This window comes from Hyaena hyaena, unplaced genomic scaffold (genome assembly GCF_003009895.1).
Source record: "Hyaena hyaena isolate Hyena2069 unplaced genomic scaffold, ASM300989v1 scaffold_1303, whole genome shotgun sequence".
Classification (NCBI taxonomy): Eukaryota; Metazoa; Chordata; class Mammalia; order Carnivora; family Hyaenidae; genus Hyaena; species Hyaena hyaena.
Window position 1 is genome coordinate 91113 of NW_024081937.1, and position 288358 is coordinate 379470.

At 36.9% G+C, this 288358-nt stretch overlaps 1 protein-coding gene and 1 non-coding gene across 2 annotated transcripts; one reads left to right on the plus strand and one right to left on the minus strand.

Annotated features, from left to right (window-relative positions):
- Nucleotides 1-13288: 13288 nt before the first annotated feature.
- Nucleotides 13289-210661, minus strand: SEMA3D (semaphorin 3D). The gene is given in 18 exon segments (XM_039223233.1): nt 13289-17655; nt 25409-25548; nt 31928-31992; nt 34194-34351; nt 37557-37598; nt 39461-39549; nt 42917-43139; nt 53728-53872; nt 56761-56830; nt 58276-58390; nt 73732-73874; nt 83395-83523; nt 86603-86696; nt 91523-91642; nt 100823-100885; nt 120412-120572; nt 141963-142153; nt 210126-210661. Coding segments are annotated over 17 exon segments (2334 nt in total). The 5' UTR covers nt 142114-142153; nt 210126-210661; the 3' UTR covers nt 13289-17229.
- Nucleotides 107425-107529, plus strand: LOC120225006. Its single transcript, XR_005526720.1, has one exon. It is a non-coding gene; the product is annotated as a U6 spliceosomal RNA (small nuclear RNA).
- Nucleotides 210662-288358: the final 77697 nt, after the last annotated feature.

Below are 288358 nucleotides of genomic sequence, written 5' to 3' on the forward strand. Positions count from 1 at the left end.
TTAAAAAAATTTTAAAAAATAACAGTCAAAATCTAGAACATAGACAGCATCTAATACTGATGAAGACATGGGAAAACAGGAGCTCTCAATCATTACTGGTGGGAATGCAAACTGTCATGGCCACTTTGGAAAACAGTTTGATGCTTTCTTACAAAACTAAACATATTTTATCATATGATCCAGCAATTGCATCCCTTGGTACTTACTGTAAAGAGAAGAAAACTCATATCCACACAAAAATCTGCACACAGATATTTATAAGAGCTATGTACGTGGTTGCCAAAATGTGGGACCAACAAAGATGTCCTTCAGCAGGTGAAGAGATAAATAAACTATGGTACATCCAGACAATGGAATATTATTCAGCTACTAAAAAGAAAGTAGCTATCAAGACATGACATACACGGAGAAATCTTAAGTGCATGTTATTAAGTGACAAAAGCCAATCTGAGATTACACACTGTATAATTCCAACTAGATGACATTCTGGAAAAGGCAAAATATGGAAATGGTAAAAAAAATTTCGTTGGTTGCCAGGGCTAGAGTGTGGTGGGGAGAGTAGAATAGGTAGAACACAGAAGATTTTAAGGCAGCAAAAATAATCTGTGTAATATACTGACATATATGCCATTATACACTTGTCCAAACCCATAGAATGCACATCACCATAAGTGAACCTTAAGGTAAACTATGGACTTGGTGAAAAATGCACCATTCTGATCAGTGATGATGATAATGGGGGAGATTGTGCATACATATGGGCAGAAGGTAAATGCGAGATCTCTATACATTCCTCTGTATTTTATATTAAACCTACAGTTGCTCTAAAAAAAAAAATAAGGTCTTTAGTCAAAAAGAATCTATATCAGGAAGGTATGTTGATGATGACAGTTGATGTCATGTTTGGGATCAAAATGGGGAGAGGAAAAAACTTTCCTAAAGTCAAATAGCTCTCAGAGGGCAGAGCATGGATTTGAACCAAAGGGATATGGTTTCAGATAACTGAGAATCTTCCCTGGGGATGTCAGAATTTAAGAACTAGACAAGATAAGCAGAAGCTGAAAATAAAGACTAAAGACTCTACAGAGAATGGCATGACAGTAGGAAGAACCAAGAGAGACTCATGTAATAAAATTAAAGATGAAATTAATTTGATGTCAATCACCAGTGCCAGAGGTGGTAGAGAGATCAAGTAAGAGTCAAAAAATATCATTACCTTTGAGATCACTGGCTATTTTAGGAAAACTCAAGTTCTTTTTTTTTTTTTAAGTGTTTTATTTATTTCTGAGAGAGAGCGAGCAGAGACAGCAAGAGCAGGGGAGGGTCAGAGAGAGAGGGAGACACAGAATCCGAAGCAGCCTCCAGGCTCTGAGCCAGCCGTCAGCACAGAGCCTGACGCGGGGCTCAAACCCACGAACCGTGAGATCATGACTTGAGCCAAAGTCAGACACTTAACCGACTGAGCCATCCAAGCACCCCACAAAACTCAAGTTCTTAGTGATTTAGGAACTATAAGGAAAAAGAAGGAATAGCTGTAATCTACAACTATTCCTAACTATAACCTTCACCACCAAACTAATTATGTTCTATATTTTGTTTGAAAGCAGTAGTAACTTTACCTTTAAGCACGACTGTAAGCGAAAGGAAATTGAAAGAGATACAATCAGAGAATATAAATGAGGAAGAAGTGATGTTGAAAATAGAAAAAAAAAAAAGGAAAAAAAAAAGAATTGATGTAATAAGTTCTTGGTGAAGACAAAAGTGGAGGAGATCAAGAGTATGAGAGGACAGGTTACCTTCAAATTCTAATGTACAGTTAGTGAACGAGATAAGAATAGGTGCAGGTGTAATATAGATAAGAAGGTTGAGGAAACTTGTACCTGGGAGAGTTTTTCTTTTGGGAAATAAAAGATAAATATATTTGTATTTTATTTTCTGAAAGAAAATTTGTATTTTATTCTTTGAAAGGAGATAAACGGGCTTATCATTAAAAAAACAAAACAACAGGGGGGCCTGGGTGGCTTAGTCAGGTAAGCGTCCGACTTTCGCTTAGGTCATGATCTCGCGGTTCGTGGGTTCGAGCCCGGCGTCGGGCTCTGTGCTGACTGCCAGCTCAGAGCCTGGAGCCTGTTTCGGATTCTGTGTCTCCCTCTCTCTCTGACCCTCCCCTGCTCATTCTGTCTCTCTCTCTCTCCCCTAGAAATAAATAAAAATATTTAAAAAAAAAAACAAAAAAAAACAACCTTTCTAAAACTAGAAATGTTAAGCATCATGGCTGATGAATGGAATGAGTAGTTCTAGGGTCAGAGAGTGTTTGTAATCCACTGTGTCTCACACTGTCCCTGTCATGATGACTGTCAAGACACCTGCAAAGGGGCAGAACCTTGACTAGAACATACTATTTAAAAAAAAAAAAATCAGTGCTAGGACAGTTTCCTAGGATGTTTTGCTTTGGTTATGCTAAAACAGAGAATCCCAATCTCACAGTGATGAAAGAGAGAAGAATGAAGTCTCCCTCCATCCACCTGGCTTTAGTCCCATCCGCCCTCCTCTCATGCCTTCACCGTCAGCCCCCCAGCCTCTGTCACCTGGATATAAGAAATACCATCATTTGCTTTACATATTGGCTTTCATCTCTATTTCACTAGGCTGACAATTTCTTCTTCTTGGATTAAAAGTCTTTGCCGACCAGAATTCCCCTATAGTTCATATAATCTTCCCTATCTGTCTAAAATTCCAGATTCGGATGTTTACATATTACTTCCAAATCAATCTCAGAAACTGGCACTTTTTGTGACTCTTTCTTCGCTTTTTTTTCAGGACTTTCACTCAGCTTCTCATCCAGGTTTTATTCCTGGTTAATTTTCTAGCTGTAATCTCTACTACCGTTTGGCATACCAGTTCACTCTTCCTTTCTCTTACCCCAAACTCCTTGGTCTGTTCACCAGCCTTCACTTCTTCACTGTACTTCTTTTAGTTCCTGATGGATCACAATCTCAAAATATCTATTAGATTCAGATACACTGCTCATGTATATAAATGAGTATCATGCACAACTAAGCATGTGCTTGATACCCACTTTTCACTGGGTGTGTTCACATCTATCCAGGAAGGGTATGTACTAAGTCAAATGACAGTTGAACATTTGTGGCTGTCTCAACTGCGGAGACAGAGCCAGGAAGCATATTGTATAAGTTTTCCTAGAGTAAAAGAAGCTATGGAAATCATATGGGAGATGATTCCAGGAAGAGCAAGAGATAAATCTCTGGCAAACTCCTAGCATACTGAGATCCTTATGGGGGAAAAAAAAAAAACCCAACATACTTTTTCATGCACTTTTGCTTCCTTTTCCTTAGCCAGATTAATTTTTCATGTCACATATCTTCAAGGCAGAAAAAGTCAGAATGATGAGTAAAGGCTGCCTACACACACACATGCACGCACGCACACACGTGCACACACAAACCTAAAGAATTTAGAGCCTGCTACTAAAGAGATTATTGTTCTAATGGAATATGTCTGGTCCTATTGCTTTAGGGATCTCTGCACTTAAACAATGACATGGAAACTTCTACAAAGAGGTCTGAGGGGTAAGAAGAGATACAGTTTAATAAACCTGTGTTGCTTCACCCATAATATCGGATGATTACGTAGTGTGTATTAACCTACTATGTGTCCATTTAATAAATATTTCTTAAATAAAATAAAATGGAATAGGACACAATTTGAAATAAAGAATAGAATATTCATGGATAATGCCAGGCTTCCACTCATCAGAAACTGCTATATTAGATTATTAGCGATCCCTACTCCCTTTACGTTTTTTTCCCTCTATTTTTGCCCCTAGTCAATGTCTTAGGACAAGGTGTTCTCCCCAGTTCATTATTTTTGTAAATACACATGATAGCAATTGCCTGCAACTTTCTTTTGGAATGCATTCTTCTGTGTGTAATTGGTCCTGCAACTTGGTCAGCGAAGAATATATGAAAGCTATTCTGGAGTGAAGCACAGGCTTCTCCCCTTGATAGTGTTACCTGACTTATGTCCTCATTACAGCGCTGGCTCCCTGCAGAGAAAGCAGTCTGCACCAAAAGAAAAAATGGAATTGAGTCCTCTAAGCCTCCAGCAGAGGCTTTCTGTCTAATATACCTTCCAAATGGAGCCATCATTCACCTGAGCTTCACAGACACTATCACTCTTGCTTCTAAGCAGAAGAGCAGTAACTTCTGACCAACAGACACTCTCAGACTTAGCAAAGAGCCTTAATTTGATATTTGCTTGATGTTCACTCTGGAAACTACAATTGTTTTAGCTGAAAGGCTCATGCTAAAACACACACAAAAAACTAAATATCTATGAAATGGAGGGTTTCAAGTTTACAAATGTGAATGAATGACTAGAATGTTATTAACTGAATTTATTATGAACAAAAATTTTTTTAATATTTTTTTTTGGGGGGGGAAGGAACAGAGAGAGAGGGAAACACAGACTCTGAAGCAGGCTGTCAGCACAGAGCCCCATGGCAGACTCAACTCATGAACCGCAAGCTCCTGACCTGAGCTCAAGTCTGACACTTAACTGACTAAGCCACCCAGGTGCTCCTGAATATAAATATTTCAACTGGGTGCTATAACTACCACCCAGTCCAGGCCATCCCATGCCATCTGCTAACTCCATGATTATATTTGCTAAATCTATGGGAATATATGAATTCAGAAAATCTTAAGAATGAGACATCAGCTTCGAAGAAAGAGAACAAATCAAGTTAATAATAATTCTTTTTTTTCTTGGTTTATGTATTTTTTAGGCAGGGGGAGGAGGGGTAGAGAGAAAGGGAAAGAGAGGATCCCAAGCAGGCTGTGCACTGTCAGCACAGTGCTAGATTACCAGGAACCATGAGATCATGACCTGAGCCAAAATCAAGAGTCGGAAGCTTAACCAACTGAACCATTCAGACGCTCCGATCTGGTTAATAATTCGTAAGCGGCAACATAGAAACTTAATACTATAACTATTCTATTTTTGTCCTCTCATTGCCATCCTAAGTATAATTTCTGGACTGTGATAATGTTATATAGCTGTTCCTACAACAGAGTTTAAGGGTTGGCCTTGAGAGTCTTTGCTCGCTCTTATCAATTTGCAGCATGAGAAAGCACAGAGGGGTTCAGAGCCAATCAACTTGGGTTCAAATACAGTCTCTGCCCCTGATACGGATGGAGGCAAGTTATTCATTCTCATGGTGCCTTGGTTTCCTCATTTGTAAAATCTGGATGAAAACAGTATTGGTTCCACAGGAGGCTGTAGAATTAAATGAGTTAATATTTCTAAAGCATTTAGACTGGCACAAAGCACGTCTATGTTAGTATGTATATAATAAAATACCACTGGTGAATTCATTTAATCCCTGAAATTCTGAGTTTTTTCATGGGGAAATGTAAATTAAAGTAGTATTTATTAGGTTTTTAAAAGGATTTAATATAGATTACATTCCATGAACTTTAACTTCCATAATGATTGGTTATTAACAAATAAAAACAAAACCAAGTCTCAATATGGCAGTAATGAGAATACTTATTGTAGACATGTCCAGTATACAAATGGGCCAAGAGTCAGTACCGTTATCATGAGCAACTTGGAATTTGGAATCAAACAGCCAGGATGCGAATCTCAGTTCTACCGCTTACCAGCTCTATGATATCTTTAATGATGTTAGGTCACACATCTATTCCCTGCCCAGTCTTAGCTTCTTCTGAAAAAATGGGGACAATAATTCCTATGTCTAAGTGTCGATGTGAGCATAAACTGAGATCATGTCTACAAAGCAGCTGACACATTGTATGCGTGCAGTATTTGGTAGGTTTTAGTAACTTTCGTGTGTATTTTGTTCCAGAGTTTGAAACTCAAATCACATTTTCCCTAGGAAGCTGTATTTCAGACTGTGGCCAATATCTTGGGAAAGGTGACAGAAGAATATTTCACTCAAGAATTAACTAAAATAAAAGCAATATTACAGTGCAAATGTAACAATCTTAGAGTACCCACTTTAGAAATCTGGACTATGGCTACCTTCCAAGGAGGAAGCCCTTTTCTTGCCGTAACATCCATGGTGAGATGTTTGTCCATGAAGGTAAGATGTTCCCATGGACCAGAAGTTCAGTAGCAACTCTGTCCTACTGGTGTGTTCAAATGCAATGCTCTTTCTCTTTCCTCCTCATCTCAGCTACAGCTGATTCTCAGTTTCTCAGTTTCTCAGCTACAGAAACTTGAGCTGATTGTAGTTCACAGTTCAAAACACATTGTTCTCAGGGGCACCCGGGTGGCTCATCCAGTTGAGCATCTGACTTTGGCTCAGGTCATGATTTCACTCTCTATGAGTTTGACTCCCGCGTCGGGCTCTGTGCTGACAGCTCAGAGCCTGCGCCTGCTTCTGATTCTTTGTCTCCCTCTCTCTGTGCCCCTCCACCTCTCACACTCTATCCTTCTCTGTCTCTGTCTCTCTCTCAAAAAAATAAATTTAAAAATTAAAAAAAAAATAACACACACACATTGCTATCATTGCTTCACGCAAGTCCACTCTCTTTGTGTATATTTTCCCCAAATCTAGGGTAGTCCATTATATTTGCAGAGCTGGAACAAGAGTGTAAATGGATGCCTCAGGCATCAGGCCCATGACTCACTCTATTTGCTTCCTGAACTTCAAGGGGCCTCTAGCATAAGCATGTGAAAACCTGAGGCTGCACATCTGTATTCCATCCACCACCACTCCCCCCCCTTCTTGGGCCTTGGGATGTCAAACTGACAAAGAGTCTCTCCTTCACCCAACTTCAGTTAGGCCCCTCTAAACTCTCTTCTCAACTAGACTTTGATCTTGGGCTTCAGAGTCCATCCTGTAGGACCTTCATTGCCCAGTTTTATAAGAATCTTGTCAAGTCAGTTTATCCGGCACCCCCACACTCAATATCTGATTACCCTTGATATCTGATCATTTCCTCATCCTTCACCATCCCTAGATGTTATCTCATTACCCAGGCCTGACTTCCTCAAAAATCCCGTTAAGTTGGTTTAGCCAGAATCCCTTCTTACCCCTGATGTTTCCTCTTAGTAATTTTCTTTCCGCTGGCCCTCACTCTGTTTCTTAACTATAATCCCCTCTTGCCCATGTTAAGTTTGGAAGTGAGCCTAGTTTTTTTTTTTTTTTTAACTTCTATAGAGGTTTTCTTTAAGACATATAATCCTACTAATTCACTGTGACTGATTCCTTACACTTATCTATATCCCCCAACAGTAGAGAATAGAGCACACTTTTATTTCGCTTTGGTCCCCATCACACTTCACACCATTATATTGACGTGAAGAGGGATGAACTGGAACCTTATCCCATTTGCCATCTTGGCAAGAGGTACCACAAACCACTTACCCATGTTAGTAGCTCTCTTGGTAAGATAACATGGAAAACAATGGACAGTTATCTAAATGTATGCAGAGTAGAGTTCCTTTTTGGATTCCTCAGATGTACATCTGTATCATATACATCTCAGACAACAGAGTCTCTACATACTCAGAAATAATTACTTTTATATTTTTGTTATGTAGATGACTTGTACACTTGATATATAAAATACTGTTATATGAATATATTTACAAACAGCTTTATTTTGTATTTTGTCCGAAAGGGAGGACTGTAGTTTGTTGTTTTTGCTTTTATTTAATCACAAAGAAAGCAGATAGTTCTTGCTACAGCTAGGAATTATTTTTTTAGGCATGGGAACTCCAAGAGCTGTTTTGCAAATTACATACATCATCCTGGTTTCAAATTAAAATCAAAACTCTTAGGGGGGGGCATCTGGGTGGCTCAGTTGGTTAAGTGTCTGACTTCTGTTCCAGTCATGATCTCACAGTTTGTGAGTTCAAGCCCCGCGTTGGGCTCTACAATGACAGCTCAGAGCCTGGAGACTGCTTCAGACTCTGTGTCTTCCTCTCTCTCTGCCCCTCCCTCCTAGTTCTCTCTCTCTCTCTCTGTCTCTCTCTCTCTCTCTCGTTCTTTCTCAAAAATAAATAAAACATTAAAAAATAAAATCAAAACTCTCATATGTCAGTATTTCACTTTTAAAAATTCATAATGCATCTTAAGTAAAGCATCTTAATAGTTCTAAGTGACAGAAATTTACTTTGCTGCTGAGGAGATAAAGTGTAAATGGAACCAGTATACCTAGTTTAGTCACAATTTTAGACAACAGAAACAGGGTCCAAAATGGATAAAGAAACAATGTTAAACTTTGGTGTGCTTTCATTCAGCACTTGACATTAAAGGCCGAGGAGAATGTTTTTCCAAGAAGATTTCATTTAACACTTATGCGCTCTTTCATGCAAATCAAACAGGAAAATACTATGGCAAAAATACAATGTGATTTACCAAAGAATTTCTGTCAGAGAAATCTGTATTCTTGACTACACTATGAATTTAACTCTTTCAAGTTTTCTTTAAAGACCTCTTCAAAGTCCTTGTGCTTAAACAAACCATCCATCACAACTTATACGGACCTTCTTTGTATCAGTTTAAATCTTGTAGTTTGTAGCACTGAGTCCACCTGAATCAAAGAAAATAACCCAACACCAGTTTGTAATCCCTGTTTAAAACAGAAGAACATTCAAATTGAAAATGGGCCTTCATCAATTTACCAATTTGATTTAAAAAGAAGCACATGGGGTAGGAATTTTTAAAAATGCTTCCATTTGGTGGAATCTTTTTCTTACCAGTTCCTTAAATAAAGAATCATAATAATTTTGAGGAAAACTCTTTTGTTGTCTCACAACACTTAACTCTTTTTCAGTTGCTACAGACTGCTAGATATTAAGAACAGAGACTTCGTTCTCAAGCAGTTTAGTTTACACTGGGAGAAACAAGGAAAATTCCTAACTTCGTAAGCCTAAGAGATAGCTCATTAAGGTATAGAAATGTAAGGACACAAGTCTAAATGTCTAAACCAAACCGACTCCATGACAGTCTTTCAGTTTCCCCTCTAAACTAGAAGGCCTAAGTTTCAGCTTCCCCGAAACTATCAGGCAGTTACACATTACCCAAGGCAGGAAAAACCACCCTTGCAACACCCAATCAGGAAAGGCCAGCGACCACCCTCCACATTACTAAGGGAGAGGCCTGGAGATAGAAACTATAGATAGGACCCTGTTACCTAATGTTAAAGTTAACCCGTTAGTCGCCGAACAAGACCCTAGGCTCGCTCTGTGATTGGTTGACTTTAAAGGTACTCTAAATGTTGTAAGTGGATCCCGCCAAAAGTAATGAATACTCTAGACAATGTGTATGGTCAAACCCGCTGTCAATGATGTTGTATAATTATGATTGGATCACCGTTCCCATGTCACCACTTCTGTAACTCCCCCGTCACAAACCCCATAAAAACCCTACTCTGCCCTTGTTCGAGGCTCTCAGCACGGATCCATTGCACTGGTGAGATCTGGGAGCCCGAGCTTAAGCCCGTAATGAAGCCCTTTGCCTTTGCATACGTGACGCGGTCTCCCCGGTGGTCTCTGGTCGTTGAGGATACTGCGATCTGGGTATAACAGAAAAACTAACGGTCAGTTCACATCAGGATGCATACTAATTTAGGCTCCAAGTTGACTGCCCAGGTCTGCTTATGTTCACTGCATTCCCTGTTACCTTTCTTCCGTCCTCTATGCCCATGACCGCCAAATCATCCCAGCTTTCATTTCTCCTGAGCACCAGGCACATGTTTCAGACTGCCTACCAGACACTCCTTCAAATCGTCCCTAATTCAGTGTTTAATGCTGCAACTATACCTCCACCCTAACCTTTCCAATCACCACCCCCCATATCAGTGAGGGATATGTTCCAAGACCACCTGAGAACACAGATAGCACTGAACCCCATATATACAGGTTTTACTTTCTCTACATATGTACCTATGATAAAGTCTAGTTGATAAATTAGGCACAGTAAGAGATTAACAGCATGAATTAATAATAAAGTAGAGCAATTCCAACAGTCTCCTGCGATAGAAGTTCTGTGAATGTGGTCTCTCAAAATATCTCACTGGACTGTACTTCCCCTTCTGACGATGGGAGATGGCGACAGGCCTGCAGGGACAGGTGAAGGGAGGGGACAGAGGCAGCCGCTGTGACGTTATGACGCAGCATTTGGCTACAAGCCACCTGCCCGGTGGGTCAGAAGGAGAATCCTTTTTACTTCTGGAGAGCGGGTGGGCAGGGTTATTAAAACCAGGGAAAAGGAGGGGGCCGGATATTGTTTCTCTCTCTCTCTCTCTCTTTTTTGTGATCATCCACCCAGTTGCAACACCTGGAAATCCAGAGGTCGTTTTTCACTCTACGTTGATTTCTCATATGCACATTTAATGGAAATATCGTTCTGTCCTTTCTCTGCTTAAAAATACCAAAATGTCTCCCCCTGGATACAGGATTAATTCTCTATCTAGTGGGAATCATAAAATTCCTAATCATCAGGCCCTGGCCTTCTTCTCCAGCTTTCTATGATTTTCACACAGGAGTAAGGTTTGGTAATTCTCACTCTTAACTTTGCATGTGGCCCCTGAAACCTAAGACCCCTTCCAGATGTCAGTTAAGACTAACAACAGCAACAACACAAATTACAACAGGTGATCCTAAGTTTTTGTTGATTTGTTTTTCAGTAGTCCAAATGACCTGCAGGACAGGGCTACGTTTGTAACACAATCCCGTAATTGAAGATAATTACCCAATGGTACTTGTTTCAATATATTAAAAGCTTAGAGGGACGTGGCCCACGAAGCGGTCCTTTTCCTGATTCTAAATGAATTGGTTTCATTCTCTTCTTATCCAAGTTTACATACTTTAAATCAATACTCTCTGAATATGTCCCTCAATACGCCTGCAATACATATGCTTTATTATAGTTTATCGTCAAGTTGGTCTCCATATAACACCCAGTGCTCATCCCAACAAGTGCCCTCCTCCCTGCTCATCACCCATTTTCCCCTCTCCCCCACGCCCAATCCCTCACTATAGGACCCAATAAAATTGAGAATTTGTAAAGGGCGAAAATGTTGGGCTAAATTTGGCCTATCTCTACACATAGACAAAACATCCACAGTAAATTAAAAAGGCAAATTATATCGACATAAAAGCTTTCCTCCGGAAAATAATGATTTCTGGAACCATTTAAAGGCATTTTGCAAGATATAAATATTTCTCTTTCTTCTTGCAGTTACCTCAAGAGTGTAAGTTGGTTTATAATTTTGATATGTAAGCCAAAAAGAAGGAACTCTGTATTTTTAATATCAACCTTGAACAGTGTTCAATCCAAGAAAGGCCAACTCAGCTGTTTGGAGTCTTTTTGGCATATTAAGCACATAGTTCGATATCCTAGATGCCTTAGGCATTTCCATAACAATAAGGGGTTGCTTTGAGAAGTAGACATTATCCCAGGGTCCCTGAGGCCAACCAAGGTCCTAGCTGTCACGCTTTTTAAAAATAATTAGGGTGTCCAAGAAAGTCCGTAATGTAAGAGTAACTGGAACTGGAAAGCTTCATCTATTATGAAAGCTGAATATCTAGTATTTCTATATGTGATTCTTTTCTCTTTCTCCCTCTCTCTTTGGAATCTATTATTGAATAATTTGTTCTGTGAGATTTAGATCCTTAATTTACTTTTGATTGTGAAATATTTCAAGCACAGAGAATTGTATTGAGCGCAACACATTTAAATTGCAACCCAATGCCCAACTTCGTCACCTATAACATTGAAATACACTAGTTCCTACAAATATATGTAATATAAATATAACATTGGGCTTAGACGTGCTTTTTCAGAAAACAAAACGTTATTGGAACAGTTGTAGCTCCCTATAGCCTCTTTCTCTTGTTTCTTAGAGGAAAATCTATTTAAATTTGGTGCTTAACTTTTCCGCGAGTGTTTTTTATATGTTTACTACTTGCATATGAACGTATGTATCCATGAGCAGTATTGCTTACTTCTTTAAACTTGATATCCAATATAATTCTGTTTGTATCCCTACACTCCCTGACTTTGCTCATTTAACATTGCTTCTGAGACTTTTCTATGTTGATACACACAGATATTTTTTTCATTTAAACTTCTGTCTCCATTTAGTGACTGTACTTCAATTTATCCATTCTCCTTTTGTAGAAAATAGATTGTTCTCTTTTTTCTATTATAATTCTAGAATAACTATTTTTTAAAAAAATATCTATTATTGCACATGTGGAGAAGGTTCTCAAGGGTTAAGTATGTAATTGTGAAAAGCTGGTTCTTGGAATATCTGCATTTTAAACCTGATTGGGTATCCCAAATCACTCTCCAAGATATGTCTTTGTACCAATACATATACAAAAGAAAAGTATATCAACTTCTGAAAGAAACAATAAAGTTAAATGCAGCTTCATCTTCCTGGGCAAGACTTTTTCCTGGACTCCAAAAACTGTGAATGCAGGTAACAAGTTATGTAGTTTTACTCCTCAACTTAAATGTTCAACTCTTGGGTCTCTTGTCTTGAGAATTAATCAAGCATTTTTCTGTACAACTGAATTTGTCCCAGTGAAGGATTATGTATTATATTCTATTTATAGTAGCAACTTGGACATGATCCTACTAAGGTTCTACTAAGAATGGCTATATAAAATTACTCTTTTCTTTCAAGGGTTATACATTACTGTAAACTCACATGTTTGAAGATTGTCAGAGCACACAGAAAACCTGACATTTTTCTGTACAATAATATCTCTACAAGTTATTTCATAACTAGGTTGGGGGCATATTATATATTATCTATTTGCAAATATAAAATATCCTTCACAAATGTACCAGACTGGCAAAAATTAGAATATTCTCTAAAATAAATTCAAGATATTTCTTTATAAGGCAAAACCAAAACCCTCAGCTTACTCCTTTAATAAATTATACTCATAGAGCAAAACATATAGATGAGTGTTCTCAAATTTCACTTATAGAATGATCCCTAGAAGTCTTAGAAGTAGTTACTTCTGGTAGTAACGTTTATGTCAGTCTGCCAAGGTCTAAATTTAGATCACAGTAAGGCATAGCTATATGATATAAGGAGAGGTGCTTATTCTTTTCCTTCATAAGAGAAGTTACTGAATACTTAACAGTGCAAAATATAATTACTGAACACTTTCAGGAAATATTTTCTTTGGTATTTGATTTAATGAGATGCCCTGCATAAGATTCGGTTACCACGTTTAGGGTTGGAAAACAAAATCTGCACACAAACCAACATTCTGTTTATAACCATAGAACACTAATGTTTGTGTTTTATTATATAATACAACCAAAATATACATTTGACAATTTTCAATTATTTTAGATTACAAGACTACAGTTCTTTTAAAATAGCAAAACTGTAATTGAAAATTGATTGGCAAGCACTTACAATACCAGAATTAAATTACATGAGTAACTGATAGAATTTTGCCCTTTCCCCAAAAATCCTCTGTCTCAAACTTACCATAAATACTCTATACTACAAAATATTTAAATGAGAGGTATAATTCGTGTGCATGTTCCTGTCTTTGCCCCGTCAATATTGGAATTTTAAATCTTATTTTTTAACCTCGCATGTAAGCTGAATTATTTAAATGTGGTGGTCATTTACTGAGAAAAATACATTTTTCTATTAAAAACATTCATATATCCCTTTTTTCTAAACTATCCATTCCAAATAAGGTTAATCGATTTTCCAACCCGTTGTCTAAGACACATGTAACATTCCAAAGAGAAGCCATTTCAGTTTTTATTTTCATTTGTATTTATGATACATTATGAAGTATAGCTTATTTTTAAGTTTAAAATACCAGTGTCTAATTAATGTTCTTATTCAACTTAATATTCTGTGGACATGTGGTTATTATAAAGCTTTGAAAATTTAATTTTGATAGTGTTGAAAAACAGTCACTGGCCACTGTAAACCCATTTTTTAATTGAGTCTATACAATTCAGCAGGAACAACACTTAATAGCGTAAAAGAACTGAAATATAGACCAAAGGCAGAGTTCAAGAGTAAGACAGTCTTGCAGGTAGCATATTGAAAATGAGCATCAGTTTGCCAACAGATTGGTGAGATTTGGTATAGATTACAATTCTTCTACTATTGTAGATTTTGCAAATTTATGAATTTCTCCATGACTATTTTTCCATCTCTTCAGTAATTTGGTTGGTTTTCCAAAATGTTTATTTGGTAATATGAATGCAGTGCTTTGAGCTCTTTGGAGGAAAAAAAAGTTTCAACATAAATTAATTACTATTCCTTTCTAAGCAAACTCTCAAAATTCCCAATAAATTGAATGTAAATGTATGCAGAAAGGCAGGATTCCATTTAGCAGCATAATTAGATGGAATGAAATGCAGGCGAGAATATGCCAGTTAAAGACATATGTATTCAAAACAGGGGAGAAAAATGAGAAACCAAGAATAAGCAGACATTTTAAGACCTCTCCATAGACAGCTAATTTCTTAGCAAGCAGTTTTGAAACTATGACTATAATTTTACTTGTCGTTATTTCAAGGAAAATTTGGTAAAACCTTCAGTGGTGAGGAAGTATATATTGTATCTCAACCCTAGACTTTACATATTTGCACTCTCTTAAGTGTCCCAGGCAATTAAAAGGTTCAAAGTTCAATCTAGCTTAGAGGTCCTCTATCTTTACAAATACACATAAATCTTTGTCCGTGTTTTTTATTATATGACTTTTTGTTTCACTCAATATTTACTCAATATTTCAAATATATTTTAAGCAATTACCATAAATTAACATTTTAGATCCAAAGCAGCCAAAATATCAGCTGTAAGGTAAAAGAAGTTGTCTAAACTTTATCTAAATAATTAAGATTAAAAAGGAGCAGTTAAAAAATGGCTCGAACATTCATATTTTGATGAAAACCATATTTATTACAGAAGTCAATCCTAATGTTTGAGCTTCATGTCATTTTCCTGAAGCCATCTATACTTTGATCACGACTGTCTGATACACAGGAAATCTTAAAAGTAAAACAGGCTCCCATTTATTTGCTTTGAGCTTGCTATGAATTCTGGAACATTTGGACCCAGTGAATCAATATTTACAAACACTCTCATTACGATGTTCAATTAGCCTGATCCCCCTACAGCTTTCTTACGCATTACTTTTAAAGAGTGTTTGTTTCTGGTTCACCTTAAAAAAAAAAAAAAAACAAAAAAAAAACTTATTTAAGTTTCTCGTATGTGAAACACCTACAAATATATATGGCATCATTTCAAAAGAGGTACTTAACCTCAAATAGCAGTGTGACTACTTTCAGATAGGTAAGCAAGGCAAATAAAATGAATCGAAGATTGAATGTTCTGCACATCGAGGCAGTCACAGACATGACACTGAACTCTAATAAGGTGCCCTTTAACCACACGGGTTCTCAGAGGCTCTTCTTTCAAGATATGCAGCATGCATGATAAACGAGCAATGTCTGCTATTCAGTTTTCTGAAAGGCTGCCTTCCATGTGAGGAAGTGACTAATTTTTCATTTCACACTTAAAAAGGGCGTGAAGAGGCAAAACAGAAGAAGGCTAAGGGTTTTGTGTTCCAAGAAGGAAAGGTGAGTTTTGCTTCCACAGGCAGGAAACAGGCCGTATGTATGCAGAGAAGGAAAGTCAAATTGGAAACATTCGAAAGTGCTAACAAAAAATGAAGAACGTTTACGTTAATGCTGAGAGTTCGGTTTCCTTACATGCATTAGGCTTATTTATTATTAAATTACAAAGACAATGCTACTTGAATTACAGCATATAATCTCAGAAATGCAAAAAGATTGTGTCAAGAAACGATGTCAAAGAGTTAATTTAACCCTTTCCGTTGTCAAAATGTTTTCATTTGTTCTGTTATTCAACAAATAGATATCCCCACTCCCCACCACTCTAGTCTACCTAATTCTATCTCTCTCTCTATGCATATATTGTTATTTTCCTAGTCACTCAAATAAATTCCAATAATCCAATATTCAGGAGAGAATAAAGGCAGTATATGGACATAATTTACAGAGTATAATGAAATTTTAGAGAAAAAGAGAGGAAGTACTACTGAAATCCCATTGGTTGTAAATAAATCTGTGTTCATTCTTCCCACGATCTTCTAGAGAATTTACTTTTCCTCAGACTTTCGCTAGCAGTTTGCTCTAATGTGGACTTTTCTTAACAGATGGATTACAAATTGGCAGCCACTTATACTCTAGTGACCAAAGCTACATGACATTTCGCCCACGTTATTTGTGATTGTTCTTCCTTTTTATGGGGATATGACTTTTCCCCAAAGCCAGAATTTATGGCTATCTTTCTTTCTGTCTCTTAACAAATCCCATCTGCGTGCCTTTCCATTAGGATGCAGTATACATCATGGTGTTTCCCTTATTAAAATGTTTTCCCATGTCTTATTAAAATATTTATGAAGCATTCCATCCCTGTAAAGCCCAGCATAGATTCTAAAAACACATAACCGTGCACCCACTTCTCTCTGTGAGCCTGGTACCCCTGACAAGTCACAGGAATGCTGGGAGTAGCATTTATACCCTTCAGTAAATCACGCTGCAGTACAACGAACGTAGCCTCTGTGGTCCGAAGTAATGCACCTCTCCGAATTCCTAAACCATGCACCGAGAGTGAACGGCTTACTGGCAAAGACCCTGCTGACAGTGTGAGCGGTGTGAATGTGGGTCTTCCAAGTCCTACCATGTTGTAGCCAGTTCTAGAGCAGAATTGATATATCTATTCCTAGGAGCACATATACAGCACAACTGCATGGTCGACTCCAGCCTTAACGGCCACGCAAGGGAAATAAAGCACCTTATGATGATATCAAATGTGATGCTTGCTTAGCTCAGTTATTCACATGACACAATAAATCCAAAAACTCAGAACATAAAACATTTACGAACGGAAAGCCCCTATTTTGAGGGTAGAGCTGAGACTCGGCAGTACATGTTTAGGTCTTGGGATGGGAAACCGGTTCAGATGAATTATTTGCCCTCGCTATGCCATATTCACCATAGACAGTCTTATACAGATTATTGTTCTTGTGTCCTTTGCCTTAGCAAAACTTAGTGGAAAGCTCTTAGGAGTTCATACATGGGGTGTATAAAACAGAAGATGCTAGTTTTGCAGGTGAAGAACTCTTTTCTTTAAAGTCAAGAAGAAACTACGTGTCCATAGCTCTAGGAAAGTCATCCAGGTCTCTGTGATGCCTTCGATTCCGTTTCTTCTTCATCTCCTGCATGTGCTTCCACTTGGGGCTGCCCTTGGTTCGCTGTCGCCGCTTCTCCCTGTGCCACATCTGTTCGCAGTACTGGTCGAGGCTGAAGTTTGGGCTGCTAAGGATTTGGATGTAGTCTTTGTATCTCAACCGTGACTCAGCCAACAGATCCTTGACCTGCCCCTCCTCGTGCTCTGCCCTCTGGGTATTTTCCATCTGTTCATTCTCAATGACATTCAAAGTCAGCTTCACTATGGTGTGGATAAAAGTGTGCTCCTGGGCTTTGCAGTAATACATCCCAGAGTCCTTCTTCTGCAAACTGCGAATCAGTAGCCCGTATTCTGTTTTGATGATCCTTTCATCAGGTTTCAACTGCAGAATTGGAAAAATGGAGGTAATAAATGAAAAGCAGAGGGGGCCAGGAGCAAATGAACAGAGGCTCCCTAGCTTTACTTAGATGAACCTAAGAGATCGCTTCCCATCTCTCTGCCATCAAGCCAACAACATTACCAGCCACAGTTGAAGAGAGTAAAAAATTCCACAAAAGTAACAGCTCCCAAAGATGCAGATTTGCATCCCATGATTATCTAAGTTTTTCTCCCTATCTACAGATAGGAATGAAAAGCTATAAGAAAACAATGAAGTAAAGCTGGAAACTGTCAGCCAACCATCTTTACAGAGATTTCAGATACCAAGTGGAATATTAAGAACACCAATTGGTATCTGAATTTCTGAGCCAGAACAGGACATTGACAGCCATTGTATAGAAAAGGAGATTTTAGCACATGCTACTACCTGTGAAGGAGAAATAGAGCAATGGTTCCAAGAGGAATTTACTCTGTCTTCTGGATATCACCCAGTAAGTGAGCTGAACAGCAGATGGAGACTGTACGTGGTGACTTGTTAAAAGTCTAGTGGAAAAGCATGGATACAGCTTTTTGGATTTTGGAACCGTAACTGAGCAGGCCCATAGTCAGAAGGTTAGCAACATTGAAAGATGAATTTCCTTTTTTTTTTTCTTTTACTGTGGATTGAACTTTGAAACTGTGTGTATATGTGATACTTCAGATTATGTCATTTGTGGAAATATTTGCCATACCTCAGGATACTATGACAGAGTAATGTGATTTCAAGTGTGAGAAAACTCAATGAACAAAAAAGAACCCCTTCCGAAACATGATGCTCTTTACCCTTTGAAGCAATAGCCCTGAAAGACAATTCAAACATTTAGGCCTGCCTGGCTCACAATCTGGTGTGAATAGCAAATCTATCTTCAATAAAACTGGAGGCATGTTTACTGACACAAGAGCCCTGTTTAATGTGGAATATTGTTGAGTGTCCCGGCATTAAGCAGAATAACAACGACAACAGAGAAGTCTGGAAGATTTCCCAGTTTACACATCTGCCCCTGAATTGTAGACTTTTAGTGGATGGAAGTCAAGGAGGCATAAAGACAGCTAAATTAAATTTATTCACAGTGGGTAGATTGTACACTGTATCTTTATATGAAAAGTATGTAGGAAAAAGTCCCTCCAATTGTGGAAATATGAGCAAAGGAAAAGAAACATCTCTGGCTACCAGCCCAGTTAACGAACAAGTACATCGCCAACCACCCTCTGTGCCAGAGAAGTGCAGCTGGCGGGGTACCACGCGAGGCCAAAGGCAGGTCACAGCCCACATCCCTGGTTAATGAGACTGAATGGTCTCCAGGCTGCCTTCGTTCTACGCTGAATCCACACCATCAGGGTTTTGTTTGTTTGTTTCCCTTAACTCTCCCCATTTGGTGATTCTTGTGTGTACTTTTTTTTTTTTTTTTTAATGGACTTATTCTAGAGGCCCAGGCATTTAAGAATGCTGTTGTCATTCACTTATGTTCTCAGAAACCGGGGGAGTCTCATGAATAAAATAATGAATGTGAACTTGAATCAGTAGGATTCAAAAGGGTCCATCTTAAACAGGAATATTAATCTCAAGTTTTGCACACTACTTTTGCCTTTTCCTTTAAGTAATTTTACTGTAGGGATTATTCTTTAAATTTTAAATACATCTTAGATCCCAAAATTCTGACTCCAAAGTCTAGGATCTGGGGCTTATCTGCAGACTCTGCTTCCTATGATTACTCATTTATCTTCTCCGATGGGTCTTCCATTTATCAAGCTGGTGACAGAGCATATGGTGTATTTGGGGGGTTAAGAGTAAAGCTCTTTGAAGGTTAAAGTGTGAGGTATTATTAGCAACATTATAGACCACTGCAGTGTCACTGGAGAGCGGGAGAGGTGATGTTCTGAAGCTTTTATTTTTTGTAATTTACTCTTAATAGAAAATGGCCTCTGGTTATTAGCATGACAGTCAAGGTGGGTGACTTCAGTTTCAGTTCATCTCTAGATTTCACAACTGGAACTCTTGTTAATGTTTAAGCTGCACTTAATGTGGCTTTTAGAGAGCTGTCAGAGCTCTGACTCACTACTTTTTATTGTTCTCTTTAATCTCCTGACAGGAAGAAATTATGACTTTGATTTCGCACATATGATGTAACACTTCATTATCTCTGCTATTCTCTTCTTGTATCCTGTTTATTTGTTTAACTCTGAAGCCCGGCTCCCCTACCCTCCTTCTGAGTCTATGTCTGTCCCTACTGGACTCAGAATTTCATAAACACCTGGCATTTCCTTAGTACAATGTGATCCTTCCCTTTTCTTTCTTTCATGGAATGCTTCATTTTTCTTTCTTTCTTTCTTTGACCTATAGATATAAAATGTGCTCTAAGACATTTCTTTCTGGATTTATCGAATGTTTATTAGATCATTGAAGTGTTTTTTCTTTGTCAATTTTCAAAAATATGCTGATGGAAATAGCATTTCTAATAAAATACAGTTGGAACTGATGTATTTTCATAGGAGTTTTTTGCTACCTAGAGACAGGAAGCTGCGACCAGAAATTAAACGGCTGATTCACATCTGCCTACTTTCCATTCTCCTCCTCTGTACTGCCTGTGGGCCATGCTGGCATAGGAGGCATTACGCAGACTGTATCTCGACAGTGAGATGTCAGCACAGTCCATTTAGAAAATTCAGCTCCTTTACAAAGAGATAATGTAATCTCTGGCCACTGATTTAAACTCCTGGAATTTTCTCCACTCTAAGAGTGGTAAGTAAAAACCGGCTCTGCTAAATCAAAACCACACTTGAACTGGGGTCGACTATCCATTTGCCTAATGGGAACAAGGATAATATATTTGGCATTATTAAATGTAGATCTTCAGTGGAGGGCAATTCATTTAAAATGAGAAGAGTAACGTGGAGAGGGACAAAGGACATTTAGGTACGAAGCAGCAGGTAAAGGTCAGACACTCTGCTCTCCAATAATAGCGGCCTAATGGTAATTCCCTTACAGATAATGCACCTGTCAGATCTCTCATAGCTGAAGTGTGGCGTGTGTCTTGGAAGTGACTAGGCCTTCAAGAATATCTCTTTTCTGCAACAAACACAGGAGGAAGACTTATTTAAAAATATTCTGAGGCAACTGACTCGCTATTTAAAAGATTTATACATAACTAACCCCTAGATTAATTTGGTATCTTAGAGGAAATGTAAATATAAAATACAGACTGCAATGGTAATAATAAAATCACAAAATAACCAGAAAAAATATATTTGATGTTTCATAAAAGAAGGAGTTTCTAAGCATAAAAAGGGAGACATCATAGAGATACAAATCTATAGATTTGTCTATGTAAAATATTAAACTCTTTTATGGGAGAAACAAAAAATTTAGAGACGTAAAACATAATAAGTGACTTGTAATAAGTATAGCATTAAAATGTAAACAACAATAATTGAATTTAAAAGATTTTGTGAAAATCATTAAAAAATGTTTTTAATGTTTATTTTTGAGAGACAGAGAGTACAAGCAGGGTAGGGGTAGGGAGAGAGGGAGACAGAATCTGAAGCAGGCTTGAGGCTCTGAGCTGTCAGCACAGAGTCTGACATAGGGCTTGAACTCATGAACCACGAGATCATGACCTGAGCTGAAGTCAGATGCTCAACAGACTGAGCCACCCAGGCTCCCTCACATACTTAGTTTTCAATGAAGTATTCATTAAAAATGATTTTCACAAGGGCACCTGGGTGGCTGGGTGCCTGGGTGGCTCAGTCCGTTGAGCGTCTGACTTTGGCTCAGGTCATGAGCTCACAGTTTGTGAGCTCGAGCCCCACATCAGGCTCTCTGCTGTCAGCCCAGTGTCTGCTTGAACCTTCTGTCCCTCTTTGTCTCTGTCTCTCCCCCCACTCGTGCTCACTTGCTTGCTCTCTCTCAAAAATAAAAATATTAAAAATAAATAAAAAACTAAGCAAAGGATGGGTAAAGCACTTCACCAAATACAACTGAAACTGACAGCTATGAAGTAGGAGAGGGTAAATTCATACCCACTAATTTACAAAGAAATAGATATTACATAATATGACATTTTCATACCTAACTAGCAATGATGTTCGTGAATTATCATACACAATTTTGCCTCAGAAGTTCAAAGGTACTAATATGGTGATTTTGACAAGAAATTAGCATATAGTATTGTTTATCAAAAGCCATGAAGATAATGTTTCACTCAGCTATTTTACCTCAAAAGATATGTCCTAAGAAAATAGTTAGAAAAGCAGAGGAAGATTTAGATGTCAGGAAGTTTACTATTTTTTTAAGACGAAACACGTGCTATTTAAATAACATGGAATAATCATGAAAGACTGTGGTGTCAGGGTAGCTGGCGTAGAGGATAGGAAAAACATGGTATTCAAATTGAATGATAAGGAAAACTGCTCACAGTGTAACGGTTGGTGGAAAAAAGCTGGAATAGACATCATTAGAGGCCTCAAAATTCTTTGTGTGTCACTATAATTTCAAAAGCATTTATATTGCTTTTATAATAGAACATCAATAAAACAAGGACTTACAAAGGGGAAAGTAGAAATATTTGAAGATGTCTTTAAAATATTTTTAAAAAGCCACACACACACACACACACACACACACGCACACACACACACACGAAAATATTCCTACAAATGGCATAAGGTATTACCTCTTCCAGTCATTCAGACCCCAATAGTTCAACAGAAGCTCAGGGACAGCCGATTAACTTGCCACTTCCAGCATAAACATCATCAATTTCAAGACTAGCTTTAAAAGGAAGTCGGCAGATAGCTGACTCATGACCACCCCAACAGCACCCAACTGTGAGACATCTCAGTAAGGAAATGTTCTCCCCCTGACAGAGAATAAGCTGGTGACAGGCTCTGTCCCACAGGAGATTCTAGTCCTTCCCGCAGGCTTTTTTTTCAGTGGGGGGAAGATTCCAAACTGTGACCTTCTTGGTAGGGAGCAGAAGACAGCCTGCTGGGAAGAATGCTTCCAATCTAGTCTGCATTTTGCCCCTTTCCTCAGCTCAGGAAACAAGAGTGCATATCCTGGACAATGTGTAACTACCTACTTCCAAAGGTAGATAAAAATAGCAGTTGAAATATTACAGTTAGGATACTTGTAAGTAAAATACACTATTTCTGCCCCATTAAAATTCATGGAGCATGGTACCGCCGTGACTGTATGATATACTGTCAAAAGGTACATTAAAGGAATGCATTGCCTCTTCAGCAATATGAAAGATGCGAATGCAAACATGAATAGGCAAATGTCTATATCTAGAAGTAGGAGACTCCCCATAAGCAGAGTACCATAGTCTTTTAAAAGTCAGATGAAATTTGCTGTGGAGAAAACATCATTTCTAAGAATTACATTTAACTGGGGAGAAATTATCAAGCTTAATTTTAACTATAAAATTAAAAATGCTGGTTTGGGACATTTAAGAGTAAAATATTACAATGTAACTAAAAACGTGCATGTTAAAATTCAGAATCAATATTTCTTTGGTAAAAAGTTAATGCTTTACGTTTCAAAGTTACATGATCACTTCCAAGTCAGATAATACTTTAAGATATACTGGAAAAAATGGGGCCCTTACAATAAACATTGAGTATAAATATGGATATACTGGAATCTTAGAAAGTATGGACGTCAGTAATGATAAAGAATCAAAGTTTTATTGGAGAGATCTGACATAACAAACATTAGAGTATTCCCTTGGTATTAAGCGTATAAAGAGTCAACATTTTAATAAAAACATTTGTTCTTAAAGATTGCAGACGAAGAGAAAGACATTAACACCTTAATGTAATGCTGGAGCGTATCTTTACATCAATTTCCTATGATAAATTTGGTCCTTCTACTGCAAGGCTTCCCCCCCTCAGCACTACTAAAATTTGGGGCCAGAGGACTCTTTATTCTGAAGTGAGCATGTTTAGCATCATCCCTGACATCCATCCACAAGATGCCAAGAGCACCCTCCACCCACCCACCCATCCAGCTGTGCCGACTAAGAATGTCTCTAGATATGGCCAGATGTGGACGCCAGCAGCAAACCCACCTGCATTTGAGAACCACTATTCTCTACTAATGTCTGACTGATGACATACACACATTATTTTAAATGTTTATAGACTTATCAAGGAGGCTGGTATTTTAGAGCATTTGGTCTGCCTATTTACAGCACAGGGAAATGGAGTGTTATAGAAACCTCTCAACCTGCTCATAAATCCTCAGCAGTCAAGCCGAAAACATGATCAGGACTATTTCCTATTTCACACATCTTCCTGAGAGGGAGTATCTGAAATTTTTTTTTTTTAAAGTTTATGTAAACTTGGAAGAGAGAGAGAAAAAAAGAGAGAGAAGGGAGGGCAGAGAGAAGGGGAGAGACAGAATCCCAAGCAGCAGCAGAGCCCAATGTGGGGCTGGAACTCACAAACTGTGAGATCATGACCTGAGCTGAAACCCAGAGTCCGATGCTTAATTGACTGAGCCACCCAGGCGCCCCCAGTATCTGCAATTTTATATGCATATTTTACACTTGTGAGTAATCTGCTGCTTTGAAATTCACATTTTCATCTGTATTTTCTCATTTTATTTTCAGAGTAGCTTTTGAATTGATTTTGTTCACTTTAGAAAATTCTGGTGCATACAGGCTCAGTGATATTACCAAAGGACACAAGACTGTGATTCAATCAAATATCTAATTCTGAATCCTGAGTTCATTCCATTACTCATTACAATAACCTGGGTTTGCTAATGGGAATATTAGAACTCTATACTGAGCATTCCTCAGGCACTGACAGAGAAAAATAAAAGCTTTGCCAATTACCCTTTGTTTCATGGCACTCAAATAATAATACGGGATTTCTGAGACTACCCAAAGTCATCTCATTAAGTTCAGTAAAATATATAACCTATCTACCTCACAAAATTTCTGTTATATGTTTCAACCATACATATTTCTGAGACTTAAACAGAAAAAGTCAAAAGATAAAGAGAACAGCCATATTACTTTTCCCTCTACTGATTTGCTTTTAAATACACCAAGAATGAAGAAGTACGTGTCCAGATAGTTATCTAACTTGTTCATATGATATGATAAAGACAGGTATTTCTGCATACATATTCAACCTGTTTCACTTTATGTTCTAAGTCAAATACAGTATGAGTCAAAATGTACTCCTTTTCCTACTATAGGGGGAAAATACTGTGTTCTTATTTTTGAGCAGGGAATTGTTCTAAAATACAACCTATGAGAATGAAAGTTTGAAAAATAAATTATGTACATTTCTTAAAAAACTTCAATCTAATTTTAAATATATTCTATTAATGTATCTGTATTAAGTTGTCCTATTCTTTTTAAGCTTATTAATGCAAGCAGGGGAAGGGTGGAGAGAGAATCCCAAGCATTCTAGCCCAATGTGGAGCTTGAACTCATGAACCATGAGATCGTAATCTGAACTTAAATCAGGAGTTGGATGCTTAACCAACTGAGACACCCAGGCACTCACTCCTAAGTTGTCCTATTCATATCAAAAGCATTGTTGACTTCCATGTTAGTGAGTATAAATTAGTATTTTCCTCTTTATCAAATAGTGATGAGAGAACCATACAGCACTAAGCATTGAACATCTCTCACAACCCAAACTTGATTTAAGTTTTACACTATTTCCCTCAAGGTGAGAATTCTTTGATGACTATAACTTACCTCCTCTCGATGCTCATCTCCTGATCGCTGGATATACCATTTAATAGATGCTTGTTGGGATTTAGGTATACATTCCAGAAAGGTTGAATTAAATTCAATGCCAAAAATCACCTTTTCATCAGCAGTTTCATGACTATTGCCTAGAAAACAAACATGGAATAGGAGATTAACCTTGATCTGATTTTAAAAGCAATGGGAAAATGGACTGATTTAGAACAGATGCTATGGGGAAAAGATTCATACAGATTATTAAAGAGAGAGGAAATTCATGTTATAATATTGTTACCTAAGAGTCAAATATTCTCTAATAGATTGATTTTTAAAACTCTATCCCTGCATTAAAGTTTTTACCCTTTCATCAATATATTAACTATTTGCAACCAATTTTTTAAGGTAAGAACTCTAAACACTTGGAGACTTTTTATCCAAGCTGAATTGAATAAAATGTTAGTGTCTTTTAATGCTTCACCCCTTTTAATTTGTATAAAATATAACCAATTTTGTAGATAGTTCCAGAAGAGCAATTTATTTCATCTTTCAAGAGAAATTCTATCATGAATTGATCCACAGAGCTGACCACATAACATCAAGATATTTTAATGTCAGAAAAGTAAGTATAGTGGTCTGTACTTGACAAAATTCTATAATGATGATATTGAGCTAGACAGTCTAATACTCAGAATCTGGACCTTCTCTGTACTATCTACCCAAAAATGTTCTCTTTTACTCAAAGAGGGATTCTTAAGCCCAACATGCATTTGCTATAAGATAGTTAATGGGCTGCTAAGGGAGCATTGTCTCAGACACCCTATTCTCGTAAATCAACTGCACCATCTGAAATGCATTCCGTCCAGAGTAGCCAAAGGCTGTGTCCCATGTGTGATCTAAGATCTGTAGCTCAAATTTGATCAAATAAAAAATGACAGCTGCTCAGCCTGGCCCAAACACGCACTTTTTCATCCTATATTCAGATGTCTCAATTCTACAGATGGGCCTCCTTAGATTTTAGGCATAAACTAAGAGTAAGTCTTAAGGGACCTCTGTGAATCCTAAATGTAAGCGCACAAAATTATCAGCAAATGGCATGAATGCACATCTATCCAATAGTCAAGCTTTCCTTTGAAGAAGCTTCTTTTGAACTTGTTTGTGTTTTACCAGCAACGATTAAGTCAGGCGTGCTGACACCATTATGAATTAACCTCATCTAACCTTCAAAATGTGTGAATTCCATTCAAAACTTGTAATATATCCTCCATCCCGGCCAATTCAACAGATTATATCTATGATTTTCACACTTAATAAATTCCTAATGCACGGAGAGATCCCAGTGCCAATCATGGAAGAGAAAGACATGCATCTCTTCAGAGTAACAGATGCCGTTTTCCTGAGCAAAAGAAGTTCAGGAGCAGAGCAGGGAGACTGCAGGCAGATTGTCGGGTGATGAGGCAAAGGCTGGGGAGAAACTCAGTTAGACCGATTCAGCCAAAGAATTGGTCCAGTAGGTAAAAGATAAATGAGTGAAAATGAAATAGCTGATTGTATGAAATTCTTTTTCAAATCAGGAAAAACAATGACTCTTTGACACAAAGTCATCACTATGCCATTTGACAGAAGAATGAATTCATTGTTACTAATAATCTGTATTTTATTTCTGAGTTTTAAATTTCTTACTTTTACCAATCTTATTTACAACGGCATTGAAAAGAATGAGTACGCAGGCATAAATGTAGCAAGGCACAAGAAACACCCTCACACTGCAAACTGTAAGGCATTAATGAGGGACATTGAATAAGTCACAAGTAAATGGAAAGATATTTCATGCTCTTGGATTAAAATAATTAATATTGCCAAAATGTCCATATTGCTAAAAGCAATTTTTGGATTCAGTGCAATCCTATTAAAATTCCAATGCCATTTTTCACAGAGAAAGAAATAATCCTAAAATTTGTGTGGAACCATAAAAGACTTTGAATAGCCAAAGCCATCTTTAAGAAAAAAGAACAAAGCTGGAGGCATTACACTCCCTGGTTTTAAACCACACTAAAAAAACTATAGTAATTAAAACAGTGTGGTATTGACATAAAAACAGACACAGATCAGTAGAACAGAATAGACAGCCCACAAATAAATCCACACATAGATAGTCAATTATTTTTACAACAAAAGTGCCCAGAATATACAATAGGGAAAGGACAGTTTTTTTGAACAAATGGTGTTGGGAAAACTGGACAGCCACATGCCAAAGAAAGGCAGGCAGGCAGGCAGGCAGGCAGGCAAGAAAGAAGAAAGAAAATGGACCACTATCTTACACCATACATAAAATTAACCCCAAATGGATTAAAGTGTTAAATGTAAGACTTGAAACCATAAAATTCCTAGAAGAACACTCAAGCAGTCAGCTCCTTGATGTCAGTCTTATTGATGATTTTTTAAATTTGATGCCAGAACAAAAGCAAAAAACAAGAAGGATGACATCAACCCAAAAGCTTCTGCACGGCACAGAACACCATCAACAAAATGAAATGTCTACCTACCAAATGGGAGACAATATTTGCAAATCATATATCTGATAAGGGCTTAATATCAAAAATATATAAACAACCCATACAACTCAATAGTAAAAGCCTCCAAAGAATCCAAGTAAAACTGAACAGAGAAACTGACAAACAACTTTTTTCCAAAAAAAAAAAACAGGTGGCCAGCAGGTACATGGAAGGATTCTCAGCGTCACTGATCATCAGGGAAATGCAAATCGAAACCACAATGAGCTCTTGCCTTATATCTGTCAGAGACAAGAAATAACAAGTGTCGGGGAGGATGTGGAGAAAAGGAAGCACGTGTGCACTGTTGATGGGAATGTAAATTAGCAGACCCACTACGGAAACAGTACAGAGGCTCCTCAAATAATTATAAATGTAACTAATATTGTATCCAACAAGGCCACTTCTGGGTATCTACCTCAAAACAAAACAAAACAAAACAACACTAACTCAAAAAGATGCATCACTCCCATATTCACTGCAGCATTATTTTCTAACCATATGGTGATGGATGCTAACTTAGACCAATTGTGATTGTTTCACAATGTGTGCAAGTGTTGAATTGTTATTGTTGTGTACTTGAAACTGGTATAATGTTATCTGTCAATTATAACTTAATAAAATATTCCTTAAGATTGCAAATACTTTAGTTTTTAATTACCTCAGTATCTCTACTTTAATACCCACAGTTGATTTTCTGTCTTTGGCTTCTCCAAATAGGTGTCAATTATTCATATTTTTTTTTCAAAAATGACTGTTTCTGGAAATATGAAATAACTTCTTATAGTCTACAGGGTAAACATAGACTCTGTAGAATTCCATAGGAACTGTCATAACCTAGCCCAACCTATGTGAGGTCTTTCTCATTATAATTATTGTGAAATTACCGTAAAATTTGTCTTTCCTCTTTTATCAGAACTCAGATGCTATCCAGCTAAGTACCCTCTTCTTTACCCATGCATTATGCATTCTTTTGTGCCTACAAAACAATTTACATCCCAGTGACAGAGACAAGGTCATCAAGTGACTAAATTAAGGAACATAGTATTTGGCAGTGTTATGTACTACAAATAAAAATAAAGCAGATCAGAGAATCAGAGGTAGAACAAGGAGAAAGTATCTCAGGATGGTCAGAAAAGGTGTCTCTGAGACATTAACATTTAAAAAAATTATGTTTATTTATTTTTAAGAGAGAGAGAAAGGGAGAGAGACAGAGAGAGCACAAGCACAGGAGGGGCAGAAAGAGAGGGAGAGACCGAATTTGTTGCCTGGCACACAGGACAGAGTTTAGAACTGGACTAAGAATCTGGGAGTAAGTTGCCTCCGATAGTGTTGAAATTGATGGTGTTAGGGAGTGAACAGGCAGAGATTTTATGTTCAGATGATGAGATGCAAAGGAGAGTTAAGAACACTCAAAAGGAGCAGCCTGTAAGGTAAGAGGAAAATCATAAGGATGAGGATAGGGGTGGGGGTCATGAAGCCCAGGAGTGCTGACACACCTTCTCTTTCCAAACAAAAAAACCCTGATTTGTAGTACTTGTTCTTTTTCCTCGTGTAAAAACTCCCACTATGGCCGAATCAAGCTACTGAGAATTTAAAACCAGCTCATGAAATTCCTAAATAATAAGAGAGATTCATGGAACCATTAAGAACTGGCTCCAGCACGTCACTGCACGGAAGTCAAGTGAAGAATGTATTTCAAGGTGAAGGGAGTTAGACGTTAAGTAAAGATGAGAACTGAAAATTGGCCATTGAATTTGGCAAGGAAGAAACTGCTGGAGACCTTGACAGAAAACGAATTGGGGGCAGTGGTGATGATGATTGGCAAAGACTGTGTGGAGTGGGTCACAGCAGGAACAGGATATGGTGAGTCACCATCTCCACCATCAGCAGGAACTGTGATTTGAATCACTCTCCTTACAACACTTATCACTGTCTGACATAGCACATATTTTACTTCTTTTTAAGTTTACCGCCTGTTCCCTCCCCTAACACAACTTGGACAGAAGTTCCATGTGTGCACAGATTGTCTTCTTTTTTATTCACTGGGATATCCTCAATACTTATAATGGTTCCTGAAACATCTCGCAGGTGCGATAGCCAAAGCATGGAAAGAGCCTAAGTGTCCATTAACTGACGAATGGATCAAGAAGACGTGGTTTATCTATACAATGGAATACTACATGGCAATGAGAAAGAATGAAATCTGGCCTTGTGTAGCAACATGGATGGACCTTGAGGGTGTTATGCTGAGCAAAATAAGTCAGGCAGAGAAGGACAGATAATATATGTTTGCACATATAGGAGAATTAGGAGAAACTTAACAGAGGACCATGGGGGAGAAGAAGAGGGAAAAAATAGTGGGGGAGAGGGAGGGAGGCAAACCATGAGAGACTCTTGAATGCTGAATACAAACTGAGGGCTGATGGGGCTGGGGAAGAAGGGAAGGGGGGTGATGGGTATGGAGGAGGGCACTTGTTGGGATGAGCAGTGAGTGTTATATGGAAACCAACTTGACAATAAACTATTAGAAAAAGAAAAAGAAAAACCATATAGGTTGCACACGGTAACACCTGCTAAATAAAACACTCGACATGACGGGGAGTCACCGATGCAGTAGAACAAGAAGTCAAACATACTATTCTGGATCAGAGTCTATTTTTCAGAAGAATGAAATTATCAATTATAAATAATTGTTTTGTTTTTGATTACAAAGCTTCCAGGTCAGCAGTTACAGACTATGAAATTTGGGTTGTTTATTGAATGTGGGGGTGGTTACTAACAATGTGATGAAGGGAAGGCAGTTTCCTTCCGCCAGTTGTGTGCGTGTGTTTGTGCGTGCATGTGCCTAAACACATGCATGTGTGTGAGCATGTATTTTCTGTCTGAAGGTAGAGTTTGACAGTGGAAAGAAACCAAAGCTTTGGAATGTATTCTTTTTTTTTTTAATTTAACGTTTTATTTATTTCAGAGAGAGAGAGAGAGAGAGAGTGTGAGCAGGGGAGGGTCAGAGAGAGTGGCAGATACAGAATCTGAAAGAGGCTCCAGGCTCTCAGCCGTCTGTCAGAACAGAGCCCGACGTAGGGCTCGAACCCACGAGCCATGAGATCATGATCTGAGCCAAAGTTGGACGCTTAACCAACTGAGCCACCCAGGCGCCCCTGGAATATATTCTTATAAATTTTTTTGGGATATGCTCTTACGGATTTTTGGGAGAATATATTCATATAGATATTTTGCAATATACTCTTATAGATTTTTTTTTCTCTGTTATGAGACTCAGTCCTTTTTATTCTCTACTTTGTCTCAGTCATACTCAGGCTCTCAAGATCTTCCATGAAATTTTCTCTGAACAATACAGACTCTGGTGATGTCTCTCTTTGTGAAACTCCCATATCACTAATTGTGCCTTATGATATCTCCCAGAAGAATTATAAGCTCTCGAAGGAGTTTCTTTGTCTCAAAGTGTACCCAAGGCAATTATATGCACATGGAAGTCACTGAATAAACATCTATTGATTGAATAAAAGCTTGAATTAATACCCAAATTCAAATAATGCATACTCCACCTAAACCTAAAACCTTCTAACAAGTGCCTACACTGTCATCAGGTCTTTCTGGAAGGGACTCTTTGAGTTTACTCTAAATGTCCATATGCTTTGGACTATATCCTGGTTTATCTTTATAAGCAGTTTTCAAACTTTATGAGGATGGGTAAGGCAGTAAAAAATACAAAAAAATGGATAGGAATTTAAAAAGACATATGATACAAATAATGATATAACAAAGGATTATTCACTTAGGCATGTAGACAGGGGATTGATTGATAAAATCTCCTGTTGCTTTTCCAGAACATAAGCATTATATAAAATGAAAGCTTCCCATAGAATAGATATATTTAAGTCATATAATAAAAAGACACACAAAGACTAGGCTTAAAATGTTAAATGGGAGAAAAGCATATTAAACCTATACTTACTATCTTCTATGTCCCAGCACTGGGTGATCGGGTCTCCATACTTTACATCTTGGCGTCAAGCTCGCCTATGGAAAAGGGATTAAACTGTTTAGAACATTGAGCATGATAGCTGGAACAGATAAAAGTCTGCATTTAACACTAATAACAGTGGCAAGAGCAGAACTATGCTTGTCTTACAGCTCAACTCATCCCATCTGATGTTAATCCAAATACCACTAAAATAGAGTCCTAACAGAACGCATCCTGCTTTGAAAATAAGGTGATATAAATTTTATTGAACTCCTCTGACTTTTGACAAGTTGTTCAATTGAACAGGTTGACTATAAATATAGTCCAGATTTCAGATACATCCAGTGGGGGGGGGGGGGGAGGGCTCTTTTTTCAGTCAGTCACTGGGATACTAATAAGATGTAAAAGATGTCCATTATGAACTAATGAGCTTTAGTTCATGGATAGAAACACAAATACGCAACTTGTTACCCTACGAAGATTCATTATCACATAGATTTAGTTAAGCAACAAGTTAAATACTGTCATCTCAAATAGAAGTACCAGTTTGGTAGAGCATGAATGGCTAATCCTATCTGCGGATATGCTGTTCACGTTGTTTTTCTGATAGGAGAGACAAGGATAATAATAAATCATGGTGTTGTGCATTATTGTCACATATTTTTCTTAAGAGAAAATAGTAGCTATTGTATAAGAAAACAGAAAGCTGTTACCCTAAATTAAAGAGGTCTTAAACTCTTACAATATATTTTCATTTGCGTTGGCTATTTTATGTTGCCACTTCAGCAATCATAAAAGTCACAGTAAACTCTGCAATACCTAGGGTGTTCCTTAAGGGCAGTGCCGACCAGGTGACAAGCCTGTACAAGATTCATCTATCATGTACGTTTTTTGGGCTCCCATGGACATTTATGTTAAGGTAAGGGGAACTATCACAGGGGCATGTGTGCAAGATCAGAGATACAGCCTTGGGAAATATAAGAAGAAAAATTATGATTGTATAAGGTACATAAGGTCAAGAATGTTTTTAAATCTTGGCTTCTTAAGAAACAGGGTCAATTCATCAAACTGAAGGTCCATTATGAACTAATGAGCACTCTTTGATTTTTAGCTTCCAGAAAAGAAAAATATTCCCCAAGGATGCACTCTGAGAAGTATATTCTTAGCCAAAAACTATAACAAAATATTGGTGTTTTTCACTTTGAACTGGTAATAGCAGTATCTCCCCACCCACATCTAATCCAGAAATTTCAGGGAATAGAAAATGTCTCTTAATTTTAAGCTGTATCTGCTGCTGTACTATGCATTCAATCTGTGATTCCTCAAATTTGAAATTCGACGAGTGAGTCAAATTTCAAGAAGAAACAGTGTGTATGTACTCGTGGGACTGACATACACTCACCTGTTATCATACTTAATACAGACCTAAAGGTGAAAAGAAAAAAAAAACATATACAAATTGCCGGCATTTTCCTTAGAGGAAAAATACACCTTGAACAATACTGTAGAAAAAAGGTGTTACTATAACGCACAAAAAAATTATAATTATAATATATTTGGCCAGCATCAATCATACTAATGGCAACTCAGGTTGCTTCCAATAATTTTGCTACTGAAAACACTGCTGAAATGGACATCCTTGAATGACTTTGTGGTGCTTTTGCCCATGTGCGTATAGGATAAATTTCTAGCTGGGTATTGTTGGCTCAAAATAGCTTCATTTTTAAGAGCACAGAAAGCAATGAACAGCAAACAGCAGGAAAGCATTTCAATGTTTCAGTGTGTCTGAATGATGGAAGTTGACCAAGTTAAAGTTATTACAGTAAAAATAAAATCGTACCAAGTCACTGAGATGTGCTTTTCGCTGTTTATAATCACACTTTTAGAAACGCATGTATGTATCATTATCTGCAAAACAGTGAGGGTAAACATAGACATATCTAAAATAAGGGAAGAAGGGAGGAGTTTAGCAAGGGCAAAGTAGTTGAGAAAAACCACTTAATGGTATTTAACATGGATGAAGGAAAAGAATATAAAGTTTATCAGAAATTTTAAAGATCCACATTTCAGAACTTCAGAACCCTCTACTTTATCCTCCTTCAATGTTTAGTTGTAGGAAAAATTCAGTTTTAATATTCTTACCAGAGACCGTGTTTTCTATATACTTTCTTTAACTTAAACTATAAAACAAGGTATTCTGGTGAGATATTTGCTGGGTAGAAAAGAAGGCTTCGCCTTAATCCCATGTGACTCTTACCTTTTTGAAGTGGGCACATATCGAGAGCATGCATTTCCGTCCCAGGCACAGTAGGGGTCTCTGGCCAAACAACAGTCTGCACAAGCTTTCCCGTAAGTGTCGCATCTGTTCAAGGAGAGCTGAACCAATCCATCCCGGGAACCGATGTACAATTGTTGCTACAAATCAGGCAAAACAAATGAATTAGAAGCATCTTTCAGACCAGTCTTAAGAACTTCCCTTTCTTGAATACCACATGACAGATCTAAATCTGCCTCCTCGGGTGCCTTTGTACAGAACATAAGCAGTTGTATAGAAACATAACAGAGAGTAGGATGAGTCAACCGCTTCTACTCTTGGCAGCATGGCGGTTTGAAGATGTTGATACCAAAATGGACAGGATTCTAGGGAGCTAGGATAACCTTGGCAGTAATTTAAGAAGGTCAAACGCCAGCTGCTAGACTGGGGAATTAAGAGGTCAAATTCTTTCTCAATGGTTGAAAGTACGCTTTGGTAGATTATATCAAGCACAGATGTGATAGGCAACACTGATGGTCTTCCAAAGCTGTGGCTTCTCACGTGAGACATGACCGAAAAGAGATTTCTGAAACTTTCTTGTGGTTTGAACCATTTCATTTACTAAGGAAGCACTTATTGATCCCTGAAGGAAAGTGGGTTATAAGCCGGAGAGACAATGCTTGGTATCACTGTGAAGAAAGTATTAAGGAGGCTCGAAAGATGCCTCCCTTTCACAAATGAAAGGCTGCAGGACACTAAACAACTCAGCAAATAAAGTTGCACTTTGAAGTAAGTCCTGAAAATAACTCACTGCTCCCTATGAGCATTCACGGAGCGTATGTGGTGGAGGAGACAGGGAGAGGGATGATACAAGTAAGTGAGACAGAGGCTGTGCCTTCAGTTAACTCATGGTCAACAACAGTGGGCACGGCAAACTTCACACAAAGGGGAAAAACCTGGGAAATAAATATTGACATAAATAACATACATGTATTCAAGCTACAAACATCTGTCTTCTACTCTCCCGCCCATTAAAACGTCAGCTAAGACTTCCAGGCTGCTAAATGCAATGCACCCAGTTGAGTATTTGTTTTACTTAAATTCTCCTTAGTGTTTAACACCAAGAACAATGCCTTTCTTGATCTTCAACTTCTTCTTGTTCTTGGTCTTTATTTCTGCCTAAGATTTCTGTCTCCTTTGAGGATTCCTTTCTTTGCATAAATGTTAGGCGCCCCCTCTTCTCTATCCTCATTTCTTTGCCTTTCTTATTGTACAAAGAGTCAGAGGCATCTTGAAAACAAGGTCAAGGCTGACATGCCGGATTGCCCTAAATCTAGCTCTGCTACCCTAGCTTTGTTACCCAGGACACAAAGCTGGGAGTTGTCTCTGAATCCCCTTTATCTCTTAGTCAGCCACCGTATCTTTCCCATTCTCTTACATAGAACTTTCTGTCTACCTCCTCTTCTCCCTCTCCACTTCCTCTGCACTGCCACCACTTCTGTCTCTCTTTCTTGCTTCTTCCCTGGATTACTCATGTGTCCTAATATTTCCACTGGCTTCAGCCTCATTTTCCGACAACCCCCACCTCTACCCCAGGACTCAATCCATCTCCTGGGCTGCCACAACCGACCGACCCTCCTAAAAGGAAAAGCTTATCACAACACATTCCTGCCGAAGATGTTAAAGGTTTTCCTTGTCCTCAGATAAAACTGTTAAACTTCTTAGGAAGACATCTAAGGATGTACCTAATCTTGCTCTGTTTTACATCCCAGAATCATTTCCAGCCTCCTTGCCCCTTGCACACACATATGTCCTTTGCTCTAATTGTCCACAAGCTCATTAGAATAAGATATGATTTCTCACTCTTCACACCTTTCCAAATCTTCTCCTTTTCTACTTGGCATAGGCTTCCTCATCCCACCCCTTTTTAATTTATCTGGTTAATTGCAACACACTTCATAGTTCAGGTTACATGTCTCTTCTTTTTTGTTAATGTTTCTATATTTATTTTGAGATGGGGAGGGGCAAAGAGAGAGGGAGAGAGAGAGAGAGGGAGAGAGAATTTCAAGCAGTTTCCACACTGTCAGCGCAGAGCCTGACTCTGGGCTCAGTCTCACGTATATGTGAGACCATCACCTGAGCTGAAACCAAGAGCAAATGATTAACTGACTGAGCCACCCATGCCCCACAGGTCTCTTCTATTTACTTCCTTCCTCTGCTCTATGTGGCTTCCTCCCCTATGTCTTCCCTGTACGTGCTTCCATTATTGTTTGCATTGATAGCATGCTCCTTCTTCATCTCCCAGCTCCACTGTCAGCTTCTAGAAGTGAAGGGCTAAACCACTCATTCATTTCCGTACCCTCTAAGGGTAGTAGTAGGCCTTCAAGAACTAAAGATTCAGTGAAATAATTAATGGAAAAGACCAAAGGAGAAATCTATTTAGATCTTTTCCCTAATGGTCTGTATCATTACTAAGCACAATAGATTAAGAGAATGTTAGGGAAGAGAGGGGAAAATGGGTGATGGGCATTGAAGAGGGACTAGTTGGAATGAGCACCGGGTGTTGCATGTAAGTGATGAATCATGGGACTCTACCCCCAAAACCAAGAGCACACTGTATATACTGTATGTTAGCCATCTAGACAATAAATTAAATTTAAAAACACAAAAAAGACAATGTCAGCAACACCTTACAGGTAAGCATATTATCCCATAACTTGCTTATCCTGGGGGTACATATACTTGCCAGTGCAAGTCTGAACCTCTTGAATCAATTGGGATTTGGCATATCATATGAGAACTTACTATCTATAAGTATTATTATTTCATTAGATACCATTTCTTCACTCTTACAATGTGCCGACTCTTTGTCTACAGTTTTGCATGCAGCATTCTACTTTTTAGGAGGTGGATTTTATTTCCCTAATTTCTCTGTAAAGGAAATTGATTCCAGGAGTCAGATGCTAAGTGAAAGGCCAGAAGTTGACTCTTGGCCTCTTTGCCACCATCGTCCCTAGCTTAATTTCTAGACTCCCTGATTAAAAACCATTTTTCGTGATTAGGGCTGGTATTCTTCAGGAACTTCTTATGGCCTTGACAGAAACACATCCTCGTAAAACAAAGAAAGTGAGCTCGGTTTTCAAGAGGCAAGAGAAGGGGGATATATATCTTTCAATTAATGATATTTGGTTCTACTTCTCCTAAGGCAAGCCTACAACAATGGCCTCTAATTGGTTATAAAAGAAACAAATAATTTAAAGCTTTTTACATTATAATTTAACTTCCATTATCAATAGATTCTCCCTAAAATAAATTCAAACAGCCTATTGTTTTGTGGGTAATTTTTACACAAAAATGAGAAAGTACCTGCTTCAGAGACAACTCCATGTTCAAGATGATTGATGAGTGCTGAAAATAAAAATCAAATGTTAGTAAAGATTATCATGAAGAGCTTTTTATAGTAGCCAATAGGTTGTTTTGTCATGTATCAAAGATCACTGAAAAAATTTCAAGGGACTGTTTTATAGGAGGGGAAAGGATCTTAACGTTTGCTATTTCCTTCTAATGTGTCATAATTCAACCTTAATAGAAGTGATCAAAATAGTTATTTTAAAGTATTTTATAACAAAAAGTTATCTAAATATATGAGGAAACACTGTGCATTGAAAATCGCTCCCAGTTACCCACCAGGCTTCTCCTTCTAAATCTGCTTATCTTAACTGCTTCCATATAATTCAAACTAGTGTTGACAAGAACATCTCCGTAATTATTTATTACCTCGTTCTGCTCTTACTTAGATCAGTAGTTCAAAAACTTGTTCAAGTAACAGAGTTCTGAAAAGTTATAGTGTTCTTTGTGGATGAGCATATTCCTTATGAAACATGGCAAGCTACTGATGCAGAAGATTTCGTGATATGGACGAGTCGTCACTTTATTTGTAGAAACTATGGCTTTATGCATGCTATATAAAATGAGAAACATGAACACAGAAGCTACCGAACTAATAAGGATGGAATCTTTACAAATTTTTTCATCTACCTATCGTCTCTCTATTTATTGTCCATTCTTTTCTCACCGCCAGTGTTTACAAACCGATAAACAGTAGCAGATACCAAAAATTTAAGACAATACGTGGAAAAAAATGAAAGAAAAATGTGAAAATGTGAAAATGCTATCCAAGAACTTCTTTTTGTAATGAAGGACACAGGTTCATTATTTAGTCTTAACAATGGAATCCAAATAATTGCTCTTGACCACTAACAACCATCAAGTAAAACTTATTTTAATACACCTTATATATTGGGGGGGCTTTGTATATGGCTTCTGGGTTCACACTTATATTTGACATCGGTTTTTCCCTCGGAACCACCCAAGACTTTGTTTTTGGTAGATGCCAGATAGCTGATCTTGTTCTTGTTCACTCCTGGACCACTATTATCATCACAACGTAAACAGGATCCTGTGGAACTCGGCAACGCAGCATGTTAATTACCTTGAGTTCCTCACAGGGGTGGGGGGTGGTGTGGGGGGGGGGCTACTTGATTTTTTTTAAGACAATAGATGTTCACAGGGAAACAGCCCAAAACAGCCCATTTTAATGAACTATCTCAACAAAAATGTTATAAAAGCACAACATATTTTTCAAGGCTCCTCTCAGAAATACACTTTTATTTCTAATGTTATTTTTGGAAAATAATTTTAAACCAACCGTCATTGACCATCTACAAAGAATGTCACAATTCAAATGTATTGTTAAGAGTCAAAGACATTCCCCAAATCTAGGGAATTATTATTTTAGAACTGCTGACTCTTTAGGGGGACATCTAAGCCATACATAAAGGCTTTACTATCATGCAACCTTGTTTAAAAACGATTCCAGAAAAGCAGAGACTTGTGATTTACACACTCTTCCAGTTTGCTCAAATTCAACTGAGGAAAAATTAAAAAGTCAAACAGATAAAGTAGAAAAGCATCTGGGTAGCCAAAGAGGCCCCAGGCTTTCATCCACTGTGGCGATTTGTCTGACCACATGCTTAGAGAATAAAGTAATGAGCGGCAATCCCAGAAGTCCTGATTTTAGTAGTATTCTACCAGGAAAGAGGAGTCCCCTCCTCACTTAAAACCTTTTCCCCACTGCTTAAGGAAAAGGGAAATAAGGGAGCTAATTGCACAGACCTCTCTAGGAAAAGTGACCGTGTATGAAAACACACTGTCCTATATCAAAGGACCACTGGATTCACCATCTCTTCCGGAGCTCTGGACTGTCTTACCTTGAATATCTGCAACTCCTCCAGCACTACTTCTTCCACGTTCCACTTCTCCTTTGAAATGCTGACAACTTTTAGGACTGTTCCGATATCTGAAAAAATACATTACCTCTGATCCTGCTGTTTCTGCTTTAAGTGTATGCCTAGCAACCTTCACAATTGTTCCCCTCCTTTTTCTTTCGAAGCCTTTCAAGAAGTCAGATTAAATAAAGCGCACAAGAAGTGAAGCTTAATGGATATGATTCCCTCCTTCTGAAACATGATAGTTTTCAGCTCATAAAACACATATTTATAAAGAAGATTTTAAAAGACATGCACTCAAAGATCTTCCTAGCAAGAGGAATATGTATGTTTCATTCAAATATTGGCTGAAATTATAACTAAAGTGGAATGACATCTTTGTAGCTTAATTTAAAAGGTTAAACATATTAAAATAATTTTTTCTTTCTCTCAGTGTAAGAAATATATATTTTTTTAATTTTTTATTTATTTCTGGGAGAGAGAGAGACAGCGTGAGCAGGGGAGGGTCAGAGAGAGAGGGAGTCACAGACTGAAACAGGCTCCAGGCTCTGAGCTGGCCGTCAGCACAGAGCCCGGCGCGGGGCTCGAACCCACGAACCGCGAGATCATGACCTAAGCGAAAGTCGGACGCTTAACCGACTAAGCCACCCAGGCACCCCAAGAAATATTTATTCAGTGCTTATCATATCTAACGTACCATGAAAGGTAGGATATATACATTTTTAAATAATGTTAACAAAGGGAGGAGAAATCACTGAGGCCATCTACGTGGGAGAAATTTTAGCTCACTCATCAAACATATTTTATTTACAGAAACTTTATTAGTGGGCTGGAAACTGAAGTTTCGTTTAAAATTGCTTTGGTTCAATTTTAAAAAGTAAGCAAAATTTAAAAGAGTATAAATTGACCAAAATTGATATTTAGTAAAGATGTCTTAAAAATAGGATCTTCTAGGGGCGCCCGGGTGGCTTAGTCGGTTAAGCATCCGACTTTCGCTCAGGTCATGATCTCGCGGTTCGTGGGTTCGAGCCCCGCGTCGGGCTCTGTGCTGACTGCCAGCTCAGAGCCTGGAGCCTGTTTCAGTCTGTGACTCCCTCTCTCTCTGACCCTCCCCTGCTCACGCTGTCTCTCTCTCTCCTAGAAATAAATAAAACATTAAAAAAAATAATAAAAAAAATAAAAAAAATAGGATCTTCTGTTGGAGTTTACAAAGTGACATGGTATTTATTACAGAAAGACAATCTAAAGGACATCTTAGAAAGAGAAGAAAATATCTCATTTGAAAACTAACTTATGCAATATAGATGCTTTTAAATTTCTGGCACTGTGGTTGAAGAATATTAACATGGATAGTAATGATGCTATTCGCACAAAATAGCCTGAATTATTTAACTCTGTTTTTAAAGGAGTTTAGGATCTTTTAAAGATATAAAATACACATTTTCCAAATGTCATAATTGAAAACCTATCCATCTATCTTAGTTACCTTATAATTTTCTCAGTAAAAGTTAGGTAGTACCACCTAGTGGCCGAATGGCATTTTCGACACTGAAATGTTGACCAAGGAATGCTTTGGGCAGACAGTGCGAATTAGGTGGCAAACTCCTTAGAATTAGTGACAGACGAATTAAATTAAAACCTTGGTTTGCGAGCATAAATCATTCCGGAAAACATGCATGTAATTCAAAGCACTCTTATATCAAAGCAAAATTTAAGAACCATTGTGATCATGTGACATTTGGTGTCATATACTAACTCGTGTTGCAAGACATCACTTGTTTATCGAGTTAAAATTTATTAGAAATGTTTGCTCGTCTTGCAGAACACTCACTGAACAAGTCACCCCTTACCCAAGGTTTTACTGTACTTTGTTGCTTCCCTAGTAATTTCTATAGTCTTGAGAGTATCACTAACTTTCCTATGTCGTGGTGTTCCCATCTGCAACATAATCAGGCTTGACAACAGGTATTCTGAAAACCCTCTAAGTCTGTCACAAACATGCTCCCTAATAAACTCTACTTTTTTTAAAAAACTTGTTTATTTAAAAAAAGTTTTAATGTTTATTTATTTTTGAGAGAGGGACAGAACGTGAGAGGAGGAGGGCCAGAGAGAGAGAGAGAAAAAAACACAGAATCTGAAGCAGGTTCCAGGCTCTGAGCTGTCAGCATAGATTATGGGGAGCTTCATCCCACAAGTCATGAGATCATGACCAAAGCCAAAGTTGGATGCTTAACCAACTGAGTCACCCAGGTGCCCCTCTCCTCTCTTTTCTTTTCTGTTTTTATTTTTGTAAAACCAGTATGCTTTTAAAAATAAAACTGTTCTGTAGTTCTGAAAACCTATTTCAATAAAAAAATGTCCATTTCTTGAAAACCCATTAATTTCTATTTCTTTATTCAATGCCTGCCTGATTCATTTAAATCACATAACATTATCTAGGATGAGGTGTTTTTATCTCAATGATGTATGTTACCTTTACTGCCATTAGAATGCACGTATCATTAGATGATATATATATATTTTTTAACAATTATTTATTATTGAGAAACAGAGACAGAGGGTGAGCAGGGGAGGGGCAGAGAGAAGGGGAGACACAGAATCTGAAGCAGGCTCCAGGCTCTGAGCTGTCAGCATAGAACCTGACGTAAGGCTCAAACCCACAAACTGCGAGATCATGACCCAAGCAGAAGTCAGACGCCCAACCGGCTAAGCCACCCAGGCGCCCCAAGATGATATTTTTATTTCCTTTTTCTTTCTTTCCTTCTTTTCTTTTCCTTTTTTTTTGGGGGGGGGGGATACATACTAAATAAGCAATACTTCTTTTTCTGGAAAAATATTTTTTAATCATTTTATAATGACTGAGTTGACAGACAAAAAGATAAATAAAACAGACTCTAATAATGAAAGTGATACTTAATCCACAAAATTCAAAGATAGGAAAAATAATCTCCACAAAGTTTCTACTTAAAGATCTTTACAAAATATTGCTTCATTTTTTGAAAAGCCATCTAAAGTCAACTCAGTCAACGATTCTCAAAATTGAGTGAAGGGCTCTTTTGCAGGGTGGGGAAGGCAGGGGATTAAAAATCTCCCTAGAGAGAAAAAAAGATGAAGTTTGAAAATAAACATTGCTTAGTCATACTTGTTTAATTTTACTCCATAGTCATTCAACAAATATGTATTGAGCACCTAATCTAAGCAGGCATGTTGTAGTCATAACGTACAAATATATTTTGAAATTTCAAATGCCGCTAAAGGAGGCTGGGAGATATTTATAACTGTCAATTAAAAGCATGTGTTATGCAATGTTAAGAAATATTGACTAGAGATTAGCTAATACTTACTCATTTTGATTTCAACCAATAATCTTTTTGAAGTTTTTGTTGTCTAATAGTGAAAAATTCCTTTGAAAGAAAGCATCATCTGGGTCTAGCGTACCTGTTCCAAGGAACATTACATCGTATTGGCCATCTTCTGCAACAACATGATCCACCACGATCTGGGTCAATCTGTAATCCACGTTGATCCGCTTGAATGTTGGTCCTCCCACAACTGGGTATACTGATTTAAACATCACAGGGTGCCGCTTTATGAAACTGATGACATCATCTGGAAAATCTCGGGTGGATTTTATCAGTGGGTCATAGGTTTTGCTTGGACACTGAAAAGAAATGAGAAGAGGAGTAAAGACATTGTCCACAGCTGAGAAATTTATATTTACTTATAATAAAGCTTTTAAGCTTTGTCATTAACAATATGAAAGGAATGGTCAACAGGATCAAGATGGAATCACGTGTACTTGTAAATAAACGCAGTTTACCTTGAATATATTTAAATCCAGTTTTCTTTCTCAAAGATGTTTTGATGATTACAGTGTTATAACGTTCATAAAAAAAAAAAAAGAATGGAATTTTGTCATTTGAGACAACATCGGTGGGCCGTGAGGACATTATGCTAAAATAAGTCAGACAGAGAAAGGCAAATACCATACGACGTCACTTATATGTGGAATCTTAAAAACGAAACACCACACTCATAGATACAAGGAACAGATCCGTGGTTGGTTGCCAGAGACATATTTTTCAAGATATGCAAACATCAAACCATCACTTTGCATACCTGAAACTAATATGTCAATTATACCTCAGTTAAATAACTGCATATATTTCAAGTCCTTTATCGATGCCCAGTTCGGCTTTTGCTTCTGAAATACTCTTTTCAGATATACTGGCACATAGTATTTTTACTACATAAATATAGTGAAAAATTGAAATCTCAATCCCAAGACCATTGTCTTTTCTTCCAAAACTTCTGACCTCCGAAAACTGAATGAATATAAAATCCCTATGCTAGATATTTCTGTTGTATTTTTATTTTGAACTGTTATCCTCTTGAACTAACTTCAGATCTCAAAAAGCAACTGTCTTTACTTGCTGGCTGGGGAAATGGCTAACGGTCACCAAAGGGAACCTAGTGAAACAGATTATCCTTGACTATTCAAGCTTCTTAAAGTTTCTCAAAAAAAAAAAACTTCTAAACTATATCTAGTTTTCTGTGTTTTCTAAAGTTTCCTCAGTGAATTTGTTTCTTATGAAGATATTACTCTTTCCTATGATGATAGATGACATTTGAGTTGAAATAATTATGAAGAAAGTGATGTATAAACATGGGAATATATGAGAAACCATAATTTTTAATTTCTTTTATTCATTTAAGATTGCAGTGTTAAATTAAACCCATGATTATTAAGAATTAAATGGAACAAATCACCACGTCATAAAAATTACTTGTAAAAGAGCTTTACATCATAATTAGTTTTTTTATAACTGGTGTGAAAATTATACTGTGAATTATACAATTCTAAAGCTCTTTCCCTAAAGGATCTGTGGAGAAACCATTCAGGGAATGTTTTACTTCTGTCTAAAATTGTCTCTTGTGTGCCTCTCAAATGTTGTTCACTAATTCAATACTTAGCATACCCTGCCCTCTGGTGGTAAAACACAAAAGTTCAAACTAGTACAACTAGAATGAATTTGATGTGCTTTTATCCAAATATAAAGAATTACTTTGCAATTCAATTTTTCAAGCAAATATTTACCCTTCCACATACCAAATTTATTTTATGAGTTCAGTATATTGTAATTCAGGAAGCTAACTCAGAGCAATTCTGTAGTTACAGTTGAATTCTTCCTTTGTTAGTTACAGCTAACATTCCTTTGAAATGGCGAACTTTGGCTCTAGGTTGCAGACATACAGAAGAAAACCTGAAGAAAGTGCTACTTTTTCCCTATTTTAATTTTTAGACAAGGTGGAAACACAATCCCTACTGAACTGAGCCATTTGTACCAGGCACTAATTAGAATCTTGTCATGGCTTCAAACTGTGCTTCTCAGATCCTGAAACTCCGGAGAGAGGGTCATCATTCTCAGGAATCTAAAGATACTGAATTTAGTCACAACATGTGATCCTGACCTCCAATTTTATAAGAATAAAATCATAATGTGTCACTAAATTAAAAGAAATATCGAAGAAGTTGTACTAAAAAAATGTGCTAATGATTTTCCATTAGTCATGTAAGAATATTTCTTTTACATAAACTTTGCATGTCTTGTCTTTAAAAATTAATCTTTCCCTGAAATCTATTTATTTTTCCCAGGTCTGCACTAAAGAGGTGCAGAATATTAGCCATTTGGCAATTACTTAGCTTATTCTTAACAGGATGCTGGTCTAAAGACCTAAGTGTCTTTAGTCATTGTTTCTAGCACTTAGCCTTCAGACAAGTGGAATCTCTCAACTCGATAATGGAAGGAACCCTATATTAAATAGATTATGCTGCAATTCAAAATGGATGTGGAGCTCAAATGATACACAGCCCTTGCCCAATTACAGGTTGCATGTTGGAGGCCCCACGAAAAGAGGCTATAGTGGGCTTATAGCTTATACTGCCTGCGGTGAAATCTGGTTGGTCTATCATTAAAATCAGAGCACAAGCATGATTTTGCTTGCATCACATTTTTGAAACAGCCCTCCAACTTAAGATTTTTTTTCCTTTGCTTTTGCAGCTATAGTTAAGCAAGTAGCCACATTTTCAAAAGAAATATCATGACATTCAAGCCAGTTCCTGATATCAAATTTTCAAATAATTAGAAATTTTAATATGAGAAAAGTATGGATGAATGAAGTGGGAACAATTTAGCCAAGAAGCAAACGTGACGTTTTTCCTCCTTGCTCACCTTTGACGGAAAGGTTTAAGTGTAATAAAATCAAAGAAAGAAGATGAGAAGGAAAACCTGGTTTCTATTGACTATTATAAAATGATCTTTGGAAATTTAATTTTTTTCTAAGGCAGCTTTTCCTTCTGGCATGCTGCCAGTGTTTGGATAAGATCTTTATCCGTTACGTTGCTATGCACCATCTCCGAGGCCTGCGTCTCCACACTGCTTTCACAAATGAAAGTGATTTGGTAGAGTTACTCCCTGAGGTTGAAGAGAGTACCATTTGAACCAAATATTGTTATTTTAGCACATTAAAAACAGTGAGGTTTTTCCTTTGATATCATATAGCTGTTAGGCACACAGATCTAAAAACCACTGGAGATGCCAAGCGACCTGAGCAGGTAGGAGACTAAAGTAGGAAAGAAAAATGCTATAGAGGAAAAAGAGAAAGTGTGGGGGAATGGTACATCCAAAGTAAATGATCCTATCAATCCATTTCCTCCCCAAACCTTAGAGAATGTTCCTCTTGAAGCTAGGTATCTAGTTACATCTCAGATATTAAAAATTTAGTGAATTTCTCTCTGTATATATGTCCTTTTAATTTCTACTTATTAACACAGCCCATCTGACGATATAGTAGAGGGCCACTTATTTCTACTAGCTTTCTAACATTTGCCTGATTTCCACTACCCCAGCTCCTGTAGGAGATAAATAAGAGAACTTATCTGTGTCTCTACCTATGATGTTGAAGGACTCTTAAGATAGTTTAAAATTTCAGAAGGAAAAGAAAAAACTGCTACCAAAAATTTTAAATGTGAGTATCTTGCTGGAAACAGTACTGGCGCAAGAGTATTCGAGAAGAGGCTGCCCGGGCACATGGTGAAAGGAAAAGGGTGAGCCCCACAGCAGCGAGCCCAGGGCCGGCTGCACAGCTGGCTAGGTGTGACCATGTTGCCCTTGGCACATCTGTGTGTTTGCGTAGGGCCGTTAGCAGTGCAGTGGGAAGCAACGGATGAGAGGAGAAAAATAGTTTTTATCCAATGCGAGAACTTTGCCCCTTGGCAAGGCACCAGGCAGCTGTTCAAAGTCCCCCTCCCCCCACCCTCTGCTCCAGGCTGTTCTCTACAGATTGCACTTTCCTTTTAAACAGATCATAGGACTGACTAATGTGAGGAAAGACGTGGCACAAGGAAAGATTGAACCAGGCTTTCCTATTTAGCAAACTGGGAAAAATAAGCTAAATACGTAAAGGAAGTGTTTTATTTATAAAGTAAAAAAATACATGCAATCTCTTTTTGTAACTATATTTTTTAATTTATTTGTTTATTTTGAGAGAGAGAGAGAGTGGGAAGGGGAGGGGCAGATAGAGAGGGAAAGAGATTCCCAACTAGGCTCTGCACTATCAGAGCAGAGACTGATGCAGGGCTCGAACTCATGAGCCATGAGATCGTGACCTGAGCTGAAACCAAAAGTCAGATGCTTAACCGACTGAGCCACCCAGGTGCCCTGAAAAAGAAATATAATTTCACTCTATCCTCCTGCTTATTCAGCTGAGTCAGTTTCTAACATATGGATGAGGCAAGACTCTGTCTTCAGTATCAGAAGTAGAAAGTCCAGGGGTGCAAATATAGAGGTACATTTGTCTCTTTCTCTTTCTTTTTTCTTTTTGTCTTTTCGCAACTAAACAGCAGCTTTATTGTTATATTTGAACCTTGAATATCCTGCTATGTTTAAAAGGTAAAACAACAACAACAACTCAAGTTTCCTCTTTATAGTTAGTTCAGTGTCTAATAGAGCAATAGGTCTTCTAACATTTGAAGAAATGCATTCCCCAGGTGCAAATATTCACGCAAAATTTTATTTAGACTTGGCAAAATGAGTTTTAACCTCTGGACTTAAAAAATGTCATAGGATGCTCCCCTGCTTGTACGAAGGTTGGGTTCTGTCTACTATAATTCAGTAGTACTTTCAAGACACTTTTGGATCATTTACTTTCAAAATTAAATAATTTAAGCTGAGCTTAATCTTGCCGGACACTTAATAAACACACAGCTGTAGCTCTTTCTCGTTTTTAAGGCTTCCTTTCTTTTAGACGAATTCCTATATGAGAAAAAAGAAAAACCCACTGAACATAGTAAGTAGCTTGGCATAAAGAGAATGTTGTCCCCATGGTAAAGAATGCCTTTAGTTTTTATTCACTCTAGAGAAAAATCTGCAAGAAGAGTTGTACGTGATGGGGCTTCTTGTTAGGCAAAGATATGAAATATTATAAAAATAGTTGAAAAATTACTTCACATTAAAACAATGTTAATGTTAATGTTTTGTAGCAGGTTGGTTAAATTAAATAGCTAATTGATTAATAGATGGATAAAAAGAAAAAAATATTTTAAATTTTTCTGACGACCTAAATTCCTAAAATACAATGGGTGAGGAGAGATGTTTATTCGGGAATTATATGAGATTTAACAATTGTAGTCAAGGTTTTACAGGACCTGAGGGGTGATAAGGAACCAGGAGGTTAGTTGAGTAGATTTGATATTTCACGTGTCTTCAGTGCACTCATAGCAATGGAGTTAGAAGAGGGCCTATAACCAACTCGTTTTCCTCCTCGCCATAAAATGGTAACTTAGTTGGGAAATTCATGTGTGGGTTTCAACCTTTGAAAGTAAAGCGAAAAGATTTTACAGCCAAAGCAGTCTTTTGGGGAAAATGGAATTTAAAAATGATTTTCTTTTACATAATTAGCAGTTTAGAAATTGTCAAAAACTGGGGCGCCTGGGTGGCTTAGTCGGTTAAGCATCCGACTTTCGCTTAGGTCATGATCTCGCGGTTCGTGGGTTCGAGCCCCGCATCGGGCTCTGTGCTGACTGCCAGCTCAGAGTCTGGAGCCTGTTTCAGTCTGTGACTCCCTCTCTCTCTGACCCTCCACTGCTCACACTGTCTCTCTCTCTCTCTTAGAAATAAATAAAGCATTAAAAAAAATTAAAAAAAAAAAGAAATTGTCAAAAACTATGCCAAAATGTTTTGGGAATAGTGAAACAGACATTTCTCAAATAGTTGAGCTTCAAAAACAAGTCCTTTCCACATTTTGGCTATGGTGACTACGACTGCAATGACCATGGGAATGCTAATCTCTTTTCAAGATCCTGATTTCAATTCTTTTGGAAAAATACTCAGAAGTGAGTTTGTCAGATCACATGCTGGTTCTATTATTTATACTGTAGATTGAAACAGTCTAGATGTCCATCACCTGATAAATGGGTAAAAAAAAAAGTGACATATAAACACAATGGAATACTACTCGGTTTTAGAAAGGAAATCCTTTAAAAGTGCCAATGTAGATGAATGAAGAGTACATAATGCTAAGTGAAGTAAGTTAGTCACAGAAGGTCAAAACTACAAGGGGCCTCTGGAGGCTCAGTTGGTTAAGCGTCCAACTTCGGCTCAGGTATGATCTCACAGTCTATGAGTTCAAGCCCTGCATTGGGTTCTGTGCTGACAGCTCAGAGCCTGGAGGCTGCTTCACAATCTGTGTCTCCCTTGCTCTCTGCCCCTCCCCCTCTCGTGCTCTGTCTCTCTCTGTCTCTCAAAAACAAATAAACTTAAAAAAAAAAAAACTACATACTTCCACTTATATACATATTCAATCTCGTGAAACTCAAAGACAAAACTGGTTGCCAGAAGCTAGGGGGAGTGGAATGTAAGAAGTCACTTATTAATGGGTATATAATTTCAGTTATTCAGCATTCTAGAAGTTCTAGAGATCTGTTGCACAGCATTATCTACAGGCAATATAGTATTCATAAACTTAGAAATCTGTTGAGAGCATAGATCTCACATTAACTGTTCTTCCCATAAGAAGAAATTTTTAAAGTACCTTCTAACCTCTTTGATAAGAGAATGGTTTAAAAACTGAAACTCACTTTCAAGTAAACATTTTTAATGTTTGACAGTTAGGCATAAGTCATAAAATTATCAGCATAGAATAAAACTACCAAGTAAACCCTTTAAAATAAGTCAAAAATCAAAAATTAAATCTGCCTTTAAAAACCTCCCTCAGATTCTGAGTTTTCGAGCAGCCTGCTACCTTTGGCCTGACCTCAGTTTGGTTTCCATTTTTGGCCCCTACTACTTGCTGTCTTGTGGATCCTGCCATATTTTATTGCATGTGCAACTTCTTATTCTCAAGGCCTAAAGTTCAATTAACAATTGAAAAAAAATCCTGAACAAAATACATTTGCTCAGAGATTCAGTGTGGACACCAGGGGGCAGGAGAACCCCTTGAAGAGAAAGGATTCAGTGAATGTATCCTTGTCATTCATGAGTTTCCAAGCTTACTGACCTTGTAGAGAGGAATGACATCATGGTAAGGCCAGGAGTTTAGGTCTCACTTTTTGTCAGACGAAGTAAAGAATTCTGTCAAATACTAGAAAATTAAAGTAGTGGTGGCACTCTGAGAGTCCTAGTGTTTATTTCTCTCAGTGATAATGTCACTCCCTGCTGGGAGCACAACTTTAGGAGCCATCTGGGTAACAACATGAGTGAGGAAACGTAAACGCGAGGGAGGTTTTTCAAATAATCTATTTTAAAAGTTTTAAGTGTAAAGTGGCTTTCGGTAAAGATCCTGACATTTTGTAGCAAGCAAATTATTTAGCAATGCTTTTATTAAAGTAAAAGGTGTGTACCCTGAATTACAAGGAAAGAAATGACAAGTGCAATAAGGTTTCAAAACTGCATTATTATTTGTGCAGAGAGCAGATCAGTCTTGGGGGAAACAATGTGGGGTTCAGTTTGGTAATTCACTTTGATCTCGTTGAAGGTAGAGTGCTGTGGACGTTAACGGCATTTGATTTGGAGTCGAGTCCAGATAAATTTGATCTCAGTCTTATCCATGTCAAGACAAGAAAAAAGGCCACTTGTTACCAAAACTGTAAAGCAAAATAAATAGCTTCTCACAGTAATTATGATAGTTGCTTTTTTTTTTTTTAATGTTTATTTATTTTTGAGAGAGAGTCAGAGTGCAAGTGGGAAGGGGCAGAGAGAGAGAGAAACACAGAATCTGAAGCAGGCTCCAGGCTCTGAACTGTCAACACAGAGCCTGATGCAGGGCTCGAACTCACAAACTGCGAGCTCATGACTTGAGCCACAGTTGGAAGCTTAAATGAGCCACCCAGGGACCCCAACTATAGTTGTTTTTATATCTCTACATTCTATAAAAAGGACGTAATCTTCCTGATCAACAAGAATGTTGTTCTGCTGGTCTTTCTGGAGTCTCTTTTTATCTCCTTTTCTAAAACTGGCCCTAGTTCAGGCTATGAGTAAAAATTTTCAGATCTTCCTAGACTTACAATGGGATTATGTTCCAATAAACCCATTGTAAGTTGAAAATATCATACAGTGAAAGTGCATTTATCACACCTAACCTACTCAACATCATAGCTTACCCTGGCTGAACTTCAATGTGCTAAGAACACTTAAATTCATCTACAGCTGGACATACTCCTCTAACATAACACAAAGCTTATTTTATGAAGAAGTGTTGAATATCTCAGTACTTCATTCAAAACTGTACTAAAGTGAAAAATGATTTTAAGTGAATGATTTGTTTAGCCTTGTGATGATGTGGTCTATTGGGAGCTCTTGACTTTTGCCACGCTAAGCTTCACGAGCCCCTCGTACTGCATATGGCTAGCCCAGGAAGAGATCACAATTCAAAATTCTAAGTATAGTTTCTACTGAATGTGGATTCCTTTCTCACCATCATAATGTCTAAAAATCAAAAGTAAAAACTTCTTAAGTTGTGGACTGTCTGTAGTTACAAGATGTAGTTCTCAAAGCTTAGCTATAGATGAGAATGTGTTTACATAAAAAAGCACAGGAATTTCCCGAGGAATACTGATGTTGAGTAAGGATAAAGGAATAACTCTTAAATGCCACTTTCCTATGCCTGATACTATTTTTCCTTTTTTAAATTGTTAAAAAGAAGGACAGCTGGGTGGCTCAGCTGGTTAAGAGTCCAACTCTTGATCTCGGATCAGGTGATGATCTCCCGGTTTGTGAGACTGAGCTGACCATGGAAACTGCTTAAGATTCTCTCTCTTCCTCTCTCTCTGCCCCTCCCCTGCATGCATCTGTGTTCACTCTGTCTCAGTGAGCAAACAAATAAACAGACTCATGTAGACATGGCTCAGAATGTGATCATCCAAGATACCTAATCCCATAACCCTAGTATGGTGAAATTTCCCCAGCCAGAATTCCCTCTGAAATTTAACTATCCTCTTCACAAAAAGCCCCAAATATATATAAGTTGAAATTCTACATAAATTCATTATATATATATACATATATATATATATATACACATATATATATATACACACATATATATATATCCACTACATATGTACTTATTATATATAGTCTATATATTATATATATATATTATTATATGTTCAGTATATACATACATACTATATATAATCAGTAAAAGATATTTTAAGAAAGAGGAAGATAAATATAATTTAACATGAAAAAATTTTAATATAGTATCATAGTACAAATACCAAGAGCTTGGACTCTGCTGACAGAGTATCTGGATTTAAAACTCAGGTACAGCCCTCACTAGCTTTGTGACCTGGAAGAAGTTACTGCACCGACACTTTTCACCTGTAAGGTGGCATTAAAAACAATAGCACTTGCTTCTTAGAATCCTTATGAAGTTAAAATTTGGAAAACTTTTAGAAGAGTATCTGAACACTCTAACTTACACCTTACGTTACCGTTAAATAAGTAAGACAAGTATACTTTTGATATTCAAAGAAGATTAAAATCTGAATCCTGAAAATCATATTATTTACAAAAAATAAATTTCCATGAAAGTGTGATGATCTTTTTTTTTAATGTTTTATTTATTTCTGAGAGAGAGAGAGAGAGAGAGAGAGACACTGTGAGCAGGGGTCAGAGAGAGAGAGAGAGGTACAGAATCTGAAACAGTCTCCAGGCTTTAAGCTAGCTGTCAGCACAGAGCCCGATGCGGGGCTCGAACCCACGAACCGTGAGATCATGACCTGAGCCGAAGTCGGACGCTTACCGACTGAGCCACTCAGGCGCCCCTGTGATGATCTTATAATCAGTCCCGAAGACATATTTGAAGCATATTTCTACTGAAGGATTACAAAAGGGAAAATAGACACAGTTCTAAAGTGTTTACCAAATTTAATTAGGTTATGTAACAGGAAGATGAAAAGAGAAAGCCCAAAAGCCTGGTTACCAACTGTTTCCTGTTTAAGGACAAACATATGAAAAGACAAAATTCAGTAAAATTGCATGGATTAAGTAAAAACTTTTTCTCAGAGATTTTCAGGATTACTTTAGACCTCCTGGTAGAAATATTCATATTGAATCTTAAGTGGAAAAAAGGGCATGTATTCCTTTATATTACATCAATTAACCAATCCTAAAATATTTAAATAACTTAAACTGTTTTAATCATATCAACAAAACAAAACAAAACAAAAGCTTTCCATTTATAATGCAAATACGGATTTTACACTGCAAAGTCTTTTTTTTTTTTAAACAGATACAACACACTAAAGAAATAAATGAACCACTGTAATCGATGTAGGCTTTTAAAGTAGAGACGAGGACCTAAAGACTCTAGCTACATACAGAGCTATAAGTGGGAAATAAATATCTATTTGGCATTTTCATTTAACTTGGAATATTTGTCATTAAATCATTAAAGCACTTTGGTGATTCTGTAGACTTACTGAGGATAGACACTATATTTTCAGCATGGCCTGCTTCTTATGATATAATCATTGTTTCCTGTACTATCTAAAGCTCCTACTCAAAAGAAAAACACGTTAAGTTCAGTGAAGGATGGAAATGCTAATATATCACTGTAATAAATAATAGGTATTTTTAAAACCACAGCGCATGTTGCTGTGGTGAATTAGCGTAGCTTCTTATAATAGAATTGGGAAGAGGATATGGGCTTATGAAAATAATTTGATTTTGAAGTTGGATACATACTGTGCCAGGTCGGGGATAAGGAATCCTTCCATCATACAGCACCCAACGATGGTCGACGCTTTCCTTATGAGCATATGGCCCATTAAACACCGCTCTAATGTCAGCCATGCTGTACACGCAGACAGCGGAGCCTTTGAAGATGGAGCTGAAACAAAGAATGATCCGGTCATTCATTGTACATCATTCGGTGTGCATTCATTGAGCACATATTATAAGCAGGTGTGTGGAGAAAGTTCTGCAGTACATTCCATTTGATAGGTGCTGCAGACAAAATGTGTGTATGTCATTAAGGAGCTTATACCCAAGTAATCCTGGAAAAAGTGTGACAGCAGTCAAATGACAGATGATTATAGGAAGCTAAGCAAGCACGCAAATGGGTCCCCGATACCGGGCTGTCTGGTAATGTTCAGAGTAGGTGGCATCTACACTGACACTTAATGGATACATAGAAAAATGAGGATAGACGGAAATATGCCAAAAAGAGTATCATATTTATAGACATGCTTTTGAATTTCATTGGAAGTTTTTAAGGCATAATGTCTTTTAAAGAACTTCTAATATAAAAAGTTACATCATCCACTTTTTTAAAGAGGAGCATTTTAGATAAATAAATAATAAATATCTCATTTGTGCTTTCTTTTCTTTTAATGTTTGTTTGTTTGTTTTTTGAGAGAGAGACAGAGTGTGAGCAGGGGAAGGGCAGAGAGAAAGGGAAACACAGAATTCGAAGCAGGCTCCAGGAGCTGTCGGGCTAACAGCTCAGAGTCCGACACAGTGGTTGAACCCATGAACAAGTGAGGTAATGACGAAGCCAGACGCTCAACCAACTGAGCCACCCAGGTGTCCCTCTCATTTACGTTTTCTTAAAGTGGGCAAATGGCTATAAATATTGGCTATTAATAATTTCCTCATACAATTTTTATTAATTTAAAAAATGTTGAAACTCTTTTCTGTTTCTTTCTAAATCTCTTTTTTTTCCTTGAATTTATGTACATTATCTGACCCTTAGAATTCATCTTAATTACACAGGACTGGATCACACATAATTAAGAAGCAGAAAAGCTCCGCGGGGATTCCACAAATTTTTGCAAATTAATTGTTTGCAAATTAATTGGCGAAAATTGTTAACACTGTCACAGACGTTTCATTTTTGTTTTGTTTCTGTAAAATGAAAGACTTTTTCTCTGCATCTAAAGCTCTCAGTGATTCTGTTCATAAAAACGAGATCACCCTTCAGGAGCTAAGAGGCATGTCATCTCAGCACCATGCAAGGGAGCCAAGATTCTCCAGCTCAACCATTAATATTCTTAGAATGACATTAATGAGAAACATCCGGAGCTGATGGCAAACAGGCAGCTGGAAGAAAACTGGCTGCTAAGAAGGAAGGTGACGCCCCCATAAAATCACATCATCTGCCTAGAATATTCTAAAGGAAGGATGGCACATCACGCTTTGTGGTATTGCTATTGTTACAGATTCATTACATCTTCTTATTGGACAAGGGATGTGTCATGCATCCCAACATTACCTCAGTCCTCTGGGCGCCCTTCATAATAGAATAATAAAGTACACCAAGAACAAAGAGAGGACTTGTGACTTCACACTCTGGGTGGGCAGAAACTTGGTAGGAGAAAAAAGATAACCATCTCGGGGCTATATTTCCCTGGCACATATCGATGCCTTGTGTGTGGAAAACACAGTGACTTCAAAGACAGTTCTGTGAATGGAAAGATGCCAAGAGGGCCGAGATACTTAATTTGAGTAACTCCAGACACTTGCTCTCCCTGCATCCTTTTAGTTCGGATATAAATTAGCAGCGAACTGGGAGTCCGAATGGCAACTTGTTAGGGTGTCTTCTTCGTCTTCATTTTAAGTATTCACATTCTGTGTCTTATAATTAACCAAACAGGATTTTGTGTTCTGATATATTATGAACACTATGGGTATAAGTTGAACTAAATGAAGGAAATGCCACAGAAAAGAAATGACAGTGCGCCTGCAACTGTTTTAATAATTTTTTCAGGAGGAGGCAGGAAGACCATTTCTTTATTACCACTACCAATACCAGTACTGCCAATTCTTCCAACACTGATATCAATATCAATATCCATAGCAGAGCTGTGGAAAAAGTAAAAAAGTAGTTCAAAGAAGGTATTGTAGGCAGCAATATGTAACAGGAATACTGTGAAAGGCGTACCAGGGTCAAAGGTAAGTTACTGAATTAAAATTAAAATCAAATAAAATTATGTCAGGTCTCTACATTTTTTGAGAAAGCTTCATAGATACTAGAACAACTCTTAAGGAAGTCACAGAGTCTCAGAGACAGGTGCCAGACAGTATTATATAGAAAAAAGACAAAAATACAGGGGTGGAAATTAAGAAAACACCTTCAGTTCTAGTTCTGTCTTTACTACTAACTGGCTTCTTTGGGCAAGTCATACGAACTTCCTTTGCCTAAGTTAGTAGAGCAATAATGATACGGTGATAACAGTCAAACTCCCACCTTTGTAGGGTAATGGAGAAGGACACATAAGATAGTATGTGATGACACTTCAGAAGTCAAGAGTGTCCCATCTCATGATTTCACCCTAACCAATGACTAACTATTGTATTTCTTTAATACTACTTCTATGTCATGCAGCTTGACGTATTTATTATGGTTAGTATAAGCACACACCTTTGCACCCAGCAACTTTAGTCTGGGGATTTAGCTCACAGATACACTTTCTCATACAGAGAACAGCCTATATGCAAGTTTAGTCAAAGAAGCATTATGCATACCACCTAAGCACTGGAAATAGTGGAAATATCTATGTATAGGAAACAAGCTAAATAAATTGTGGTAGTTGATACAGGAATACTCTGCTGGAAGAAAAAGAACCAAGAGACGTTTTATGTGTTGATAATAAGAGATTTCTAAGAAACACTAAGTGAAAAAACAAAATGAAAAATGGGTATTTTTTCACACAAAAGGGGAAGCGACAAAAAATAACAATTTTATGGAAGAATTACAAGCATTTTTAAAAAACTTACCTGGTTGTGGTAAAGACTCCATATACTACAGGATTTCTTTCATCTCTTGTGGGGAGTAAGTAAATATCCTCTATTAATGGGAAAAAAATAATGATTCATTATATTTCAGTACTACATGTTTGGTTTTTCTTTAAGAGTACAGTATTCCTGAGACTCCACAGTATAGAAAATCAAGATAACAGTGCAAGTCATTACATTATGACATAAGAAATTAAAGGTTAAAGACTGTCTTTCTTTCTCTAAAGACACGAGCTATGTGACACCGAACTAGGTATCTAACCTCTTAGGTGTTTACTTCAGTCACCTAGAAATGGGTTGATTTGCTTGATAATCTCCACGACTATTTCTGGTCAGATGTATGTGATTTCATACAGACTAAAAATTAAAAACCTAGGTTATTTTTGGAGTGCTTGGGTGGCTCAGTTGGTTAAGTGTCCATCTTTGGCTCAGGTAATGATCTAGCGGTCCGTGGGTTCGAGCCCCACGTCGGGTTCTGTGCTGGCAACTCAAGGACTGGAGCCTATTTCACATTCTGTGTCTCCCTCTCTCTCTCTCTGCCCCTCCGCCATTCATGCTCTGTCTCTTTCTGTCTCAAAAATAAACTAGAAAAAAATTTTTAATAAATAAAAAATAATAAAAACCTAGGTTATTTTTAGCCTCCAGTGTAAAAAAAAAAAATCTTGTCCTATAACTATGTCAACGTACTAGTAGTTCAATTATCTATTTGCTACCAATATAAAAATGGCGACACAAGTTAACTTGTGCAGTATTACTTGTGTAATTACCTGCTCAGTATTTTCTAATTACTTGCACAGGATTGATACCAAACTATGTGTAAATAATATCCTTTAAAAGGTTATTTAAGATGGGAGCATGCTTATATATAACCTGAAAGATCAGCGATGAATATTCAAGTTATAAAAACAATTTTACATATTGTATGACAAAATCATTCAATGATAAAAATCATTTTTGCACTGCATGGCAAAAACAAGTCTAAAAGATAAAAGTTGATGATGCTAACTTTATATATAACTGAAAAACTTCCTTCTAGAATTAGCTTTGAGGGGAGTAAAGAAGGGAAATCAAAGAGAATAATCCATCTAACATTTTTCTGAGTATTCTTTTCTTAACAAGTGAGAGGAAGTTCCCCCATTTCCTGTGCTCTCCAGCAGAGGGCGCCCGCAGAATAAAGAACCCAAGTTCTTGCTACCTATAGACTGCTGCTCCTTCCAAAGTAAAAGGCCACATGGAGAATGGATGGATTCTGCAAAACCATTGCTAGGAGCTTTGTGTCTCTTGCTGTGGTTCTGTTTCCTTCATTGCTTTGAGGACGCTTTCAAAGAGAGGAATTGCTTCATTACAATACACTCCAAGACCTAGAGCACCTGCATGTTCTTTGTGTGTACGAGTTTAGTAATAACACTCCTGCAAGCTGTCCTGGGCTAAAATAAAATACATGCTGAATATTTAGGCAGTAAGACATTTTCAAGAAAAAAGGAGCACGTGACTTACGTAGCTCATCAAAATGAGTATCGGCCCCATCATTTCCAGGAATTGAGCAAATCAATCTGGCTTTCAGAAAAGTCGTCCATTTGTTTATCAGGCTGCGTTGTCCTCCAACATCATTCTGGAAAAAAAAAAAAAAGGAAAACAATAACGAGAAGATTTAGTTTTACAAAGACAGGGAGCCTACATTTTTAGGGCCTTGAACTTTCAAACAAGGGAAAAGGCAGTTTTGTCTCTTCATGTTATATGCTCTTCTCATGGTGAAATGAATACAATGTATACAACACAGCTCTCCCGGATGGGTAGAGGCAGGGAAGACTGTCTAGCAATTAAGTGAGACCTGGAATCGAATCTCACTTCCGTCAATTGTTGCCCCATGCTAAAAAAGGCTATGTAATTCTCCAAGTCTCTGCTTCTTCATTGAACAAATACGATTAATGCCTTGAAATTGGTTATTCTAATGAGTAAATGGAAAAAAATTGTGTACAGTGCTGAGTAAAGGGCCAAATTTTGTTCAATAAATACTAGCACTGATTTGTATATTATACATATGATTAAGATCATTTGATCTTTAGAAATATGGCGTTTAGAAATATGCCTTGGTATAGACTTTCAAAAGTCTTTTAGTGCCCTACTAATTAAACAATAAGGCAACATAAACATGCATACAAAACAAATCTTGTTTTCAATCCTAATTGATATTTTTCCATACATTTATTTTACTCTTAAGTACTTCATTAAAACGTTCTTTAGACACTTAACAAACATAAGCATTTAAATCAATTCAATGAAATAAATAGGTCAATGCAATTCAATAATTCACCATTAAAACATCTACTTCTTATTTTTAATTTAATATGTCCCTAAATATGGACACCAAATTAATACAATTGTTATTTGACTTGACTAGATCTGCTAAGTTTACAATAAGTAAGATGGGACTGTTTCATGGTATAAATATATTAAGTACTTGACCTCAACTTTCAAAAATTACTTTTGGAGCCACAATTTCCCTTAATGCACTTACATTTAAATGTAAATTATATAAACATTCTTATCCCTCATGCAATCTACATCTTATACATTTAATACAAAGTTTACTGTCAAATACTAACTCTGAATATTTCAGAACTGAATTCCCTCTGCTTCTTTATCTCTGAAAATTAAATGAAATTAGAGAAAGGTATCTAAACGACTTCTCCAAACAGGAGAATTCAAAGTCACAGAAATAGGGGGAAAGAAGGAACAGAAGGGAAAGGTAGACAGAGACCCCTCTGAGTATTAACTTGGGTGATGTGGAAATCCAAATTCCATGTGATATAATCTTAGTAACAGCAAAAATCAGAAGTCTACCGATCTGTGGGAGAGCTGAGAAGCCCATAGGACCCTGAGACCACAGACTGTAACTATCCTCATAGACTCAACACCTAACACCAGAGGGACTCAGGACACCCACAGGGAATGAATCCCACTTTACATCCCTCTCCGCTATACAACAGAATACTTTTCAGAAATAGCTCTGTGTAAGTGAGTAATAATTTTTATTTCCTTGTTTTGTTCTTCAGGCTTACAAGGATGTAAAGAAATTGAAATCGAAAGACAGTTAAATTCAAGAAAATATTTCACCTACGCACTAAAATTTGTACTTAAACAAAAATTGCACTTCACAGTTTGCGCCATGTCTCGCTGTTTTAAATTTTAAATGACCCAAATCAATGTGCACTTCATCTTGGAACACATGTGTAACTGAGATCATGTGTGCTGACAGATACATTATATAAACTCAGTGATAACCACAGCGGTTGTTTGGAAGGATCAACAAAAGACCTTTCTGGCAGTAGTATTTTGACACTGATACTGTTTAGAATTGCTGACACATGGTGATAATACAAAGCAAAAGAACATTTAGTTGATTTTCTCACAATATTTCATTCTTTCCAGAAAATGCACTCCCTGATCCCTTCATCCAACATCTACTGCGCATATGTCACTAATACCCTGCTTATCAGGTGTTTAATACGACCATGTTCAATTATTAGTGAGTAACTAAAAATACAAGATAAAATTGACAAATGTCTTTAGAAAATATAGATAAATGCCAAAGAATTTAAGTCTCCTCTGAAAAGTCTCTGTAGTGGAAAAAATGAATCAGGCCTCACTCAAGAGTTAGATTCAATATTGTTCTTAAAATGATAGGTGGGATCAGACATGCCGAGAGATTGGTTCAGCAAATATTCTAGGTGCTGGAAAAGAGGGGAAAGGTCAACAGGTGGAACACTTCAGAACATGTATGGATCAGGGGTACCTGGGTTAAGTGTCCAACTTCAGCTCAGGTCATGATCTCATGGCTTGTGAGTTCAATCCCTGCCTCAGGCTCTGTGCTGACAGCTCACAGCCTGGAGCCTGCTTCGGATTCTGTGTCTCCCTCTCTCTCTGCCCCTTCCCCACTTGCACTCTGTCTCTCTCTCTCTCTCTCTCTCTCTCTCTCAAGAATAAATAAACTTTGGGGAGCCTGGGTGGCTCAGTCGGTTAAGCATCCAACTTTGGCTCAGGTCATTATCTCATGCTTCGTGGGTTTGAGCCTTGCATCAGGCTCTGTGCTGACAGACAGCTCAGAGCCTGGAGCCTCTTTCAGATTCTGTATCTCCCTCTCTCTCTGACCCTCCCCTGCTCACAGTGTCTCTCTCTCTCTCTCTCTCAGAAACAAATAAAAAACATTATAAAAATAAAGAATAAATAAATTTTAACCAAAAGAAATAAAGAAAAAAAGAACATGTATGGAGAACCAGAACAAATTTGGTTTTGCAAAGACTGGGATAAATTAAAATGGTGGTAGAAAATGATATAAAAGGATATTGGGATACATCCAAGGAAAGCTTTAATCCTAGGCCAAAGTATTTATAAGTCATTTAGTAATATCTTATTTGGTATCAACAATTACTACAAAGAAGTGAAAGAAAATTAATAAATAATATATTTGATATAATAACCCTCTAGACACAAACATGCCTATAATTGCTTTTGAATTTATGTTTTGTATTTGGTGCTTCTATTGTTGGAGTATCATTGTTCAATACCAAAAATAACCAATATTTCAGCTAGCTATTGGATGATGAATGATGGCTACAGATGTGAAGGCAGTTTTATCTAGACATGGCCTTTATTTTTACTGCTAACATTCTCAGATCATTTCACAAATATAAATCCAGATGTTAATATGAATAGGCAAAAACACTGATGCTTCCTTTTAGTAATGATGAATTCTGTGTTAACGTTTCATAGGAGCTCAGTGAGAAATGTTATCTGGAATTATTCAGAAAGAAAGAGATTTGTAAATAAATTTAAAAATAGGGTTGCCTGGGTGGCTCACTTCTTTTTTTTTAAATAGTTTATTGTCAAGTTGGTTTCCATATAACACCCAGTACTCATCCCCACACGTGCCCTCCTCCATGCCCATCTCCCCCTTTCCCTTCTTCCCCACCCCCATCAGCCCTCAGTTTGTACTCAGCATTCAAGAGTCTCTCATGGTTTGCCTCTCTCCCTCTCCCCCACTATTTTTTTTTTTTTTACAAATAGTTTATTGTCAAATTAGTTTCCACATAACACCCAGTGCTCATCCCCACACGTGCCCTCCTCCATGCCCATCCCTCCTCCCCCCCACATCCATCAGTCAGTTTTTGTCAGCATTCAAGAGTCTCTCATAGTTTGCCTCTCTCCCTTTCCCCCACCATTTCCCCCCTTCTTCTCCCCCTTGTTCCTCCGACAAGTTCCTCCTAATCCTCCTATACGTGCAAACATATAGTATCTGTCCTTCTCAGCCTGACTTATTTTGCTCCGAATAACACCCTCGAGTTCCATCCATGTTGCTACACATGGCCAGATTTCATTCTTTCTCATTGCCATGTAGTATTCCATCGTATAGATAAACCACATCTTGATCCATTCATCAGTTGATGGACACTTAGGCTCTTTCCATATTTTGGCTGTTGTTGAGAGTGCTGCAATGATTATTGGGGTACATGTGTGGGTGGCTCAGTTCTTTGAGCATCTGACTTTGACTCAGGCCATGACTCATGGCTTGTGAGTTCCAGCCCCAAAAGAGGCTTTGCGCCATAGCACGGGGCCTGCTTCATATTCCCTGTCTTCCTCTCTCTGTCCCACCCCTGTTAGCACAAACACACACTCTCTCTCTCAAAAATAAACATTACATTTTAAAAAATTAAAAATCAGTAAGATATCTCATCTTTCTCATCAGGCTTGATTTATATATTTTTTAAATTCACATATGTGTTCTGTCTTTATATATTTTATTGCAGCAGAATCCTACTTGTACTAAGCCAAGCTCTAGTTAAAATCTTTCCATTTTAATGCATTCTTTTTAAATATTTATAATTTGTAAAATTTTCCTTGCCTTTATTTTCATATTTTGAGTCAGCATTTATAGCTACTATCATGAATTTAATGCTAAGGACTATGTTTGGTTTACAGCTTTACCCCTGGCATAGAGTAGTCGCTCAAATTATTTTGTTACATGAATAAAGAGATCAAATATTTGCTCCACTACATTCCTTCAACAGGTGTATACATCACTACTTTATCATAAAAATTAGCAGTCACGTTCCCCTTTAAACATTTTATCAGATCAAAATAACAATAAATGCCCATTTTGAAACAGCTCTCTCTCTCTTTGGAATTATCATGTGTAAGACAAACCATGAAAAAATCTAATTATTCTACTAGTCTCAAATTTGTTGAACAGGAAAGGAACTTATACTGTAGCCTGCATATATATTTTTAACCTGACAAATGGAAATTGCAATCCTTTGAACAAAAGAATCTTTAAAAGCTCTTGCCTATCTGTCTAGCAGCCTTTCCATGGCCTCTCAAGGAATAAAAGGATAGAAAACAAACAAACAAAAAAATCCAGGTCAAAGATGAAAGCCACCTGCTGTCAGTGGGGAAACAAGTATAATTTCTGGGATAATAGTTCTCAGGAGTGGATTATAAGCATTTAATGACTGGATAGTAACTCTTGCAGACGTCCAGAAGCATGACCTGTGATGGCAAAGTTCAATTCACGAGGAGTTATATTTCTCCTGTAGGGAAGTGTCAATTGACTGACTGTTGACCAGCTCTCAGTGCCTGGATTTGTTTGCAAATCCACCAAATCCGCCCCCTGAGAACTTTAAGCCCAGAAGAGGGCTGAAAGGGAGGTAACCACTTTTGTACTAAATTGTCACCTCCTTGCTTATTTGTGTGAAGTTCTAAAGAATGCAACCATCTCACTAACACAATAGATTTATTATTAAGATGTCAGAATCAGCAGCTTTTAGTCACCGGTCACTTCTGTGTCTCCACTCTATCACAGCGTCTTTGTAGTCAGACTGCCAAAAGCCTTGACATTCTCTACACAAAGATGCAGATGAAAGTAACAAAGAAATTAAATGTAAACAAGCCGGACCACATGGGTTCCAACAGGGTGGTGAATGCAGAGGGTGACTATTTTCTTATGCTCTGTAGCTTTTTATGTTTGCCATATTTCTTAAGTTTAAAGGGATTAATGAAGATGAAACAAAACACAACTTACAATCTTTCAGCAGCTTTAAAATAAACTATCTGTGAGTCAGGTGATTGAGTGATGGCTGCCTATTATGAAATACTATGATCTTCTAACCACAGGCTGTTAATGGATAGATCAGTCAGAACACAGGTTAATGGTGATTCTGCTTCCACTGTCCCAGCAGATTCCAGTCCTTATAAATCTTACATAGACATGTAGAGTAGCTACAAACTGTCACACATGAACTTTTATTGACTGTGCCTTTTGACCTTGGAGTCACTAGGCTGGCTTCATCTGCTAAACACGATTTTATCTGTATACATCATCCTCTTTGAGGATCTCTTCGCACTTTATAAATAAGGTCATTTCCACCTATATCTTAGGAAACAGAAGCCCTTGGAACATGTAAGAATTGATTTTCTGCTCCTATGCTCTTGAATCCTAAAGATTTTATTAATCAATGAAATCTCCGAGATATTTGGGAATGGGTTGTATTCTATTAAATCTTTTTTTTTAATGTTTATTGATTTTTTGAGAGAAAGAGAGACAGAGTGTGAGCAGGGAGGGGCAGAGAGAGAAAGGGGGAGACCCAGAATCAGAAGCAGGCTCCAGGTGCTGACTGTCAGCACAGAGCCTGATGTGGGGCTCAAACCCACGAACTGTGAGATCATGACCTGAGCTGAAGTGAAGTCGGATGCTTAACCGACTGAGCCACCCAGGCACCCCTGTATTCTATTAAAATATGGATTAGCATTTAGAAATTTGTAATCATGTTAATGAATTCAGGTTGAAAGACACTAGCCTTTTCAAATCAACAAATAATGAAAATAACAACTCTTACGCACATAAAGAAGAAAAAGAAAAAATCAAGGGCTTGATGCTGGAGTCAGAGTTCATAAATTCTCCTTTGCTTAAAATTAGTTCTTTTGCTTAATGCACGCCTGCATCTCTGTACAGGCAGGAGAATGGAAATCCATGAAGCACTTGGAAAACTATCATCCAGGCATCTTTTGTGCACACTTCGCTCCAGTTCTAGCCATTAATGACTAAAATCTCAGAGATTTTAGCTTGAATGAATACTACCTACCTTCTTTTGAAGTGTAATCTAAATACTACAATATGGCAACTCCATAAACATGTCTTTCCGTAACTGAAACTGCTATACTGAACTCAACACACAGGGTTCCTACTGACCCGTTTTACACATTCAAGAAGATAAAGGCAAGTTATTCCTTTCATGTTTTCAATGTAATGCCTGTTCTATTTCAATACATCATTCATATTCTTTATCTGATCTGTCATTTATGATAACAGCCGTCCCTTGTAGGTTTTAAACAGCCTTGTGTTGAGATATAGCTCTGAATCACCTGAAGACCCATCCCCCCCCACCCCAGGAAATCCTGGAGATAGGACCACAGCAACAGACATTTCAGAGCAACTGTCCAATGTACTTCTCCCTGAGCTGCCTCAGTCTTCACACAGTTATTTCTAGCGGCACATTTTATTTGTAAACTTAATACAGATGGTCTGTATGGGGCCGCACAGGTAAATCATAATGATAAGGATAATCCAAACACAGGATGGCCTATTTAGAAGCTGGAAACTATGATCGTGATGTGATAGAAACGAAAAGTAAGACCTGGAATGGGATCCCAGGAGACTCTCTAGGAAAGCACGTCATATATACTAACATACAAATTATGCTGAAAGCGAGAGCTTAAGTGAGGACATTATACAATAAGTAAACTAATGGAAGATAGTGAAGATATGCAGACTGAATCAAACGAGAGAATGGTGTGGTTTGCTTTCCTTTTCAGCCCTTATCTTCTTTTGCAGTGTGTTGTAACTACGTTTCATGTAACTGTTTTGTTGAGATGCAAAGAAATACTAGTAATAAATTTATGATCACAGAGAAAAAAAGGCAAAGTAATAAAATAAGGAATCTTTGGGGCCCCTCAGTGGCTCGGCCAGTTGAGCATCCGGCTTTAGCTCAGGTCATGATCTCACGGTTCATGAGTTGAGCCTGGTGTCAAGCTCTGTGTTCTCAGCACTGAGCTGCTTGGAATCCTCTGTCTTCCCCTCTCTCTGCCCCTCCCCTGCACTCTCTCTTTCTCTCTCTCTCTTTCTCAAAAATAAATAAACTAAAAAAAGAAGGAATCTTCTATTTCATCTACAAATAATCTTGAAATCCTTTAGTAGTAAAAGAAACAAAACTACAGAAACTCAAACATCTCAGACAAAGGGGAGAAGGAAAAATAAACAGAAAAACTTTTATAGCAGGTACTAAACACACTGATGGTTAAGAGATCCATTCTGAAGAGGCTTTCAAGGCTCCAATATATATAGTGTTTTTTCTAAAAAGGACTCTAGTGTTTAAAGATGACTGTTTTTGATTTGCCATTGGAGAATCAAAATGGAGAACATGTTTTTTCAACTACTTCAAAAACTTATAAACATTATTAGAAATGTAGGACTTGGGTAAGACACTATGCTAAAAATTCGGTTTCTAAGATTTAACAGGTTAAAATTAGGTAAATCTAGGCATGGTAAGCATTCCCCCTCCAAGTTGGATCAGAGCTCATTAAATTTAAAAAAAAAAAAAAAGGAAGAAAAAAAAAAAAAGCTACAGGCAACAGTATAAATCCTTGCCTAGGAATTCCCGACAGGAAAACAGATGGAAGTGAAGCAAAAGCACATCTGTAACTCGTGGCCCTAAATCTCTCATTTAGGTTCTAAGTGACACGTTGAAAGTAAGCAAAAAAAAAAAAAAAAAAAAAACAAAAACCACAACTCGGCAGAGATCAATAAATACGGAAAGTGTCATCGGCCTCAAAACACAAATCTTCAAAGGCAGTAATTGTCCAAATAGGACCATATATCAAGGTAGACAATGCAAGTGGAATTGGAGCAAAGGGCTATTAATTAGACCCCCAGGCAAGTTATGTGAAAGGACCATCCAAACTGAATTCCTGGCAAGGACAAAAGGAAATACTGCAGAACAAAAAAACGAGAACGGGCCTAACCTAGAGCTGGAATCCAGAGTGGGCTAGCTAATGGACAATGCTTCCAAAAAATGAATAGAATTCAAAAATAATGTGAAACAGGTTTGAGGCGAAAAGTTGCAAGCCAGCCTCACTGAAGTGACTGATATTTCACCGTAAGCTACAGTGTGGGTCTTGAAGGGAAACACACAAACACACACACACACACACACACACACACACACACATACAGGCACACGTGTGTGGTAATAAACATACAGACATAAATAATAGTATCTGAAAGGACTATTCAGAAGGTTTATTGCATGATGTTTCACCTGTTCTTTCAGTCAGCATTTATGACCTCCCCGTGAAGATCTGTGTAATTTACCATTTATGAGAGCAGCCTAGGGTGTAAGGTGCACCATTTGGTGCTTGGACATATTGACTGTACAACAAAATCAAAGAACTATAGGGTCTGGCAGGCTTTAGAAATCATCTAGGCTAAGCAGCTTACTTTATTATTATTATTTTTTAATTTTTTAACGTTTATTTATTTCTGAGAGAGAGAGACAGCCTGAGCAGGGGAGGGTCAGAAAGAAAGGGAAATACAGAATCTGAAAGAGGCTCCAGGCTCTGAGCTAGCTGTCAGCACAGAGCCCAATGCGGGACTCGAACCCACAAACTACGAGATCATGACCTGAGCCGAAGTTGGACGCTTAATGGACTGAGCCACCCAGGCACCCCTAAGCAGCTTATTTTAAATATGAGAAAGTGCAGTAAGTACTGCACTGAAAAATAATTCATTAATAAATATGTTCTGCCGTGTACAATGATACATACTGAGCTTGAAACATACTCTTTAGAGGAAGGTATTTATTCTCCTGACGCTGTCATTTTGATCAACATTGTCCAAGGAAATGATTCTCTCATTCAGCTTCCTTACTATTCAGTGTCTCTTTCTGTCCACACCTTTTGTTTAAATTTGCAAATTTGCGTTGTTCAAATTGCTCACACAAAAACCTGTTGACGAAATTTTCACCAGACATGTCTCCAAGTTCTTTTGACTATGTCTAGAAATAAGATCCACCTTCCAAGTACAAATGTTGCTAAAAATGAAGGCAAAATAAAAACAGGAATTTCAAACATCAAAACTAATAAAATATCATCTCTTTCCATTAACCTTTAGTAACTGACCTGCCTCTAACGACCACCTGCCCCTATGTACACACTATGACTAGTACACACACTACTACTACCACTCGTCCACGCCCAAGCACAGTTAGTTGATCTGGCTCCAAATGTGAGAGTGTGTATTCATGATGTGTGCATATGTGTACACATGATTTTTTACACTGAAATCACTGTAGTATGTATGACCAGGAACTTTATTCACATGTCAATCTTTTACATTGTTGATGGCTCGAAAATAGAGATCTATCTAAGTCACTATTGTTTTCCAGTTCCTTCTTCAGTATCTGCCTCATCCAAATTCATATGATCTCATCTAAGTCTTTCATTTGCTTGGTAACATAGTTATGGAAATGAGCTAGGAAGAAGTAGGGCAGAGACGGAAGCCTAGATCTGCTTTCACAGCAAATATTCATATCATTCGAGTAAAAGTTATGACGATATACTAACTGCCAAAATGTAATACCTGCTTTTTAATCGTAATGTTACCTGACCTCCTTTTGGTGTGTGCCACCACTGATGGCTTCTTCCTGAAACAGCTTTGTGTCTGGTTTGTGACACCATTGCCATCCAGTTCTCCACCTAACCATCAAGCTCTTTCTTCCCAATTGCCTTTGTAGACCTTTTCCACTGTTTTTTCTTAAATATCATTGTTCCTCAGGATTCTGTCCTTGTTCTTTGATCTTTTACTACATAATTTTCTTGGGCAATTTTACATACTTCCATGACTTCAAGAACCACGAATATATTGGTGATTTCCAAATGCATGATTCCAGATACTCCAGAGCCTCAGGTTCATATTTCCAACTGGCTATTTTGGCAGCATATCCCAGAGTCAGGTCAAGTTCAACATGTCCAAGTATAAAATCTATGCCCATACGCCAGTTTTTATTTTTGGTCTCAAATATCAAAAGATATCTCTTTATAAATTTTCCTAATCTCTGCCTTATCCTCTGGAAACCACTATTCCTAAGAATATAGGAGTCCCTGTCTACGGGCAAGTATCAAAGTCCGTGAGACAGGAGTAAGGAGGAATTAATGTGCATCAGTGATGGACTCTTGATTTTGCCTCAGGTCACAACCTAGCAGTTCATGAGTTCTTTGAGGTCCACATCGGGGTCTGCCCTGATGGTGTAGCATCTGCTTGGGATTGTCTCTGTCTCCCTCTCTTTCTCTGTGTCTCTCTCTCAAAATAAATAAACTGACCTAAAAAATTAAAAAAACAAAGGCATCAAGGATCCAATAGGACAGGAGCTTGTTGTGGCCTTTCATATACATCATGGGGTCAATATCTGCAATATCAGTCAGTCCTAACTACAAACAGGGAAGATGAGACTTCTTCAGACTAGGCAAATTTCAAGTATGTTCTAAAGGAAAAAGAATCACTAATTTGTTAATTTGCCATGTACTCATTATGCTCCCGTCACAGCAGAGCTCTTTCAATTGCTTAAATGCTATTTTCCAACCTCTGAGATTTCCCAGGTGCCTTTCCTTCTGCCTGGAACATTCTTCCCTAGCCCTGCCATCTCTGCCTCGGAGCTTCCCAATTATTTTCAACAACTGGTTCAAAAGTTACTTTCTCAGCCTAACCTTCTTCCATAGCCAGTCTAAAACCCACCCTTTTTTCCTAACTATACCCTGTAATTTTTCCCCCAGTATAGCAGCTCCCACATTTTCCAATTCTATAAATTAAGCTGCGTGTTTCCTTATTTAAGGCATATATCATTACTATCACTCTTACTAGGTGGCAAGCTCAGTGAATATAAATGCTAATCTCTTTTTTTATTTTTTATAAAACTACGGTTTATTTAGCACAATGTCGTGTACAAATGTGTTAAGTAAATGAGTACGTTGATGGCCTATATTTATATTGTAACCACTAGCCATGTGATACTATTTATATTTTTTAATTTTTAAAGATTTTCATTTTAATTACTAATTAAATAACTACTTTTTCTATTTACTAACTTTTATTTATTAATTCCAACTAGTTAAGAACACCTCTAATACTTTTTAAAATTAGTTAAAATTAGGGATGCTTGGATGGCTCAGTCAGTTAAATGTCTAACGTTTGATCTTGGCTCAGGTCATGATCTCACAGTTCGTGAGTTCCAGCCTGCTTGGGATTCTCTCTCTGCCCCGCCCCGCTGTGTGTGCTTACTCTCTCTCTCTCTCTCATTCTCTTCCTTTTTCAAAATAAATAAATAAACTTTAAAAAATAAATTAAAATTAGTTAAAAAATAATATTGAAGATTCAGTTCCTTTGTCATCCAAATCATATGCGAATATGAATAGCCACATGTCTACCAAGTTGGAGAACATGCATAAGGAACATTCCCATCATCACATAAAGGTACATCACATATGTAAACCACATATACTTTGTCGCAATTTCGCCTGAAATGTCTATCCTTTCTTCTCCTTGATGTAGTCCTCCTACCTCTGTAGGACTCAATTTTTGAGCTTCACCAAATATGTAGCCTTCTCAGCTCCAACCTCTGTCCTGTTATATTGTGATGATCAATTTATATCTCTATTTCCTTCACTGTGATATGCAGTTTTGAAGAAAAGGGACAGTGATTTTCTTATCTCCAGTGTCTAGTGTACTGCATTCTGTACAGAACTTATATTTTGTTATTGTTGTTGAAATAATGAAATGATATAACAATGAATGAGTGGTTTACAAAATTGAAAAGATTAACCCTTATTCTATAAACCACCCTTAACCAATTTTTGTGTAATTTTTGCCTGTTTTCAAACCTTCTTAGTATATAGTATATGGTGATAGTATATATAGTTTTGTGAGATCAAATAAGGACATGTGATGGATGAATTTAAAAACCTCCTAGTATATTCACTATATAATATCAGTGTGTGTGTGTGTGTGTGTACATACACAATATACTACTGAGTCTAATAGTATTATCTTCAACAGGTCAATAAAACAACTTTTAGTTTAGTGTAGTAACTGACCAGGAAGGGAACCTTTAAATTGTCAACAATTTGGGGGCTGAAGGTCATCAATTAAAGATGAAAACAAATAGAAACAAGAAAATCTGAATATTTCTAAATAAATAGGCAGTGTGTTAATATCCTGGTAGAACAGAGTGTAAAAAACTCTCACGTCACTAGAAAGTTTTATAAACTCAGTAAAGTGTACACAGCTCACTCTTAATTCTCTCTAACATGATCTCTGCCTTCTTGGATCTTTTCTTATATCGACTGAAGTCAATTTTGTTTCATAACATAAACATACACTTGTGATTATTTCTTGAAAATTGAAAGACTATATTGTAATCACCCCCTAGGGGTAAAAAAAATTGAACCAATGAGAATAATATGTTCTGAATAAAGTCAGAAGAACATTTGATGCTGAACAGTTTTTAAAATTAAACTCATCACAGTTTTTGTTATTGTTTTGACACAACACATGTTTTAAAAAAGATTTTAGGACATTTTTAATCTTGTCAGTGAAATCTCCACTTAGAAGTGCTCACTTTTCAATACAATTTAATCCTAAATTATTAGGTAAAGTTAAAAACATAGGCAGGGCATGCTGCACATAGAGATTTTAAAGATGAATGTGGAACCAAACACCGTAAACATTTGACTAATAGATCATATGTGTAGCGGGAAATTTTTGAAGATGAAACTAACTACAATAATGATTGAGTAAAGAGATAGACTAATGTAAGAAGGACTTCCATTATATCTTTTTTTTTTTAAGTAAATTCATCCATCACATGTCCTTATTTGATCTCACAATTTGTTAGCTTTTTATCCAAACACAATGGCAGGACAAAATCTTGCTGTGTGGCCTTAGAGTTTTTTTTGTGGTGGGAAGATTCCCGTGCTACAATTCTCTCTGCCTTTTCAATTCATTAGGAGCTTGTTCATAATTAAAACAAAATTTCCCAGTGCCAATGCTTCACGTTTCCATCACAATTTTAATATAACAATTTATAACTGGGGCAAATAAAGTTTTCCATCTCTAACTTAACTTTCAGTAATACTAGGGTGAAAAGAGTACTTTGGAACGAATGAATTGCTATCGAATGCATCAGACCTATTAAATAAGTATTGAACTGGTTCACAAAACATTCACTTGTTACATATGTTCATCAGAAAGTAACTTGTAAATCTTTTATGACATATTTAAAGCAGCCCATTTATATAAATGATGTCAATCCACAGTACAGCTTTTCAGGGTTGGGAGACTGTTGGTATAAAGCATGCTTCAGTACACTAACACACTACGACTACTCCAAGCAGTGGCCATTCATCTCTAGGCAAGAGGCTTCAAGAGAAATTACTGTGAATTCTTGGACTCTGAAAGAATGAGGATGCTTTTTAGAGAATTCTGTCCCCTGGGGGTGAAGGGATCAGTGGGAGACAGCATCCCCGGCTAGGATACTAGGTAAAGAATGATGTGTGCTCACAAGCTGGCCTTATTCAAAAGCCATGTTTTCATTAGCACTTTTAAGTGCAGTGATGGTTTGTATTTCTGTCCCTGGAAGTGTTCAAAAGCCTGAGGGTACAGATTGGGACAAAAAAGTGATAGGCTTAAATGGGAGAAAATGAAAACTTTGGACAAGACCAAATACGCTTCCTACAGACAGTACTGATTAACAGCTTTTCTTCTTACTAACAGTTTATGCTGAAGGTGTCTGGCTATTTAAGAAAAGTTATTTCAGTGAAGATAAATCTGACAAAAAACATATACTGAAGTCAAAAGTATGATTCCAGTAGCATTATTGTTCTATAAAGATTGTGTTCTCTCAAATGAGAACTTTAAAGGAACAAAATGTAAGCATACCATGGAATTCTGTTTTCCTGTAAATTCATAAAATGGCAATCTTAAAAAAATGAATTGCAGTATTCTTCGAAACAAAAGTTTTGCATTTCAGTTTAATTTTCCCCCATCCCATTTATTCTCAAAACCTAATCTAGATAAATGCTCCAGAAAATATTTACTGTATTCATGTGTGGTAGGGTATTTTTTTATATACAGTATATATTTACTGTATATTACTAACCACAATTACTATTTGATCCTTATAAAGATACGTAATTTTACATGGGTGATGTGTTTTCATAAAAATACCAGATCTGATTCTGTTAGTGTTCCAGCTACTCCAATTTCAAAATCAAATTTAATGTATAAAAGCATTTTAATTTCCATGCGCCAGGACAATGTAGTGATCTTGCTGGAAAGAGTGAAAACCGGCAAAGGGATAATCTGTCATTAAAGGAGCAAACTGCCAAATATCTAACTCAAACCTGGATAACAGTTCACACTGGAAGAAAACAAAACCAACAACAAAACAGAATTATAATATTGGAAAAATTTGAATCTTTCCTTTTTTTTCCCTTTTTCCTTTTGGATGTTAAACATTATATATATAAGGGGAGCCTGGGTGGCTCAGTAAATTAAATGTCTGACTCTTGATTTTGGCTCAGGTCACAATCTCACGGTCAGTCATGGGTTGGAGCCCCGTGTCAAGCTCCCCCTGGGTGACCTGCTTAAGAGTCTCTCTTTCTGCCCCTACCCCTCTCATTCTCTCTCTCTCTCTTTCTGTCTCTCTCTGAAAAAATATTATACCCATAAGATAATATGAATTTACCCTACCACACATGAATGATGAACACAAAATACTTTTACCTCAACATTACGTGATTAATTTTTCATACATATACATACATGCCTTAAGTAAGATAAATATATCTTGCCTTACAAACTCTTCCAACTCGAGAAAGGATGGTCTTATCAGAAGTTGTGCATTCTTGAGATGATTCACGAAAGAAGAAATATATTTTATCATCATCTGGATTATAGGTATCTGGGATAGGGAAAGTTCCAATAAATTTTGCTCCTGTGTGAAAGAACAGAAGCTACAAGTTAAAATACTGAGACAATTCAGCCAAGATAACATTGGTGTCTTTGAATGTGAAACAATCAGCAGATTAAGAAAATTGAACCATGAGGGGAATGTGGGAAAGAAGACATATACACAAATGAACATGACACGGTTTAAACACATGCATTAGCACACAGAGTCTCCAGCAAGTTCTCTAGGGACTCCACAGACCTGGTGAGCAGATGACTGGCTGACAATCACCTTTGTTGCAACTCAACTAAATTACTTAGAAAGTCCTTTCAAGCCTGGAGAATTTATAATTTTATAGTTTCCTTTTATTTGATGGAGTCACAGCTTTTAAAATCACAATGAACATGGGGCGCCCGGGTGGCTAGGTCAGTTGAGCATCCAACCTCGACTTAGGTCATGATCTCACAGTTTGTGAGTTCGAGCTTCGCATCGGGCTCTGTGCTGACAGCTGAGAGTCTGGAGCCTGCTTCAGATTCTGTGTCTCCCTCTCTCTCTGTCCCTCCCCTGCTCACATTCTGTCTCTCAACAATAAATGTTAAAAAAAAAAAACATTAAAAATCACGATGTACATAATGGAGAGCTTAGGGAAAACTAAAAACATACCACAAATTTGATAAACTATGATGTTATTTGCTGCATTTTGTGTAATTGCTAAAGGGCAAAAAGAAATTAAAAAACTAATTAATAGTGCTTGGGTTAACTCCATTGTGGGCTCTGGAGACAGTCTTCCCAGGTTTATACTCTATTTCTCTCACTTACTGCAAGGGTGACCTTAAGCAAATGTTTGTCTTCTCTATGTCTTAGTTTTCTTATGCCTAAAATGAGGCTACCGATCATCGACCTAGTAGGATAACTGCTGTGATAACCAAGTGAATTAATATCTGTAAAACACTTGCTATCTGGTCACAACTGACACATAAGGGTTCAGTAAATGTTATTTATTATTAAAATGATATTCAGGGTAATAACCATTATTATGACCACATACAGGAGAATGATAGAAAATGTGGTACATCCCAGTATTTGTTACAATAATATGTAGCTGATAAAAAGGAAGTACACAGTTCTAAATGTACCAGCATGGAAAGATATCCATAAAACAAGTTGAGAGAAAAAAAAATATTAGCAACCCCACTAACTCTGTGCTGCACCAATGACAAGTCAATTTAGGTTATTAACTCCTTGTTTATAAAGTATTAGGCATTTGTAAATCTTGGTTTTATAGAATTGTGAATCAACCAGGTAACAGATCTGTAATGAGGTGATACTAATTCAGAAATGATTCTTTTGATGAACGTAACATAAAGAAAGAGAGTAGTTATTGAGTAAGGAAGGAAGGACTGCAATTAAATAGAAAATACCAGATGGCTGAAAGGAAGCACAGAGTACCTGTTAGGCAGCAGAAGCAGGAAACAAGGCAAATCGCTTCAAACCACAACCACCACACTACCACAAAAACAAAACAAAGAATATGTGGTAGGTAAAAAAGATCAACACGGCCGTATTGTTAAGTACACCAGGAGTACTGAGAATCATCCCCCTGCTAATGTAGAGCAGTAGGTCAACAACCCAGCAAACAAGACTTCATAATGGCCTTCTTCAATAAACAAAAGTTAATGTTTGATTCCAAACAATGGGTAGTTCAGTCTTTATCGTCCCAGCCAGGCTGGGTCAACTGGGGTCTCCTATCCAATGTCTTCTCTGCTTAAATGGGAAACCTTAAGAGGGTAAGTGAGAGGGAATTATGTGTATGAACTTTCTCTCCTTTGTTTTTTATTTCCCTTTTTTTCCCTGAAGTTTAGAACACCAATGGATTCTAATGCTCTTGATAATCTCACTTGGATACAGCCCTAGGTTAAATAAAAAATAAATTTTAGAAAACCATGTAGGGTTTTAAAATGTTAGTTTTCTAATTAATCTTAAAATAACAAGTTTCATTAACAGTCTCACTCAAGATGTTTTAAGTTTTCTCTCTCCAGCCCAAACATTTAGTTTTGAATCTCTGAGAAAAGTAAAAATTTGTTTGTAGTAACACATTAACATTTCTAGGGGAGCCTGGGTGGCTCAGTAAGTTCAGCATCTGGCTCTTGATTTTGGCTCAGTTTATGATCCCATGGTTCTGAGATTGAGCCCCGTGTTGGGCTCTGCACTAAGCTTGGAGCCTGCTTAAGCCTCTCTCTCTCTCTCTCTCTCTCTCTCCTTCTGTCCCTCTTCCCCACTCATCCTGCTCTCTCTCTCTCTCTCTCTCTCTCCCTCAAAAGATTTTTTTAAATTTTAATTTAAATATATTATATTTCCAAAGGAATCTCTTTGTGGACACAGATTTTCTTACAAATGCATTATTAGGAGTTCAGCACATTGTGAGTATATGTAATTACTACTATACAATATCCAATGTATTTAGGGCAAGAAAAAACTGTTACAATCACAGAATACAAAAGAGAATAAAAATTGACTCTTCAAACCAATTACAAATTGGATTAGGTACATATTAACATATGGCCAAGATATGACCAAGGAAAGGTCCACGTCTTAATGTTTTCAATGACTTCGAAGGAGAATATAACAATGAGTATAGAACTATGGGCTCCCACAGACATAGACAAGGCATTGATAATAACCTATGGAATTTTTTTGAATTTACAGATGTCTAAATGTTACTTGCCTTGCTGAAAGTCTCCAAGTGTCCTGCCATGTGTATTAAAAAAGTAGAAATATAAAAATAGGGACTCTTGGGTGGCTCACTGGGTTAAGAGTCTGAGTCTGGACTTTGGCTCAGATCATGATCTCATGGTCTGTGAGCTCAAGTTCCTTGTAGGGCTCTGTGCTGTCAGCATGGAACCTGCTTGGAATTCTCTCCCTCTCCATCTCTCTCTGCCTCTCCCATGTTCGTGCTTGTTCTCTCTCACACACAAAATAAATCAATAAACTTAAAAAAAAAGAAATACTTTGGGGTGCCTGGGTGGCTCAGTGGGTTGAGCGTCTGACTTCAGCTCAAGTCATAATCTCATGGTTCATGGGTTCGAGCCCTGCTTTGGGCTCTGTGCTGACAGCCTACTTCAGATTTATGTCTCCCTCTCACTGACCCTCTCCTGCTTGCACTCTATCTCTCTCTGTCTCTCAAAAATGAATAAACGTTAAAATATATATATGTTTCAAGAGTACAGAATTTCTTTCTTCCAGATTTAGTTGAGGTCCTGTCTTGGTACTCAGCTGCTAGTACTTTAAGGTAGAAACTCCTTCCTGAGTTGCTGCCAAGTTTGAATAAAAATAGCTATCATTTAATCAGTGAGTGACATGCACAGTTGTTGAATGAAATAATTAACAATCATACCAATAGACACCTGGGCTTTATTATAACAGCACATTTTCCCCCTCTGGCATTTAAAAGACATGCTCTAATAGGGAGAGGTTTTGAAATCATGCATTTTCACAGACGAACTATTAGCATGACACTGAGAGGCACACTGCCAAATAAAAACAGCATCAGCCCAGCCTGCAATACACCTCACTCTCATTTCTCCCTAAGAAGCTCTTTGCACACAGACAAGCACACACCGTGATTTAATAATCAGTGAGTTCCTTCCTTCCTTTCCTTTCCTTTCCGTCTTCTTGCAATATCTTCTTCCTACCACTTTTTCAAAATGTTATCCTTTTAAGTGAAAAGAGAATTTGTGGACAACAGAACTCTCCAAGAGAAAGTTCAAATGAAAACTGCCTCCACATGTTCAAAACAAAAATTTAAAACAAAAGTTCTCATCTACTCCAGGAAAGAAAACAAAAACATATGCATCTGAGGCATCACTGTTTGTTTTCATTTTCCAAATGGTCATACTTCTAAGCTTTATCCTAAGATTCTCACAAAAACTCAACTGTGTTTGGGGAACCACTCTGGCTTGTATGTGTATTCCTATTTCCTGATGGCTTTGAAGAAGAATAAGTTGATAAAGAAAAGCAGGGGGAAAAAAGAAGTGTGAAACCATCTAAGACTTTGTCTAGAACTGCCTGTAATATTTCACTTTTGTAATTTTTCCTCCTCCTGGAGAGGTATTTATTTAATGGGTGGGTTAGTCTCTCAAAGAAGCAATCAGGATACATACTTCTTAAAGCCATTGAAACTGAGTTAGGCAAAGTCCTAGAGAAATTCTGACAAGGCTCCTGGGATTGGTAAGTGAAGAGGTTAGCTGATCATGCTCCGGTTAGCCCCAGGCAGGGCAAAGAACAAAATATGTCATTGACCCAAGCATCAAAGATTTTATGGACTTCTAAAAGACTCACATCTAAAAGATTCATATATTTCTAAAGGTTAATTATCTAAACAGATCATTCAACTACAAGTTTCATTGAACTTTTTAATTCTGCCTAATCTAAATATAAGATCAGTTTACACTCACAAGAATGTAATTAATCACAAACACGTAAAGAGTAGGATTTGAAACTGAAAGTGAAAGTAGAGAGAGCAAAATTTAACGGGAAAAAAACCCTCTCAAACTGTCTAAACACAGTGATGTAATAATAATACATAGAAGAAACTGAGTAGGAATTGACACTGACTCCATCTCTTGAAACATCAAATATCTGTCACTTCTTTCAACCTGGCAACAAATTTATGAAACCGAGCAGTGAGTTTCACATCTCCATGCTAAAGGAACAATAAAGAAAATTTACACTGGTGTTGCATTATTTTATTATGGGCTATTGCACATAATAAATAAGTACACTTTAGATCAGCACTGTCAACTAGAAAATTCTGTGATTATAGAAATGTTTTATATCTGTCTGTCCAACGTGATAGCCTCTAGCCCATGTGGCTAGTGAGCACTTGAAATATACCTAGTATGAGTAAGGAGCCAAGTTTTAAATGTGTTTCATTCTAATTAATTTAAAATTATACGTGGCTAGTGTCTACTTTATTAGATAATGCAGGTATATGCCAAGGAATCTATATCAGTAACTGCTATGTCAGGTCCAGTGTTAAGGCAGAAACAGCCTTCATTCCCACAAATGCCACCAAAATGGCAGTGAGACTTGTAGTTCAGGAGAGTGATCTGCTATTCCTTTCAGAAGTTTGGTACTGGGATGGAAGGATGGGCCAGGAGACTAAGAGACCTGGGACACACACTCTTCAATCTTAATTTGTGGAATATCAAGTTGAGTAAGATCATGTCAATGACAATTTTATTGCCAATCATCTTCACAGTTCCTCCATCACTGTTTTTTGTTTCCCCACACTCCTGACTCTAGCCAGCTGATCCACTGATATCTGTCTTTAGACCCCATGTTGACTACAACCCAGAAAATGGATGCTTCTCAGAATGGAGAACAGAAATGCTTTCCACACAAGCCAATCTTTTGCCTTAGTATGTAAAGTACTTCCTCATCACAAGAATCTCATACAGTTTCTGAAATTTCCCCCCTGCTATGTCCTAGTTTCCATGGACTGAGAAGCTCCTCGGCTGAAGGGGTCTCCTGAAGCATCGTGCTCTTCTAATTCTGACCTGATATCTAATCTGATGCTTGCACTAACCCTAATCTATCCTCAAATATAAAATGGGAATAGCAATTCTCTCAGGATTACACCACTAAATGAAATAATACTTTAAAAGTGCCTAAAATAGTGACTAGTATGGATGCTATATAAAATAAATTTGAAACAGAAGAGATGAGTGATGGGGAAATGAATTAGCAAACAACAAAATAGTGTCAAGAACCCAGACATAAGGTCATGAAGACCTATAGAAAGATGGTGGCCATGAAAAGAACACGGTCAATAGATATTTTAAAGGAAGTAAAGGCACCTAGTGATAGATAAGATAAAGGGGATGAGGGAAGAGGAAGAAATCAAAGATAACGTCAAGGTAATTGTATAGACAATGTGTAGAAAATTAGGATAGATAGAAATCAGGAAACTGGTATTGAAGGGCAGGTTAGAAAGGGAAAACAAGATAATTTTAAATTAGATTCACAGGATTTTAGATTTTCGATCCAATTAGTCTTTTATATATATCTATATCTGCATGTTTGTAAAGAAACTCAAGCAAAGGATCACCACTTGTTAAAAAAAATCAAAGTATATTAGTGGCACTAATGTATTTTATTAAGCTTAAATATCTTTATTCCCATATAAAAACAATCCATTTCTTTCTTTTAATCTGGCATGAAAATGTAAGGTATCCAAATAAACATTTGTAAGGACTCTGAGTTACAGAAAAATGTTTGGAAATATAGTTTTAGGAAGAAATAGAACACAGGAGACAGTTGAAGATCCAAAAAAGAGAAAAAGAAAAGGTGGTCAATAGTTAGAAATACGAAATAGATGTCAGTGAATCACAGAGTGTTCAGGGTTTTAGTCCAACCTCCTGCCCCTCTAGTCTTCAAGAATAATAATAAAGATGGTGATGACAGTTTTGACACTGAGCTGCTCTTAAAATCATCTTCCATCAGATGGCCCAATATGACCTTCTTTTTATGATCCAATTAGATCATAGATCGTGATCCTTAGAACACACTGTGAGTAACTACTATTATGCCAAATTTTTGACAAAGAATATAGATGCACAGCAAGGTTTGACCAAGGTCACAAAGAAGTGATACTTAGGATTTAAACCAAGGTAAGTAATTTCTACAAAAACACAGCTGTGATTCTTATCTAAACGAGGACACTTTGGAGAGTTACAGAACATTAGAGGTAGACTGGAAATGTCCAGGGCAAAACAGGTAACATGGTCCCCTGGCCGTTAACTACTAAGCGTTTGCCCTGAATGTCCTGGAACCATAAATGTTAGTTCTCCTAACTCTTAGTCATTTTCCTGCATCCACTCCATTGAGATTTCTCTACTGTGTATCCTTTCTCCTTTCTTCCTTTGTACTGGCTTCTTTTATTGCAAAGTTTTCTCAGTATCCAAAATCTTCTCTTGAATACGACCTCATATCCTCGGCTTCTTGTATTCCCAAACAAACATCTTCTATTTCAAATATTTGCTGCTGTATATTCTCACATCCATCACCACTGCCGGTACTTCTGTTCCTGCCCCACCTTTTCCCTGTTTCCTTAAAATGGCTTCTTTCTCTGTCCACATTCTCATTTAATTTTCCTTTCATGCTGTCAGTTACCTTCATAAAAAAAAAAAAAAAAAGATCCAATTCCCTGATTAAGTTCAGGGTATGGGTGAAGGGTGTCAAAAGGCACAAATTTCCAGTTATAAAATAAGTAAGTCATGGGGATGTAATGTACAGCATGGTGCTTATAGGTAATACACTGTACTGCATATTTGAAAGTTGCTATGAGAGTAGATGTTACAAGTTCTCTAACACACACAACAAAATGTTTTCAACTCTTTATGGTGATGGGTTTAACTAGACTTATCGTGGTGATCATTTTGCAATATATACAATTATCATTATGTTGTACACTTGAAACTTGAATATAGCGTCAGTTATACCTAAGACAGACAGACAGAAAGAAAGAAAGAATGAAAAAAAAAAAAAAGAGCTCAACCATAGCTAACTTCCCCATGATTTCAGGATATCTACAGCTTTCTAGCCCCATCTCCCACTCTCTTCTGATGCTGTGGCCAGCCATCATCCATGAGGTTAGTAACCCTCCCATATAATCTTTGCAAGCCCAGGAAGAGAACAGCATTCAGTACGCCAAGGGCCCTCAAAAGTTGTTTATCAAATATTAAACCAATTCAAGGCTTCCTATTTTGTAATACTCTTCACACGGCACTCAAAACAGCATGCTAGTCAAAGAAGAGTTGAAAAAACGTTCTCTACATTTATTAATTCAGCAGTGCTGCAGACTTGTTTATGGACATGTCACTGTTAAGAAATAAATAGAATAATCTCTAAAAAGAGGGGCAATGTGATATTTGCCATCCCAAGACTGAGACGGATAATCTATACTTCATTTTTAGCCCATAAGTATATCCTGTTACCTAAATAGATAGGTAAGTTTTTCTGTTTGGTAAACTCTACGGGGTCAGTCTCAAACCAACTATTTTCACAAAACCCTCACAATGCTCAAGAAGATCGTCTCGGCTTGTGCAAGTATAAAGAAATTAATGAGTAATCACAGCGCTGGAGATATTCTCTGTTTGTTTTCCCCATGAATCGGGTTCTCTTTGGGCCAATGGAGATGCTATTGTTGTGTAAACAAAAGGATCAGCAGGTTTTGACCAAAGAAATGTTTTAAAGTGTTTTTCCCTTTTGTTTATGTTGTCACTGCTCAAATGATACTGAGAGATAGAGAGACGGCCCCTAGGAAATGTCTAGCCAGGCCACTCCCACTAAAACCCAATATTTATGGTGGGAATGAGAACTGCTATCTGCCTGCTTAAACAGTAATGTTATGTTATTCTGCCGCCCTGTGCAGTAAAGTCCTATGAAAATCAGAACACATTAGGCTATCATGGCAAAAGTTGACCTGCTGTACAGTAGGAGAGAATAAACAAACAAATAAACATAAATAAATTAATTAATCAATTAATTCATCAGTGGATTTTTTAAATTCAGAATTCTGTAGGATGTCTAAACAAAAAAGTAATCAGAAAAACTAACGTCAACATTGATATACTTTAAATTTTGGAGGGACACATCAACCCAAATATAAATTATCTTTACACAAAAGAAGTCAGCATTATAATCTAACCCCTTTGCATTAGGCTCATAGACAGTATTGGACTTTGTCATTAAAAACCAGGGTTCAGGAGGGTTGCCTGAGTGGCTCTGATGGTTGTTTTCCACTCGGCTCAGGTCACAATCTCATGGTTTGTGAGTTCGAGTCCCGTGTTGACCTCTGTGCTGACAGCTCAGAGCCTGGGCCCCACTTTGGATTCGGTGCCCCTCTCTTTCTGTCCCTCCCTAACTCACACTCTGTCTCTTTCTCTCTCAAATAAATAAATGAACATTGAACCTTAGGCTCTAGAACTGACAAGTTATAAGAACTTGACCAAATTACTCAATTTCACTCTACCTCAGTTTGCTCATCTTTAAAAAGCACATAATAGGGGCACCTGGGTGGCTCAGTCAGTTGAGCGTCCGACTTTGACTCAGGTCATGATCTCACGTCTTGTGGGTTCAAACCCTACATCGGGCTCTGTGCTGACAGCTCAGAGCCTGGAGCCTGCTTCAGATTCTGTGTCTCCCTCTCTCTCTCCACTCCCTCTCTGTCTCTGTCTCTCTCAAATATAAATAAACATTAAAAAAATTTTAAAAAGCACAACATAATAATAATATATACCTCATGTCACTGTGTACATTTAAAAAAGCAATTACTGCATGGAACAGTGTCAAGGACAACAGCACACTGTCAGTACATGTCAGCTAGTATTATTATATACACATCAGGTTCTGGAGAGCTGTCTAACTTAGTAGGGAATTATATCAAATGCATTTTATTATGTTAAGCTAAACCCAAAACTCATTTGACTGAATAATAATGAGCTTCTTATCTACCCACAAGCAAAGACAAAAAAAAAAAAAATGAAGTCAGAAAATCACTAACCATTGAGCCAGTAGTGCTCTGAGATGTCAGTTCTGACGTAATGGTGGTCGTGAGTAGGCCCAAGGGACCGTGTGAATGCGGTATCTTTGCCAAGGAAATCAGAAGCTGTTCCAGAGTAGAGGTACTCATCTGAGAGAAGAGAACACATGACTATTAAGAGTACAGCAGCAGATACTATTTGCAATAAACTACTTTCACTGCATGAAACCAGAGACATTTATTGCTCAACAGGAGAAGATACACTGGTTCATAAGTATCATGTATAAATTTTGAAAAGTTTGCATTGTCAAAGAAAATGTAACTCAATGAAACTTTGGTAAGCTGATGCTAGACCCCTAAATATAAAAATGGCCAAAGGTTTCTGAATTAATAATGGCATGTGCGTTCGCTTCTCTTATGAATAAGCTCTTCCTTCTTTTCCCTCTTCCCTCAAATAAGTCAAGGACATGTCATAATTGGGAGTTTGTCTTTATAGTGACACAAAAATATTAGAAAGCAAATGCCATAATGAGGAATGGATTGTGTAATTAGTATTTACTTAACCGGCACAACCCCAATGACCACAACTTTTCTGTGCCTAACTTCTGCTGAAAGGGAGCTTTCAGCACTGAAGTCATTCTTTGTAATTATAACATGTTGCATTCCTTGTAGCTAATCACATCTCTAATGGCTCTGATAAACAGGAATTCCTGAAAAGGCAAAGATGTGGCTATTACTGCATACCAAACTTCTTTGTCCTGTTATTTATGTAAAATGGGTGTCCATGTTTTACCAGAGAGAGAGAGAGAGAAGTGGGGGGTGGGGAGGCAGAGGAGAAAGGAGAGGAGAAAACAAAGAGGGCAGAGGAGGAATAAGGGAGGGAAAAATATGGGGGGTTGGGAGAAAGAGCAGAAGGCAGAGATGAGGGGAAAGGGGAGAGAGAAAGGATTGGGGGAGAGAAAGAGGGGTAGGGGGTCAGTGTTCCCTAATGCTAGTCAGCACTTGGAGGGGGAGAGATAAGAATGCTGTCCCTACAGCAGAATATACTGTCCCTTTGACAGTTAAGCCTTAGTTTCGAGGAGTCTTTATAGTCAACAATGTTCAGTACACCTACGAGACTAAAATTAAAAAAAAAAAAAGCTAATCTCTACAGAACATTTAGCTTTTTAAATGGTTAAATATAAGAACAACTAAAGACATTGTTTTATCACTAAAATCCAATTTTCCACTGAAACATTATCTTTAAAATTCTGGCTTTTATAAGTGATCAAGATAGATCCTAAATCCTCTGGTTATATTCATCTAAATAACCTTCTAGTTAACTATTTGAATTAACCAATTTAACAATGATAAGAGTCAATTTCCAAAGGGGAATATGCAAAACAAAACAAAACACAAAAGAGAGAAATCCAGTTAGGTAAAGTAAATGTAGCTATGATACTACTTCCATCTCTTCAAGCATTTGCCTAAAGGATATGGTAAATGACAGACAATATTTCATTGTGGCACACATTTTTACAAATGGAAGAACAGAAAAAACAATACCAACAAAGAAATTACCTGGTAAGAGTAAAAAAAAACCACACCATTCATTTAAAACATACAGAACCGTGGATATTTGAACATTTTGTCAGAAAAAAACTGGTATGTTTTAACCTGAAAATTTTATCTGTCTATCCAGGCTTTAAAACTGTCTTTGATTTAAATCACTTAGGGATTTGTAAGAGGGGTCACCCATGCCTACAATCCATTGTTTTTATTAAGGATCTGTCAGCCCCACTTGACAAATCAGAATCCCAAATCATCTATCTCACTTTCTAAGGATAATGACTGAACATTAGTCATACAATTTTCAAAACACACAAAAACACACACGCTTTCACTTCAAAGGAAGATCACTAGTTCTCACTAGGTGAAAATTAAAATGTCATGGTGCTTCACTCTTATCGTCTATTCAAACATTTGATAGACAAGTTAAATAAAAAGAGAGCAAAGTCATGAACTAAACCAAGACAAAAGGAGTCCCTATAATGGTTAAAATTCAGAGGTCATGCTGACATTCCTTTGAACAGACTTCAGACCACACGGCACTGCCTTCTGTAAACAGGATAGTCACCTCGCAAGCTGAATTTATGATGTGGACAAAGCAAGAGAAGATTGAATATGTTAGCAAAAATTTTGCATTTCCAGGAATACAATCAGGTTAGGGTGAAGCTGAGGGAAAAAGTGTGACGACATTCTATTATCTGTGTCCCATATGATCTGTATTCTAACATTTGTTCTATTAACTTATCCAGGACATCTTATTAATCCTTCCACTCAAATCTTCAACATATTTTGTATTTTATCGTGGTTAAAGAATTGTTAAATTTAATTTTCAAAGTAAGCCAAACAGGGACATCTAGATGTAAAATTATAAAACAAGTATATGCCATCTGCATTAAAAAGAATTTAACCAGGCAGAGAAGGACAAATATCATATGTTTGCATGTATAGGAGGATTAGGAGGAACTTAACGGAGGACCATGGGGGAGACGAAGGGGGGAAATGGTGGGGGAGAGGGAGAGAAGCAAACCATGAGAGACTCTTGAATGCTGAGAACAAACTGAGGACTGAGGGGTGTGGGGGGGGATGGGCATGGAGGGGGGGCACTTGTGAGGATGAGCACTGGGTGTTATATGGAAACCAACCTGACAATAAACTATTAGTAAAAATAAAAAAATTTAAAAAAAGAAAATAAAAAAAGAAACAAAGATGGTCAAAATAAAGCTTGAAGTTCTAGACTTAAAAAAAAAAAGAATTTAACCAGAAGTTCATTTAAAAACTGTGTAGAGGGGCACCTGGGTGGCTCAAGTAGTTAACTGTCTCACTCTTGATTTTGGCTCAGGTCAGGATCTCAAGGTTCACCTCCTGGTTGGTGGGATCCCACGTGCAGCCCCGCCTGGGATTCTCTCCCACACTTTCTTTCTCTCTCTCTCAAAAAAGATAAATAAACAAAAGAAAAATGATACAACTAAATAAAAACTATGTAGAAATGAACAATTGCTGGGGCCTCACCTGAAGATAAGGACGCTAAATATAGAGACTTGGCACTAAAATACTCTAATCGAATAGCCAGTGAAAGAGTGATCCAAAGTAATCTTTAACACGGAATGAAACTGTGGTTTAATCTACACATACCTTTTCAGAATATCACCTAAAAGCAAAAACCGCCTGCCGTTGATCTTACCTGTCATTACTGAAGCGAAAGGCTGCTGAGGATCAAAAGGACATTTCAGTCTGCCAGACTCCAAATTATGTGTGTCTAGTTTGAATATAACTTCCTGTTATGAGAAATATTAACACAAGTGAGATTGTTTAAAACCCCAGGATCAGCAAGAAGATAGGAGATAAGAACTAAATTCGAACTCATTAATTCAACAAAAACTGATTGAGCGTAGCATGTGCATCAGGCTGTGCTCCTTAACTCTTTAGCAAATATTATTTCTGGCAAGGCTCAATCCCCATGGCTTCATCTGCATTTGCCCAAAGGAGTAATGATAATACTGAATGAATTTTTCAATCGGAAGTAGTCATGTAATCAAATCACTACATCTGGACCACTCTCATTATCAAAATCACCGTCAAGCATACATATTTCTTAAGCCTAAAAACAAATTCACTGAGGCTAATAAGCTAATTTCTTCATTTAAGAAATGCATTGATGGGATGCCTACGCGGCTCAGTTGGTGGAGCATGCAGCTCTTGATCTCGGGACAATGAGTTCGAGCCCCACGTTGTGTATAGAGATTACTTAAAAAAATCAATTAGTTTACTATTATAATAATTATACTTTCATTATTATTGTGGTTTGTTGACTGAAGAATCTGCAACTATACCAAAATAAGCTTGTGGCGTTTTGTGATTTTAGAGACATAAAAACATTCTAAGGCAGGCAATTCATTTACAGAGCTGTTGATACATGTGGGCAAAAGAAAAAAAAAATCCTGTTGTAGTATTTTCACTATTATAAAAACACTGTACACATTAAAACCACATAGTTATTTTGGCTGAAATATCTATTTTTATAATAGTGGCCACAGACAAAATGACATTGGCAGACTTTTAATATTCAGGAAAAAATAACATCTTAAGTTGAACTTTCCAAGAAAAATATGAATGTATAATGAATATGGCCCCATGAGTTTGAGTGTTTCATAACAATGACAACACTACCATCCAGCAGAAAGGCTGACTCACTCCACACAGGCAGTAGTCAGAGAAACTCAGCATTTCAGACGTTTTCTCTAGATGGTGTACCTACCAAGTTATATTAGAACACACATGTGATAATATAACACTCAGAGCTACTTATCTAGAAAGTAAGCAACGAAGCAAAAAGGATGGAGGAAATTAGACTATTTGTCATATGATGCTGTAATTTCAGATTTGTTTCTTCTGAGCAGAACCAATAGAAATTATCACCCTATTAAAAAAAATAGAGGTAGCAATTTAAAATAGCATGATTGTCAAATGCTATTTCATTGTTTTAAGTAAGTGCACAAGAAAAGGTCTGCTGTTAATAAGTACTAACCATGGGTCAGGAAATTTATATACATTATCTCACTGAATCCTCACCATAAGCCTAAAGGTGTGGCTACTTTAAGAATTCCAGCTTTACCAGTGGAATATTGAGGCTTGAAGGGGTTAAGTTTCTTGGTGAGCATCACATAGCTAGTTAAGAGGCAAAGCAGTAGACTGAACTCTCAGGGCTGTCCCCAAAGTTCATGCTGTTAAGTAATCTCATCTCAGAATTTCAAACTCATGGATTTAAAAATGTGTTGAAATCAACTTATAGACCCACCATGACCGTGTAATATGATCAAATCCCAGTATGTTTGGTGTGAACAGGGCAGCTAATGACAAGCTGTGATAATGGAGCCTAGGCATGAAAAAAGTCCAGTGAGAACATATTTCAGGCATGCTTCCCAACTAGGAATGGGGCTAGAGATCTGTCAGGAGAAAAAAACACCTGTAGATAGTGGCTCTTATGTATGTTTAAATATCATTAAGAGCACATTATTTTCCATAGGTCAAACAGAACTATAGACCCTGAAGCCTATAATGGGGGGTTGAAATGGGACAAGAAGTAAGCTGAATCCTGGTGTGTCCGAAAGTTAGAGTAAAATGCTAAGAATGAAAAACCAAGAAAACCAGAGAATGGAACAGTTGATGAAGAGCACTGGATAAACCCTCATAATTGTACAGACTTCTGTTTTTAAGATGTTTCATTTCATTAAGTTCTCAAGATAAGCCCATAAAATTGGTATCTGTGAAGGCTGAGGACAAAGTCTCCCTTATAACTGCCTGAAGAAAGAAAATATCAGGAAAGCAAGTTTCCTGAAGCCAGAGTCAAGGACACCAATAGGGACTTCATGTAAGAAATTATGGTTGATTAAATGGACTTTCTGAGATAAACTGACTAAATTACATGATGCTAACTTCTGAGACAGCTTCAGTTCCATAAGACTTGTCCTATTAAATTCCTTAAGCCTAATTGATTACATTAAATGTACCTAAATAAGCTGTGCGCAGACATCTGTTGAAGTAAAGAGATAAGCATGATAGGAAACATTGAATCCACATAGCAATGAGGCAAAGTTATCATTAATACCACCCGCAACTAAAGAGCAGCAGAGGGGAGATCCCAGAGCAAAGAACACACTTCCAATGTAATTACTAACCAACTATCAGGTGGCCCCAGTATCACAGAACGTATATATGTGTACGTATTGTGTGTATATAAATATATACACACACACAGAATGATATATATATTGAATGTGTATATACACACACATATACTTATACATGCACATACATACATACGTATATTGCAGACATTATTTTCACGTGAAGTTTAAACACACACTTTTAAAATCCTTGCCGTTTTGCTTTTCTGTGTTCCTATTGCCTAGTACGACTGAGTACTAAGTGACTGGAAGGAAGCAAGTACTCTGCCAAAAGCATTTTCTCATTTTCTCCTCAAAATAACTGGGTGAGATAGTTACTATTATTATCATTATCATTTTGCTAAATAAACAGAAGCTAGAAATCTTATGCAGGATGCTTAAGACTATGCAGCTGGTAAATGGCTGAAGCCATAATTCAAACCTTGGCTCTGCATGCGCTCGCTATTAGCTGTTAACAACTGCCCTGACTTCTGTCCTGGAATCTGGATCCACATGCCCACTTGGCATGAGCTGCATTTCTCAGATGCGGAGTGTACAAATCTAGCTTCCCATATCCCTCCCAAACTTATTACTATTCTCACCTCAATAAGTAATACCACTGTCCAATTCAATGCCAGAGACAGAAATCTGGTATTCATTTGAGGGATGTTTTTTTTCCCTCTTTCTTCTCATGGCCCTGGCCAGGCCTCACAGTAGCCCCCAGGAAGGGACTTCCCACATTTCTCTCCTCCATCCCTTTTACATACTGCTGGTCCCTCTTTCCAGCCACTTTAGGAGCAACTTTGTCTCTTTGATAATGGAAGAGGCTTCTAAATTCACTCTGGAAGTACAATGAATTCCCGGGGCTAACAATTCATTTAAAAAATTAACAATCTTCAAGCAGCATCGCCGCACAATTACCCGTGCTCCTGACCAGCGGAAAATACACAAGGCTCCATATCCCCACTCGCTCATAATTCTTGCGTCCACAGAACTTGTAAATCTGACCGCCCCAGGGCTGCTTGACAGTCCCAAGCTAAGTAATTAGCTCCATCTAAATTCCCTTTCAGCACTTGGTACTTTTAGGAGTTAAAGAACACTATTTGCACCCCTCAGCAAGTTGTGAGTTTGGCCTTTAGCCTCAGGCCTCAAAACACATCCAAGCTGTGGGCCTATCTCATATAATTACACCCTACGCTATGAGCTACTGTTATATATTACCCTTCATCAAAGCTAGGCAAGAGAACACGAGCAACAAAGAATGATGGATTCAAGTTGCCAAGTCTCCTAGTGGTTCAGAGATTTAACTATGAGAGTTGCTTTATTTTCAAACAGTTGAGAACGGGCTGGTTAGACAAGTTGGTTAGAGAGGAAAATTAATCCAGCCACAGCTGTGGGTTTGATCTCTGCATGAATCGGTTAAATCAACGTAAAGAAACTTGTTCCATAAGCCCAGACTTTGCTTTCAAACACACAGCCAATTATCCTGCAAATATATGTGGTTATTCACAAGTACTATATACATAAACATAAGGATGACAGTACAACCCATCAAACCCATAAAAAGAAACAATTTAGAGTATATATTCTAAATCTCAGGTGGGCATGCTTACTCTGGAGACAGACTGCTTTGGTTCAATTCCTTGCCAGACCACTTATTAGCTGGGTGATTTCAGGCATGTTATTTAATTCCACTGAGACTCCATTTTTACTAACTTGTAAGTCCGGAGTTACAAAGGTATTAACTTCAATTAACAATGTTCTGAAGTTTCAAAGAAACAATCCATGTAAAGTGCCTGGCACAGTCCATGACCCAAAGTAGGCGCTTTAATGTATTAGTTTTAATTAAATTACTGAAATCTACATGCTTCTTATTTATTAAAGGGCTCATTGATCGCTGGAATATATTACTTCTAATTTAGTACAACTTTTATTTCCACTATGTCAATTTGATCTGGCAGAAATCAAGAGTTCAGTGTGCTAATGACTATCGATACAATTTTAAGAAAATAATTAACATCCTCTGTGCTTAGTGTGCACCACTGTAACCATACATAAGAGATCAAATTCGTGAAATGGGGAAAATGAAATAATTTATAAGATACAATTCCACTGCAAGGCCTTATGGGATGTGGAGTTTTACTCCACAGCAACATACTATGTAGATCTAATTATAATGGAAACACAAGAGAAAATAATGACATACATAGAGCCCACAGAACATTCAACATTTTGCACTTTTAATTTTGATCATCTCATTAAAGAAAAGTTCTAATAAAAATGTGATTAAGTAGATAAAGTGTATAATCAAAATGGCAATCTATAAAGTGGGTGGGAACATGAATTCTTATAAACTATATGATTCAAATTTTATATTCAAATATGACTGCTTTAACATTATTACAACCAATTGTTTTCATTCTATTTCATTATATTACCTCCTTGTAGACTCCAAGATCAATATAACCACATATTGGATGAAATGCTCCAGTTCCACACACATAAATGTGAGTTTTGTTGTAGGGTTGAAGTACACGGATGAAATTTGCACATTCTGTCTGTTGGAAATAAAAAAATAAAAGCATTAGCACACAATTCATGTTTTTAAAAGATTATGAATCATACCACCTGTTTTCTAAGTCGATAAATCATTAAGAATAACAGCAAAAATGAAAAAAGGGTTTATGAGAAATATTTAAACATTTGATTTAGCAAAGGAGGCAAAACAAACCAGAAACTGTGCCTTAAATGAGTGACTGAAGCTATCTGAAGTTTGACAGGCTCTGAACTAATCAGGGTGTTAGAATGTACATCTCTATAGGTATTTAAAGGGGCCCAGAGAATGTATATAAACAGAAAGAGATATCCAGACATTCTTTCAGGAATTACCTAGAGAACAAAACCTGCCATGTTCTGATGCTCCCACATTGTCCATCCCATATGGATCCTACTGCTTACAACATCAACTGTCTCAGCTCCACTGAACAAAACACTGAACACAGACGCATATTCTCATATATGTATTCCATTCTTATTGGGTGGAGTGCCCTATCATTTTATTTCCATTTATTTTCAACATTATATAGCCTTTAAGACTCAACTTGACTATTTATTCTAAGAATCTCTTGTTTTTCCCCATACAGTTTTTTACACGGACTCAAATTTTTGAAGAGATCTTACAAGCTGTGAGATCATGACCTGATTGGAAGTCAGATGCTTAACCGACTGGGCCACCCAGGCACCCAACCCTTATTTTGATCTAAATAAAATATCACTATCCCAGTGGCGATTCAGATTTGAGAGTGAAACACTATGTCTACATCTCAGTGGTACAGAGTTCCTTGTCCCTAGGACTTCCTTGAGCCAGCTCGCCTTGCAGTTTGATGTCCCGAAAATTCATAGATGCCAGTGAATGAAAGATACACTAGAAGAATGTCACAATGAATTCATCGAATCTTCTGTTCTCTGCTTCTGTATACACAGAGCAGTTGCTTAAGACCGTTTGAAAAGCCAGTATCAGGATCAGTCCCTCAGACAGCTACATAAGTAAAGGATGCTTCTTTATCAGGTAGGCAGATTTCGCACTCTCTAATAGTGCTGCTGCATATGGGTAGTTAGGTTGTATGCTGAACAACGAAACAAAACAAAGGCACATCTAAATGTGCAAATCACACTATAGATATCTTTTTCTTTCTGAATATTTTCATAAGTTTCATATATATTCTCATGTTTATTATATAAAAGCTCTTAAGAAAGGAATTTTTTTATATTTTTACTTTAGACAGAGTGTGTGCATGTGGGGAGAGGAGCAGAGGTAGACAGACAGAGAGAGAGAGAGACAGACAGACAGAGAGACAGAGAGAGAGAGAGAGAGAGGATCTTAAGCAGCCTCCATGCTCAGTGCAGAGCCTGATGTGGGGCTTGGGACCACAAAACTGGGATCATGACCTGAGCTGAAATCAAGAGTGGAATGCTCGGGGCGCCTGGGTGGCTCAGTTGGTTGAGCGTCCAACTTTGGCTGAGATCATGATCTCACAGTTTGTGAGTTTGAGTCCCATGTTGGACTCTGTGCTGACAGCCTGGAGCCTGCTTCATATTCTGTGTGTGTCTCTCTCTCTGCTCCTTCCTTGTTTGTTCTCTCTTTCTCTCAAAAATAAATAAACATAAAAAGTCAAAAAAAAAAAAAAAAAGAGTGTAATGCTCAACCGACTGAGCCACCCAGGCACCCCTAAGAAAGGAAAGCTTTAAATTCACTTAGATGGTTTTCTAGCAAATAGTCTTGCTTAACAAAATCTTATGTGAGTTTTCCACTTTTCTATCAAGGTGTCTGATGGAGAGAACTTATTTTCTAATTGCACAAAGACACCATAGGGTACTCACTTCACGTTTTTTAATATCATGTTAGGCAATCTCAGAGGAAAATTAGTTCTGACAGTACATATGTCACACTAATGATTTTGAACAAATAACAGAGATGAGAAAAGCCAAGACAAAAATGTAAAAATGTCTGTGATCTCTGGATAAAGTGTAAGGATGGCTTCCTCACTACAATGGAGGTTTTAGTATTATCCAGCCTTTATTTGACTCACTCATGCTCACCAAAGGGCCTTTAACTTCTTGGTCTTTCTCCCACAAGGAGATTTATGCAAGGGTGAGAGCTATATAAGGAACAGTCCACAGGGAGGAAAAGAGCAAAATTATGCTGCTGAAGTGAGGAGCAACAGATTCACTGCCCATTATTTCATCATTTTTTAAAAAGTTCAGTTTTACCAAATAGTCATAGACTTTACAGGTAATTGTTATGAACTGAGTAGTTTTGTCCTCCAAAACTCATTGGCTGAAACCCTAAGCCCCTCAGTGAGATGGTAATAGGGGGTGAGGCCTTTGGAAGTAATTAGCTTTGGACAAGAAATTGAGAGCAGGATCATCATGGTGGGCTTAGTGCCCTTATGGGAAAGGACAGGAAGAATTCTCTTTTCTCTCTCTCCCTCTCTTCCCTCCCCCTCTCTCTCTTTGTCATGTGAAGACGTGACAGGATGATGGCCATCTTCAAGCCAGGAAGAGAATTTTCATCAGGCACCAAATCTGCCCTCACTTTGATCTTGAACTTAATAGCCTCCAGAACTGCGAGAAACAAATACCTATTGTTTAAACCACCTAGTGGATGACATTTTGTTACAGTAGCCCACACTGACCAGAACAGTAATTTTACATGATTCTGACCTAAATATTTGTATAAAGAAATAAAACAACTCCCTTTCCAGATTATAAATTATGGAGTCAGAAAGATTAGGGACTATGAGAGATATAGCAATTATTTCAAAAAGGCTAATAAGCCAGGGTGAAGTTTAATCAGAGGAGATAGGACATTACTGAGTATAAAGAAAAAGTTCTGAATCACACCTGAAACATTTCACATTCTTCAAGTTGTGTAGGAGTACATGAATAAAAGGCAGCCAGTCCTAGAAATTAACTTACTATGCTAGTATCTGACCTGGTGAGATATTAGCAAGGATGTACTTATGAAATTCCTCCCTCCTCCCAGATTGGGCTGACATGGAATAAAACAACTCATGGTGAGTCTTGAATTGTCTGACACTTTACAAAAAAAGCCAGTTCTGCTCAAAGTGTTTAGTAGTGAAGTTGACAGAAGGTAGTTCTATAAGAAGTCTGGAGGCAATGAAAAGGGTTGGGTTGCCTGAGGGAAAAGAAACCTGGGAACAGAGATCCTACAAGATCAAGTTTTGCTTAAATTGCAGGAGCAATGATTAACCTGATTTAATTCACTTAGCAACCTGCATGGCTATTAATGGTAGCATAATTCTGTGAGGCATGAAGAAAGATAACTTTGAGAAGCAGCTTTTTTAACTTTCCCTGAAAGCTGGCTAATTTGTCAATTATTCCCCACAACTGCAAGGGTGGTCACAGGGGACCAAACAATTCAATTGAGCGAGTAATATCCTCAACTTTGGAAAACTATTGAATTTCCCCTTCCTCCCTTATTCTTCCCACCCACTCTCCTTCCCTCCAACCAACATTCCCATTGGAAGAAAACGAGAAAGAGAAAATTTAAAACTAATATCAACTTTATAATTCTCTCAAGTAACATTTCAATATTTTACCTCACACATACATTTATTAGTCTATATGTAAGTAAATAAGACAAATATAAAACTGAATTAATACTCAGAAGTAAAAGCTAATATACATTTGTATTGTGTATCAGCATTTGAAATTTGAGTTTCTCCCTGGATACCTGAAAAATAAAAAGCAAAACAGAAATCCAGTAGCTATAATTCTCTAGACTTATATATAGTCCAATTAAATCTAATATAGTTTTATGTATATTTCTGATAACTAACTTACACGTGCCAATTTTAATTTATTTAGGTTATATATGGAAAGACAGTCAAGATTTAGGAATCAATCTGGTTTATTTTTATTTTTGGTATATTTTACAGAATATAGTAATCATCAAACATTACAGTCATCTGTATGGACTTTTTATGTGCTATATGCTAGGTTTGTCTTAAAGAGCTCAGAATAAAGTCCAGTCTACACAGGGAACTGTTTAGGTATTACAGTGCTGAAAATATTTTAATTAGTTGTGGACACTTCAAAATAAATACATGAAAATCCAAATATCACATTTCTCTCTGAAAAATGGAATATCCAAAGTAGAAATTTCTACAGAACAAAAACTAGCTGTAGTACCGAGACAAGGGAAAATATTTTTTTAATTTAATTTTTTTTTACAAATAGTTTATTGTCAAATTAGTTTCCACATAACACTCAGTGCTCATCCCCACAAGTGCCCTCCTCCATGCCCATCCCCCCCTCCCCCCCACATCCATCAGTCCTCAGTTTTTGTCAGCATTCAAGAGTCTCTCATGGTTTCCCTCTCTAAGGGAAAATATTTTAAAGACAAAAAAAAAAGAGAGAGAGATGCCTATTTAAATATTTACAATTTTGGGGTTACAGCTCAATGGTAAATATTTAAAATTTAAAAGTCTTCATGCCAAATAGGATACCTAGAAAAGAATAGTATTTACATAAGTGGATCACAAAGTAATATTAAACTTTATACATATATATTTCTGGAAAATATGTATAATAATATGATACAACAATACATATATCTTGAAACTGTGTAAATAACCAGTAAGGAAAAGGAAAAGGCAAATTCTAAAATTTAAAAATGAACAAATTATAGCGATATGATATCCTCAAAAATAAGTCCTAATTTTACAACTACATAAAATAATTAGTATTTATAGTAATGAAAGAATTTCAGACAAAAATCACAAAAATAACTGTCTTTTTGTTGGCCAAGATTAAATATATCTATATTATTCATTTACATATTAGCATTACAAGTTAACCACTATTAGCAAGAGCATGGTAAAATAATACCTCTCACCGGCATGCACTGCTAGTTAAAGCACAAAGGTATCAATTTTTGGAGGGTAATTTTGTGATGAGTATACAAAATTATATATTCTTTAAAAAATACATATATATATATATACCCTTTGACCAGTAATTCTACTCAATAATCAAAGATATTCACAATGTTTACATTTAAGATTTTTCACGTGAAGCACCACTTAGAAAAGTTAAAAACTGGATATATACCAAACTTCTAACAATAGAGGATTGATGAAATAATATATAAAGGAATGCAGTGTAGCTATTAAAAGCTGTGTTATAAGAAGGAATTTAATGACATGGGAAAACGCTCATGGCAGTTTGCAAAGTGAAAAAAATGTTTTAAGGGACTATGTATGCAATGATTTCATTCTGAAAAATAGTAAATAGATAAGATAGAAGAATAAACATCAAAACGTCACCAGCTATCTCTGGGCAATGTTCATGGGGGAGGAGATATTTACAGATGACTTTCATGTAATTTGCAAACTTTCTACAATGAGCACTTTGTTTCATTTTTAGATGTTCTTTAACAAAAAGAAGAAAGAAAGTAATCATAGGACGTAACCGATGGAAGACTCTTAAACTGTATGTAAAGTCTCTGTTGGCAAGGTTGTGTGCCTCTAGGGTTAAGATGACGAACAGAGCCCAGGCTGCCCACATCCTGTGTGTTCTTTAGCCTGGACTGAGCTGTTTACTCCACTCTTCATAGTCAGGACCAAAGACATTTCTTTAATGACTTTCTTTAGAAAAATATTCTAAGCACAAACAAAATGCTATCAAATAGCTTCCTGTCACTATATCCTTTCTTTGGACTAAACTGGAGACTGTGGTCAAGAAAGGGGAATAGTTCTCTTTTGTTTCTGCATCTTCTATTCCCTCCCTACCCCAATTAGCTAACTTTAACTTTCATTATGGTAAATAATTCACTATTTTTCAGTTATATAGTACCTTTGTGTAAAGGCACAGTCTTTCCCAACACTTGTTAATCCTAAAAACACTCTTGGGAAGTAGGTAAAAATTACTAGAGAGAAGGGAGAAGAGAGGGCAGTGCCAAATGTAGTAAAACAGGTCAATAAAACCACACACTTGTCTCAGTTTTCTGTTGGCTGTAATCTATGCAGTGCTGTAAACTGAGGATCTCTATTATGGGATGTTGAAGGAGAAGTGATTTGAGGGGTACAGTTTGAGGGTTAAGGTTCTCAGACCTTATATGTAGAGTGCAGATCTTTATGTATAGATCACAGAATTGTGTCAGAGCACAGACTATGGGGCAAGATTTCTAGATTCAATTCCTGGCATCACTATTTATTAGCTATGTGATATTGGGCAAGCTATCTAATTTTTCTGGATTCGATCTTTCATCTAGAAAACAATAAAATCTTGCATTTAATATTATTATAAGGATTAAGGGGGGGTATAAAGCATTGAAAGCAGTTCCTGGAACATGGTAAGTGCTATAAAAGTGTTAGCCATTCTTAATAATTCTAAAATATAATATTATTTTAAAGTGACAGACTGAAAAGAAGGAAGGAAAGAGTTGTATTATCCCCATGTGGTTCAACAATCAAACTTTACAGATTTCAGTAAAAAGGGAAAAGCTCCCCATATCTCTAATTTTGGGGCAGCAGTAGGTGTGCTTAAAGGTTAGAAATGATGACTAGCTCCCAAGCTCCCAAATAGAACTCAAATGCAAGAATAGATTCCCTATATTGGGTCGTATATGCTCTAGGATCCCACCTCCCAAAAAGTTTATCACCCTTTGCTTTAACTTAGTAATATGGGCAACTTAGTTACTATATAACAAGAACAGTAGTTCTAAGTCTACTGTATAACTGAACAGTATGTTCCATGAACATACTGAAATGAGAACACTGTCACAATTAAAACCTTCGCTGATTGTTTGACCTTGACTGTTTACCCCTCATCTGCTCCATGGGAACACTGACATTAGTTTACTGGAGGAAATTTAAACCACCTTTTTCCTCTTGTCCCCTTTTCATACAGTCAATACCAGAAAAACACAAAATATTCTAATGTTCATACTGTATATGGCATACTTCTACTGTTATTAAGATAATTTTGAAGCCTCTCATAATCAGTGCATCTGTTTTTCCCCCCGCAAGTACAAAAAATGTATTGTGGGTTTGCAGAGCTGAGCACCCTCTCAGTTAGGATAGAGAACAGAGTGACAAGATTAGAGATATGAAAGGAAGAAGGATATATTTTAGACTAGTTTGATCTTTTTCATTTCAAGTAAAATAAATGTAACAACTATTTCCTGTTATATTTGATGCCAACACCCCCTGATATATTTCTGTTAACATAAATGTGCCTGAAAAGACCTCATTTAACATTAAAGAAATACAAAATCAGGCATAATCAACAGTTTTCCTTCGTGTTGTTTTTATTACTTTTTTCGCAGTGTTACTAAGTATTAAAAACTCCATGATAGCAGATACTGTATCCTCTCATCCGTATATTTATGGACATATTTATGCTCGAATAAAGATTTGTTGAATAAAACACATGAACAAACACATGAACAAATGGGTGAACAAACCAGATGTCTCAAATTCTTAGTCTTCTAAACTTCCTCTTGATTATTATTATTTTTTATGTTTTATTTATTTCTGAGAAAGAGAGAGAGACAGTGTGAGCAGGGGAAGGTCAGAGACTAGAGAGGGAGACACAGAATCTGAAGCAGACTCCAGGCTCTGAGCTAGCTGTCAGCACAGAGCCCAACATGGGGCTCAAACCCACGAACCATGAGATCATGACCTGAGCCGAAGTCGGACGCTTAACCGACGGAGCCACCCAGGTGCCCCTGCTTCCTCTGAATTATATTAGGCATGACATGTCATGTTGTTTTATTTTTATCACATTGATCAAACGAGAATTTTTGTATTTCATTATGGTTTCCTATAACACACACTATTAATTATTATTAAATATATAAAGGCATTGCTCAGCATAACACCCCTGGGTTACTGTGTTTATAGCAACATTAAAGAATATTGCAAAAGAAGCCTCAAGATATCCATGTTTCTGCCCAAAGTTTAGAACCTCATTTCTACTTGAGTTACATTCAGGAAGTGATTTATTTTGTCAAAAGGACAGGAAGGAAGGAAGGAAGGAAGGAAGGAAGGAAGGAAGGAAGGAAGGAAGGAAGGAAGGAAGGAAGAGGAAACAGCAATTCTCCCTATGGCCACAGTGCAAGAAGTCAGGGCCGAACGCAGAGCATCTGGTCTGAATCAGAACACTCAGCTGAGAAGAGGCAGAAAGAGCCCTAGCACTCTTCTGTCACTGCTGGAGATAGAACAGGTGATGCAATGAGGAGGGGAACGCAGAAAAACGTGGACAATGCAAAAGCAATTCACACAGAAATTCCCCTCCCCCCCCCAAAGCAACTAGGATAGTCACATGCATCTAAGGGTTTTCTCTGGTCCTTGAGTCAACTTAAACCAGAAGTTTATATTAGAACCTCATTATTTATATTTTATGAGTTAATGTCATATAATTATGCTTAAGTAAATTTTAGAGTAAATTATTTCTGGTTCTTATTCCACAATTTATGCCATTCATTTTCACTCAATCTCTCTCATTATTTCCATAATGTCAACTTTGGAAAATCTTCTAGTGGCTAAGTTTAATTGTAACGCAAATTAAATTCAGTATCAATTGTGTGTTTATGATGCTGCAGTACCTCATGATTTTGTGTGCATTTGCAAAATCTATGCATAAAAATGACATATGTACAATCCTAGAAATATATTTTCTGATGATTTATTTTTTAATATTTTAAGTGCATTTCTGAGATTCATAGAAGAAAATAAAAACATTCACAATGAAAACTTTATAAAGTTTAGAATTTTGGGGCGCCTGGGTGGCTCAGTCAGTTGAAGGATCAACTATGGCTCAGGTCATGATCTCACATTTCGTGCCTTCGAACTCCATGTAGAGCTCTGTGCGGACAGCTCAGAGCCTGGAGCCTCCTTCAGATTCTGTTTCCCTGTCTCTATGCCCGTCCCCTGCTCACGCTCTGTCTCTCTCTCTCCCTCAAAAATAAATAATAAGCCATTTAAAATTATTAAAAAATAGAAAGTCTAGTATTTCTAAATTTCTGAGAATAGTATTATTCCTTTTGGCAAGGTAGAACTATTTCACTATCTTCTTAATCTTTACAGAGAATATTAATGCAGTCTTAAAAACAATACAATGATGCCAATAATTCAATAAAAATCCAATAAAAATTTTACTATCATATCAGTACCAGTCTAACAAAGATATTTTTAAAGTCTTGTACTTACATTGGCATCTTTCCCAGCTAATTTACATAATTCCACTCGTTCCTTCGCAGCGGGCCAATATATCTGTAAAACATTTCAAAGTATGTTAGAATTTGAATATCTAAAACACCCTACAATTCTAATTAGGAAAGTGAGTGTGTGAAACTTGAGGAGCGGTTGTCAAACTACAGGCATGTTGTTAGATATGATGTGAGAATTTTAATATTTAAATATTTTCCAAAGCCACCATAAAAAGTTTCTATGAAAAAAGTATTAAAAACTAAAATGAACTAGAGCCATCTATTTGTATATTTTAACCTTCTATTTTATTTTTAAATGTATTTAATAATACATAAGTTATATTGAAGAGGCCATAAATTCTTATAGTGATGTCAACAGAATTTCAGATTAGCATTTGCCTAAGTAAGAGATTTTATTTATGCTGTCTTCCTGTGCTTACGCAGAGTGGCAGTGCATTATAAACATGTGCAGTGAATGTGGGAAACAGCACTTGGTTACAAGCATAAGTTATCACTTCAAGTCAAAGACCATGTGGGTTTCCTGGCAATATTTAACATGTGTGGCACTCAGATGCATCTTTCACTTAGTTAAACATTATATGTGCATTATCTTCCTTAAATCTCACAATGACCCTACGAGATGGCTACACTTACTCTCCCCATTTTCACATCAGAAAACTTGCTCACACAGTCACTAAATAACATGTCAAGGGCCATGAGCATAGTGACCCAGCAAAGCCAAACTATGACTCAAAGTCCGTCTCCTGAAGTAGGAGGTCTCCGCCACTACATAATAATTATTATCTGGGCAAATGATTAAGGACAAGGGCAGCAAATCCCTTGGTCGATAGCTTTTAATCATGCTTTAACTGTCTTGAATTTATCACAAAGGTTTTGTTTTGTTTTTAACAGAGTTTAGGAATTCTGTCAAGAAGGTTTTGCAAATTAAGTTTCAAACAGTTACTTTACTCCATTAGCTTAAGGAAAGAAACACTCCCAGTTAAGCTACAGGCAAGAAGAATCAAGAAAAGCGAATTCTGAGTTACTTATAATATATATTCCAAGAGTCCTAACAAACTTTTATTATGTTTCTCACCAATGTTAGCTGAAAATGTTTTAATAGGTAAGGAAAAAAGAAAACATCCTGAGGGAATGCACTGAAAGAGACTTGTTAAGCCTGGAATTCACAAATGACTCAGAAGTCACAAATGTTTATATGGTATTATCTTCATAGTAAAATTTCAAGGTTTTATGTCTGTGAGTAAAGAAGAGCATAGAATACCACACAAACTCTCTTACTAGACAAATTCAATAAAGTTACTAAGACTTTTAAATGAAGTAAGATTGTTTAACATTTAGAGCACATTTTAAGTGTGCAAATTACAGGCCTAAGCTGCACCTAGACAGGGTGGTTGACCAGACCAGCGGTAGGCTCAAATGATGAGTTAAACTCGATGGGTCTGCAATAAGGACCTAAAGATTATTTCACATAATTTTGAATAGTAGCCATCTATAAAATATAAATAGACTCTAGCAATAAAAAATAATATAGATGGACCTTAGCAATTTGCTATTAGGTAAAAAAGTACACTCCCCAAACTACAAACAGAATGATCCCTTAGAATAATGTTAAAAACAACTAAAATAAAATAGACACTTTTATTGTATCTGCAGACACAATAAATATGTAAAAAGAAAAACAAAAGAGTGATGAATAGAGGATTCAGAGAAAAATGGTTTTCCCAGACTGGAAGGAAGAAGACTTAAACTGGTGGTAAGAAAGAGATTATATATGAGCTCTTAGCTTTTGTTCTGGATGGTGCCTTTTTGGGTATTTAACGCATAGTTTAAAATAACTAAGTAAAGGGGCGCCTGGGTGGCTTAGTTGGTTAAGCGTCCGACTTTCGCTTAGGTCATGATCTCGCGGTTCGTGGGTTCGAGCCCCGCGTCGGGCTCTGTGCTGACTGCCAGCTCAGAGCCAGGAGCCTGTTTCAGTCTGTGGCTTCCTCTCTCTCTGACCCTCCCCTGTTCACGCTGTCTCTCTCTCTCCTAGAAATAAATAAAAAACATTAAAAAAAAAAATAACTAAGTAATGCAAGTTAGTAAATAAATTAATCAAAACAGGCCATGCATAGGCCAATAGACAATAGTCAGTCATCAACCCAGAATCATGAGGTCCTAAATAAATAAATGAATGACTAGTAAAAATAGAACACTGCAGCTGTCAAGAAAGTTGAAAGTTTCCTCCAGATGTGTTTGTTTACTTGTTTCAAGTTTATTTATTTTGAAAGAGAGCAGAGAGACAGAGAATGGGGGAGGGGCTTTGAGAACAAAAGAGAGAGAGAGAGAGAGAGAGAGAGAGAATCCTAAGGAGGCTCTGCACTGTCAGGATGGAGCCCAACATGGGGATCCCCACTGGGCTTGAACCCAGGAACAGTGAGATCATGACCTGAGGCAAAAACTCCCTCTTCCAGTTGTTTTTTAGTTGTTTGTTTGTTTATTTTTAACCACTAGTAGCAAAAACACTGAAGCCAGTGTTCTTTTTATCTCATTTGAAAGTGTCGTCTTGAATTTATAGTAGCTTTGCTTCATATTTGGGCTTTGAGCTCAAGGTATCCTCTCTCAAGGTATTTTTTTCCTTGATGATTCATTTTTATTATTATCTTTAATTGTGATAAAATATCCATAACATAAAATTTACCATCTTAGGGGTGTCTGGGTGGCTCCACCGGTTGAGCATTTGACTCCTGATTTCGGCTCAGGTCATGATCTCATGGTTCATGGGTTTGAGCCCCGTGTCAGGCTCTGCGCTGATAGTGCCGAGCTTGGAATTCTGTCTCCCCCTGTCTCTGACCTTCCCTCGCTTTCTATCTTTCTCTTAAAACAAATAAATAAACATTTAAAAAATTTACTATCTTAGCCATTTTTACAGTTTAGAATTGTAAGGTATATTCATTTGTGCAACCAATCTCTAGAATTCATTCCTCTTGCAAAACTGCAACTCTAAACTTGTTGATTCTAGAACATTATAGTAACTTTACAAAGTATCACTTTGTATCACTGGGGTGAAAATAGAAGGTACACAGAATGCATATCCATGATCTGTCAATTGGTTTAATCTTTAGCTCATTTTATTTGGTCTCTACTCTAGATTAATATTTCTATGAGTCCTTTCAATATGTCGAAACCTATTCTTTTTCCTGTTTTCTATGATGGTAAAATTCACTCATGTTTCAGAAATAAATTTAGAACAAACAGTTATGGATATTTGTTCTGATCTAAATATCTTATTGAGGGGGCGCCCGGGTGGCTCAGTCAGTTAAACTTCTGGTCCTTGATTTCAGCTCAGGTCATGATTTCATGGATGTCTGTGAGATCGCCCCCTGCATTAGGTTCTGCATTGACAGTGTGGAGCCTATTTGGGACTCTTTCTCCCTCTCTCTCTGCTCCCCCCCCCCCCCATCTCTCAAAACAAACTTTAAAAACTTATTGTTATAAACTCTATAAAAAAGGACAATATAGAGTTCTTCTAAATTAAGTATATAAGATATAAAGAAAAGAAAGATTAGCACAGGGTTTTTGCTTTGTTTTGCTTTGTTTTGTTTTTTACTTTGAACCAGTGCAGCAGGTGACTGAGTTAAAGTAAGTCATAACATAAATGTTTCTAAAATTAATTTTGAATGTATTTGTAGGGGCTTCAAAAAGGAGGGAGTTATTTAAAGAATGACAAAATGTGGAAACAATCGTTATAACTTCTTTGAAATCTAAATGAAAGCTCCAAAGTTAGAACAGAGCAAGTACTACTCATTAGTTATTCATTCATTACACACATAATTACAAAGGCCCTGTGTATTCCCTGCAAGGTGTGGCATTGAGTCGGGAAGATAGTTCTGTAAACAGATAAGGTAGTGCATTCTCTGGGAGATAAAAAGTGAGCAGAGAACTCCGAAGATGGAAACTGCTCCTGGAGCATTCAAGGGGCCCCAAGGCCACACCAAGATACAGGCCCCTACTTTTGAACCACTGTTTTCAATTACTTGTTCTTGATAATTTCCACTCTACTCTAGCAGTTTACTGTAGTTTAATAGTTTTGACCCGAATTTTTTTCTTAAGGACTTAACACTAGACTAACAATTGCAGATTCCTTCTTCCTCTTTGCAAAGGAATGCAAATCTCTAAAAGATGTTTCAATGGTTTTGTTGTCCATTTTCAGTTATTAATTGTAAGTCATATAATTGTAAATTGAATTGATTGTAAGTCACATAATTGTAAATTGAAATGTGTCATCCTAGTGAATGAAGCAATAAAACTAAAGTTACAAGCAACAGAGAATCAAGTTTTTGATTAGTAGGTAAATGTGACACAGAGATACTCCAGCACTGAGAATTTGTTGGGCTCCAGAAACCAATTGTAATAAATCTTTTAATCTCTGTTTAAAGAGGATATTTTTCCCCAAATGTTATCTCACATTTCATCATTCACCTTCAATCCCATAAAGGCTAGACCCTGTTAAAAATAGAAATTATCCTTTAATCATTATTATTGAAAAGTAATTCTAAGATAGTATCACAAAGATAATTTTACTTCTTAAGATAACATAAGCCTTAAAAATAAAGATTCATTAAGATTATACACTGCTTTATTTTGATATAAGCTGTCAAGAATTCAGGAATCACAAAAAGAGTTATCTTAATAACAACAACCTAGGAGATATCTGATTGTCTTCCAGACTGGAAACATTGACTTAAAAGGAGACGGAAAAGAATCATTGTAGTTGTGCCAATATTTAAAAGCTATCATTTTAATTATGATTTGTGGTGGGATTTTCTTTTACTTGCCACCTAGTCATTAGAATAAAGCATTTTTTAAAAATTCCTTTTAATTCTTTGTTTGTAAAGAATTTAAAGAAGCAAAATTTCACTTAATGCAATCTAAAAATATAATAAAACAAAACAAAAAATAAAAACTACCAACAAACCACATAGTTACATGGGGTTGGCAGAAGTAAGTTCAAGAAACATTTTTGTTTTTCAAAAATCTTTTGAAGTGGCATATATACTGTGACATATACATCTCTATCCCTGTCTACAGAAGAACCTTCCACCAATTCCATATTTTTAGAGTCAAATTGTGTATGCACGTGTGTATGTGTATATCTGGGCATGTGCATGGTGTGCGTGTGTGTGCATACATGTACATATGGTATACTGTGCATATGCTTGTAGGTGGACAAAGAGGGGTAAGATGAGAAGAGAGAGATTCACACAGACACATCTAGAGAGAGATATTAACTCTGATTGAATATAGAACAACATATTTCATAAATACTTCCAAGTTTCAGCATGGTTTTTAACAAGATTGTTTTAACATTTATTCATTTTTGAAAGACAGTGTGGGGAGAGAAAGAGAGAGGGAAAGAGGGAGGGCGGAAGGGTCAGAGAGAGAGAGAGAAAAAGACAGAATCTGGAGCAGGCTCTAGGCTCCGAGTTGTCAGCACAGAGCCCGACACAGGGCTCGAACCCACGGACCGTGAGATCATGATCTGAATCGAAGTTAGATGCTCAACCGACTGAGCCACCCAGATGCCCCTAACTTTCAGCATGGTTTACAGAAAGTCCAAGAAATACCTGAGATCTTGAAATTATTTCAGTAGTCCAGTCAGTACACCTAAAATACAATGTCCACAAAATCTATAAAAAGCCCTCTTGATCATTAGATAATGTGAACAGCTTTGAAACAGTGGTTATTAATATTTTCACTATTTCTGAAGTTATCAGCAATAAAATGACATGTACATTTCCTTGAACTTTAGAACACGGTCCATGCAGTGTCCTGCTGTATTAAAAGCTGCCTCAGCAGGACAAACAAAACACATATCCCTATCCCTTAAAGTTGATGCAGCTCTACTAATCCCTTAGAAAGCTACCCAAGGATATTTTTCTTTCACTTGTCAGCCACAGACATACCAGAAGGAGAGAGGCTACTTGCATAACTGCCATAGTAATTGTCCTGAAATACTCCCACAGAGCACTTGTTCTTAACTAATGGTGTCTGATGTACCACAGTTAGGTTATAAGGCTATCATTTTGGTGGGAGTAGTTTTGGAAGCCTGGTGCTTCGCTACCAAGGATCTCAGATATGTAGAAAGCTTACCACTGCTTTCTCTACCCACATGGAGGACAGACATCAGAAAGCAAACATCTTTTCTGCGGATCCGGATGAGTCCAAGAATTTCTCTCAACATAAATATCCAGGGTGTAACTACTATCTGAACTACTACTAAATAATTGGGGATTGTGAATCGATTTTTAATTGGAGTGCTAATCTTATAGATCACCTTAATAACAGAAAACTTTGGGAAACAGATGTAAATAAATTTATAAAATTTACAAAATTTCTCCACAATTTATTGGTTAACATTTCAAAACAACTATGTCTGGTAAGTCAGTCTCCATATTCTATAATTTACTAATTAAACCGTACTAGTATATTTATCTTGTTTTCATAGCATTTCACAATTGAAATCAAATATTTCCAAAGGATTCATTTTTGTAGGTTATACTTGGAAGGATCAAATATTAATGTCTAAAATATATATATATAGTGCCCACTTTGGCAACACATTTACCTAATGGAACGATACAGAAAAGATTAGCATGGTACCTTTGCAAAGAAGACACATAAACTCATGAAGTGTTCTGTATTGTTTTTTTAAAAAGAATGAGTAATATATACATGTATATATATTTTTTCCTTTGAGAGTTAGAGAATGTAGATTACCAGTATAAGAGAACATTCTAATGAAATTAGAATTATTTTCAGTGTCACTTTACATATTCTCATCTGCTATAAAGTTATATTTTAAACATATTTTTAAAAAAGATTCAATATTAATTTTCTTAGGAAAATATAATGGGAGCTGCATGCATTTAATCTAATTGTCTTATATTAATTGTATTTGCTAATCTCTATCCAAATTCCAAACTGTTTTTTGTTTGTTCATTTTTTAAGGATTTTTACTTCACTTTGAATACAAACAGGTTGGAGAAGTAAATTGAAGTAAATACTGTAATGTCTCCAACCCATAATGGTTTTATTCATAATTTATATCATTCATTAACAGTTATCACTTAGTAAGGTGAAATGTCAGGCAATTTATTTTTAATTATTTTAATCTCAGGCAAGTAACAGAAACATTCGAATAATGATAAGGCTTAGAACATCCTAAGGAAATTCTAATTATATCTGTTCTTTGTTACATCTTTGGAGAAGCAATTTAACTAACTCTAGTTAGCAAGTGCAGGGTCAGTCAAATGGCCCTTGGCCTAATTCAGAGATGTCAAAACTGAAAGGAATACACAGAAAGGGAAGTTACAACTTGTTCAAAAAACCTAATTAAGGACAAAAATTCAGAGCCCTAAAAATGCAGACGTGCATCTCTATCAAAGAACAGGACTTAAGTTTTTGAATGGTTGTAAAAAAGTTGGAAAAATATTTTTCTAAATGCCATCTGGTAAAGGATTTGAACAACCACGTGAGCAAAGAGAGTGCTGGGTTCCGGGAACAGAAAGAGGTAGGAGGTCTGAGTTCATAGAGCGAAATACTCAAAAATAAGGACAATGGCCCCAAAAGTAGAGCTTGCGTGTTTGAAACTGGCTGGGGAAGAAACTTTCACAGAAGGGAGGTTTTAACTCTCAAGTTTGGGCACGATCTGCCCAATGTAGTTTCCTCCCTGAAGAGTTGGGTAAGACTTGCCTCTCCCTTTCCATTTTCAGGACTCAGAGGAAAGCCTCTTTATGTTTAGCCTTCTTCCACCCAATGTCTCTGAATTCTAATACATTGGTGTTTATCATATCCATCTGTCACTTTCTTTTGGTGAGCAAATCTAGTTTGGGACCCTTTCCTGGGCATAAAGATCAATGAAATGCAATGGAAAATAGAAAATGTAAATTTGAGGCCCCACTTCATGCCATGAGCAGCTAACATTGCACTTTCGAATACTGTATCTCAGTACTAACCACAGAATGAATTTGCTCTACTTGGAATACATTTGACCTCCTCTGGATGGTTCTTTCTTATAATGTCCGTTTTAATATCACCTTCCCATTTCACCTTTCCTGACCCACTAAAGTAGTTTTTTCCTCCATTTGCAGTGGCATGGATGGAACTAGAGAGTATTATTCTAAGCACATTGAGTCAGTCAGAGAAAGACGAATAACATGATTCCACTTACATGTGGAATTTACAAAGCAAAACAAACAAGCATAAGGGAAAAGGAGAGAGAGAGAGAGAGAGAGAGAGAGAGCACTGATGGTTAACAAGAGGTGGGTGGGGATTGAGTTACATAGGTGATGGGGTTAAGGAGTGCACTTGCCCCTGATGAGCACCGGGTGCTGTATGGAATTGTGGAATCAGCATATTGTACACCTGAAACTACACTGTGTGTTAACTAACTGGAATTTAAATAAAAACATGAAAGAGAGAAGAAAGAGAGACAGAGAGAGAGAGAGAGAGTGAGAGAGTGAGTGAGACAGAGAGAGAGAGGAAGGGAGGGAGGAAGAAAGTTCTTCAGGGTTTTTTTCCAGAATTATCACCACAGCTTTTAAACAACACTTAACATTAATTTTCTAATTTGTTTCCTTTTTTTTTCTCCATCAAACTCTCCCTTTAGAAACTAGAGGCACCATGAGAACAGACACCTAAGTAGTTTGATTCGCTACTGGATTCCCAGCATCTAAAAGAGTGCTAGTGACATAGTAGGACCTGAGTAATCATGTATTGCATGAAAGAGAGAGGCGTGTTATTGTATCAAACTACCTAAAAGAAATTTTAAGAAATCCACAAATGGATTGGTAATTTTGAATCCGTGGTGCATTTGCATGTGAACTCGAGTGCAATTATGCTTGTGGTTAGATTTTCTAATTCTGTGAGGAAAACAGGTCACAGTGCTCATTATCTTCCTAAGTATATGACTTAAATATATAACTCAGGAAAGTTTAGGGACTACTGATCTTGACTGACAAGAAACATTGCTTCTACTTCTTACCCTCTTTAGTGTCTGGCACCGTATCACATACATAGTAAGCTTGATACTTATTGAAAAGTGATCTGCAGAGTTTCCTTTAAAATTAGAGACAGAAAGAGTTCTTGTCAGAGTTCTGGCAGAAGTCTGAGCAGTCTGACAACATCCTGACAGTGCATTACAGTGACCAGATGGGACCTGCCCGTCAGCACCCAGGCTGGGGAGCCCGCTCATCCATGAAGGGGGCGATTGTTCTACCTCTGTGGTTACTAGACAGCATGTGCTCCGCAAGCACTAGGAACAGATTAATCATCATGAAACTAAGCAGGGAGCCGTATCCCAAAAGTTAATTTATTGGGATGTCCACGTGGTTTCCAAGTGATTGTATTTTCTTAATTTCAAGTATTAACTAAGAATAAAAAAAAGTGGCACTTTCCTTTTATCCATAACTTGATTTTAAGTGAGAAGTTATTTATTCTGAGATTTTCTCCATAAGTAATCAATATGCAAGGTAAAGCATAAGATGGGAATGTCTTATTCAGCCATGATGTGAGCTAATAGAATTGGAGTCAGAAGGTCAATGTGACTTATAAAAGCCTTTCTGCTTATACTCAACATAAAGCAAGAAAGTACAGGATCCTCATGTATGAAAACCCTCTTGTTTTATACTTCCTTGAGGAAAGGGAACTAACAAAGCGCTTTTCATGCCACACAGAGAAGGGTGTTTAAATGACCCACTAAAACTTATTATATTTAAAATTACAAACTCATTTAGCTTGGTTATTTTCCTAACATAAGTGCTTAAAAATAGAGACACAGTTTCATGAATTTCAAGTAACCTAATATTCATAATCACATACTGAGTTTTCATGTTAAATAAGAAGAAAAATAATATAAAAATTGCATTATGATTGTTAAGTGGAAGAAAAATAATGGTCACATTGGTAAATGTGAAATTACTTTATTAACATTCTGCTAAAAAGAAAAAAAAAATGATCCTCTTAAAGTGTTCAGCTTCTAGCTTAAATGTTGTACCTTCACATTTATCCAAAGTTTCCTTTTAAATAATTCTGATTATTTTGTGGTTAAATGACCAACAGAGTATAGTTCTGAAGCAAACATGCAGACCTAAAATTTAGCAAGGCAAGATTAAGTTGTGTCCAGTTATTCCACAAAAGTATGGAGCTATCTTAAGTGGCTATGTAATGTACATATTGCTTTTGCACACGGCTTTTTCAGGTGTTTTTGGTTAAGTTTTCATTTCTTTCTTTCTTTCTTTCTTTCTTTCTTTCTTTCTTTCTTTCTTTCTTTCCTTCTTTCCTTCCTTCTTTCTTTCTTTCTTTCTTTCTTTGAGAGAGAGAGAAAGGGCAAGAAGGGGGAGGGGCAGAGAGAAAGGGAGACAGAATGCCAAGCAGGCTCCTTGCTGTCAACCCAGAGCCCAATGTGGAGCTTGAACTCATGAACCATGAGATAATGACCTGAGCCGAAACCAAGAGTTTTGACTGAGCCTTTCACTTTAAAATCCATAGGAAAACATCCTTTACCCCCACCCCAGAAACATAGTATTTTTTTTGCATTAAAACAAACATAAATTACTTTAAACAGAAAAATTTTAGGTATTATACTGCTTCTTCTTTGAACACTGGTTAGCTAATAGGTTTTTGTTCGGGCTCATTAAAAGATCTCAGCTAACATAGCATTGAATACAGCATTTGAACATTTTATATACAATATTTAATTTTGACACATATGAGTTTCCAGAGAAATGATTTTTTAATTAATTTAAAAGGATGGTTATTATCTCAAAATGAAAGTAAACTTTTTGAAGATTAATTTCAAAGATCATTGAAAAATGAATCAATTCATATCTTATACTCTCTTTTATAGCTAGGTTCTCAGATATAGCTTAGCTTTTTTGGAATCAGATTCCAACAGAAATCTATGGAAAAGCATGGAAAATGAGATATAAAACAGAAAATGTTTTGTTTGAGGCTATCAATTGTCAAAAGGTAAATAATATTAATAGGAACATTAACATTCTCCATTTGGTTGCCTCTATGGTTCTAGTTTGTGTACTTCAGGAATGAAATATAATGAAGGTATATAATGAGGTTGTAGGTAAAGCAACATCCTTTTGAGGGCCATTTTATGGCTTTGGTAGTAAAAACATGTTAAAAGAGAAGTTTTAGTTGCATAAAAATTCAAAAATGAGATGCTAGGTCAAGAAGCAAAAAGTTTCAAAGTAGATGGCCAATGATCCTACAGATAATTTCACCCATGTTCAGCTATAACTGCTTGGAAACTAGATATTAGAAAGTGTTTTCCTTTCTCTAGAAAAGGATGTTTCATCTGAGACAATTCTATCGCATGTCCTATAACCCCTAAGGTGATGGGTTGGTGCCAGGAAAAGAGCTTTCCTGGGACCTCAAAAAGCACTTGCTTTGAACATGCAGTTGGTGGAACGTTCTAGATTAATGCCTAAAGGAGAAAAAGAGAACGACAAGCTGCAGTGGAAAAAGAGGCCAGACTCAGCAGCTGTACTGCCATCAGCCTGAACTTCCAGAGCATGTCCAGGAAAGGACACACATGATGGTTTTCCATAGAAAAGATGGGGGCTGTACTTGTTCAAAACTGGGATGGCATGAGGTCACCTTATGTCCTGCTCAAGAGCGGTAAGTGAAAAGACTTCAGAAGTTAACAGCTGCTGAAAGTGCAATCTGTCTCAAGATTGAGACAGATAAAACATGAGAACATATCAGTCAGAGAAGAAATGTGGTCAAGCTTATCCCAGATTGCTGCAAGGGAAAGATCTCCGAAAAGAGGGAATCCTCCCAAAAACTCAGTAAGTTGCCTTGGAAAGAAAAACCACCTTTAAACATCTGACAAGGACAGAAAGTTGAGAAGTGAGGTCCCTCTGACAAACACAGTAGAGTAGACGCTTCTCTGAGCCCCTCTCCTCCGATTTGACTGGAGTGGTCACACACTGTGTTCAATAGGCTTAAGGGGGAGGAGGACTCCTAGGAAGAGACAAAGAGAAGTCTCTGAACATCTGCCTGTCTGGAGCCATCACTCCCATAGCATGTCCAAATGGGGACAAGTAGATGAAACAGAGGCTTAATTTTACATGAGGTTGAAAGTTTTATTACATCAGATGACACATTTGTGTTGTTGGAAAACAACTGTCTTACTACTGAAGAGTGACCTTGAAAATCATTGGCTGCCTGCTGTCGTTACCCAACAGGTCCAGAAAAAGAAGGACTTCCACAGAGTAGATTGAAAGGAACGGTGGGAAGTAACGTAAAGTGGTTTATTATTACACTCTGCAAGTTGACATACCAGTTGCTGTTAGATTAGTAGATAAAATAAATAACAACTCTAGTCTCAGAGTAAGTTTATTTCTCATTGGTCTACTTGTCTGTCTCCACAGTCCACTTGAAAAGAAAAAAAAAAAAAAAGAGAGAGAGAGAAGGATAAAAAAAAGGAAACCAAGAAAGAAATCCTTGAATGATATGAGTACAAAAAGCAGTACTTAGTTTAATAAATCATCTCCTTTGTGACCTGTTTGCTTACATCCTGGTCTGGAGACTCGCTCCACCCATGCATGGTTTGAACTGCTTCCAGAGTGAGTAACATTTTCAGATGGAAGGATCCCAACAGCTGCTGTTAGATTAGTAGATAAAATAAATAACAACTCTAGTCTCAGAGTAAGTTTATTTCTCATTGGTCTACTTGTCTGTCTCCACAGTCCACTTAAAAAAAAAAAAAAAAAAAGAGAGAGAGAGAGAAGGATAAAAAAAAGGAAACCAAGAAAGAAATCCTTGAATGATATGAGTACAAAAAGCAGTACTTAGTTTAATAAATCATCTCCTTTGTGACCTGTTTGCTTACATCCTGGTCTGGAGACTCGCTCCACCCATGCATGGTTTGAACTGCTTCCAGAGTGAGTAACATTTTCAGATGGAAGGATCCCAACAGCTCATTAACTCAGAAGTCCAACTAACTAACATAATCAAACAGAGTACTGGATTTTTTTTTCTGTTAACTATGACTCCACTAAAAAAAAAGAGAGAGAGAGAGAAGAGAGAGACAGAGAGAGAGAGATAGAGAGGGAGAGAAAGGAGAATAGAAGAGTGTTACTGAATTACTGCTGGGACTACTTAAGGCTGGCTGAAGTGAGGAATGTTCACTTGTAGTCAAAGTGACAGATGCCACATAGTTTAGAATTATTTGTTTAGAAACCACAGGTCCTTAAACCATATAGCACAAATGTCAAAATGCATTATTATTATCATGTCTACATGGACAGGTTTCTAATTCATAACTTATAACTTGATGATAAATGGACATAAATGTCTGTCCACAGCAGATCACCTTTCTGGAGGACTATTAAAATTATTTTTTCATATACTTCCTCTGACTCTAGAGATGGAGCAGGATGTTAAGGGTTAGACCAGGGAAATCTAGTTTCTCTTACTTGAACTATGAAAAATATACACATGGACGGAAGAACAACACTCCTCTCCTCATGTTCTCCAACATGTTTTTCCGCCATCCTAACTGAACAAGGAAACAATAAACTGCAAGTTCCAAATACAAATGTAAACTATTTTTAATTAGCCAGTCAACAACAACCCAAATGTTATCCATCCATCTTGAACTAGTTCAGATACCATGCACATGTGACAACAGGAGAGACTCAACTGATTTTTTAATGAAAAAATGAAAAAGAAAGACTGAAGTAGAACAAAAGAAAAAAAGTAATCAAAAGTCAGTCACTAAAAAGTTATACTTCTACAAATCCATATAATTGGTTTCAACCTCAGAGACCGACAAAACCAAATCAAAGGAGTATTATTTGGGATATAATTCTGCTAGAGTATATATTCAATGATGCTTAAGTGATATTTAGTTATTTGATTTAAAAATATATATGCTCTTTGTACATTAAATATTTAGCGGAGGGTTGCCTGGGTGGCTCAGTTGGTTAGGCGTCCAACTCTTAGGTTTAGCTCAGGTCATGATCTCACGGTTCATGAGATAGAGCCCCGATTCGGGCTCCATGCTGACAGTGCTGGGCCTGCTTGGGATTCTCTATCCCTCTCTCTCTGCACCTCCCTGTTTGTACTTTCTCTTTCTCTCAAAATAAACTTAAGGAAAAAAATATTTAGTGGATAATGTTACATACTAGTACAACAGAATATCTAGGTAGTCATTGATTCTTTGAGTTCAATTGTAATCTACTCTCTCCAACCCCAATGCCACCCCAACAATGGTTACAATATTGAAGGAAAAAAAACCTTACAGAGTGTCAGGAACTTTGATATTCTGCAGCAGAATTCATAAAGCCTATGTTAAGTGGAGAGTCACAGAGAACTTTTCTAGAGGCAAATGAACTATTTGTAAAGGTAAGCCGATTTTTCAACTTTTTACCTTGCAGCGTAGAGAAAAATAAATTACCTCAAGGATTCTTACTCGTAATGAATGCTTTCCACGGCTATCTCCTGAAAGAAAAATAAATCCTCCCAGATAAGTTCCTTATAGAACCAGTTAATCTTTATAATTCTCTCCAAATAGGCAACATATATTCTTCTTGTTGATTGGCTGAGGAAAACACTTATGTTTGCTTCAGGTAGCCCAATTTAATGGGAAAAAAGTGAGTCCTATAAATAATTTTTTTCAGAAACCTTGTTTTCTACTCCTTCTCTGTAAGTATAGTGATCAATGTGATTGATTCCTGAAATATCTTCTGCTTACGGTAACTAATTGATGCAAACAAGTCATAGTTACAGCATTCCCATTTTGTGTTTAAAAACTGGAATTGACATATTTCTGGCCAATGAATGTGAGAAAGGTTCTAGAGAAGTTTTCTTCCTCCTAAGAAAGATGTATAATAAGTGATGATCTTTCATTCCTTTACATTTTCTTGTTTGAATGTGACCCCTGAAAATGTCACAGCAATCTTGCTGCCAACCTAAGGATAATGCTGACAAAGAATGGCAGACAGAAGAGACAGAGAGAACCGGGACCTCGATTATGTCATTAAGCAGATGATATTCCATCTCTGTAGCCACCCAAATTCTGGACATTATTATTACAGAATATAATACATTTCCTAATTTTTGCTGGCCTAAGTTAGGTGTCTTTTATTCTACATGGACAGCAAGATAAATTGATAAGAGTAATACATTGGTCTTACAATCAAGAGCAAAAAAGATAACAAAATCTCCAATTCAAAAAAATTGAGGAAACATATTATATATGTATTCTATGTGTAAGACACTGTACAATGTGCCAGAGGAGACTCAGAAGTGCATGGAAAACAGCCCAGTCCCAATTCAAAGAGAGTATGATTTGGATGGGGGATATATTTATTTATACCAACGCATAATGATAGTTCTATAAAACAGGAATGCGGGACACTGATATTAATATATATAATGTTCTAATAAACACAAAGAATAGTTATGTCCTCTAAGTGTGAAGAAGCCTTGGAGAATAAAAGGCAATGAAAGGGTAAAGTTAGATAAGTGCCTTCAAAATTCAGAGTAGTGAGGTGAGCAAGAGAGTGAATGACAATTTCAGGAAGCTTTAGCAAAGGCACAAAACTTGAAAGTAATTTATTTTGAAAAGAACTAACAGAGCAGACTGACTTAATGAATGAGAGAGGGGAAGGGAGAAAAGCAGAAAATAAAATGCAAGGGAGGGAATAATGAACAGTGGATAAAAAATAAGACTGGAAACAGGGGGAGCCTTAGACGTCGACAGAAATCTGGAGTTCATTCAAGTTCCCTGGAAATCAAGAACTCCAGAGTATGTAAACAAAGAAGAAATATGGCCAGATTTTTATTTTTTAAGAGATAATACTGATGGTCATGGTGAATGGATTAGATAGGGAGAAAATGGAGATTCCCTTCTATAAGATAAACTCAGTCAAAAAATGGTATTATCACTGACACTGGAGGAAGATATTGAAATGGTTGCCACCTTATCAGTTTGGCCTGTCAGCTGAGGCTTTTTTCTGGGTCTGCATCACAGCTCAGTTCTTTCTTTATTTAATACTACTTCCCCAGCGACTCTCTCCCATGTGTTGATCCCCAGAGCACTCCCTTACAAATATCCTATAAAATAATCTCCCTCTCCTTGTTGGCTTCTGGGGGAATTCAACCTACAGCCCAACAGTTAGAACTGTTCCAGATCCACGTGCTTCCCTTGGAATGGGATCTTGTTAGGCTGGTTATGATTATTCCAATTTGGTCTAGTGTTGGGAAAATGAAATGTTGAATCAATGTGCAAATCGATCCTAAACCTGTACCACAATGGGATCCACAGAGTGTTCCCTAGCTGAAGAGAGGCCTTAGGGACTAACTATGGAAAAGCCAACTTGAAGTGAGAGATTTCACATCCCCATGTGTGCTTACATTCGCCCTTAAGTCTATTATATCACTGTAGAAAAGGTCCTTTCCTTCAAGAAAAGATCAGAATCTTATCCCTTACCTAAATGTCACATAGTTTAAAAACAAAAACAAACAAACAAAAAACAAAACAAAACAAAAAAATCCTTGTGTACTTAATTTTTACTTTCCAGAGGAGTAGAAATACTTTGAAAGGTTCAACTTTTACTTTCTTCCTCTATAGCCATGTACCCATTAAACCCTATTGAGCATATACCTGTACGATTCATTGTAAAGACTAAAAATCTAGTTTGAATAGAGTAAACATAATACAAAGAATATGTTTAAGTATTTATTACTGAATTCATTTTATAAAGGATGTTGCTATAATTTTTGGTGATTCAACACTATAGGCCAGTGGGAAATATGAAATGATGACGGTGATTTTTCAATAGACACGTCCTTGTTTGTACAAGAACTTTCAAGTAAACATATATCCTAAATTTTGACACTTCGATGGAATACTTTCTATGGATTTTTTTTTTAACTTGTCAGAGGAAAATATCCCTAACCAGTCATTCCTAACTCAATTATGTGTTGTAGATTGCTTTAGGTCTAGAGAGTACAAAGGGCATCCTTCAGTCCCATGGAGTCCCAACATGTGTGGTTTCTTCCACAGAGAAGTTTGGATTTTTGCCGAAGGGCATGGAGCCAATGCAAACCACGTAGGTCTAAACACTGTTAAAGTACTACATCTTGACACTTAAACTTGCTACTGTGGAGTACCTTTTAGCACTGGAGTGATTTATATAAATTTTAAATGTGGATACCTACATAAACATAAATTCTTCCTTTTCCTCTGTATATATAACCTCTTTATGAATTATACATTTTATAAAGACAAAGGAATATCAGTTAGGCAGAGAATCTCTAGTACAGACCCTGATTTTACAATGTGTTCAAATAACCATTTATTTCAATAATATCATGAGGGAAATCAATAGTTCATAAACATTTATTTTATTAAATATTAGCACATTTCATGGATGGAATGCAGCCAAAAAGAGATTTGCTTAAAATAGTCACAGGAGGAAGTTATGTTATCAGAATTTATTTTAAGCGATGATGTAATGAACTCATTTCAGATAAATGAACTTTTTCTTCTAATCCCTGAAGGCAGAGAATAGCACAAGAACAGATTCCCTTAAAAGTATGAATTGTCTTTTGCTATTACACTAAAACTGAGACATATTTGGAAAAATGCTTTGTTAGCTATGTAGCAGCTTTTCTTAAAGCAAAACTGTGAAACTGACTAAGGTTTTCTTTGGTGGCTTTCCTAAAAGGAGTTATCTCCTGCTAAGATATTTAATGATTATTGAGATATTAGTGGATACCACCAATAGGCTCTCCTATACAAATATCTTTTCTAATCCTAAAAAAAATATATATCCTTAAAAATAAATGGAATGGAACTACGATGGCAGAATGGAGGTACACTTTTCAAATTCTAGCCCATAATTCACTTCTTATTTTACCTTGCTGTAAATAATATCCAAACTATAGAATGATTATATTTTTTAAAGAAGATAATCTTATGAGTATTTTGATTCTCACATCAACTACTGCTAATATTTTGCCCTCATTGTTTGTTCTAGAAACATCCAACATATGCATATACATTTGTATTCAAACATTACTTCTTTATCAAGTTTGAGCACTCCTAAGAGTGCTTCCGGGGTTTCGGGGTGGCTCAGTCGATTAAATATCCAACTCTTGATTTTGGCTCAGGTCATGATCTCATGATTTATGAGATGGAGCCTCATATCAGGCTCTGTGCTGACAGTGGGAAGCCTGCTTGGGATTCTCTCTTTCTCCTTCTGTCCTCTTCTCTCTCTGTCTCTGTCCCTCCCCTGCTCGTGCTCTCTCTCTCTCTCTCTCTCTCTCTCAAAATAAATAAATACACTTAAAAAAAATCTCCTTTCCTTTTGGTAGACCTCAAAAATGTCCAGAAGAGCTACTTAAAATTAAATTAGTAAAAGGCAAAAAGCATTGATTCTGATGCAGGCATTAATTAAGCAACATTAACACATAAGAAGATAAATATTTTGCCTATGTAGACTAAGCCCTTAGTGTTGATAATATTCAAATAACTGTGTAACTAATATTTAGTTGTTAAAGCGCTTAAAAATTAGAGGTTTAAGTTCAAGTGGTCATCATAGGTGAAAACTATATGAAGCTTCAAAGTCCTATGATGACTCGTAAACAACTCTTTTGGAATGGCAAGAATTCTCTATTAATTCAGTATTGGGGATTATTGACCTAAAATCTTGTAATGTCTCCTAGTATTGTTTTTCAATACTTCTGGAAAAGAAGAGAAAGAAAAAGCAATCTAAGATGTCTCATAGATGTAGAATTAGTCATGTATTACCTCTTCTCATCAGTCAGTCAGTACTTCCAGTCCTGGTATCGTCTTGGCTTGCATAGACTTTGATATTTGCTACAGTACTTGCTGATCATAATTTATAAGGCCTAAAGTGTGGCATTCTTTCCTTTGAGTACTGTGTTGCTAACCAAAAAGGTAAAGAACAGCAGTAGCTGCCTTTTTTTTTTCTTCAATAACTAGCGTATGTTTTCTTTCAGTGGTAGATTGTTCTTAAGGAGGTCATAGTTGAGGCATTAATAATCTTCACCCTCTGAAGGTGATTGGGCTATAGGAGAAACCTATTCAGTTAAAAAATAAGAGTGTGAAACAAAACAGTATGGGGTTTAAGTGCCACCAGAGTGACACTGTCAATTTAAAGTATGGTTACTTGTTAATTGAAAGTTAACAGAAACTTAATTTTACAATTGCGATGAATATAAATGTTAATCCTTGATGAATAACTCATTTGGCAGCTTTTCAGTCTAAAACATTACATTTCTCTTGTATAATCCCTTTCATTTATATTTTCAAAGGTTCTATTATTATACTTATTTACTCTTAACAGAGAACATGCATATGTACTTAAATCCACAAAACTCTAAAACGTATATCAGAAGCCAGGTGATCTCTTAATATGTTCTTTTTGGACGTGTAAATGATCTAGTGTATTTGACACTGAGTCACTTAAAATAAATGAGGAGAATGGCATAGATGAAAGTAAATGCATTCGGTCAACTATATGTAAATAAACTGACCTTCTTAAAATTTTTGTTTAAGTCAACCAGACTGAGCAGGAAGATGTGGTCCTTGGCTCCTACAAGCAGCCTGCCCCTCTCCTCATCCAACAGAATGGTCTGGAAATCTAGTCCTTCTGACGAACCCAGAAACGGAATGCAGCTATTTGAAAGTAGCAAGTCTATGGGAAAGTAAAAAAGGAATAGAAGAAAGAAAATATTAATTAGTAAAATATTTACTTGCCTCAATACATACAGTTTTGCACTTTGTAAATACATATATACAGCATGAATGCTCCAGTTTAGATATAAGCCAAGAAGATACAGTTTTTTAGCACATACACATTTAGAAATCACTGTGATTTGTTACATTTATTTTTATTGATACAATACAGATCTTACATATGAAAAAATGCAAGATATTAGAATGAGTACCAAAACAATTAAATGCAGAATATTCCACAACTCTTTACCTTCTTAAGTTACAAATGAAAGCATCATTTTGCAAACTGATTAGACCAATCAATATATGCAAAGTAAGCACGAAACCAAATGTATGATAAACCTTACAGCATTTCTTCTCCCCCTATTTTTGATAACGTTAAGGCTCATAACTCTGTTTTGAGGATTATGCTGTTTCTATTTCATGCATTCAGGAAGTAAATAAAGAAGCCAAACCCAAGAAAATGGATTCTGAGAGATATATGATCCTGAACCAGCAATGAGATCAAAATTGTAAAGCAGGGAGGGAGGAACTTTGAAAATCAATTAATACAAATTCATGATTTTATAGATGAAGGTATTTAATCCCCGCAAGGTGAAGTCACACGCCTAAAGTCTCAAATCACATGATGGTAAAGCGATAATATAGTCTCAGTCCCAGTCTCCATTTCTCTTTGACACTTGTCTGTATGTCCTAATTCTTTTTTTCATTTATAATTGTGATATGGATAGATTCCTATTAAATTTAGGTCTGGGCTTACAGAAATACAAATCTTTTCAATAGATTTTGCCTCAAGTACTTGTCATACCATCTCATCTTCTATAGCTTTATAATATTAAATACCAATCAAGTAATAATATCACTCACCACTCATTAAAGTCCATTAGATGTTACTGGATTTTAAACTAAATCATTATTTTCAAGTAAGTCATTATTAATTGATGAGAAAAATTCTGAGACAACGTCTCAGAAACAGATTATCAAGAGGGGCACCTGGGTGGCTCAGTCGGTTGAGCATCTGACTTCGGCTCAGGTCATGATCTCATGATTCATGGGTTCGAGCCCCTTGTCGGGCTCTGTGCTGACAGACAGCTCAGAGCCTGGAGCCTGTTTCAGATTCTGTGTCTCCCTCTCTCTCTGACCCTCCCCTGCTCACGCTGTCTTTCTCTCTCTCTCTCTCAGAAATAAATAAAACATTACAAAGATTTAAAACAAGAGAAAAAGATATCAAGATACTTCTAAAATGTATCATGGCAGTTTTCAACCTCTGTAGACGGATATTTGAGTCTTTTAAATTTGAAGCCTATATATTCCATACATCAGCTGTGGGATTTATTGTTACTTCAGATTTTGAGTATTCTCTTCACCCTTTTCTCCAATTGACAATGGTTAAATGCCCTTTCCCTTATTCATCAAGATAGATTTTGGGCTTAGTTTTGACAAACTCAAAGGCTGTATCCTGAAGTTATCTGAATCCTCAAGTGATTTTGGTCTTATTAAGGCTTATCAATCATGCTCTAGGTATACTGGATAGAACTCTGAAACCTATACTAATCATTTTCTATTAAGCTAAATATAACTTGGCAGTTTTTCAGACCAGAGACAATGGAATAATATTTTTAGCACCTCCAAATACAGTAAGCCTATTTTTGTAGGGTTAATATCCAATAAACATTCTCTATTAACTATAAAGTAGAACTGTGAAAGAATAATGAAAGTGAGAGAATAGGTAAGACAGATATGATCTAAAGCCTCAACAAAAGTAAACATTTGACACAAACCCTTATTCACTCAGGTGACTCAGTATGTTACATGACATTTCCCCTTGTTTAACAAAGAACAAAATAAGCAAAATGGGGAAAAAAACGTATACATGGGTCTCCAAGAGTATATCTTGACCCAGTTAATAGAGAAAAGTAGGTTATATGATATACATCTTATTATCTCAAGTGCCCATCGATAATAATTAACTATACTGAGCCATGCAGTTGCAATGTTCATTAACAAAAGGAAACATGGGTCAGCCTAATGAGTGTGAGATTTGTTTCCAGACCACTTGGGACATATCCCAGCCTCACAAATCTGGCTGTGATCTAGGAAAAGAAACTTCCTGTGCCTCAGTTTTCTCCTCTATATAATGGAGATAATAATATAAATCATTAATAAATCATGTAGGTGTGAGTACTCAAGGACTTAATAAATGATGAGCATTAGAATGGTGACAGGCACACAGTAAGTGCTTGTACTATCAGCTTTGACAATGATGATGCTGTATTTTTTAAACTCTATACAAAATCTATAAAAAGGAAGACATAATATTTCCTAACTCATATAGGAGATAACTTTTATAAGTTTCTTAAAACAGTACCTTGAAAATAGGAAAAGTTCTACAAATATTAACTTTGAATATGATTTTTACATTCCAGTTTGAGCCAAATAACTACTATGAAAGAAGAATATTATCTCATCTTCCATTAAACCTTACTTGTGGAGATGAGAACTTCTCTGTATTTTTTTTACAGTATCAGACTCATATTAAAAAGCTATTCAGTCCACAAAAATTTATAAGAATCTATTATGTTAGGTATTGAGCATATAGTTAAGGGCATGGTCATGGCTAAGCCCTGCCTTCAAGGGGCTCACAGATCAATATATAAGTAGAAATGTATCCAGAATACAATATAAGCAAAGTAAATTCAAATACCAGTATACACAAAAGAAATCTTTCAAGTAATTAATTGTGTGTCATTTTACAAAAGAAGATAACAATTGACAACAGTGTTGAAGAACAAATGGAATTTTTCAAGAGAGATATAAAGAAAAGTTTATTTGAGGCAGAAGAACATGGGAATGTAGAAGTGCATATATCATCGTACGTCACACTCACCCACTACATTTTTAATATGTCTCCTACTCTGCACTGTGAACTCCTTCAGCACAAAGACTAGGTATAACTTATCTTTGAATCCCCAGCACTAGCTCAGTGTCTGAGACAAATTAAGTACTTATTAAATATTTGTGGAATTGAAGCAGTTTAATATGCTAGAACATACAGAATATATGAGGCTGGACACAAAGGCAGCCTCCAGATAATCAGAGCCTAAAATGGCAGAATGGGAGTCTGGTTATCATGGAGGTAAATGGAAGCCACATTTAAAATAGGTTCTGCAGAAAAGTGACAAAGACTTTAACTAAGTGTTGAAAAATAAGTCTGGCTTCAGTGTTCAGGACAGATGAGATTTGGAAATGTAGGAGCAGAGAGACTTCCTACAAGTTTCTGAAAGATGGTAAGTCCCTGAATTATGGCAATGCCAGTGAGAGGAGCAAGATGTTGAAGAATCTTGCATCTCATTTGTTGTTTCCACTGGTACAGCAAGGAAAACAAAGTTGAGATAGTCATTCGCTTTATTTTCTTTAACCACAACCAATTCTGTTTGGTTTAGTTTCAAATTTGACAAGGAAAAACAGCTGCAAAAATAGTGACTAACGTAAAGTATTATCATTTCAAAATGATTTAATGTTGCCTTGTGACAATGTTAGCATCAAAATGATTAAAGCATGCTTCGCCAATCCTTTGTAGCCAAACAAAATAATTAGACTTCAGCATTACATATGAAAATTTCTCAGGCTGACGCATACATTTTGAACAGACCTTGGGACAGGGATTGGAATAGGTTCCCTCTTCCCCAAGCAGCTTATCTTTCCTGCATTTCTGCCAAACCAAGCAAAGTGATGTTTGTTTCCACAAGATCATCAACTAAAGCTCGGGGGTTGGGGGGTTAGGGGTTGATGGTAGTTAAGTCCAGAGCCTGCATCTTCACACCTAAAATTGATATACTCCCAGGAGAATTTCAGAGGAATCAGAAATGGATGCTGGCTCTGCAGAATGAAAACTCATGAAAGTTAAAGATGAATAATTTGGCAATATATTTCAGAGCTTTATTTTCTTCTTCTTCTGAACTGGCAACTTTCAGGCATGTGATTTTTAAAACTGTCCACAGTTACAGTCCTTTTAAACAGAAACTCTGTTCTGTCCCCAATGGGTAGTGGGGTGAGCCTGTTGCACCACACATGCCATTCAGGAGAGGCCTGCTCTGTGCATGCTTTGCCAGCCTCACCTCTCCTCAGATGACAGCAGCATTTACCTCTAGGTCCCCAATGCCTTCTTTGTTTTTTCTACCTAAACTTTTGACTTAATCCACCATCATCACTCCTTCTAACTCTTCTTTTAACAACTCATTGCTATCACCTTGTTCTCAGTTTCTAGCATCACTCAATGTCTCAAGCCCTCAATTTCCCACTCGTAGTCTAGCAATATATGTTGGAAAAGCTACAGGATGATTATTTCTGAAGTGAAAGGAAGATAAGATTATTAATTTATTCCATCAGTTGAAATATGGAAATCATTCCCATGATAGATTTTTAATTGAATGATGACACAGACAAGGTGTTCATGATCCATGACCAATAAAATTATGCAAAGCAACAGCATAAACAACATGATTTTTCATATGTTCATATGTACGTGTGGCTTTTTCTGAAAGTTATGTCCAGAATCTTCATCAGCATCTCCTGACATCTCTCCAAAAGTCACAGAGAAAATGTATATTTCCAACATATAGTTAATAACCATATTTAGGACAACTGTTCATTTCTCATTGGAATAACTGCTCAGCACAAGGAAGAGACCTTTATAACAGGTGATGATGAAGGCAAACAACTGACTCACCTAAGAAAACCAGGGATTCTGCACATGTTGCAGAGTCTGACAACAAGTTTCACTCTCACGGATCTTACAGCCTAGTGCAGAGGAAATGGTCATCCACCACAAAAATGAAAACATGCTTGTGACAAAAGACAACAGTACATAAAGTCACAGACTGTCAAATATCTTTAATAGAAAAATGGGAAGAAATTCCCATCTACGTTTCTTTTACCAAGTCAAATAATGGTACTTCAATTCCCTCATCATTATGTTGGGTAGAGACACCAAATGGTCTCCAAGCTCCTTCTAAAAGTCAAGTTCTACAGCATTAGAACCCTATGCCTAATTTTGTTGAAATTAAAGAGGTGTCAAGTAAACTGTTATTCACCTATTTATTCCTGGGCATCACTGGTTCCTTGGAGCAGATCACCTCTAACCTTTGGGAAGAACAGGAATATAGTGTAAAGCAATTCCAACCAAAGGGAAAGTCTATCAGTAACCCTCATTGGACTCACATGTGTCAATTCAGTGAGGTTCAGAATGGTTCAGGGGTTTTCACAAAACCACATCGCTCTTAATGGTGGAGCTCAGCAACAAGGAAACTCCTCACTCACAGGCAGATGCCTCTCCATGTAAGGGGAAGGCTAAAGATCCCATAATCCCTGATCCAATTTGAAATAAACATTTGTTCTGAAAAGAATTCTTTGTATCTCCCTCTTACTGTCACTTAATACAATTGTTCATTCAGTCTGAAGAAACATTTGACCTGATGGTCTACATTCTTCCTCTTCACCCCAGAAAGGAAGGGAGTGGTTAGTCACATTGAATCTAATAAATTTAGGATTAAGCAACACAGACTTCCTCAATGTTTGACTGTTAAATGAACAATATCCCATACCCCTGAAATAGCATTTATTGCCAGAAATCCTGAAGTGGGTTGAGTTGACAGTTTCACAAGAAGACTACATAGCTAAAAAATGGCTTCCCACATCCTTTAGAGAACACTTAACAGAAAAATTTTTTTGAGAAGATAATCCAAGTTATTAAAGGCAGAACTTTGCGGGGTAAAAAGAAAGTCACCTTTGAGGAAAGTCACTTTCTAATCTACTCCATTCAAAGGAGTAGAATGCCTCAGCATATAAAGTTTACAATAAAAAATAGCCCCATTTCAAAACCCAATCAGCTTTCCCTACTGTCTCAAGATATTCAGCACAAATTCTTACCACATCCACTCCTATTTTTCCTCAGAGGAAATCACCATTATATCAGTAAGGCTGTTCTGAGGTTTCTTGAAATATGGTCACATCTTCAGTGTTTTATTTGCAAAGCTGTCTAAGTAAGGAAGTAAAGGAGTTTTTATTCCTGTCGTCTCCATAAATTCAGCTTTCCTCTCTTGATCTCTGAACCCCCAGGGGTTTCATAATGTTAGTATCTAACGATCCTTCTATGGAATTCCTTCTTCCCATAGTTTCCAGAAATGTTTTGGCTATCAAACCATTACCCTGCCTTCCTCCCCCAACCCCCCAAAAAAGCCTGTTCTCAGTTTGGGTCAGAAATTGAGTAAAGGCAGCAAATTATTCATTCCAAAAAGAAAACTTTTTGGAATGTTGTGGCTTACTGAGTTCCTTTGGCTCTCTGTGAACCTGTATTTGCAGATTTTGGTCCAAAGAAAGACATGGATTCTGTCTTGGAATCAAGCTTTGGAAATTTAACTCATCTTAAATTGGCCCCACCTGACTTTCAATTGGTTTTCTGAGGCTTGAGATCATATGAAAAGATTTTGGTTACCAAGATTGCTCACTTCCACCCATCAAAAATACAAATTATTCTCTATTTATGTACACTCAGTCTCTACAGCTAACTGCTTAAACAATTTCAAATATATAAAGAATAGTATTCAAACCTAAAATCATTACAAAAGACAACTTCAGAACTATAGGTATGTACTATGTTATCTTTATACATTGCTAGGTGAGAAGTCCAATGCTGTTTTCTTCCCACAAATGCAAGTCCAAATCTGGAAAACAAAATCAAATTTTCATTGGCTCTTCTGCAATGGAACGTTGAAGATCATTCTGCTCATTAGGTCTTAGAACATTATCTATGTCAATAATAAATCAGATGGTACCATGTAGGGAAACATAAATTAGAAACAAATAAAGGCTATTATATCATCAGAGCTTTGTTCATGCCAGGACAGGATGTGGAAAGGAGTGTGGCAATTTTATACTGTCACATTTCCATCTACATCCATGCTTTTAAATTACAGGTTTATTTTTATTTGGCTAGCTTTCAATAGCAGATGCTTTATATAATCCATCACATGTGAGATACATAATTTATGATTATGAATCCTTTTAAATTCTTACTTTGAATGAGTCCTTTTAAATCCTCGAGAGCTTTGCTATGATAATTTTTCCCACTGACCTATAAAAAAAGGCCTATAAAAAATGTCATAAGCTCTTAGTAGATTTCCAGAAAAACAATGTCATAATAGAATAAACTTCCTCAGAAGGAAGGATTCTGACTTTTTAAATGTGTTATTTATTTCTGAGAGAGAGAGGCAGCGTGAGCAGGGGAGGGTCAGAGAGAGAGGGAGTTACAGAATGTGAAGCAGGCTGCAGGCTCTGAGCTGTCAGCACAGAGCCCAAAGCAGGGCTCGAACCCACCCATGAACCATGAGATCATGACCTGAGCCGAAGTCAGAAGATTAACCGACTGAGCCACCCAGGCTCCCCAGAAGGATTCTGACTTAACAATTATTTTCTTAACCTCCTTCAATCAAGATACCATGTTGCAAATTAATAGCATTTATTTTCAATCAAGTATGTAAATTTAATTTTTACAAAACTCAGAAAGTCATAACTTAAAATACCATCAGCTATGGATTCTAAAAAGCAAGACAAATAGGATAGGAACAAATAATTCCTCAAGATAAGATCATGACAAATATACAGAGAAAAGAGTAATGAGAATAACTTTTAAAAAGAACAATATTTTATAACAATATTACTTTTAAAAAGTTAATTATATTGACCAAAACTAAGCATAGGCACACCAAAAAGTAATGTTAAAAGGCATATGTAAACCAACTGTCTCCTCTCCCATACTCTGTCTACCTCCAAACTAGCCCCCATAATAACACATTTATTGTAGTTTATTTTCTATTCATTTTTCTATTTCTAAATAAAATGTATATTACTATCTTTTAGAACATTATTTTCAGACATTTCTATTAAATTCCTATTGACAGAAATTGAGAATTTTAGCTTTCTGATGCCAACTCTTTCCCTTTAACCAAGGTCCTGACACTATAATATGTCTGTTTTTATGAAAAGCTATATTCAATGATTTCATTATTAAACAATGTAAACATTCCTCTCTACTTATTAAAGTAGTTCTCTAATTATACTTTCTTGGGGAAAAAAATCTGTTGCTTTAATTATGATTTCCCAGTTGTGAGATTTACTTAGTTTTGCTTAAAATCATGACCAAATCTGGGGCACGTGGGTGGCTCAGTCTAAGCATCCAACTTCAGCTCAGGGCATGATCTCATGGTTCGTGGGTTCAAGCCCCACGTTGGGCCCTGTGCTGACAGCTCAGAGTCTGGAGCCTGCTTCAAATTCTGTGTCTCCCTCTCTCTCTCTATCCTGACCTCAAATGAGCTCCGTCTGTCTCTCTCTCTCCCACAAAGAAACAATAAAAATATTTTTTAAAAATTTAAATCATGATCAAATCTTTCCACAATTCCTGAAAAAGGCCTCCATAAAATTTTCATATGAAATTCTGTCAGATTGTTTTTTGTTTTTCTCCTGGAGATGTCTCTCCTGGGCCCTTTCTTCTTCTCCTTACAAACTGGACTGGCTGTTCTCTCGCCTGAGGGGCAGCTTTCTCTTACTTCCTCCTACTTCTCTCCTATTACAAAACCCAACTTTCCTAGATCCTGTGTCTTCCTCCTTCACTTATTTTTTTATTCTGGTGAGCACATCTCCAGAAGCTTCCTAAGAAATGGTAATTTAGACATAAATTTTTTAAACTTTCCATGTGTAAAAATACCTCTAATATACATTTATTAACAGTTGGGCTAATGATAGAATTCTGGGTTGGACAGCATTCATCCTTAGCGATTGAGACGTGTGAACATTATCTCCCAGTTCTCAAAGTCATTATTGAGAAGTCTTAGGTCATGGTATCCCCAGGCTCTAAATGTGTCTTTTATTATTTCTGGATGTTACTTGAATCACCTCTTCACTTTTACTATTATGAAGTTTAAAATAATTGGACTGAATATGTCTTGAATTTTGTTTATTTTTGTTTTCCATTTGGCTCAAGAAAATTTGAGTTTGGCTTTTCATTCCAAACAAACAGATGCCAATTATCCGTAGAACTTTTCTCTAGGTTTTTCTCCACAAAGGGTAGGGCCCTTGTCTCACATGCCCAAGGAAGGGCATCCAGGTAAAGGTGTGCAGAGAATCTGTGTTAGAGTATGCACACAGACTTCCAAGAGGGAGATTAAAAATATAGTCATGGAATCATGTTCTCCTGAATTTCGGGCAGTATATAGAGCACAGGCAATGAAATAATGTTTTCCAATTATAGTTCCCTATAATTGTTTATGTCTCACAAAATATATTTCTGCTCATGACTTTGAGATAGACGCCACTCTTATTTTATATATATATATATGTATATATATTTATTTATTTATTTATTTTAATGCTTTATTTAATTTTGAGAGAGAGACAGAGCATGAGTGGAGAAGGGGCAGAGAGAGAAGGAGACACAGAATTCGAAGCCATTTCCAGGATCTAAGCTGTAAGCCCAGAGCCCAATGTGGGACTCAAACCAATGAGCTGTGAGATCATGATCTGAGCAGAAGTGGGATGCTTACCTGACTGAACCACCCAGGCATGCCACAATGTCTCCCTTAAATCACAGTTCATAACTTCCAGTAGCCGGCTTGATACTGTCATTTTCCCCCAATCAACGGATCTTAGTCACTTTAATGACTTAATGACATGACCTAGTTCCCAGGCTCAAAAAATCAGAATTATTTTTAGTTTACCTTCCTTGGTCCCTTACTCTTATTTCCTGTATTTAAATAATTGGTACCTCTAAGTCTATTTCACTTCCTCATACCAACACCCAACTAAATTTAAATCTTATAAATTTAATCATGTAAATTTTCCATTCTTCCTCCTCAAATATTTATTACTATTGTCAACTAGGCCAAGATCTGTATTATTCCTCTCTAAATTACTATAACCAATTTATAAATAACTTTGTTCTATGCTCTTCTCCTTCACCAATCTCTACCACATGATGCTATCTGTTCTTTTTTTTTCTAAATCACAAATAATTTAGGTTAATTTCATGATCAAAATCCTCCAATGCTAACATATACTTCATTCAATAAAGTATAATTGTTTTTCCAATGTTCAAAGTTCCATTTCATACCCAACCTTCTTCAAAATTCTTGGATGATATTCATTTTAAAAATGTCCTAATCCTATGGAATTAATATTTTTGCATTTATTTTGTCGCTTTAAAAAACTAGAAGCCTTCACAGATAAGAATAATGTCTAAATCAATGCAGTAATCCATCACCATTTCTTGCACATGAGAAGTCTAACAAATACTTAACTAATGGTTTTCAAACTAGTGATTCTTGTGTGTGTTGGTTTACCTATCTTCCATCTAAATCAAAATTTATTACAGGCTTATTAATAATTTAGAGGGGTTAATGTCCCATTAAGATACCCAACTGTGGCTCTAATGGTTTGCAGTCATTAAAGTGGGGCAGGTGGGGAAAGAGGAAGAGGTCTGAAAAAGAACACTCTAGAACAGTGCTTTTCAGGATTTAACATGCTTTCAAATCAGCTGGGATTCTTCTTTCTCATTTAGAAAGGGGTCAAGGGAATGAGACTGTACATTTCTAACAAACTCTCAGATTATTCTGGTGCTACAGATCACTGAACCAAAGTTGGAGTAGAAAGGCTAAAGTACAATGTGGCCCTGCTGCACTGAAGAGAAGAGCTGAATTCTTCCTTCTTCTCCACACTAGAGTTTCTCTCAAACACTTAAAACATGGCACATGTTAATTTAGGCAAGATGGCCAGATTACTTTTTTTTCTTTACTATTGGTCAAATGCACATATCCCTTACTTATTCTAATTTAAGCTAATTAACTTAAATTATAACTATCTTGACTGCTATAGGCCATAAATGACCTGTTTACAAGGAAGGAAAGTAGATTCATTTAACATGCATTAAGAAAGGAGATATAAAGATGACAAATTATAATTCATTATTGAGTTTTAAGTAACTTCCTGCAGCAGCAAAAATTCTACCAGAAATGCCTAAACATAATTGTATTTGTGAAGGCCTTCAATTTTTATTTTAATTAATTCAATTATATATTGTTTGGACTCCCTTTGAAGCCTGCCATAACACTCATTTTGTGCTTTGCTACATTCAAGGAACTTTCCCTATTTTATTCAATTTGATCCTCGAGGAAAACTAGAGGATTACCACTAACTTCTAGATGAGAAAAACCTAGACTCAGAAAGAGCGAATCATCCTAATGGTGCCTGAACAGTACATCCCAGAAAGAGCTAAAATTAAGGTCTGTCTTGAAGCCCTGTCACTTATCAGGGCTATATTTCATATGTGAAGATTCTTTTTCAAAACAATTCTACTGACATTTTTACAGAATATACCTACAGACAAGTTCAACTGCTTCTTTCACTTCACCATTCCATTGGGATTACTGAAATGTTTACCTTATTTTCTAGACTGTGCCTGGCTCACTGTGGCTTTAGTCACATAAACCTCTTTCTGAGTGTCATTCTTTAGAAGTAAAAAGCACTTAGTGCTAATTCATGCCTCCTTTGAATTAATAGGATTAAATCAGCATGTTTAAAGGACTTTCACAAAAATGCAAAATATATATTACTGGTTCTTCAGAAACACAGAGGTATTTGTCACATTTTCTGTGAAAAATAAAAGGCCCAATGGCATTCAGTTTTAAAATGTCCTTAAGTTGGGTGCCTGGTGACTCAGTAAGTGAAGAAGAGTCTGACTCTTTTCAATGTCAGCTCAGGTCATGATCTCATGGTTTGTGAGTTTGAGCTCCGCGGGAGGCTCTGGGCTCAAATAGAGCCTGCTAGTGATTCTCTTCCTCTGCCCTTTCCCTGCTGGTGCTCTCTGTACATAAATAAACAAACAAACATTCTTAAGAAATAAATAAAATTGTCCTTTAATTTAGATTTTTACACATGCATTGAAAGAATCTCATTATAAAAATTCCTTTAATAAGGTCTAAGGAATTAGAGCCACATTTTAGGTAAGTAACGTCCTAAAATAAGCAGTTGTACATACAAAATTTTATCTCCTCAATAATTTATAGACTAGTAATCCCCCCACATCTATTTAAAAAGAACTTTTCTAACTAAAAAAAGATTTGACAGGGTTTAATCTCAGAAAAAAAAAATTGCCTTTACTTAAGCAATGACAGTCCTAAAGTTCCTTTCACATTTATGCATAACCAAAGACACAACCAAAGTATCGCATGCTGTGCCCTCTTTTACCGTGTCAGGAGGACATTGCTGACCTTTGTAGACTCAGCGAGCTTTATATCCCTTCTTCATTCCAAGAACTCTTTTTGTGTGATACTTCTATAGTAATATTAAATCATATATTATCTTACATTACTGTGAAACTTCAATCACTTTGTGACCTTCCACAGATCAATAATATTTAGAACATTGCTCAAATACAATGTTAAGTAGGGGCGCCTGGGTGGTTCAGTCAGTTAAGCATCCGACTTTGGCTCAGGTCATGATCTCACAGTTCGTGGGTCCCTGCCCTGCATCGGGGTCCCTGCTGACAGCTGGCTCAGAGCTTGGAGGCTGCTTCTGATTCTGTGTCTCCCTCTCTCTCTGACCCTCCCCTGCTCACACTGTCTCTCTCTTTCTCAGAAATAAATAAAAACTTTAAAAAAAACACAATGTTAAGTAGATTTTAATAATTAATAGGCTTGGATGCAGACAAATTGTAGTATAAATACTATTGAATTGAAAAGCAGGAGACTTGGGTCTTTTATTTTTATTATCTCTTATGTGACTCTGAGGTTATTTCTTCTTTCTGGAGTTTTCTTTCCAAAGCTTTATGCCTCAATTTTCTAAACACCTATAGCACTTACAACCTGTATCACTATATCAAAGGGTGAACACATTCCTCCTTAAACATAGTTTTGGATCTGCTTGGCATATCTTTCCATCTGGACAATAGTTGGCACTGAGAATTATCCAGAGAATAGTTTATTATTATACAAAATGGGCCACTTTTATTAATATATGTTTTCAAAGTGGCCAATTATAGAGAAAAGAATGGAATTTTATAAGTATTTTCTTCAATAAAGTATGATTTATCTATTATCTCTCCTGAATCATTTCTCTACTAGATTATTTCACAGTTAGCATATTAATGTGGTGTTATTTAGTTCCTGGGGGGGGGAAAAAGACCCTCTTGATTTTATTCTCCTTCTAGCTACTACTGTCCATGTCTCCATGATAGGAAAAATCCTTGAAAGAATTATCTATAATTCTCTCCAGTCCCTGAGCCATGCTCTTAAGAATCCATCCTAATTGTGCCATGGCTCCCACACTCAAAGACACTGCCTTTATCAAGGTCAACAATGAACTTCTGTTGTTGAATTTAATATGAATTTTCACTTGTCATCTTTGAAGACACGTTAGCTGAATATGACACTGCTGTTAAGACCTTTTCCTTTACTTTCTTCATTGACTTTCTGCATACTACAAACTACTGATTTTTCTCCAACATGATTTTTCTGGGCACTTCTTTTCAGTTCACTTTGGGGCTCATTCCCCCTTTCTTTACTTTCTTGGCTTAAGAGAATTCCAAAACTCAATCCTCCAAATTCATCTAAAGCCCTTAGCTATCTCATAGAGTTTCACAGATTTAAAAATTTCTATATGTTAACTGCCAAATTCATATATCCAATGACATCTCCCATAAACTCCAGAAATTATGTACTCAAATGCCTTCCTGGCATCTCACTTAGACATCTTAATAGACTTGTCTTCTCCAACAAATATGTCCACTTGATTTTTTCCCCAAACCTACTTCTTTCACAATCTTTACCATCTCAATTAATAGTAGCCTACCCTTAATTTAAAAAAAATAATAGATGGAGTCAGATTTGACTCTTCTATCTTTGTATTTGATCCACCAAAAAATCCTGTTGGCTCTATCTACATATCAACTTCTTCTCCCCCTATCTCCTCCTACTGCAACCAGTCTGGTCCACAGACCATCATTTCTTACCGACATTAATACAATATGTCTACTTCCCAGACCTCTCCCTTTCAGTGTATTTACAATACAGAAACCACAATGATCCTATAACAATAAGAGTCAGATTATGCCACCTCTGTACCAGAATTCTCCAGTGAATTCCCAACACACAGACTAAAAGCCAATGTTTTGACAATGACAACAGTGGAAGAATCTAATCTCTGTTTTCCTTCTTTTTAATTTTTGTAATGTTTTATTTACCTTTGAGAGAGAGCAAGTAGGGGAGGGACAGAGAGAAAGGGAGGCACAGAATCCCAAGACAGACTCTAAGCTCTGAGCTAGCTGTCAGCACAGAGCCCGATGTGGGGCTCGAACTCATGAACCTTGAGATCATGACCTGAGCCGAAGTTGGACACCCAACTGACTGAGACACCCAGATGCTCCTCTTCTTTTTCCTTCTATTAACTCTCTGATTAAAGCAATATTTTTCCTCTATCCCACTGTTCTTCAGTCATGCTGTCTTTTGTTTTTAATGTTTTACTTTATTTTTATTTTTTTTACAAATAGTTTATTGTCAAGTTGGTTTCCATATAACACCCAGTGCTCATCCCCACAAGTGCCCCCCTCCGTTCCCATCCCCCCTTTCCCCCACATCCATCAGTCCTCAGTTTTTGTCAGCATTCAAGAGTCTCTCAGGGTTCTTCCTTAGGATCCTTAAACATGGCAGACACATTTTTGCCTCACGGCTTCATGACCATGATCATGAAACAGCGCTTGCTGTTTCTTAGCCAAAAAGTATTTCTTTCCAAAGTATCTGCATGATTTGCAACAGTAATTTCTTTAAGTGTTTGTGAAAAACATCACTTTCTCAGTGAGCTCTTCCTTTACCACCATTCTTGACTACTACACTCCAGCCATTCTCTAGCTAACTTTCCTGATTCATTTCTCTCTGTAGCACTTTATCATCTTCCATTTTGCTAGTCAATGTATTTATGGATGGCATGCCTTTCCATATCAGAATACAAACCACATGATGACAGGGATTTTTGCCTCTTCTATTTGCTGACATATCCCCCTGTTGCCAGAATAAGGCCAGAAATGTAACGGGCACTCAGAAACGTATTAACTGTTGACAGTTAAACATCACATACACAGTAAGATTATCCATGAATTCTTGAAACTACAGAAGCCCAACTGAACAGCCTCAGTTTAGAGAAAATACATCTGGGAAAACAAGTGAGTTCACTCAAACATGGCAGATCTACCAAAATTAAACCATCAGTGACTTGCTTCACAGAAAAAATACATTTATTACATGGAAATTCTTACTATAAGATTGATAATGCTTCTTCACTAAGTACTTAGGGGAAGGTATTCAGAGCAACCTTCTTTTCCAATTAATTTGACAACAAAAATGCCCACTTTAGATTGCATTTTGTGGTCCGAATTTCTGAATAATTTTAATGATTCATTTTAATCGATTCTGAAGGCTACCAGCCATCAAAGACACTACTCTTATCAAGGTCAAAAATGATCTCTGTAAGTGGAAGGGCTTATTAACTACTGGAAGATCATGACAGTAAAAATTCTGGAAAGCACACTTAATAAATTCATAATCTGTGGGTGGTACTTAACTGAAGGAAACTAACTAACTCTAGTAGAAAATGGTTTGGGAGTAAGTGGAAGTAATCTCAACGTGTGTTGTAAAAAAGAGGGAGCCACATAATATTTTTCACAGCTGTTTCCATAGGGAAACCTTTGGTCTGTAAACAGTCACTCACATCTAGCAAGATAATAATGTTTCACAAAAAAATCATAATTCACGAAAGATCAAATGCTTACTATGGGACACACTGTTTGAGGTGCTTTACATAGGTCAGGACGCCTTAACATCATCTTTATTGGGCTTACGTAAATTAAGGCACTTAAATTTACTGTTGCACTTATTGTGTTATGAATAAGAAAATGGCAGCACAGAAAATAAACATCCAGATATCTCACAACTAGTAACAGCAGTTAAGACCTAAGCAGTTTGGTCTTCACTATTACATCATACTGAATCAAGATAACAGAACTAGTACTGGACTACTCAAGTCAAGCAAGTTACATGCCTCAAATAACCGGGAATCTCTTCCTGAGACACACATTTGGCATTTCACAGCTAACTAAAGTAATTTGTAAATAAAGAAGAGTATACAGACGAATCTACTCATTGCTCAGAAGATTCCTACAAAACAAAGAACCAGTCTATCAAATACATTGTTTCAGTTACACAACAAAAGGAAATATTTTTAATTTTATTTTTCAAAAATTTTTAATTATTTATTTTTGGGAGAGAGATTGAGATAGAGCATGAGCAGGGTAGGGGCAGAGAGGGAGAAAGAGAGAGAGAGAGAGAGAGCCAGATGGTCTGTCAGCACAGAGCCCGGTGTGAGCTCAAACCCACAAACCATGAGATCATGACCTGAATCGAAATCAGGAGTCAACGGTTTAACTGACTGAGCCACCGAGGCACCTCCTAGAAGGAAAAGTTGTAAAGGTGATTTCAAGTTTTTCTTGTCTATGAAGGTACATGTAAGTTTTTGAGGATCAAAACCTAGTTAGTACTTTGATAGGTATTGAGAACATATTGTCAAAAAAGTACTGGCAAAACTTTTCACATATTTTTTGTATTTTGATATCTGTGTTCCTGCATATGTAATGTTTCCCTCAAGGACACCAGGTGGCAAAAGCATGGGCCTTGAACTAGAGAGATTAAAAACACACAACTTAATTTTGCCACTTAATAGCCACTTGTTGTGGGGCAAGGTCTTCAGGCTCTGAGTCTCATGTTTCTTATCTAAAAAAATACGTCCAAAAACCATGGCTTTCAGGGTATCATAAAACAGATATGATAGAGTCTAAGTAGTGTAGTTGGAGCCTGTCATCCTCTTGTTTTATCTTCTTCATAGCACTTTCCACTCTTTCAGAAGATACTCATTTATTTACTTGTTCTTTGTCTCCTTATCCAGAAAAGAAATTCAAAGAGAACAGTGACTTTTCTCTGATCTAATGAACATAGTGGTTGCTCAAAACATATTTATAGAATGGGTGAATATATGGTAACTATTAAGTGGGTTAGTTTCTTTCCTGATATCTAATATGTGGGAGTTCAGGGTTGACTAACTGGTGTTTGGTAGGTTTCTTTGTAGATCCTTTGAGATAGCAAGAGTTTTAGGGGGATATTCAAATGGAATTTATAGCTGAATTCCTCTTATGCCAGGTTCAAAACAATGTAGTAAACTTTACATATGAGACATATGTATATCATGTATATATGTATATATAATAGATAAATCATAAGCCATTCATATGTGCATTAGTACTAAAATCTAAATTAGGAAAGGAAAAAAAAAACCTATAGAGACTATGCAGAAAGGGAAAAAAAACACTCCAATTCATCGTAAGAAATGAATCTTTGAATATTCAGCTAGCTTTCATTTTTCTCTTCCCATTTCAAAGCTTTGTCCAGTTCTCCTTTAGGTTACCTACCTCATTGTCTGGTTTTCCAAACAAATAACACTGCAGATGCTACTGATTCCTGGGCAATAAATATCCTGAACCCATGAGTTCCTTCACAATGATTGTGAAATACAGAATGTTTATACTATTACAGGTTGAAATAGGCCATTTTTCACAAGTTACTTTTTACTACATCTGCAGTATAAACTGTACTTGCCACTGTGAGAAGTCCAACCTGTAGGGCAAAATGTATATAATAACCCTATAGCATGAATTCCAGAAATATAGAACATCCTGATCCCCAAGCTTCCTTACCTGTTACTCAAGAAACAGATTTAGGATGCATGCATGTGCAAGAATTCAAAATATGCAACTGAAGGGAAATCTCTTTACAAAACAATAGAACCGAACAAGCTCCTGTGGATTCAGAAGTTCAAAGCCAAGTCTTTATCAAAGAGCATTCTTCGGATAAAATGGTTATTATATTTTCTGTTGGCCTTTAAGAAATCCCTCCAAATAATCTTGCAGCTGTTTAAAGTAGCTAACACTCCTAATACTGGCTGCATCTCTGGTCAGCATCTAAGGAAGCATGAACCATGGAAAGTAAACAAAGCTGAGTTTGTGACCAGAAAAATTAATTATTTTTGAAAACAAAATTATTTTGTCACTTTAGTTGATGTTTCTAACCTCACATTCTGGCAGTGTTTTCATGCCCAAAGCACAAACTTCTAGATGCTCCCAAAACTATCTAAGCAATGGGTGGGTGGTACTAGCTGATCTCAATTCATTAGTCAGGATCAGAAGAGAAGGAAAATGCCAAGGGAGAGCTAGGATCATTACCTCAGTAGTAGGAATGTTGTGTACAGGCAATTTAACCCCAAATTAGCAGGAATTTTTGTGTCATAACTATTTATTCTGGAATAGCTCACTTAAAAATATCAGGATTTGAATTATTTTCTTTCTAAACTCTCAGGTACGGTACAGAAAAGGTGAACACGGAAGTTGTTCACATTCTTGGAAGTGGATGGGAAAATGTAGACTTCATAGCACTAAACAGATGATTTCCAAAAAGGAGATGACATACTCTTTTTTTAAAAAAAATTTTTAAATGTTTATTTATTTTTGAGAGAGAGACAGAGACACAGTGCAAGCTGGGGGAGATGCAGAGAGAGGGAGACACAGAATCCAAAGAAGGCTCCAGGGTCTGAGCTGTCAGCACAGAGCCCGACATGGGGCTCAAACTCAAAGACCACAAGTTCATGACCTAAGCCGAAGTCGGGCGCTTAAACCAAATGAGCCACCCAGATGCCCCAACATATTCTTTAATGTGGAAAGAGGAGTGCTCTTTTAGGGTCATGAATAATTCTCCTACCAAAGATGACCACTCTATTATTAGCATACAATTTGGAAATGAATGGCTAATAGTAGCTATGGTGAGCTAGCAGAGGTGTGTGTGTGTGTGTGTGTGTGTGTGTGTGTGTGTGTATCTTTTGAGGGTGGGTTAGGAAGAGGTTTCCAAAATTCCCATCCTGCATTCAACCTTTGCTGCTGCTTACCGGTCTTTGACATGTAAATTACCCGAATGTAGACAAAAATCTAAAAAACGTACCACTTGGAAAGTATACTTAATAGAAAAACCTTCAAAACAGTAGTTCTTACTGCATTCAATCCAACATTTACACCAGTTCTCCTTTTATATAAGCACGAGGCACTGAGAGGAGTGACAGTCTATACAGAGATAAGTAAAACAAGACTGAATCACACGATTGATTCCAAGTCCAAAAACATGCGCATACAGAAACAAACAAAACAAAACAAAACACCCTCAAACTAGGGATAAACTAATCAGTAGCAAGTATATGGAATTAATTAATAACATTTCTCTATTTTAAGGACAAATCTGTTAGTGTCAAATGATTAACATCACATTTGAGGTCATATTTTATAAGCACTTGTATGAAACTATGATTATGAACTCATATGATTATAATAACTATTGTTTTTCCATATATTTATCAAAAGGCACAACATCTCACAAGACTGTAGATCTCTCTGGGCCACCCAGTAATCTTAAATAGAGCCTGTGGCCTTCTTCAACTTTGTTTAATTTTGGCAACTGAAAATCATAGAACTAGTCAAACATCAGCATGATGCTTCTGTAAATGTGAAAGCTCACTCTGGTCGGTAAGTGCCTCAGGGAAGAACTACTAATGACCAGGAACTAAGAAATAGGATCAGGCAGTTAGTGTCTACACAGCATGAAGCTGACTCAGGAGCTGAGCCATGACCCAACCTGAGATCTCAGAAAGTTTCTCAGTTTCTTGGTACCTCAGCATCCTCATATATATAAGAAGAAGATGATAATAATCCCTATCATACCAGGCGGTACTAAGGATGAAATAGCACACCCAGTCTTTATACAATGCTTTGCTCACTGAATGGTCAGTGACTATTAACCATTAACGTTTCTTTGCAAGTCTGATTTGTTTTGCATTGTTCACTCAAATCAATGCAATGCTCTAGTGTTATTCACTGTATCTCAGAAACCAGATAGTTTCCTTTTTCTTTTTCCCCTTCAACCTCTTTATTTTCAAACTTTCTGTGGCTTTTTTTTTAATTGTTTGGAGTTTAATATTTGTTTTCTGTTCTTTTCTTAAGATTAATTTTGAATACAGGCAAATGAATGAATCTGACTTGTGAATATGATGGTTTGTGGAAAATCCATATACTTGGGGAATCACGCCCCTTATCAGGATAGAGAATTCTTCCATAATTCCAAAAAGTTTCTTTGCATGTCAAACCCACGTTAATCCTCCTCTCAACCACACAGAGACAATGTTCTGGGTTTGTTTCTTGTAGTTTTCTTTTTTTTACCTGCTTAAAATATTTAGAAAAATATTGGAACTCAAAAATAATATGTTGCCCTAACTCTTTAATTCAAGAGATACAAATTCCAGACAGATACCAACATATGAAGTATGTAATGGGTATAATGCTAATTCCACTTCCACTTACATTTGACATGAAATTAGGTGTTATTATTGATATTTAATTTGAACTGAGTTGTTTTAAAGAGCTATTAAAACTGGAGGCATAATTTTTACCTACCAAGTTTGGAATAAAGGAGTAGAAGTCCCTACCTCCTCCTCATTCCTTCAAGTATTAAAGAAGCCAAGGAAAGAAAACAAAAGAAATATATCTTTAAGAATAAAACTTGGCATAGTCTCTGTCTATCTATCTATATATGCAAGCACATGTAAGATGACTAAATATAATTCATATGAACTTTGCTTTTATATTAATGTAAACATTTAAAAACAATAAGCAGATTTCATTTCTTAAATAGATTTTCATATCTGTATTTCAAGCCTTTCACATGGTCTTTTTAAAAGAATAAACATGTATATGTTTGAGATTTTAAAGGTAGGTTAGTGCCTTAACTTTTTGAAGATATCTTACTGTGTTTAAAAATAAATCCCCTCTAACTAGGGATAAACTAATTAGTATGAGTTATATGAAATTAATGTTTTTTCTACTTTTAGGGATTGACTTGTTTTAATACAATCTGATTATAACCTATAAACCCACATCTCCTAATCATGTTAATCAGTAGCTGATCATTGTAAATAATGAGCTTAAAAGTGTACACAAACACCTTTGGCACCATTTTCCTCACAAAAATAATAATAGGGTGTTGTAGTCCATAATATTTTTATTAACTGATGCCAATACTATGAACATTTCACTGAAGTCAGTATGCACTTCTAAATAAAAGAAATACAGTCACCAAAAAGACACTCTGAAAACCATTTACAAATGTACCTTTGTAAGTCAGCTTGAGTCGTGGAATATTTTGCTTAGAAGTTCCAATGACAGGAAGAAACAGCATAATCATGCTCAGCATCATCAAGACATGAAAAAGGTGAAAATCAGGGCTTCTGGACTTTGGTCTCTGATTTTTAGTAGCATTCATGATGAAAACAATGTCCTCTTTCAAACAGTGATAATGTAATCTAAAAAACAAGAAAATAACTATTAATATAGCAGTCTGCAGATTTTCTTAGACTTACTAAATTATAGTTTTCTGAATGTGTATAGATTTTAAAAATAATAATTGCTCCTTCTCCCTTATTTTGATTTTGTGAAGTGTTACAGGGGAAAAGAATCAGAACTGAATAATAAAATTCAGGCCTGCCTTTACCCAGTTGCAGAGGGTAATGCATAACTAAAATTTCAACTGTTTATGATAATTAGCCTTCCTTTCTCTAATTAAGTTTTGTTTTTAACACAAATGCAGGGGGAACCAACCCTTTCTAACTTCATGAGTTGTTTACTCAAGTAAGAATACTGGTAGAAACCTAGTCTTTCCTGGTATCATCTCCAAGAAAAAAGATCCCCAAGCAAAAACAAATAAAAGTTGTCAGGTTCAGGGAGTCCTTCTCTTATTTCTGACATAAAGTTTTTTTTAAGCTTATTTATTTATTTTGAAAGAGAGAGAGAGACCATGAGCAGCGGAGGGAAGACAGAGAGGGAGAGAGAGAATCCCAACAGGCTGTGCGCTGACAGGACAGACCTGGGGCTCCATCTTAGGAACGAAGAGCTCATGACCAGAGCCAACATCTCGAGTTGGTGGCTTAACCGACTGAGTCCCCTAGGTGCCCTGTGACATAAAGATGTTTCAAAAGTATACTGAAGGGTGGCCTGGGTGGCTCAGTCGGTTGAGCGTCTGACTTCAGCTTAGGTCATGATCTCATGGTTCGTGGGTTCGAGCCCCACGTCTGGCTCTGTGCTGACGGCTAGCTCAGAGCCTGGAGCCTGCTTCCGATTCTGTGTCTCCCTCTCTCTCTGACCGTCCCCTGCTCACGCTGTCTCTCTCTCGCTCAAAAATAAACATTAACAATTTTTTTAAAAAACTTTACATTTCATTTAGAAAAAAACGTCTACCGCAAATTGGAAAAATTGGCAATGATTAGACCAGAGCCACCACCACCAATTGTAGGCCTGGGATAATGTGATCTTACCTGCACCCTATATACTATTCCACACATGGCAGTACTGAATAGAAGAAACAAACTGTAATATAAAAGTCTTTATAAAAGAGAGGAAGTTGTTACCAACTAGGTTGCCATAAATAGGTTGCCTAATATGTCTTTCTTAAGACATGAAATAAATTAAAACACATATTTCAAACTAAGCTGGATATTAATAATTGCACATAATATTGACTGAATGTTTATATGTACCAGATATTTTCTTTAAAGTGCTTTCCATAAATGAAATGACTTAATTCTATAAAATTAACTAAACAAGCAGGCCTTTAGACTGAGGTGGCTCTGATTCAGTGGTGGCCTCCTAAGCTGAAATCTAAGTCTATAAATGTCTCAAAGTTACAAAGTCAAAACACTAGGGACAACCAATTGCAAACAACCAATTAGGCCTCAGGCTATTGCCTGTTCTTCCTCTGCCTCAGCACTGTCTTTGCACAAGTCTTTACTCAGGCTCCCAAAGGTGCTCCTGACCACTTCCAGTTGGACACTACATGACTGGAATCAATTTTAGACAAATAAACTCCAAATTTTAATATGTCTCAGTCTATCTTTTAATAGTGCTACCGACAGCCTTAAAGGATACGTAATTATTTACCTCATTTCACAGATGAGGAAACGGATGTACAGAGTTAAATGGACCTCCCGAGGTCACATGGTCACATAAGAAGTAAATTAAAATATTTGGCCAGAACCTTATTAGAGTTGGCCTGTCAACTCGTAGGTTTTTGGGTGCTTTGCAAAGTGATAGAATCAAGTGATCTTCAACCCTCACAGTACTCAACTTCTCTTCTTTCTCCACAAAGTTAGTGCTGTCTTTCTGAGAAATAGTCCACAGAAAGAACGCTGCTATGCCTACTTCCAGGGAAGATTCCAGACATGGTACCTGATTTGTCTTTTGTCCAAATAATTTCTATACTTCATTAGTTATTGCTGTGGCCTTAATAAAAAAAAGTATACTTTAAGTAATTTTCTAATTATTGAATATCAAAATATTCTGTTTATATGGTTTAGTTTTAAGACAAAGTCTAATATGAGTGAACTTTCTTATGAAAGATCAACTCTTAGGTAAATGCCTTTGAGTATCAAAGATCTAGTTACCTTAAATCTCAGAAGTTAAGACCAATCTGGGAAAGTTAAATAATATTTAACTTAAAATAATACTTGGGGATATATTGATTTATTGTTATACATGACAAACATTTTAAGGAAATAGACTACAAATTTTATGTTGTTTCTTCATGAAATGTTGAACATGAATGCTTAATAAATTATATTTTTTCAATTACTTTAATTGCTTTCAAAGATATTAGAGGAAGTACCTGTCTTGTGTATAGTCTGTGCATATTTAATTACTTTATTTAGAAGATTACTACATATGAGGATTATCAAGGTAATTTAGATACTCATTTAAGAATATAGTACTAAGGGGCTCCTTGGTGGCTCAATAGGTAAAGCCTCCGACTTCAGCTCAGGTCATGATCTCATGGTCCGTGAGTTTAAGCCCTGCATTGTGCTCTATGCTGACAGCCCAGTGCCTGAAGCCAGCTTTAAATTCTGTGTCTCCCTCTCTCTCTGCCCTGTCTCTCTCTCTCTCTCTCTCTCTCTCTCTCTCAAAATTAAACATTAAAAAAAATTTTAAAAAGAATATTGTACTAAATATGCCACATATCACATATTTTATTCACATTCACTTGACATTTCTTGATGGTTTCACCTAATTAAATATCATTTGAGAGGAAACAGGAATTTGCTTCTGACCAAAAAGATCTATGCCAACAGTAGCCCCTTATGAAAATTTTAGTTTTTAAAATTTCATTAATGTATATTTTAAACTTTAATAAAGTCCTTTAAATAACATATTTAAAATAAATTCTTAAAAAATAAAGAACTGTATTATTTCAAACCTAGTGGGACAAAATGTTACTACCACAAAATAGTCACTTTAACTGGTCTACAGAAAAGTTTATTAGTATTAGTTTTAAATTATGTGAGTTTTAAGTTGTTCAATCTCTTAAGACATGAATCTTGCAACCTTTCAATTTGTCATTTATATCAGTAAAAAATCGGTACATCCATTGACTTACAGGTTCTCTTTAAAAATTTACATTTATGCAAACAAAAACATATGTATACGAATATATACATAACAGTCATTAACTAACGTCATAGCTAGTCTTCAACCATTTATTAACCATTTATAGGAAAAAATAAGATTATTTTCTAAAAGGAATGATTGATTCTATACAAATAATTAAACCACCATGAAATAATTTCTAAAATCAAGATAGTTATGGGATGCTACGAAGACAGCTCAAAGGCGTATCATACAGATTCAAGCAAGACAAGGATAGTTTCATGGAGGACAGTGAAAAGAGAATGGAAAGCAAAAAGAAATAGTTTCAGAAGACAGTGATACATCCTTAAGGGTTCTTGAAAAACCTGAAGCTTTAGAGCCTTGGTTAGATTGCTATGAGGAGAAGGAAGAGACAGAGTAGCATAATCCAGAGAGGTGGAAGACAGAGGACACGAAATACAAATTTGACCTACTTGCTAAATGTCCTTATGCCTGTTCTGGTACCTAATATATTATGACTCAAACAGTGCCATTACTCCACACTGCCTTTGATGTTAGATCTTATGCGCTGATTCCATCCATACTCATCAGCAACTCTCTAATCTCATTTGCCTGTTCCTTTCATTTTTCCCTAGATCTACATGTTAGCAGATTACGGGTCTCTGAACACGATCCAGAGCCTTGATCTACAAACATGTATTATGCTACCTACCCTTACCTCCCACCAAAATGAAAGGGAAATTGAATATAGAGTTTAAGTAAGATGAAATTTCTCATTAGGCTTAGTTTTTCTGAACCTCTGGACATGTTAAATAATACTTTTTTCTTTTCATGATGTGCAACAATGCATGTAATGTGAATGTATGTTTACGTGCCCAGGCAAAAGAGAGGGAGCTTTCCATGTGTGCATTTTATTAGCAATAATGACCTCAGTACAGGACCTTTCTTGGGAATTAACGACCAGTTGGGGTTAATGGCCCTTGGGTATGTATTGAGATATCTCCTCCTCCAACTGATCATTAATCGCTAAGACATGCCCTGTGCCTCCACCACTATAAGTTAAGAAGATTGATGTTTTGGTTTTCAATGAACAGTAGTCATACTGTTCCTTGTAACCCAACTCATTAATACTGTTAAATAAGTTAAAAACCAAAGTTCTGTTTTCCTTGCTACTATGACATTCTGATAAGTGCACACACGTGCTGAAACATAGGCTAAGGGTGAGGGACAAAAGGAAACAAAAATCCTGAAACTGCCGGAACTTTTCAGCTTTAAATATTTTTCTACTATAAAACAGTCACTCTCTATAATCTGTTGTTCCTGATTCATTATTTTTCTTCCCAACAATCCTTTGAATTCAATAGTTAATCTTTTAATTGAGGTAATTTATGGGTTAAATATATAGCCAAAAACCTCTCCACTGATCTAGTGACATTTTGCCATCTTCCTTCCAGTGGATGCTTGTGTGTGTGTGTGTGTGTGTGTTATGTATGCACACGTGTGTATCCTGCATCTGGGAGGAATTACAGAGAGAAGTAGGTGTGATTTAACCTAAAGTGGGTGGATTTAGTGAATTGCATAGGTTATACTGCATGCTACTGTCTGTAACAAGCCCGACCTGGAGCCAATTAACTGTGTGTAATCTATTCCAGATGTTCCCTGGAACAAACAGCACTCTTGGGGATCTTCAGATGTGGAGCCAATAGAGAGTGTTCTGATTATGAGAGATTTTTACACACTGTTCCACTAAATCAGAGATCCAAATGCATAATCTAACATTCAAGAAGGCCTTGTGCCATTTCCCAAAGGAATATAAGGCGTTCAGGACTTACTGGATGGATAGTAACTCATCAAAAATATTATTCGAGAAGCAAAGGATATACAATTTTATATGTGAACTTCATCGATTTGCCTTATTTATTTATAATCATTTGTTCCAAATGTCATTAAGATAATGTAGTTATGATGAAAAATATATCTATGCACAGGACAAGAATTAAAATACACAAGTCTTAACACATAAAAACCTTGAACACTTAGATTTAGGATTTTTTTCCTCTGGGATGTGCGTATGCCTGCGAGTGTGTGCGGGCGCATGCGTGTGTGCCCTCACACACACACGTTGGGGAAAGGAGGAAAAGAATCCTTCATTTTTAATTTATAAAGAGCTGTTTGTTCCTCATACCTCTGTGGTACACATAAGGTTGCTTGGGAATTTTTTACTCATTCAGGAGATACTAGGAATTATGACTACACCCAAATTAATAGTATTATCAGCATAAACTCACTCTGGCTTAGTTGTAACTCATCTTTTTGACTTATTGGTTGATTAGATGGTTTTTCTGTGGAATACACAAAACTGATAAATTATTAGTAACATAACTTCATGATAAGTATATGGACGAGAAGCTAAATAGAAGTCATAGAAGAAACTTGAGAATCAAAGAAACAATACAGGCAAGCAAAGCGAAGCTTTTTGTTTGCAGAGGACTATCTTATGTTCCATGGATCAAATGGAACAAAGCAATAGTGATAAAGCAGAATGCAAGCAGTATGTATGAAGATACGCCAGGATGGGGCTTGGAATGCATTCATGTACATGTATTTTATGTCATCCTTCCTACATTTTCCTTTCCATTTTCTGATATATCTATTATCCTGCTACTTAGCACAGGCAGGAGTATGCAGTCACTCCTCAAGTGTACAGTACTGTCTCCAGTGAGTAGAATTTATAAGGCAGCAATATTTGATCGAAAAATTTTAACTGTCCATTAATGGACTTCACCGTTTTAAGATGTCATGAATTCCTCAACAATTAACATAATCCCATGGAGTCTGAAAGACCATTTGATTTTTCAGAGATCATGAAAAGCAGACTTGAAATTTAATTAAATGTTAACTTACTTCCTAACATCTTTATGATAATAGCCAGTGATATTTCACTATATCCCTAACCAAGTATGAATATCATCAGGAATCAGCTATAAAGATGAGCTAAATTCTTTGTCAGTAAAGACACATTACAGTAATGACAATTTTATTTTGCGGCGGTGTAACCACATGTTTACATTTCTAAAATACAGTGAAAATAGACTGTATAAAAACCTGCTGGACAAAGCGCCGTTGTTACATGTTACTTGGGCTTCCATGCCTTATGGCCTTGTACTTATGGCCAGGTCACACTATTCAGGATATCACCCCAATGAATCCAGTTCAATAGAAAATAATAGTAAGACTTCAGAACACCCACATGTAACCTGTTAGAATATCGTGGGTTGCACTTTTCCCTGAATACAACAGGAACAACAAAACAATTTTCGTAAAGAGGCCCTAAACGAATCAAGTGTCTCCAAGGTCGAAAATGCTCAACTAATGAACACATTTGCTAAATAAATAAATAAATAATGAAATACTGCTGTAAATGACTTTATGCTAATCATTTTTCCTTATCCTAAATCTTATATCATTTTACTACTCAACGCAGCACACTGTTAGTTATCATTTCATTGGGTCGGAGAAAGTACCAATAGCATAATGTTCCTCGGTCTCTCCTTAAAATTTGATTCATCCACAATTCAAAGATTTAAGATTTTTGGGGGCGCCTGGGTGGCTCAGTCAGTTAAGCATCTGACTTCAGCTCAGGTCATGATCTCACGGTTCGATTCGTGGGTTCAAGCCCTGCTCTGCATCGGGCTCCCTGCAGACAGCTGGCTCCGAGCCTGGAGCCTGCTTCAGATTCTGTGTCTCCCTTTCTCTCTGACCCTCCCCTGCTCACACTGTCTCTCTCTCTCTCAGAAATAAATAAAACATTAAAAACAATTTTTAAAAAAGACTTAAGATTTTCACTTTCAGATTCTTACACCCTAGAGAGTATTTTAGTTGGTACCTGTTCTCATGACCAAAATCATCATACTTCTCACCTTCTGGAATTCTGATATGTATTTTGAGGACTATAAAATATTTATATATATTCTACAGAAATATTTATAGAAATTAGAGTCCTTGGCAAACTTCAATGTCTGTTTTTTGTAGTCAAAAATGTACAATTATTGAAACTGATTGCTTTTTTTTTTTTAACAGCCTCCACCTCAATTATTCTGATACATGGCTCCCATGGTTTAAAAAATGTTTCCTTTTTTTATAAACATATTGTTAAATAAAGAAAAGTAGGAATTACTGCAATTAAGAAGGCAAAATAATTGTATTCTCTTAAAATAATAAAATAAGAATTAACCATGTGTTTATTATTGAGAGGTTATTCTAATTTATTTTACTGCTTTTGCCTTTAAGAAATGTCATTATTATCAAAACTGAGTGCTACTTTTGTAAATATCCAAAAATTTTAACTTTCTTGAAATACGTATCTAGGTATTAATGGGGACATTGAGCTATATGCCCAATAAAGATTATTCCCAGACTTTATAATATTTATCTAATATTTCTGCTAATATGGGCAGCAAATAGATCAACATCTTAAACTGACTCTTTAATGATAAAATGTACAAAATATTCTATATACAAACTCATTTAGTGTCCTGATGGTCTCTGTAATCAGCAGAAATAACCATGCACTAAGGAATTTGTCTTTCAAAGCACCATAGGTATTTTATGGTATTAGAAACTATTATAGTGCTTGCTTCAGCAGTACTTATAGTAACGCTGAAGCTTTGCAAAGAGGAACAATGAGAAGAGCACGGCACCAGCATAAGAATGATGGACAAATGCGCAGATTTAAGAACTTTTTTTTATGTCCTGACCTGTGCGGTGGTCCTGTTCCTTACAATTTTCATATGGATGGTATAAGCTCCAATTAAAAATATTTATTGAAATAATGACTTACGTTAAGAGAAGAAAACGTAGAGATTTTTTTATTATTTGATGCATATTTTCTAAGATTGTGAAACAAGAAAAATGTCATATCCTTAAAAACAATACAGAGGTTATTACTTACCTACTTATAAAAAAATATCAACCTTATACAAAACCATTTATGTACAGCAAATAGTACTTAAGTGATTTCATACAGTAAGTCTAAGTTAAAACATGGATTTGCACTATAGTTAATTTAGGATCTCAAGGTTGTAACTATTGGAAACTAGTAAATATTTCCAATGAATTAGGTCATGTTTAAAGACATTATAACATGGAATAAATATGTAAATTCTCTTTAAAACTCCTAACACCTTTGAATAAACAGAGCAAGAAATTAAACCAAATCTACCAATAATTCCAATATTTAACAGCAAACTTTTTAAGTAGGAAATAAAAAAGCTTGTACCAGGACAAAAGTGTCCTTGAACTTAATATTAACATTAATTCTCCAGGAATGCCTGTACTTTTAAGATCAAAACACTTAAAATAAGTTAAATGACTCCTTTATAGCTTTTCCTTTTTTTTTTTTTTTTAAGGAAAAAGATGTACTCAACACATTAACACTATTTGTTTCATCACTATTTCATGAAACACCTTAGGGAAATAAACATTTCTAGCACCATGAGGCATCCATTCCATCTGCATAAGGAGAAGAGTTTAAATAATTCACTTTATAAATAGCACTACCTGGGAATAAAAATAGGCAGTGTGTGAAAGGAAACTTGGTGTCCAATGCAGAATTTAGTAATCCAGATTTCATATTCGGTTCGCGTTTCATGATATTTGAAATGTTGTGACACATCTGGACGAGGTGGGTGATGGCTACTAAGAGGGCCCTTGTGGTGAGCACTGGGTGCTACAAGTGATGAATCACTGAATTCTATTCTTGAAACCACTATTACATTATATGTTAACTAACTACAATTTAAATAAAAACTTGAAACAAACAAAAACTAAATAACAATTTTAATGGAATTGTTATTTTACTTATTTTTCTCATATTGAATTCAATACCACTGATGACCATGCAAACAACGAGGAAGCTTTTCAACAAATAAAAAAATTTCCAGCACTTTTGTTGACGGTTCTTTAATAATTATTGTCTATATTTTTAGTGATGATATGTTCATGGATTTCATCTTGGTTTAAAATCCTTCACATGCAATTGTTCTGATACATAGATATATATTTTTTTCACTCAAGAGTTTTATCTTGGCAGATGAGGAAACTGAGGCTAAGAGATAGTACATCACTGGCCAAGGCCCCTCAGCAAGGATTAGATGCAGGGTCAAGTTACTACACACATAGAGCTCCTTCAGCAATGCCAGCAAGGTGGGTGGGAAGGAGAGCCTCCCCCAATATCCACATTATCTAGGGAATATGTATCTGGAGATGCAGAAGGGCCCTCAACCTAGTGGCCATGATTGTTGGCATGTCCCTTAGGCTCTGTTTGGCAATATCTAGTAGAATATTTCTGATGGTCTATGGTCTGAAGGCAATGGTCTGTATCTCATTGTCCAATATGGTGCCCTGTCTCCTTCTCTCTCTCAAAAATAAATAAAACATTAAAAATAAATAACAAATAAATAAATAAAATGGCTATAAAGACCTTTCATGAACTTAGTTGTTTTTCATATTCTTTAAGCAATTTATTCTGCCTACTTATGATGCCACTTAAGAAGTTTAGATCCTTTATATTTGGCAAGTTATGACATTCTTTGATGTGTGTATAAAATTATTTTAAATACTTAATTTTCTGCATCAAAAAAACAACCACAATTAAAAGCAGCTATACTTTATCCAAATATTTTTACAAGTATTTTTCCTTACATTAAAATTGTTACTTTATTATAGAGTGAATTTTGCAAATCCATACGAGCTTACAAAACATGATGAATCCAACTTCATTATTAACACTCTATGGTTATATACCATAATTTAGCAAAATTTTGTCTGATATGTAACAGGAATTCAAAAATAATTTTGTTTATAATAAATAAACTAAAATTTTATTATTTATTATAAATTTTGGTTTATAATATAACCCAGAAAACAGCAAAGCAATATCTCCTGACTCTAAGCAGAGCAAAATTATTTATTATGTTAGTATTCAATTAAGTTTAGGTAAATTAAAAAGATAAAACTTTGAATTATAGTTTAAATCATTCCAGATCTGTAAACATGCCAAGCATTATTTATAACAATTTTCATTCAAAATTGCTGCATTTATAGCATACCAAAGATTTGAAGTTGTTTCTCCACAGATTCAGAGCTATTGTACCACTTAGAACGTTTTAATATATCTGCTAACCCTAAGATGGAATATTAAAAGCACATATTCCATATTGTCCCCATATATATTTATAAACTCTTCAATGTTTCTATACCATGAGCTTTACTTTTCTCAGAAATGTATATATCAACTCATGTTAATTAGAAACTAATAATGCTAAAGAGAAATGACAATGTAGTATATAATACCAAATAGTATTACTGTAAAATGATTGAAAATTCTTTTATAATTAATACAAGTTTTAACTTTATTTATATATACCTTCATATGAAGACATAATCTTTTTTTTTTAACTTTTTATTTGTTTATTTTGAGAGAGTAAGAAACAGTGTGAATTGGGAAGGGGTAGAAAGAGAGGGAGACAGAGAACCTCAAGCAGTCTCCATACTATCGGTATAGAGCCAAATGCGGGTCTGGAACTCACAAAGCCAGGAGATCATGATCTGAGCCGAAACCAAGAGTGGGATGCTTAACTGACTAAGTCATTCAGGAGGCCCAGTGATAATATATTTTAAATTATGACTCCGTAATTCCTTCAGAAACAATGTTAGGTATACTAGATATGCAATATAGAAACACAATGTGAACTTTGTTAAAGAGCCCTCAGTAAAGCTAAATTAATCCCTGTTACCTGTATTCTCTTAATACATAAAAGACAGTAGTTCCTGGACTCACACACATTTGTATTTAAAAAGTAGCATACAGTTACCCAGTCCATGAGCAGTGTGTCTGAGTAAAGAATGGACCGAGTGCTGCCTTATTAAGTGAGACTGATAAATTTCAACTTCTTTATCAGGCATCCCCATAAACTAAACACCCTCTGGTCTTTCTTGTGTAAATATATTTTGCTTTTTTTTTCTTCTTTTGTGTCTCATGACACTTTTGGAGCCTGTTCCATGTATTTGGCTCTCCAGTTTTCCCTTTCAACCTCAGCATCATCACATCTAGGTCCCTATGAACTAATACCACTTTCACTTTTCTTTCCTTTTCTTCATTGAGATATAATTGACATGTAACATTGTATAAACTTAATACCAGTTTCTGAGCCTTGTTTAATTTCAACTTTACACTTTCACCTATATCTGAAGAACTGGATTTAAATGGTCATCCCAAATCTCTCTGCGTCATTTACGGTAAGTAAGGAATTTTTTAGTTTAATCACACAGCTGTAGATGGACATTTCTCCACTTTGATTTTTTTAATGTTTATTTATTTTGGGGGGGGGATCCTGAGTGGGGGAGGGGCAGAGAGAGGAGGACATAGAATCTGAAGCAGGCTCCAGGCTCTGAGCTGTCAGCAGAGATCCCAACATGGGACTCAAACTCACAGACAGCGAGACCATGACCTGAGCTGAAGTCAGACACTTAACTTACTGAGCCACCTAGGTACTCCTGCACATTCATTTTTCACATATTTCTTTCCTAGAGAAAATGTCATGTCTATATTATAACCGAAGTTTCACTAAAAAATGACACTAGCACTGTAAGCTGGATATTTAAATGCACAATTCACCTTAGGTAATCTCTCAAAATTCTTATTAATCAAACTAACGTATTTTTATCATGTGTTACAGTAAACGAGGGAAAATTCTTGAGTATACCAGAGGTGATACAGAGAAAGAAATCAGGCCTTGGTGTGTGATGGTTTAGGTTGTAATCCCTGCTTTGCTATTTATCATCTTTATGCTCTAAGAGAATTCACTTAATTTCTCTAAGTCCCGTTTCCTCATCTATATAACCAGATTATCTGTACCTGTCAAATATGATTGTTGCAAGAATAAAATGAGATAATACAAGAAAAGCACTTAGTACCTTGTCTGGCACATAGCAAGCTCTCAAAAAATTAGCATAAAGCTGTTCCATTTTTGCATGGACAATGAGAGCAATTATTTTTCCAAAGATATTAAGTGAATATAAAACTTAAAAGGGGGGCATCTGGATGGCTCAGTTGGTTAAGCGTCCAACTTCGGCTCAGGTCATGATCTCGCGGTTCGTGAATTCAAGCCCCATGTCCAGCTCTGTGCTGACAGCTCAGAGCCTGAAGCATGCTTCAGATTCTGTGTCTCCCTCTCTCTTTATCTCTTCCCTGCTCATGCTTTGTCTCTCTCTGTCTCAAAAATAAATAAACATTTTTAAAAAACTTAAAAGGAAGCCTGGAAAATCCCATGTATTCCTATGATGCTTGCAAATGTGTTTGTGTAATCTGGCATTAAAGTTCCCAGCCTTCATTTCACAATATAAATCTTCTCAATGCAGTTTGATAAAATCCCTGTTAAAGGAATAATGATACATTGTTTTCTCTAAGCTTCCAATTTGTAGGGTCATATTCCCTGCCAAAATAAAATCCTACCTGAAAGAACACACTTAATTGCTTTATTGGATATGGAAATCGTTAGAAAATAAAAATAAAGGCAAAGTATAAAAGGAATTATTTTTATTTGAGAACATTCAAGTTGGAATTACCAAGTATGTTTGCAGAAAAAGTCTAGGGAGGATGTCTTAGAAGTCTAAAAGCTTATTTGGATACTGTAAGAGCCAAAAGAGTTTATATACATAGAGAACATAGCTTTAATTATAACTGCTGTACTTTCTTCAGAGTATTCAAAACCCTGAATTGTTATAGTACAGTAAAGTCACAGTTTCCAAACCTTTCCAAATAATATTTAGGTCATTCTCTACATCTCTCACACGATTTGTATTTGCACCTTCCAGAGCAAGTGTAATTTCCATCTATGGACACTTGCACTTTTCTAAGCCACATGAAGGCAAGGACATCACCACTGTGTCGCCAGAGCCTAGCATCGTGCCTGGCAGAGAGCAGGAGGTTTGCACATATTTGCTAAACAACTGAAAGCAGTCAATTTCCTCTTTCCTTTATCAATCCCCTTCTAAGACATATGGTGATAGGCAGCTAAAATCTCTATGTGTCATCTCTGTGTAATTCATGAAAACACAAAGAACTTGGGTAGTCTGAAGAATCCCAGAATCATACGGGAACTTTTGCACCAAACTAGAATGACCCATAGCTGCTACAGAAATTCATATCCAAAAATAATAATCATTTTTTTTTAAAAAGGAGGAATGACTGAGTGAGTCAGAGACATTCTTGGATTCTCGGTTTCTGGATATCTTTTTTTTGAGAGTTTTCAGAATCACACTTTTTCACTAACCTTCAATGAAAATGTTATAGAAAATCCCTGTATAGAGAGAAAGGCCATGAATAGTGAAGAGTTTGAATTTTGAGTCAGATAAGCCTACGTATGAATTCCAGTTTTACCACTTTCTGGACAAGATTTTCTTTGAAATTTAGGAAATGATGTCATCTTGTTATGTTACTCCATTTGAAATAATGTATATTGAAATCCCTATCCACACAATATGTGTAAACATTACCCATGAGGATTATTCTTTATAACAGACTAAGGTAGTCCCACTCGCTCAGTTGAGTGTGGTCTGTCAGTGAACACTTTTGGTACCTATGATTTGGAAGTAAGCAAATGCTTGTTAGCTATTTGGAAAACTCTAAGTTTCACCCAGCTCCATGGACACAGTGGAGAAGCTTTAATAATAAGAAAATAATACTTTAGTTTTTGAAACATTTTTGAGTTATTTATTTATTTTGAGAGAGCAAGTGAGTACACAAGTGAAGTAGGGATAGAGAGAGAGAATCCCAGGTAGGTTCAGCACTGTCAGCGTGGAGTCGGACATGGAGCTTGAGCTCATGAACTGTGAGATCACGGCCTGAGCCAAAATCAAGAAATAACACTGAATGGACTGAGTCACCCAGGTGCCCCAAGAAAATAATATTTTAATGTGATTCTTTCTTTACTATCACCTTTATACTTCTTATTTCTACCTTTCTATCTATTGTTGGGCTTTATCCAGAAGATAAAGCATAAAATTGAACATAGGTAGAAATTAAGCACATATTAAGAATCATCTATTAGGCATTCATCCTGTCCTGACAATTTCCGCATTCCTAGAACATTCACAGCACAGCACAAATCTCTTCCAAATAAATGTACATCCAGATTAAAAGGGGATGGGAGAGTGGTAGTGTCTAAGTAGTAAAATATGCAAACCACTTAGAGAAAAAAAGGAGAGAAGTAAAGATTATTGCCGTCTTAGGCAAGAAAGAATGCAAGTTCAATTACAATACCACATGCATGTGTCTTTTGGAATGTCAAAGAATAGCAAAGAATTCTTGATTCTAAAATGAAGGAAAAAGATATCTTCCAATCCTTGGCACTTCAAAAACTCAGTTTTTGAGACATCTCTTCAATAAAACTATTGTATTACATTACTCTAATAACACTAAATGTTCTCTTTCTAAGTTACCTTGTGTACTATTTTACTTATTCACTCAGATAGGGCTGGCTGCCAGGCACTGTCAGACATCAATATTAAGTAGTCATACAACTTTGATTTTTCAAATATTATATTTGGTTCACTCAAAAGAAGAATATATATCAACTATCTAGTGCAAATTTGTAAATTCATATACTTCAGGAAAAATTATTACAAGCTATACATGGTATTTTAAGACTAAGCCTAAAGCAATGATATTTTGCATTTGTCTATAATATCCTTTCACTTCAAATACTATCTTAAAGGTAAAGTCATTACAATCAGAAGGTAAATTATGCCTTAATGGTGCTAAAAGTAAATTTAAATCAACTAGGAGAAGAGATTTTCTGTATTTTGGTATTTACACATTTCTGTCACCTAACTTCAACTACTAGAATCTGACTTTTAAAATATATGTCAGCTTCTCTGGTTATTATTTTGTAAAGGATACAGACAGCATGAGCAGGGATGAATCATGTCACAGGAGAAAGAGCACTGAGTTAAGAGCCCAAAGACCTGACCAAAGTCTTGGCTTTCTCTCATACAGGACATCTTGTCTTCAGGAATTTAATTAATCACTCAAGAATTCTCTTATGTAAAGTTAATATGTTGACATGTCATTGACCCAACATGGATATCATGTAGTTCTTTTAAAAAATGCATATAAATATTTGAAAAATGGTTAACAGACAACAGACATAGACATAACTATTTCTTTAAAGGGATTAAAAACTTCAACTTAATTTCAGAAAGCCTGCTTAAGATACATCTTAATTTTTTTTGTTACCAAATAGAAAACACACACACACACACACACACACACACACACACACACACGCCCCAGAGGGAAAGGTGAGGAAATATCTGTTATATCTGTTCTTTAATCACCAAAGAAGGTTGTCATCTGTGTCAGTGATGCCATTTAATCATATACATGTTATGTTATCTCTAGGATTAATTTTTTCCACTCCATTTTTAAGGCCACTAATGGAGCCTGGTTTGCTATGACTGTACGCCTGAGTTACTACAACTGGTATTCTGGACTCTGCAACCCAGGCAGTGCCTGATGTTTCCAGATTTGTTTTCTTAACGTGTTTGCTTTCAAAGTGCCATTTCCAATTTAAAATACAAACTCCCTAGTTTGGCATGCCAGTTCCTTCTTTACATAAATCTCTGTTCCTCAATGTGCACTCCCTGTTCCGGGCAAGATGGTCCACGAACACATGCCATCCAAGTCATGTTCACTTCCTTCTCCTGCACATGATGTCCTGCTCTCCCAGATCCAACCTCATCCAAAAAGCATTTCTGGATAAATTCCAGGTCAAAACATTCACTCCCTATCAGGATCACTATGGTATAGTTTTTCTCTACCACATTAATTTACAGTCAAGTTATCTTGTATATGGTTTGAATTGTGCATACCTCTTATCTTTCCAAAAATGCTGAAAGATACTTAAACATAGAAAATGCACGTAGTTTTTAATCTACCTCAAACAGCTCCAGGACCTAACGAGGCTCAAAGGAGAAGCCCCGTAAGTGTTGTTAGACAGATAAGACATCAATCAATTATAAAGGGAAAATATAATAAAAATATTTTCTCTTCTGGCCTATTAAGTGCTAAATAAATTTTGGGTATAGAAGCCTCTGTAAATTTTCTAACAGAAAAGATACCCTTTAAAAACTTGGAAATCACATAGAAACTTTTGTGATAGGGACAAAATAGAGCAATTACTGTCAGGAATGGGAGAGATAGGCAACACTTTTTTAATGTTTATTTATTATTTTTGAGAAAGAGAGAGACAGAGAGCCAGCGGTGGAAGGGCTGAGTCAGGGAGACACAGAATCCAAAACAGGCTCCAAGGCTCCAAGCTGACAGCAGAGAGCCATATGAGGGACTCGAACTCATAAACTGTGAGACCATGACCTGAGCCAAAGTTGGATGCTTAACTGACTGAACCACCCAGGTGCCCCAAGGTTATGCTTTATTAAGAAAATAAAACACTGAGGTGTGTGTAAAGAAACACCTCATTATTTCTCAGGTATCTCAGGTATGGTTACATCTTTCTTCACTTTAAATCGGACAGTATCCATTTCTTTTGAAATGTTTACCCATCCATTGGATGATTTTATTCTAATTTTTTTAAATGTTTATTTTTGAGAGTAGGAGAGACACAGCATGAGTGGGGAAGGGACAAAGAGAAAAGGAGACAGAATCTGAAGCAGGTTCCAGGCTCTGAGCTGTTAGTACAGAGCCCGCCACCGGGCTCGAATCCTCGAACCGTGAGATCATGACCTGAGCTGAAGTCAGATGCTTAACTGACTGAGCCACCAAAGCACCCTTGGATGATTTTATTTTAAAACAAATTATCATGTAAAGTGATTTTCCAAAAATCTTCCAATGGGTTTATAATTCAGCCTAAAATAATCACATTTCAGGTAATATATCCAAGGTCATGGTTATGATATACATGTATAACCAGTTAATAACTTCTGTGATGTTTACTAAGGTCTAATTCAATCAAAAACCTATAATGAGGGGCGCCTGGGTGGCCCAGTCAGTTAAGCATCCAACTTCAGTCCAGGTCATGATCTCGAGGTTCGTGGGTTCGAGCCCCGCGTCGGGCTCTGTGCTGACTGCCAGCTCGGAGCCTGGAGCCTATTTCAGAGTCTGTGTCTCCCTCTCTCTCTGATCCTCCCCTGCTCACACTGTCTCTCTCTCTCCAAAATAAATAAAACATTAACAAATTTTTAAATAAAAAACAGTATAATGAAATGATACTAAAAGATGCAAATTAGCTTGTAGCTTTACAAACAGTATCTTCCTTGAAAAGTAGTATCTTTTTTTTCTTAAACAACATCTCTCTCTTATGACAGGAATGGGCAGATGGGTATGGCAGGAACGACTAACTGTTCCCAGTATACACACCCCTACTTCAAATTAGGAATACAAATGTACCAGCCCTGAGTTTGAGCAGAGCACATGGTAGAAGTTGCATTTCACATCTTTTCTCACCGCTGGTGAGACAGGGTCAATAAATCCTCACTAATTCAAAGTGATGTGTATAATGCCCATGACATTGCTTTTAAATAAACTGTTTACTTACATTCCCTCTCATTCCCTATTGTAACAGGCGAGAATGTGGACAAGGTGCTTGTAAGCCAGCTGTGGTCACACTGAAGCTGAGGGCAACAGTCTGAGGAACGCAGGGCAAGAAGACAGAATCTGACAGCAGAACAGAGCCACTTACTCACCCTGCATCTGTCCTTTAGCACACCAGAGAAACACACTACTATCTTGCTTGAACACCGCGTTAACAGTTTTTAAAAGCCGGATTTAAGGATAGGGTTACAACCCATAGATCTAAAATCTTTGAAACATTTTGTACCCTCCATCACTTAAAATACATTTCATAATAAAGTTAATTTAAAACAAAATAAATTGTAGAACGATACCTGCCCTAAAATGATCAGCAAGTAAAGTTTCAATATTTCTGTCAGGTGATCAGAGGATAAGAATTATCCTCTTCATCTTTGTAAAATGCCATCTCTCTCAGCCAAACATAGCTCAGCAGTACTTACTCCAAAGTCTTCTACGTTTGTGTCTTTCTTTCAGCATGGAAATGCTATCGCTACTTTCTTTATTCATTTTTGCAATGGAATGTCACAGAAATGTTCTCTAACAGCAACTACAAAAAGAATGCTACTGCTGAAATACTAATTAATAAGCTGTTAATACATGTGGATCAAAAGTCTGAAATGATAATCAATTTGGAATTGATTAGAAGTTAAAAAAAGAAAGAAAAGGAAAATATAAAGCATGACCTCATTTTATGGCTAACAGACAGTGAATGTATCATTGTAAACAAGATAAGTGCAGCCTTACCCTACTCAGTGAAAAGAAAAGTACGTTGTGGAATTATTTTATAAGTTAACTTTGTAAAACATTTTTTTGTGTTTCTAAAAATATAAGAGGCACAATAACTAAGCATGTCCTGTACCTAAATATAACAGTAGTTATAATACCTTTCATTTATTTAAACACATAAAATTATGTTAGAATACCTATATAATATATAATGAATATATGGTAAATGTATAAATTGACTCCTAAACATTTAACCCTGAACTATATGGGACACTAATATCAGACCAGATAATAACAATCACATTCTTTGTTTGGTTGGTTGGTTTTTAAAATGTTTATTTACTTTTAAAGAGAGAGTGAGAGAGAGAACATGAGCAGAAGAGGGGTAGAGAGAAGGAGAGAGAGAATCCCAATCAGGCTGTTGATGCAAAGCCCGAGGCGCAGCTCAATATCATGAACTGTGAGATCATGACCTGAGCTGAAATCAAGAGTTGGACGCTAACTCAACTGAGCCACCTAGGTGCTCCATTCAAACTCTTTGAATGCACCATTACCACAAAACATATTTGGTGTAATCAGCATAGTCCTCAGGCAAAGGGCAAACCTAAGAAATTTCATTTTCAGCCTCTTAGAATTTTTCATTCTTTTCAATATCAACCATAACTGACAAACACCTTTGTATAATGATAGAAGTGTCTTTAATTGAAAACATCCTATTATCAACAAACATTTGACTACCAATCTGAAGAAAGCAGTATCATCATGGAGTCCTACATTAATTCGAGGCCAGATTCTGCCACCAGCAAGCTTTGTCTCCTTAGATAATTAATGTCACTTTGCTATGGTCTAAATATTAGTGCCCCCTTCCATTCATATGTTGAAATCTTAAATCTCCAAAGGCCATGGCATCAGTGGACGGAGTTTGGGAAGGTTCTTAAGTCATAAGGATGGAACCCTTAAACAAGGAATTAGTGCCTTTAAAAAGGGGGCTCCAGAAAAATACCTAGCCCCTTCCATCACGCGAGGACACACGAGAAGACGCCAACTGTAAATCAGGAAAGGGCCCTCACAAACAGGTGACCATGCTGGGGCTTTGCTATTGGACTTCCAGCTTCCAGACTGTGAGCAAATAGTTGTTGTTGTTTATAAATGACCTAGTTCGTGGCATTTTGTTATAGCAGTCTAAACAGAGGAAGATAGACCTCTCTAGGTTTTACCATCCTTTTCCTTAAAATAAGGAAGCTGTGGGGCACCTGGGTGGCTCAGTCAGTTAAGTCTCTGACTTGGGCTCAGGTCATGATCTTGTGGTTTGCAAATCTGAGTCCCACATCGGATTCTGTGCTGACAGCTAATTTCTAATAATTAACCAGGCTATATTGCTAAATTAGAACCTAGAGCCTGCTTCAGATTCTGTGTCTTCCTCTCTCTCTGCTCCCCCCTCACCCGCTTGTGCTCTCTCTCTCTCTCTCTCAAAAATAAATAAACATTAAAAAATTAAGAAAATAAAATAAGGCAGCTAGAACCATCAGAACACTAGGGTCTCTTCTAAGTCTAAAATCCTAGCGTGACAGATCTTGTTCTGTTGGAGGGCTTCCCGTTTCTCCAAATTAAAAAGCCGTACAGACTGTCTGAAAGAAAAGGTGGCTGGTAACAAGAGTGCTAACCTTACATGTAGATTCTGCCCCATATCATGGGGGAACTTACTAAGTGTAGTGTTAAATATGATTTTGTCAAAATGTCTGAGTAATTTAAAAATTCCAGATTTACTCAAGAAAAACAAAGTATATCACAGGCTCAATCAATCAAGAATTCCAAGACAGGTGGGGACAAAACCCAGGGATAAGTTTCAACAAGTATGCATAAAATAAAAAACTGCTTTTCAAATAAACTGAATTTTTATCAAGCTTTAAAAAAAGGAAACATTTTACTTTGCCAATGTTTTAAACTCAGAGCTAAAACAATATGATATTGTTGCAGCAAGATACCTGTCCTGTTTGTATTTTGACATTACTTTTGTTTTTTTTGCAAAAATGAAAAAGCCTGCAGGATACAAAGTTAAAATTCAGTAATACCTTTTTATAATTGTTAATATATTTTTTTGAGAGAGACACAGATTGTCAGCAGAGGAGAAGCAGATAGAGAGGGAGACACAGAATACAAAGCAGGCTCTAGGCTCCGAGCTGTCAGCACAGAGCCTGACACAAGGCTCGAACTCACCAACTGCCAGATCATGATCTGAGTCGAAGTGGATGCTTAACCAACTGAGCCAACCAGGTGCCCCAATTTTTGTAATTATTATTGTCAGAATAATCTCTAATCATATTTGAAACGGTTTGACATATGTAGCAAAGAAAATAAAGGGACATCTCTAAGTAGGTAGACTTTGGTTGAAACGAACATATTAGTATAAAAGAATGTTAAAATATTGTAATAAATTTATTTGTGGCAATGACAATACACCTACGTGTTTTAACCCAAACCTGTAAGTGAAATGTACAACAAAATTTAGCAATATAGCCTGGTTAATTATTAGAAACACTGGAAAATCATGCACAAACATGGTATATTTCTCTGTTAGAATATATTAAGAAATTTGGGAAAGAGAAACACAAATAAAATTATTAATCTAAGAAATTAAGGTTTATTTCTTAAAAAGTTAGGCACGATATCTAACATCAGAATTAACATTTTTGTCAATCTGAGAAACCATTAGTGATCAGAACTAGATTTAAAATGGACTTTATTTGGGGCGCCTGGGTGGCTCAGTCAATTAAGCATCTAACTCTTGATTTTGACTCAGGTCATGACCTCACAGTTTGTGAGACTGAGCCCTGAATGGGGCTCTGCTCTGTCAGCATGGAGCCTGCTTCAGATTCTCTCTCTCTCTCTCTCTCTCTCTCTCTCTCTCTCTCTCCCTCTCTCTACTCCTTCTTCACTCTCCCCTCTCTCTCTCAAAATAAATAAATAAACTTTAAAGAATAAAAATAGGGGCACCTGGGTGGCTTAGTCAGTTAATTGTCCAACTTCAGCTCAGGTCATGATCTCGCAGTCTGTGAGTTCAAGCCCCGTGTTGGGCTCTGTACTGACAGCTCAGAGCCTGAGGTCTGCTTCAGATTCTGTGCCTCCCTCTCTCTCTGCCCCTTCCACATTTGCACTCTGTTTCTCTCTGTCTCTCAAAAATTAATAATCATTTTTAAAAGTTAAAAAAATAAATTAAAGTAGATTATATTTGTTCACAGTATTTATTACGTACACTATTGTGATAAGTACCTTATCCTGGTATTATCATAAATAGCAATTCAGTAGTAACATTATCACAGTGAACGCATTAACGCCTTCATTATAACTTATATGTCTATGCATAAGGAAAAGGAAATCAAGAAGGGCTTAGACAATGCAATATACACCTAAGAATTTCAACATTAATCTACATTCAGATAAATGATTCTTTGGGATTTCACATTTATAAAGAGCATACTTTGTAGCCATTATTATTTAATTCAGTTTTATAAATAGCATTATGTTCCTTAATAAAGTATTCAACATAATATACAATAGTTTGCTATATATATTCATCTATGAGGAAAATCTATTGAACAATAATATGAGTTAAGATAATCTGAATAGCATTTTTAATGAAGAGTTTTCATAAGCTTTGGATGCACAGCTAACAAAAGTATGTACTCTATAGTCCGTAAGTTTGAAACATAGGTTAAGTAATATGTTTTGTTAGAAAGAAGGAAAAAGGAGAATTAAGGAATGTTTTCAATGGTGGTAATGATGATAGTTTTCAATTCATTCAATTATGATTTATAAAGCATTTACAATGTGAAGGAGATTCTTCTAGGTGCTGGTGACAAAATACAGAAACAAGCTGGTTAGTTCCCACTCCCAATGAAGCTTACTCTCCATTAAGCAGGAGTACAGGGGGGCACATAGTCAAAAGACATATTGCATAGATCATGACAAGTGCAATGGAAAAAAGAATTGTGAAAAAGAAAAGCGTAAAGAATGCCACTGGGGTTGGGGCTTGCAATTATAAAGAAAGGTCTCAGTGAAAAGTTAGAATGGGGCAAAGATCTGGAGAAGGTTAACATTCAGTGAATGAAACATCTGGAGGGTTAGCTGTGTAGGTGGCAAAACGTGGTGGTGAGATTCTGCAGGTGTTCTGAAGATGGGGTCAGTACCACTCATCAGGAGACTGGATTTGGGATGTGAGAGGGAAATGTTCAAGGGGAGGTTTGCTGGAAGATCAAAACTTGGGTTTTGGAGACATTAAATTTGAATACTGGACATCCATATGGCAACCCCTAGAAGGCAGAAGAATTCAAGTCAGCAGGGTAAGGGTAGCAGTCAGGGATGGATGCTCAGTGCACCACCTGAGGCAGAGTTTGATCTCACGACCATGGGATCATGACCCGAGCTGAAGTCAGATGCTTAACTGACTGAGCCACACAGGTGCCCCAGAACAAGATTTTGCAGAACACAGCAAAAAGTTGTTTCCTTCTGAAATTCAAATTAGAGTGAAAACATAATCAGCCTACTCGTATTCAATCAATCTTGAGATGAGTGACTGCTACTTGTCATTCTTCAACAGTTACATCTTGTCTGAATATGAGAACTAATTAAATTAAGTCGCATTATAGAATGCCATATATTATATAAAGGGCTAAAGTAAACCCACACCATCAATGGAAATGAACTGATGTGTCTTACTGTTCCAATGTGTGCAAGATCACTTATGTTAAAAAAAAAAAAAAAGAACTTGAGACATTCTTCATCATGATGTCACTTTCAATCATCGGTACACAATTTGGTTCAATTCTCCTATTACAACTAAGTTCTTATTTTTTTAATTTCCTGACTCTGTCATATATCACTTATTCTGTAAAACCAATGTTTTAAAACTTACAAGATACAAACATATTATTAACAGTTTCTGATTACCAGAGTCCAGGATCTACAGAACCCAAGTTTCAAAAAGTTGTCCTGGATTAATAGTCTGGTGCCAAATGAATGAATGCATAATATGACTAAGGGATAGGATGGAGGGGAGTGTGAAAAACACTCTTATTTAGGCCAATGCTTTGATTTTGTTAAATTGTTAAATGCAAAATTCAAAATACATTTAGAATTCTCAAAAGAAGAAAACAATCTGCTTTAATCTATTTTAATCTATTTCTTGTTGTAGAGAAAGGAACTCGATACTTCTTCACAAAGTCTGAGCGTTGTTCTTGCACCATCTAGCTTAGCTGCCAAGAAAAACCAATTTTATATCATTAAAACAACCGAGGGGATTCTACACCACAAAACAAAGACATAACCCCCAGCACTGATTAAAATTGTACGGTTCTTTATACATTCTCTCACAATGCACAATATCTGAGTGTAAAATTCAAGGTCAATTTTACTGCTGCTTATTTTATTCATAATAGATTGTGATGATTACAAAAGTAGTATTTTTGCATTCCACACCATGAAACCACAGATAAGCAAAAAGAAGAAAATAAAAACATCATACCCTTCATCACACTCCACTCAAAGATTGTCACCATTAAAATCTTGTGTATCCTTCCATATTTTTCTGTGCATATACCTAACTATACTTTATCACAATGAGTTTGTCACTTACTTAGAAGTGAATTATCTTCATTCTGCCTGTCAGTAACTTTTTATTCTATTCAACATCCACTCCATATTAAAATTTTCAGGCTTGTCTTCAAACTATTCTTTATACCCAGTTTGTCCAACTTAAGTTCCAATTCAGTGAGACACACTGCAACTAGTCATTGTATCTGTGTCATTTATCAGTCAAGCACAGAAATCACCCTCCTTTTCTCTTTTTGTGACATTAACTTATTGATGAGAGTTAGGTTCAAGTTATCTTTCTAAAAATGCTTTAATCTGTTCATAAATTTTCATGTTATCAAGAGTCAATAAGTTATTTGAAAACCATGTGTGAACTAACTGCACAGTATATTTCTCAAAGCTTTTGTTGGAATCCAGAGAAAATTAATCACTGTGCTATCAGGGATACTGTGCTAATTTTTAAAAGATTGAACGTTCTCTTGATCTTTCTCCACTGGGAGAAGGGCATGGTGCATGCCTACCTGACAGCGGTGCTGCCCTTAATGAATGAGCATGAAAGTTTCTGAGGACAGAGTCCTAACTATAACTTAAATGCACCTTCTTTGTGGTCTGTACAAAGCAATTTCCCCCACGTACTCTTTTACTGATCAGAGGAAAATCTAAATAAGAGCGTATTCCTGTTGGGCTGAGTAGTACCAGTTTACCTAAATTAATGTTTATTTAGTATTAATAATGTTTTCAATAGAGAGAAGCTGGGCTCTGTTTTCTCAAGGTTTTCGCCAAGTCTCATAAATCTGGAAAAAAGCAGTCAGTGTAACCTCTCCTAATAACCAAAGTGGCCACACACAGAATAAACAAGGGCCTAGTTTATAAAGTCATCACTGAGAGACCCTATTGGAGTAAATTTGGATTTCTCAGTATTAATTTATGATGTGTGCAATGCACTTTGCACTAAAAAAAAAAAGAGAGAATAGGAAAAGAGCTTAAAAAAGGCATTTAAACAGAGCTTTAATACATTAATGCACTATTTAAATTTAACAACCACCCTACCCTCCAAAAAAAAAAAAAAAAGAAAAGGAAGAGAAAGAATGTGTTTCTGTCAATTACATGGAGGTTGGCCATGCATTTGAGTGGATCTGATTGTGTAAGAATTTTCAACTGTAATATAAATATCACTTAAAAAAGACAGTTTGCTAGGTATTTCTCCCCCAATTTTTGAATAATTCAATTGTATACTTAAAGCTTGAGGTTTCATTTCTTTACTACTATGGATTTCTGAACCAAAAATGCCTAGTGAGGGGCACCTGGGTGGCTCAGTCAGTTAAGTGCCAGACTCTTGATATCAGCTCAGTTTGTGATCTCAGGGTTCCTGAGATTGAGCCCCACATCCAGCTCTGTGCTGACAGCGCAGATTCTCTCTCTCACTCTCTTTCTGCTCCCACCCATTACTCGTGTTCACTCGCATGTGCTCTCTCTCTCTCAAAATAAATAATATAAATATTAGGTAAAAATTTTAAATGCCTAGTGAAATGTTGAGAAAGTGCTTAGTTTTATCTATGATTTCAGTATCAGCTAGAGTTAATTCCATGTGAATTTTATTGCCTTAAAAGTTCAAATTTATTTCTCTAGACATGAAATCACAACTTTGTTTAAAACTCCATCATGAAAACTTTCTGAAGATGTCATAATTTATCTATAAGAGACATAGATCACATCAGGAAAATAAGGAATCTAACTATCTCATGGTGGTCCTATTTTATGTAATAGTTCTCCATGGTAATACAGTATTTTCCTCAATTTGCATTCACCAGGGATCTCCGAGAGCAGGATATAGACAAATTTTAGAGAGAAGAACAAAAGCTTTTGGTATTTGTTTGGTTTTGGAGATCCCAGGAAGACGTTCTTCATAAGAAAGGAAAGAGGGATGGCATTTCTTACTGTCCGAAAATCCTGTCAATGTTTTCTTTAATTTTATGGTTCCTTTTGTTTTCTTACTAGAAAGATTCCCAGACAAACAATATGATGTGAATGTAATAACCTTTTCTCTTTTTGGCTGAGTGATGGTTTCTCAAAATAAATATAACCCATCTTATACATCTTTTATCCTGAATATTTCTCTTTTGAGCCATGCCCATGAGTTGAAAAGACTTTCTCTAAGAATGCCAAATGTCAAGACATCAGCCACTTAATTAGGAAAAGTAGAGTCAAGATCAAGTCAACATCAAGACAATTTGCTAAATTTTTTGAAAAGATACCAGCGGGAAACTTGGAGTACTGAAAATACAACTCACAGAAAAGAACTTGCATAAAAGAGACACACTGAACAATAGAGTGTGTTTAATAAACATCATTACAAAACAATCTGTTCAGGGGAAGGCCTTAAATTAGAGGGAAATTATATTTGTAAAGATAAGTTATTTTTTTAATGTTTATTTTTGAGAGAGACAGAGAGAGAGAATCCCAAGCAGATTCTGAGCTGTGAGCATGAAGCCCATTGTGGGGCTCAAAATCATGAAGGTCAGATCATGACCTGAACCAACATCAAGAGTCAGACACTTAACCAACTGAGCCAACCAGGCGGCCCAAGAAGTTATTTTTGATGACTCGAATACAAAACTTTGAATGATTCAAAACATATAAACAGAAATAAAAAGCACTCAGTATAAAAGAATAATGTAGGAGCACCTGGGTGGTTTAGTCAGTTAAATGTCCCACTTTTAATTTTGGCTCAGGTCATGATCTCAGGGTCATGAGATTGAGCCCTGTGCCAGGCTCCATGCTGAGAAAGGAGCCTTCTTGAGTTTCTCTCTCAGTTTCCCTCTTCCCCTTCCCTGCTCACTTGCATGCCCTCCCTCTATCTCTATCTCTCAAAACTAAACAACAACAACAAAAAGGATGGTGTACCTGAGTGGCTCTGTCAGTTAAGCTTCCAACTCTTGATTTCGACTCAGGCCATGATCTCATGGTTCATGAGATCAAGCCCCATGTAAGGCCCTGCGCTGCTGGTATGTAGCCTGCTTGGGATTTTCTCTCCCTCTATCTCTCGGCTCCTCCCCCACTTGCACACTCCCTCTCCTCTCTCTCTTTCTCAAAATAAATAAACTTTTTTTAAGAAGATAATTTAATCTAGATATGTTTATATAGTATCTTATAGTTTTGTTACATACACATACAACAACACATTTCACATGTTCTACTGTTTTAAAATCCTTTACTTAATTCTGCATTTAATGTAGCATGTCATCATACTGCCAAAAAAAGTAGTCATATTTGCTAAATAAAAGCCCAGCATAGTTGCAGATACTATAGAGAAAAGAAATGGAGAAGTGGGCTGCAAGCACCAGTCTTCTCACATATTGACAAATATACATACGTGGAGAAATATACAGTAAAATCTGCAGAACAAAATCTGCATATGCAGATTGCATTTGGCATTTGCAAAATCTTTTCATAACACAGCAGTAGACTTCTAAAGCAGGCTACCAAAGAATGCTGTTCATCGTGTGGGTGCTCAGAAGTGTAGCAAATTTAACATGAACAATTCAAGGGAAGAGGCTCAGGAACAGAGAGGCCAAAAGAAGACTTTTTGATATAGCAATTAAGATAAAGTCAGTGAACCAGGAAAACATTCAGTCCTCTGGGGAAGTGGCTCATCGTGCTGTAAGCCACAGTGTTCAGAGGACTTGTTCACAGGCATAGGGTTCTGTCCATCTTTTTAATCATCCTTTTTCGAACTATCTGTAAATGTGTTTTTAACTACAGACCTACTACTGGCTACCCAGCTAGAAAGCAATTCAATATCAATCACAAAAAAAAGTAATGCCATAATCAATATAGAGGTAAAAGTGAAAAAACACTCACATGTAGAAACACATACATATACACAGAGAAACACACGCTTATATTTCTGACATTTAGGTGATAGGATCTCATGAAATAAAAAAATATGTACCAAATTATTTTTTCTTCTAGTACCTTATTTTTTCATATTATTTCTTTCTCCTAATGATTTACTTATCTAGATATTGCACATGACAGTAACAGCTAATGTATTGCTTTCTGCTCATGCAGTTGGGTCTGATATAATCAGAGTCAGGGGACCCTGGGTGGCTCAGTCAGTTGGGCAACCAACTTCAGCTCAGGTCATGATCTTGTAGTCTGTGAGATCGAACCCCGCTGACCGCCCAAAGCCTGGAGCCTGCTTCAGTTTCTGTGTCTCCTTCTCTTTCTGCCTCCCCCGTGCTTGTTTTCTCTCTCTCTCTCTCTCTCAAAAATAAATAAAAACATTTAAAAATTTTTTTGAAATGATCAGAATCAGTCCTGGACACGTAATATAGGTGAAGTGTCCCTCTTTAAATCTTCAAAAAGCTTTCCTCCATATGACCAACTCCCTGCTACGTCTCCCTCTGGCTTTTTAGGACTCTTTCAGCTGAATTCACAAGGCCCCAAACAAAACAGCCTGCTAGGGATGAGTTCTGGCTTTCATTTCCTCAAACACCTATAATCTAGCAGACGGTAAATGATTTCAACCAGTGAGTGCAAATTAAACAAATTATCCCTGCTACTCAAGCCCGCTACTAATTTGTTACCACAGCAAAAGATTATGATGATTCATTCTTTAAAGTTATGGAAACTCAATCGACAACATTTCTGGTAGGAAATTAGGATTGAAAATGAAAAGGTGGGAAAATATTAACTCAAACTTTGATTTCAAAATCATAAGAAATTCAGTGATAGGAACTAGTATCAACATGAGCCGCAACCTTGTCTGAGATAGGAGCTCTCTGCTATAACATTTCCTATTTTTCTTTTCACTTAAAAATTGATTTATATTCTTCATGATTCACTTTATTATAACTTACTGCACTTTTCTGTTCTGAGCCTTCATTTGGGGACACTGATAGCTTTCACAATTGACGATGAAGGAAACAAGGATGTAGTTCAAAAATTCTCATATGTGATTTCTTCTAAATAATCCAGATAAGATCCACTGAGTTCCTTAGCTGAGGGTAAATACACATTTCTATAAGATATTTGTTTTTAAAAGGAAACAGTGTTTATATAGTTAACTGTATTACTGAAATATAAAAATGAGATAAGGAGAAAATTAGTTCAAATCCTCTGACTCAGAGTACATGAGGGTTTATGTGCAGTTAAGATATACACATGAAAACCTAGACACTCCCCTCTCAGTAAAACACATCTCATATGGATTTAAAAAAAAAAAAAGTAGTGCTTCTAAGTGAAAAATGTCATTAGAAACTTTGAAGAACACTTAGTCCAACTCTTAAAATGCCACAACAAAATGGTAAAGTCCTAATGGACACTGATAATATTATTTTCTACAAATATACAAGCAATGCTTGCCTTGAGCCATGATGATGGTATCATGGATGACCACTGTGTATTCTAATGTCAAATTTCCAAAGCCACAGACAATTATACTGTGAATCCTGAGCAACAGTCACAATAACTAGGCTGAGAAAATGGGAAAACACCAAGATGAAAGAATAAGATGTGATTCCTAGGGCTTTCCATTGGCTTTCACTGTGACAGAGGCTTTTTGACTTTTCAACTTTAAGACTCAGGGGCTATGATTCATATTAGCATCAATTAGTTTAAATTTATGACTCCAAAACTATGTGCCAAGGCAACCTGGAGCACTACAGTAAACTCCCCGGGGCTGCTGTGGGGCATTTGGAAATTTCAAGGTAAATACAACATGTGACATCTGTACGCAAACCACTACATGAAGTATTTCACTGTTTTGACATTAGAGAGTGCAACATTCCTTTCCAGGATGTCATAGCTGTGTGAAGCTGGGTTTCCAGAAGGTCATGTGATAAAAAAGCAAGTGCCTCCTGAAAATCCATGTGGAACAGGGAAGGAAGTTGGCAGCATTCTGTGTCCAAGGGTTGGGAAGCTGTGTACATACACACCCAATATGTATACACATACACATACATACAGACACAAGCACACACACAAAGTAACTATTATATATGAATGAAATAAAATATTAATGTTAATTTTTGTTTACATTTAGGTTATCAGGACATAAATAACTTCCTAAGTTGTTTGGCCACAACTAATATATTATTTGGCTGCAACTATTTAATAAACAGAACTCTTGGTCTTTGTGTATTGGCCTAGTGGTGCCTTAAAAGTATTACTGAGCTGCTAAAATCCCACGAACTGAAAATTTCTGGAAACATGCTTTAATAGAAAAGTTAAAAAGTGCAGTGCTTTGAGTAAATCATTCCTAAAGAAAAATCTGTGTATGCAAAATACTAATTAATTCACCATTTGAATCTTCAAGCTTCAGCTTGATATCTCCTTTACTTATCTATGTTTTCCAGCTTTTGCTAGACTTATAGCCAGAAGATTATAGTCACTGAAGCTTTTCTATATTGCTGTTTTCTGAGTTTACTACTGAGCTCACGAGGTAGGTAGAAGGCTGGTCTAACAATGTCCTCATTGTATGTAGCATCACCATTAAGCCCTGCTGGAAAGAGTCCAAAGCTGACGTTCTTCACACTGACCTTCCTCGGTGGTAATGGTGTGATTTTGTGTTTCCTGAGAATTCCTTTCATTGTAAAGGTGGAATAAACAAAATAACATTTCAAAATAATGTTCTTAAAGTTTTAAAAATAAAGTAACCCAGTTATAATTGAAAAAATGTGTAATATCGCCTTGCACTTTCTTCAAGTGATCAACAGTATAGGTGTTTAAATAACAATGTTATCTACAACAAAGAAACACACATACGTGCATGGAATTAGAGAGATGATCTGATATTACTGAGAATAAAAAACAAGTAAGCTACATAAAAAGGAAATTGCCACAGAAATCCTGTAAAAAAAATTGAATAGAAGAAATAAATTGTTATCTGTGAAGTTTGTTGATTTTCTCATTCCTTCCTTTGGTCCTGCATAATCTGCCTTCTTTCCTTACTTTGGAAATCTTCAATAAAACCAGGTAAACGTCACCACATTTAAGCATATAGGAAAAAAACTCCTGGAAATCCTAATTCTACGTTAAAAGAAAACAAAGCAAACACACAGGTAAACAGAAACAGTGTGACATTCTTAACAGTAATAGATTATTTTGTAAATCAGATCCAAAAACTATATAGTTCTTCATCAGAACAGTTAATAATTAGACAAGAATATATTTCAAGACGAGTTAAAATTGAACTTCACGATGGATTGGTGTGTGCATGTGATGAGCACACAGGCATGCAATTTCCTTTTTATGTTGCATAATGCTTTTTGCATTAATAATCTGCTTTCAGTTTACTATACTGAATTTAAAGTTTTAGGACATCTTAAGTTTTTATATTAGACTTTTCCTAAAAGATGTCAAATAATTTTTAATTCATATTGTACAGTCAGAAACTTTAGGCCCTCTCTAAAAAGAATGAAAAGGTTTCTGAACTTACTTTGATCAAAATAATGAAAAAGCTCACAAAACTAATTTTAAAAAAAAGGCTTCTTACAAATATGCTATATGCCCTGAGTGCTTTTCTTTACTTTTAATTATATCAAATGCTCATTATTGTATGTATACTATGGCCTGATAACAAAATATAAGAAAATATCATCACTGTAAAGTTTTTTGCTTCCATCTGATTTATTAACCACTTATCATCATTTTGATCTCTTTGTTTTGTTTTTATATTTGTCTTATACCTATACCTAGTTGTAGGAAAGCACTTGTTTATCCAAAGACAGTGCTTTTTGATATTAGTTTTGATTATCAGCTACCTATTGGATAATTTTTATTGAAATGTGAAAATAAGTAATTACTAAATTGACCTCCTTACTTATTATTTGGCTGAGCCAAAGTTGTATATGAAAGGATCATTGTTAATCATATGCAAGTGAAAGAAATTTGAATATATGCAACTAAATTTTATCTCGAATACAAAATAAATTAATAAATGATTTGGTAGCCAAAAGACATCCCTGCTCTTGCCCCAAAAGGAATTAGTTTATAGCATGAGGACAAAATAAACTTATGTTGGGTTTGTGGAACAGAGAATTTGGCAAAGATAAAAATGATCTCAGGCAAACTGAATGTAAAAGGTTAATTATACCTTATGGTAAAAGAAAACCAAGAGCTATTGATGATGCTTGGAAAACAGTGAAACAACAGAATATTAACAGTATATGATAGCTAGTAATAATTTAATAACTGGGGAGTATTGTTTCTATTATGTAAGCAGTGTAACAGTGTATTAATAGTCTTATTATCAAAATGATTTCTATAAAAAGTATGTTTTAGGAAACAAACACAAATACGGATCCACATGAGAAAATGATCAGTGGCTTGCAGTCGATATGGCAAATTTTGTTATTCTGTGACACTAATGAGTTAGTAGAAAGCCCTGGAAGGGTTCTCAATCTTTTGCTCTAGTCTCCATGAAAATCAAAGTCAGGTAGAAATCAGGACAACTTGCAATTGTTCATACTGAACAAATGTCAGAAAGCCATGGCTACTAATTCTCAGAGAGCTAAGTAACTATTTACAGGTAATTTCTAACCTGGTGACAACATTAGGCATCATAACGAATTCACACTGTATTTGTTTCAGGGAAAAACAGCAGTAACGTTAGATAGCAGAGACCCAAACATCATTTGTGGTTTTGAACTGATCATATCTATAAAAAATATCGCAAGAGGTACAGACTTGGATTACCCAAAGATTGCTAGCCTGGATAAACTATCATGTAAGACTGTCTTCTCTCCTTCCATCACCTCAGTCCAAAGAGATTTTACCTGGGTCCTCTTTTTTAGCACACACTGCCTCCCACTCCTGACTGCCTGGCCCCCAAGCTGGGATCTCCCTTGCACTTGCTGAACTAAGAAATGCTTAGATGTTATCAACATGAGAGAATTTCTAAGCTCCAAACTCTCCCCACGCCCCATTCTCTTCGGACTGTCTAGGATATACACTAATTAAAGCTCAGGTAGTTATGACTCATAGTAGTTGATAATATTTACCTTTTAACAATACACCTTAACTAACTCATTTTTGAAAAAGTGGAACAAAACCTAAAAGAAGAGAGGGAATAGGCAGGGACACACACCATTGGTATCCCATCAAACCTCACACAAATACCACCATGGGGGGCGGCCTGCCACTTGCTCTGTGCCAAGGCTGACCAGACTTTTACTTATTAACACTTCAGAAATGAGCTTGTATGAAATGCACTTGCCCAATTTATTCGTGCTTTTTATTGCAAATGAAGTAATGGTCAGTGTGACAATGATTTGAAATACAGTAGTACAGACTATTTGCTTGTTAATAAGGAACTAGAAATGCAGTGTAAAGTATACTTTGTAAATGTACCAGAGAGAATCATAAAACTGAATAAGCCCATTGACAAGAACACAATACAAGGTGATAACTTTAGGTGAGCCCTAAATAATAGACAACCATAAAAAATAATTAGGTTTAAACACATAATCTAGAGAAAAGACTAAAAACCTTTACCCCAAAAAAATGCACAAATCTAAAGGGAATTTGGCTAAATCTAAAAGTTTCGATTTACTTAAAAAATATACTTCTCATTTTAAAATATGGCATGGCTTGTCTTTCTACTTACAAGGAATTATGTCATGTTATTATTGGCACCTCCCTTCACGTTTTATCACATTGATTGCTTTAAAATGATGTAATAGTCTTTCTTGTTTTTCCAAATGTTTTTCCAAAATTTTATTATAAAAATTGTCAAATATACACAGAGGAAAAGTGTACAACAAACATCTATACCCTGACACCTGGATTCTGTAAGTAACAGTTTTCTGTATTCACTTTAATGCATATCTATCCATTCCACCAAGCCATCTGGTTTTTTTAGTTTTCCAAAGTGAAGTGAAGATAACAGTACCTTTCACCCATGAACACTCTAGCAGGATATACTTTTATTTTCCCTTGTAATTTAAAAATCTGTTGCTAAGAGATAATGATAATGATTTCTTACTGTGCACTCTATCACTAGGAGGCTAGTTAACATGTCCATTAGAGCTTAGTGCTTATGAGACTACAGTCTTAGTTTTAATCTCCACAACGGGTCAGTTAGTTATTTTCTTTTCCATGGGTACATATTAAATCCCTAATAATACTTAGTCAAATTGAAATTTAATGTATTTTCAACAAGGAAGTAACATGCAAGAATACACAGGTCTTTAGTTACAGGCAAATCACTGAGCAGCCCCTATTGATGATGTTAATTAAGGACATTTTGTGAATGATTCATTTATATATGCAGTAACTGTAAAACATTTATGATTTCAAAAAAATATAATAAAGTAATTATGGCTTATTTACCTTCAAGATACATCATATTTACAGATATGAATGCTTTATTTTGGATATTCATTTCTACTGCAGTTTAGCTCTGCAAGAGAATGCCAACTATTAGAGTCTAATATTACCAAAGTGATCTTTTCATTTATTACAGAGCAACAAGTGAACAGTCCTTGATTTCTCATTAAAAAACGGAAGCACCTTAGTCAACAATTTGAAGCTGAGCTGTTGAAGATATGAATGAACAGTATAACTCATCACATTTATACAACTCTCTTTATTTTACCTGATGTAAAATAAATTTACTTTTATTTACTTTTTATTTTTTAATGTTTATTTATTTTTGAGAGAGGGGGGAGGGGCAAAGAGAGAGACAGAGACACAGAATCTGAAGCAGGTTCCAGGCTCTGAACTGTCAGCACAGAGCCCGACACAGAGCTCAAACTCACGAGCTGTGAGATCATGACCTGAGTTGAAGTCAGATGCTTAACCGACTGAGACACCCAGGTGCCCCTTGATCCAAAAAGATTTGGATCTTTTAAATCCAAATTTATCTAGATTTATATATATGCTTAGAAATGCTACATATAGGCAAAATAAGGCATTAATATATTTACATTCCATATTATGTCATAAGATGAGTAATTCTTAAGATAATAAGCAGCTTCCAACTTTTATGTATTTCATGGAATGCTGGATCTGGTTCAACAAATAAGCGAATTGCTAAGAGTACAAAGTTTCATAATTGTCTCTTGAGAAAAACAAGTGTCTCTTTAAAACTTAGGATCCTGATGAATTCTAATTTGATATGGAAACATTTTCAGATGCTTACGCATTTAGGAGCAAACTACATCCCCTCATGTGTTGTTTACATGTCCCTCCAAAGTTACTGCCTACATGTCATCCATATTCATTCAGTATAAAGAATACATGTAAAAAGATAGCAAGCAAAAGTTAAGAAATTGACATTTCTTTATAAAAAGGACCAAGCTGTCTACCAAGAAAATCATTAGCATAAGAGATAGTAAAAAGAAAATAGTTGTGCCACGTGAATGACTTACAGACTACAAATCTTTCATGGAAATTCCCACAGGAAACCTACTACATAAAGCAATGGTTCTAACACATTTTGTTTGGAATAATGACGCCATTAACACTTAGCACCACAGTTTCCAAATGGAAGTCAGTTTGTGTAATGGTTTACTCTTTTTAAAGATAAACACAGTAAGTCACTGTGCAGAGAGGCTGACATGCTTCAGGAACAAACACCACTTTAAAATACCCAAAATCTCACTATCCTTGACACAAACCTACCATTTTAGTCAGTTAAAAAAAAATCTGAGTTTTCATTCTGTTTTTTCATTTTATAAAAATAAAGATTGTTTCTTATAGGCTTGGAGGTATAGAGAAGTCAACACTAAAAATATGACAGCAAGTAAATAATATCAAACAAAGTAGCAATTTTTATGTTAATGTTAATATACTGACATAAATTAAATGAAAATAACTTGAATGGAAGATTAATACCTTCAAAGTATTAATAGAAAGATTTTTAGTTTATTTCCCCAAGTGAGACTAAGTTCCTAAAAATAAGTTATGCAAATATATAAATAAGTTAACAATTTGGTATCCCTAAGCAGATCTCCACTATATAGTTCATGTATCTTCCCACCATCACTTGACCCTTGCCCCAAACCTTATGTATATTATCTAAAGTGCTTATTCTAATATTCTGATGTCTGGATCTTTTGCACTGTGATTCAAGATGATCTACGATTTACTTTTTTATTTTTCTTTCACAAGACTTATAAGTCATTGAAAAGTGTCATTTTACAGCTTTATGTGCATCACCATTATTTGGGACACCAAACCAACAAACAACAAAATCTCTGCTGGCCAGGAGTGTAGTTCCTTTCCCCAGCAATACACTGCCCTCAAACGTTTCACTTTAGTTGCAAAACACACTGGTTTTCCACATCACTCAGAAGTTTTCCTATTTGCCTAAAAGCAAAAGTTCAGACTCCCTTGGTCTCTCACAGATTACTTTCACCCATTCCCACCGACTGTGTCCATTTTGTCTACCTGCTTTGTTAACTACAACATTCCCCCATTGAAGCCATTGGATTTTTCCTGGTTGATCTTAGTCTCCATTAATCCCCTTTGGCTACACTTTTTGGCTACTCTTTTTTTCCTACTCACACTAAACCCTAAAATTAACTTATTTTGACATGGCTGCTTTTCATCTCAAAATTCTGTAACCAGTTATAAGACTATGAATCAACTGAAGGGATTGTAACCATTAGTTTTCCATACTGCCATCTCCAAATATTCTTTCCATTCCAACAGGCCACAGAAGGGTGTTCAGGCGTCTAGATTAACCATGAAAACATTCCAAGTGGTAAAACCCAATACAACAGATTTCAATTAGCCACTGATTTTAAAGTTAGCTCCCAAAGCCAGGGTACCACGTTCAAATTTTCCTCCGTACTCTAATCCTTATTGCCCTTATTATCTATCTAGATCCTGGACTATCACAACATTTCCCAAGCTCAGTTTCCAACCTCCCTCACTTCATTTCTCCATTTGTATACAAACTACATTCATACTCTGAAGGTGTTTTGATAAAATTCATTGGGTGGGCAACAAGAAGACTTTCACTGTTTTACACGTAACTTTCCAAGTTTTCAGTGTCCTTCCACAATGATCCAAAACTTGATTTACGATTTGTCTCTCACTATTCCTATGAGCCGTGAATAAAATGCTATCTTAGTCTCACTTAATCATCATATTTTTGAACCCTCCTCTTGCTATGTACAAAGAGACAAATGATAGAATATACGTGATTGGATGTAGCTACACGGTAATCGCCGTTAGAGCAGGTCAAGAATACAGGTGCTGCATTTTCTCCCTCACACTAGCTGTCGATGATAGGACTTTAGTAACCATCATGTGACTGGAGGAAAAAAGGAGGAAAGGCAGGAAAGAATGAAGTGAAGAAAGGAAGAAAGGAAGGAAGAGAGGGAAGGAGAGAGAGGGAGAGAGAGAGGGAAGGAAGGAAGGAAGGAAGGAAGGAAGGAAGGAAGAGAGAGAGAGAGAAAGAAAGAAAGAAAGAAAGAAAGAAAGAAAGAAAGAAAGAAAGAAAGAAAGAAAGAAAGAAAGAAATAGAACTTTAAAAACACAGGCCATCATTTACATTATACCTGTTCCAGAGATACCATACCTATCATACATTTCCCCAAAATATATAATTTATGGATAAAAACACTGAACTGAATGCTATTTTATTAAGTTGCAAAGACCAGAATTTAAAAAATAACACATAGCTCTATTCTCTGAGCAACTGTGATAAAATTAAATTTTCAAGCCTAACAGAGTAATGCCAAACCACTTATCAATTTGCTTTCAAAAAAAAAAAAAAAAGGTAAGACATTAGATAATCAGAAGGGAATAAGTGTATCCTTTCCCATGGATGTGTGAAAGAAGTTGATGTGTTTAAGACATGGATGCATATGTGGTCAGAGTGGCAGAGATGGCCATTAGCATGAGCATGAAACTGTGGAACTGAGAAGATGCTGGGTTAAGTCAAGAAAAAGAGAGAAAGAGGGAAATAAACAGATGAATTAGATCATCAGTCAGACAGGATCTATATGACAAAAACTATAAGAACAACAGAGACTGTTCCAGTGAGAGCTCCAGAGCAAGAAAATGGGTAGAGAGATTGAGATTTCACTCTGCAAAAAGGCTTAGCCATGAGGGGAGTTACAGGGCAAGAGGGGAGATGGAGTGTAACGGCTTTGCCTGTAGAGACAGGCATGGTCTCTGTAATGAGCACCTCAGGGAATAAAAAGGCATCATAGCAGCGCTGGAGGCCACGAGACCCTCCTAGACAGGACTGGTGGGATTGCACTTGGTGTTCAGACTCAGGCACCTCATTATCCAAAACGTGAAGAGAAGCTGGAAGGAGTTCAGAGACATGATGGAAGAATGATTAAGATGAGGAGAAAAATGATTTGTGATGCAAGATTAAAGCACTAAACAAGCAGTAAGTTTGGCCGAGCCACAAGTTGATGGGCAAAGGAGCTATCTACAGACAAAAGACATAAATAACCTAGAGGAAAAACATGATTACTGAACCTGGTACCAGGAGGAGCGGTTTATGAAGAACAATTGCAATAGGCAGGAAAGAAGGCAATCCTAAGATTATGAAGGGAAGCATAAACATACAAGTGATAAATCTGCTAGTCTGATAATGGAACAAGGCACTATCCTGGAAAATAGCTGGTATCAGTCTGTATGTACAAGATACAAGCAAGTAGACCACACAAGTGTTGCCATGATTCTAGAAAACACAATCAACAAAATAAAGAAATACCGGAACCATACTCACAATTCAAGCTTGGTTCTCAAAAAGACTCAAAAATTTAGCTTTATCCTCCATGACTTGTTCATACGATGGCCTTATTAATGACTTGAAATGTAAAGTAATTGAGCAGTTTCCAGAAAGGAATAAAATGGAGTAAGTGTTGCTTCCAGTTAGTCTATGTGTTGGTTTGTAATACTTTTTAAAGATTAAAACATAAATGAATCACTTATATAATTAGACACGTGGGCAGATATAAAACCTTGAAATCACCATCTCTGTGGGAGTGAGATGGCTCCTCACAGAAGGAAGCAAAGGATTCCCGGGTGGAACTTCATCCATAATAACACATGCTCCTGCAAGTCCAAGGAGGCCATCTGTGTCTTCCCTACGAATCACACTGGAATACACAGTGTGGATTCCTATCGCAGGAAGAAAGTGCAAACTACCCCCACAGGTATTATTTTTGGATTATGCTCTCCAGGTCAGCAAAACAAATATGGTACCCACCCATTTCACTCCCTCCAATATTCACAGCACAGCCTAGAAAGCTTCTTTCATTAAATAAAACCTATGGCGGGGCGCCTGGGTAGCTTAGTCGGTTAAGCGTCCGACTTTCACTTAGGTCATGATCTCGCGGTTCGTGGGTTCGAGCCCCGCGTCGGGCTCTGTGCTGACTGCCAGTCCAGAGCCTGGAGCCTGTTTCAGAGTCTGTCACTCCCTCTCTCTCTGACCCTCCCCTGCTCATGCTGTCTCTCTCTCTCTCTCCTAGAAATAAATAAAACATTAAAATTAAAAAAAATAAAATAAAAAATAAAACCTATGGCATAGATTTCAGTATTTAAAGAAAACTCCTGATGCTCAGTAGAAAATGGAATCAAATAAAATTCTGATACTGATGGAGTCATATTTTCCATGTTTTTATTAAAACTTGTACATGCTTGACAACTTTAATCTCTGTACTTTAAGAATCATCTGTACCTGTAATTTCCAATTTGTAAAACACATGTGCACTTCTCAGTGCTTGAACTTCACCTTTGAAGTTAGCTGTTATTAATCCTCCATTTATAATAACTCCTCTTTGAGAAGAGGAGTTACTCAGAAGCTAAAGTCAGGCTGACAAGAAGCACCGGTAGCAAAGACCAGCATCTTCTGATGGAATCCCCCATGCTCTATCCACTACACTGTATTTTTTACATGATTCCTGTCCTCAATTACAGCACTGATAAACATTTAGAGTTCTCACAACAGTGATAATTGTGTAAAGCCATGTCATCATGAGTTTCTGAGGAGTCATTAAAGCAATTTTATTAAAGGTATTATTATAAAATAGGAATGGAAGAAGAAGATGAAGCAGATCAGAGGAAAAAAATAAGAACAAAGACGCCTGGGTGGCTCAGTTGGTTAAGTGCCTGACTCTTGACTGCAGCTCAAGTCATAATCTCACGGTTTTGTGAGTTCGAGACCCATGTCAGGCTCCGTGTTGACAGTGCGGAATCTACTTGGGATTTTCTGTTTCCCCCTCTCTCTCCATTCCTCCTCCATTTGTGGTGTCTCTGTTTCTCTCAAAACAAATAAATTAATTAAAAAATTTTTTCAACTAAATAAAGACAAAACTTAGTTGCTTGAGTTTCAGAATGTGTAAGCCGTTTGTTTTTACAGAAGGGCCTACCATAGTTGATTAAAATACAGCTCTTGCCACAATGGAACAGGGAGATGGTGGAACGTTCAGGTAGATTTCAGCACTTGGAATGAGAGGACATTCTGACCTGAACTGGGGTGGAGAGAAAACAACGCGGCAGAGGTGTGCGAGAAGGGTGAGGCGAAACTTGAGGAAGAAGAATGTGGAAAAATAGTGGAAGCTCTGTCAAGTTTCCAGGATCTGAAAAACAAGCACATGCACAAAAAGAGACTTGGCAACTTCTCCTCAAATGCACCAAGGAGCAATCTGCAGAACAGAAGATTCCAGTAGCCGAGAGGAAATACACTTAGCAGAGGCAAACATCATCTTGGAACCGACTAAAAGGAAAATAACATTCAAAAGGCTCAGATTCCTTGGAAGACAGAAGTAAAGGAACGGAGTCAACTACGGAATGTCACAGGCCAGAGGTTTAGAGGTTGAGGACATCCCAAGCAGTGAGCTAATGACCTGGAAAGGTCTGAAAGGCGAGGGACAGGAGAGGGAAAAGCAGTAAATTCTAAAATGCTAATTTACATTTTGAAGGGAAGGGGACATTTCTAAAAGAAATGTGCAGAAATTAAAGAGAGAACAATGACAAAATTATAAGACAGCCTTTGAAAGTGCCTCTCCAAGAAAGTAAATTAATGTTTGTGCATCTGAGAGCCTGACCTCTGGAATCAAACCACCTGGGTCTACATCCCATCTTTACCTCTTAGGAGGGAACTTGGGCAAGTTATTTAATCTCTTTGTGCCTCAGTTTACTTACCTATGAAAAGCATAAAATAATATCAGTCACCACACAGTAGAGTAATAATAAGAAAATTCTTGCAAAGAACACAGTGCTTGAGAGAGTGAACAGTAAAATATAACTAAATTTCAAAAACAATTAAGTATTTAGAATAGTTGAAAATAAGAAATGGAATCTGAAAATTAAAAAATTAAAAAAAAAACAACTATAAAATTGGTAAGCTTCACTGGAAAATAAATAACAAAGAATCAAGTGTCCAGCAGAAAGGACATACAAAAAGAATGAGAGAGATTAAGATTAAGGCTACTCTTTTCTTAACATAATGAAAAAATGAGAGATGTTACTTAAAGTTTATCTGATCCAAGGCAATTTAATATGAAAAATGTAAATTCATGGAAAATGGGCAATGCAGCCCCTTATTTCTGAAAGAACCAATTCAGAAATCCAGCTTCCATCATCTTCCGGAAGAGCCCTTCTTCTCATTCCCAGAATTGCCTTCAACTAGCCAAGTGTTTCAATCCTGATTCAAGTAAATAATCAAGCATTTCATGTTGGAACGCCCTTTCAAAAACACTAAAGAAAAGTAATTCCTGCCTATCTTCCAAATATAAATTGAACTAAGTCATAGATGCTTGTTCTAACAAAGAAGTTTTAAGCTTTCACTATAGTTATTTTTAAAATGGAACAATCAATAGAAACAATAACCAAATTTTCTGACTGCCCACTGTGTGTTAAAGCCAACATATTTCATTTTAAGCTCCTATAGGTAGATACTGTTTTTAACCCAAATTAGTTTGTGAAAAGTTGATACTCAGAGCAATTAAACTAGTGTTCCAGGCAGTACAGTCAGTCCATCAGTAGTAGAGTGGATTTCAATTAAGATCTATCTAAAGGAAAAATCTGTTCTTTTAACAATGCTTCTATATCAAAGCCATTCTTGAATAATAACTTAAACTGAGCAAATACATCGCATGTTGCCAATAATCCTATATTTAAAGTAGTTACTGAAACCAGTATTTTTAAATGATTTTTAATTTTGGCCAAAATAATAACACAAAATTTACCATCACAGCCATTTTTAAGTGTATAATTCAGTATCAATATGCATATTCATATTGTTGCCCAAGAAATCTCCAGAACTTTTTCATCCTATAAAACTGAAGCTCTTTGCCTATGAACAAGTCCCCAATTCTGCCTCCCCCTAATCCTTGAAACCACTATTCTACTTTGTATTTCAATGAGTTTGACTACTTTAGATACCTCAAATAAGAGGAGTCATACCGAATTTCTCTTTTCATCACTAGGTTATTTCACTTAGCATAACGTCCTCAGGGTTTATCCATGTGACAGCACGTAACAGGATTTCCTTATTTTTTTAAGGCTGCAGAGTTTTTCATTGTATATACATACCACATTTTGTTTGGCCATTTATCCATCGATGGACAGTTGGGTTGTTTCCACCTTGACTATTATGAATAATGCTACAATGAACACGGATATGAAAATATCTCTTTGAGATCCTGCTTTCAAAGCTTTTGAACATATACCCAGAAGTGGAATTGTTGGATCGTGTTGTAATTACTTTTTCCAATTTTTAAGGAAACTCCATACTGTTATCCTAAGCTGATGACCATTTTACATTTCCATTAACAGTGCACAAGGTTCCAATTTCTCCATATCCGCACCAAAACTTGTTGTTTTTTGTTATTTGGATTGTAACTATCTTTATGGGTGTAAAGTGATATTCATTATGGTTTTGATTTGAATTTCTCTATTGATCAATGATGTTGAGCATCTTCTCATATGTGTGTTAGCCATTTTTCTATCCTGTTTGGAAAAATGTCTATTACAGTCCTTTGCTCATTTATGTTTTCTACTGCTATGTTTTATAGCAGTCCTGTAAGTACTCTGAATATTAACCCTTTTCAAATACATGATTTGTAATTAGTCTTTCCCATTCCACAGGCTGCCTTTTCATCTCTTGTCTCCTTTGATGGACAGAAGTGTTTAGGTTTGATCTAAGCAAAACCAGTATATTTCCACCACAACCTGTGTCTATCTAACTCTTGTGAACAAAGGCAACCAAGTTTCATGAAAATTAAGAAGACAGAGGGAATTTTGGAACCATTCAGTTTTTAAAAAAATAATTGCAAGGAAAAAAAGTGCCCTTAGTCATTTTTAGTTCTCATAGTCTGAGCATCTAACCAAGCTGTATTTGATTTTCATGTTTAAAGATGCATGGATTTTTTTTTCATACAACACAGCCACTAAGCATAAGCCAATTACTTCATCTGTTCTGAAGTGAAGAAAAAATTATTTGATCCAATGTAAAAGGAAACTTCAGTGTTCCACATTGAGAGACTAAATGTCTGGCTTCACTATGGCACATACTCTCTGTAGAATACATTTAATATATTATTTCTGGGAAATTTCAGGATAATATTGATAATATGCAATTTTAACTTTAATTCCTGATTTGAGAATGAAGAACCTATGTAAGATTCAACTCTACTGTATTTTGTTTATAGCTGGCCAATAAAATGTGGTCCTTTATTCAGGGAGATAACAATGTAATTTTAAAGGTGTATACAAATAGCTGTATTTTAAGCAGAATGTAAATGCTATAAAAGATATGATTATAAATGAAATGGTTAAAAAATCCTGTCTTGACTCAGATGGGAGGGGAATGGAGTGGAATTGATGATAATTTCATAGTAGGGATGTCGATTAAGCTGGAATTTGAGAGTAAGTAAAATTTCAAGAGACACATAAGATACGACATAAGACAAGAGGTGACATAAGATGAGAGGTGTCATAGTTTTATGTGGCTAAAGTCAGCATGATGTAAGCTGAAAAGTCATATTGCAGCCAAAGGCATTTAGACTGGATTCCGCTGTCACACAAGGATTAAGTGACAACAGTGGCATCTGAAAATGGTTGATAATGAGGGGATTACATTATCAGGTGAAAATCATGCCTTGCCCAGAATGGTTTCATTACTTGTGGTTTTTCAGTAACTGGATGCATATATATATGATATATATATATATCAGTATCTAAAACTTCACATTTCAGGTCCACTTCAGGTCATTCATTCTCTTTAAATAAAAAAAGAGCCTCAACTATTCCTGATCCCTCTCATATAAAATAGGAACAAATGTGTGATGTAGGAATTGCAAATTATGAAGAGAGTATGTGCTTGAAAAGAAATATATAGAGATACACAGAGATATATGGATATATGTCAAAAGAAAATTTGAACTAGTTCACCATTTTTAAAAAAGTATGTTTTGCATAACATAAAATTATATAAATACCATATTCAAGCATATTACATGCTTCAGTAGTTTTTATAAATTGATGTTTATCTATTTTTGAGAGACAGAGTCAGAGCGCTAATGGTGTACGGGCAGAGAAAGAGAGAGAGAGGCACAGAATCCGAAGCAGGCTCCAGGCTCTGAGTTGTCAGCACAAAGCCCAACACAGGGCTCGAACTCACAAACCATGAGGTCGTCACCTGAGCCAAAGTCAGACACTTAACTGACTGGGCCACCCTGACTCCTTCGCCTCAACAGTTTTTAATCAACAGAAGAAGGTGCAAAGAAAATGATTAACAACATAAGCAAATTTAATAAAGATGAATATCTAATTTGGTTAGAATGGGTTTATTTTACTTTTATTCAATGCGAGATTTCATAAACATAGCTATACATACACACACACCCATATATACACACATAATACTTAATGTTTCAGTTTTGCTTAAATTTTATACTTTTCTGTAAGACTTTGATCTTGCAAAATACAGTGTTCTTACCCAAGATAAAGGTTTTGGAATGCAAAATCCTAAATTTGTTAGGGCTTAGGATTAAATGAGATCAGAAATATGAGTTAGGAGCCTATGAAATAATTCAGGCAAAAGAGCATGAAAGTTTGAATCATGATGCTGGCAGTAAGAATGGAAAGGAGGGAAATTTTTAAAAAATCTTGACGAACCAAGTGGAAATAGAGAGCAGGGGAAAGTGATAATAATAGCAGCTAGCATTTATGCAGGGGTAAAGAACGGTCACTATCCTAAACTGTGAATCTACTGACTTATTTAATCCCCACAGTAACCTATTAAATAGTCTCATTACCCCCATTTTATAGATGTGGAAACTGAAAGAGATACAGTAAGGTGTCCTAAGCTCTAAGCCGATAAGTGACAGTCAGGATGGGAACATAGGCTGACTAAACCCAAAACACATGTTGTACATTACATCAGAGATGACTATTGTATGAAATTCAGATTATTTGTTGGATAGTGGTAACAGAAATCAACAAAAGAGGTTAAGAAGTTTGGTAAAGAAAAGAAAATATTATAAACCCCTGCTTTATTTTACACATTTGTGCTTGAAGCCCAGTAAGATCAGAAAACGAGACAAGGAGGTTTTGTACAAGGGGATATAACAGATTATGACCAAAGCAACCGATCATGCCATTGTCTGATTAATGGTGTACAGGTGCTGTGAAAAATTACCACATTTTCAAAAGCTGGATGAAAAATGTCCTCAAATCAACACAAATGAATTGGCCCTAGGGAAATATCTACCAACCATGGCTGGTGAACCGGAAGTAGTTTATTAAATACAGGTAAGCAGAAACCACCACGGAGATCATGGAGCACAAACAAGATTATGCATCATTATGTAGGAAACTACATCAACCACATCAAACCATGAGATGTTACACGACACTGATTTTTGTTGTTGCTGTTGCTTTAAATGCCTGATCTAGAGATCTAGGCTAGATACATGGACAAGTGAGACCAAGAGTGTCTGGAAATATGGAGGATAGTTAAGCGTGGGGATGTTCTAAAGGAGACACAAATAATTTCACTCAAAGTGAAGAAAAGAAATTTAAGAGCTAGAATAATAGGAGTTTCAATTATTAGAAGTTTTCACCTTTAGAAGATAGTAAACTTTTCTATGAAGGTGATACTATTGTTGGAGACACATTTGTTTATATTTTAGTAGGAATATAATTATTTTTGCCTAAAATTCCCTAGATTTGTTTTTATGCTACTACAGAAATATCCTCAGGAAGAGTTATTACAATTAAAGCTGTACCTGTGTAGAGATACAATCAAAAGACCAATACATATAAGAAGGGAGAATGTATTTTCAAATCTATTCACCAGCTTAAAAAGAAAAACACACACACACACACATATAAAACCGGGAAAGATCATTCCAGGAAGGTTGGAATTTCCCTCTACAGGAAAATATCCACAAATGAAAGATGAAATGTAATAAATAAATACATGATTAAGAGAAAAATAAGACTGCACATCTGCTTCCTGGTAGAATTATGATGAATATATTGGGAAATGTTGCTTTTGGTTTCTATTATTAAAGGTGACCACATCAAGAAAGCATGATATTGCATAAAAACATTTTTTGTTCACACCCAGAGGATAAAAGTAGCAATGCTTTAGATAAGTCTATACCTCCGACAAAGAGCTATAAACAACAGGCCAATAGCTGCACTGCATAATGTTAACATGAATATTTTTGATGAGGACATTTATTTTGGGTTACAGTCTACACTATAGTTGAACGATTTGACAGCATTTTGTACCAGAGTTTCTCATTTAAAAACATGTGGAAAAGGATGCATGTCTACCCACATATCTATCTATTTAGCATTTGGGGGGTGGGGGTTGAGTACAGTTAGACACCAGACCCACACCAGACCCAGAGGGAGTGTTATCTTTCTACAAGCTACTCAGAACAAATTGTACAAGAAATGACCAACAGCAAATGCTATATAACGACTTCTAGTGATGTTTAAGTATGATCTTTTGTATTTTTTTAATTCTAAAATTGTGAATTTTTCAAGTGGGGCTATTCCTCTGCAGACATTCAACACTGATCTTAAAACACAGAAGTTGTTCTTTCATGTTTAAGGAAGGAAGAACAGAAAGTAAAAAGGAAGGGGAAAATTCACATTACTTCATCCTCAATCTTCTCTATAAAATTAAGAAATTGGACTGGATATTCTCTCAGGGGTGTGTGTGTGTGTGTGTGTGTGTGTGTGTGTGTGTATGAAATATCAAACAAAACAAACAAACAAACAAAATCCCTTGGGTACTAGTTCTGTTAAATAAGTAACAACATACACCATGTTGGAGAAATTGCAAACTTCTGTATTGGATATACACAAATACAATATATTTAGACTGTAATACAAAACTGTAAGAATACTATTTTCTGAACACTAACAAGTTGTCTGTTACTCTCACAAGCATTTTTTTGTTGTTAACATTATTTCAAATGTGGGTAATCTAAAGCCAAAATAAACTGATAATAAGGAGGCAAATGGTATACTTGGCATATTTTCCTAGCTTATTAACTTAATGGTACATAAAGCGATAACAACCTCAACCTAGCACCTAACATTTTTTAATTAAATAACTACTGCTATCTTGTGAGAATTATTTTAGATTCTTTGATTGAAAAAGAGATACTCAAGATTCCTTGATACTCTCCAACTAAAACAGAGGAAGAACAGCTAAAGTATGGAATTCCATCCTTTAAACAAAATACTATTTTGCTGATGCTACATATAACTTGGGATCTTATTTTTGGCTCTTATAAATCTACTTTGAATTTTATTTCAATTCCAGTTACAAATCAATGGATTGATTGTTAAGTCAGATGTCAAGGAGAATGAATATAAGATGTGAACAAAGTCTCTACCCTAAGGAGCTACTAGTTTGCATCTAGAGGCACCTGGGTTGCTCAGCTGGTTGGGCATCTGACTTTTCCTCAGGTCATCATCTCACGGTTTCTGAGTTCAAGCCTTGCATACGCCTCTGTGCTGATAGCTTGGAGCCTGGAGCCTGCTTCAGATTCTGTGTCTCCCTCTCTCTCTGCCCCACCCCTGCTTCTGCTCTCTCTCTGTCTCTCAAAAATGAATAAATATTAAAAAAATTAATGTATCCAGATAAATTAATTTTAAATTTAAGTGATTTATTAAAACATGAATAAATGTGAATCTGCGTGATGGAGAAAATAAGTTACTGAACTTATTTATGTTTTATTAATTGTTACCTTGATGAAGAAAGTGAGATTTGAATTAACTTTTGAAAAATGGACAAGATACTAAGAGATTAAAAAAAAAAAAAAAACGAAAGGAAGGAACTCCACTCAGGATGAACAGCATGAGCAACACTGGACACAAAATGTTAAACATATATAACCACAAAGTAAGGATTTACTATTTTATTTTACCAACTATTAAGATTGTCATAGGCTTCTATTTCCAGTTCTGTGATCTCTCCCTTAAGGTTTCGATCTACACAAATTCTCCATCCTCTCTATCTAAAGCTTATTCCAGTAACCTAAAATATTCAACTTCCTTTAACAGGAAAAATTTCATTAGGTATTCTATATCCTGCAGGAATTAAGTCAGAACTCAGACCTTCTATGTGGGAGGATACTAGACACTTGTTCCTTTGTGAGTTCCGGAAACAATATACATTCATTTCAAAAAGTGTAACATCAATGAGAAAGTTTGAAGGTTAACACATCCGTTATATTCCTAAGAGGAATATAAAATAGTTCCAAGTCAGGCTGAGTGCAAAGTTCTCATTATAATAAAACACTTCGAGTATACAATAGGACAAAACCGTGAAATCCACAAGTAACAAACAAAATACACAAATTACAAAAAGTCTGATATAATAGTCTTGTGTTTCCCTGGTACCCCTATTTTCTATTCTCATCACCATTGTGTTAATCCAGCCATAATTACGTCCGTGAGGAGTCTCTTAATTGGTCTCCTTGAAAACTAGTCCTAGATCTATCTTCCTAAAACATGAAGTCTTGGGTTATTTCGTGGTTCAAAAATGTTTAGTGACTCTCAATTGCCTACAGAATAAAATCCAAACTCTGTACCCTGGCATCTCAAGGCTTTTGCAACTAATAGAACAGCTTACTGTATATACAGTATACTGTATATGTCTGAGATGAAATCGAACTCTTAATGTTGGTTTTTAAAAATAGCAATGGTGTCAGGAACTGGGTAAGGTTCTTTATCTACATGTTTTCATCCAATACTCACATCTGTTTTGAATGTGAGGTTGTCATTTACTCCACTTCAATATGGGTATACCAAAGTTGATCATGTTAAATAACTTCCCAAATTTTCCCAAATAATAAATTGTGACTTCAAAGTGTACTCCTTTTCCACTATATAGTGTAAACACTTATGTGTACAAAATCACGACCACAATGGAAGGCGGCACATGGTGAGATCATTCTAAGAATTTAAACTGCTTGCTACGTGGATGATCAATAGCCTTAGACTAGCATCTACTGGAAAAAGCACTGGCTAAGTCACCAAAACCAGGAGAGAGTTCAGGGTTAATAATTTATGTGTCCTTTCCATTTAAATCAATAATAACCGGAATGAGGAAAGTGAATGGATCTGTGAAAAAAGACTGTGGAAAGAAGACAGCTGTAGGCAAAGTGCAGTTAGTGGGAGGAAGAGAAAGGCGAACCATGATGGGGCTAAAGAGCAGTCAGATACAATCAAGGAATTATAGAGGCCCCCAGGTAACAACCTGCATAGTAGCCCAAAGGTTTTCTCCCCTTCCCTACCTGTCTTCAGTCGGGAGCTATAGACCTAGAAAAAGAATCATTGCCTTGACTCAGATCACTCTTTTTCTAGTGACCCTGGAATGACCTGGAAAACCCACTATTAGCCTGGTTGGTCCTTATGAATGACATCTAAAAGTAATTACCTGAAAAAGAAACTCCCCCCTTAACCCAGCAAAATATCTATAAATTATCGCCTTCCCTTAAAATTACACCAAGAGATAAACTCACAGATTTATAAGTATTTATTCATTAAAGTAATTAAAAAACAATACAGGGGTGCCTGGGCAGCTCAGTCGGTTAAGCACTGACTCTTAATTTCAGCTCAGGTCATGATCTCGAGGTTTGTGAGATAGAGCCCCACATCGGGACCCACACCGATAGCGTGGAGCCTTCTTGGGAGTCTCTCTCTCCATCTCTCACTTCCCCTAGCTCGCTCACTTGCTCGCTCTCTCTATCTCTCTCTCTCAAAATAAACCTTAAAAAAGAGAAAAAAAAGTAATAGGAATAATAGTAAATTTTTAAAAATAAAACAAATTAAATGGACTTTTTATTCTTTAAAATTGTCCTTCTCTTGATTTGCTCTAACAAAATTATCCTTAAGAAGTCATAGAATAGAAAATGCCACATTCCAAAGGTATATACAGAGGGAACGATATATACAGAGAGAGTGATCAGGTTTATGATTACTTAGAAAATATTTAGAAGTTATTTCAAATAAATCCTATTTATCCTATCTCCAAAACATTTTATTTCCTGTAAAATAGAATATGGTTTTATAAATTATTATTAATGTAAGATATGTAATTAATATAAGGTATATAAATAATTTATAAATTATTATGAATATAAGCCTATCTAGGAAGATTCATATGCAAAAGTGACAATTAAGGGAATAGACTCATCTGAAACAATACCAAGAAAAGCATTAGAAAGGTATTTTCCCATAAAACATTATTCAGTTTCACTTCCACTTACTCAGAAGCTGAAGTGATCTTTAAGTTCAATTTCTGGGAATGGTCATTGATTAACATACTTGCTGTTTCTATTAGTTTATTCCAGAAAACAGCCAGGAAGATGAGGCAGCATGAGACAGAGGTGCTCTCTGCATGTAAGATTGCTTGCATCGAGATGCAGGCATCACTCATTTATCTTTGGGCTCTTCCTTAACTTCCTCCTTGAGAGATAGGGCTTAGCTTCCCTTAGTGAAATTCATCCTTAAGTGCCTAATTACAGTTTTCTGCAAGGTACCCCAAAGTCCAAAATTTAGGGAGTAGAGATCCAGGACTCTCTTAGTAGTTAAATAGCTCAAGTAGAGCAAGTTCACCACTGGTATGTGGTCTGGAAAAGGCCTAGTCCCTGGACATGAGACTGAAATACAAGAGAATGTTGCTGGGCTGAGTTCCAGCTCCTGTAGTGGTGGACATTGAATTAGGTCACTTCATTTTTCTCTCACTCTTTACAAAGGAGACTGAACTGGAAAAGTCTGAAACTGCAGAATAGTGAGAGCATTAAATGAAAAGTTCCAAGAGCAATACCTCCTGAGGAGAGATATAGGGATATGGTAGTGGAAGTAAGCTGTTTACCAAGGGGATCAAATTGGCAGTGGGTCCATACTGAAGGGCTAAAGAAACATCTATGCACTGGGTAAAGGAAAGGAGAAAGGGGAAGGAAAGCTGCTGAACAAATCTTTATGGCTTATTTTGGGAATGGAGCACTTCAGCAAGGAAATATGAAATGTTCCAAATCCCACAGGAGATAGCTCAATGACAATGGTGAGATACTGAGAAATAAGTCTGGAAATTTAGATGGGGTGCCTAAGGGTTTTATTACTCCCTTTTCAGCCTCTATAACTAGCTGTTTCTTCTCTGACAAAACTAGTATTGACAGTTTCCTTTGCCCTGGATTCTTCTTCACATCCCTGTATCATGGTCTGTTGAAATGTGCCCCCAAATTACAGTTGGCCCTTGAACAATACAGGAGTTGGGGGCATTGGTTCCCACACATTCAAAAATCCTCATATAACTTTTGGTTCCCCCAAAACTTATCTACTGATAGCCTACTGTTGACTGGAAGCCTTACCAATACCATAAACAGTCCACTAGCACATATTTTGTATGTTATACGTATTATATGCTATATTCTTCCGATAAAGTAGGCTAGAGAAAAGAAAATGTTATTAAGAAAATCATGAAGAAGAGAAAATACACTTACAGTATTATACTATACTTAATCGATACTGTAAGTTACATATCTGTTTGTAAGATGAATCGCCTGTCAGCACCTATGTCAAAATTGTCTTACATGATATAAAACACTGTAGATGTTATCGTATTACTAACATCAGGCATCAAAAATGAAAAGATCATGTGAAAAAGAAATTCATATTTATTTACAGATGTAACAACTCATGCACTGATAAAGAAGCAGCAGCTATATGATTGCTGATGGCAGCCTAGTGTAATCAATAGAATGTTTTACAGTAGCCCAGCCTACACATTCATGAATGAATTGTGATAAAGTTTTTATGGCATATAGTATTACAGTCATTCATAACACAGTATTAGAAACCTTGTTAACATTTTAAAGCCACTTACCTGTGATGACTGATCAATACACAATTTCTCCAATTATGAGAAAGAGGCATACTGTATGGTAACATAATTCTTTGACAGCAAAGTTATAAAACAGTAAGAAAACTAACACATTAATTTTATTTTAAGTGCCACTCACCTTATGCACATGATGTTCTACAGGATGAATACATAGACAATGATGATGATAATGACACAGAAATGTCTCATACACTTCTTGCTCTACAGTTATTAGATTTTCATCAAAGACACACACATACACAAGACATAGAGCTGTTAACTGTATGGCATGATGATTATTTGCTGTTCATTAAGTGGAAGTGGATCATCATAAGGTTTTCAGCTTTGTGATCCTTACGTTGCATAACTTTAAAAGGAAGGGGGAGGGGAAAGTTGATCTTGCTGTCTGAGGGATGGCAGGGGAAAAACTGGTAGAGGAAGTGGAAGGGGAGGCAAGAAAGGCAAGCAGACTTGGTGTAACTCTGGAGTGGAAATACATTGTCATTTCTGTCTGATTTTCTTTTTTTCTTCACTTTGCTTTTTCATTTCTGTAAAAGTGTTTCTAAACAGTATTGATCCATCTTCCACTATTTACTTCCATTTCAGGGTCCCTTTCAATACAAAACTTCATGCTATGAAAAAAATAAAGTCAAAAGCAGTCTTGCATCATTGGGCCTCTTCAGCCAGATTGTCTAATGTCAACTTGTTTTCTGCACTGCTTCTTCTATGTCTCTTTCCTCATCATGGGGCATTGGTACAAAGTACTCATCTCCATCAAGTTATCTTCTGCTAATTTTCTAGTGTGGTGCTTATTAGCTTTTCAGTTTCTCCAAGATCCATACATAACTTGAAGCCCTCACCCGCTACCCCCCCCCTTTTTTTTTTCCATATCCACAATCTCTCTGATGATTTCCTTGATTGGCTCTGTCATAAATCTTGTGAAGTCACACACAACATCTGGACACAGTTTTCTCCAGCATGGATTCCTTGTTTCAGTCTTGATGGCTTTCATAGTTTTTTCTATGAGGATGACATCTTTAACGGTATAATCCTTCCAGATTTTCATGGTGTTCTCTCTCTATCAGGGTTCTCTTTCATAACATTGACAATCCTACCATGTGTAATGAACCTAAAGGTCCGTAAGACCCTCCCTGACCTAGAGGCTGAATTAGAGACATGTTTAGCAGTAAGTAGATCATTTTGGTGCCTTTGGTGTTGAACTCATGGGGTGCTGGGTGGGTCGGGCATTGTCCAACAGCAAAAGAATTTTAAAAGGGAGTCCCTTTCTAACAAGGTACTTCCTGACTTCAGGGACAAAGCACAGAGAGAACCAATGCAGAGAAAGGGTTCTCGATGCCCAGACCTTGCTGTTATACAATTAAAAAACTAGCAGCTGCTGTTTATCTTTCCCCTTTGAAGGCTCAGGGGTTAGAGCTTTATAGATAGGGCAGTCCTGATCATAATCCCAACTACATTTGCACAAAACAGTAGAGTTAGTTTATCCCTTCCTGCCTTAAATCCTGGTGCTCACTTCTCTTCCTAACAAATATCCTTTGTGGCACTTTTTACCAGAATAAGGCACTTACATCTGCATGAAAAGCCTGTTCAAGCAGATACCCTTCCTCCTCAAATTTTGTAACAGCGTCTGGGAACTCATCTGCTGCCTCTTGGTTGGCAGAAGCTGCTTCCCCTCTTATCTTGACATTTTTTAAGCCAAACCTCTTTCTAAAATTATGAAATCTTCCTCTGTTGGCATTGCATTCCCCAGCTTTAGATCCTTTGCTTTCTTTTTGCCGTAAGTTGTCATAGAATGACTTCAGTTTTTCTCAAATCATATTAGAGGCTGTAGGTATGCTTTTCTCCTCGCAATTCTGCACCCACACAAAAGCTACATTTTTTACTATATTTTCACAAAGAGACAAAGAATATATTCTGCAAAAAGTAGAAGGTTTTAGTGCTTACTGCTATAGCTGAAATGATGGCTTCATTTACTTCCTTCTCTTTTATCTACAATGGTCCTTACACTGGATTCATTTATCTTGACAAGGCAGGCATTGCTGCAGACCTCAATCTGTGGTACATATCAAGCGTTTCAACTTTTTCTTTTAATGTCATAACTTTTCTCTACTTCCTGGGGGCACTTCCAGCATCGCTACCCTTCATGTGGTTCCCATGGTTTTATTTAAGGTTTACGGTATTGCACTAAACACAATGAAAAATATGCAAGAGCCACAAAAGATCACTTTTTACTAAGATATGACATTGACTAGGGAGAGACGAACTGTTCACATGGAGATGATTAGTGTCATGCCGTGTTTTTAGTAGGACTCACAACACTTGAGCTCACCGCAACAGCAACAGGATGTAACTACAAAATTGTATTAGTAGTACAGTATCCACCTCAGTTAATTTTATGCAGCTTTAATTTAATACTGCATTTTTACATTGGTTTATATTTCTCTCAAGTGTGAATGGTGCTATGATAAATTGATAAGTTTTAACTTTTCATAAAAGAGTTGTGTATATTTTACGGCAGTAAATGACAAAATAGACTAGCATTGACATATATTTATGCATTCATGACCTGAATTAATTTTTCAATTATATGCTAATTATTCTATGTGTTTTTTCAAGTTGTCATAAATCCCCAAAAAGTTTTCTGATATACGTCTTTGAAAAAAAAAAAAAGGTTCACATAAGTGGACCTGTGCAGTCCAAACCCCTGCTGTTCAAGGGTCAACTGTATGGCTCTTTAAACACACTCCTGTGAAAAATAAGGGGGTGGTAATCGTCAATCCTAAAATGTCATTCTATTATCCAGGAACAAAACAGGGAGGTCACCAAAGGACTGTTCTTTAAATGAAATGAATGGAATTCAGCAGATAAAGGACAAGAAGGCACTAGGAACAGTGTGTAAATGGTGTGAGAATCAGACCTTAAATGCAATATCCATGATCTGAATAAGGACAAAGAAAAGATGATACCCACAGATGCTGACTGTAATGTGCCACACCATACCCGATTCTCCTGTATTCACACATGTAATGCTCACAATGCCCCATGAGGTCAGCACTTTCACGAAACCCAGTTGAAAGACAGGAAAGAGGTACAGAAAGGCCAAGCAACTTGTCTGAATCACACAGCTAAGATAGGACAGAAATAAGATCTGAACCCAAGCTGTCTGCTTTTACAGGGAATCGTCTCAACTATTGCACCACAGCCCCTCCCACACTTTAAAGCCTCAGTTTCAAGTTACACTAATCAAAGAGTCTGAAACTTTCAGTTACCAGTGAAACCTCCTTGTAAGTGGAGTATTGAGCAATGAAGACCAACCCACAAGCGTCAAAGTAGTATGGTGGAATAGATGAAATCCAAGAGAGAAGTCAGGACACTTGGAGAGGACACTTGAAGCATAGGCTACACACAGATAAAAGCAGAAGTTACGGAAGAAGATGACAGAATTTTTTTAAAGGCCCTAGAGAGAAAAGACTGGCAGTATGAATAGGACCTTTCGATTATCGTATTTAAGATTCCAAAGAGATGTGATTTGACCCACAATGATCATGAATTCTTTTATAATTGTCCACTGAAGGGTAGCCATATTTTATCATCTGTATTTCATCAGTGATTCTCTTTTCTTTTTTTAATGTTTTTTATTTATGTCTGAGAGAGAGAGGCAGCATGAGCAGGGGAGGGTCAGAGAGAGAGAGGGAGACAGAGAATCTGAAGCAGGCTCCAGGCTCCAGGCTCCAAGCTAGCTGTCAGCAGAGAGCATGACGCGGGGCTCGAACCCACGAACCGTGAGATCATGACCTGAGCCAAAGTCAGACGCCTAACCGATTGAGCCACCCAGGCGCCCCTCATCAGTGACTCTCATAATACCCAGTGAAGGCACCGAATAAATACTTCTCAAATAAAAAATGACAAGGGAAATAGAGGTGGGAAAGCTCAAAAGTAATATGAATATGTGTGAAGTAAGATTTGTGATGAAGGAATATAGACGTGAAATGAACTTTATGATGAATTATCTATATAAAGTAGTCACATGAGGAAGAAACAGGCAATGGATTCTAAATGGATTAGTATCCATTCAGGTATTAGAGGGTGTTCTTATTATATACAAGACTTGATGATATGCTATGGGAGCATGAAAGAAGTCAAGGTAACAACCATTTGATCTTCATCCTTGAGAAACTTAGTCTTGTGATCCTAGAAGTAAGAGAGGGTAATAGTTAATAGTTACTGGGAACTGGAAAAGATCATAATGACTGGTGAGTAGAATTTGAGTGAAAAGCACATTTTCAAGCAAGACTTAGAGGACATATGTAAGGTAGCAAGGAGAATGGGCATCGTCTAGGGTCAGGAGAGGTGGTAGCAGTAAAGGGCATAATTATTCCAAGTGAAAGGAGAAATCAGAGCAGTCAAAAACCCACGAGAAAAGAGTACAGAGAATGTAGTCCCATGAGGTTGATGCTGGTTTGCCCTGCTTATTGAGTTGGGGTATTTACAAGCCTTTTTGGTTTTGCTTGTCCTGACACATTAACTACTTAAAGCACAAACACTTTCAAAACTGTTTGTATGCAATAAAGTAAGGGGAAAAGGGGAAATTCTATATCTTCATTTCTGATTATCAGAAATATCAGAAGGGTTATGACTACATAGAAAGGCTGATTGTTTGCTGTCATGGAAATGATGGTTGTGTGACTGACAGATATTAGGGAAACACAGATCTCAATGCAAGTGTTATTTTTAATAAATCTCAAGTGAAAGTGCACAGGATATGAAATGACCACTCAGTATACTCATAAATTTTGAAATTTGAGTCAAAAGTACCATTTCTTGGGAGATGAAAAGGCCTATCTGATAGTGACACAACAAAAGGGTCCTAAACAGTCAACATACAAAGATGGGGGGGGGGTTGGGTGGAGTGAGGAATCCATAATGTCTTAGCTCAAGCTCTCTGAAGGGTTTATTGAGTGCACATGTGTAAGCACAGCATTTCTTTTGTATGCAAGTTACTCCTGCCAAAAACTTGCCCTTTTTAAAACCTGAACAATGAACACTCTCTGCCAAACCTCATCACAGTGCAGTCTAAGACAACAATCCCCACGGCTCTGTGAAATGTGAATCAAGCCAAAGAAAGGGAAATGTTATTCTCTCATCTGTGCAACCAGCATAAATGCTTTTGAACAGCTACTTTACAGGTGATAAAAGTCTTAACTTCAAAAGTTGATTGGTATTAACTTCCCATTTTAATGTCATAAATAACATCTTACACTATTTCATCATGCAAATACTTCTGCAGACAGAATGATCCGGCTTCTTTAATCTTCTACCATCCAGCTTGGAGAGCAACTTATAACACACTGAGTCAATAGTGATAAGGAACTACATGAAGCTATAAGACAGACCCTAGTGTGGCCAAAAGGGTGCATTTTGAATCAGAATACATATCAATGATAAAACTAATAAGTATATATTTGCACTATCTGACAATGTTGTCATCTAATATGGAGTCAAATCTCAAAGTTGATAAAATTTGAGATGATTACTTTTATCTACAAAGATCTTTTTCAAAAATGTACTCTAGTTATAATTACGTATTCACAAGGCAACAAGCACTTGAAAGTACACTGATAGGAAGTGAAAAAGGAGACAACACGACAGCCTCTGGTATGCATTTTAAAAGGTTTTGGTTAGACTATTAGATTCCTTCATTCTTCTTGTTTGACTGGGTTAAATTACCATAGGCAGGATCTCTCTTTTTTTAGAAATGTATGTGATTATTTTGTGTAACAAAAATGAAAACCCTGAGTCTAAGACTCCAGTGAGAACCCAGAGCATATTAGTCATATTGATCTGGGTCTTTCTCAGACGCTTTCATTATTTCAGGAAATTCAGTGGGGTCATACCAAAAAAGAGGCCCTTTAGTCACATATTCTGGAATTGGTTTCCATGACTTATCCTGAACAAGTTCTTCAAATGTGTTTTATGCTATGACTCATACAAACTAAAAACAGAAAGGAAAAAAAAAAGCATAGCTAAACTTTTCAACAATTGCCACAGTAGAACACAAATTCAGCAGAAACTATAGTGAACTACAAAGCACAGAGTCAGGTAACTGTTAAAGAATTGTAGGGGCGCCTGGGTGGCTTAGTCGGTTAAGCGTCCGACTTTCGCTTAGGTCATGATCTCGCGGTTCGTGGGTTCGAGCCCCGCGTCGGGCTCTGTGCTGACTGCCAGCTCAGAGCCTGGAGCCTGTTTCAGTCTGTGACTCCCTCTCTCTCTGACCCTCCCCTGCTCACGCTGTCTCTCTCTCTCACTCTCTCCTGGAAATAAATAAAAAACATTAAAAAAAAAGAAGAATTGTAAATATGAGGCAACAATAAAAAATAAGACACCAATATAAAAGCTTAGATAAGACAAGTAAAACATGAGGACTTTTAGTCCAACTGTAATGAGAGCTTAGTTCAAGAGAGTACAACTTAGAATTTTTAAAAATGTGAAACAATTTTTAACACAGGGAAGAGAAGGAATACTCCATGATTTACAGAGAGAAGGGAAAAGCATCTATAAAAACTGAGAACACACACAGTGAAAACACACACACACACACACACACACACACACACACTGGCAGCCTGTATTTCCTACCCACTCTACAGTAGTTGGCACATAGGTTAAGTCTCAGGTTCTAGGGAGTTTTTCTGGGACACAGAGGCCTCCTAGGTATATTTATTATTTTCAAAATAAGAATGATATGTGTATTAAATATAATATTTGATAAGGAATAATATTTAACATATGTAATGCAGTAGGTATCCTTTAGATTCAAAGAGGGGTAATAAGAACAAATAGTCATTGAGCCATTTTGGCAAGAATTCCAGAAGCATAATCATCATGTAGAGCTGGCACAGGTGATGGACCTTGTCAATATCCATAAACTAGCAAGGACAGAGATAGAAAAAAAGTTTGCCTTCTCTTTTAATATTTAAGATTGATTTATAGGACAAGATAATATATAGGTTTTTTTGCATGAGAACCTATAATAATGGTAATAGAACATATTTTAATAATCCAGATACCACATTCTCTTTGAAAAAAGTGATTATGAGAAGAGCTAATTCAAAATATGTGTTTAGTAGAATAAGATCTATAGTATTTTAGTACCAAAAAAAAGTACCTTGAACTAGGGGAATAAAGTAAATGTTTAGCTGAATGACATTAACCTTGCTGATGAAAAAATGGTTCACCTCTTAATAGTTTCTCACCATGATTAATCTACATGCTTTCAAACATGATTTTTAAAAACAGACTTTAATTTTAGAGTAGTTCTAGATTTACAAAAACATTGAGAAGATAGTACTGAGTTCCCCTAAATACATACCCTATAATAGGGTCCCTATTTTTTTTTTTACACCTTACGTTAGTATCTACATTCATTACAATTAGTGAACCAATACTGATATATTATTATTAACTAAAGTCCATAGTTTATTCTAATTTCTTTCATGTTTGCCTAGTGTTCTTTTTCTTTTTACAGATCCCATCCAGGATACCACATTACATTTAGTCTTTGTCTCTTTGGCTTCCTTCCTCCTGCCTGTGACAGATTCTCAGATTTTCTTTGGTTTTGATGATCTTGACAGGCTTGAGGAGTATCAGCCAAGTGTATTGTTGACTGCCCTTCTATTGGAATTTGTCTGATGTTTTTCTCATGGTTCTACTGGGCTTATGGGTTTTGGGGAGAGAGACTGCCGAGGTAAAGTGTCCTTTTCATCCCATCATATCAACAGTATTTACTATCAACTTTCTTAATGACTGATGTTGACCTGGATCGCTTGGCTGAGACAGTGTTTGTCAAGCTTGCTGAACCTCTGTACGACACCATTTTCCCCCTTTCCATACTGAAGTGTTTGGAGGAAGAGACCATTCTCAGCTTACACCTCAGAGGTAGGGAGTCAGGCTTGCCTTCCTTGAGAACAGAGGATCAACATACATTATTTGAAAATCTGCATGAGAGATTTGTCTCTTCTCCACTTATTAATGTATTCAATCATTTATATTAGCATGCTATCATGCATAGTTATTTTACATTTGGGGTTATACTCAGTACAACTTTATTTATTGTTTGTTTGTTTGTTTGTTTGCTCAAAGTATTCCAGCTTTGGCCACTGAGAGCTCCTTCATTTGGTTCCTGGGTCTCTCTGACATACCCTATCATTGTGTGTATGTGGTAGTGGTAGTGGTGGTGGTGGTGGTGGTGTTGGTGTGTGTTATGTGTGTGTTTGTTGAGCACTTCTTTATTTCTTGGCACTACAAGAAGCTCTAAGCTCATTGTATAGGCACTGTCACATATAAAATTTATTTTTTCAATAAATTTCATGTTTAAGCTAAGAATTAACACACATGTTTATAGGCTTATGAATAAAATTTTACTGCCACATCTCTATGCTTATCTGTATTTTCTAGTTTTTCAGTAATGATCAGTCACTATATTCATGATGAAAATCATTATTATAAAAATAAAAGATCTACAAAAACATGCACACCTTTCAATAAGAAAACTCAAATTCAATAAGAAAACCCCACCCAGGTGAGGCACCTGGGTGGCTCAGTTGGTTAAGTGTCCAACTTTCGTTTCAGCTCAAGTCATGACCTCACAGTCTGTGAGAAAGGACCCCATGTCAGGCTCTGCACTGACAGTGTGGAGCCTGCTTAGGATTCTCTCTCTCCCTCTCTCTCTATCCCTAACCTGTGCATGCTCTCATTCTCCCTCTCTAAACAAACAAGAAAAAAAGAAAACTCAAATTACTATAAATTTCTATTGACCCAATATTTAGCATTCATAGTAAACTAAGAATTCTGAGTTCTAAGTATCTACCTTTGAAGCAAAGTTATATTTCAAAATTGAAAGTGTTTCTCAAATAAGAATAGTATTCACTTCTTTCTTTCATAGAACAATCAATTCAGATATGAAAAGGAAACATTTATCTAAAAACAACAATAACAAATACCAAAATCCAAGTGAAAAACAAAAAGTGGGAGTAAAATTCTCACTAATTTTATACATTCTATCAAGAAAACCAGACTATTTAAATGTAATGTTAGATTATGACATCTTCAGGCATGAATTCAGCTGTCAACAATGTGTAAAAAAAGGCTTCCACAGAAATACTTATGCAACTTAAGATGGTACTTTGGACATTATTTTTAAGCAACTCATACAATGCTGATAATAAACGTATGGATTATACTACGTCTTTGCCTCTTCACTAAGGCAACTCCAGACAATATATACTGAACAATTCTATTAGTCTAATTTCTGCTAATCCAGTATATTTGAAACTACTAATGTTTAAGTCACTAATTAGGTATCAGTTATGTAGCCTCATTTGTGGACTAAATATGACACCAGAATCTTTACAAGGTGTTTTAGATATGTAAGAGATTAATTAAAGAGGAGCACTAGTAAAATGCATTGTTAGTATAGAAAAAATAAATTGGACCTTTATCTGATGGTAAATTAATAATGTCACCTTCATATACCTACACAATTTTACTTCTTTTTCATGAAAGCAAGAGTACTATACTTCTTTTTAAGATGCTCAGTAATTTAGACATTTTTATATTATTGACTTTGTTCTTAGCAGTAATAGTACCATTTAATGATGCTTAAGTCTATTTAGTTGGAAAAATATAGCAAATGTTTCCTTTTTTCCTGTGATTTGGTAGTAGAACTCACTAATAGGAAGCACTAATAACCACCAGTTTTAAAAATACTGGTGTCATGGCACCTGAGTGGCTCAGTCAGTTAGGCATCCAACTCTGGCTCAGGTCATAATCTCAAGGTTCATGGGTTCAAGCCCCACACTGGGCTCTGTGCTGACAGTTTGGAGCCTGTCTTGGATTCTGTGGCTCTCTGTCTCTCTGCTCCTCCCCCAGTCATGCTCTGTCTCTCTCTCAAAAATAAATAAACATTAATAAAAACACTGGTGTCTTATTTTTTATTGTTACATCAGATTTACAATTATTTAACAATTACCTGACTGTGCTTTATAGATACAAAAAGTTGAAGCTATTATGTTAAATTACCTATAGAAGAAACAAGGGACATAAGTTATTCCTAATTTCTGAAGAAAACATTACATCTTTAAAAAGGTGATAGATTCACATAGACACAGACTCTTCTAGTCACCTAATTCTTGGTTTATTTTACACATTTCTATAGGAGGGTAATACTTGTAGCTTGCTGAGCTTTGCAAAACAATGGGCAAATTGTCTTAAATTCACCAGTAAAAGGTTAGCTAATCTGTTAAAGACAGCCTGGCTCACAATTCATGACATTAGAAATTATTAAACAAGGGGGGCCTGGGTGGCTTAGTTGGTTAAGCGTCCGACTTTCGCTTAGGTCATGATCTCACGGTTCGTGGGTTCGAGCCCCGCGTCGGGCTCTGTGCTGACTGCCAGCTCGGAGCCTGGAGCCTATTTCAGAATCTGTGTCTCCCTCTCTCTCTGACCCTCCCCTGCTCATGCTGTCTCTCTCTCTCTCCTAGAAATAAATAAAAATATTTTAAAAAATTATTGAATAATAATAACATGGATATGAATGATCAAATATTAATGAAGACAGAAAAATCATTAAACTCACTTAAAATAAAAGTATGAACACTATGCTTCATTATATATTTGAGCTTCTTGAAGCACTTAACTATTTATCTGTTTTTAATTTATATTTATAATGGTCTAATTATTTCAATTTTATTTTAAAGAGAGAGAGAAAGCATAAGCAGGGACAGAAGGACAGAGGGAAAGAGAGAGAGAATCTTAAGCAGACTCCACGGTCAGCAGGGAGGACCAGTGCAGGACTCCATCCATGATCCTGGGATCATGACCTCAACTGAAATCAAGGGTAAGACACTCAACTGACTGAGAGACCCAGGCACCCCTATAATTGTGTAATTATTTGAGTATGTCTCATTATTATTAAATTTCAAAATCATTTCAAAGCTGTTGTAGTTGCTTATCAGTGTATTTCCTATTCATAGTGAATTTTGCTTTAGCTATATCCTTCTTTCTTCTTATTATTTAGGTACCTAAAGTTAAGGTGAATTAATAGGCACACAGATGATGTAGATTCTCATGTGTAAACTGGGTCCTTCTAAAAAACTCAAAAAGATTAAAATGAAATAATAACTTTTCATAGTGTGCAACATTTTCTTAATAATAATAATTTTTATGTACCTGTGTCACACAATCATTACACCACTTCTGTACATTATGCACCAGGTTAACACACTCAGCATCTCACCACTTTTTTCTATGATGGGATAAGACTCATCTGTAAGACAAAACCCTCCTTCCTAAAAATTTCTGAAACAGTAAAGTACAATACCAAAGCCCTTTAATCTGACCTTTCATAGGCAATAAGGAGGTTCAAAATCACTGTATTAGCTGGTTAGATAAAGAATTAGACTTCAGTATGTGCTAAGCATAGAGAATATGTTTAGCATTGTACTAACCTGAAGGTATAAAAAGTTAAAAGCCAATTTCTTCCTTCAAAGTTCTCATGATCTAGTCAAGAATCATAAACAACAAAAGGAAAGAAGTAAACAAATTATTAAACGCTCAGAATATTAGCTTGAAAAGCATGATGAAGATGTACAAATAAAAAAGGATTTTGGCCAAGGTTCCTCGATGAGTGGAGTATTTTTAAACAAATTTTGAGGCAGGAAGAAATTGATTAATAATTTTGTCATTATTATTACCGTTCTTCCTACTTATTTTACAAATGTGGAGATTTCTTTTCTTCTTTCAAGGGATATGTTACTGAGTGTTGAAATACTATTTTATTCAAGTAATTTAGCTCCAGGTGTTTATGGAAAGAATAATAATTTTTCAAAATAGAGCTACGGTCACTCTGATTCATTAAATCAATCATTTATTAACTGACAAGAATGCTTCCCAGAGAATATATGCCAGCACACCATTAGATTTCCCAGACAGAACAATAAGGTTCAGAATCACATTTGTTTTTCTCAAAATAATGAAGCCATAAAAAAAAAACACCAACCTGAATACATACTAATGTTTATTAAGCCAGCACCAATTAGAATGTTTTTTCTTTGAGACTGAAAAGGTGATATTCCAAATACTTATTAAAAATGGTGACAACTTAATCCAGTAACTCTCTACAAGCAGTATACAAACACTGGTCCACAGAGATACCTGCCAATTCCAGAAGACCTCTTCAGAAACATCTTCAGGTCTATGATAAGGCTTTTTATGGTTAACACGTGCTCATGTAATGGAATGAGAACACCGTATGAAGAATAAAAATGAGGTATCTTGAAACTTCCTGCCTTAGTTTAATCCCAACCGCAATGTACTTCCTACTTCTGGAAAAGAAATAATGTGAGAGTAATTCAGCTCCATGACTCAAGTTCAGACCTATAGTCGATCTGTCAGCTTGTCATTGGAAACAGTACATGTACTTCCTCTGTCTTTGTAATTGTTTATATTCCTGACCTTCCCTGCCACCAAAAATAATTCCTACTCCTACCCTTACCAGCCCTACACAAGCACAGAAATTAAAAATTCAATTTATCTTTGTGCATTTTTCCGATGTAAAAATATAAAGCAAATTTGTTAACTAAGACTCACCTACAAAGGCAATTCTACAAGAAGGCAAAAAAAAAAAAAAGCCACATAATTTTTTCTCTACCTTTTACCCTTAGTTTCTGCTGGTATTGATTATAATTTCCTGTTAATTCTAAAACATTTTGCACTGTCAGACACTTTACAATGATCTGCTCCCCTCACAGAGTCAGGAAGGTAACAGGAGTCACATCATTACTTCTCCTAAATGGACAGACAGCAGACTTTTACAAAGGTGAAACAGGGGTGCCAAAATATGAAGTAAGTTTTTAGGTATTCAGGTCACGAAGGCAATAAATAGACTGAGGAAATCTCCAGTAATCTCAGGAAATTTTCTCAATACAGCCATTGGGTTGCTATTTGATAAAATACGTTTCTTTGTTTTCATTTTCCCTCTCCAATTATTATTAAAGTCACTAAATAATTCCTAAATACTACAACAGACCTGTGTAAATATAGATTATTAATATCACATGCATATGATTCTCGGCCTACACGCTTGATGTGGTCCATACCAATCCTCAGTGATGGATTCCATTTAAATTCTTAAGTGTTCTTCCCTAGTAAATTATCATATACAGATGCAGGGTCGAAGGGATCTTAGAAACGTCCTCTCTTTAAGTGGTGACACTGAAAGCCTCCAGGGACACTGAAGTCCCTGAAAGGTAAGCCACATGTCGGGAAAATAGGGGCAGGCTCAGCCCTGCCCCTACTAATTTATATTTGGACATACCAATGAACACTTCTACATCTCCTTATTCTCATTTCTAAAATGAAAATAACTGTTTTATCTACTCCCCTATCCCTCTATTCCATTTTTAAGTACTTAAGGATGACGATTCTTTGTTAGGATGGCAAAAACAAAATGGGACACCACACATTTCTAATCTTGTGTCTCTGCTTATTTTGTTCCACCTAAAAAATAAGAATGACACTCTGTGTGATATTGTTGGGACTATTAATCGTGATCATGTATTAAGCACCTGCAATGCAATACGTGTTTGATAAATCTCCACCAATTTTCCATTTCATAAATGGGCAAATTCCATTTGAAATGTTGGCAATCCAAATCAGTACCGTTTTATTGTCTCTCAGCTACCTCTTGACCCTCTTCTTATCTCTTCCCACATCACCTTCCTGTATTTCCTGGCCTTTCTCTTCCAAGGGCCAAGGTCTTTTCCCATCTCCCTGACCTGGACTGTCGCTTTGGAGCTTGTCAGCGGTGACTCCTCTGGCCAGCTTCAACTGCTGGGCGGAGGCTCAAAGACTTCAAGGCTGCACAGAATTGAAGCAACTCCCCGCTGGGGCTGCTCGCTTCCAACCCCAGCCCTCCCTGCTCATCTCCTCGATATCTGGCCTCGGTAGAGCTGGAGAAGCGAAGGCAGCCCTGGAGTGATGACATGTGGCTCTCTCCCTTCCCCACCCTCCACAGTTTTCCTTCCACGTGCGGAACCCATAAGGCTCTGACCGCTCTCGCCCTGGCGGTTGCCATGGTAACACAACAGCAGCACCAGACTCAGGAGGGGGTCTCATCCCTTCTCCACTCCCCCCTCAACCCTTTCCTCGGCGTTAGGCCCTCCCCCCCAAACACGGTCAGGAAGAGAAGGCTTCCCGGCTACAGGAGACTTCAAGCACCCCTCCACACCCCCCCCCCCCGGCCTTCATTCGCTAGTGCAAACGGCACTGACAAGCTAAGGAAGGATGGGAGGGGCTTTGCTGGACAAGAGTCCTCGCTTCACTCCGGGCTACATGGAGAAAAGTTCGCCTTTTTAACTCCAATGTCCGTAACAAGGAACGCGGGACCTCAGGGGCCCAGCTGCGGGGCGCGCGGCGCGCGTCCAGTCCCCTGGATTCCAGCTCGCGGGCGAGAGCGCACGGTCTCCTCCAGCAGTCAGGTCCCCTCCGCGCTGGGACGCAAGCCGAGCAACTCGGCCCACGAGGCTGAACACAAGCCACCAGGGAAGAAGCTGCCGGTGCCGAAAATAGCCCTTGCACTGCCCGGGCAGCCCATTAACGCGTCGACTCCGGGCGGGCCGGCAAGGGGCCAGGAGGGGACACCCGGGGTCGGGGGGGGGGGGGGGGGGGGGGAGAGTCACTGCGTTAAATTCCCAGCAGGAGTCAACTCCGAGCCAAGCCGAGGCTACCAAGGGATGCCCCGCTCCAGCAAGAGTGCGTTTTGCAATAACCAGCATTTCCCAGACAGCCGGCTTCGTGGCCGGTGTCTGACTCCAACTTTACCCTCTGGGTCTAGAAGGATGCGCGCTTCCATCAGACGGAGGGTCACGGTTCCTCCGCGGGCGAAAAGGCATCGCCCATCCCTCTGCCGAAGCCACAACAGAAACAATCGCCAGGGTCCCCCCGTCCCCTCCCCCATCCCTGAGGAAAGGTGGGGGGGGGGGGAGCGAGAGTGTGCAAGCCCTTGGTCAAGTCCTCCCCAGACGGTCCCCACCGTCGCGTCTCCCAGTGAACCTGCAGCCGGCGGAAGCCACAGGACACGTTCCAACGCGCTCGCTGCCGCCTTGGCCGCGGAGGGAGCGAGGAACAGAGGGAAGTTCCCGGGAGCGTCTCTGGAGGGAAACTTTGCGCGGTGCTGGCGGCGGGAGGCTCTGGCTGAGGCGGCTCTGGCGGCGGCAGCGGGGAGGTGCGACCGCGTCCCCGCCGCCACGCTGTCCCCGGCGCGGCGTGCACAGGCCGTCCGCGCCTAGGCGCACTGATTCCCTCGCGCGCCCGCCCCGTCCGCACCGGAGCGCTTTCTCTGTCCCAGGACGGTTCCTCATCTCCTGGGGCTACGCATCCCGCTTGAGACCCACGGCCACCCCAAAACGCAGTCACCCCGGCTTCACTCTGCGCTCCCCGCTGCGCCCTCCCCCTGGGGTAGCAGGTGACCAGAAGCCAGCCTTACCTGCCGCGAACTCTTCTCTCCCTCTCTCTGGGCCGGGTGTCCTTTCAGGAACCGAGGACGGGGATGCAGGCTGCGGGCGTGCGCGGCGGCGACCCGGGGCACAGGCGCGAGCTCCTCTGAGACGCAGCCCTGGCGGAGCCGCGGAGCCGCCGGCGGCCCTGGCGGAGCGCGGAGGCTGCGGCCGCAGAGGCCGGGCCGGGAGGCAGGGGGCGCTGCTGGCCCCGAGCGCGGAGACGGGACAGGCGGGGAGCCAGGCACCAGCTGGAGCTTTGGGGAGGCGAGTGTGGCGAGGAAAGGCACGCTCCGAGCCGGAGGGCGGCTTTTAAGTTTGTGGTGTGACCGCAGCAGCTGTCCTGGGAGAGACTCAGTCTTTCTAAAAAGGGGATGCTCAAAACGCCGGGGATTACCTCTCCCCTTCCGATCTCCTCCCCCAGCCCTCCGCCCCCCTTTCCTTGCGCACGCCAGTCCTCCCCAGCGCGCCCAAGTCGATCCCTGCCCGCGCGCAGGCTGTCAGCAGCGTGGATTAAATGTGGCTCCGGCCACGCTCTGGCATGTTTTTCCGGACTGGCCACCCCGTGCACTGTCTGGGCGGCAGCCTCTGACGTTTGAGCCCACGTCTGGCTGGCTGACTTTGGGACCTACGTACTCTATACCATACGGACCTCCCGCGGAAGAGACGGGACAAATAATGTCCAAAACAGTCAACAAAACCTCAAAAAGAGTACCTGTGTTCCAGTATGAAAAACCCGGGGCCGCTAGCCATTAGGATGCGTGTTGGAGACCAATCCTCTGCTAAGGGCCTGGCACCCCCAGAAAGGCAGGCGGGGGGAATGAGGGGAGGAAGGGCAAAACCCCCAAGATGTAAGTCTTCTTTCCTCTTTACCTCATACCAGGCCAACAGGAATGTGTAACCTGTTTCTGTCTCAGGAGGTTTCCTTTGTAGATTTGTACACACTTTGGTCTTGCAATAGGAAACTGAAGTACATGGGGACCAGGGGTGGATCCAAATTTTGTGGAGCCTGGGACTTACACAATTTGGAGGTGACATCCTCTTTAAGAAAAACAACGCGGAAATGGTTTAATTCCTACAGATTTTACAAAAACGACCAGGTGAATTTATTGTCGGGCTGCCCTCAGGGTCGTGGAAAGGGCAAGTGATGAGTCCTGAAGCTTGGGCCTGGTTAGCTGCAAGGTCAATCCTTCTGTGACGGGAACTTTCGGTCTGGAGTCACACACCTTGCACTTATTAGTCCCAAACATAAAGCTGACTTGGAGGAGAGCCGCAGAAAAAAAAAGCAGGCCCAGGATTCTGCGTGTGTCAGCTTGATTTAAGGGCACAGCTTGTAAGGTCCCAGAGCCCCTTTGGCAAATGACAAGGGGTGTTTGGTTTGAGGGTAGTGAGCAATCAATAGCAACAATGGAAGAACTGAAAGGTGGGAGGGGACTCTTCATTCAGCTTCCCCTCAATGGCAGAGAGCTGAGGGCCACAGAAGCTAAATGAGTCATTTCAAGTTGCAGACGGTTAGTGGCAGAGCCAGGCTCAGGAGGGACTCAAGTTTCCTAACTCTGACCAACGTTCTTTCCTGTGTCTCATGCTGCCCCATTTCTGTAACCTTGGTTTTGACTTTCAACCAACCCCATAATTTTCCTCTTTAGATACAGGAAAGTTTAAGTCCCTACAGACTATTCCGACCTATAGCAACTTTTTTTCCCAAAGCTTTGTATTTAATGTTATAGCACTTGTTTTTGTAATGAACCGTACCCTCGGTGGGCTTGTTGCATATTTCTATGCATTTTATTTTATTTTATGTGTTTATACCAATGCCCCTCAATCCAAATTGCAAGCTCACTGTAAGGACCAAACACCTCTTTTGTCTCCCACAACATAGCTAAGGGTTTTGCACATAGTGGGTTCATGCTAAGTAGTTTTTGACTTTTAAAATCCCTCTACTTGTTCGTTGTCTACTAATGTTATCAGTTTATTGGCCAGAATATTTTGTTTAACTCTAATTGCAGTTCACTGGATTTCCTTTTTCCCTTTTTGCCTCCTGTCAAAACTCAATCTTCATAGACTCAAGCCAGACACCATCTCCCTTTGCTACTCTTTCAACCTTTTCCACAAAGCTCCTACAAAATTAATCATTCTCTCCCATTTTCCCCAAGCACTTTGATTTCAATAGTCTTATAAGCTCTTTTCATGTTATGTCATAATTAGTTATGCATGTGCCCTCCTCGCCTTCAAGAGTGCGGGTTGTTTTTTATCTTTGTTTCCCCAGCCGCTGAAACAATGCCTATGAATTTGTATCGAACTGGTTTGGTTCAAATTCCCCTGACTTGAAATTTAGGCTGCGTGTACCAGGCCATCCTGAGCATACCATGGGAAGACAACATCTGGAAACTGGGTTCTGTGCTTTCCTCCCTTTTAATTGCTCTGAGCACGCAGCAGGCAGAATCAACCGCTCTGCCCATAGTTGTGATAAATGGCCTCAGCTGGGTCCATGGCTTTGTAGTCTCCAGGGTACTTCTCTGAGTGTCTTGCATATGGCAGGTGTGTAACAAATATCTGGGGGTTAAAGTAGTTACTGAAAGCAGTGGCTATGATGATGATAATCAGTCACTGCATTTATTTCTGAACTTCTGCGAACCATTTGGGATCTCCTCTGAGTGGTTTTGCAGCCCTTTCCAGGAGTTTGGGATTCACTGTCCTCAAAAGCCGTTTGGTAATCTGTCCTGAAGGGCTAATCCCCTATCTAAATCCTTACAATAACGCCTAGTGGGAAAAGTCTTTTTGACATTAAGTTTTGTTAAAATGTAAGGTGTATTACACAGTTTAGTGTATCTCTAAGGGTGACTATTCGTGATTCAAGAAATGATCCTTCATTACACAGAAAGAGACGTGTACATCACCAGTTAAAACTACCTAATTGCTGCTGTATGCCTGTTTCATTCTGGGGGGGAAAAGGGGGAAAAAAAGAGAAAGAAAGGAAGAAAAAGAACAAAGTACGTTTTATGTGCTTGGAAAATATTTTGAATAAGTAAACGTGTCTTTAGGCTCCATACTCTCACTCTGTGATGTACCACCCCTCACCCATCTCCATTAGGGCTCAGATAGAATTTAAGTAAGTCATTTTTACTGTATGGTAGTAGATATGTGTTAGATTATATGAAATATGCTATCTGTCAAAAGACTGCATTTTAATGCTTAATGTAGTAGAAGATATGTGTTAGATTATGTGAAGTACACTATTTCTCACCGGATTACGCTTTGATACTTAATGAAGCCTAAGAATAAAGTTCTATTTGTACAACTTCAAGAATCTATGCTGGGAGCCACTAGAAAAGGCAGCAGGGATGGGTAAGAGTAGAATAGGTATATTCTGGGCTTCTCCAACTCCCCATATAGCTAACTCTGCCAAGAAGGCAGAAGAAGGATAATTGCTGGGTGCAGAATTTAAATGTAGCAGGATCTCAGAGGACTTGGCTGCACTTTCAGTAGAAGGTAGTAGCTTGTTCTTTTCCAACAAAAATATATAATCCTAGTTCTCTCTATACTGTCTTCTATTCACAAAAGGAAAAGAAAGAAAATTTGGTGAGTTTAAAAGGAAAAAAAGAAGGTTGACAAAAGAAACTGCAAAGTTCTACGTGCAGAGACAAGGAAATGGAAGATCAAACTCAAGCCACTGAGTGTTCACATCAATAAAACGAGTCATACTTTGGTGAGATATAAACCCTCTCTGCCTTATAATAAATACTGCTTTGTGAATGCTTTCCCACGTGCTAACATGTCAGTACCAACAGACAAATGTTGTTAATCTCATCTGAGAAAACTGGAGTCTATCTTAGTTTATGTCTAACTGGATCAAGTGATGGCAGGAGTTGAATCACCTCACCCACTTCCTCCTCTTCTATCAGGTGTTTTCCCCTTAGAAATTTCAGGTATGTTTTTTTTTCCATTTGTTTCATCTGATCATGTCAATCCACTTATCACTGGATCATTAGCTGGGTACATATTAAGATCATTAGATCATGCTCAGTGCTGGAAAAGAACACACCTTTCATCTTCAGAATTCATTATACATACACAGAACTCTCAGAAGTAAATGTATCTCTGCTTCTCATCATTAAGTAAAGACAGACAATAGTTTATGGTTAGTTAATCAGGATGTAAAACTGTCACAACTTTGCTTGATGTCTCTGAGTTTTAAGCTCTTTTAACATCATAAATAATCATAAACATTCAGAGTTGGGAGAGACCTCCGAGACCTTCTGGCCCTCGCGTGATACACGAGGGAAGCAAAGCCAAGACGATGGAGTAATCACCCAGACCTTTCTAAGTCTTGCTCTATGCCCTTTATCATACAGCACCCTGCTGTAGAGACTTTACTTGAAGAAGAAAAAGGAAAAAAAAATCAGCTATTTTTCAAATCCTTTCCAAGCCAGAATCTTAAGGTTATATTTACTTAGCTGGTTTGGGGTGTGGTGAATAATTAAATTCAGCAGGAATGCACTTCAAAATAAAAATAAAAACACAACCCAACCCCTTTGGCACAAGTCCTGAGACCTCAGAAAAGAAAACCTCCGTGACTATGAACATTCACTAGAAGTTGGGAAGCCTTTCTGTGCCTGATCTAGGAGCCCAGTTAGCTGCAGGATGGAGGAGTTTATAGTCAAATAAATGACTCTTTGTTTTTTTTCTTCCTTTCTTTTTTTAACAGTGTTCTTAACATTAACAAACAATCCCCAGGGAAGGATTTTAAGGAAAAACAAGCACCTTTCTTACATATCGTATGAGAAAAAAAAATCACCTTTGAGTTTGCTTTCTTAATACTCTATGCTGCTACCACCACCACCCCACTCTCAGAGAATACTTAGAAATCATGTATTCTTCTAAGAAAATGGGGGAGGAGAGGGATTCCTGTGATACCTAATCAAGGCAAGCCTTATTTGTATAAGGGTGATGAAACCTAGAAAAATATGCCCTCTTGTGGCTTATTTGTTCTAGTTCACAACAAATCAACAGTACTCTATTATAATTTCCTAAAACTCAAACATACCTATATTCCAAGTGGAATTAAACTATTCCTTTCTACAGTAACTGGAAAGAACAGGTCCATGTAGACAGCATGAAGGCATTCCAAGTCTTCTGCTTTGTTCAAGGTCATATACAGCTACTTAGCCACAACGAAATCAGTATCCCTAAAAATGGGGAACGTTTTCCAAAATAACCCACAGATTCTTACAGATCTTATAAAAATGCCTTTCAAATAAATGCATTGATAGAATTTCTTTCCTAAATGCTGAGGTTTGTTTTGGACAGACTTAAACTATCAGTTTCCACAAACAGGAGAAAATTCAAATTTCCTGCCCTACTGTATTTGTGCCTCTAATATTTCTTTAACTGTAGGATAATGCTTATTTTTCCACTGAGAAAAAGTAAAATATGAAGCAGTTAAGAGAATGGTGATTTTCATTCTTTGAATAGTTTTTCTCTTCTTTCCCTTTACATTACTCAGAAATGAAGATATAACAAACATGTTACGTCCAATGATTTGCGGATACAATTAATTTCATGTTATGACAAAAAATGCCCACTGTGTTTTCCTGAAACAGAAAAGTGGAGTTGTGTTGAATGGTAAGTGACCTTTATTGGTCAAGAGAAGGACTTTCACATAACTGTGATTTAAATGATTTAGTAACAAAGTGAATGTCAAAGGTTTATAACAGTCCAGGATGTTAAATCCTTAGTCCAACCCTGTAATAATAATAACTATTATTATTATTATGATTAACAGTATTATGGGGCACCTGGGTAGCTCAGTTGGTTAAGCATCTGACTTTGGCTCAGGTCATGATCTCACAGTTCGTGGGTTCCAGCCCCACGTCGGGCTCTGTGCTGACAGCCAGCTCAGAGCCTGGAGTCTACTTCCACTTCTGTGTCTCCCTCTCTCTGACCTCCCCTGCTCACGCTGTGTCTCTCTCTCTCGAAAATAAATAAAACATAAAAAAAACAGCATTATTATCATTTTACATGCAAGGAAACTTAGTGTCAAGCGACTTAAATCACACATTTTTCATTTGATTGCATCTACTTGTGTATTAAGGGAACCGGTGGACAATTTCCCAATCTGCATAGCACCTTACTGCAGAAATAAACCCGATCAAAATTTGCATATCAGAAAGAAAAATGCAATTTCCAAACTGCCCAATTTAATACGTGGAACTACTATTTTTCTCAGTTACAAGCTAAAATGGAATCCTGTTCTTCTAAGTTTATGACCATTCTGACCCCTAAAGCACAGATATACTTTCATTTGAATTATCATTTGAAAAAACAATCATAAAACAGTTCAAGATTTTAAATTTTATTTACTTTTAACTTAGTAAAGAAAAATAGACACTATACTCAACTAATACTAAAAATTTATGTTCTCATCACCTCAGCAAAATTGTCTTTCCTATGTAAAAGAAGTTTTACTTTCCAAATGTTATTCATGTCTCTGCTGATAATGTCCATCTTAAAAGTCTATGCTTATACACCTGTTTAAAAAATTGTCTCTACTTTCACCATTTTTAAAACTTCTAAGAATAGAACAAATCTTATTTATTTTTTTAAATTCATTTATTTTGAGAGAAAGAGAGAGAGCAGGGGAGGGCAAAGAGAGGAGAGAGAATCCCAAGCAGGCCCCTGTAGCAGTGTCTGCACGGAGCCCAATACAGGGCTTGAACCCACGAACTGTGAGATCATGACCTGAGCTGAAATTAGTCCACACTTAGCCTACTGAGTCACCCAGGTGCTCCAAGAGCCAATTTTAAAAGACAAAAACATGGCCATCTTAAAAATTTATTAAGAAATTAACATTTCACTAATTAGCATAAAAGACAAGTCGTCCATAATAAAGTTATAAGTATATTATTGATAGCATGTTCAATATTAAAAATGATGATCCACCAATATTAGCTATTAACACATAAATTAAAACAACAAAACAAAACATTATAAAATTATGGTATTAAAACAGGTATTGGCAAGTGAATAGATCATCAAGCAAAGCAATTAGAAGTCTAGAAAACAGATTTAGGTATACATTATAATTCACATGTGTAATGGGAATTTTGTTTTCCAAATTTGATTGGATAATAAATGCTTTCCTTTTAAAAAATTGCTTTTGTTATATAGCATTTCAAATACAAAAAATAGTACACACACACACACACACACACACACTAAAACGGAACTCACACTCAAGAATATGCCACCCAACTTAAGAATTAGAATATTATGAGTATCTTCAAAGTTACCTATGTACTCCCTCCGTGATTCTCAATGCCTACCACACACAAGTAAACAATAGTCTAACGTTAGTGCTTATTTTCTTGTCCTTTATTCCCCACATATGGATATGGTTCTAACTAATACATTCCATGATCTGCTATTGTCATTGACTTTATATAAATAGGATCAGCTTCCTAAAAATGGTAATATTCTGTGATTTACTTTACTCAGCACTAAGATTCATCTTCCCTATTTTGTAAGCTGTTGTTTTTGTTCTCTTTTATTGTTTTAAATTATATTATTGTGTGAATATGTCATGTTTTGTCCTTACTTATGTCGATGGCCAGCTGCGTTGTTTCCAATAGTTTGCTATTACTAACAGTGCTCCATGGACATGCTTGGATATGTCACTTCATTTTTCTGTTACCCAACATGAAGTCTGTCTCAAGTCCTGTATGACCAAATTATGAATGCAGAAATCAGTCCAAGTGTGTCAAACCAAAAGCCTTTAATGTAGGGAATTGAGTGAAGTGATGTTGCAAGGAGCCACAAAAGAGAGGAGGGAGTCTGGAAGAGTAACAGGAAGAATGATACTCGAAGATTGGACACTACTAATTTTCCAAGGTGGAAGACTGAACTCTAACAGCTGCTGCACTATTGGCCCTGATGTTGGAGCATATCCTGGATCTGCTGAGATGAGCTACTTGACCAGGACAGGGTTGCTGCAAGGTGTTCTCTCTGCAATGTTGGATGTGGAACTCTCCACCTGCAACTACCAGAGGCCCCCAGCACCTGCCGCATTCTGAGAGCTGGAAGCATAAAACATTTGTGTTTTTCTTGCCTCCTGATCTGTACATTTCCTCTCTTGACTGAATCTAACAAGGGCCAGATGGCAAAGTAGTACAAAAATGAAATTTTCAGATTCCCAGGCCCAGACAGTGTATAAAAGGGCAGACGTGGGATTGAGAGAGAACAGCTAAAATAAACAGTACAAACCCTCATTTTTTCCTGAAAACAGAAAATTTAACTTAGTGGTTTTCAGGTAAACTCAGGCAGTGATTTTTCAGCCCTTTAAAATTTTAATAACATTCATTTCCAGAGTTCCGCAATTCTTTACTTTTAATTATAGTATTTAAATTCTAAAGGGATCTAAGTAAATCCAATAACCAAAAAGTATACTAATTTACTGGACAGAATTGTGAATTTATGAAATCTCTTTGGAAAACTCTTTAGCACTATCTACTAAAAACTAAATATATGTATACCCTATGACAAGTAATTTTTTTAAGTTTATTTATTTTGAGAGATACAGAAAGCTTGAGTAGGGCAGGGGCAGAGAGAGAGGAAGACAAAGAATCCCAAGCAAGCTCTGCACTGCAAACGCAGAGCTGGATGCAGGGCTCAATCCCACAAACTGTGAGATCATGACTTGAACCAAAACTGAGAGTCGAAGGCTTAACCGAATGACCACCCAGGTGTCTCATGAATTCTACGCACAGATAAAGTCCAAGAAAAATGTATAGATATGTATAGATATGTTCATCAAAATAAATGTACAGTAACGTTCATGGAAAAATTATTTGAAATAGTCTTACCTTGGAAACAATGCTGACTGTGTTTGACAATACAATGGATAATATATTGTGGACAATTCATAAAATAGAAGGTTATACAGCAAAAAAAATAAGCTCCGATTGTACCAACAACATACATTAATTTCAGAAAGGAAATAGTGAAAGAAGACAGATACATATAGTATGATTCATAGTTAATCATTTTCCCCCTAAATGTAAACAAGTTGATTCTAACATTCATGTAGAAAATAACCATGCAAGATTAGAAGATAAAAGTCTTTATGACCTTGACTCTTCCAAAGCAATAACAAAGAACCTCATTGCATTTGTTCAAGTTTATTTTTGTGTTTTCCCATAATGTTTTAAAGCTTTTTCATACAGGTTTTATACGTTTCTTAATAACATTATTGCTAAATAATTTAATTTGTTACTGATATGGTAAATGAGTTTTCTTTTTCACTTTATCTTCTGTTTATTGTTTATATATGTAAACAATTGCTTTCTAAGTATTAATTTTATATTCCTCTAATGTTCTGAATTCTTTTATTGTTTTTTCCTTTTATCATGGATTCTTTTGGATTTTTTCATGAATACTGTCTTATAATTATTATCTGGTCCCTGATATCTTGATGAAAACAAAATTTAATTTAATTTATTTATTTTGAGAGAGAGAGAGTGCATGAGTGTATGAGCGAGGGGCAAAGAAAGAAGGAAAGAATGCCAAGCAGGCTCCTCACTGTCAGCTTAGAGCCCCACACAGGGCTCCAACTCACTAAGTGTGTGATCATGACCTGAATGGAAATTAAGAGTCAGATGCTTAACAACTGAGCCACCCAGGCACCCCTTGAGGAAAAATTTTAACAACTTGTTTTTCCTATAGAAATTTAACCTTTCTATTTCTGCTAGGATAAATGTAAGTAAACTTTATAAATAGATAAATAGAACATTATCTATTTCATTTAGGTTTACTTCCTTAATGTTGCTTTTCATTTTTTTGTTTAAATGCTTCTTATCAGTTGTGATTTCTTATTATGTTTCTGTTTTCTTTATTTTTTAAAATTCATTAATTTTTGGTCAAAATTTAATTATTTTGTTCTTGCTGTTTTTTAGGGTCTCCTTTTTTTTTTACTTTTGTTTTGGAAAAACAAAATGCTTGTTTTATGTCAAGCATTTTTGCTATATGAGTTTTGTTACTATAAAAATGTAAAGCTATACATTTTCTTTTGATTATCGTTTTAATTAGGGCCAATACTATCTGATATGTAAGGTTGAATTACTATTTTTCAGAAATTCTGTATATTTTATTTTATTTTTTCTTTCTCTGGTTAAGGTGAATTGATCTGTTCTTTTTAATTCCAGGAGAAAGAAATATTGTTATTGTTACTGTTTAGTGTTAAATTGTGTGATTTTCTAAATCCGTTGTACCCCTGAAACAGAATATGGTTTGTAATTTTTACACTTAACAGAAATATGGGAAGAGCGATTGGGTGGCTCAGCGGTTAAGAACCAACACCTGATACAGGCTCAGGTCATGATCTCACAGTTAGTGAAATCTGGCCCCTCCATGGACTCTGGGCTGACAGCAGGGAGCCTGCTTGGAATTCTCTCTCTCCCTCTCTCTCTTCACCCCTCCCCCACACATGGACATTCACTCTTCTATCAAAAATAAAACATTTAAAATAAATTTCCAAAAAGATATTTGGGGGATTTGAAGGATGAAGTATGTGGTCCATTTTAATGTCTATTTCTCATGCACTTGAGATGAAGGTATTCTTCCTATTATTCTGTGTATTTCCATAAGGTCTATCCTATAGGTTGTGTTGTTTAACCTTTTTTTTTTTAATCTCCTTATTTTCAGTGCACTGAGTAGTAGTTTCCTACTTTAGTGGTTCCCTACCTCCTTTGCATCATCTGTGGGGTCTACTGTATAAAGTCAGTTGTTCTGATAGTCGGTCCATAGATAACCCAACATCATTGTGTACTGTGGTCTTGGGTATTACAAACTGCCCCAGTGAATGTTTTCCACCTATTCTGACTTATTTGTTACAGGATCACAACCAATTGCTTCCTTATCATTTATATCTCCTGATACATCTTTGCCCATTCTTCTATATTTAGCTTTCCAAATAACTTCCTTTTAGGTTTGTCTCATGAAAGAGTATATAACTAACTTTTACATTGTGAGCCAATTTGAAAATGTTTATCTTTTCATCAGTAGGTTAAGCCCATTCATTCAATGTGATTAATTTATTTTGACAAATATTAATCATATTATTGTGTACTCTATGTACTATATATAATGTTATATTTTTGTATTATTTTTATGTTGCCTGATTTCCTTTTGTTTTGCCTTTCTTTTTTTTAAATATTGTTTATTTTGAGTGGGAGTAATCTTCATCAGCTAAAATGTTTTGATTTTCATCTTCTGCTTTCTTTTCAGAATATATATATACATATACATACATACACACGTAAATACATATATATTTTTTAGTGAAATATATATATATATACATATACTTATTGAAAAAATATATGTGTATATTTTCTAACTTACTTTTCTTTTTGAAAGAATAGATTTTCCTAAGCCAGCAAAAACAGGTAATTCTCTATGAGGAGTTTGGGTGTGATGATTCTTAAGTGTTTTAGTTCTAAAATACACTCTTCTTTGGTTTAAAAACAGTTTTATTCAAAGATAGCTTATTTTATTTCAAGGGTGGAGAGAATGGGTAAGTCTTCTGATTTTGTAATTCTCCTTTGCTTCCATGAGATGCTAAAGTTACACCCTTCATTCCCTTGTGTCCAGCCAGCACCAACCCTTCAACCTCTGTCCCAGAAACTCTGCCTTTCCAAAACTGCTATTTTTGATCCTGGACATTTAAATCCCTTCCATAATTCCCCAGCCATCCATGCTGTGATCTGTCCTTGATATCCAAGCATTGAACTCTTTCTCTCATGGGCCATTCATGTTTTCTGCCATTGCTCACCCCACCACCCTCTCCTTGTTTTTGTTCAGTATGCTCCTCACCGTTAGCTCCAATGTGGGCTCCAGATAAGGCCTTACTCATTTCCTTACTTATATGTAAATTAAAGATTGTGGTGTTTTCTGTGTCCTTGTTGAGATCTAGGAATGAGTTAAGGGTGGTGGTTTAATGTATGCTCCTTCTTGCTCTATTTGGGTTTTTAGAGGCTGTGGAGAGCGATTCTGATGTAGATGGCTGCCATATTCTACAGAAACTCAGAAGGTTTTCCTTTTTTTCCATAGAAAAACAATTACATTATGGTTTTATACTGATGGAAGAGTATAGTATAGGGTAGAGATAGAAAAATGTATGTTTCCCTGGAATTAGAAAAGAACTTCTGAAACGAAGTCTTTGCATAGACAACAGAGAGTAAGGTCTAGTATCCAAGTAGAAAAGTTACTGTTGATAAGAATGAAGAGAATTTGCGGTAAAATGAAGGAGGGCAGAGTTATGAGCACTGAGAAGCAGGCCCATGGGTGAGAGACTTGGTGTGAGCTTGTCGAAGGTCTCTTGCTATCTCCTGTCCTTTCCTAGTAATGTAGGCTTAAGACCAGTAGCCGAAGTAGACTTTGGAGTGGGTGTAATAGGGAGAGAGAGGAGGTATGCAAGAGAGATTCAGAAGAGTGTGGGTGTGCTGGAAAGAAATTCAGTATAGTTTTATGCTATTATTCTAATTCAGTTGGGAAATACAAACACATTCACATAGCGTATGTTTTCATGAGATGATTAAGTGAAGTGTTAGATTTAACCAGAACTGTAGTTTTGTGATATTTTTTGAGGATAGAAAGGAGCAGTTCAAAAAGGACTAAACAAAAACTCTATTGGAGTTCAGAGAAAAAAAGACCTAACCTAAGGTGTACTGAAGAGATTATAAAGTTAAGCTTGTAGATAGACTGTATTAAGATGACTTTTGAGCAAGGTACTGTGGGATGAACAGAATACAAGCACCTGGGAAGTGTAGGGGTGTATGTGGGTTGCAAGGTAAGGCTCTTTCATGAGAAAAGCCACGTGAACAAAGTCCTGATGTGGGAATGTGGACAGTGTGTTAAATGGAAAATGAAAAGGCCCAGGGTTCCTGGTATAAGGATCTATAAAAGTGTAGAGTAGAAAACAAGACTGAAAAACAAGGTGTGCAAGATACATAGAAGATTTTAGATGCCTGACTGAGAAAGCGAGAACTACACAAATTGAACAGGAGAGAGATGGAAAAAACAAACCGAAACAAAGCAAAAAATGAACGTGAACCCAGTAGTCATGTCAACGCTCCTCACTTTACGAACTGCCTGCCCATAGCGTGTGTCAGAAGTGGGAGAAATTAGGAGCAAGCAGTCCTCCTAAGAGATAATTACAATACTCTAGGGTCGTAAGGATCTGAACTCAAGGAATGGCCACAGAATCAGGGGAGAGTTCAAGTCTGAGAAATGACCGAAAATTATCTGTCTTGTGTAATCTAGATTAAGCAAAGAAATAAATACTCCTTTCTGTATAAATAATTCATAATAAAGAAGACTTTTCGCAACCTTTGAGCTCTTAAAAGATATATCCATGTTTTGGCATTGGCAGGGAAGACACTTGGTAGACTAGAATAGATTCTTACTTAATTGACCTTTTCCGCTTTAGTCATCTGAGGGCATTGAGTTTTCCAACTTGCTAAAGGCATTTGAAATTCACTGAGCGTTACTCCAAAGCACTTGAATGAATAGACCTTTGAAATGGCAGCTATTGATCTAATATGGTAAAAACAGACTGTCAACCACTTGAAAATAGCCTCCTCAAGTCATGTATTGATTTGGTGAGACTTAGAAACGAATTTTTCCTAGAAGCAGCCCCCAGACCTAGGCCAGTTCAATACAACTTAACCTGGCTAAATCAGAGCTAACATTTGTCTGGAGAAGGCGTTTTTAGTTCTGTCGGTGTGGCGTCACGAGGGGACTCCCAGCAGTGGAAGGGGATGGGTGCTTGTTCCCTCCACAGAGTGGCCTGTTGACAGGAACCCTCAGGGAGAAGGGGCTTCTTGCCCAGTGGAGGAGACTGGGTATCCTTACGACTGGCTTTTAGAAGGAGATCCTTGCAAGGAGGCTTGGGTTCCCAGCCTCACTTGGTATCTTTTTCCTCTAACCTCAGACCTTGAAATAAACTGAAGGTATTAAAAAATTTTCTATTGAATTGTAGCAGCAGTCATCAGAGGGAAGTTAAAACAAAACAAAATTCCTGTCATTTTATTTATTTATTTGTTTGTTTATTTATTTGTTATTTTGAGAGAGAGTATGCACATGAGAGTGGGGGAGGAGCAGAAAGAGAGAGAGAGAGATTGAGAGAGAGAGAGAATCCCAAGCAGGCTTGGAGCTGTCAGCACAGAGCCTAATAAGGGGCTCCACCCAGGGCTTGATCTCACAAACCATCTAAGAGAGGAGTTGAAGGCTTAAAGGACTGAGCCACCCAGGGGCCCCTTCTAGTTACCTTTTCACTTTTCCCATCTCTTTCACTTTTCTTTCCCCTCTGTCTTCACATCTCTTAGCTAAACTAGCAACTTAAACTTTCCTTTTAAGTTGTGTTCAGTCTCTCTATAAAGCAGCAAACAACCTCTGGGACAATTTGGCCCTCCCTTCAATTTTTTCCCCTAAAATCACGGCCTGATGCTTGGGTAGCCTCAAGGCAGCAGAGAAGTGTCAAAGCCTGGGGACACAGCGTCTCTGGCTTTCTCTGTCCTGCAGAGCACACCCCCTACCATTGTGAATGAGACTTACTCCGTTGGCTTCTTCACTCAACTCCATGATGAGAGCAACTAGTGATCGCTTGATTTCTTTCATCAGACCCGGTAGCATCCCCAGTCCGTCTCAGGATTTTCTGGGTGCTCCCTGCTTCTGCAAGGCACTCTGAGACCTGCGTCCTCCACCCTGTGGCCACAACTTGGGCAGTCTCTTCTGCAGCAGTCAGTGTGGAGTTTCTCACTAGAACATCTTAACTTCCTTGACAGTCTGTCCAGACTCTTGCCTATGTCTCTAACCCAGTTACCATGAAGAGTACAGATTCGGAGGAAAATGATATCTGAGGGCCTCCCTCAGACAGACCACCAGGCTGATGTGAATGTGCCCAGGTTGGTACATGATTGAAGGCATAGCCTCCCTCTAAACTGACTTATCTAATAAACTTTCCCCTCTCCAGGCCTACACTGGGATATACTTGAGTGCTTCATGCTTTTGCTTTCATTCTCTCTTCTTCTTTCTTCTTTTATTTATTTTTTTTAATTTTAATTTTTTTTTTTCTAGAAGAGAGAGAGAGACAGCGTGAGCAGGAGAGGGTCAGAGAGAGAGGGAGTCACAGACTCCGAAACAGGCTCCAGGCTCTGAGCTGGCAGTCAGCACAGAGCCCGAAGCGGGGCTCGAACCCACGAACCGTGAGATCATGACCTAAGCGAAAGTCGGACGCTTAACCGACTAAGCCACCCAGGCGCCCCGTCTTCTTTCTTCTTTTAAATGTTTATTTTTGAGAGAGAGAGAAAGAGAGAGAACATGAACGAGCAGGGGAGGGGTAGAGAGAGAAGGGGACAGAAGATCCAAATCAGGCTCTGTGCAGATAGCAGGAACCCCAATGCAGGGCTGAAACTCATGAACTGTGAGATCATGACCTGAGTTGAAGTTGGATGCTTAACCGACTGAGCCACCCAGGCACCTCTCTCTTCTCCTTTCTAATCCCCTTTGGCTGGAAATCACCAGGGTTTTCTTTCTTCTCTTATTATCTCCAAATATATATAACTCTTTTCATGTAAAACTTCTTGGTTCAGCAAGCCAACCTTAGCTCTGGAAATGTTAAAAGATGAGGGAAAAAAACAGACAACTCTATTTCAGGAAAATCTAGCATCAGAAAACTACAGTTCACTGCCAAGTCTTATCATTGAACATTACAGGCAAAATGTTCTTTTTTTAAAAAAAAAAATTTAAACATTTATTCATTTTTGTGAGTCAGAGACAGAGTGTGAGCGGGGGATGGTCAGAAAGAGGGAGACACAGAATCCCAAGCAGGCTCCAGGCTCTGAGCTGTCGGCACAAAGCCCGACACGGGGCTCAGAGCTTGAACTCACACATCTGCACCTTGAGATCATGACCTGAACTGAAGTCAGACACTCAACCCACTGAGCCACCCAGGCGCCTCAGAATGTTTTCCTTTTTCTATGCATGAGTTTTGAAACAAATTACAGAGCTCCAGGAAACAGACACCGTGGGCTCAGGAGAAGACCAAGGGCTCAGAGAGGTAATAGAAAACCTGAAGAGCTCTGAAAATGTTACTTTTGTTACATATACCTACAAGCTAATGAGGTATCTTTAGGGGTTAAAGATTAAAGTCAGACACTCAAATGCTTAAAATAATATCACTGATTTCGGAGCAGATGGACCGAAGATCATCTAAATGGCATTTCCTCATCAGAATGTGGGCTAGCCCTGACACTGGCCTGGAGTGGGAGATGGAAAACTGGGTACAATATGTGGTCATTAAAATTTAGCTTCAGACTCAGTGTCTGCCTCAAACATGCTGTTTCTCTAAATACCTACTTCTGGGGCGCCTGAATGGCTCAGTTGGTTAAGTGTCTGACTTCGGCTCAGGTCATGATATTCAGGGTTTGTGGGTTTGAGTCATGCTAGGGCTCTGTTCTGACAGCTAGCTCAGAGACTGGAGTCTGCTTTAGGTTCTGGGGCTCCCTCTCTCTCTGACTCTCCCCTGCTCATGCTGTCTCTCTCTCAGAAATAAATAAAACATTAAAAAATAAAAAAAAAAACACAGAAAAAAATAAATACTTCCATATGATTTTTGCTGTATCTGAACTTTTGCAGGATTCATGATTCTATGATTAATAGATTGTCACCATATCAAATAAATTTTGTTCCTGCTTCACTTTTTTATCAACAGATTTCTTGATTTCACAAAAGTAACATTATTTATAGTGTGGAAATTTAGTAAATGTGGTATAATTGTCATAGCCAATACACCAAGTACAGTGAATATTACTATTAATTGAGAAATTACTATCTTAATTTTTTTCACATTCTTTAGTTATGTGTGACATAGTTAAAGTGACATATGACGGAAGTACTGGTCATAAGTAGAAATAAATTGGGGTGTTTTCATCATTTTCCTTCAGCCAAACTCCATAAAAGCAGAGAGGGCTATTTGTTGTGGTTGTTGCTTTGTTTTGTTTTAATGTTTATTTATTTTTGAGAAAGAGAGACAGAGCACTGGCAGGGAAGGGGCAGAGAAAGAGGGAAAAACAGAATCCAAAACAGGCTCCAGGCTCTGAGGTGTCAGCACAGAGCCCAGTGCAAGGCTGGAACTCACGAGCAGTGAGATCATGATCTGAATCAAAGCCCAGGCACCCTGAAAGAAGAGGTTTTATAACTGCCTTGGCATTTATTTGCACAAGCTGTTCCAACAAGGTAGAATAGCAACTCTCAGACAAAAATGAATACTCAACAAATATTGTAATACAGTACTTTCAGATAACATATACTAAATAACATCCAATGGCTGTTTGCAGAGAAAGCAGTCTGCTGAAATCAAAATGATACTGTTTCGGAGTGCAAAGGGTCCTGAGGAGATGCCTGCTGTTCTGACCCTCCCCAATCATTTTACTCCACAAAAATGGTGAATAACATGTTCATTCAATGAAAGTGGAGATCAGGGGTGGAAGTTCTGTAATGTTACTTATTTTTTTCTTATGTGCCAATTGCATTGATGTGTTGCCAGATATCTAGCTCCAAGGAGTAAGGGTTTTTTTTTTTTCAAGTGATTTTGTGAAGCAGCAGGTACATGCAAATATGGATAAAAATATAAGTTAAGGCAATGATTTTAACTTCATAAAAATAATTAACTTTGTAAAAATATTCAGTAAGTATTGTTTAATCTTTAAAATTATTTAATCTGTGGATCGTCTCAATGAAGTATCTTTATTACCAGACTTCAGGTTCTGGAGCTAATGGGGAGATCGGTCTTTATCCTGGTCAGATACTATGGGAGAGAAACATAATTTAATAAATTAGTCACAGCACCACCTCTGCCTACTGACAGAGTTGGTTGACAATATCTTCTTTCTTTTCCTGACCTCAGAATAAAGTGAATATCCATCTCCCAAAATTTCAATTTCATTTATTAAAATAATATGCTCAGTGCCTCCTAATGTACTCAGTTTTCAAACGTGCACACACTAATTTTTACAAGAAAGTTTAGTAACTCTTTTCTAATTACAAAACATCATCAACATTTGATTTACATAGTTACATTTATCAAGTAATTACATCAATGGTAAAACATTACTTAATTTTAAAAATTTAACATACAGATGTGTCAGAACAAGTTGAGGCACTCCTTGCCTTAATCTTTGCATTGTGATTATCACAGCAACCAACAAGTATTCTACGTGAACATCCGTATGATACTACAAATTTATAATAGGGTCACTGCACAAAAAAACAGGACAGGCGGTGTTAATAAATTAGCACGTGATAATGCCAAACTTTAGGGGTGCCTTGGTGGCCTAGTCATTTAAGCATCTGATTCTTGATTTTGGTTCAGGTCACGTTCTAACAGTGCTGAGTTCGAGCCCACGTTGGGCTCTGTGCTGACAGTGTGGAGCCTGCTTGGGATTCTCCCTCTCTCTCTCTGTCTCTCCCCTGCTTGCTATTCCTTTCCCTCAAAGATAAATAAATAAACTTAAAAGAATCTTTCATAAAATGCCAAAGTTAGAAGAAAATAATCCTTAACATTTTGATTTTGTCTCTTGCTCATTTGGCATTTCCCAAAATAATAATTCATCATATCCTTGTAAAAAAATCAACAAATTGGAAATCTGAGCCTGGAGAAGCAACAGTGGGAACTGAGAAGGTGATAGGCTGCCCTGACATCTCACCTGCTCCCTCAGGTCTTTTTCCATATGCTCCACCCCCCCCCCCCCCCCCCCCCCCCCCCCACACACACACCCGGGACATGTGAGAAGAGAGGAGGGCAAAGGAAGTAAGTAAACCAAGGCACTCATAAGCTTTATCCTTCCCTGGCACACATTGATATATAGTTTTAAACAGCAAAGAAAATCTACAGGTCATTACCAATCATCTGGGAATGTTCATCAGAGGAGGGAGCTCAGTATCTGTGAGGAAGGACAGGTATGAAGAACAAGAAGATCACAACAGAATGTAGACAAGGACTGGTGGCCTTTGTACACCTCACTTGCCTTATTTGACTCCAGATTCACACAGCCTATGGTCAACTTTTCAATTTAATAAGTAACAACAAAAATAAATCAATCAAAATTAGTATATAGAGCAGTCTGAACATAAAATTTCTTTAACAGAACACACTTACGTGTATCCACTGATATGTTTCATGGAAAACAATCTGTGAGAGGAACACTTATTTTTTATAGTGTATGAAAGTGCAGGCTTTAGATATAATACACACACACCCACACAACAGTACAGTTAGCACAATAGTATTAAAGCTTTGTGCAAAGTATAGTCATCCACAGTGTACGTAAACCATCTGGTTCCCTGGGTAAATACTCATCAGACATTTATGATTCAGGAGGAGGCCTGAAAGGAAAGAAAAGAGGACAGGGAGTGGACAGACACAACACATCACAGCACGTCAGCACTGAACGGATGCTCAGCTTTTCACCAACCAATTATCTAAAAGCTTTTAAGAGCAAAAAGAATTATTGTTCTTTATTGATCTCCTCCTTTTGTGCCATCTAAGCCCCTCCTTCCCACCCTTTTTTTTTTTTGGTATTTTCTAATGATTCCTTTCTTTTTTACCTAAATAAATAAAAATAATATTAATATTTTAATTTTACTTTTTTAGAGAGAGAGAGAGAACGAACGAGGGAGGTGCAGAAAGACACACACACAGAATGTGAGGGAGGCTCCAGACTCTGAGATGTCAGCACAGAGCCCAAAGTGAGGTTCAAACCTGTAAATCATGAGATCATGACCTGAGCTGAAGTCAGATGTTTAACCAACTGAGCCATGTAGGGGCCCCACCCAAATAAATTTTTATATCAAACCATCAACCAGTACAACCTCTAAAACTCAAAGTAGTTCAATTAAATATATTAAGATTTTTCAATAATAAATGATGAACTAGATTTTGAGCTCTTAGGCTCTAAACATTTTATAGTTAGTGTCTACATATTTAATTCTCAAGGTCAACTAAAATATGTTTTCTTTAAAACAAAACCAAAACTACTCTTGGCTGAAATTCTCAATCTTTGTCTTGGTTGTTATTAAACCTGGCCATCTATTTACAGTATATTCAGATTCTCCTTTTAAAAATCAGTAAGAGGAGCACCTGGGTAGCTCAGTCAGTTAAGCATCTGACTTCAGCTCAGGTCATGATCTCATAGTCCATGGGTTCGCCCCCTACGTCAGACTCTGTGCTGACAGTTCAGAGCCTGGAGCCTGCTTCAGATTCTGTCTCCCTCTCTCTCTGCCCCTCCCCCGTTCACACTCTGTCTCTCCCCAAATAAAATAAAGACATAAATCTTATTTAAATTAGCAAGAGTATCATAACTGGAATGATAACCCCTTGGACTGCCATAGAAAACTGTGAACCTTTTTGGTTTGGAATTTATTGATCCAAACTCCTTACTTGCAGATGAATAAAATGAGAGTCAAAATAATTGGCCCAACGTCACCCCATTAGCTAACTGGGAGATTGTGAACTAGGATCTTATTATATGCACAGCCTCTCTTAATGTTAATTAAGTAATATCGTAAATCTTCCTTTTCATAACAAAACATATTTCTACACCTGGGAAATGGATTGATTGATTAATCTTGCTGTTCTTTCTCCTGTGAAAATATCTATTAATCATTATGTAGTCATAACACAAATGATTTTTCAAATGAAGTTAAACTACTATAAGATGGGCTTACTCCTTATTATTTCATTTCTCTTTTCAGTAAATTCCTCAAATCACAATCATTTGACACTCTAAAATTAACTGGAAATCATCCATAGGTGCACAAACATTTAAAATCATTCACAGAACTATGAATGGGAAAGGTACGGTGAAAGATTCTGCGTAACTAGATACAATGTAGAGGTCTGAAATGAATAAAATTACATTATGGACTATATTTTATGTTAGTAACCTTTTAAAGAGTTATTTAGTATATTCATAATAAATATAAAAATATTCAAGAGCAGGAAAGATTATCTTGAAAGAGAACATATTTAGAGATGGAAACTTTTTTCTATTCTAGAACAACAGAAGGAAAAAAAAAAAAAGCTGCTACGCTAACTTAGGTCAAGCATCACTCCACCTAATCTGTTTGATCTGCAAATACTGTAAAATAAGTTAATATATGATCTGGAAGGATACTAGATTCACTGCTTACTATGGTCTTCAGTATGAATAGGCCAATGGATTTTATCACAGACACTTCAGCATTTATTTATTTCATCACTAATCGAATATTACAATCAGTGCTTACTATGAGTCAGATGGTGCTGCAGATGCTATAGATAAATGGTGAACAAAAACAGTCTCTCAACATAGGTTTCGTTGAAAGACAGATACTATCAAATTAACTCCCAAGTGAATGCAAATTGGAACCCTGTTGGGAAACAAGGTGCCTAGTGCTTTGGGAGATTAAATAGGGAATTCCCTGGTTCTCTACCATTCCAACTCCGAGTCTCCCCCACAGCAGCCGCCACTACTGCCTACCCACAGAAGATGAATAGGCTTATGAACAAGTTTAAGGAGTTTCTGAAAACCTAAACCATTGAGTTCCTAAAATAGGTGAACATAGAGAAGTAGGACCAATTTCTAGATTTGTGTTAGCTGTTTCTCTTTTCTGATTCTCCTCTACTGATCGCTAATCTCCGCTTAAGGCCCTTTCCAGACTGAATTCACCATTTTCCTCTATCTTTTTTTTTGTCAATATACTTCAGGAAAGATTCACGCAGCCCACACCCTTAGGTAAAGATAGCCTGAGAATTTTCCTTTGTATGATACTTGGATTCTTAATATCAAAGCACTTCAAGAGAGCAAGAATTGTGTTTGCTGGAAAACTCCCAGCCTTCAAACATGCCTGTTAAACTAGTATTTTTCCCCGTAGTAGGCTACAGGGATAATCGGTCCTTGAGTCTGTAAAATATGTTACCTGTGTGGTCTCTCCCATTTTTCAGCTTTGATATGGGCTTAGGTTTAAAAGAATAAAATTAGTCTGCCTGAGAATTGAGTGTGCGTGCATGTATGTGTGGTTGCGCTGATGTTATTAGACGCTTGAAAAACATTTCTCCTTGTAATATAGAAATTTTATACAGTTGGAATATATTAATCTTTGTTCAATGATTTATCAAAGATAACTTTTTTAATATTGAAGATTCAGCTTTGGTAACAAAGTTTTCTTCCAAAATTTATATTTATATTATTATTTTCAAAATATACAATATATATTATTTCTTTTTAGGTATTTTTCATGCCCATTCAATTTATAGCAACTTTTCAACATGTGATTACATTTTAGGCAACATACCTGTTAAAAAAAATACCTCATACAGTAATGGTTTAATATAGAATCATAGAATTGCCAAAATTTTGCCCATAAGAAAGCTTATTTTGTCAAATGATTGACATTCAACAGTATACCTTCCAACAGAAAAACTGTTTTATATTCTTGCAGATTTATTCTAACAGTTATCACTGTATAATAAAACACATCAGAATGCATTGAAGGATTTTAATACCAATATTATTACAAGATCAGTTTTTCTTGTACTAGACATTTAAGCCATGTCTATTTTTTTAAATGTTTTTAATTGCTATTTTTTTAATTACAACTATCATATGTTGGACACACCAGATATGATCATTGCTTTTCTTATAATCTATTTTATCAGTAAGAAGTTTATTAAGTATAGTGTACTATATTTACACATATAAAGAATTAAAAACTCTTTCTGCAATAGTAACATGGGAAAACGCTTTACCAGACTTTTGAATAATTTCGACAAGTGTTGAAAGCACCCAAGGAGATACAAAGCTTTAATGACTGGAATTCCTTTGAAAGTATAGTCTCCTAAATTCCAATATGACGTTTTCCACTTCATTTATATGTTATCAGGTGACTTACATATAATTGCAAGGGGAAAAAAACTGCCTTCCAGTAAGTTTCAGTAAAGGTTTTGTTATTATTGTAATTCTAGAGCATGTGTTTATCTTTTAAGAAGTCACCCTTTAAATTCTGTATCCCCAGGGAACAGTCACTAATTAATGTATCTGTAGTTCCCTGTACCCACCACAGACTAGATTTCTTCACAGATGGATAAATGATGTTCTTCTGTTTAGTGCCATGTAATCCTTTAAGAATATAGGAGAGGACAGTGTTCTGGGTCATTGGACGAAAGCTGCTCTCCATTTAATCACTTAATATAAGTGATGATGTCTGTAACCTTAGTGACCTATAGTATCTGATTAGTCGTAAAACTGCATTTGATACATGTGTTTTCTTTTCAATGTTTATTTTGTTTGCACAACATTATGCTCCACTTAATTTAGTTTACATCAGCAACATTTCTAGATGTGGCTCTCTTTGGCTGCCTTTCAGTCTGTTGGGCTATATAAAAAAATACATAAATTATTAAGTTTAGCATCATTGGAAACATGTGCATCTATGTAAAAATGTCATACATTCAGTGGCTCCATCTGTGGCTGTGGTAATGCAAACCCATAAACGTGCACAATCCTGTATATTGATTCAAATAAACAAAATCCAGTTGGATGCATAACCTGATATTGTGGTTTGGGTAGGTACCATTTTATTTGGTCAAACATCAAATGGGAAGAGTACTAGAATACACATATTGTTTGGGTTACTTGGCACTTCCTTCCTCTAACGTGTGACCTGCCCTTGAGAGTAAAATCACTAATTCAGTGTTGTGGATCGGTAGCAACAGGACTTTCCTACATTCCAACATTTGTCACCATTAGAAAATATTCTTTAGATGTACACATTGTATAAGAAAATGCTTGCGTTGTTTCCTTAATTGTTCCCATGGTGACCTCTCTAGCATCATTTGTTAGAGAAGGTAAGAAACAAATGAGAGATAAAGAGAAAGATGTTATTTAATTTTGATCTGGTGCAAATGAGATGGCTGTTGCTCTATTAAATTCTTTTAGTTTGTCATCTGTTTTTTATGAGAGTTTGAATAGTTATTTCTGCGTATAAACCCCAAATCAAACATTCTAAGGACCGTGTCAGACGGTGCACATATACATATTTTCCTGTTCCTACGATACTCATTTGTAATATTTTTTCTACAGAAAGAATAGCGATAAATTAGTTTTTTTCTCTATCATGGATATTTTATTTATTTAAAAAAATTTTTTAATGTTTTATTTATTTCTGAGAGAGAGACAGCATGAGTAGGGGAGGGTCAGAGAGAGACACAGAATCTGAAGCAGTCTCCAAGCTCTGAGCTGGCTGTCAGCACAGAGCCCGATGTGAGGCTCGAACCCACAAACTGTGAGATCATGACCTGAGCCGAAGTCGGACGCTTAACCGACTGAGCCACCCAGGTGCCCCTCTATTTTGGATATTTTAAATTTATATGTCATCATTGATAATTTAGGAAAGGTCCCTTCAGTCTCATAACCTGTCATAGCTCAGGTCATATAAACATTTAGGATTGTTATCAAATTGGAGGAAACTCTATTAAGTTTTTTTTGTTTTTGTTTTTCATATAAAAGCTACAAGGTTTCTGGACATTTCAGATAGTCCTTAACATTGAAGAAGTCACTGTTTTCCATTGTCTTGCACTCATTAACTAGGGCTTTGAAAAGTGCCTGTGCAAATCACAAGGCTTTCATCATAAACTTTATTAGTTTCACATTACATCTACCTCTCTGGAGACCTATGAAATAGGGTTATTGTTCCTCACATACCAGATATAAGAATGCCAAGGCTTAGACACATCAAAAGATTGCCTGCTAATGACACAGATCAAGTAATCTGGAGTTTTTTGGATTCAGAGTCAATTTGTTTATTCGGATACCTACCTTTTTATTCTCCTCCGGTTACCTACACTTCTTTGGCTCCAGTGCTGTGATTTCGGTTTCTTTAAAGGCCTTCAAAACCCAGACTAAACAAGTATTTATTTTTGCTCTGTCCAGATATCACTAAGTGATAGTGGCATATGTCTGTTCTCACACCAAACTAATATATTCAGTCATTTGTTTATCAAATATCTATTTGGTATCTACTAAATGTTTACATACTCCTAGACTCTGGAAAGATAAAGGTAAGTGAGAGAGATAGAACCCTTGCTCTCACACATCTTTTAATCTAGTGAAAATAATGATGAGAGATTACAAAATGAGAAATGAAGAAATGTGTTTGGGGCACTTGATTCAATGGACAAGGAAGGCTGATAAGTGGGAAAAGTCAATATCACGAAGAAGTGTAACACTTAGCGAATAAAACAGAGGATGGATCAATCAGTGTGTTCTAACTCCCAGGAATCAATATGTGAAGGCCCTTCTTGTGGTGGTGTTTATTTGACCAGGAATGTCCTTTCTAATGAGGTGCCAAAGCAAACACTTTATTTATTTGCCAAGGGCCAGTAAATATGTTATCTCTTATGAAGCCTTTTATGACCCTGCCAAGCAATTAGTTTCCTTTATGTAGCTGTTTTCTCATTTCTATATGGAGATAATTACCTTTGATGAACTTTTAGCACACTTGCCATAAAGCTGTCATTAAATTATTATTGTGATCAGTTACTACTACTACTCTATGATCTCACCGTTTTCAGGATGCAATTGTAGCTTAGCCTCAGTACTTTAATAATAATCATTAGTTAGCTAATTATTTTGCCATTTGCAGATTTGTCCACAAAAGAGGAAGCCATTCCTGGGCATGACCAATAAGTGCCTGAATGTTGCCTCCTGGATAGGAGTCCCAAAGAAACAAACATTGTTCATTTGAGACAAACAGATATTCAGTTAGTTTTCTTTGAATGAGTTTCCTACATAAAAAATGGAAACTTTTTGAAGGAATATATACTTAAATTGGATAAAAGAAGAGGTCTCTCATCTTTTCTGATTGTACAGGTCTTTGAGTAAAAACTATCTGAATGCAATGTGTATTTATTTATATTTCTACTTATTTATGTATATTTGTTTATAAATGATATCCATTTACTATTGTACTAAGACATTATGCATGTTATAAACATTCATGAAATAGGACTTAGTAATAAAATATATATTAAATAAATAATATTTACATGTACTTTTCACTTTTTTAAAAAAATATACCATCACCTGTCTTTGATATGACTCCATATTTAAAACAATCTTAAAATTTTTGATATTTTTATATGATATAGTGGCATATCTGATGACATCATCATTGATTTTTACCTCATGAGGCATTGTTCAAAGAGTTTATACTTGGGAAGGACTGCCTCCATTTTTTTGCATTCATTTGTGTTTGTATTTGTAGCATATTCTTCAGTCTGAGCCTTACCATGAGATAATTCATTGTCCATTTATGTTAGATAAAGATTAATATTCATAAAAGTTGAAGTACTGTATTTCTGTCAGGACCAAGCCAGATTGTTTACCTACTTGGAGATCCATGTCCTCGAATTATATTTACCAGCTGCAGTCTGGAATCTGGATCTATATGATGAGACTTTAAAACAATTTTGATAATGTAGGAGGCTTTTTTATTTTATTTTATTTTATTTTATTTATGTTTTATTTATTTCTAGGAGAGAGAGAGAGACAGTGTGAGCAGGGGAGGGTCAGAGAGAGAGGGAGTCACAGACTGAAACAGGCTCCAGGCTCTGAGCTGGCAGTCAGCACAGAGCCCGACGCGGGGCTCGAACCCACGAACCGCGAGATCATGACCTAAGCGAAAGTCGGACGCTTAACCGACTAAGCCACCCAGGCGCCCCTGTAGGAGGCTTTTTTAAAACATGGGAATTCCCAGGTCCCAATTACCATAGATCGGTTCAATAGATTTAACTCCATTTTAATGTACTCCCCAAGTGATCCTGAAATACACTCGAAATTGAGAAGTAGAAGATATAGATTCTAGAATTTTCTATGTACTAAAAAATCTCCCTCTTTCTTAATCATAGTTAATTGTAAAATTGTTAAGTAGGGCATGACTCATGTTTATATTCTGGGTGGTAGCAAGTGGTGTATGGCCTGTAAGCCTACTTCTTCTATAAGCCCAGGTTTATATAGTAAAGAACCCTGAAGGGAAGGAGATCGTAGTGACAGCTGTCAGAGAAAAATAATGTAGATTGTTCTCTAGAGCCCAGAAAGAAAAGGAAAAGGAGAAAAATCAAGCAGCCCTTTTGGGCGTGAAGAGATTCCTACTAATGAATGGCAGAGTGGTTATGTTGGCTTCTCTGACATGTCCTCAGTATATTAGAGCTCAGAGTGTGCACTTTTATTTCCATTTATGCTTCAGGTACTTTATTCCGACATGGTACCTGTTAACAGTAATGTAAGATAGAGGACACTTTGGTTTGCTCAGCAATACATTACTAATTCTATAGTTATTCTCTATCATATAATAATTACATGTGAGTTCCATTTATCTCATAGATACCAAATATCTACTAAAAGCAGTCAGATAGTTACATTTAAATATTTATTTTTAAATAAGATTCCTAATAGAAGTGTACAGAGTCATAACTCTCTCACCCACATGCAGCATGCATTCACAGGAAGACTACTCCAGAATGTAGAAGTCTTTTAATGATGTGAATATCACCAAAATATATGCTTATTATTGAAGAAATAGTAATTCTGGTAGAAGATTTGCACAATTCTATAATTATACATGCAAGTATTACCATATGATTCCCAGTAATATGGTTTAATAATTTCAAAGACATAAATAGAAATTACTGTAAATAAAATAAAATATTACTGTAAGAAATAAAAAGTATTGAACGGGCAAGGATTTATATAGAAATGAATAATAGATTTAACATCTCTCATACTTGGCTCATAAGATTTTTTTCATCAATATCATTCTAATTTTGTCAATAGGAAATTTTAGATCGACAAAACTTAACTATGTTATCTAATATGTCAAATTATCATTAAACTCCCTCTAACAATATATTTGTTTCTGACTTTAATAAAAAGAAGTACTTTTATTTTTTTTAATATACTTTATGTCCTCTTATTTTTTCAGATATTATGTTCTTTATATTAACAACTGGTAATATATCCTAGATGTTCTGAGTCAGATCTGGGCACCATGTGCTATGACTTTGTACCTAAACAATTCACTTTTCTAGTGACACTTTGGTTTCTTGGACTATATCCATAAGAGGCCTAGAAACATTTTGATAAAAAATAAATATGGGTGGCAGAGTTCCAGGGTCCATTTTTTTTTTGCTGTCCAGGCAAAGTTTCATTCATAAATTTATGTTCAATTTATCGTTATGGTATTTCTGGCCACACTTCTTTCCCTAAAGAGAAACAAAGACTACTTATTGGGTTCTCTGTCTTCCCTCATTTTCATTCACATTTTATAATTGGCTCAAGTCATTGATGTGTATAGATTGAGTCATATCATTATTGGGAGAAAAAAATTAATGTTTTCTGAATCAAAATCCCTGAGATTATATCTCAGTTCTTCAACTTGCCTACTGTGCAATTTTGGGCAACTCATTCAACCCCTCTGGGTTTTAGTTTTCTTGGGTATAAAATTAGAGTAAAAGTAACACCCACCTTATCTGCATTTTCTTATTGGTAGAAGGAATTAGAAAGATAATAGTTATATATGGACTTTGTTAACACCAAAAAATGACTACAGACTTAAAGTTAGTGTTTCACTTTTGCCTAATAAAGAGACAATGCAGCTTGAAAAACAACTATTGAGAAGGTGTTGACAGAATGAAAGGAGCTTTCTGCTTCTTTGATCCAAATAGAGTGATCATTTAAACCCTTGGTACAATCAGTTGGTTCGGGCAAAGGGGCCAGGACCTGATTATAGAGAATCATGCTGCAAAAACTGTAGGGCAAAGAATTCAACAGAAAACTGCATCAGAACAGTAAAGTGGAAGCAGTAAATGCCACTTTTTTAAATGTATATAAGGATCAAGGTCAGGTAGAAAAGGGACGGGGAATTCCAGAGAGCCTTGGCCTAAGATCTTTTAGAGCAGACCTATGCTCCCACATTGTGACCCTATCAGAGAAAACAGACAAAATTAGCGTAGATCCCATTGAAACATTAGAGAAGACAAGATGAGACCATTGTTCAACTAGCCAATTTCATTTTGGACAGCAGATGCTCATGTTGGGGAAGAGGAAAATAAGGATATGAATAAAATGCAAAGTAAAATGTCAAAGGAGGTAAAAGAGAAATTCAGATAGCACTCTACTGTTTGAAGTAGAAACTGTTATTTTAAAGATTAAGACTCCAACACATCCTCACTATGCAGCTGAGAAAACCAGGGTTTAATGGGATAGAGCATGTGGCAAAGTTCACACAGACCAGGATTTGGATATAGTTTTGTCTGGTGTCAAACCCTGTGTTCTTGAACCCCTACATCATCTTCCCCACGATGACTGTGAAGATGTTCTAATTTGGTGGTCACCAACAATAGTTTATTATATCAAGTGCTCTCAAAATATAAGTAAATAAAAACCAGATCAGTAAGGATGAAAGAGTTCAATTTCTCCTGTTGTCCTCACTGACATGAAACACACACACAAACATATACAGAGAAATAAGATGTTTCATGGAAAATGTCAAACAAGGTTATGGGTATCTTTAGGAGAAACCAGGAGGGGAAATCTATATTAAAATAAACTTGGCAATCGATGTTATAAATAGCACCCAAAAAGCGACGGAATAATAGCATTGACTTAGATGTCAAATTCTCCTTTCAGAAAAGCCACATTCTATATTTACAGAAAATCAACCTGGATTATTTTATGCCGCTCAAGTTCATCACATGTAGGTTAAGTGCCATCAAACAAGTCTTTCCTGAAGGCAAGAACAGAGACAAACATAATAATCATTGCAGATAATAAGACTGCCAGAGGTTGCAGTGAGGTTTAGAAATCCTCAGTCAGATTTAACTATCTGTTCTCAAGATGTGTACATTACCAGTCCAATTATCCTAATGTGTATCCTCATTTATAGAATACACACCCTTAAAACTAGAAAAAAACATCTGAAAGTCTTTATCTCTCAAATTTGTTTTGCTACCACTTTCACCCCTTGAGAAGCTAAACATTTCCTTGTGTTTATACTTTTGACAGTGAGTTGATATTTTTTTAAACACAGCCTATTTCTAAGTAGCAAGAGATAAAATTGGAATTTTGTATTTAAATGTCAAATTGCATTAATGGAAAAAATTATCTAAGGTAGGTGTTCAGAGATAGGTAGAAACTAAGCATTCCAATGCAATGTACATATTAATTTTTAAAAAAGACTCCTCTCTTTCTGTCTCTCTGTCTCTCTCACACGCACACAGCGTGTGTGTGTGTGCATATGTGTGCGTGTGTCTACTAATGACTGAAAGTTAAATTGACAGGTCATTTTTCTTTTTTTTTTTTAAGACAAATTCAGGTGTTTCCCTTTTCTCTATATGGAGGATCTGAGCTGTTATAAAGATATAGACAGAATTAAATGATGCTTCCAAAGCTGAAACTGAGGAAATGTTCATCTTCCTGCCCTTGACTAGTCATGGCATTAGCAGCCCTTCTCTCTGTCTCTCAGAGAGGAAGGCACTGCCCTACATTTCAGTGTCTCTTAGAGCTCCTGCCTTGAGAGTACATCATCAATGAGGAATGTGACTCTGGCCTTGGGGCTAGAGGCTTACTATAAATTTGCACTTTTGCTGCCCCTGCTATGCTGTTCACAGGGAGGTTCCTTATACTACAACGATAAGTGAGGAAAGGGCAGGGGAAAATGTCAAGGTCTCTTAAAATTTATTTATGAGTCAACAGATTTTTACCGAACTTCTTGATAACACTTTATAAACGAAGTTTTATAGAGAAAGCTTGTCTATGCACTTTGCTTACACAGAAATACACTAGTGATAATCGCTTTTCATGTCTATAAAATGGATTCAAGACAGACTGTTGATAGAATTGCTGAATATTAGGGCTTAAGGGAAATCTAGAGATAATTTTGCCTTTGTTTTTACCTTAAATGTGAGGCATCTGAGGCTCAGAGAATTTAAATAACTTTTCTGAATACCTTACATCATCTAGAGTTAGAACAAATCCTAGAACCCTGGTGGAGAACTCTCAGTGGTGAATTCTTTACTCTAAGGCACACATCCTAGATGAATGAGTGCACCTTACAACCTAAAGTGCATCACTTGGTGTGCTGGTGGAAATACGGAATGGGAATATAGCTGTAAGAGTTCATCTGGTGGAATTTCTTATTTTGCAAGTAAGGAAACCGAGGCCCACAAAACTTGTATAAAGTAACAGCAAATTTGCCTTAAGCAAGTGCGGTACATGCGGAACTAGAATGATCATATTTTCACTACTAGTCTTGTCTTATTATATCATGGTTTAGCGTATCACTTTGTTCACACATTAGCAAAACCCCACACACATCTACCCCCCTGCCTTTTCCTCTTCTTTTCCTGTGCTCTACTTTTCCCCTTGCTCAAAATCATTATTTGAGTAGTGTAGAGAACCATATTGCTAAAGTGATGATCATTTCTTAAATAAACCTCTGATTTCTGTGCCTTAATACAGAACACAGTAGTATTAGCAGCAGCAGCACCTGCATTTGTATGTGAATCTGCATAAGTCAAACTGTATAGGTAGTAGAGAAGAGAAGTTGGAAAAGGCTTTTGGATTCTCTGCAGATGGGAGAGGCAGAGGTCAAACCGTAGTATCACAGATATTAGCACAACCTCACTCTAACATCAATTCTTATTGGGGGGAGGATAAAGCTTCACAAACAGACCTCAGGGTTTTGTCTGAGAGACGCACAGCCTCCTACTACAAAATTTCATGGCTGTAGCTCATAAAAGTACCTACAAAATTATCTTCGTCATAATCAAAAGTAGTATTTCAGGAGAACTTTATTTTAGTAAAAGTGTGAGGAAATATAACGTACATTAGAGAAAATAATTGTTTAAACCTCACCTCACGTTTACTGACTGTTTTCTAAATTTAGAGCAAAACAAGAAGGTAGGTAACACCACTATGGTTTGGGGCTGCTTAGGCGCCTCAGTATTCTGGATCTAATGTACAGAGGGTGTAGCTACTTTTCATTAAGTCACACACCTCTGTCTGTAAGTTAGAACAGCATTCTTAACTCCTCTTGATAATGTGTTGTTTATAACACAAACACCTAAACCAACCTATAGAAATTAAATGGTACAGAATATAGTAATTGATTTTGAAATTGTGCTCACAAGAAACATTAAATTAAAAGCTAGTATATACCAGTATACATGAACATGATTCTGCATTTAAAAAACAAATGAATGTACGTATATATTTGTGCATATGTAGATAGCAAAAGGTCTGTCTGATTAGTGTAGATGAAAATGTCATTATCTTCTGGGGTTAGTGTTGGTTTTATTTTATTTTTTGTTGTTTTTCCCCAAATCAACTTTTGTTCATTTGTTCTCCATTTCTTCAGCAAAATGTATTAACTCTGCTTATTCCAGGTTGAAAGAGAAAATTTTATTTCTTTTCTTTAAATAAAGGTAATATATCAATACCTCAATATCCTTTCTACCTGAGTACGTTAGTGCCATGTTTTCTTATTTGTCCAAAAAGCTTCTGAGAAAACATCCTACAACACTTCAGTTTATACGCTGACTGATTTAAGACTCGGTAAACATTAAAAGTAAATGAAGCACTAAGCAAATCTTTTGAATTTTACCTTTAAAAATAAGAAAATCTAGGCAACAGAAAGGGAGAACTTTTATCTCTGAGCATATATAAAATTCTCAGTCCAAAAAACTGTGGCTTGAACTCTAAGTACACTGTGGATGATTTAGCAAATCAATATCTCTCTCTAGCCATTGCAGTAAAACCAAAGAAACAACGAGTCTAGATCCTAATTACTAGCATGAAAAATTGTGATCACTACAAACATGTTACTCTACCTCACTGGACCAGTTTGAAACACAGTACGCTGTAAATGCTTTGTATGATCAGTAGATTTATTTGAAATATTAACGCAATGCTTACTAGTATATACTAGGGTTTCACTCAAAATGATAAAAAAAACAGTTATTTCCTAATCAATACCTCAAATTGCTTTTAATATCATATGATATCCCACTTTATGACTATTAAATAATTATTCATCAATTTTGTATTATTGGACATCAGGCGGTTTCTGTTTTTTAAACTTTATATGGCCCAATTACCTTTACTACTGTAACTAGAATTTGTATATGTTCTGACTTTCTCAGGAAATTTAGAATAAATTCTTGAAATTGATGCTTCAAAAGACATATTGTAGGTCTTAAAGCCTCTTTTCCATTAAATATTTTTTAATGTTTATTAATTTTTTAATTTTTTTATTTTTTTTATTTTTTTTAATGTTTATTCATTTTTGAGAGACAGAGCATGAGTTGGGGAGGGGCAGAGAGAGAGGGAGACAGAATGCGAAGCAGGCTCCAGACTCTGAGCTGTCAGCACAGGGCCCGACATGGGGCTGGAACCCACAAACTGCGAGATCTTGACCCGAACCAAAGTCTAATGCTTAACCGACTGAACCACCCAGGCGCCCCCCATTTTTTTTCTTAAATAGTTTATTGTAAAGTTGGTTTCCATACAACACCTAGTGCTCATCCCAACAAAGTGTCCTCCATTTTTTTAAATTTTTTTTTTTAATGTTTTATTTATTTCTGAGAGAGAGAAAGAGACCGCATGAGCAGGGGAGGGTCAGAGAGAGAGAGGGAGACACAGAATCTGAAACAGGCTCCAGGCTCTGAGCTGGCTGTCAGCACAGAGCCCGACGTGGGGCTTGAACCCACGAACCGTGAGATCATGACGTGAGCCGAAGTCGGACGCTTACCGACGGAGCCCCCCAGGCGCCCCTCCTCCATTTTTTTAAAGTAATCTCCAGGGGCGCTCGAACTCACAACACCGAGATCAAGAGTCAATGTTCTACCAACTGAAACAGCCAGGCGCTGCTCAATTATTTCTCAGTTGAAGCAGAGCATTATGACGTGGCCTTTTGTTGTGGTGCAAATAGCCACGTTCAAGTGCAGGAGCAAGGCCCCTAACTAATATGTGGAGTAATGCTCCAACTCCCAAGTTACTCTATTAATAAAAATCTACGTTAATAATGGAGGCATTGTAGCTTTCCATTCTGTTCACTTCTGATTTGCACAAGTATTTTTGATACATTTAATAAAAAATAAGAAGACAGAAACAGGAAAATGACTTTCCAAATAACCAATCATAGATTTTCCTACAAGTACCCAGATACCTTCATTGTAAAAGAAGCTTTATGATATTAAACATCATATATATGTGTGTGTGTATATATAATGATTTTAAACATTACATACAGTGATGTTAAACATATATATATGTAGAGAGAGAGAGAGATTAGAAGAGAAAGTTAAAATTTAAGGGAATTGAGGATTTCCTGGTATTGAATTATTAAGGGTCATCTGACTATCTTTCACTCTACAATGCTAATAAATATTGAGTGGAATAAAGTCAGCAAACAAGTATTCTTTAAAAACTGACATATCTGTCTTCTATGGCAATATTTGAAGACCCATGCTTCATTTGGATAAATACAAAATTCTCACTTCTTTCCTCCTCACCACAAGATTCTGTCCTTTTCCAAGAAGAATTTGTCTGACTTCATTTTGATTAGTTTGTATCCCCAAAACAACATATTTGTTTCCTACTCCAAGTATAGAATTATATACTGGTTATGGTTTTCAAACCACAGAATCTGTGGCGTTTTCATCTTGAGAATCACCGCTCTTTTTTTTTTTTTTTTTTTGTGATGTTTAATTTTTATTTTATTTAATTAAAATTATTATTAAGGTGTAATCAATATACAATTTATATTAGTTTCAGGTGTACAATGTAATGATTTGACAGTTCTATACATTACTCAATTATGTAGTTATTGTAGATCTCTCAAAGAATCACTATGCTCAACAGAATGTTGAAATTACAGTAGAAATAACTAATAAGATACCGTGCTAGGCAATTACTTAATAGCATAAAAAGCACATTTTTTAAAAGTAGTTTATTGTCAAGTTGGTTTCCATATAACACCCAGTGAATCACTGCTTTTGATTTTGCAGTGGAAAAAGAGCAAACTGTGTTCTTAGCATTTGTGACCCTTAGCCCTTATCTCCTTCCCCTTTCTCCTTTCTTCTTGTCTTACTGAGCAAGTCAGCCCTACAGGCTCTAGGTGGGGTAGAGCAGGGTCAGCAAGGTGTGAGCTCACCTGAGGGTGGGGTCAGGCGAACAATGTGAAGCATCAAATCAGAATGAGGAAGTCATCCCTAGAGAGGGGCCTGGGAAGCCTAGTGTGGGACATCCCAATGGAGGGATCGATCACTGTGGGGTTTCAGAGCCCAAGTAGGGTCGGAGGGTGTCTCTATATGGGATGGATGAGTGTGAGATATTAAACCCTGAATGAAGTGAAGATGGGGTTTATCCTAGTACAAGAGTTGCTAAACAAGTTGTCCACACAAAGGAAGGACGTTTGTGGTAATGAGAGAGGGTGAATGAAATATGTTAATAAATTAAGAATAATAGGACCTAGGTTTCTCACTGTGAGAGAAGGCAGTTACAGAAACACAAAGGGAGAAAATTAGAAGGTATCCTGAGATGTGATTGGCAGTGGGCTGTGAACTCATGGATTCCAGGAACTACAGATATAGAAATAAATTTAAATTGGAGCATCTGGGTGACTGAATCGCTTAAGCATCTGACTCTTGATTTTGGTTCAGGTGATGATCTCACGGTTCGTGAGATGGAGCCCTGTGTGGGGTTCAGCACGGAGCCTGCTTAGGATTCTCTATCTCTCTCTGCCCATCCCCTGTGCACTTTCTCTCTTAAGAGAGATAGATATTTAAAAAAATAAATAAATTTAAATTAAATATATAATATATTTATATATATTGACTATCAATATGTAAATATTGTAGTTAAAATACATATGCTGTATTTATTTTTATACATACTACATATTCTTGTGAACAGAGCTTTGGAGCAGTAGCTAACTTCCATCTTCCACATTATGAGAAATTGAAGTCTGACAACAAATGTTTTAGACTTCTCATTCCCTTGTTGATCTGAATAATTCTCAAGGGTCCTTTAAAACCATTGCAAGTTTCACTCTCCCTGGGAGCCTTCTTTGATATTCTCCAGACTGTCAGCTGTCCATTTCCATGCTCCGTGAGCCTGCTTCTATCAGAGCATTTATTACTCTACTTACTCTGTCCATTTGTTTCTCTGATCCCACACCACTATGTCCCTCCTTTGTTTATTTTCTCACACAGTGCTAATGTAGAATGGACACTCATCAGAGTTTGTTCAACACAAATTTGAAGGTGTATGAGAAAAAAAAAACACATTGCGGGTGAAAGAGCACAAGCTTTGATACTCCTGAAACCTAGGTTGGTATTTTTATGCTGTAATTCACTGGTTTAAAAACCTTGGATGCATTTCCTAATTTCTCTGAGCCTGAGTTTCTTCAACTGCAGTTTCAGCAATAATGTGTCTCTTATTTTACAATGTGTGATTTTTATTTTGGGGGATGTAGAAGAGTTAGTATATAATGAATAGATATATGAAATTTACTTCCAAATGTTAATTAAGTGTCATGTGAGGAATAGTTTCTAGAGAAATCCATACAGATTTCTATTCCATACATGAAATAATAACTTGCTTATGAATAGGCATTCAATGAGATGGTTGACTGACTATAGACACATACACATTCAATAATTCTACCTTTATACTCTAGCTTTACTTTCACTTAATTTTCATAGTTTGAAAACTCTCTCTCCTTTTAGTTTTATAAATGCTCTTTGGAGTATGAACATTTTTCTAAAAGGATAAATATTTTATAATAAAGAGGATGAAACATACTGTGAATTACATTTCCTGAAACACGGATCTGTCTTTCACCCTTTAGGTCAACTTTCTACTTGAAAATTCATTGAATCGGCTAGCAACAAGTCATATCTAGCCAAATGGAATGTGTAAAAATTTTTCTGGATAACTATCAGCAATTTTGATTGAGATCATTATTCCCTCTAATTAACTGAAAATTGTGATAACAACATCAGTTGTCTCAGTCGGCTTGGGCTATCATAACAAAATACCGAAGACTGAGTCACTTAAACAACAGAAATTTATTTTCTCACAATGCTAGAGGCTGAAGAATTCTGAGGTCACAGTGTCAGCAAAGTTGGTTACTGGCAAAGGCACTTGCCCTTGTTTGTCGAAGGCCAGCTTCTCACTCTGTCCATTTACGGCCTTTCTTTAGTGTGTGTTGGAGGAGAGAAAGCAAACAAATGCTCTAGTGTCTCTTCTTGTAAGACACTAATCCTCTTGGAACAGAGCCCCACCACTATGACTTCTTCTAACTTCCCTACTTCTTCAGAGGTTCCATCTCCAAATAAAGCTCAGTGTTTAGGTCTTCAGCATATGAATTTTGGAGGGGGGGCATGCTGAATCCACAACATCACTATTAACAGATATTAATTTCTTCTTTAGCTGTGCTTATTGTTTTTTTATTAGTTAATTAATTTATTATTTATTTTAAAAATATAATTTATTGTCAAGTTGGCTAACATACAGTGCATACAGTGTGCTTTGGGTTTTGGGGGTAGATTCCTGGGATTCATTGCTTACATACAACACCCAGTGCTCATCCCAACAGGAGCCCTACTCAATGCCCGTTACATGTTTTCCCCTCTCCTCTGCCACCCGCCATCAACCCTCAGTTTGTTCTCTGTATTTAAGAGTATCTTATGGCTTGCCTCCCTCTCTGTTTGAAGCTATTTTGTCCCCCCCCCCCCTTCCGCCATGGTCTTCTATTAAGTTTCTCAAGATCCACAGGTGAGTAAAAACATAATATCTACCTCTCTCTGACTGACTTTTTAGTTGTGCTTCTTTAAAAAATCTACCAATTGCATATTTGCAGGCAACAGATTGAATAAATCTGATATGGCACTGATATGTGGACCTTATTAGTCAAATTTATTTTACAAGCTATATTTGTCAAAGATTTTATTTCTAAAAATTGATCTGACTCATATATTCTACCAAGGTACAATGATACTTATGTTCACAGATTTTCAGTTAAGCATTAAAGTGATAAGAAAAAACTGGAAACTACATAAAGGTTTATTTCTAACTAAATGATTATGTAAATTTTAAATATATCAATATGATGGAATAATATTGATATGGAAATATGACTAATCTATATTTTTACTGCAAACAACATAGTTGAAGAGAATTATTTGTTTAAAACAAATGACTGTGTAATACAGTGACAATGCTAAATATTAGGAAGAAAATGTGTATAAATATATATCTTAGAAGGAGACCCTGGAAGGAAGGAGTTAAGTGAGAGATATTTTGTTTTATGGGCTCCACTCTTTTTTAATTTTAAAATTATGTTTATTATGAGTATACATTATCTTTCAAATAATTTTTCAAAAGATTTTCTATAAATGTGTAGGATCCACGAAGCCTGTTTTTTAAAACCTACTCTATTCAGTGGCTTATTTAGGTCTTACCCACAGATCTATTATTAAACATATGTTTAATAGCCACTTCTTTTTAAAACTTTACTTTTTCTGGGACACCTGAGTGGTTCAGTTGGTTAAGTGTCTGACTTCGGCTCAGGACATGATCTCAAGGCTTGTGAGTTTGAGTTCTGCGTCAGGCTCTGGCTGACAGCTCAGAGCCTGGAGCCTGCTTCAGATTCTGTGTCTCCTTCTCTCTGCCTTCCCCTATTCATGCTCTGTCTTGCCTCTCACTCTCTCAAAAATAAATAAAACATTTTAAAAAAACTTTGAAAACTTTACTTTGTCTAGAAGATATAACTGTGAAGCTATCATAAGATTTGTAAAATCAAAAAATTGTAGAAAACACGAATACTATTAAAGGCACAGAGAAACACCAGCAGTCAATACATTCATGCTGCATCAAAGTTTATTTCTTAGTATAGAATGAGTCTTGAATTTTATTGGTGCATGTTGCATTAGCATAATTTAAGCTTTTGATGTTAGCATGCATTTCTGACAAGCAAAAATAGATTTATGATTTCATGTTGCAAATATAATTGCTTAAGAAAGATAGTACCTATATTGCCTTAAAAATTTTACTTACTAGTAAATAAGCATATATACAAATGCAATACATATACAAAACTATAAAAATAGATTTGTAAAACATCTATATTGCACTAACTTTTATTTAAAACCAGGAATTTTTCCTAAATTACATTTCTCTTTTACCAATTCATCATTAAATTGTCAAAATCTTAGTGCCTCCCCATCATATCCCTATATTTTTCTACAAATGCATTATAAATACATTTCCCTACAGTATTAGCTCTGTTTAAAATTCCATGGCTTTCATGTTTTATTCACTCTCTTCTGTAAATATTCTTTATCAGCTTTAATTTGAATTTACATGACAGTCTATTAAATATAAAGCTTTTTCTTTTCTTTTTTTTTTTTGGAAAGTGAGATCACTAATACAGTTTCAAGAAAACCTAAGACATACTCATTCCATTTTTCTCCTCCTCCTCCTCCTCCTTCTTCTCTTCTTCTTCTTCTTCTTCTTCAACTTTGCAAATTAAAATAGCAACTTCATGTTGCTGGTAAAAATTTTAAGCACTGGGAATTTTTCACCTTCAATCCAGTGACAATTCGGTACACTTATTTTTATAGAACTAGTTCACATTCTTATTAAATGACACATTGTATACCTTGTGACCTCCCTTTCGTTACTTAAATATAGAATTAAGTTATAAATGATGGCAAATATTCCTTCAGCTTCTGTGGTTGTGGAAGGACACCAGATTGCATATTTGCAGGTTTTGTGGTATAGTGTTGGTCAAAAAATGATTTTGAACTCATAGTTTGCTTTGATGAAATGGTTACACGAAGGGAAAGGCAGTTTTCCAGTTTCCACACTGAAAGACTAAGATACTGATTTTTTTTCCAAATCCCATCCAAGAAAAATCTTTGTGCCGTAAGCCGAAGATTTGCACCAAATTAGTTATTATTGTTTAATTTTTTTTAATGTTTTTATTTATTTATTTGTTTTTGAGAGAGAGGGAAAGACAGCATGAGCAGGGGAGGGTCAGAGAGAGAGGGAGACACAGAATCCGAAGGCAGGCTCCAGGCTCTGAGCTAGCTGTCAGCACAGAGTCCGACGTGGGGCTTGAACCCATGAACTGTGAGATCATGACAGGATGCTCAACCGACAGAGCCACCCAGGCGCCCCAGTTATTATTGTTTAAAGAGAAAGTTAAACACAACCTCTTTTTTGGTATAGAAATATTATAGATGGCAAGTGCAGATGTTTTCAAGGTGCATGCCATCTAGCCTTTTATTTAGTTTATGTTGTAGAAATTTATGATACTGTAAAGATTTATCTAGACATTAGTGGGTAACCAATAGCAAATGAAAAAAACCTTATGGTTCCTTATAAGGCATGTGCGTTAAGCACAATGACTTTTGTGTTCTTTCAAATAAAAATAAAATAGAATCATAAAAAGAATCATTGAGATCACTTCCTACAAATTTTTTTGAAAAATGATATTGAGTAAATTGACTCTTTATCTTTCGTATTTGTCTTTTATTGCAAACTATGTATCCTGCTGGAAAACATTTCTTTAAAATCATAAGTGTTCTGTCTATAAAGTATAAGGATTAGGGCCAAAAATGTTTGAACACAATAAAAATATCCACATCACTATCTTTGAAGTGTTGTTAATTTATATGACATTTAATTTGAAACATATGTAATATATGTGTGACTATATGTAATGTAAATCTACCCATAAAAACTTTGTATTCATTTAGCAGAAAGCAAATATATGATGATTTCATGAATTAGAGTTCTGTTTCCCATTTTGTTGTGAAAAACTTTTAAAGTAAGTCATCATCCCTTGTAGGTAAAAATCTCTCTCAGATTCTTTGTACAATAATAGAGTAGTTTCTATTTGCCTGTGATAAATAATGTATTTCTCCAAGGCAGATCACATTAAAAATAATGATTAATATTGGCAATAAATATGTGAATCAAATAATTTACAAATTAAGACATTGTTCTGTCTTGCTTGTTAATATTCCCACTAGTCAACTTGGCCCACAGAGATAAGGAAACATTAGTTTCTAAAATTTTATTATATGTATCAAATTTTAGTAGCTACAATACTGAGCTGTACTTTTGTATACTTTACACATATAACACATGTGACTACTTACCTATGTACCTTTGAGATTTTGATGTTTGTCATGCTGATAGGCATGTTGGGGTTTCTAGTTTTGTTTTTCTTGTCAAATATTTGCCCATAAATCGTCAGTATGTATGCTGCACACTACAAATTTGTGACCAAATAATTTCAATAAGTCCAGATAAAAGAGAGAAAGAAAAAATTATCTAGATGTTTTTTCTATACCATGTATCAATTTTCTGAATGATGATTTTATTTTCATTTTTTAATCAGGTGTTTGTCATCAACTAACCAGTATGTTTATTAAGAAATGAAACAAACCAGAGATATCTCCATTCTATCTTAACCTTTTTTCTTCCTTCCTTCCTTCCTTCCTTCCTTCCTTCCTTTCTTTCTTCCTTTCTTTCTTTCTTCCTTTCTTTCTTTCTTTCTTTCTCTTTCTTTCTTTCTTTCTTTCTTTCTTTCTTTCTTTCTTTCTTTCTTCTTTCACCATCTATCTACTTATTTTGACAAAAATCTACTGGTACACATTGGTCTAATATTCATTTCCAGTGTAAGATCTGAAAATCTCACCAGATAACCCTTATTAACGCCTTTAAGCTGCAAGTTGAAATTTTGTCTTTTCTTCACGCAACTTCTATATTCTGCTCTTTCTTTGAACACCTGTGTGTTTCGGGAAGTTGCTTTTCAAAAGGACGTAGTTATCCTTTATTTTTTCTTTTATCTTTCATTTTACCTCCTCTATTTTTCTTATTGTTTTGCCATCTTGAAAATTGTCATGCTTGTGATTCCTTTTTCTATGAAATATGGGACAATGAAGAGATGGGTGAAGAGAGAGGAAGGCAGATGCCTGCTTTGCAATCCATTATTCCAAACTAAGAAGAAAAAACAACAAGCTGAACGGCATCAATGTCTTGTGACCTATTTGCTTACAATGTCGGTAATCCTTGAGGACACCTGAGTTGTCCAGTTTATACAAAGCCTTATCTAGCACAGCATAGGGCCCTAATATTCTCTGTAAAGCATCCATAAGAGTAAGAAAAAAAAATTCCTGGACTTGTTTCAATGTTTGATTTTTTTTTTAATTTGGTTTACTTTCTAAATAAAATGAAACCTCAAATTTTCAACTTCTCTTTGAAAACTCCATTTCCTATCTCCGTTGTATTTATTTCTTTTCTTATCCAACACTATTCACTACAAAAAGAGGAAATGTTCAGTCATAAAATAGAGCCTCTCCATGTTTAATAGAAAGAAAACATGTATCATCTTATTTAGAAATCCTGGAATCACATATAATATTAAGTCTTCAGAAGGTAAACATCTTCAGAAGGTAAAAACAAGAACAACATAGTCGGTGAAGTGTCCGACTTTGGCTCAGGTTCGTGATCTTGTGGACTGTGGGTCCAAGCCCCGCAATGGGCTCTGTGCCGACAGCTTGGAGCCTGGAGCCTGTTTTGGATTCTGTGTCTCCCTGTCTCTCCGCCCCTCCCCTGCTCACACTCTGTCTCTCTCTCTCTCTCTCTCTCTCTCTCTGTCAAAAATAAATAAACATTAAAAAATAACTAAATAAAAATAAAAATATCTTCTAATAACTGAATATTTTGGTTCAATAAAATTATATAAAAATATTTCCCATATTTGACAAGAAAACTTGATGGAAATAGGATTTACTCTATTGGATCTTGCCCACAAAAATGGTCATTATTTTTAATGAAATAATCATTTTTGGTAAAAAGCGGAGCTCCAAATATTTGTTACATGAATACTGCATACATTTGTTTGGTAACATGTGTCTAACCTTAATATGAGTATATCTTTAAGTGCCTTTGATGAAAATTCAAAACAAAGTAAGTAAAATTTTATAGTCCTATTTTATCCTGCTAGCATTCCAAATGCAACACTGGAAATGATTAATAAAAAAACTCTTCTAATAACAGAATTTTACATCTTTAACGTTTGGGATTTCCCCTATAACACATCTCATCAAGCCTATTTCTAAATCTTTTAGTGTCTTATTCCTTTTGATTATTCTTTCCAAGCTGCCTGCTTTGCCAGCCTACTGCTTATTTTCAACTCCATTGTTTGCTACCTGGTTTTAAATATAAGCCAGCTCCAGGGCAAGTTTGCTTTCCAAAAAACAAAACAAAACAAAACAAAACAACAACAGAAAAGGAACCTTTCAACTGCTTTAAATGAAGCCTAGTTACCTTGATATGCAAAACTCTGAAGTCGTCTGTGTCTGTAGTTCATTTTTTGACATCCAATCAGTGTATTTTTCTGTTCCCACTCCCACTTCCAGGCCATTGCACAATCACACAGCTTTGATTGTCCATCTGTATCTGCACATCTTAGTGTCCTTCTTTTCATATTGCTTGCTCTCTTCCTTCTCCTAAACCAGTTTTTGCTACTGTGAGGCTCCGTGTCTCATACAGTAAAATTTTTAGAACCCTTGACTGAATCCCATACCTCTACTAGGATGGGCCATTTCAACAATGATATTGTGCAAACTCTAAAAATCTATTTCCTTCACTTACTTTACCAAAACCTTAGGTATCTCTATACTATATTTTTTGTGTTGTTGGTTTTGGGCTGCTTTTGGACTCACCAAACATGCATGGAATCAGTCCTACAAAGATCCTCCATGTTGAAGATCTACCAAATTACCAACAGTGTTTCAGATCACTTTTCTTTTCTGTAATTGTGCTCTACGTTTGCTAAAACAGTCAACATATCTCATTTCCTATACTGTAGAAATTAAAGTAATCTGATGTGAGATATTTTAATACCTCTCTTCCTCAATATCTATTTTCTAGTTTTTCTTATTAAGATTAAAGCCCCAGTTACTATCCTAAGCTCCCCTTTGCTCATTTAATTTGAATTTAATTCATTAATGATCACACTTCTTCCATGCTCTTCAGGTATTCTCTCTTTCTTGGCTGTTTGCTTGCTACTTTTCATGCATGCTTAATTAATTCATCCCTCCATCAAAATGCCTTCCTTCAAGCCTTCTTTCTCATGTAGTCATTAAACATCTCCTTCCTCTCAGTGTCAAAGGGCACAAAGGAGTAACCTTTACTTGCTTTTTGAATTTTCCTATTCCCACTCAGTTTTCCTTTCATCTCCTGTTGCCCATTTGGACCATCCCAATAAGTATACCAGCTTCTCCCTAATAGTGTGTTTGGTCCCAGCCTTTGAGCACTTTGAGCTCAGTTCCGGTGATATTTTACACCTTTCCCTCAGTAAAGAGTGTTCTTTCATTGATATATTGGTTGTTGTTCTTATAAATCATTTCTAATTCTCTCCTGTGCCTTTTCTTAAATTTGGGCCTTCGTAGGTTTCTTTCCTTTCCCTGCCCTAAATGTACACATTCTCAGAATTCTATCCCCTGCTTTTTCTCCTTTTCTCTCTAACACCTTTACTATGTTATAATATTTACTCCATTGTCCATATCCATCACTTCTGTGTAGACTTGTTCCAAATATGTTTCCAGGCCAACTTCTGTCCTAAATTCCAGAAACAGTTTTCCAAATGGCCGCTAGAATTACCTATTTTGGTGTGCTGTCAGCACTGAGAACTCAAACTCTGTAATTCCAAGCTAATCATTAATTTCCGTGAAGTGGATGTTCTATTTTTGTTTTTTTAAAAAATACTCTAAGTTTCCTAAATATCTAAGACTTGTAATCTCCAGATCATCGAATTCTTTCAACCCCCACATCAAAACTAGCAGTAAAGTCCCCTTGTATCACCTTCACTGAGTTTACTATGTAACAAGATATGTTGACATTTTATTTCTTATCCTTTTTCCTTCTCTCATTTTATTACATACATGCTTCTTCAAGTTATTCAGAGACTTCCTATTGGTAGAGGGAAAAGTGGCACTGTCATAAGCAGAGGAAAAGAAGGAAAAATAATTCCACTTTTTCTTTAAAAAAAATGAAGCCTCTGTGAATCAGAAAGGATAGAAAAAAGCAGGAAATAGATAAGAAAATAGTCAAATTGGAAAGAAAATCAAGATTCATCCACTCCACCTGGTAGACCAGGAGATGACTGGAGGATTACGTGTCTGGGTCAGGGAAGTAAAATAGAAATGGAAACGTGATCTACAGGAAGGAGCACCAGAGACATGAGAAGCGAGAAGTGGGCATTGGGAAGAGAAGCAGATTAGCATCAGAGACTGTCCCTCCTGCTGTCGGTACTGGCAAATCTTGTGGAAACTAGGCCAATATCTGCTGACCATATGTCATTGCTCGTAACCTCTGCAAGACTAGCTGCTGTGGAGGTCATGACTTCAAATCACCATTAGTTCGTCCAGCAGAGCAACCAACCACCCATCCTCAAACACTTGGCTAACCCTCATCTGACTTTTCCTCTTTTTCTAATGACTCAGAACGTTTGTAACAACCTCCAACAATAGGTGGATGCACTTTATACCCAGAGGGGTGATGGCAGTGTGGGAAGGAAAAGCTTGGTATCTATGCTTGAGTAAAGGGAGACAGCATCCTCTTACATATGGGCCCTAATACGAACACCATTAACTTATGAATCTTGTGCCACTGGAGTTGCCTCGCGCATCAACTTTTACCGGAAGGCAACGAGAAAGTGCGAACAAAGACAATGTGGTTGGATGCTCTGATGAGGGTGCACAGTCCAGAGGAATATTAGGTAAACACTCTGCAAGTCGGTTCAATCTGGGCCCCACCTTGTTTACCTCGACAGAGCCTCTCCCTCTGCAACTTTCCCTCTTACCAATTTTGTTCAGTTATTGATTTCGATGTGGAAAGGGAAGAAGGGAAAGATACGTGTAATCATCCTGCAGAGGTGCCAGCGAGGGAGTGGGGGGTCTGGTTCTACCTGCGCTGCTGGTGCCAGAGAGGGAGAGATATCGGTAAGGACAATATGAATAAAGAAAACAATAATAAAAACATCTGCTCCTACAAAGCAGTAGACCTGGGCTTGAAAAATATCATGGTATTTTTCAAAAGACAAGGAAAAGCTGCAGAACTCTTCTAGATCAAAGGAGACTAAATTAGCACGGCAACCAAAGGCAATGCAAGGGCCTGGAGTGGATCCGGATCAGGAAAAACATCATAAATGATATCACCGAGCATCTGTCCAAAAACCGAATGAAGAAAGTATGGTAGGTAGTAATATTTCATCAATGTCAAGATCCATAATTTGATCATTTTACCTTGACAAGTATAAGAAAATGTAGTTCTTAGATGTTACAAACTGCAATTTTTAGAGCTAAAGTAGAATGCTATCTACAACTTTTCTTTTAAATGTTTCAGAAAAAAATAAAAGCTTTGAGTGGAGCTTTTCAAACCTTTGGAAGTAGAGTGAGGGTGGTTTGCTGAGAGACCCCTGGAGGGTCACCACCTGGGAAGATGAAGGACAGGGTATCTAACTCTTATCTGTTAGCTTTGTAATGGCCCTGGGCATACCCTGAAGATGATGATAAAGAAGAGAAAGCTGGAAACCTTAGTAAAGATTTGGAGAAGGACAAAGAGATTTAAGTCCAAACCTTCTGTGAGATGAAGCAGAGTAGATTCATATCATGCCGTCCAACAGAGTATTTTCCTTCAGGGCTGCTGGGCCCAAAAAAAGAGGCAACTGTGAAACAGAAACCATTGGAAGATAACTAAGAGATTAGCAGAGACGAGTGTTCCTGTTGCTAGTGACCACGTCACTGGAATTGCTCACAGGCACACACTTGAGCCATCTCCAAAGACAATTGCTGGAGGGCTGTACCTACGTAGCTTAAGCCTTTTATAAACGAGCTTGTGAAATGCTCAGAAAAACTCTTGAGAGGATTGCAACTTGATGCTTTTCCCTCTTAATCATGTATAGACAAAAATAGATAACTAACATAAAACATATTTACACAGAAATCGTGTAGAAAGGGAAGATCGTTGTTTTTTTAAAAAAAAAAAAAGTCAAATGATTTAGGCAGCTCTAAGGGGGAAAAAAGCATCAGTGGTATTATTCATTTCGATTTTTAGAATTTATAGATTGGGAAAACAAAGTCTGAAAAATAAGGGGAAGTGGGGAGGGTCCCTTCACGTCACTGTCTGATCCTCTGTCATAGATCTGTCTGGGCAGAGACTCCCTCACCCAGCGCTGGCTAGCAGCCCTCAGGTGCTCAGATAAACACTGATTATGAAGAAATTTCTCAGCTGTTTAGGGAGTGAGCTGTGCTTGATGGGAGCTGACACAGGTGTGTGCGTCATTAACCTTGGCAAGTCCTTTAGACAGGCTGTAAGGGCCCGCGGGCTGCTCAGAAGCACCTCTGGGCATATTAAGGAAGAGGGAAATAATAGTGGTGGTGGAAGGTGTTATTTTTCTTCAGTAGAAGAATTGTCTGAGATTATCACAATTTATATATTTTACATATACGTGCATGTATGTATGTATATGCACATGCATATATTTCATATGTAAATAATAAAGGAATAAACATATACATATAGTTAGTAAAGAAAATAAAATATATTAAATATATATCTTCCAAATTTACTTATTCTTATGAGTTCTTTGGGTATACGAAAATTATTCTTACCTAGTAGAATGTGAGTGTTCTGAATGTACTAGAATAGGGTATTTCCTAAGCCAAAGAGTGCTCCAATCATCATGTAAAAATGTATTATTTTCTGAAAACAAATCTAAATAACTGAAGGGACATTACAAACAAATAGGTCTGCTAATTTTACCTTGTACCTAAAACATCTCAATTTTATGGCTATTTTTCAGAGAGCAAAGGAAGGCAATGCTTAAAAGAGGATATATGTTCAAGGGAAGGGTTTTTATTTATTTTTATTTATTTTTTTTTTTTTTATGGAAGAAGCCTGAGCAGGCATCAGCTAAGGATAAGGAGGCAGGAGAGAGGGTTAAATGTGTGATACAAATGAAAGAGAAAATAATTGGGGCCCCTAGGTGGCTCAGTCAGTTAAGCGTCCGACTTTGGCTCAGGTCATGATCTCGAGGTTCGTGAGTTCGAGCCCCCCATTGGGTTCTGTGCTGGCAGCTCAGAGCCTGGAGCCTGTTTCGGATTCTGTGTCTCCCTCTCTCTGCCCCTCCTCCACTCATGGTCTGTCTCAAAAATAAATAAATTATTAAAAAAATTTTTTTTAAAGAAAGAGAAAATAATTCAGATTGACAGAAAATTTTTCATAAGAAATTGAGTTCGTGATCTTTTTTTTAAATTTTTTTGTTTTTTAATGTTTGTTGTTGTGTTTTGTTTTTGTTTTTTTCTGAGAGAAAGACATCATGAGCAGGGAAGAGTCAGAGAGAGAGGGAGACACAGAATCTGAAGCAGGCTCCAGGCTCTGAGCTGTCAGCACAGAGACCGACATAGGGCTGGAACCCATGAACCTGGGATCATGACCTGAGCCGAAGTCAGATGCTTAACCAACTGAGCCACCCAGGTGCCCCAGGAGTTCATGATCTTGAAGCTCAAGTAGAGGAATCAAGCTGGAATACAGCTAGACAGTTTTATCTGTGCCCCAAAAGACGGTTACGGTGACCGTGGGCACAGTTCTATGAGAGACGTGTGTTTTCTGACAGAGTAGCAAGGAGTGTTGCCGCAAAAGGGGAAGCCAACATGAGGAGAGCAGAAGTGAGGGAAACGGGAGAGGAGGCTGGTCAAAGTTAAACGTGTGCATTCTGTTACAGGGACATTGTAATTCCTTCAAGCTCTAAACTTTAGAATGATTTGTCCTCACTAAAAATTCTTGGATTAGGAGTTTCTTTTGTACACCTAAGAGTTTGTAAGTTTCACACTATTCTGCAATATTTACCCTGGGTGTTCATATATGGCTTCAGACACCTCACCTGTTCGCAGTTGCACATTCTCACCTCAGACTGGCTTTCACATACCAAGTTCAAACTCCTATTAGCAAATTCATAACATTTCAGGCTACTTCCTGATGACACTCTGCAAAGCAAGAACTTTTTACAATATCATCATCTCTATCAGAGCACTTTGCATTTGTTCATAATGATTTAAATATTCTAATTTTTCAGTGCTTTGAGGTTTATAAAATGAATGGAATATAGATATCATTAGTATTAAACACAGTGACTCATTAAATGAATATAAGGAGAAAAAGTGGAAATAATTAAGTGTTTTACAAAGAGCAAACCTTTGACCAACAATTGCATTACAATTTGACTTAAGCCAGTCAACTTATCAATTTCGAGTAAAGTACTCAAGAGAAAGAAAAGGCACAAAATACTGAATGTATGTAATTAAAAATTGTCTAAAGAAGGAGGTAGAGTTAATGGATTTGTATTTTGAGATAATTTTGTATTCATATGCAATTGCAAGGAATAGAGAAATCCAGTGCATTCTTCACTCAGTTGTCCACAGTGGTGAATATCGCCTTAGTCTACTACAAAATTAAAGCAGGAAGTGGACATTGGTATAATTCATTGACATTGTTTAGACTTCACCAGCTTTACATGCATTCATGGTTACTGGATTTTATAATATTTTTACCTAAATAAAAATGTGGTCCTTCAAATGGAACATCTAAGTCTATGGAAAGTTTTAAATATTTGGCTTGTAGCTCTTTTCAGCAGTGCATTATGAATGAAAAGGTATGATATGGCTTTATCTTGAATGTATCCTCACATCCTCTACAGAAGACTGACATTTTAGAATTTCCTTTTTTTTAATGTTTATTTATTTTGAGAGAGAGAGAGGATGAGAGTGTCAGAGGGGCAGAGAGAGAGGGAGAAAGAGAGTCCCAAGTAGGCTCCTCATTGTCAGCGTAAGAGCCCGAAATGGCCTCTGTCTCACAAACCAGGAAATCATGACCTGAGCTGAAATCAAGAGTTGGACACTTAACCGAGCCACCAAAGCACCCCAATTTCAGATTTCTCATTTTGTAACTCATATCTGAGCCATCTCGTGTTGGCAAAAAGAATAGTCAGCAACATTTATTTCTTTATAGGTATTCCTTTCAAGAAAATGATTTATTAATAGGTAAGTTGTATGGAGATAATATGCTTAGAATAGAACTTATTTAATTACCTAATGAACTTTTAAGGTATACTTTCTCCATTCGTTGTAATAACTTTGTGTTTATATATTTATGCCTATAAATCATTCTTTACTCTGGCGCAAGCCACATGTAAATGAGTATAAAATAAATTGCGGGTATGGTCTGGGAGAGACATCTGGCTGTCTGAGGTAGGAAGTAACAAATAACCATGGGCGTGGCAGGGTACATTTCAGAGAACATTCAAACCTAGACTTCTAATCTTCCAGGAGAAATCCTGGATGATCTACACAATCTATTATATTACTGAAGTGAAGCATGAGAGACAAACTTCCTTTTTAAGGAGTGTAGCAGCAATTTACTGTTTACACAGTCTGTTGAGAATGTATATGTGACAGCTGGAGACACTAAACCTAATGTTCAAACTTTGGAGAAAGAGAAAACCCTCATACAAAAGCACTGTGATTCAACACCACAGGGTTAGAATATGGAATGGTATGAAGTTAACAAGAGGGTCAATGGGCAAGATAAAACCAGAGGGACTATAGAATGAGCTGATCTGCTGGGGCCGAGGACAGAGATTCAGTGCCTACATTGTGACATTCAAAATAAAAGTCCCTTACAGAATAGTGCCTGAAAAAGTACTGGTAGAAATGTGAATACAGGTTTCCCCACAAGGAACTATATAGTCAGTTCAGATATCTGTATGCCTGTTGTTGTTGTTATTTTTTTAATGTTTGTTTATTTTGGAGAGAGAGACAGAATGAAAGAGAGAGAGAGGACAAGTGGGAGAGTGGCAGAGAGAGAGGGAGACACAGAATCCAAAGCAGGCTCCAGGCTCTGAGCTGTCAGCACAGAGCCCAAGGCGGGGCTCGAACCCACAAATGGTGAGTTCATGACCTGAGCTGAAGTTGGACACTTAACTGACTGAGCTGCCCAGGGGCCTCTGTATGCCTCTTTTTAAGATACAGCACCAAGAAAGAAAAAAAGTCTAACAGTTTTAATTAACTCTAATGTTTGACTATCTCAAAAGAAATCTTGTCTCCTTACTAGCTGAACACCTTCATTACTTGCGTTTCCTTCACAGTAAATCAAATTGAAATTGCTGTAACCTGTGGTTTCTCATCTTCTGTACACATATGAGATTTAAACACTTGTCTTACCTAGGACACAGTTAAGCTTTCGATGAACTAGAACTAAAAGACATGAACTGATTAAATATGTCAGCAATTCTCTTTCTTTTATAGAGCACGTTTTCATTTTATAAGAGATTAATGAGTAAAAAAAATACTATTTTAAAGGCAATAGATTATTTCTCGTTATATCTTCTCTCAAAAAGAGTTTTTACCTAAGTTTTAATTAAAGTACTTCTCAAAGAATAACAAAACATGCATATACTGCCTAGGCTTATTACCTTGCCTTTAGCTATGGCCTAATTTGAAACAATTAGGTGAGACTGGAAGAATAAAAGATAAACCAGTAAATCTGATGCAAAGTAAAAATTGGTAACATAATATGAATAACATAAATAGCTATGATGTAGAACATATGGGTAAAAACCAGAAAAATTAGAATAGATGGTAACCAATACATTCATTTGTGCTATAACATTTTGGTTTGGGTAAAACTTTCTATAGGAGCCTTCTTTCACATTTCCAATTTCTGGCATCGGCTTGGGGAGAGCTTCTCCAGTAGTACATATTTTCAAACAGCAAAGGTAAGATTATTTAAGGCAGATTGAATTACACTTCATTCGCATAAATTGTCATATTCAATAAGTGAGAGCAAGAGTTCAGTTAGAAGTATTTCACACAATAGAGTTATAGAAAATTCCCTCACAATTTTACAAAAACTTAGGAGGCCATCAGGAATTTCATCCTCTCTCAATTTTCCTTATTAAAGAATGTGAATCATTTTCTTCAAAAATATATCATTGTAATAAATGAAGATTCCCCCCAATTGGTAAAAAATGAATGATCCACAAATATACGAAACTATATATACTTCATTAATAATTAGGAAAATAAAAATTAAAAATACAAGGCAATACATCTTAGTAGGTAAATATCTGCTAGTTAGTGTTAGTTATAAGTCTCAAAATACCAATGGGGCATTTTATAAGCCCCATAGAAAACAATCTAATAATTCCTATTAAATTTGGAGATAGCTATTCCTCATGGCCTAGAATTTCACATTTATCAATGTGTCAATAATTTTAAAACTTTACAAACCAAATAATGACAAGTATGGAAAGCAGAGTATGTCCTAATATACTGTTATCTTTTTTAATGTTTTTTAATTTATTATTTTTTAGAGAGAGAGTGTGTGCGTGAACAGGGGAGGGGCAGGGAGAGAGGGAGACACAGAATCCGAAGCAGGCTCCAGGCTCTGAGCTGTCAGCACAGAGTCCAAACCAAGGCTCAAACTCATGAACCACCAGACTATGACCTGAGCCGAAGTCAGACACTTACCCAACTGAACCACCCAGGCACCACTATACTATTATTTTTATAAAGCATAAATTTATATAACCACCCTGGAAGGAAAATAGTAGCAAAGACAAAAATGCACACACTGTATGACCCAACTAATTTTACTTTACATATATTCATGGGAGGACACTCATACATGCATACAAAGAGACATTGAAGCAATGTCTACAATTTTGAAATTTTAGAAGTAACCTCACTCTCCATCAATGGTAGAATAACTAAGTACATTTTGGAGTACTTATATAAAAATACAATAAAAGTTAAAATATATGAACTGGAGAGCTATACACTTTCAACTTGAATAAATCTTAAAAATGTATTCAATTGAGGCACCTGGGTGGCTCAGTTGGTTAAGTGTCTGACTTAGGCTCAGAACATGATCTCGCAATTTGTGGGTTTGAGCCCCGCATTGGGTTCTGTGCTGGCAGCTCAGAGCCTGGAACCCGTTTCCAATTCTGTGTCTCCCTCTCTCTGCCCCTCTCCCACTCATGTCCTGTGTCTCTCTGTCTCAACAATAAATAAAAACCATTAAAAAAAATTAAAAAACAAAACAAAACAAAAAACACGTATTGAATGATGTGATGAGATTGGCGCTTCACCTCTGGGATCTTCCTCCCCAAATCAGCCTAACCATGAGGAAACATCAGGGAAATATTGACTGGGGGACATTCTACAAAAATATCTAATTAATAATTTTCAAAACTGTCAAGGTCATCAAAAAATAATAAAAATAAAAAGGAAAATCTGAGCAACTCCCACAGCCCAGAGGAATCTAAAAAGACGTGACTACTAAATGTAGGTGGTATTCTGGATGGGAGATCATGGACTAGAAAAGGACCTTAGGTTAAAAACTATGGAAATCTGAATGACCTTTACTTAATAATAATGTGTGAATATGGGCTTATTGAAGATAACAAATGAGCTATAATAATGTAAGATGTTAATAATAGGCATCTTCTAAATCCCTCCTGAAACCACTCTTAATCCCATCCCTGAAAACATCACACCTTCTTTAACTGCTGATTTTCAAAATCAATGGCAGATTTACAAATTTTCTTTTTAAAATGATTCTGAGAGCACCTGGGTGGCTCAGTTGGTCAAACATTGACTTCGGCTCAAGTCATGATCTCAAAGTTTGTGAATTCGAGCCTGGTGTCAGGCTTCTGCTGACAGCAGCATGGCGGAGCCTGTTTTAGATCCTCTGTCCACTTCTTTCTCTGCCCCTCCCAGGCTTGCATCATCTCTCTCAAAAATAAATAAACCTTTAAAAAAATAAAAATTAAAAAAATAAAATGATTCTGTGTACTCATATGAATCAACATGTGTCAGTATGTGGTTTTAGGGAGGTTAAGCTTCATGATTTAAAAACACCAAAGTCAAAAATATAATTTTCCCTGCTGGGTTCTTAACATGCAAGACTCCTTTCTCCTTCCTAGAGAAGTTCTCATCTGAAATAACACCCAGGAAAAATCATGACTTTAGTAAGTTAAACAGGAATTGAATGCTCCAATGGATCATATAAAGAAATAATAGGTAAATTCAGTTAGTTTAAAGGCCTAGTGAACTTGGTTAACTCTCAGAGTTATGACCTTTTTTTTTAGATATTTATTTTTGAGAGAGAGAGAGAGAGCAGACACATTGTGGCTGAGATCATGGAATTTTTACATTCGAAACTGGACTCAAAATCACCTCCTTTGTGGTTATATCTTTACCTCAGATGAAAAAAGCTAAGAGGTAGCTAGGGAAAGCAGGTTTCGCATATTACTGAGTAACTCACCAACCTCTTCACTTTTTAATACAATATCAATAAGTTCTAAGGAATACATAATCCAAAAGAAGTTTGAGTAGGCCTAAATGTGAAGGTTTTAATTAAGGAATTTATTGGGCCCCTGGTTGGCTCAGTCAGTTACATGTCTGACTCTTGGTTTTGGCTCAGGTCATGATCTCATGGTTCATGCGCTGACAGTGCAAAATCTGCTCGGGATTCTCTCTCTCTCTCTCTCTCTCTCTCCCTCTCTTTCTCTCTCTCTGCCCTCTCCCCGATGTTTTCTCCTCTCTCATAAAATAAATAAACATTTTTTTAAAAAGAAATTTTTTTTTTCAGAGAAATTTTGTGTTCACAGCAAAATTGAGCAGGAAGTACAGAGAGTTCCTATATATCACCAGTGCCCCCAATACACACAGCCTTTATCACTATCAAAAATCTCACATCAATATGGCATGTTTGTTGCAATTGATGAATCTATACTGATACATCATTATCTACCCAAATGCAAAGTTTATGCTAGGATTCATTCTTGGTGTTGTCCATTCTTTGGGATTGACCGATACAGAATGGTATGTATCCACCATTGTGATATCATACAGAATAGTTGAACTTCCCTAAAAATCCTCCATGCTCTGCCTGTTTATTGTCCTCTTCTTCCTAATTCTTGACGACTACTGGCTTTTTACTGTCTCCATAGTTTTGCCTTTTCCAGAAAGTGGGAATCATAAACCTTTTCAGATTGGCTTCGTTCACCTCTAGTTGTATCCATTTAAGCTCTTTCCATGTCTTGTCAAGGCTCGCTGGGTAGGATTAATTTTTAGAAGATTTTGAGAAAAAAATATGTAATATGACAGAAGCAAGGTAAAGGAAGGCATTTTACAATTTTACCCATAACTGTCTCCACTTTGTCATAGAATCTGTACAGAGATCCTTTCTTCCTAATTAAGCACAACTCACAAGAGTCAGGGCATAGTGATGTGAAGCCAGAAGGAAGATCAGTTCACGTTTCATTTCTGTTTACTTGGCCTATATAATCAAATAAATCAGATTGTGTTAACTTTGAAAATATCATTGTGTGCATACATCAAACTTTGCTATAGAATCTACTCATTGTATTCTCTATTTCCGTTAGGGAAATTACCCGTCACTGATATCAGACACCTGGTATTCATCTTTGGATCTTTTGCTCTCACCCCTCCCTTGTCAAATGGTCATCAATCCGGTCTGCTTTGAGGTGTTAGGTGGTGTGAAGGATTGAGGTAGCTTATTCATTCAGGCTTTATATCTTGCAGTGAAAATGGCAACACGAGGTAGGGCCCCTATAGGGTCTTGCATAGTAAACTCAACCTCACAATTCTCACCTACCCCTACCCTCGGCAAAATCAATTCAAGGGCTCCTTCTTCTCTGCTTTTGTAGTCCCTCCAATGTTACAGGTATCAAGGGTACTAATTATGTTTTTACTTGTTTGTACAGTGATGCTGCGTGCCAGTTGAGGACAGGGACTGTGCCTGCTTTTCATCTTTGTAACCTCAATGGCTAGCAAATGAAAGGAGTAATTGAATCTTTTTCTGAGTGCCAAAAGAACACAAAATTGTGCTAATTGTTGGAAGAAGCATGAATAAGACACTGTTTCTATCCACACAGATTTTATAGGGCAAATGCAAAACCACAAGAAGGGCAGCCAAGAAAATGGTAACACGAACCAGCTCAGAAAAAAGCTTCTAATTCTACACAACGGAAGAAAGAAACACTTAATAATACAGAGGAACCCTGAGTTCCCAATTCACATCACAAAACCTGATGCCTAATGTTATATGTATCTGGAGTTCCCATGGCACCTCACATGCCGCAGGTCACCGTGCCCTGTTGTAGATAGTGGATTCACCATCCAATTGTCTATAAAAATTGTCTATAAAAATAAGAACTTGGCAATCACTCTGGATTCTTCCACCTGTCTCATCTGTAGCCTTTCAATTGGTTACTGAGTTCTGTGATTTATACTTTACATATATTTTATAAATATGTCCCCTCACTGTATTTCTCTGACACCATTTGTTTAATCCAGGCACCTAATCTTTTTCCTGGGTCATTTCACATTTCTAATTTCCCAGACTCTGTTCTTTGCCGTCCAAACACCTCCTCAGACTAATGTCTCACATTATCCCCGAGTGTCATCTCAAATGTAAATAAGAGCATGTTGTTCCTTTGCTTCCTAACTATTGCAAATTCTTGGCCATGTTGACATTATGATATATAAGACCCTCTGTGATTTAGCCCTTGAACTCAGCTTCATACACTCTAAGTATCCCTGTCTAATTTTTACATTTCAGCATTACTGAATTACCTCTAATTATGCATCAGGTCCATGTGATCATAGCTTTTGTTCTATCTCCAGCTGAAACTACTTACTGTTTGCAACGGGCTTTCCCATCATTCCTATTCTTGGCCCACCTTACTCTTCAGTAAGAGTCTCGTATTCCTGAACAACTTCTATGGGCTTCCATAGTATCCTATGCATCTCAGTACTTATTAAAATGTAACTGAAATTATTTGATTGCCTGTATGCCTTTTCTTCTAGATAAACTCTGCAAAGCATGTACGAAGTCCATTATTTAAATACACCAAACAAGAATCATAGGTATTTAAATATTTGCCAGATTGTAACAGAACAATATAAAGCGTCATCAATCAGAAGAAAAGGAAGCGATCTGGAAACAGAAACTTTCTTCTAGAAGAAAACTCGATGACTTTCATATTGATTAACAGTGAGATGTTTACTTGCTATATAAAATATTCAATAAATTGACATAAAAAATGTATTCCTCAGAGCTAGTCTTCGATAAACTATTATCTTAATGCCTTAAAAATCCATCCAGTTTAAAGGTATATGCATTTTAAAAGTAGGCTTTCAGGGTGCCTGAGTGGCTCAGTCGGTTAAGCCATCGACTTCAGCTCAGTCAGGATCTCACTCTTTGAGCCCCTCTTTGGGCTCCGGGCTGACAGCTCACAGCCTGGAGCTTGCTTCGGATTTTGTCTCCTTGTTTCTGTGTCCTTCCCGCCCTTGCACTCTGTCTCTCAAAAATGAATAAATGTTAATTTTTTTTAAAAAAAGTACACTCTTGATTCTGAAATTACTTCAACAAATATTGGAAGTTTTACTTTCAAAGAATGATGCCAGTTGCCAGGAAATTTGCAAGACTGTTCAGGTCAAATCACTTAGATGATTTACTTTTCTAGGCTTTTAATACTCTAAATAAAAGGTTAATCGTTTATAATGGATAATTAGCCCATCTAAAAAATCTGCTTAGTTTTTAAAAAGCAAAAAAAGAAAAACAAGGTCAAAACATTCAATCATAAAATAAAATAGGAAGAAAAAAGAGGATCAAGAAGGTAAAACAGGAAAAGGTATAATTCTCGTGCTTTAAACATAATTTATATTTTCCATGAACTGAATAAAACTATTTAAATATTCTTCATATAAAAATGGTAACATCTTGCAATTATTAATTACAACAGTAATGAATTTGTGTAGGCTAATTAAATCTCAGTGAAAACTTGCTTATAAGACATTATCTGATTAGACTTCAGAAAATCTTGTTAGGAATGTTTCCAGACATTTTTTTTTTTCGTTAAGCTCAACATTAGGTAAGAATTTGTTTAGACTTTTTAAATCATGTAGCTTTATAATACTAGGAGGAAAAAACATGAAACAGTGAAAACACACCTGGAAAAAAAAAAACATGAAAAAACACAGAACTTCGTAACTCTGCCAGGAAATTTTACTGAGAATATTTGTGTCTAGATATCGGGATGGATAAAGTAGCCAGAGCAGTTCCTGAGCAGAGCGGCAATTTTAAGTAATTAAATTAAATGAAGCAAGACAACCCACAAATAAGAGTACACAAGCAGGTTTTCTCCCCTGTGCTGAATGGAGGGGATGAGCACAGACTTTCAGGGCATGGGATCAACTCAGGGCCACACCCTGCATACCAGAAATTCTTTTACAGCTAAATCTTTATTCATGCATCACCCTTAGGAATATAAAATCCTTCTGCAGCTTTTGGGTGCAGAGTGACACACCAGCAGAACCCGTACTACACCATTAAAAACATATTAGTAAAACAAGCTGTTGCGAGTTCTGCTGATAAAATAACAACTCAGAGTGAGTGATGACTTAATCCTTCATTTTTTTTCCTTCTCACCCAACACACCCTTTTCTGAACTCTGCCAGAGCGCAAGCAGCACCGCTCAGTTACAACAGCACTTACATGTCTCTTACTGGGAGGTGCAGCCCCTCGTCCTGCTTGTCAGGAAATCCCCGGGTGATTTCCAGTTGAAGGTCCTTTACCACCGACAGACCACTGTGTCTTCTTACAAGCCCATCCCCTTCCAAGTTACATAAAATGGCAAAAAAACCAAGGTACTTTTCTGCCTATCATGATCCTATTGAGCGAAGTTTAATTTATTTGAAACAAATTAAAAGATGAGACCAAATGTGGGGCGCCTGGGTGGCTCAGTCGGTTGAGCGACCGACTTCTGCTCCGGTCATGATCTCGCGGTTTGTGGGTTCGAGCCCCGCGTCGGGCTCTGTGCTGACAGTTCAGAGCCTGGAGTCTGTATCGGATTGTGTGCCTCCCTCTCTCTCTCTGACCTTCCCCTGCTCATGCTCTTTCTCTCTCCTAGAAATCAGAAAGNTTAGAATTTAGGAGCAGACAAAATCATGTTTTATCTAAAGCATTAGTATCTTTCCTTCCATCAGAAGGAAACTCTCGGGGCGCCTGGGTGGCTTAGTCGGTTAAGCGTCAGACTTTCGCTTAGGTCATGATCTCGCGGGTTTGTGGGTTCCGGCCCGAGTCAGGCTCTGTGCTGACTGCCAGCTCGGAGCCTGGAGCCTGTTTCAGTCTGTGTCTCCCTCTCTCTCTGACCCTCCCCTGCTCACGCTGTCTCTCTCTCTCCTAGAAATCAGAAAGAAAAAAAAAACACTGAAAGAGAATTATCATTTACATCTACTCTGCATATTTAGGACAAGATATGTTTATACATATTTATAATTATAGAGACTGATAATGTCATTGAGATAGTCAAATAATGATTTGAGATTATTGTTTTGCCTCATAGATTTTTAAGTGCCCCCAAATTAGCAACAGAATTCTTTATATAAACAAGGAGAGGTAAGAAAGCAATAATTCAAGAGATAGACAGCAATCAACAAAAAATAGTGAAAATAAGGGGAGCAAAAGATTTCTCAGAAATATCCAAAACAATGTTGATTAAAGCAAACATGAAGTATCAATTTTTTCATTAGCTAGCTTGTCAAAGAAAAATGAAGTTCCATACGCTGGTGGGGTATATTCAAATAGTCTTTTCAGAAAGCAACTTGGTAATGGAAAGCCAGAGATATATTCAGGGTCTTTACCAAAGGAATCCCAAAGTGTCATATATATCCGAAGAAAATGTGGAAATAATATACTAATGTAATTTTTCTGACAATATTAATTCTTAGGCAATGAAAAAGGAAATTGGTTTTAAAGTCCAAGATCGGTGGTGGAGAAATAAACTTAGGGAGATCTGATTAATGTCAGAATATTACCTTACCACTAAATATTATGGGTATTATTTCTATTTTTATGACATGAAAATATTTATTGATAGTGTTCAGTGAAAGAGTTGTGTTCCCAAAAGTTTGCCTGTTAAATTATACATAATACATGCTGAGTACAAGCCAGAGGGAAGTGAACTAATATAGTATTAAAGGATAATATAATGATGTATTTATTTCACTTTATTTCCCATTCTATTTTCTTAAAGTTAAGAGAAGGTAGTTACAGTGCTTTTATAATAATACAAAATAATCAAACATAGAAGAAAACAGAAGGATAGTGAGTAGACTCCAAATGTAAAAAAGAATTGATTAATGCAGCATTAACAGAGTGGTAAATAGAACTTATCCAGTAATAAAGGCATAACGATGACAGTGTTTCCATGCTGATATGATTGGATTTAATCATCAGTTATTTGGTTTAACCACATTTTACATTCTTTCATCAAATACTGTAAATAGCTTATTTAAAAATGCATTCCTTGGCTTTGGATTGAGAGATTTGGAGAGATTAGAGTCCAGTAAACTTAGTGAAGTTTATTTTATTTTTTTAAAATATTATTTACTTATTTATTTTATTAAAGTAATCTCTACACCCAACGTGGGTTCAAAGTCATGACTCATAAAGAGTTGCTCTTCCCACTGAGTCAGCCAGGTGTCCAGTCAGTTGACTTGTGATATTTTTATTTCTTCCTCATTCTTCTCAATCTGGCACTTCTCTCCTCCTCCTCCTTTACTCTTTTCTTCTCTACAGTCCTTACTATGCCATTGAAATTCTGTAAATGTCCAACCCCAAAGGCCAAAGAAACTGGTATTGGACTTTTAGGAAGAATGCCACGAATATTGTCAATAAAATATTACTTAAATTTTATTAAAAGTTGTACTTCTTTTTTTTAAACCAGTTTCTTTATCTTGCAGTTTAGCTGAAAATTATTCTACAAAGATTAGAGTAATAGAAGTCAAGGATATCCTCTTCTAAAATAAGTTTTCTACACCAAAATTACCATATATTACATTCTCTATTATATTTTCACTGACAGGATCTGAGAGGATCCTGCAAAATATTCATGAGGAAGTCTTCCCATCTAAAAATGCTTGCTTGTTTAATATCTGCTGGAAATATAAGGGACAGTCTCTTGCTAATGTCTATATTTTACTTTTGTGGACGTGTATCAGATTCATATTTTTCATTCACACTGTTAAGTAAGGAATGGGAACCTCTAACCGAAGAAACAAAACACAGCATCCAAAATCAGATAATATCATTTGTGTTTATATTCTGTAATTTCAAAGTATCTAACTGCACCTAACTCCCGAAAGATCACAATTTTGTTCTTATGAACTGTGGCAGCCTACTAAATTAATGCAAACCCAGTATCCATATCTGGGATTTAGTCATAATTTCAAGGAGCATATTTCATACTGGGACTTATTTCCTTAAGCCTAGCCACTCTGGATCAAAACCAAAGTATCAAAGGGTGAATTTTACTTTCTAAACATCTCTGCAAAACATTTTTAAATTTGAAGCTGACTTCCGAGATTTAAAGATTGTAGGAGTTGGGGATTATCTATTCCCAATCTCTCTTTTTATAAACAGGGAAAGTAAAACTCAGAGGGAGTGAAGTTTGCTGATTCATTATTATTATTATTATTATTATTATTATTATTATTAAAAGCTATGAAGCATTATTTAAAAATGAACAGCTTTTTTATTTTATAAATGAATGCATCAAGTGGCACCTGGCTGCCTCAGTTGGTAATGCGTGCAGCTCTTGATCTCAGGGTCATGAGTTCCATCCTCACTTTCTGTGTAGTTTATTTAAAACAAAAACAAATGGGGCGCCTGGGTGGCTTAGTCGGTTAAGCGTCCGACTTTCGCTTCGGTCATGATCTCGCGGTTCGTGGGTTCGAGCCCCGCGTCGGGCTCTGTGCTGACTGCCAGCTCAGAGCCTGGAGCCTGTTTCAGTCTGTGACTCCCTCTCTCTCTGACACTCCCCTGCTCATGCTGTCTTTCTCTCTCTTAGAAATAAATTAGAAAAACATTAAAAAAATTTAAAAAACAAAAAAAAACAAATGAATGGATCAGTATTATTCTTTGAATACTTTTTTCTTAAATACATATGTGTACGTCAGGAAATAGTAAAATCAGATTGAGAAATTATAATTATTTCACCTAAAAATTAAAAATCTAGCACGAGGATAATATTTTCTGAGTTTTCTAGACAACTGGCTTACTGCATCTAGACCTTTAGTCATCTTTTTGTTTTTTAGTTTTCCTTTTATTGATTTATTATCCAGGCCACACTTTTTCATCCTGGTTAGATTTAGTCTTGGGACGATAAACCAAAGCACCCTTCTTGTCCTCACAAAGTGTTTGTCATATGTCTAAAGCTAAGTCCATTAGATTGAGTTTGGAATTTGGTTCTTGAGCAGAGCGTCTCAAGGAAAGAAAACACATTCAGAAGATTTACTCAGAGGGTGGTGGTCTGATGACATTGTCTTTTAAAGCACAAGAACTTCCCCGGTTTTGATGTTTTGGAAGCTGGTTGTTTAGTCTCTTTACCATCCAACAAATTCCTGTGTTACTTAAGTTAGTTGGAATTAAGTCAATGTTACTTGCAACTGAGGAATTATTTATAATTCATTTTCATTCACCCTTCTCAATTTCCCAGATCTCTTTGAAATATGGGACAGGTATGGGTAGCAAAACTCTCTTGCCCTTACCTGAGATAATCGAATAGAAGTATAAATAAGAGAAAATAGATAGTAACCATAAAGTAAGGGCTATCAACTGAATGTTTATGTCTACCATCACCCCACCAAATTGATACCTAACTCCCAATGCAATGGTATTTGGAGGTGATTAGGTCATGAGAGCAGAGGCCCCATGAATGATACTTGTGCCCTTATGAAAAGAGATGCCAGAAAGCCCCTCACCTCTTCTTCCATGTGAGGACACAGCTAAAAGACGGCAGTCTTCACGAACTAGGCCTTCACTAGATATTCTATCTGCTGTGTACTTGATCTTGGCCTTCCCAGCCTCCAAACCAGTTAGAAATAAATGTTTATTGTTTATAAGCAACTTGGTGCATATTTTGTGAGAGCAACCCTAACAGACTAAAAGAGTATTAGGTGATATGTGATAACTGAACTTCCACAGAGTCCCCCGCTCCCCATTTTCTAAGTCCTTAATCTTATACTTGATGACTGAAGAGGTGTAAAGATTTTGCTCATTGACTCTGTTGCCTATTGTATGCTCCATCTTCTTCCTCACATGGGAGGTCGTAGCTGTGGATAGTCTCCTGTCGGATACAACAGGAATCCTTTGTGGCAAGAATGGTTTGTGAATTATTTGAAACTACTTTTCACAAAGGAAATGTTTTGTAATTATCTTGGTAAAATGTCATCATTTTTTTCTCCTCAGGTGCTATTTCTGTTGTTTGGTTTTGGTTTATTTACTTATTTTTAGAGAGAGAGAGATGGAACATGCACAGCTGAGGGAGGCGCAGAGAGAGAGAGAGAGAGTGAGTGAGAGAGAGAGAGAGAGAGAATCCCAAACAGTCTCTGCACTGTCAGTGCAGAACCTGATGCAGGGCTCAAGATCATGAACTGTGAGATCATAACCCGAGCCAAGATCAAGAGTCTGACGTTTAACCGACTGAGCCACCAGGCATCCCCACAGTAAAGGAATTCCTAGCAATAACAATAATTATTTAAAAAGCTTTTTCTTGTTGTTTACTTCAGGTTCTGTCAAAAAAAAAATCTTTCAAAAACTGTGCATGTTCTCGCACATGTATTTGTATTTACCTTAGTGTCCTCAAAAGGAGGTATTCTCAGGTATCATAATTATTCCTATATTGTGGATGGGGAAACTAAAGTTTAAGAACCCATCTAGAGATCAGTGGTGATTCCAAAGTTTTAACGTACATCTACCCAACTACAAAGTCCATGGGCTTTGTCTATAGTCAGAAAAGATAAACTGGAGATAAGGGAAGTAGAAGGATCTTCAGATGGTTAAATTTATTTATTTATTTACGTCTTATGTATTTACTTTTTGAAAGAGAGAGAGACAGAGAGCAAGCGGGGAGGGGCAGAGAAAGGGAGTGAGAAATCCCAAGCAGGCTCCATGCTGTCAGCACAGAGCCCAATGTGGGGCTCAAACTCACGAACTATGAGATCGTGACCCGAGTCCAAACCAAGGGTCAGACACTTAACTGACAGAGCAACCCAGGCACCCCCCAGATTATTAAATTTAGAAAAGATCCACAAAACAGTCATGTGATTAGACATCTGAAATAATATACAAACTAATCTCTTAAAACTCTGATTAAGATCATTGAGGAGTCAAGATTTGCATGAATATATTTAGTTAACCCTAACCATTCTTGTTTTGAAAGAGACACTCTAGGGAAAGAAAAAGAAGTAATTAGCTATGAATAATCAAAAGAAATCCTGAAGGGACGAGTTAGTAAGGTCCAAAGAAACAATGCTCAGAGTAAAGTGTGTCCCGGTCAAATATACAACCTATGGGGAGGGATGTGTTAAGTTGTTCAAATCTGATGCCATTAAAAACATGAATCACAAAACAGATTCCAATTACTCTGATTCCAGGCGCATCAGAATACTTTTTATTTTAATTTGACTTTGCATGTACCATGACGAAAAACCACAATAGTCAGATGAGGTAAGCTTTCTGGACTGTTAGCCAGTACTCCTGTTACAAATGACTGAAATATAACTGAAACTGGCTCAGAGAAAAAGAGATTCATGGATTCATGGAACCAAATAGATCTAGGCAGGTAGAGAAGCTAGAAATCCGAATGAATGGAACCACTAAAAAGGAGTCACCAGGACCTGATCTCTCTGCCTCCAGGATCTGCTTTGATCTGTATTGGCCTCTCTCAAGGAGCTTTCCCCGTGTAGTGGTACAATGTGCTCTGATCGAAGTACTTTATATCCCTCCAGTTAGCATCTCTTTCCTGATAGTTTTGGAAAGTCCCAGCATGGAAGACGATTGTCTGTCTTGGGTTATGTGTCCAATTACAGAGCAAGACTTTGGCTTTGGCTTCATCTCATTGAAAGGACTTTTCAGGAGGTTGAATTCTCCAAAGGAAAATTGCATGGTTTTTGCAGCGAGCACACAGGGGTGCAAGAGCCCATGGCTCCAAGGGTCCCAAGCAGACCACGTTCAGCCACTTTCCACTGACAAAACCCAAAGACAGAGAACAGAGTGGTGGTCAAACAAGAAAGGAACTTATTTCAGGGAGGCCAACACCAGGAAGACATCAGACTATCTCAAAAGCTGCCTCCAAGTGCTGAAAATACTTCCAGGTTTATATAGGGAAAATGTGGGGCAAAGGTGGCTGCGTGTGTGCAGGTAGGCAGTGAAGGTCAAATCCATCATTGTCCTTGAAGTCAATCATGGGCTGGGTTTTGCTGGCTCAGGGCAGTCCATATTGCTTGCGGGGGGAGGGGGGTAGTTTTGGTTCTCATCATGGGATGCTTCACCTGAGCCTAGAGTCTAACTGGAAAGAAGAATCCAACTGGAAAGTCTGAAGTCAAAACGGAGTTAGCTGTAATCCTCTTTCCTTTTTACCCAAACCAGGGTAAAAGTGACAGTGTAGGCAGACAACAAATGTCCCCTACAGCGTGACAATCCAATTTTTCATTTTGATGAAAAAACAATATTCTGCATTAAAATATCGATCTCTTTTGATGAAGGAGCATGAGGTAGGCTGAGGGCAACGCACAGGCTAGCACCCCTCACCCCCGTACCCCAACCCCAGTTGAGATCTGTGTGATATGCCTCCAACACTCTTGGTAACCCAAGAACAAAGGAAAGGGGTTTAAGTGCCGCCTTGGTAAGGTGGGAAACTAAGGCAAATGAAAATTTAAGTTCCCTTACTGCCCACAGCCCATTGACAGGTCCTTGAAACTGGCAAAGTGACGTCCCTCTAGGAGCTCAGCTGCCCTAAGGATGATACTTTACTAGGGGCAAAAGAGAACTTTGGTTTAACATTGTCCCAACCTTGAGGATCCTGTAAGCCTACTTCTTTTATCTCACTGCCCCAGGATATATGCTGGCCATCTTACTCTAAGCTTATGCACCAGGCCCCCCATATGCATCTGAAGGGTCTCATAACTGAAGTTTTATTAAACAGTGATAAATGGTGTCTCCTTAGCAACAGCTAGTCCCTCAGGATCCTGGAAACCTTGCTTCCAAAATTCCTTAGAGACTTAGTCTATCCCTGACCCCCTTCTAACCTAAGAGTATATAATGAGTTACCCATCAGGACCCCAGTACAGCTCTTCCTGCCCATGCTTTAATAAAATCACCTTTTGGGGGGCGGGGGAGGCACCTGGGTGGCTCAGTCGGTTAAGCGTCCGACTTCGGCTCAGGTCATGATCTCACAGTTCGTGGGTTCGAGCCCCATGTCGGGCTCTGTGCTGACAGCTCAGAGCCTGGAGCCTGCTTCAGATTCTGTATCTCCCTCTCTCTCTGACCCTACGCTGCTCAGCTGTCTCTCTCTTTCCCTCAGAAATAAATAAAACATTTTTAAAAAAATAAAATAAAATCACCTTTTTGAACCAAAGTTGTCTTCAAGAACTTTTTCTTGGTAGGTGGCTCCAGACAACCCCTCCCTCACCCCAAAACTTCATCATCAATGAGCTTGAGTAACATGTTTATATATCTGAAAAATGAAAGTACATTTTAGGATACTACCAACACAAATTGGATACAGTATTGAACATTCCTTCTACTCCATTTTCTCAGGCCCTCAACCCGGGAGCCCACCACTCCCTCCAATCATTGTTCCCTCATCTGAATTCTGTGTATCTTGCTTCTCTGAGATAAGATCTCAGTGAGTTCCCACTATTCACTTCATGTAAAGAACATGGAACATGAAGGTTCTTGGACCCTATTCCAATATGTATACAGGCTTTCACAGAACAAGCAGCAATTCCTGAGCACTGCAGGGTGTCTTAATTCAACCCAGTTCTGGTATTATCTACCCAGAGATAGAATCAGGCTCCACAGGTAAAGGGCTCAGTCCCAGAAGACCACCCTCCACTTCAGAAGACAGTTGCAAGTCCAGGTTGTTCCTGTACTTCTAGCAGACTGGCTATGAATCAGATGTTCCCAGGACCTACCCTTGAAGTTCAAATAATTTGCTAGAGCAGCTCGTAGAATTCAGAAGAGACATTTTACTTACTAGATCACCAGCTTGTTATGAAAAGATAAAATTTGGGAGCAGCCAGATGGAACATATGCATAGGGCAACATAGGTTGGAAGAACAGAGCACCCGGGACCTCTTAGAACACCTAACGCGTTATGAAATCTGGTCTGGATCACCCTGTGGACAAACGAAGCGGCACTCGGAGATCATGGAAGGCAGGGGGGTTATTTTACACTGGTGGGCTCAGAGATCACTCTCCAGAGGTCTGAGGCCTGAGGAAGCAGAGGGAACAACTTATAGGCTGTTACTTCCGCATTCCACATTAGTAGTAATTCGGAGCACGTGGCAAGAAGGGTAAGAACAAGAACCTGGAGAGGCTCCTGTGTGGCTCAGTTGGTTAAGTGTCTGACTTTGGCTCAGGTCATGATCTCGTGGTTTGCGGGTTCGAGCCCCACGTCAGGCTCTGTGCTGACAGCTTAGAGCCTGGAGCCTGCTTGGGATTCTGTGTCTCCCTCTCTCTCCCACTCATGCTCTGTCTCTCTCTCTCTCTCTCTCTCTCTCTCTCTCAAAAATAAATAAAAACATTTAAAAACAAAAAAACAAGAACCCAGAAGGGAAGTCTTCCAGCCGAGAATTGGAATTTCCGCAACAGTCCTGACAGCCATCTTAAAACACATTTTTCCCTATCAAACCCAGTTCTCTTTGTTTTAAATGGAGGCTTCCCTGCACAGGCATAATTGATTAAATCACAGCCTATGGACAACCAGACTCAGCCTCCAGTCCCTAGAGCTGGGGGAACGAGGGGTGCTGAAAGCTTCAACTCTCTAATCTGACTGTAGGTTCTCCAGGCAACCAGCCCTCACCTTTAGATTTCCTAAGGGCATTCTAAAAGTCAGTCATAAACATAACAAAAGACACCTTTATTGTCCTTATCATAGGAAATTCCAAGGGTTTTAGTTGCCCTGAGCCACAAACCTGGGGCAAAGAGCAAATATATGTAAGATAAATTTTGGCCACCTCCAACAAAATATGTATCGCTTATAAATCACATTATTACAAACTGTAAAAGACAGTGAATGGGGCAATCCTTGATCAATGGAGCAGAAAAGTCTGTGACTAAATACTCCCCTCTTCTGCCCCTGAATTGTTAGGATTCCTATAGGACTCGGCCCCAGTTGCCAACAGGGTAGAGAGCATGTTAACACACCTTTGATTTAACTGGCCTTCGCCTCGTCTCCAGTTTCGCATTTCCCACTACCCGCTCTTGTTCCCTACTCGCTCTTCCTAAAATAACTGCCTGTACAAACGCCCTTGTTTGAAGTTTGTGTTGTCCAGGCGAAACCCAGGCCAAGGCAGCCACTGCGCTAAATTCTGCAAGGGTTCGCAGAAACGAAATGCAGAGACCTCGTATGGGCACCAGGCTTGAGCGACGGAAACTTGAGCAGGACAACCCCCCCGCCCCCCGCGACCACCGAGCTGAGGATACAACCGGCTCACTAAGCCAGAGACCCTAACCGACCAATGGGCTACTTACAACAGGCACAGTTCCTAAGATGCCCAAAAAAGGGGAAATTCCATGCATCTACCGCATCACTCTGCCCTACATTCTAGCCCCTTGCCACCGCCTCCGGGCAGACAGTCTCTCCTTTGCAATCCTGCCCGCTGCTCCCTTGCAGTGTATACAATAAACTTCTGTCTCTTTCGTTCTGCCTCGGGTGACGCTTTCACCGCCCGCGCACCTGGCCCCCGTCCAATGGCGACACCCCACCCTAAACGCGGCTAACTTTTATTTAGCACATACATGAGGCCAGACTCTTCCCAAGCACTTTGTAGGATATTTACAGACGTCCCCCATGTACAATGTTCAAGCTTTACAACGTTGCAAAAGCAATACACACTCCACGGAAACTGTACTTCGAATTTCGAATTTTGATCTTTTCCCAGACTAGCAGGACACCATAGGATATTCTCTCCTGAGGCTGAGCAGCAGCAGTGAGCCTCAGCTCCCTGTCAGCCCGTCATCACAAGGTTGAACAACTGATACACGAATACAACAATTCACTTTTTTTATTAAAAAAATTTTTTAACGTTTATTCACTTTTGAGAGACACAGAGAGAGAGAGAGACAGAGTGTGAAAGGAGGAGAGGCAGAGAGAGGGAGGCACAGAATCAGAAGCAGGCTCCAGGCTCTGAGCTGTCAGCACTGAGCCTGACGGGGCTCAAACCCATGAACCTGTGAGATCATGACTTGAGCCCAAGTCAGAGGCTTAACCAACTGAGCCATTGAGACACACCTCTGTTTTTCACCTTCAATACAGTATTCAAGACATCAGTCACATTTAAAATCCAAGGGAGTTATAATTACTCCCCTGGTAGAGGTGGGGCATTTCAGTTGAAGGGAGGATTGTATTCCGAGGTGCTGTTTCCAAATGCCCATTTTTCCTAGTTCTACATTCATGGTAGGATTTATTTCCCTATACCTCCTGAAGCTGGGCGTGGTTATACGAAGGAAGGCAGACTTTAAAAGCCAATTTCTCTTATTTATATATTCTTCCCACTACCACACTGCAAAAAGTCCATCAATCCACCTTTGACCCTCTAGGCAATCTGGTACAGACATACAATATACGAGAGAATAAACCTTTACTTTTTAAAGCCACAGGATTCGTGTGTGAATTGTTTGTCACTCTGGCTTAACTTAGACTCTTCTGACAGGTGTGGATTTGTACCCAGTCTGAATTTAGAAACTACCCTGTGGATAGCTATATAATTCTTACAGGCCTTGAAAGGCACATCGAATTTAAGTCATTGAAAAGGTGTTGACAATTTTCCAAATCAAAGGGAGAGTGCATCACTAGACCCAACTCCAGAATGTGGCTGGCAAGATTAGAGTTCAGGAGGTGGATGATAAAGGTGCAAGGAAAGATTTGTTTAGGGGAGGAACCTAAGTTATGCTTGGGGAGATAGGATTGGAGCCAAAGTTAGGAGGGTGCTGGATCTCACTCCAAAAATTGTACTTAGGAATTGACGTGAAGCTCTTAAGGTTGTTTGTGTAAGTGAAGAAAAATTGCAGGTATTATGAAATTATTGGATCTATTTGTGTAGTGAATGCTTCAAGAGTGCTTGAGGAAGACTTGCTCGATTCTAGGGTATAAGAGAAAGAGGTCAGTGAAGAAGGCTGGGAATGAAATCTGAAATACGGTTTTAGTAACAGGAACAGAGCCATTTTGAGAGGGGAAAGTGACATAGCACTTTTCTACTGACTGTGGGGAAAGAATGGAGCCAGAAATTACAGAAGACTTACATCTGGGTGTCTAGAAGGAAGTTGAGGGTAGTATTATAAAAATCAGGAAACCAAAAGGAGGATAATTGGATATTAAAAAGGAACGTCTTGAAAATTTTGAATTGGAGCTCAGGACAAAAGTCAACAGTAGGATATAGAATTGTTATATATATATATATTTCACCCAGTGTCTGGCTTTTGTGAGCCATGTATAAACGCTATTTGAATGAGTGGACAAAGAATCAATCAAAGCAAGTAGACAACTTCTTCAAGGTGAGAACAATCCTTCCCCCATAAAGCCTAAGCGTATGACATACAATATTATGTTGTTAATCATTAAACACAAAGGGTTAAGATTATATGACTTGTTCCTATCTGTCTAATCCTAATTTTCAGTGACCGTATATCATAAGTGTAAATCAGTGAAAATGGGAAACCCAAATAGCAATTCTGTTCTCTGTTTTTTCTAGTACTGTGTCAACTATAATTCCATCTAAAAATGTAAGAATACTCTGGATTAAAAGCTATCTTTTAATTATATAAATCTCAAATTCATTTCCTCGTTATTTTCTATTTAAACACCAGTTTTTTCCTTCAGATTTTGTGAAAGGAAAGAATTCTGTGTCTACTTGAGTTCTTTGTTAGGTCGAGTTAGTCATAGAGATCTGAAAGCGGTAGTTGTGAAAAGGATAGGGTAGCAGAGAATGTCAGGACTATTGTGCTGGAGATACAGGGATGAGATTAAAACAAGAGCCCTTGTTGGCAACATCAACTGAAGCTCAATATACATTCCTTTGTTTTCTCATTGTTCTCCCAAAGGCCAGCAACCTTACCTCCCATTAATCAAATGTGTTGCACAAGGTCTGGAGACAGCTTTCATAGAAATGAAGAGGCTCCTTTTACATTTATCCTCAGGGGGAAAAAAATAATTATGCTCTGCTCCTGTTCAAACAGGTACCCATTAACCTTTGCTGGAAAATAGCAATTTGCCATCAGATGCATGCAGAGATCTTAGATAACCAGCTTTTAAAAATAGTTCTGGGATCCTTGGTAAGAATATTACCTCCTGGACCTCCCATAGTCTAAGTAGGGGTTTACTTCAGGAGTTGCTTAAAGCAGATGAGACATAGTAGAAAGGGAGCTGCATTTATAACAACGGGACAATTGCGATCTTGTCAAAGTATCCACTTGTATCTAAAAACCAAGAGAGAGATTTCTATCATTCATCTTTCATATCCCAAATCACAGAGACATTTGATCAATAATTTTATCAGAAGGAAGCTATGGGATAATCGTGCGAGGTGCTGACAATCCTAGGATGAGAATGATGTTCTCTAACTCTGGGACTCTACACAATGAAATAATACAAAGTCAGGGCTAAGGTGGTATCAAGCCTCACTCTGGGGAGTCATGTCACCATTCATACACTTTACATCTTGAATTTTACAATGGAGTTGAAAGAGGAAAGGATTCACCGAATATCTTTTAATGTTTTGCTATCTAACAAGCAGTACCTATAGTTTAATGCAAAGTAACATTGTGAAGTAGAAACACACCTGCCGTGGAGTACTGAGACAAGGATTTTGGATTTCTTTCTGCCATATTGCACTCTGTTACCATAAGTAGATCATTTAAATCCATCTCACCTTTCCAAGAGTGAATTTCTTCACTTGAAAATTTAGAGATTTGTATTAGGGGATCTCATATCTTCCTATTCAAAGGACTAAAGAAAAGTTTATTTTCTTATTTTGAGAGAGGGAGAAAGCAGGGGAGGCAGTGAGGGAGAGAGAGAGAGAGAGAGAGAGAGAGAGAGAGAGAGGAAATCCCAAGCAAGTTCCATGCTACCAGCTCCAAACTTGAGGAAGGGCTCAAACCCAAGAACCTGCGCAATCATGACGTGAGCGGAAATCCACCGACTAAGCTCCCCGGGCACCTCACAAAGATGTTTTTTAAAGATTAGATAATCGTCTTTTATCAATATGTAAGATCTGGAATGGATTTTGATTGTCTGTTCAAGTTGAAAATTCTTAAAAAATATAAGCTAGAAAAAAATGAAACTCATCAGTTTTAGAGTTATAAAATGGAAATCTTTTCTGAAATATCTACATGAGGCAAAAAAAAAACAAAAACAACCAATTCCAATAGTTTTTCCTAAACATTTCACAGATAAAGTAATATTGACTTGTCACATTGAAACCACAGACAAAACTCAAGGAAATTATTTGATGTCCTCTTGCACTGGTGATGATGAAATGACACATTAGCAAAGACAGAAATAGTCTTCCTGTAGAGAAAAAGAAAAAGGACAGATGTTTGTCACACTTAATTGTACGCGTAGTATTTGATGTATTTCTTCCTAAGCTAAAGCACAGGCAGAAAAAAGAAAGGTATGGTAGTCCCTCCCACCCTTGATCCACAGTTTCATTTCCCAGGTTTCAGTTCCTGTGGTCAGCGTGGTATGGAATCAGATGTACGGTCAGAGGTCAGAGCTAGCCTAATGCTATGTCACAATGCCTACATCATTTGACTCGCTTCTTCTCATCCCATAGGCATTTTATCATCTCATAGCATCATGAGAAGAGAAAGGGTGAATACAGTACAATAAGAGATTTTGAGAGAGGGAGAGAGATAATACTCACATAGCTTTTATTAAAGCATATTAGTGTAAGTGCTCTTTTTTACTAATCTCTTAATGGGCCTAATTTCTAAATTCAACTTTATCATAGGTATGTATCTATATGAAGAAACACAGTATATATCGGGTTTGGTACTATCTGCCGTTTCAGGCATCCACTGGGGGCTTGGAATGTACCCCCCCTGGATATGGGGGGACTACTGTATCAAAGGAATGAATTCACTGCTCACTCTATCCTAGTGTTTCCATTTATGTAGACAAATCTACTGTGAAATGTAGAACAGAATACATTTCCAAGTTTAATACAGAATTTTAGAAAGCAACTCAAAATTTGATAGCAATGAAAAGTTAACGTAAACATTTTCAAGCGTCTGATTTGCTGTGATAGTCATGGGAGCACTCAGTGAGGTTTACCTTATTAAAATTCTGCATTTGCCATTTGAATTTTGACATGTTCCTAAAATATCAGGATTCTATTATAACTACGATCTTCATCACTTCTGGGTATTTTAACCTCGTATTTCACTATTTCTAATGACATGGGTGGTTACATAAACCAGAAACACATGAGATCTGTGAGATCCAAAAGAAACTACAAATCTTAACACAGAGTTATCTTCTTCTATCAGGACTGAGTTGTAAGCAAACTTTAGCTCGGTGGTCTGCAAAGAAGGTTTGGACGCCATGCATTGCTTTTGTAGAACTCATGTAGAACGTCAGCTCAAATTCCCACACTGAAATCTTAAAATCTCGAAGCAGAAGTTAAAATTCCAGAAGGCTAATTTGGAAATTAGGGTCTAATGGGACTAGTTAGATCGTCAGGTCTTTTTCTCTCTAGTCACAAGCCTCATAGAAAAGGTACTCACCAGCGTTTCCACTCATAGAAATCAAACTACAATAAAATATTTCTTAAATGATGCATTACAATTTAGACATTGCAAGATAAGATACTTTGGGAAAATCCTTTATTGAATAAATTAAAGAAATTGTATTTAGGGGCGCCTGGGTGGCTTAGTCGGTTAAGCGTCCGACTTTCGCTTAGGTCATGATCTCGCGGTTCGTGGGTTCGAGCCCCGCGTCGGGCTCTGTGCTGACTGCCAGCTCGGAGCCTGGAGCCTGTTTCAGTCTGTGACTCCCTCTCTCTCTGACCCTCCCCTGCTCACGCTGTCTCTCTCTCTCTCCTGGAAATAAATAAAACATTAAAAAAAAAAAAAGAAAGAAAGAAAAATTGTATTTAGGCTTACTATAGGAAGTTTCTTCAATGTATCACCCTAATTAAAAAAACATATTAACTAATGTTGGAAACTTTTTAACATTGTGCAACTACTTTGTAAGATGGAACTCAGTTTGATGGCAGTTACAATTCACGTTATGGTTTAATTTTTTGAGACGAAATAGCATCCATACAACTATGGTGTAACTATACAGGGAAAATTGTTCAAATTGTAGAACAAGAACTTAAAAGTAGCAGTATGACCACCTGATTATTTTACAATGACTCCCAATGACACTGATACCTGATTTTTAAATTCCACTCAGATTCTATTTGGTTGGCTGAACAAGAAATGGAAATTGATTACTATTTTCTAGATGGTTATATACTGCTTTTAAAAGTATAAGTTGAAGGATAAAATGTCTATCCTTACTAAGGTATATATTGATTAAAGCAAGTAAAATGAAGTAAATTATGAGTGCCCTGTGGGTTATTTTACCTTCACGCATTTATTATTCATTCAACAAACAGTCATTGAATACCTCCTACATGTCAGATGTCGAATAGGCTCTGAGGATATGATGTTGAACAAAAGAGAATGTCTCCTATTTGTCTTTTTGGAATTTATGATTTATGCTGATAACTGGTTCTTTAGAAAAACACTGGCCTTTGTAAGAATATCCCAATCTTTCTACGTGAGTAGGACAAGCCTGACATAAAGACACTAATCATATAGTAGAACACAGTTAGAAGCCAACAGCCTATCCTGTAAAGGAACAAATCATCTTCCCTAAATAGTAACAGTCCTGAATGGTCCTTCATGCCTATCAATAAGCACAGACATTTCCTAATTTTAAGTTCCAGTCTTACAGCAACTTAGAAAATAGCATCGAAAAGGCTCTGTGTGAATGAGCGCTGCAGGTAAGACACCGTCAGTCCCAGCAAGGTACAACCACTACCAGCTTGTCTTGACTTCTCTGCTTCTGAAATGAAAATCAGAATGAGCAAGAGAAAGAAAAGAGGCAGCCAGGGGAAGAAAACAGTAGAATATGAGGACACTTATTTCTGCTCTACTGTAAGAACAAAATGCAGTAAAATCTTGGATTGCAAGTAACTTGTTCCATGAGTATTCCTCAAGATGAGCGAACATTTCTAATAAATTTTAACTTGATTAAAGAGCGATGTCTTGGAATATGAGTAGTATGAGACGCAGAAGGTCACATGATCACAAACAGCCAATGATTCCCTCCCCTCTCTCATCGCCCCCCCCACCACCAACCCATCTCTCTCTCTCTGTCTCTCTGTCTCTCTGTCTCTGTCTCTCTCTCTCTCTCAGATTGTTGGTGATCATCTCCCATGCTCAGATGCTCAGTCTCTGGCCACAGTATTCAGCAAAAATGAGTGATTTTTCAGAACATTGCAAGGTGCCCACAACTGGCACTAGTGTATTTTTTGTCACTTCAAAGCACCTATGGATAGTCCTTTGCTTTTCCACACAAGAGTAAGCTTAGGAATGCTTTGCTATATTCTAAGTCAGGCTGCCTGCAGGTGCATACCCTGTCCTCTGCTGCCTTATTGCCAGTTACATCAAATACAGTATATGCCAAGAATTTATTAATTCTGTACCATAGTCAACCCCCACTAGTGATAGTGAAAATGATCCTACAGAATAACCCTCTTTTCTCTTACCTTCCTCACACCAGCCACAAAGGTTTTCTTTCTTTTTTTAAAATTTTTTAAATGTTTTTTCCTTATTTCTGAGAGAGAAAGAGACGGTGTGAGCAGGGGAGGGTCAGAGAGAGAGGGAGACACAGAATCTGAAACAGGCTCCAGGCTCTGAGCTGTCAGCACAGAGCCCAATGCGGGGCTCGAACCCACGAGCCGTGAGATCCTGACCTGAGCTGAAGTCGGATGCTTAACCTACTGAGCCACCCAGGCGCCCCCAGAAAGGTTTTCAAAGGTAAGTATGGGTTAATTTATTCCTTTTGCTTTATATTTTCTTTTTTCTTTATTCTTTTGTATTATATCAAGATATTTTAATCATTTTTATATAAATATCTTTGGTTTGTGGAATGAATCATCTGAGTTTCCATTATTTCTTTTGGGGAAATTCACTTTGATATACAAGTACTTTGGATGACAAGCATGTTCCAGAATGAATCATGCTCGCAAACAAAGGTTTTACTGTACTTGGTTCCAAATTAATTATAAATCTGTTGTATGTATAACCATTACACATACATATATTTTCAATCCCTGAAATTCATATTGATTCTATTTTCAAAATACTGAAAAACATGACACCGCAATTCTTTTTTCACATAAAGACTATAAACTGATGGCTTATTGACATAGTCCTATCTGATGTACTTCCCTCTATATTTCTATGGAAATACAAACTAGACAGAAGTAGAAGTCCTCAACCTAACAAAACAGTAAGACCAAAGCCTATCTTGCAGGAAGACACAACTATGGTGTGTTTCACTGAAACCCTTACTACTCAGTATATTTTCTTTAAATCAAAATGTTTTGCTGATAGATAACAACCTCTTTTCAAAAATATTTTATCTTTGCTCTGTCAATACTAATGCTTTGTTATGGTCAAGGTTCATTCAAGCACGTGCTGGGCCATGAAATATACTGAATAACATGGTTTTTGTTTTTGTGTTTTTGTTTTAATGCTGAAGATTCCTGTGTAGTTATAAAGAAAACTGATTCCTTTCAAAGGTCAATTCTCCACCCCGCCTCCAGTCTCCCCACCAGTGTAATGAAGTCACTGGAAATAATTTTTAAAGCACTGAAAGCTTTTTGAAAATAGAAATTTGGTCTATAATGAGTAGAAAAAGTATTCATTGAAAGTCAGATATTTTTAGAGTAGAGGAATGAAAAAGTGATTATTGGATTACCAGAAAGATGCCCTTGATACTTATTTTATTCTGGCAGTCAAATCCCCTGAAGTAAAGGTTCTTACTTACAAGCTCATTGCTATTGTTGTTGCTTAGACCAAACATAAATAATGAAGAGAAAGTACATCCTATCAGAAAACCTTTGTTCTGTTCTCACAATTCATTCTTTTGTCACCATTTCTGATTGTGGAAAATGAAGTAATTAATGGCAAAACACTTCTTTAGCCTAAATGTTAGACATGAACTCCAGAGGAATTTATGATAGAGACAGTTTTTGAAATTCTAGTGCCTTATTTCTATCTGTCATTATGCTGTGATGATTTATTCAGGATTAGAGCTTAATTTGACTTCCCCCCCAAAATACACTATCTAATACAAGTGATGGGAAATGACCCTTGGCAAAATCTAATGTTCCACCTCTCCCAGACACCACTTAAGGTCTTACTTTTGTCTTATACATTTCAAAAGTTTTGTGTTAAAAGAGCTTCATAAAAGAGACTTGCAACACATTTCATGTGGAAAATTCTGGTGACAGGCTGGACCTGGAGTTTAAGTATAGGGTATTTATACAGGACTGAAATTCTAAGTCTGATTTTCTAAGAAAACATCCTAGGGAAATTGACCATGTCTCCCTTTAAAAAGATTATTTAACAATATTCTTTTTAGTTCCTGTTAGGAGTATCACTGCTCAAATTTGACTGTACATTAGAATAAAAAGAGGAGCTTTTAAAAAATACTGTTGCTTGAGACTTTACAAATTTTTTTTTTTCTCTACAAATGGACTAAGTGATCTGAAGTAGGAGTTTGGTCACCTCTACAAATGACTTAAAGTGTAACAAGGGATTAAGATCACTATCCT